The 288,358-nt window shown below is 41.9% G+C and overlaps 11 protein-coding genes and 1 long non-coding RNA gene across 19 annotated transcripts; 8 read left to right on the top strand and 4 right to left on the bottom strand.

The window, feature by feature from the left end:
- Positions 1-30,524: 30,524 nt before the first annotated feature.
- Positions 30,525-49,736, top strand: tshz3a (teashirt zinc finger homeobox 3a). The gene is made up of 2 exons (XM_037767802.1): positions 30,525-31,022; positions 45,493-49,736. Exons 1-2 carry the CDS (start codon positions 30,983-30,985, stop codon positions 48,810-48,812), a joined length of 3,360 nt encoding a protein of 1,119 aa, XP_037623730.1. The 5' UTR covers positions 30,525-30,982; the 3' UTR covers positions 48,813-49,736.
- A 31,621-nt stretch (positions 49,737-81,357) lies between these two features.
- Positions 81,358-98,951, bottom strand: LOC119486704 (zinc finger protein 536-like). Its single transcript, XM_037767012.1, has 4 exons — positions 98,943-98,951; positions 96,876-98,547; positions 89,324-90,232; positions 81,358-81,824 (listed from the first exon to the last, which is right to left on the bottom strand). Exons 1-4 carry the CDS (start codon positions 98,949-98,951, stop codon positions 81,589-81,591), a joined length of 2,826 nt encoding a protein of 941 aa, XP_037622940.1. The 3' UTR covers positions 81,358-81,588.
- A 17,396-nt stretch (positions 98,952-116,347) lies between these two features.
- Positions 116,348-128,125, bottom strand: uri1 (URI1 prefoldin like chaperone). Its single transcript, XM_037767828.1, has 11 exons — positions 127,707-128,125; positions 125,907-125,941; positions 122,046-122,124; positions 120,408-120,543; positions 119,140-119,228; positions 118,983-119,046; positions 118,640-118,829; positions 118,311-118,548; positions 118,034-118,185; positions 117,691-117,931; positions 116,348-117,113 (listed from the first exon to the last, which is right to left on the bottom strand). The coding sequence occupies exons 1-11, from the start codon at positions 127,776-127,778 to the stop codon at positions 116,925-116,927; spliced, it is 1,485 nt and encodes a 494-aa protein (XP_037623756.1). The 5' UTR covers positions 127,779-128,125; the 3' UTR covers positions 116,348-116,924.
- A 3,415-nt stretch (positions 128,126-131,540) lies between these two features.
- zgc:112052 (protein C19orf12 homolog) lies at positions 131,541-133,473 on the top strand. The gene is made up of 3 exons (XM_037765942.1): positions 131,541-131,678; positions 132,096-132,256; positions 132,353-133,473. Exons 2-3 carry the CDS (start codon positions 132,097-132,099, stop codon positions 132,616-132,618), a joined length of 426 nt encoding a protein of 141 aa, XP_037621870.1. The 5' UTR covers positions 131,541-131,678; position 132,096; the 3' UTR covers positions 132,619-133,473.
- A 1,686-nt stretch (positions 133,474-135,159) lies between these two features.
- LOC119487674 (cytochrome b-c1 complex subunit Rieske, mitochondrial-like) lies at positions 135,160-137,522 on the bottom strand. The gene is made up of 2 exons (XM_037768735.1): positions 137,336-137,522; positions 135,160-135,887 (listed from the first exon to the last, which is right to left on the bottom strand). Exons 1-2 carry the CDS (start codon positions 137,442-137,444, stop codon positions 135,277-135,279), a joined length of 720 nt encoding a protein of 239 aa, XP_037624663.1. The 5' UTR covers positions 137,445-137,522; the 3' UTR covers positions 135,160-135,276.
- An 858-nt stretch (positions 137,523-138,380) lies between these two features.
- On the top strand, positions 138,381-144,427 carry rxylt1 (ribitol xylosyltransferase 1). The gene is made up of 6 exons (XM_037768734.1): positions 138,381-138,640; positions 138,804-138,992; positions 140,383-140,485; positions 140,620-140,934; positions 141,075-141,245; positions 143,141-144,427. The coding sequence occupies exons 1-6, from the start codon at positions 138,493-138,495 to the stop codon at positions 143,541-143,543; spliced, it is 1,329 nt and encodes a 442-aa protein (XP_037624662.1). The 5' UTR covers positions 138,381-138,492; the 3' UTR covers positions 143,544-144,427.
- Positions 144,428-145,672: 1,245 nt separating this feature from the next.
- srgap1a (SLIT-ROBO Rho GTPase activating protein 1a) lies at positions 145,673-247,691 on the top strand. Of its 7 annotated transcripts, none has more exons than XM_037768729.1 (22): positions 145,682-146,332; positions 180,512-180,707; positions 190,601-190,763; positions 198,269-198,331; positions 203,033-203,212; positions 204,623-204,751; positions 206,612-206,833; positions 207,381-207,482; positions 214,668-214,865; positions 215,427-215,511; positions 217,341-217,368; positions 218,794-218,899; positions 221,869-221,929; positions 222,696-222,773; positions 222,911-223,045; positions 225,775-225,880; positions 226,506-226,730; positions 228,711-228,790; positions 234,731-234,911; positions 236,959-237,096; positions 243,137-243,509; positions 244,973-247,691. In XM_037768729.1, exons 1-22 carry the CDS (start codon positions 146,269-146,271, stop codon positions 245,390-245,392), a joined length of 3,333 nt encoding a protein of 1,110 aa, XP_037624657.1. In that variant the 5' UTR covers positions 145,682-146,268; the 3' UTR covers positions 245,393-247,691. The 7 variants fall into 7 exon arrangements, 6 of the variants coding, with proteins under 6 accessions (XP_037624657.1, XP_037624660.1, XP_037624659.1 ...); XM_037768732.1 differs by having other exon boundaries at positions 243,134-243,574; positions 244,973-245,117; XM_037768731.1 differs by lacking the exon at positions 218,794-218,899 and adding an exon at positions 219,537-219,570 and having other exon boundaries at positions 145,683-146,332.
- A 1,842-nt stretch (positions 247,692-249,533) lies between these two features.
- On the bottom strand, positions 249,534-257,799 carry ccdc113 (coiled-coil domain containing 113). 2 transcript variants are annotated; one of them, XM_037767773.1, is made up of 11 exons: positions 257,657-257,799; positions 256,997-257,064; positions 256,665-256,828; positions 253,709-253,847; positions 252,962-253,123; positions 252,745-252,873; positions 252,157-252,267; positions 251,854-251,952; positions 251,606-251,713; positions 250,218-250,373; positions 249,534-250,008 (listed from the first exon to the last, which is right to left on the bottom strand). In XM_037767773.1, the coding sequence occupies exons 3-11, from the start codon at positions 256,739-256,741 to the stop codon at positions 249,868-249,870; spliced, it is 1,122 nt and encodes a 373-aa protein (XP_037623701.1). In that variant the 5' UTR covers positions 256,742-256,828; positions 256,997-257,064; positions 257,657-257,799; the 3' UTR covers positions 249,534-249,867. The 2 variants fall into 2 exon arrangements, with proteins under 2 accessions (XP_037623701.1, XP_037623700.1); XM_037767772.1 differs by lacking the exon at positions 256,997-257,064 and having other exon boundaries at positions 249,868-250,008; positions 257,657-257,763.
- parp12a (poly (ADP-ribose) polymerase family, member 12a) lies at positions 257,663-268,195 on the top strand. The gene is made up of 11 exons (XM_037767771.1): positions 257,663-257,982; positions 261,372-261,507; positions 261,642-261,906; positions 262,002-262,151; positions 262,999-263,188; positions 263,351-263,525; positions 265,192-265,427; positions 265,535-265,622; positions 266,944-267,074; positions 267,512-267,663; positions 267,893-268,195. The coding sequence occupies exons 1-11, from the start codon at positions 257,663-257,665 to the stop codon at positions 268,147-268,149; spliced, it is 2,100 nt and encodes a 699-aa protein (XP_037623699.1). The 3' UTR covers positions 268,150-268,195.
- A 1,505-nt stretch (positions 268,196-269,700) lies between these two features.
- Positions 269,701-271,297, top strand: LOC119487114. Its single transcript, XR_005206647.1, has 4 exons — positions 269,701-269,840; positions 270,415-270,416; positions 270,568-270,736; positions 271,257-271,297. It is a non-coding gene; the product is annotated as an uncharacterized LOC119487114 (long non-coding RNA).
- A 3-nt stretch (positions 271,298-271,300) lies between these two features.
- Positions 271,301-276,690, top strand: LOC119486703 (microtubule-associated serine/threonine-protein kinase 3-like). The gene is made up of 11 exons (XM_037767011.1): positions 271,301-271,343; positions 271,538-271,737; positions 271,862-272,000; positions 273,239-273,371; positions 273,479-273,644; positions 273,955-274,056; positions 274,313-274,435; positions 274,969-275,078; positions 275,206-275,928; positions 276,216-276,450; positions 276,624-276,690. The coding sequence occupies exons 2-10, from the start codon at positions 271,584-271,586 to the stop codon at positions 276,339-276,341; spliced, it is 1,776 nt and encodes a 591-aa protein (XP_037622939.1). The 5' UTR covers positions 271,301-271,343; positions 271,538-271,583; the 3' UTR covers positions 276,342-276,450; positions 276,624-276,690.
- A 2,451-nt stretch (positions 276,691-279,141) lies between these two features.
- LOC119487113 (protein mono-ADP-ribosyltransferase PARP12-like) lies at positions 279,142-280,179 on the top strand. The gene is made up of 2 exons (XM_037767774.1): positions 279,142-279,183; positions 279,413-280,179. Exons 1-2 carry the CDS (start codon positions 279,150-279,152, stop codon positions 279,667-279,669), a joined length of 291 nt encoding a protein of 96 aa, XP_037623702.1. The 5' UTR covers positions 279,142-279,149; the 3' UTR covers positions 279,670-280,179.
- The last annotated feature ends 8,179 nt before the right edge of the window (positions 280,180-288,358 follow it).

Raw genomic sequence — 288,358 nt, 5'->3', positions numbered from 1 at the left:
ACAGAATCAAACTGCGACACCCAGGTATACACCACCTGCACCAGAAGTCATTTAAATGTCCTCCTGGGCCATCGTAGCATCAGGAAAATTCAATCACCCTGTCTGCTGTTGGAGGGAGGACAACGTTCTCTGAGATTACTCGCAAAGAAACTTAATAGCTAAGAGCATTAAACGCTGGTTGTTGCTAGCACTGCTGCCAATAGTGAATAAATGATTTTGGCAGTGTGTACAGACAGGGAAATCAATACCAGAGGGTTTTCTGTGGCGTCGGGCTTCTGTATTCATGTAAACATGGGAAGTGGTTTTCTTCACACCTCAGAGCGAGATTACCTCTCACCACTGGAGGCTTGCCCGAGTGCAGAGGAAGATGCAGCTCTCAGCTTGAGTCTGCCACCAGCAGGAAGATGATATTTGCACCTATTCCAATACGACGTATGCAAATATCAAGCAATTTTTTTTCCTGCTTGCCCACGCTGCATGTCAGTGTAGTGGGGGGAAAAAATCTCTGCTTTGATAAGTGAGTGTTCAAGCAGAATAACTGTTGCACATTTAGTGACAGCTGCCTAGAAGGCTTGAAATTGTGTGATCGGTGATAAGCTGAAGCAATATTTCATGAAGTGTCTCTGTTATATGCTTAGTCTGAGCTCTTTTGCTCTCCCTTCCCCTGTTGTGACCTCTTTCCATATCTCCATCCAGACTTCAGTTAGGGGGCAAATGGAGGGACGGAGACGGGAGGTTGAGAGGAGGAGGAGGAGGAGGAGGAGGAGGAGGACGAGGAGGCGGCGGAGGCAGTGGTGTGAGGGGGCTACTGCTCAGCCATAGTGACCGGGTGAAAAGGCAGTGCAGATGTAATTTGTCCTCAATGGCTGTTTGGGAAGAGTAATTGTGGTGACATTGGCGGGTCGATAGTATGGATTTTTTGTTTGGAGTGCCCTGTGTGTGTGGTGCTAAGGGGAGGCCAGGAAATATAACACTGCTGCTCAAATACAATAAAAATGGATCGAGGGTGTGGTGGTTGTTTGCAGAGCTGGTAGCCATCGTTTGGCTGTGGATGTCATACTGTAGCTGCTGTGGTTATCAAATACACCCCGCCGTTCTGCCCTATTAACACCAAATGTTCGAGGCTTCAAACAGGCCTTTCACGCAGGTTTAAACGCTGGAACAAAACCATCAGTTAAGACGTGTTTTACCAGAGCAAATGTGTGTCCAAATAAAACTGCACAAAGGAGCGGCTGTGTGCTGAAACAAATGGTGATTTGTTAAGCCCTTTTAAATGCACTTCACGGGAAATCATGACATATTGATGGCACTCAAAAAGGTCTGGAGCAGAAGTGTTAACGCCACAGTGTGTTGCTAATCTACAGGAAAAGGTGGAGGTTTTGGTTGACCCTTGTCCCAGTGATTGTACAGTAACAGTGGGGGGTAAGGAAGACGCCTTGAAAGAAGGGGGGGAGTGGACGCCAGCTCTGGTGTCCCGGTCAACTCTAACATGATCAGGCAATGGTGTGTGAGCACAATGTGTTTTGTCCACCCTAAGAAATGTAATGAGGGAGAAGAAAAGGGGTTATGACATAGTTGATGTCTGTCTGGCATTAGATGAAGCCTCTTGGGGGGTGTAAGGTCACTATGTACACAATTGTGCATTTAGAAACGCTCATAGAAACATGAAGATGAAAAAACTCTTTTCTCAAGAGAGAGCCTGCCAAGAAATGCATATGCTTGCTAACTCTCACAATCTGTGACACTGACTGTACTTCTGCAGGGTGAGTTTGTGTCTAATGTATCTGTTAAAATGACTGTACCTCCTCCGTGCCCTCTGCTAATCTTGAGGTGTCAGCAACACATACGCACACCTACAAATACATTATGTCTTTGGCATTCATCCTGGTAAAAGCGGCCACCACGTTGATAATGAACAGTGTGTGTCTAGTCTTGATAGGACGCTTCCCGCCGAGCCAGGGCCACCTCGTGGAACACAGCCACGCCGGCCCCGTCTGTGTCACCCTTGTCGTCTCACATCAGATCCAGTTTCACTCCAAAGCGGTGCTCTTTGGGTAAAACCATTAACGGAGTCAACAGACACAAACAGGACCACATTTTGACACTCAGTCGCCGCCCTGACGTAACCGAGCGCGACACCTGACGTGGGGAAAAGGTCACACGACTCGTCAAAGAGACAGGGGTGCCTCAGATGGAGGACGCGAGGACTCAAAAACGGACGCCTCCCGACGGTGATGATGGACACATGGCTGAAGCATGGCCTTCTGGGAGCGGTGGGAGGAGTGGACGTCCTGCCGGGAACTGTCCCTTCCGGTTCCTCCGGCCCGCTGACGAGTGGTGTCCTCGCTGATCTCACATGATGAGGCTCACGCTAAGAAAGCAAATCAAATGTGGTTAAGTGTGCACAGTTTCACATGTAATCAGAGCGGGCATGACTGTTGTCGGTGCTTGTAAAAGTTTAGCAGATATTCGCATGGTTGCTAATCAACCTTAACAAACAATCTATGTGCTTTCCTCTAAAATGTTAGATACCCTCAAATGATTAACTTGCATTATTGCTATATATAAATTACATTGTTGCAGATTATGCAAAATATATAAGAAATTCCACAGACTTGCAGCAACTTAGCTATTACATTTCTGGATGATTTTTGAAAATTCAAATACCCATCTACAGTTGTTTGTAAAATGGATATTGTTTGTGCAGTTTTCTTAGTTTGTTTATGTTGTCTGTAATGTTGTTAAATTGTTTTTGCCTTCTAGGTCAGATCTCTCCTGAAAAAGAGATTTAATCTTAGTGAGACTTTTAGTTGGTTAAATAAAAGACATTAAAGGTCCCATATCGTGCTCATTTTCAGGTTCATACTTGTATTTTGTGTTTCTACTAGAACATGTTTACATTCTGTAATGTTACAAAAAAACATTATTTTCCTCATACTGTCGGCCTGAATTTACCTGTATTTACCCTCTGTCTGAAATGCTCCGTATTAGCGCATTTTGACGGAATTGCAACAGAATTACATTGCTAGGCAACAGCTTGGGTCCATGTGTACTTCCTGTCAGCTGATGACATTCACATACACTGCAACCACGAATAAACTGGGACACATTTAAAATGTCTACGTTTAAAAATTGTGTCAAGGGTCTAAATATTGTATATTTGTGACATCACAAATGAGCAGAAATCCTGACAGCTTGTTTCAAATGCAGAGTTTCTGAATACGGGCTGTGTGTTTTTCCCTGTGGATCGAGTGTTTCAATACTTTCACAGTATTTATATAGGACTTTAGCCTGCTTTATAATAAAAAAACATGAAAATCTCACTTTTTTATAATATGGGACCTTTAAGAAGAAGACAACTGGTTATATAAAAGGTCGTCTTGCATAGCCAGACCTCTCCCCACAGCGCTGTGTCAGCGCTAAAGAAAGGTCTGGTTGCATACATTATCATTCTGGTATAAGGGGAAAAAAACGCTGTAGCTTGTTTGTATTTCTTTAAATCAATCACAATCTTATTGGGTGGCGCTAAGCTCAGGATGCAGCGACGGTGCCCTAGCAAAATAGATAGCGAAGATAGCGGAATGGGGAGGAGAATGCCGCAAAAATACGCTGCCAATGGCAGGCTTAACCCGCAGTATTCATCCAGTGAGTCAAACTACATGAAAGGTCAAAGTGTGAAGAGTTATTATCAAACATTTACAATCATATTTATATTTTTCTGTCTATTGCTGTATATTTGTTTAGAGTTAGATGAGTATACCACTCTCATATCTCTCTATTAAATATGATACTACAGTCAACAGCTGATTAGCTTAGCTTAGCATAAAGACTGGAAACAGCTAACATGGGTAACAGGTAACAAGAGCTGTCTAAAGCTCACTAATCAACATGTCATATCCTGTTTGTTTAATACTTGCTAAACTGAAGAGTAAAAACATCATGTTGCAGGCCATTTTGTTACCTTCCGACAGAGCCAGGCTAGCTGTTGCCCCCTTCTAAAGTTTTTGTGAAGCTAAGCTAACTGTCTCCTGGCTCTAGCTTCATATTTACCCATAGACTGTATTTAAGATGTGCGTAGTCACCGTGACGTCGCCCATTGGTTTGTGGACCGCCATTTAGAAGCCTCAAGTTCGGCATTTTGGCTGTCGCCATCTTGTTTTTTTGCAACCAGAAGTGACACGAGAGGGAGGAGCTAAGTATAACCTAACGTTGAATAAGACATTTTCAGGCGACCAAAAAGTTTATAATTAACTTTCATGAACTGAAAACACACTGTGAAGGGGTTGAAGTTGTAAGACGAAAACACGGACAACTCCCAGCCCGGACAACGCCGTGGCTGTCCATCACAAGGTAGCCACGCCCTAAAGCATACCCTGCTTTATAGTCTAATTGACTCTAAATGGGATCATAATTTACTGAATGAACATCATACTGTAATGAAGACTTGAAACTAGCGATTGAGACCATAAACTCATGTTTACAAAAGTTACTGAGGTAATAAATCAAGTGAGAAGCAGGCTCATTTTCTCATAGACTTCTATACAATCACACTTCTATTTGCAACCAGAGGAGTCGCCCCCTGCTGGTTATTAGAAAGAATGCAAGTTTAAGGCGCTTCAGCATTGGCTTCACTTTTGAGACCCCGTGGAGTTGCCCACTGTATTCACCGTACAAACATGAGAGGTGTGTCAATCTTCTCATCTAACTCTCAAAAAGAAAGAAGGTATTTCCTAGTAGTCCCTTGGATGAATCTGGCTCTCTAAACATGAGGTGAAACAACAGTGTTGTCCTTCTGTCACCTCTGATGGTGGACTTTGCATTGCATAGTAGATTCATCAGTTTTGTAATTTAATCATGTAATAGCAAAGTGTACTAGGAGCAGAGTGCCAGGGGCAGATGACACAGAGAGACGTACTGGCTATAGAGAGCTAGTGAGGCAGGGAGAGAAAGAGGAAGAGGGTGAAAGAGAGATAGAGAGTCCCTGGGGCCCCATTAGAGGCAGTTCTGAGGGCCTGTGACATCTGACTGGATCAGTGTTCTTCAGTCAGAAGCTCTCCTCTTATCCACTCCTCTACTGGAGTCAATAAACACATCACCTACGCACAAACACATACACACACAGTAACGGCGCCTCTAGGGTGAACGCCAGATTAGTTCATTTAGAGAGGGTTTGATTCTTTCTCCTTGAAGCTACACAGCTTACTAAGGACTTAATGAGAATGTCAGTGCTATTGCATATATGTGCTGCACCTGGAATTGGATCTTTTTTTAAAGGCATAGTCGTTTTGGAAATTGTTTTTCATTGTTTGCCTGTAACTACGAATCTGTTTGTGTGCTGCATAGGATGTAAATGTTCGGAGGAATCTGGAGTGTAAAGACGAGGCAGTTAGCAAAGACTGCCGGCTAAACTTGACAGAAAAACCAACTGACGAGCCGTAAACACTTTTCTCTCCGCGCTGACAGTGCGGTGGCACCAAGCAGGGTGAAACTTTGAAAGTCAAGCGGTCCTTTATCCATCCCTGCTCTGACCTTTCTGCTAGGCTGCCCTGTATTCACTGGCTGTCAGTGTGAGTTTGTCAGGAGCCATCCGTCTCTGTCCACCTCCACCCCCCTCCCCAAATCCCTGCCGACCCATTAGCCGCTAGGATCCGGGGGAGCGGCGGCGTGGCCGGCCTATGGGAGCCTCTCCTTTCTCCCGCCCTCCCTCCTCCCCCCTCAGCCCTGGTATCCACGTAGCACACAGCTCATCCAGGTACCCCAGAGAGGCAGAGCTAGCTGGCTATATATATAGTATGTAGCAAAAGCATCAACACAGCACTACTGTCTGACGTGTGGCCCATGGGAGCTGCAGAGAGGCTGATAGCTGCTGGGACAGAGGGAGAGCTGGTGGCATCACTGCAGGGGTAATGCTGCTGCTCTACACTGATCTGTAGTGTCTCAATAACAGTCTGCATGTTTACGGACCTGGAGCCAGTTGTACCATACTTAGCCTAGCTATAAAGCTTAAAGGAACAGTTTTTTTTCACATTTTGGGGGATCTATTTGCAGAAATAGTATATAATATTCATAACTATGTTTTCACATAATCACCTGAAACTCAGAATCGATGTGTTTTTGTTTGCTTAGAATGAGCCCTTCATGTCTACATAGGGAGCGGGTCATCTTCACAGAGTCCACCATGTTGTGCTGCCATCTTTTTACAGTAGCACAGAACGGACAAACCAAACACTGACTCTAGAGAGAGCCGTTCACGTTTTTACGTTACCTGAAAGCCACTGTTGTTTTCCGACACGCTTGTGAAACTGCGGTACCGCCAGCCGCTGGGACTTCCGTTGTTCCTGAAGTAGTGTTATTATGGTAAAGGCCAACATCGTTACCATGGTTTTGAAATCAACGGCTCACATTACCACAGTCTTGAAAGGGAGGGGTGAGCGAGGGGTACTCAGTTGGTTGCAATCCGCTAATAATGACGTAGCGTTAAATTGGCGTTATATTACACAAAATTAACACAAACATTACCCAACGTTATTCTAATAACGTCAGACTACGTTAGATTAACATATTTAAATATTTTTCTCATTCTAAACTGCATAAATACTACTAACGCTGACACACATATTTCTCCATGTACGCATACAGTATATAAATAAAACTAGAGACCATCGTATGATGGGATTACACCAGTTGTGATGCCAAAGTGGGCAAGGGGCATAATAGCCCATTCCCCTATTTCCTGCCCCCCTAATTCTGGCGCCCTTGCTCGGACCACACCCATTTTTGAACTTGGCCTTCATTTTGATCTCAACTACACACCTGTAAAGTTTTGTGACTGCATCCTCAGCTGATTCGATTGTTTTCATGCTATTAAATACGTGCGTCAAAAGGGGCCTTCTACACCCATTTTATCATCTATTCACATAGTAAATCACTGAAAGAAGGTATAAAAGAACACAACAGCAACCTCTAGTGACCGTAGTAATCAGGAGCAGAAACGGAAGTCAGGTGCTCTAGTATAGACTGTAGTATAAACTGTTTTTGTTGCCTAAACCTAAAGAAGTTGTAGTTTTATTGCCTATACCTAACTGTTTTTGTTACTTAATCCTAAAGAGGGTGGAGTTTTGTTGCCTAAACCTATAGAAGCCTTTTTGTTTGTGTTGAAAATGTAACGTTTCAGTAGGCCCCTATTGCCACACATCTTTGGTGCTTATTTAATGGCCTGACAACAGTCGAATCGAGTGGCATCTTTCATGGTTGTGATGCTATTGTGTTGACAAAATCTGTCAAAAAAGACAGATAGACAAAAACACCTGGCAAAGTAATCAAAACCGCCTCCATGGTAGTTCCCGCTACAGTAGGTGTCTCCATGACCACATTTTGCGATCATGACACCCACACAGACTCGCAATGTGAAAACAATACCAGCGTTCCAAAGTAATACCTCGGCTATATTTAGAGAGAATTGGCTGAAGGTAATATATTGCTAGGTCTCCTAAAAGACTCATTTCAGGCAGTTGTGTTACAGCTTGTGATTTCCTCTTTACGTACCTGGTTGATTTTGATTGGACATGCTACAAATGTTTCCTTTGCTAATGTTACGCCCCACCCTTGGGCAGACCTATTGGAGCAAACAACACTCTAACACTGACCCAAGCCAAACACAGAAGACACCTTTAAAGCTAGTAAAAAACTAAGACATTCCCCAAGTTTTAATGGTGAAATTCCATTTTTTTTAAAGTAGCTTGTAGTCACTAAGAACTCAGGAAAGACTTTACACACAAATCAAGTATTGCATTTACAAAAAGCTGGTACAACCCAGTCCAGCAGAGGAAGATTCTCTTATTTTTGCTGATATATGTCATATTAGAGGTACATTCTTCTTACAAAATGCCACAATTTGATGTTAAAGTCTGTGTTGGCCTTAAGATTTGGGAGGGAGTGGCAGACTAGAGACAGTCAGGACTTAATAGGATGATAGAAAGGGGGTGTGAGGAAGAGAAGTAAGTGAGAGTTTGGAAAAAAGTGATGCAATTGTGAACGATAGAAGGATAGATGGATAGCTGGAGTGATGGAGGAGGAGTAGAAAGGTGGAGGGAGGAGAAATAGACAGTGAGAGAGGGAGGGAGGAGGCAGTAACATGTGATTAATGGATGGGTGGTAGTGGGGAGGTTGAGGCAGACTGGGAGAGAGCAGAGTGACAGTAATAAAGTGAACCTGCCTCCCATTCATCTCCCTCAACCCATCTCCCGTCTGACTGGTAGGGCTTTACACACTCTGACTAATGCCACGCTCCGCATGCGGGCATAGACAGGAGTGCCACACACCGCTTTTGGCTGCTATGCCGCCGCCACATAAATGAACACGCACCCTCTCATGGCCTCCCATCGGTGGCTCCGAGACCGTCCCGAGCTCAATCATTCATCAGCGGTGATAGCTGTCTGAGAGATCAACACTACCTCATCGCTTTTTATGGCTTCTAAATCATATTGTGTATCAGACTCATCTTGCGTAAAACAATTGCTATCGTCGCTTTAACAACAGGTCAAACATGGCGGTCGTGATCGCCGTGGGACACACGCACATGACCTTTCCCAAATGGAATGCGGTGCTTTTTGTATCCGAGTCATACCATAACAACGTGATGATTTGCTGGTGTTTTGGTACATTTCGCCCTGCTTTTCAAGGATGAGTCTGCCGAGCGGCAGGCTAAGGTAAACAGTGGTGTTTGGTGACCTTCCCTCCGGCTGCCGTAATGAGATGCATATCCCAAATGTAGCCTCATTAACCTGTCCTGAGCTGTTTCAGGTCACGTGTTTTACATTGATTCCGCACTGGGGGAAACGTAACCCCACGGTAATAGGGTTATGTTAGGGTTGTTACCTCTGCTCATAACACGCTGCCTTCACTTAGACTTTTCTGTAATTATAATGAATTAGACATGGCTCACAGTGGAGAAGATGAACCTAAATATTCATCCCTCTGGGATTGCGTGTTGCATTTAAAGTGAACCTTCCCTGACCTTGCTTGTGAGTCAAGAGCCTCGCCCACATCCCCCAACCCTCCCTGCCCTCCCAAATGAATATATTATTAGAGTCACTCCTGCCTGTGTGCAGGTGAACGTAATGTTGAAATAACTTGTGGACGAGCGATCATTCATCTTTCAGTCCACCACGCACCAGTAAATCACAATGTTTGAAACTCCAAAGCCTCCAGCGAAAATAAAATGTATGACTAAATTGGCTTAAATTACTTTGGCACTGACTTGATAAAAGACCCTCCATGTTATTTCAATCATTAGAGGTTTTAATTGCTCCAAGGTATAATGAACGCATTACTAATTGATAAGGAAACCAGTAACAGTAAAAAATCCCTCCCCCCCCAATGGGCCCCACCTGCATGGGGTAAATCTGTCTTCATATCAGCCACATGACTTTTGCCCGGGCAGACAATAGATTAAACAATGAATGAATGATTTATTAGCTGTCGTTGTCATGCTATTTAGATGGATGGGTGTACACGCGGCATGACCTCACTTCCTTGTTCTCTGCCTTGTATTCGAGGGTATGAAGGGAGGAGGGGGGTGGACGGGGAGATGTTGGCAGGGCGGGGCGGGTCAGGCACACCACTGGCCACTGACAGGACCCAGCCACTTGATCAATGATCCCTGGATTCGATATTGTGCCGGGGTGTGAAGCAGCTGCGTCTGAACCTCAAATACATACGGAGGGACAAAGGTGTGTGTCTTTAAACTGTATCTGTCTTTGTGTGCTCGTGTGTGTGTGTGTGCAAAGCCAGAAAAGTAACTACCTTTACTCTCTCCAACCTTACCTCCCCTCTCTTCCTCTTTCTCCCTCTCTCAAATGGGTTATTCTGGCGATGGCCCTGACAGGCCATGGTTTGGATTTTGATTTATGTTCCTGTGAAGCTCAAATCAAAGATTCCATCTACTGCTGCTTTATGGCAGCTGGGATGATGAATGGTGCAGTCTCTCGGTCAAACCAAGCCTCTGTGTCTTTGCCCCACATTTTAATTGCTAAAGTAGCCAGTCATCGCTCAGCCCTCCTACCCTCTCCCTGCCTCCCAACCTCATCCTTTCTCTGCTTTTCAGCCCATTGTCTCTCACCCTCTCTCATTCACGCTCAATAATGTACCTTTATCCCTTCATAATTTTCCTTAATAAAACTTCAAATTTGCCCCTGAAGAGTAACCATGTGAAAAAAATGATAATCAGCCCCAGTTTATCCAGATATTCAAGCGGTGAAGTCTAACAGATATCCCTTAATATTTAGAAACAGTATCTGTCTTTTCATCTCGCCTACATTATTTTACACCTCCAGCGTTCAGTGCATGATATACAGCAAACAAGTCTGATGAGGGGGAAAATTCATTCCTGCATCAACATAAAAAGACACTTTATTTGGAGGAAGAATGCGTAGATGTCAAGCTCTGATAGAGTTTATGTTTTCTCACTATTTTTCAAAAGTAAACACATTCTGCGGTACATGACATTACTAAGTAGGTTAAGTATAGCCCCGGGCCATCATCCATCAGTACAGAATGAAGCGAGCATATTCTGCTCGATGAGAGGTGAAAGTTTTCCACTGTGCCACGATGACATTTAATTTTTCACATCTCCTGCGTGTTCCTGGGATGAATTTTGGCAGACCTGGTGCAATTTAGCTGCTTGGCAGTTTGAAATTGGGCGATGAATCACAACGTGGATTCAATGGGAGCCAGTCAGTGTACAATATTTTCTGTGTGTCAGAATGGGAAGAGAGAGAGAGTGAGATACAGAGGAAAACAGAGGGAGAGAGAGAGAGCTGCCGAGGCTTTAGATTGTGTTCTCCAATCATCTTCCGCTCACACAGCCTATCATCCCTTCCTCCCCCCTTCAAAAAAACAAAGTGCAGGAGTCGACCATTAGAAGAGGAGCCGTGTGTGGCTGCAGATGTCGAGCAATGGCGGAGGTCTTTAAGGTCTGCAGTTGGATATTTTGACAAAGAGCAGTGAAGAAAGAAATCAATAAAGTCAGGACTTTGCCAGTCACTGAGCAGAGCGGCGGAGAATGCAAAGCTCCACTCCAACCCCTAGACAAACTCAAAATGAGCAACCAATAGACTGACACTGCCTCTGACACAAGCCATTTATTAGCCTGGCAGCAGAATATGGTGGATTGCACAGCTGATGGTCTGTATCTGCGAGGACCACACCTGAGGAGGAGACGTGGTGTCGAGGACAGCTTGTGTGGTAGCACTGGACTGTGCAGTAATGACTAAAAGTGTGCGATTTACTGTAGTAACCACACTGCGTATGACGTTTGTTAAAGTAAAATAACATACTAATCAATATAACTGGTCATCACAATACACTGTAGTCTGACTTTTTAAGGACTGAGTTCAAGCCCCACGTTTGAATCATCTGCTCGGCTGAGCACTGAAAAATGATCACCTCCAGTGGTGCTGTTGTTGTGTGTGGGACTGTGCACTTTGACCTCCTTGTGGAAAGGGCAAGGAAAAGCAGCAGCCCTTTTCTCTAGTGATCACACACATCTGAATGCTCTTTTGTCACGCATGAAAGATGTGGAGAGAGAAATAATCACAAATAACGATAACGTGGAAGTAAAAATGACAAACAAGCTTTTAACAAGCAGGCAAAATAACATGAGTTGTAATGGGTTATTACTCATCAGAATGAATAATTAAGTACAATGAGCATAAACCAGGTAAAGCAAATAATATAAATAATAATAAATAAAGAAAAAATGATTATTATCATTTTGTGACACTTTTTTTTTTTTTTTTTTAGAAAACATTAAGACATCAAAGGTGCAATGTTTAAGATGTAGCCACATGCTCCAAACAAATAGGGGGCATCATTTCATCTCTACTACTGGGTCCATATTATCTATACAGCCAAAACATAGCCCACTACTAACAGCAGGGCAAGTATATGCAAAAGAGCTGGTCAAAATGACACTGCTATCTTATAGTTGTTGACGTGTGGCGTCGGCCTATATTGTGATCACTGTGCCACTATCCGGAGTTTGTACGGTCCGTGTACGTTTTATAGTTTGTTTATTGGATTAAATCCAAAGTGGCAGAGACGAGAAAACCTCCTCGCGAAGGGCGGGCAGTGGCTCTGTGAGATAGACCTTCAGTTAGCAGTTAGCTGTAGCAACTCGCATGCAGTAAGCATCAAATGTTGGTGGGTTGTTTGCTGATGTTGCACAGACACTGTCAATCAATTCTGAACACACCACAACCACACAGTCCTGATTCTTTCTCTGATTCACTGCTTTGCTCTCACCATCGCCGCTCCCTCTCTTCATTCACTCTATAGCGTGCTCGACCATCGCTTCTCTCTCTTGCCAAACAGCAACGGACAACTCGTACATATTATACCTTTAAATTTAACTTTACCTTTATCTAGTCATGGGTATTTCATTTTATAGAGAAATACCGAAGAGTTGAAACAAAATGTTCAAGGGTCTAAAAGCACTTAATTCAACAGCTGTAGCAGCGTCTGAGACCTCTGTAGAACTTTTGAACCAACAAACATCTAATTGATATACAGTAGGTAGCAAACATAGCATTCAGATTACTGAAAATTAATTCTAGTAGGTTCAGAAAACCTAAGGGATCCATTGGTACCACCCATGTCATGCTACCATGTCGGAAAAGAGGCTAAATAATGCTCCAAAGTTGGGATAAATTTTAGCGAGGAAAAACTAGCATGGCCATTTTCAAAGGGGTCCCTTGACCTCTGACCTCAAGATATTTGGATGAAAATGGGTTCTATGGGTACCCACGAGTCTCCCCTTTACAGACATGCCCACTTTATGATAATCACATGCAGTTTTTTTCATGCCGTATAAATGTGTTATTTTCACTTATTCTAAAATGGTGTATCTGAATATTTCTGCATACTGGGGTCCCTAAACAGTCTTGAATTACATAAATTGGGTATCACTGTAAAGCTGAGACTCTTGTGGATCCAATGAACCCAACTGTATACATGTGTGATGATGTTAGTCCCCATAGGAGACATTTCATTGTGGTGAGACCATTTTTTTAAACTTGACCTCACTGTATAAAATGACCTGTGGTGACCTCTAGGATAATCACAGCCTCATGAAACTTTACAACCACAAACTACAGACCTAGAGCATTCAGAGGCTGGATGGCTTTCCTAGCTAGATTGACAATAAGGGGGTTTCTGAGCAGTTTCCAGAACAGAAGTGCTCGCCATCCAATCAACGAAAAATTCTTGCAGAAATCTCAAAATGTCAAAAGTTTTTGATACCAAATCAAAGCTTGGCTTTTTCTATGGTGTTCCAAAGAATTGGTATTTTGGAGGAATTATTGATAATTTTTATCAATTCTCGATAGGTAAAAAATGGTTAAATTTAGCACCAAATCTGTGATACAAATCTTATCAACCCAAAAATGGCTGCAACAACTTATGAGACATCATGGAGAATGGGAATGGCCATCATATACTTCTATCATAATGTTCTAAACACACTTTTACAATTAATTAATCAGGGGGTTATATGCTGAATTGTACATTAAATTGGCTCAGTGAATTCTGTTCTAGGACCTTAGTGAGAAGAACAGGAGCCACCACATTGTCTTTTATTTCTTGTACGCGCCCTCTCAGCGTGCTAGCCACATCTGGCCTGTCTGCTCAGCTCACTGATCCTCCGGTCCTGGATGTGCAAGAGCCTCCACTTCCCCCTGCATGTGTAAAATCACATTACCCTAAAGGGGAAGGGGAATGAAAGGATAGTGCTGTGGAATGGCCATAGACCAGTGAGTTGTCAAAGCCATTTACGTTTGGGTGAGAAAGACAGAACGGGTAAGCCAAGATGGAGAGAGGAGGGTGGAGAGCAGACTGAGCGGAGTTCTTTCAAACTATGTTTTTCTGTGTTACAGATGTGCTTATCAATTCTAAGACTCCAACACCTGCATTTATGTGTCTCCTTTGAGTGCTTGTACATGGATTGACAAACAAGGCATTTCCCCCCTCCTACAAAGTGGCCCCGTGTCTTCCCCACCTCTTGTAGCTGCATACTTTATATGACATCGGGCTGGAAAATGTGAAGTGAAATCTCTTTGTGCGTGCATGTGTGTTTAGATGCGTTTGTGCGTGTCATTGTGCGTACACGTCTGGAGCGTGAGGATGATTCAAAGTGCCATTTCGTCGTGTGAGGACAGCCTTCACAAACACACTCGTCATGCAGAAGATGTTGTCATCCTCCGCCTCATTGTTTGTGTAAGTGATGTCTCCAATCACCATCAAACACGTGGAGGTTTCACCCTCCCTCTGTCACTCTCCTTCTCTGCCTTCTCCTCCGATTGTACAAATTGTCCCATCGTCCTTCTGCTCTTGCAGCCTCACATCCCTTCTATCGCTCTCCGCTCGAGAGGTTCGACTTAAAGGGACTCATAGCAACAGAAACAGTGACGTACAGTGTGAGGAATGAGGTTAGAATAAGTGCTGGGCCAAAGCCTTTTATTGACCAATGTACATCTAAAGACTCTTTCACTCATAGTTCCATAGTACCTCTAGTGATTTCACTATTCACACACGCACTACAGTTAGAAACTATGTTAACTATTGTAAAATTCTTAAATGCATTAACGCAAATTCCTTTTTATCGCCACTAATTTCTTTAATGCATTAACGCATTTCGATCTTCCGGTGGTTGTAGCAGGCTCAGTTTTAAAGCTAGAGTGAAGATATGAAACATATAAAACTAGAAAACACAAATAATCCATTGGTACCGACCAAGGAGGTTAAATGACGTTCCAAACTTGCACTAAATTTTGGCGAAGAAAAACTGTCATGGCCATATTTAAAGAGGTCCCTTGATCTCTGACCTCAAAATATGTGAATGTAAATGGGTTCTATGGGTACCCACGAGTCTCCCCTTTACAGACATGCCACTTTATGATAATCACATGCAGTTTGGGGCCATTCATAGTCAAGTCAGCACACTGGCACACTGACAGCTGTTGTTGCCTGTTGGGCTGCAGTTTGCCATGTTATGATTTGAGCATATTTTTCATGTTAAATGCAGTACCTGTGAGAGTTTCTGGACAATATTTGTCATTGTTTTGTGTTGTTAATTGATTTCCAATCATAAATATATTCATACATTTGCATTAAGCAAGCACATTTGCCCACTCCCATGTTGATAAGAGTATTAAGTATTTGACAATACCTCCCTTTAAGGTACATTTTGAACAGATAAAAGCAGTGTGATTAATTTGCAATTAATCGCAATTAACTATGGACAATCTTGTGATTAATCGTGATTAAATATTTGAGTCGACTGACAGCCCTATTAGAAATATTTCTGTCTTGTGCCTTCTCACACATGGCATGGCAATGCCTGAATAGATGGGGCAAACTCAACAGAAGAAGAAGAAGAAGATGGGGCTAGGCTGGATGTACGTGTACGCAGCGGAAGGTGTCTTTTATTATTTTCAGGAGCATTGTGGGCAAGGAGCTGTTTTTGTCCAGTGCCAATGTTCTTGTATTGTATTTAATATTCAACAAGTTTGCAAAACAAGTCAAATCACCTGCAAAAGCATTGGCATAATTGCGTAACGGCGTACACAGGTCGCCGATTGAAATACATCGTCAGCGGAGTGTTGTGATTGGTTCACTCGCTCCACGTGAAAGCGTCTTTCGTCAGACGGATATAACCTTTTACATGCTTGTCCCTGCAATGTTACTGCTTTCATTCACAACACAGTCACGTCGGCATTTTCCCTGAAATGCTACTACATCTTGAGGTGGACAATTGGAGGTAGAGATTTCCCTGAATATCGATCCCTTCTCGCATACACACTTGACCCCATGCAGGAAATATTCCTGAACATTTCAGGGATGGACTGCATGTGTGAAAGGGACTTTAGGGGTCTGTACTGAGAGGCCTGTGGAAAAGGGGAAACTTGAGGATATGATATGAAAGGAGTATTTTCAGTAATTGGACCATGGTGGCTGATAAGAACATGAACATATGCACTATGACACACAAACACAATCATACGTCCTGTACAGTCCAGATCACACAGAAATAACCACATTCAAACCAGGACCTTGTTATCGTGAGGAGGACACACTGCTAACCACTGAGCCAGACTGCACAATAGCATTCTATGTACATTCACCTCTTATGAAATCATACTTAAGTACAATAATAACTACGTAATGTGTTGCATATACTGGAAGACCACATGAGCTGACATATACAAAACACATATAAAGATAATATGTGTATGAACCTGGTAAACTTCAGAATAAAATATATGTTTGCCCAATACATTAGTGTTTATATATAAAGATATACAGCAATAGAGCAATTAAATTACAGCATATAAATTATAGTAATTGCATATATACAGGTGAACATATGTATACGGTAGTCCTTGTATGCAATATATATATCGCAGTTACCCTGTATATGACTCATACTATTTATGAGTAATAACAAAATAACTACTGACTGACAATGAAATATCAATAAAAAATATATGTTGTATATGGTACATTGTTGCTGTCTAAAGAAAACCATGCATCTCAAATTTGGTAATGTGGGATTTTTCAGATAAACTAAAGGCTTAAATTTTCCTTTATGGTTTGGGAAAATAAAGCATTAAAAACACCAGTGGGTTAGCTGCAATTTATGGTACATCTAGTCCTCAATATTTCAGAGGGAGATATGGCACTTTTTACTCCACTACATTTGTCAGATATACTGGTAACTGGTTACTTTGCAGATTTGGACTTTACACACAAAACATGTGATCATTATATAAAATATGATGCATTATTACAGATTAAACTACCCCAAAATATAAAGACAAATCATAATAAAAAGGTAGTAGTAGCTTTACCTTTAGCAACCACAACATGAAAATGCTATGTAAACATGCATCTGTTATATAAATCCAGTAATATGATATATTATAATGCAATGCTGTGATCCATCTAATTCTGCTGCATAGTGAGCATATAAACCAACATGTACAGTATGTGCTGCATTAGTGGTCATTCTTTCTTTCTGTGTTAAACTGAAATAAAAAATATTTCTGTCTTATATGGATCATTTTAAAACGTTGTCTTGTCCTGTTTTGTGGATGGGGACACCTGATGTTTTCAAAGGGCTCAGGTACGGTTGTCATGTGATTTCAGACATTTGATTGTCATATGATCGGTTGTTGAAAGTCTTGCTGGCCCACTCCCTCTTCCCATGCTTGTTACACAACACTTTAAAAAGGTGGAAAGCTGCCTGGCAGAAATTGCTTGCATTTTGTTCAAGTTGCCAGCGTGTGCCCGACAGAAAAGGTTTAAACATTTGTCTGATGTGTTGGCATTTTCACGTGGATGGCAGAATTCTAGATAGCAATTTGAAAATGCAGGTGTAAACAGAAAACTTGAATCAGTCTTTACGAGTGTGTCAACATCAGCGTGGACGGCGTGCCTTTAAATAGGACTAAGCTTAATTGGCATCGCAAACACATTTGCAGCAAAAAAGGAGAAACATTCCAGTTGTATGCTGTTGATTTCACTGTAGCTGTTTTGTATCTCCGTATAGGTGAGTACTCCATTAGCGCTGTCTCTAGCCGTTATAATGGAGCCAGGGAAGGCTTTTGGCAGGCCCATTACAGCACCAGTCCCCCCCCCCCTAACCCAACCACCCAAATATCTCTTCTCATTACCTGATCGACCTGTTAGCATTCGTTACCAAAAGCTGTAGCCGCTCCCCGCAGAGTACTTCAGATAGATTTCCCATTTTAGATCAGAGCAAAGTGGAGTCAGCTTCGATTGGAGCCGACATCGGAGGAGTTCTTCAGGGCAAACCAGCTGTGACTGGGCTGATGTGTAGCTGTCACTGTGTCGTGACATGATATAATATGAAATTATATTGAACAACGCCAGTTTGGCACTAAATTGTTAGCAGGGCTTCAGGTCTGACAGCAGCCAGTTTATGGCTTTAATCCCAAGGTCCTTTAAACCTTGTTTGACATAAATTGAGTTTGGCTTCTTGACGGAGGGAAAAAAAGAGCAATGACAGAGAAAACACTTTCCGTTCTTCTGTCTTGTTTGGTTCAAATGGAAAGTTTTTCTGTCTGTGAAGTTTCATTTACTCCCGAGCCACACTAAATGCAGATGTTAACGTCAAAGCGGGGCAGTAGTGAATTCGGTATCGTTTTCCATCTGTAAAACCCATTTGACAGCATGTAGGTTAGATTAAACTGACACCATCTCACAGATCACATGCCTATATCCACATACTGCATCATCCAGACCTTAAATTACAATACCGAAGCCGAACAGCTTATGACGGTCATCTCATCTCATTGTTAGGACGTTGACATCAGCTAGTGATCTGTGATAAATCTGCTATGTAAAGCTCAATGAAAACCCCGAACACAGGTCTGAGGGACCCGTTACCATGACTAATGCCCCGACTGACAGCGAAAGATAAGACTCATCCTTCACCTCAGCCGAGCCCATTTCTCAGCAATAATGTTCATAATGGAGTGCTCCGGTGTCGTTATTGTGTGAATAATTTAAACGGTGATTTAGGTTATTGGGCACCGAGGTCGCAGCCACAACACCTACAGTACCTCGCCTGATCCAGATCAGGTACTGTACAGTATGTTGAGACGCTCCTGAGAGGGACTTTCCTACATGTATAGAAGCAAAATGGCTGGAGATGACCGAGAGGCAATGATTTGGTGTGTCGCTTAATTAGATGTTCCGGCGACATCTGTTTTTAAGGGGAAACTGCAACTCTGGCACATTAATTCACTTTGTAATGAATGACTGAATGTCAACGCAGGCCGTGAAATCACCAAGAGGGAAGCGCGCGTGTGTGTGTGTCTGTGTGTGTGCAACACAGTGATGCTTTTCCATCTGTTTGGCAAAAACATTCCCCTTCCAACGCTGGCACCATCGCTGCGCAGTCGCCAGAACGAGGAGGGATTCAAGATGGCCTAATGCTGATTGGAATGCCTTTTGAATGGGAAAAATGAAACAAAGATGGAGTGGACATTACGCCGCTGAATCTTAGTTAAGGACGCTTCACAAGTGTGTGACAGCGTCATTAATCTCTTGAAATTACAGACAGAGAAACCAATACAACAGAATCAGAGGCTGCTAACAGAAAATGTACATAGAAAGAGCCATTTTTTTTGCTGTACTGAAATCCTCTGAAAATGCATACAAAAGGATGTTCATACTGCCAACATGTACATCATATGAATGGGGATACTGTAAAATTATTATTTTTATACCATAGCAGAAAGGTTGTTTTTCTATCCAAAAATCTGTATAACTCAACAAAATATCATTTTCTGTGTTCCAACCATGTTTTTCTCTCCAGCAGGAATAAAAACGTGACACTGCTTCCTCCCTGAGTGACTGACTGCAGTCCAAGGAGACCACTTGGCACCTGGAGTGACAGGCTGCCATCAGCGTGTAAAGATGCTAATATGAATTCTGATCACTCACTCATATAGGCAAGGGAATTACTGCCCATCACCAGCGTCTAGTGATTCTCCACACATGGCAAAGTCAAGGGGCACGCTGTAAAACCCAGGTAAATGGAGTTGGCACGACAGTCAAAGCCAGATTCTGCTTGACACTTCCTTCCTAAGTGATAGTGCTACGAGATGTGCTCTATAATGTAATAAATTGGGAGCTCTGCCCTCAAGATTTCGGGCTGATGAGAAATTTCGATGACAAATCCATCGCTTAAACTATCTCTGTCCTTCAATCTTCACGCCTGCGTGAGCCCAGGGGGGTCAAAGGCTAATTACCAAACAGGATAAGAGGCAGAGGAGGAGAAAGACGGAACCTGCACATTTTTAAAAGGTGTAAATTTATGCAGATTATTTCTAAGAATGGAATGTCTTACGACCGTAATTTGAGAGGAAGAGGCACCTCTCAGAATGCGTCCGCAGATGTGAGCCATGCAAAGTTTAACAGTATGTCTGTTTTGAAGCTTACCTCTGTTTTACCTCATGGAAGGGAAGAATAAAACAAGCATAAATTATATCCAAAGTATTACTGTATCACACACCTCACCTGTTGTTAATAGTCTCAAAGCAATAGTTCGACATTTGGGAAATACACTCTTTTACTTTGGCCCAGACACACCAAACCAACATTAGAGAACTAGCGGCAATGAAGGTCAATTGCTGCATCACCTCACATCGCCTTTGTGTTGGCTGACAAGTTGTACTTGAACACACCGCAAAGACTACAGCCGACGGACATTTAGCCCGTAGGCTACATTCTGCGCCTGCGTGAGATGAAATAACTCTCCACACCAGCATGCTGAATCGGCCGAAAAACCTCCGACACGGGCAGACTAGAGCCGACGGTGCGGGACACATTATTACATATGACATATTATAAAATTACTAAGAAAAACAATACACAACTAAAATTACAATATATTAACTTATTATGCACCGAAAAATTTAACTTCCAAGGCCTCCGCCATTTCTGACAATGTCAACAAACATGTCACAACTCGTAAACTCAGGGCCTTCAGAATCTTTCTACTTACAAGGTTGTAAATATGACATGAGGTGGGGCGTTCATATGGACTCTTCTCGTGAACACGGTAAACACGACCCCATTTAAAGGCACCATTAGCCTACAGACACAAGAGTGGTATCAATCTTTTCATCTAATTCTTGGCAAGAAAGCTGATAAACCTATTTTATTATTCCTTTAAGAGTAGGCTACTTCATACATACGCATCAGTATCAGTTTAATGTATCAGTTTTGGATATTTTACAGATAAAACTGTGCTATTGTTGTACACAAATGGTAGATTACATGTGGAATTGCTTAAATCTGCTGTGGGCAGAAATGGAGCAAATAGGATTAAAAAAAGTTATTTCTATAAAACTATCCTGACAGTAGTACAGGAGACAGGTAATCTGAAAAATGTCATGTGCCTCTGTGTCCTCCGGTGCTCCTAATGGCATCTGCAAGATTTCACAGACTGGAGGAAAACAACCAATCAGAGCTGAGCTGGAGTCTGCCGTCCAGTTTCCATCTATGAGCGCCACGAGTCAATCACTCGTGAACTCCAACCAAACGGTCAAACTAGGCGGCGCTGATCAAATATGAATCAATATTCTGTTACTGTAATGCCTATTTCTAAAATGTTTTCAGAAACATTTTGTAGTGTACTGTTTAGCTGTCAAATTAGACAGTTTGTGACCCGGCAGCCACGTTGAGATAAGCTGAGGAAATACCAAGCACCACTCAATAGGAACACTCTGTCTCTCTCTGAAATTACCTGTAACTGTTCAAAGTCTCCCGTCACAGGCTAGATGTTTCTAAAGCCTGAAAACAGATCCATGAGGAGGTGCAGAAGTCTAGTTTTCTCTCAGAACACTTGAATTACAATATGCTGAAAGGTTATCATGGAATTTTTGCTCAATGATGCCAACAACCTTCCTGCCTACTGAAGCTTTAATGTATCCGTTTTGGGTATTTTACAGCTAAAACTGTGTTATTGTTGTCCACAAATCGTAAGATTACTTGTGGAATTGCCTAACACTATCATTTACTGTAACTTTAATATGAGAAAGGTAACACAGAATAAGCAAAAAAGTGCAAAGTAACAAAGAAAACAGCCCACAACCTGACACAAAAGTCAGGCCAACGTGCCAGAGACGCCGCTCGCTCTGCACCACTGTCCCTCCACTTCTCTCCTCCCCTGCGAATTCTTGCTTCACTCGGGAGAGTGATGATACTGTCTACTCTGCTAAGACTCCCCCTGCTTGACATCTCGACACGAGGAGAAGGATGTTCCTGTCTGTCTCGTCACATCACAGCCGTCCTGATTCGGATCCCTCCCATCCAACACCCTGTGATGCTTCTCTTTAAAAAGCTGCCCGTCCATCATAAACATCCTCCCTTTTATGTTCCCCGCCTGAGAGGGAAGGGGAAAGAGAGAAATCAGCCCTCTCTCAAACACAAGCTGACAGCACTAAGCAGACTGACGTGACATCAGAGGAGCGATGTGCCAGACGTTGCTTTGAATTTCCATAACAAGGTAACGCCACAATTATTAGTCACTGAGTGAGACCATAGCTCCTAAAACTTATTGAAATCTTCCTGAATTTGCAAAATACCAGCAAAACGCAGCAAATCCATAATAGAGTTACAACTGATCCTGCGTTCAACTTTTTCCCCCCTGAAAAGTGTTAATCATATAAATCATTGTTCCTTCATCAGTCTTCTAAATATTCTCAGCAGTTCTGCAAGAGTCTTAAATTAAATCCCTCACCTTGACTCCATATAAATGTAATACTGTCAATAAAGGAGATATAAATAGATAGGGGTGTAACCATTCATAATCTACCTGAATATTTTAAAAGGGTCTTTTGGGCAATGAGGCAGGGAAAGAGAAGAAGAGAGAGAGAGAGACTTGATCAATTGTCTGAGTTCTGCCTCTACAATCAGAAGTGCGCTAATTGAAACGGTGTGGAGTCATCTACCTCCCCTAAAGGATGAACCTTATCAGATTTTTCATAATAATTTACCACGAAATTATAAAAGAAAAATCCTCTTTCGTCTCACACGTTGCCTCTCCTCCTCCCATCTGGACAATGATTGAGAAAGAGTTGCTTGTTGGCTGTCTGGGGAGAAGCAGTGAGAAATGTTAAGGAGACCTTTTCAATGCCCGACCTATTCAGTTTGTGAATGTTAATGTTTTTTAATGAAGACATGAACTGAAAACTGAACTATACGGCTTGATAACGGGGAGGGGGGGTTGGGGGGGAACGGGTTGAAAAGCGGGAGGGGAGTGACAACATTATAGCTGAAAAGTGATTTTTTTATAGTGAGCAGTTCATGCTTAAGGGCACAAATGCCCCCAAAGAGAAATATGTAGCATGTCAGAAGCTTTAAAGAAAGATCACGAGTGTTTAAGGTGGATTGGTGGACATATTTTAAAGGTGCTTACTCTGAGCCTTCATCACATGTCCACCTTTCCCTGAGCTTTTTCTATTTTCAGTGCGAAGCTAATGAATTGGGATGTGGAAAAGGTTTCTCTGCAGGCTCACAATGAGGAATGATAAGAGATTATTTTAGAATGAAGATCAATGACAAAGTCCAAACGTTATGAGGAGGAGCAGCAGGAGGAGGAGGAGGAGGAGGAGGAGAAGCATGTGCCCTAATGTAAGACGAGTGTAATGTGCAACCCAAGGCCAAAGGCAAGAGCTTCATCTCACCAATTCTCTTTACAGGAGTGGAAATTACTCGGTGCCATACATAGCTGATTTATACAAATTAATGACCCGGGTTATTAATAGGCAGAGACGCATATATTAAACACTATGAGTAAAGGTAGCTTTAATTATGCATCCTTTATAAAACCTGTTTGACTTCAGCGTCTGGCGTGTAGGTGCATTTTCAAAAATTAATCATATTCGTGAATAATGACAGTTAATATAACAATTGTGCCTCTTGAATTATATGTTGCCTCTAATATATCTATTCTACACACTAAACAGCGACAATAAATTATGAAAATGCATATTCTAACAGATAATAGAACAAGATATTTTTATGGCTCGGTTTAGCCTGCATTGTCAGCCAAAGTACTTGTAATTTGCTGCATATAATTTATAGTGCGGATATTATTTGAGCTTTGGATGCAGTCGATTTACGCGAATGCTGCTTGCATTTCTCCGGACACTTTGGGGCCGCCGTATGAGCGAGAGTTCCTGCCCTGCCCCTTCTGTTGTCCGAGGGGACCGCCGCGCTGACAATGGTGTCACCTCTCCCCCGGGGGGGACACCTCCGAGTGATTTGTGGCCGGGGAAGACTGATGAACTGCTATTGCCACCCTGTTTCTTTGAAAGATCAATTCTACATGTAGGAGTGCGCTTTATGAATGATGGAGACCTCCTCAAGCCATCCATACAGCTGCCCAAAGACACGGCCCTGGCCCCCGTAGCACCTACATGGCAGGAATAAAGCAATCACTCTTCTCAACAGGGCCATGCATTACGCACACACACCCACTCACACATGAACACATGAATACACAGATGAGACAACAAAGCACGCACACAGACAAAATACTTGTATGTGTTTGCAGGGAAATAAATGGAAACCTGCCATTTTGCTGCCTTTTAAGTTTTTATTCAGAAGCATGTTCAAGAATAGCAGCCAGAACTTTGCCACATTTTAGAAGATGGGCCCGTCGTTTGGACAAAGCGCTGGTGAATGAGACTCCTCATGAGAACAGAACTGTCAGTTTGCACTCGCACGCTGCCTTTTCTGGACAGGCCCATAACTGGGCGCACACCAATAAGAGCGATCTGATGGTATTGAGGGATCGCTTGCAGCACACATCTGAAGGGCTGAATAGCATTGTGAATAGGAGCAGCACACATAGATGTCACGAGTCCTGCCTCCCGCAGAGAGGTTGAAAGCGAAAAGTAGAGCGCAATGAATACTTGAGTGTTCTGGAAGCTATGAAATTGAAAGGCCTCTCCCTTTTTTTTTTTGCCAAAAGATTTCAATAGAAAAATAAGAGGCAGCTCGTGCTTTTTAATCGCAACTTTTGAGATTGATTGGGCGAACTTGTGTGCAAATCAGTGCGGGCTTGACAGACGCTCCTCTTTTATGATAATCCTGGTGTCAAGAGCAAGAAGAGGGGAATAATGCAGCAGGGTTACCTGATATACAAGAGGGAATCACATACATGATTCTGAATGTTTTTAAAATATATTCACACTTCCTGTATCAAATTGCATTTCCTAAAACAATGGGGTAAACCACTCATTTATTTTGTAATTAAAACTAGGGCTGTCAGTTGATTAAAATATTTAATCGTGATTAATCGCAAATTAATCACACATTTTTTTTATCTGTTCAAAATGTACCTTAGAGGGAGATTTGTCAAGTATTTAATACTTTTATCAACATGGGAGTGGGTAAAAATGCTTGCTTTAATCCGAATGTATGTATATATTTATTATTGTAAATCAATTAACAACACAAAACAATGACAAATATTGCCTCCTTTACAACAAGCTGTGACATGGTAATGGATTCCTTAGGTTTTTCTAGTTGCATATGATGTTGGTATCTTCACTCTAGTTTTGAAACTGAGCACGCTACAACCTCAAAATCACAAGTTGACTTAATGCGTTAAAGAATTTAGTGGCGTTAAAACGAATTTGCATTAACACATTATTATCACGTTAACTTTGACAGCCCTAATTAAAACACATTCTTGGGCACAATAATAAAGTAGGTTATACAAAAAGGATACAATTTGCATTTCGCTATGCGTAGCGTCCTCTTTTTCACAATGGGCCAAACATCCGACCAGGTTGCATTCTCTTGATACCAGGGTTTTAATGCACAGAGCAAAGCAAGACAGATGCACAGCTGAGATAACTTCCATTTACAGTGTAAGCCTGGGAGGGCCTCGGCGTAGAGGCCATATACTATTTATGGGTTAATCGATACAGTAGCCGGATGACACCATGTCCCCGCTACTTTCTGTCATGATGATGGCTCACTAATTTTGGAGCGGCTGCTTTCTCCTCCCGCCTTCAGCGGCCTGCAAGACGGTTTAATTTGGCTGTAAAAACGCCAATCAGCCGGGCTACTTCTTGTTCCTGGGGGAGGTCATGAGGGGGGCAAGTCCATAGGAGGAAATATATTCACATAGTTCTCCTGGAGACACTGCTAACCCCTGACATCCCATTTGGGTTGTAATTTCATGTTGTTAAAGTGACACGGACCCAGCCTCTGTGCTCTTAGAGACGGGGAGGCGGGGGCGAGTCCTGATCAGAGAGGTCTTTAATTCTTGTTCTCTCAGTGTGTGTGTGTGTGTGTGTGTGTGTATGTGCGTGTGTGTGCGTGTGTGTGTGTGTGTGTGTGTGTGTGTGTTTGGAAGAAAGAGAAAAGAGGGTGGGCATATGTTGCCATTTGTGTGCGCATAATGTTTTAGATTCGTATCTAAAAGAGTGAGCAGATCCTTGACTCTGAGCACTCTCTACTGCATGTGTGTGTGTGCGTGTAATTGAGCACCCCCACGCAGCATGTTTTGGTATTTGTATGTGTCTTTTTTGCTGGCAGGGGTCAGAACACATCAGAGGCACAGAGGGAGACCTGGGACCATCCCACTCTGCAGAGATACCGCTGGCTCGAGAAAAAAGCGAGACGAGATGTGAAAGAAAAAAAGGAACTCATTACCTTGGCACTAAGACTTAACGCTGCTTCCTTGAACTGGCTTTGATCTCTACCTAATGTGGATATATGGGAGAAGTGATGCTTTTACTGTGATGAAAGCTAACATTTAACTGCTCACATTAAATTAGCGAGGACAGGGCCTCGGGCGTGTTTGCATTTTGGGGCAGCGGTGAAGGGGTTGCTTAACAGATTTTTTTTTTGCACCAGTTATAAGATACATAGATAATGTGAGAATTTCCAATAAATACAATTACAAAAATGACTTAAGCAACGCATATAAAGGCCTTTCCACTATAGGGCTCATTGCCTTCTGTATTAGCACTTCCTGTTATCTACTGTGTATTAAACTAATTGTATTTAACTCTATTTTCAACTGTACATTTTGTCTTTTTTTTTACATTGTACATATTACAAACCTGCTTGCTGTTTATAAGACACGTTCTACTGTTTATACTATTTATTGGTTCCTGACTATACTCTAATAGTTACATAACTGACATATATCACATTTTTTTATATTGTTTTTTTTTCAAAAGTAGGGCTGTCAGAGTTAACACGATAATAACACGTTAGCGCAAATTTGTTTTAACAACACAACGCAAACGATCTTTTGGAGGTTGTAGCGGGCTCAGTTTTAAAGCTAGAGCTAATAACGCTCCAAACTTGCGCGAAATTTTGGCGAAGAAAAACTGTCATGGCCATTTTCAATGGGATCCCTTGACCTCTGACCTCAAGATATGTGAATGAAAATGGGTTCTATGGGTACCCACGAGTCTCCCCTTTACAGACATGCTCACTTTATGATAATCACATGCAGTTTGGGGGCAAGTCATAGTCAAGTCAGCACACTGACACACTGACAGCTGTTGTTGTCTGTTGGGCTGCAGTATGCCATGTTATGATTGAGCATATTTTTCATGCTAAATGCAGTACCTGTGAGGGTTTCTGGATAATATTTGTCATTGTTTTGTGTTGGTAATTGATTTCCAATAATAAATATATACATACGTTTGCATAAAGCAGCATATTTGTCCACTGTAAATGGAAGTTATCTCAGCTGTGCATCTGTCTTGCTTTGCTCTGTGCATTAAAACCCTGGTATCAAGAGAATGCAACCTGGTCGGATGTTTGGCTCATTGTGAAAAAGAGGACGCTACGCATAGCGAAATGCAAATTGTATCCTTTTTGTATAACCTACTTTATTATTGTGCCCAAGAATGTGTTTTAATTAGGGCTGTCAAAGTTAACGTGATAATAATGTGTTAATGCAAATTCGTTTTAACGCCACTAAATTCTTTAACGCATTAAGTCAACTTGTGATTTTGAGGTTGTAGCGTGCTCAGTTTCAAAACTAGAGTGAAGATACCAACATCATATGCAACTAGAAAAACCTAAGGAATCCATTACCATGTCACAGCTTGTTGTAAAGGAGGCTAAACAAATTACACTAGATTTTGGTGAGGAAAAACTGGCATGGCCATTTTCAAAGTTTTTTTTTTTAATGCTAAATGCAGTACCTGTGAGGGTTTCTGGACAATATTTGTCATTGTTTTGTGTTGTTAATTGATTTACAATAATAAATATATACATACATCCGGATTAAAGCAAGCATTTTTACCCACTCCCATGTTGATAAAAGTATTAAATACTTTAAGGTACATTTTGAACAGATAAAAAAACTGTGTGATTAATTTGCGATTAATCACGATTAACTATGGAGAATCATGCGATTAATCACGATGAAATATTTTTAACGATTGACAGCCCTAATCAAAATACATCCCCTCTCTTACTGGTTTATTATTCATGCTGTACATTTGTGTATCTCTAAATATGCACATTTGTTACAGTTTGACTGTCTGGTTTAGATGCTAAACTGCAGTCACTGTGTGCAATGTCATCTAATCAAATTAAGGCTGGGGGATAATTCAATATGATAATTTATCGTCTTTCAATGGAATCGTATCGTGATGAAATCCTATATCGAGATATCGTGATACACAATCACCTCTTCTAAATTGATAATAACAAACACATACTAACTCAAATTTCTCGGAAAATCTGATCAAACTCAAACACAAAAAAATCTAATTATCATCTTAATCTGATTACTCTGTATTTGTGTGCATGCATGTAAACATGGTCAGTGTATAGCTGGAAATATTATTATTATGTTTTCTCCTAAATTCTCTTTTTTATATTTGAAAAGGGACAACGTACATTAATCAACATTCAAACAAATGTAAATGTACCCGAGTTAGACAAGAGGCTAGTTTTCATCTGCAGTCCCTTTGCAAGATGTTGTTAGACATCTTAGAATAATGCAAATAATACAATATGTACAATAGTTAAGAACATACATTTTACATATTGGTAAAAAGTATATACAATACAGTTAAAGTGGACAAAATACAAGTTTCACTTAAAACTGTTATGTTCATTTTGCACTAAAATTCTTAATTAAATTAGAAAAAATACTCTGTACTTTTCATTTATCAAGTATTTAATTCACACAGGAGTACACAAAAATAGGCTTTACCATGTGGTCATTTCATATTGACTATTTATGTATTGAACTACCACAAAACATGCTGTATCATGATATACATCATTATCAAGATATGAAATGACCTATATCGTGATAGAAGATTTCGGCCAAATCACCCAGTCCTGAATCTAATGTTAAAAATCAAATATAAAGACATATTCTACATCTATAACATCATACTACGTACAGATCTGTAATATTTATGTTTTTTTATTGCACAAAACAAGTCAAATCTAATCATGAACCTGAACAAAAGCTTTGGAAATGTTTGACATTTAATACAAATTAATAGTGGCTGAATGTGTTTTGCAATATTGATGCAAAGATGCGTTTTGTGACTAGAATGTCAATTATTAGCAATTAAAAGACCTTTAAAGTTGCAGTGGCTAAAAAATGGAGCAAATATCATTAAAAAAGTAATTTTTATGAAACGTTCACTTATCCCTCAAAGTAGTGCATGAGACAGGTAATCTGAAAAAAAAAATAATGTTCCTCTGTGTCCTCCGGTGCTCCTCATGGCATCTGCAAGATTTCACAGATCAGAGCCGAGGGCCTTGCTGTCTCTGAGCAGCTGTCAATCACTCGCGAACTCCGATCAAACGGTCAAACTAGGCAGAGCTGATCAAATATGAACCAATATTCTGTTACTGTAATGACTATTTCTCTCCTCAAATTTTTTCAGAAACATTTTGTAGTGTACTGTTTAGCTGTAAAATTGGAAAGTTTGTGACCCGGCAGCCATGTTGGTTGAGATCAGCTGAGGAAATACTAAGCACCACCCACCAGCCGGAGCACAGGCAATAGGAACGCTGTCTCTCTCTGAAATGACCTGTGATTGGCCAAAGTCTCCCGTCACGGGCTAGATTTATTAAAGCCTGAAAACAGAGCCAAGAGGAGGTGCAGAAGTCTAGTTTTCTCTCAGAACACTTGAATTAAAATATGCTGAAAGGTTATTATGGATTTTTTTTGCCCAATGATGTCAAAAATATACTGCAAACCTTAAAAGGCCAATAATAATAATTAGAAATTATACAGATTCAAGATTCAAGAGTTTTATTTGCCATTTGCACCTAATATAAGTAAATTGGAATTCTGAGCAGTTTACACCGAGTCAGCTTTAAGAAAAGAAAAGGTAGAAAAGGCACAAGGTACAGTAATTACAGTAGATAAATAAGTAGCACATTCAACTCAAAACAATAAATACATTATTAAAACATATAGCACCCTCAGTGCAGTCAATAAATAAACTAAACTACCCTCTGCATAAGAACGATACAAATATAATACATTTGTATAGCGCTCAGAGAATACAAATATACTCTATATATGCTCCATGACCATGTTAAAAGAACTTGTAGCTATCGTAAAAATATATTTAAAAAATAATAATAATTCATATATTTCAGAGAATTACACAGTGGAAGGCAGCATATTGCACAGCATTACAGTCCATTCAGTTCAGCAGTCATACATTTCTATAGAAATATTACTGATGAAACTAGAACTAATGAATTAACACATGTCTGACTGGGGATATTACTGGACCATTATTCAGTTTGTGTGGTTTTGTTGTGTGATGATCAGCCTGCTGTGTTGTAGCCTAATAATCAGCTAATAGCTGTGTGTGATTCACATGAGAAGCAGCAGCGGTAGGAAGAGGAGGAGGAGGAGGAGGAAGAAGAGGAGGAGGAAGAGGAGGAGGACACACTGGTGAGTGTGTCCGCCCCTCTCTCTCTCTCTCTCTCTGTGAGAAGTAAAGAGTTAACGGAGCGCGGGTGGGTTTGCCCATTCTCCTGCTGTGAGTGACGCGATCATCTCTCTTATCCCTCAACTTTGCCTGTTTGCCAGACCAGGCAGCCGAGGTGGACGCTGGCGATCACACACACACACACACACACAACTAAACAGACCCACCACCACCAACACCACCTCGTTTATTTATTTTTGTCCGCTGACTTTTTCCTGCCGTAACGATGCTGTTGAGTAGTTCTTCCCACCGGACTCTCCGGTCATGTTGTGCAGTAGTCTGCTGCTGCACGGAGGCGTGAATCTGTTCACAGAGTAAGAAGGTGGATCTTCTTCCCGGATACGGCGAGGAGGCGAGGGGGCATATTAAATAAAAGAAGAAGAAGGAGAAGAAGAGTTTCACGGAAATCCCCCACAAATAACAAGAAAATGCCACGGAGGAAACAAGAAGCGCCGAAGCGCGCAGCAGGTACGCGTCTATGTCTCTGTATCTATATGAAAGCTTTACCACCAGAGAACTGCGGATGTTACCTTTGTTTTGTAGAGCTCACTTTACAGTCACTGCATTTCCGTTTCCACTTTGTGTGTGTGTGTGTTTTTTTTTCTTCTGCTCTCTAACGATCCGCTTTGTCACTCTTGTGAGACCTCGTAGATAGAAAGCTTTTATTATTATTGAAGCGGATGTTCATGTTTGGATACAACAATTCTCTGTTTTGTCTCTCCACGACGCGCAGTTAGTTCCAGCTACAGTCCCATCGGACGAAACTTTCGCTTCCTATTGTTCCCAACTTAAAAAAAAACCTTTAACAGTTCACCGATCCGAACTGACATTTATCTGTAAAGAGTATAAATCAGTGTTTTCCTGATGGTGTGCCATAATAAGGGTGGACATTGTGCGCATTTTGATCCAAGCGCATAACTTCTTTTGCACACAAGCTGCTGGGAGAGAGAGAGAGAGAGAGAGAGAAAAAACCTTTACCTCTGAGCTTTTTCTTTCTTTCTTTCTTTCTTTCTTTTCTTGGGGATAAGATAAACAATTTGCGAGCACACAATGGTGGTTTGGTGGGCTGGAAGGAGCAGTAATCGACAGTTGCCATGTCTGATTTGACGGTTGATTGATTGGCTGTCATGCAGGCTTTGATCTGATCCTTCCCGATTTGCATCAGAAAATCACTTCCCACCATGTGCTGCAGGCCTCTGACGTCACGTCCAAACCACTTTGAAAGGCCCTGTGTACTTTTTACCCTCACACACACACACACATAGTCTCTCTCTCTCTCTCTCTCTCTCTCTCTCTCTCTCTCTGATGGTCAACTGACTCACGAAAAAGTGAAAGAAGGGGGGGACAAAGTGGTTTCACAGTGAGACATCACACACACAAACAGACACACACACTTCCAGCAGAGAACATCACACTCCCATGTGCACACTTGTTCACTTTGAACACACACACACACACACACACACTCACAAAGTGGGTAGAGGAGGCGGGAGGAGTGGGTTAGAGGTTGTAAAAGGAGCCGTGTGCTATGTAATGGAGGGGAGGAATGGGTTTGCTCTGTCAGACCGGGCCGTCACAACGGCTTTGTTTCATGTTTGATTTAATTGTCTCTCCCCTGACAGGCCCATTCATCAATGGCTTTAATGGTCAATCAGAGACAGGCTGAGTGAGTGCTCCCATTCTGTTTAGCCATAAGCTGGCCTGGGCTTTTATTTCATCAAAATGCCCCAGCCTAATGTACATGCTCACTGGCTCAGAGTGGCCGCGGGGAGCACATAAAGAATGACTGAAAGCTTTCTGATTTCAGATCAGTGAGAAGGATGTTTTTTTCTTCTCCATCTCCTCCTCTCTCTCTCTCTCTCCCTCTCTCTCTCCTCCTCTCCTCTCCTCCCTGCCACACTGCTGTTTCTCTGTTGACGAAAGGGAATAAAAGGCTGTAATGTAGATCGTTTTGTGTTTTTAGAAAACAACTTTTTCTCCCTGAAACCGCGCGCCTTTGTTCATTCATTCATCTATTCATTTCTTCATTTTTCCGTGCTCCCCTTCCACCCCTGTCAGTCAGCCCGTGCAGCTGCAAGTTATAAAGTTGTCAACTGTTCAGTGGCACACAAAGGGTGATGATGAATTGATTGCAGCACAGAGCATGGTGATAGAGAGAGCAAAGAAAAGGATGACAGATGATGGGCCTTGATTAGGGACTTAGGGGGAGAGTCAGCCCACTGCAACCTTGAGACTTGCATGAAAAATCTATCCCCCTCCCCTCCACGTACACACACACACCCTGCCTTGCTCTCTCATTGTCTCTCCGACACACTCCTCTCCCAGCTTCTCCCTCTCTTCCTCTCCTTCCTCCTGTCTGAGAGGGTTTCTCTCTCCACACTACAAAACTTGTTTTGCCTGCTTCATTAGCGCTGGTCCAATTAGCCGTGAGGCTGATGGAGTCCTGACAGGCCCTGTGATTGGAGATGACAAGCTCGGGGTGCCCAGCCCAATGAGGTTTGCCACCACTTTGATGTAATCAACTTGATATTACACAGAGCCGCTCGCCTTTGGTTGTGCTGTAACTCAATTTTCCGCTGCAGGTGACAAATGGGCCTGCCTACCTGGGTCAGGTCTGAGTGCTCTTAACAACCGAGGGCAGCCGGCCACGTAAACAGCCGAGCAAACATGAGAAAGAGACTCTCCCACAGCTGTGGAAATATACAGACCCTGCTTCCGTCGTGGCTGCGTTTTGCGATTAGCTTTTGCCGCGAGCCCGAAGCCCGGAGCTGTTGAAATGGGCTGCAGAAAAGTTGAAATGCTTCGCCGACTTAACAGGAAGTCGACATGGGCTTTACAACGCGCGGGTTATTTCACTGGAATGTCTAACCTGTACAGTATGTCTGCAGGAGGGTGTCAGTGTGTTTACAGTATCCAGAGTGTTGCATGTGTCAGTGCATGGTCAGGCCATGTCATCATAACCTGGTCATGTGTGCATACAGAAGAGAGAAAAGGAGAGGGGTGGGTGGTGGTGGGTGGGGGGTTTAGTCTGATTTGGGCCAGGCTCCACAGCAACAGTCTCTTCTTTCTGCAGGGTCAGGATTCTAGCTGCCAGACTGGCAGCCATCACTCATGTCTGTCTGCGAGTGTGTGTGTGTGCACGCACTAAAATCAGTGGGCATGCACTTTGTGATTTGTTGGGTTTGTATGTGTGTGTGTGTGTGTGTGTGTGTGTGCCGTTTGGCTTGTGATAGTGATGAAAGGAATTGTAACTGTAGACCACCTGCTGGGGTCAGGCCATAACTCTCTAAGCTCTTTAGGCCCCGTCTACGTTGCTCAGTTTCTTCTTCTTCTTCTCTCTGTCTTTTGCACACCAGCTACGCACCATACGTGTAACTTAGAAACACCAGACGCGGCACACATTGCACACACATGCGCACATGTTGTGACTGCCTGGGTTGTAAAAAAGCGAAATGAAGTGAGCTGTTTTTATATCTGTCTGCCTTCCTGTTGTTTATGTGTGAAAAGCATGCCCTTACGGAAGCAGCGGGGGAGCGCGAGTTGGAACTTTAATTGTTCGACCGACATACGGGCTGACAGCGTCGGCGGCGTTTTTAACAACAATACGCCTCTGCCGGCGTTGTTTGCAGGTGTGAGCGTGGCAAAAATGTGTTTTTGGCCTTGTAGGCCCCGCCGCTAATGAAAGTCCTGTGGCTGGATTCCGGTGAGGTTGAGTCACGTCTGTGATCTATGAGTCTGATAAGTGCATACCTAATGAGGCTGCGAGCACCAGTGGAAGGAGGAGGAGGAGGAGGAGGGCTGACAGAGTGTTTCCCACAGGTATTGACAGATGCCTTTTTGTTTTTGCCATAGGCCCTGACTCCATAAATCCTGCCTGTGTAATGATAACAGTGCCACCCTGCCAGCAAGTGAGTGAAAGAGACAGTGTAAGAGAAAGAGGGCAGAGGGGGAGGAAGAAGAGGTGGTGGTGGGGACGATGAGGAGAAGAAGAGCGGGGGCGGTGAAATGGGCCTTCTCTCCTTTTTAACACACACTTGGCAGATGTCAAGCCATAGGGTTGGGCTTCAGGAGAGAAAGAGGAGTATAAGTGCTGTAGTAGTGTCACAAATAGAAAACCGTTAGCCATCCACTCTTCCCTTTCAGCTCTCAGCGTGCTTTCAGCCGAGGTTTTCAGCCGGGACTGCTGTCTGGGCACTGAGTCGGAGGCTTTGTAAAAATAGTCCCACCGCTGTTGTGATAGATGCAGCTGCACTGTAGCGACAATTGGGACAGGCTGGATCCCTCCAACTCCACCTCCCACCCACCCTCTCTCTCTCTCTCTCGCCGTCTCCCACCCCTCCCAGAGGTAGCGAGCGTCAGAGCCTGGTGGGATGTGTGCTCTTTTCGGGGGGGGGGGGGGAACTGAGCTCCGCTCCGGTCTTCAGGGGTCCTGAAACCCAATCCAGGAGGAGAATAGCCCGGCCATGCCAGAGAGCCGATTTCCTTTTCAACAGAGTCATTTATCACTGACCCACCCTTCGCTTCTGACACGGTGACGTGTGTCATTTATCAAACAGGCTTTACCAGACACACAGAGGAGGGAGGTGGATAGGGGGCAGAGAGGAAGAGAAAGAGAGAGTGAAAGAGGGGAAAACAAGACAGAGAGTGGACTGAGAGAAACAAAAGAGGAATGGAGAATGAGGTGCAGAGTCAGTGGAGGGAGAGAGAGAGAGAGCTGGGAAAAAGAGACTGTCGTCTGTGTGTGTGTGTGTGTGAGAGTTTTTCCAGGGAAGAGCCAGTTTTCCTGAAAACCCTTGAGGAGAAGCGTTAGGGAGGGGAGATTTTTGCGAGATGACAGGCAGGATTGAGTTACACCGAGTTGTGTTTTGATGAGTGACAGAATGTTCTTCCATGACACGTCTCTAGATGTCTGAATGAAGCGGAGAAATATGCGATGTGAGTACACAAAGTCCGACAAGTGAGCTGGTGTGGTTTACTCATAATATATGCACGATGAACACGCGTAGGGGCGTCGTAGAGGTGTGTGTATGTGCGCGCGCGTCGTGCACGTGTGGCCATATGGCGTCAATGTTTAATGCCGTACGTCTGTGTGTGTGTGTGTGTGTCTGTGTCTGTGTGTGTGTGTGCCGCTCCCTGATGAGCAGGGCTGACAGGTATCACTCATGCAGCAGCCTGGCCTTTAAATGAACCCGGGCTGCTCTGCTCCCCCGTGGCCCTAACAGGCTCTCTCCAAGATGGATGCTTCTTTAAAAATCAGATTAATGATGGATACCAGGCTTATAGTGCCATTTATCATGAAGAATATTATTTAGGCCGGCCGTGTATGGCTGTAACTGGAGAGCCAGGACGAGAAGAAGCAGGGTGGAAAGCCTTAGACAGACACTCACTGTGTGATGGATGGCTGAGCGCTCTCTCTGAGTGTTACTAGACACCAGTGCCGCAGCAGTAGGCCATAATCAGATAGCCCAGGGATGTTTATCCCGCAACTACACTACCCAGATTGCCTTGCCTGGAGGGTTGCTTTATGAAAGGTATCGTCTATCATTATTATCATCTTTAAAAAGTTAGTGGAATCGCCGAAAAAAAAAGCTCCAGACACTGAAGGGCACGTAGCCGCCTCAATAGAGTTTATTGCAGTTGTACGTTATGAAATGATCCATTGGATCCAATCTAACTGACTGTAATGATTACCTAGAAGTTTCCATTAAGCTTTGCCCAGAAGAGTCCCCAGCCCCGCGTCATTCCCCAACAAGCATGAATAAAAGAGTACAGTGAGAGGTCAAGGCAAGGCCAGCTCTGCTACAGAAAAAGGGAAAAAAAACAGTTGTTGTTTTTCGTCCTCTTCTTGTTCCCTCTCTCCGTCTCCTACCTCCTCCTCCTCCGCCTCCTCCTCCTCCTCCTCCTACTCACTACCGTGATTTATGGTGGCCATCCATCTTCAGGCTGCGTCCATCACCTCCTCGTTGCTAGGCGATCATGGCAGCAGCTGTGCGTTGTGAGCGGGGTATGGTCGTCCCACTCCCAAGCCTCGACTTTATTCCCTTCACACACACCCCACCCCCCCGATTCAACTTTAAACACATTCCCAGTTTTGGTCCCAGCTACAAGCCACAAACGTAATCCCAGTTTCAGACCTGAACCCATCCTTTACTCTCAACTGAAGCCCCAGTCTGAGCTCCTGACGTAATGTCAGCTCTTTGCTCTATACGTTAGGCCTGATTTTAGACCTGTCCTGGATAGAGTGCTACAGGAATGAGTCCTAAAACCCAGAAATGAGTTAGGACTTCTGGTTCCCTCGTCTGGAAGTCAATGTGTTTTTTTTTAATGGGTTTTTAGTTAGATGCCTGAAATACGGTCTCTGGTTAACACAAGCTTAAGAGATTTTAACATTTTGTTCTATGACATAAAATACATCAATAAATACCCCACTTGGGAATTTTGAAGCCTTTATGCATCTTAAAAAATCCGGTTGCTAACAAGTGGCTAAATGAGACTACTAAACGCCATCACGCCGACTTGTCCGCCGTTACAGCATCATTGTGTATACTCGCACTCGTGGTGTAGTTCGTTTAACGTTAGCTTTTTATTTCTGGCGATTGCATTCATGCTTCAAAAATCATAAAAGTGGTGTTCAAGATAATCTTACTGAATAAAACGTGTAAGTATCAAAACCCAGTGGAAAAATCCCATTGGCTTTTTTGTTGAGGGAACCAGGCCGATGCTAACTTCCTGGTTGGCCTACAAAAATACGTCATCCTTGGAGCACTTTATTGTAGAACTACAGTAACCCTGTTTAAACCTGCAGCCTTAATTTCATTCCTACAGTAATGCGGGTTTTAGCACAAACTCTGAAAGGTGCAGTGTGTAGGATCTGGCTACATCTAGAGGTTTGGTTGCAGATTGCAACCAACTGAAAATTCTCCCGCGTGCCAAGCATGTAGGAGAATTACGGTAGCCGATGCGAAAACGCGAATGTCCCTATCTAGAGCCAGTGTTTGGTTTGTCCGTTTTGGGCTACTGTAGAAACATAGCGGCCGGCTCTGTGAAGAGGACCCACTCTGTATGTAGATATAAACGCCTCATTCTAAGCTAACGAAAACTAGGGCTGTACCGAAACCGGATCGGATATCGGGCCGATACTGACTCAAATAGCTGGATCGGTTATCGTGACAATGGGGCCAATCTATTCAATTCAGTGCTATGTTTATATACTATACACATTATATACTGGAATTTTAATTCCCTTTTAAGTGTTGACCGATTTGTTACTGCATTAAAAAGGTTTACACCTGAATTGTAATTCCTGTTTATTATTAAATTTTTTACTTAATTTTTTTTTAAGTTGCTGGTGTACAATTTATTATTTTAATAATAAATAACAATTCAGTGAATTTCTATCTGTCTATTTATTTGTTACATTTTGTTTTACAAAGTTAGGAAAGCAATCTTTAAATCCAGCCTGATGTTGCATTGCACATAAAATAATAATCCCAGTCTCTTCCTCACAGTGAGGCATACAGCTTATTAATTAAACCCTGGTATCGGATCGGTACTCGGTATCAGCCGAGACCCAAAGCCCAGGTATCGCCATCATGACTGAAAAAGTCAGATCAGTGCATCCCTTACGAAAACACAACAATTCTTATTTTCAGGTGATTACACACTAAAGAAAACATACTCATTAATATTCCATTTCTGCCAATAGATCCCCCTAAATATTACACACGTCCTCTAAAGAAATGTTTTTTTAGCTCCTATTTTTGCAGTTTTAGCCTTCATACCAATATGTCATGATAACATTTCACATACCTTTAACCTACCTTTCGAGAGGCAATGACACAACAACATCAAAACATCAGACAGTTACACACCCCGCCTTGACACCGGCATGATTAACTGAGACAGCTTTACGAGCAAGTTCATGGGACAAAGAAAACATGATCAGATCAGACAGGTTTTAAATAGATTCAGTTCATGAAAACACTCAGTCGGAGGAGAAAACAAATATGAACCTTTCGTTAACTGAACTGATCATAGTACACACTGTTGTGTGACACTTCAGGTTGCATCAAGTCAAATAGTTTAGATTATTGGCTTTAAATCGACACGTCTGCTCAGGTGAAACTAGTGTGTTGTAAAGCTGTGTTTTGATCGATTCCTGCATCTTTGTGTCTCTACAAAAAGGCCGAAGAATGATATGTTCACACAGCCTGTTGACCTTTTAACAACATTTTTATATGAGGCCTAAACAGTTGGGAGGAATGGGCAAATAAACAGCAGTTCTGCTTAATGGAGCTTTGCTTGAGAACTGCCCAAGTAAGGCATATAGAGAAAGAGTGATGGGAAGAAGGAGGCAGAAGTGTGGGATAGTTTAAAGAAGTCCGCCCGACTACATATCATCAAACGAGACAGGCTCTCGCTGTGTGCATGTCGGACTGGAACACCGCCTTCCCGCGGCATCTCGATCCTTAATACTGCCCTTGGCTCTGCACCTGTGGAAGCTTGTTTGTGTTGGCTTTTTTGTGTTTGTTTCCTTTCTTTATCGCTTATTGTGGCTGCGTCAAGCTGAAAAAACTAGGACTGGAACTGTGAGTCACCTCGTTCTCTTCTGCGTTAGAGTTAGTAACGGGAGGCCTTTATGTGTTTGTGGCTCGTCTCGTGTCAGATAAACGAGATGAATTTTCAGGTCTTGAAGGTCTGTACGTGCAGCTGGCAGCTTTTGAGGTCCACTCATAACACAACAATCGGCCGAGGGTTGAATCTATTCACTCTCTCTCTCTCTCATCTTACTATGTGCATTGACAAGGTTCAGCCCTAAGCTTTGCCTGGGGCCAGAATGATCTCTCTGTTTTTCCCATCTCCCATATCACACATCCTGCACTACAATCGGCGGACACAATGTATTCACAATGCCATCAGGGGGTAGAGAACACACACAAATGATAGCCTGTGTGAGCATGAAGTACTGCAGCAGCAGAGTTGTGTATTAAAAACCTAAAAAAAAAAAGGAATAGCTTGAGATGGCCTTCTCTGGTCATATCCGAAAAAAGCGAATTATGTCAGGACTTGTTAATTTTTCAAATGGCCGCAGATCACCTGTTACATATTTTCTCGTGGGACTTTCAGCCTAGCCTGTGCGGATCAAAGGGAGAGGAGGGAGAGAACTAAGTTTGATTGAGTGTGTTGCTTTGACAAATGTGTGCAACAGAAAGGCATTTTAGGTATGTTACTGATCTGCTGCTATTTTGACAGAATGGGGCTGTTTTGGACTAAATTATTCTAATCTATTTAAAGAGTTTTAGGCTGCTGGGAAACTTGAGAGAGTGAGTGGAAGTTTTTTTTTTTTTTTGATTGAGACTGAGGTGACTTCCTGTCCTGTTTCCTGCCAGTAAGAGCCCCCCCGCTGAGGGGCCGTGTTGGTTTAAGGGCGTCAAGGTCCGGTTAAAATACCGTACACATGTCTAGAAACACTCGCCGTGTTGTGACACAGTTTAACTCTCCGTCCGATCGCCGACTGACATCAAATATCAACATGTGATCAAAGGTCTTGGCAACCACGTCTCACCTCATTTCCTCTGTTCTTCAACTGGATAATAATAATAATAATAAACTTTATTTATAGGATATTTTTTATACAATAAATGCAGCTCAATGTTAATAGGACAAAATCCCATTATCATGCGTTGTTGTGTAATGTATTAAACCATAAACAATAGACTGCAATCTGTGCTTTCTTTTTTCCTGTTGCTTGATTTTTGTTGTTGTCTTTGAACAACGCCATAAAGTTTTTTTTGTAATCTTAACAGTAAGCTATAAGGGACCACCCATGCAGACCATTTCCTCTCCCTTCTGCATCCCAGTTGTGCGTGGTGCAGTTCAGTACATACGTACAGTGATTTATAAATATATATAAAGAGGTAATCAAGCTATGAAACCCGTATAATCAATGCTTTTGCAATAGCGTTAGCTTCTGTTTTATTTTCTTAGTAATCCCCGTAGGATGTTAATTAAGCTTTCTTATTGCTCTCTACTACCTGTGTAATGCACAAAATTATACACATTGAATTTACATTACACATTACATTGGTTTATGAAGTAGGTAGCACATCTTTTCACATAACTTTCTTTATCTATAAATATATTACAAAATAAAATCAAATATTTCATCATATCTTTGTGCAACAATTTCAGAAAAACAAACACGTAATGTACTTTTTACCACAATGTACAGACATCTGCCGTCTGTGCTATTTTCTAGCATTAAAAAAAAAGCACAGATGAATTATTGTACTCATGATGACCGCAAAAAGGACTCACCTTTTTTCATGCCTGTGGCAAGGTTGTTCTTTTTCATTTTTTTTTTTTTTTTTTTCAGAGACCAAGCAGTCATTTGAGTACGAGGGTCAGACACAGGTAGAGGTTTTAATGACACATCCTGTTTACTCCGCTGCTGTTGGGTGTGATCTGGCTCCCAGACTGTTTTCCCAGCTGTGGAGGTCGGACCAGGAATATGCACCGTGGTCATCAAGGGGGGACAGATTGAAGAAAAGGGACGAGGATTTAGCTTGATGTTAAATGTGTAGGATTGCGCTCTCACAAATTCACAGTCAAAATAAACACCAATAGAATAGCCACTAGGAGATCAATGAATTGGAATTGCAGAGTGGCAGAGCTCATGTCACGTCATCTTATAATATACTTATAAATACAACCTGACCTGAAAACTAGGGATGCACCAATCCGACTTTTCCAGTCCAGATAGCGATACCTGGACGCTGTGTATCGTCCGATACCGAGTACCGATCCGATACCAGTGTTTACTTAATCAGCTGTATGACTCACTGTGAGGAAGTGACTGGGATCATTCTTTTATGTGTAAGGTTTGACTTAAACATTGCTTTCCTAACTTTGTAAAACAAAATGTATACAAATCAATACATAGACACAAACTTACTGAAATGTTATTTATTATTAAAATAATAAATCGTACTCCAGCAAAAAAATCTTCAAAATTAACAGGAATTACAATTCAAGTGTAAACCTTTTTAATGCAGCAACAAATTGATCAAAACTTAAACAGGATTTAAAATTACAGTATAGAATGTCTATAGTGTATGAATATAGAATTGAATTGAATAGATCGGCCCCATTGTCAACGATATCTGATCTAGCTATTTGAGTCAGTATCGGCCCGATATCTGATCCAGTATCGGTGCATCCCTACTGAAAACGTTTAAAAGAAAAGGTGAAACACGGGCTGAAACTAAACCAAACCTGTGATCACAATGATTTCTGATTGGGAACATGTATATATGTAAATTTATTGTAATGTAAGATGTTATATTATGCGATTAAATTTTTTCTTGAAAGCCTAACCAGGGACAAGGTCTGCAAAATATCTACGGCTAGAAGTCCTATATACATTGCATGCGTTGCACTTTAGTTAAATGTAACAGTATTGTCCCTACATTTCAAATAAATAAAATAAATTAAACAATATTCAAAATCTATTCAATCTGTGTTAATCTCGCCAAAAAAAAAGGGTGCATAGATTTTAGAAACGCACGATTGATTTTTATTTATTTTTTTTAGGTCCTCATATTATCACTCTTGCATACGAGGCCTATTTAAAATGCAGCATCAAAAGCAGACAGCGCTTTCAGCAGCACTTGAGGAGAAATAACCCATGGGACGGAGGGAAAGGAGACACAGAGAGAGACACTGAGAGAGAAGAGGCTCTGCTTTAGAGGCAGCCACAGCACCTTCCTGCTTAATCACCCCCTGTCCCTGCCCTGTCTGTTGTTCCTGATCGTCAGAGCAGCACTGCAGTATTTCTATCAGATGATCTCTCCCTCCTCGTCTGCGGCCCTTATGTTTATGAAAATGATACTCCACAGGAATGCCTCCTGCATGCCAAGATGTCACTGTCTTTCCTCATCGCTCGCATCTACGTGCATGTACGAGTGTGTTTGGGAAGGCGGGGTGGGAGGGTGGAGGGGGGGGGGGGGGGGGGGGGGGGGGGTTGAGCCGGTGTCATAACTGACTGACTAGCTTTATTTATAATTACGTGGGGGTGCATTTGACGTCGCCTATCTTGAGGTGAAGTGTGTGTTTCTGCACGCCAGACTTATTTTTCCGCAGCTTTCGTGTTTGTGTGAATGCTATTTCTGTGCGAGCCGTGACTGAGATGTTGATTGTGTGAAAGTGCACCTCCTACCCTTCTTACCCCCCCCCTACACCCCCACCCTGAGGAATCAATCATGGAACCTAATGATTCTTGTCTTTCCCCCACATGGCATCAGCTCACTTTATCATAACATGAACACACACACACTCTCTCTCATTCACACACACACACTAGGGAAACTCACACATTGGCCCTACACCATATGCTTAGATATTAGTTAAGACCGCAATCCAAGAGTATTGTTGTATTCATAATCCTCTTCTTTTTTTTATTCTAAGGGAGCCTCTATACTCCCATCACCTTTTATTAGCTTGATAAATCACCTCTGTTGTCAGTCAAGCCAGGGAGAATAATTGGATGTGGTTGTCGCCCTGTGTGATGGATTATCAGTCATTGGGGATTAAATTAACAGATAGTGCTCAGACATAATGGTTTTTGTTTTGCATTTTAAATTGCCTGGGAGCATGGCTAGACTCTGTAGGTTTTATAGCTGGCCCTTTTGGACTTCTCTCCCTCTATGTGAGGCTTAATGACAAATGAACAATAACCTATAGGGCCGCAGCTCTATTAGTATGAAATGTAAAACATTTACGGCGCAGAGAGAGAGAGCGAGAGCACTGGGAAGGTTTTATGATAACATGACGTGAAATTGGATTTGGCAATAGTTTGATGAAATAGCAAGACAATGTGAAGAAATATGTGGAACAGGAGAAAGGTGACCTGACAACTTGGTCAAGCGGCGTGCCAGGCTCGCCTGATGCAAGCTGACATCCGTGACCAGCTAGTCAGGACACAAACACATTAACTACCTCATCCTGGCTGGATTTCCTCTCTCAAATGGGGGTCTGACACGAATACCTTCCAGAGGAAGAAGAGAAAGTAAAAAGGAAAGAGGGTGTGGGCAGGCGCAGTGAGCGCTGGTAGCAGCGAGATAGCTCCCTTGCGTGTTTGCCCGAGCGCAAGCGATTTACCTCCTCGCCCCTCTTCTCCATCCTCCCAGACCCCTCCCTCTTCTCCGCATCCACATTATCATAATTGTGTCCAGAACATGAGGGGCCGGGGAAGTGATCATGTCATTTTATTTACACCCTGCTTGGCCTTTTTTACAAACGACATGCCACTGACTGCCAAGCGGACTGGGGCCCGACGACATCTTTTGATCAGGGCTGTCGGGGCCTATCAGCGGAGAATGGCAGGTAATGGATACCCAGTGACAAACCAAATCTCCGGGAGGACGGAGAGTGGGCTGCACCTGCCAGGTCTCCATTAGGCTGGCCTCTCAGTGGGGCTGCCTGCTGACTGTGCCCCCAGGGCCCAAATCAGACCAGCGCCAGCCGCATGGCTGCCTAGAGATTGGCTGTTAGCACTGGAAATGAGAGTTATTCCAGCTATGACATTTTTGTTTAGACTGGACGTGAGTGCGTGGGGCAGGGGGGGGATGAAGGATTTAGTCACAGTGTGTGTGTGTGTGTGTGTGTGTGTGTGCGTGCCCAAGCTCCTCTGTACGAGTGCCCAAACTATTAAAGCCTACAGCTTCTTTCTGTGGCATTTGTCTTAGTTTACAGTATTGTCCAAATGGCCGCAGACCTGTCCACAGGCCATCCGCTATTTTCAGAGATTATTTGTTTTTCCTTAAGTTGAGCGGTTTCGTGAGTGAGGTGGACAGGAAATGAGGGAGGGGGCACGGTGGTGACACTGCGGAAGAAGGGGGTGAGTGGTGGGTGAGTCGGCGTCGGGTGGGTGGACACAGGAGTGTGTGTGTGTGTAAATACATGCACACACACTCACACACACACTTATCATCTCTCTCCATGTAAGCAATGGGCGCCAACATGCAAAGTGACGGATCGCTTATGCATTGCCATAATGTCGCCGCTCTTCATTCTCACCTCATCCTCTTTATCCCTCTCTTCCCTCCGTCTCATTTTCTCCCTCCCTTTTATTTTGTTCATTTATTTTTTTATGATCAGCAAAATGTATTTTTATGACATTCAACACCTGTTTAGACTGGTTGAGATTTGCTTTAAAGAAAGCAGCTTGAACCCAGACTATTGACTATCTTCTCCATATTAAGAAACTAATGAACTCACTTCAGTCCAGATGACACTATAGGATGCATATTCAACATGTCAACATTTCATCGACAAAAGTCTGACATCCCTTCTCTTGAAATTCTTCAAGATATGCTCTTTGTCTGCGCGTGAGTGTGTGTGTGTGTGTGTGTGTGTCTGTATGTATGTGTGTGTAATCAGAGAAGAGGCAGATGAAGAGGCGTCAGACATATTAACTGACAGATGGAGGTTGATCCAACTCATTTATTACCCCAGAGGAGAATGCCACAGTGAGATTGGGCTTCATTAATTTCAGATTTAGTTTTCATTTCAAGCTGTTGCGCCCTGAGATAAATAAAATGGCGCATTATGTTTTTGCCAAGATATTTCTTTTTTGTTTTCCTCCAATAGAAGGAGTGAAAAGAGGGGAGGCATAAGTTCCGTGTGGCTGGGGTAGTATATAAATACAGGCTCGCCTAGAGGAAAATAACACCTCAACGGTTGATGAGGTGAAATGGGATGACTGTAATTTCTCAGCTCAGCTTTAAAGGCTCCCACACAGATGGCTCATTTATCCCTGGGAGTCCTCGGGCACACATAGCAGGGAAACTTTTTCTCCAGTTATTCTAACATAGCGTGTTCACTCCCTGCAATTTAACTCATCTCTTTCTTTCTGTCTTTGTCTCCATTCTCCTTGCAGCCTATTCTCCCGAGGAGCTGACAGAGCACACTGTGGTGGAGGATGAGGAGGCGGAAGCAGACGACCTGCCCTCAGCCCCTCAGGATGACCTTCCCATGAAAGATGAGTTTGTGGAGAAAAGCGCCGGGCCTGCCAAGGAGCAGGCATGTGACCAGGAATCAGCCGGGGCCGCGGAGCTCTCGGGACAAGAGATGGACAGTGAGTCACATGTGAGTGAGACCAGTGACCGGCTCTCAGACTTTGAGAGCCCCTCAACAAAAGCCGAGTTGGTCACAACGCCTCTGAATGGCGGCACTAAAACACCTCCCATAGGCATGGACACCTTAGAACAAATGAAGGTTATCTACTCCAGCTTCCTGACCGGCCCCTTGTGGTCACCGCTGAACTTTAATTCCACGCCGCCACAGGTGCAGACGACGCCGGCTTCCACGGAGAAGCCGGCTCGCAGCAACAGCACCAGTAGCAGTAGTAGCTGCAGCAGCGGTAGCTATGACTGGCACCAGTCGGCAGTGGCAAAGACTCTACAGCAGCATCCTCCACAGAGCCGTCACCCGGCTCACTGTGAGCCCAGCCTCTTTAGTACGGTCCAGCTCCACAGGCAAAACCCAAAGCTGTTTGGCTCAATCTTCACCGGGGCCAGTAAATTCCGCTGTAAGGGCTGTAGCGCTGCTTATGACACCCTGGTGGAGCTGACCGTTCACATGAATGATACAGGCCACTACCGCGATGACAACCACGACAGGGCAGGCGGTGGCTCCAAGCGCTGGTCTAAACCACGTAAGCGATCCCTGATGGAGATGGAGGGGAAGGAGGACGCCCAGAAAGTTTTGAAGTGCATGTATTGTGGCCACTCCTTTGAGTCGCTCCAGGATCTCAGTGTCCACATGATCAAGACCAAACACTACCAGAAAGTGCCTCTGAAGGAGCCCATGGCCCCCGTGGCAGCCAAAATCATGTCTAAGAAAAGGGGACTCGTGGGGTTGGACCTCACCGCTGCCTTGCCACGTTCTAGAGAAGGAACCCCCAAATCTAAGCACCCGCAGGCAGACCTGAGTGAACCCTCACAGAAAGCCTCCTCCAGCCCCTACACCACCCCGAACAACCGTTACGGCCACCAGAACGGCGCCAGCTACACTTGGCAGTTTGAATCCAACAAGTTCCAGATCCTCAAGTGTATGGAGTGTGGGAGTTCCCATAACACACTGCAAGAGCTGAGAGCCCACATGATGGTGACAGGACACTTCCTGCGGGTGACCAGCTCGGTGGGAAAGAGAATCAAAACACTTCCTGAGGCCACCTCCCCCAACCCCGGGAGGGTTGCCACACCTACCGAACAGAGGGTCCAGTCTGTCCCGCTCGCGCCCTCCACCTTCTCTCCTCCACCTCTTCAAACTACGACGACTCCCCCCGCCGCCTCCCCTCCTCTTAGAGAGATCAAAAAGGAGGAGGTAGAGGAGGAGTGCACTCAGCAAGAGGCCGTTGGAAACGAGAAGCAAGTCGCGAGGGCGTTAGTGGGGAAGGAGGAGGATGGGGAGAAGGAGGAAAAATATGACATCTCAAAGTATAGCTATCTTACTGAAGAGGACCTGAAGGAGAGCCCTAAAGGGGGCTTTGATATCCTCAAATCACTGGAAAACACTGTGACGTCAGCCATCAACAAGGCCCAGAGTGGGAATCCAAGCTGGGGGGGCTATCCGAGCATCCATGCAGCCTACCAGTTCCCCAGTGCCCTCAAGCTCCAACAGGCTAGCATGGAAAAGAATTCCCCACTGAAGTTCTTGTTCAACGGAGGGGACGGAGTGCTGTCCGCCCTCGCCAAGAACCAGCCCCTCATTTCCCCACCTCTTGGTCAGTCCTCCCCCTTCCCAAGCAACAACTTCCAGGCGATGGAGGACTTGGTGAAAAAAGTGACCGAGAAAGTAGCGAAAGTAGAGCAAAGGGTGAAGCAGCTGTCCCCTAAGATGGAGAACCACCTCTCTCCCTGTGGTAGCGAGGCCGGAGAATCGCATAAGGGAGGAGAGGCCGACTCACCTCGGGAATGGAGGGCAGCTACCCCAGCCAATAGCGACAGGGGAAGCCATAGCGACAGAGCATCCCCAGCAACAGAACCCAAGAGAGAGACAGCAGTCGAGTCCCCGCTCGCCTCGACGCTGAGATGCAGTACAGCCATTATCACCGGCCATACTCCTCCAGAGCAGCCCTTTGTCAACCCTCTAAGTGCTCTTCAGTCAGTAATGAACATTCATTTGGGGAAAGCAGCCAAGCCCTCCTTGCCAAACCAAGATCCCCTGAGCCTGCTCTCCAGGCTCAGCCAGAGCATGGCTGAGAGGGCTGCCGTGGCCGCTCCTCCCTCACAGACCAAAAAGCCGGAAAGTGTAGTTGATAATAGCTTTTGCCAGCCCAGTGACGACCAGCCTATGGATCTGACGAAGGGGAAAAGTGATAGAGGAGGCTCTGTAGGCTCTGCCCCCCTAACACCTTCATCCACAGCCTCCTCCATCTCCCCCGCCTCCCTTGTTACTCCCGCAAAGCTCACAGTCGTCTCTCCCTACACGTCCAGCAGCCCTCTGCATGAAAACGCGTTGTCGGATATCTCAGACATGCTGAGGAACCTGACACAGTCCCACCACGTCCCAAAGCCTGCCTCGCGGTCCCGGGTCACAGACAAAGCCGAGATCGTGGGCGCTACTCACGACGACGACGACGCATCCCTGCACGGCCACAAGCGCAAAGGCCGTCACTCTAACTGGAACCCCCAGCACCTCCTCCTCCTGCAGGCCCACTTCGCCTCGAGCCTGAGGCAGACATCGGAGGGGAAGTACATTATCAACGACCTCAGCCCGCAGGAGAGAATGCACGTGTCTCGTTTCACGGGCCTCTCCATGACTACCATCAGCCACTGGCTGGCTAACGTCAAGTACCAGCTAAGGAGGACTGGCAGAACCAAGTTCCTCAAGAACCTGGACTCCGGTCAACCTGTATTCTTCTGTAGTGACTGTGCCTCGCAGATCCGCACCCCAGCGGCGTATGTATGCCACCTGGAAGCCCACCTAGGGTTCAGAATCAGGGACCTGGCCAAGCTGTCCCCCAAACAGACTGTCAGGGACTCCCACACTCTCACTGAGAAACTAGTTCCCCTGGAGTCCTTCCTTTCCCCACAATCACATGACGACAGCAGTAGTAATGGGACAGTGTTCCGCTGCCAGCTCTGCGTCCGTAAATTTGCCACTAAGCACGCCATCAAGCTTCACCTCAGCAAGAGCCATGGGAAGTCTCCGGAGGACCATCTGCTATACGTGAGCGAAGTAGAGAAACACTAAATTACTCTCAGCAGTAGACGTACTGGAAAACACATGTAGAATGGCTGTTCAAAACAACAACAACAAAAATAAAAACTGAATATTTGAAAGTGTGGTAATGCACAAAGATGGCATGAACTACTGTTAACAGTGTCAACACATGGTGTTTACATCTATTTGGCCTATAAACATTTCTAATTTCTCTGTATTTCAAAAGACATTTATTTCACATCAAAGTATACTGTAGGTCAAAGATATTCAACCTGATCTGTTGTCTCCCTCACTCTATATGTACACCTTTAGTAATATGAGGGCAGATGCGTTCATGATCACGGTGGATCTCTTTGACTAGAAGGTCAGCTAATAACTTGAAATGTATTAACTTTATTGTATTTATTTTGTATTTTTGTGAGTTTGGTTCTGATTTGCTGGTAGACCTGCATGTTCAACAAGTTTTACTGTTAACATTTGTACAGTCCTGTCCAGATTTTAAAATGCCCTTTCAAACTGTTCATTTTATTTCCAACACCTTAAAACAGCCAAATGCCTGGGAACGCTCCTCTTAAAAGAATCTGCCAAACAGCGAAAGTTCATTGCTTGTTTTTTATAGTTTTCTCTGTACAGCCTATTGATTTCCTTGCTGATTGTAAAAGCTGCCTTGTTCTTTTTCATTGAGTAAGAGGCACTTAAAATCCAGGTCTGTGTAAAAATGTATATATAGTGTATAAGCTTACAACTTGCTGTTTAAATTATGCATACTTGTTATATTTCCTAATTTAAGAGGACTATGACTATCCACTGGTGCAGAGCCTTTGAAGAAGATTAAAAAGGACATTGTTTTGCACAATAGTTTTATAAATGTTATTTGATAAAAAAAAAAACCCAATACAAATATGTTAATGCCTTGTGCTTCTATGATTAAATTGAATTAACTGCTGCATAAAACATTTGTTTTCTTTCATATTTATCAGATACATTTGTATATCAAGGCGCGTTATGAATTTAAAAAAACATTTCAACAAATTTCAAATCAGTTTGTTAAAGCTGCAGTGGGTAGAAACAGAGCAAATACGGTAGCTATATCCTGACAGTTGTGAATGAGACAGGTAATCTGAAAGAAATCATGTTCCTCTGTGTCCTCCGGTGCTCCTAAAGGCATCTGCAAGATTTCACAGACCGGAGGAAATCAACCAATCAGAGTGGTCAAACTAGGCAGCGCTGATCAAATCTGAATCAATATTCTGTTACTGTAATGACTATTTCTCACCTCTAATGTTTTCAGAATCATCTTGTAGTGTACTGTTTAGCTGTAAAATTAGTCAGTTGAGGAAATACCAAGCACCGCCCACCAGCTGGAGCACAGCCAATAGGAATGCTCTCTCTGAAATGACCTACAATTGGCCAAAGTCTCCCGTCACAGGCTAGATTTTTTAAAGCCTGAACAGAGCCATGAGGAGGAGCAGAAGTCTAGTTTTCTCTCAGAACACTTGAATTACAATATGCTGAAAGGTTATTATGGAATTTTTTTCCCAGTGATGCCAAAAATATACTGCCCACTGAAGCTTTAATGAAGAGAGGTAACTGGCACATCATAATGTTGTCCAAAATGTAATTTCGAAATTTCCACCTGGCTTGCAGGAAAAACCATACATCTTAGAGGAAAAATAGACTCACCCCTCCCAAATTGTTGTCCCCCCATTGTGATGACTAAGCATTTATAAATCAGCTGACAGATGTCCACAAGCCTACATCTGCAGAAACACTGAGCAGAACTTAAAAAACCCTCAGCATTTTCATCCGCAGTCATCCTCTCAACCACAATTTTGTCTAGATATTCCTGGTGATTTCTGTGTCGTCGCCGTTGCATGTTGTGGGGCGGGCGCGAGAGGTGCGAGCGGTTGCCACTGCCTGCGAGGCGTCTGGCAGGTGGTGTGTGCTGCATGTAAACCACCAGATGTTTCTGAAACGAGCCACTGGAGGAGGAGGGAGGCAGGCGGGCTGCAACAGCAGGCAGAGTGGGCTGATTACCACGGGGGCTTGGATGCCATCAGGAGCCCTGGGCACAGACAGCAGATCTGGCACACACCTGGACTCCAAGACTGTCCCTTGGAAAAAATAAAGCGGATCCTATATACGCGCGCTGAGACAAGCTGACAGTGGTGCAGAATGCACAGACAGGTGCTATTCCCTCAAAGCAGGCTTTTGGATCTAACAATATTACTGGCAGGTGTTGATGCTATCAGAGTCGTCACAATTCAGGCTCAGTGCCATGTAATGAGAAAGTTTTTTTTTAATGTTTTTCAGTATGCACGACAAAAGCTCACACGCACACACATTTACTTCTCCGATTTTCTCCCATCTACCTTTGTCTCATTTGAAGACGCCTGAGGACACCATGTTCTTTCTGTTTGATGTTCCCAGGCTTTGCTTGTCATGACTGACTGACTGAGTGACTTGGGGCCGGGGGAAGTTATCTGGTTACTATGGCGACGGCCATTTGCCCAGCCTCTAACCCTGCTCGCTCACTCAAACAGAGGACAGCTCGAGTGCAGCACACCCATTTACTCTCTTAAATCTCATCATCTCGCTTCAGTTCCTCCCACCCGGGAACAGATTAATTAACACACACACACTGTGTCCTGACCCCGTCTTCTCACACAAACTCATTACCGCCTCAGACTCGCTCCCGGCCCTGCGACGTTTAGGATACATTGGTCCAACGTTGTGGGAGAACCCAGTGATGACTCACATCTGACAAGCAGAATAAAGCCCTTAACAAAGGATGATAATTGAAAGATGGGATTCAGACCGGTAGCCATTGATAATGCAAATGAAAAAGGCTGAGCCGCCTTATTGAATATCTTGCGAGTTTTTCGAAGCTTACCGAGTCCTCGCAGATATAAAAATTATCTCTCAGGCATGATCAATTTTTTTTCCACCCCAACACTGTATGTGTTGATGAATGCTTTAGGCCCAGTGATGGACTCGGGGTGAGGATGGTTGGGGGAGTTAATGAGATAGTTGACACTTTGGGGGTTAATGAGGGGCTGGAGGGAGAGGGCTAAATGATTGGACTTCTGCTTGGATGAGCATTATAGTGGCTGCTAGAGGAGAGCAATGTAGAAGCCGCGGATCTGCTGTAGCCAATTATTTAACATGAAAGACACAAAACTCCTCTCGATTGTATTTTTCTGCGACAATAAAGAGGAGATTAGATGTGTTATCCATTGTTCTTTTGTCTTGACTATCCTTGAGGGCTGGGTAGTTATAGACGCCGATGCGCCTCGATGCTCCTAAAACAAAGTCAGCAGTGAAGGGGGAAGAAAGGAGGCGGACAGGACAGGGATAGGATAGGAGGAGAATGAGTCCCCCCCCCCCACCCCACCCCCACACTCCTCCACTCCACAGATCTCCCATCAGCTCTTGTCATCCCTCTAATGAATATCAGTTAAATTGCTCTGTGGATCTGAGGAGTTTGGATGTCAATGTGATTTGTGCGAGTGTGGCGGATGGAGGGGCCCAGACTAATGAAAGGCGAGCCCGGCCTGACAGAGTGATGAGCATCAAGCCCATCAGACCAATCACACAGGAGTGGCTGACAGCACCGACGGACAGACAGCTGAGGAGGAGAGGCTGTGTGTTTAGGAAAACAAAATGGCTGCCAAAATAGTGGCGGACGTCTTCAGAGCGCCTTGATATATATCGCTCCTGTCTCGGCTGTGCTTGTGCAGTTGTGTGTAAACTGATACAGGCTGTCACATGCAGATATGTGGTCCTGAAAATGCATAAATTGTGATTTCAGTAAGATTTATAGAAGCTGCCTCTCTCGTGTGTGTTTTAATGCTTCACGTTAATCAGAGAAAGTCTTAAAAATATCAACAGGTTAAGAGGATAAAACGGGTAAACTGCTATTAAAAAGGAACAACAAATCAAGCGCTCCTCCGAGTGTCTCTGGCTTGACATCGTAATTTGATAAACAACCGTGCTCGTTGGCTACAAATAAGCTCCCTCTAAACCCCTCGCATGCCGAGATGGAAGACAATGTAAGAAGTGTTTGTCTGTTCACGCAGCCTCCATAGGAGCGGTGACATGATGTTTTCTGACAGCAGCGAAGGAGTCATGGGTAGAGCCAAGTTAGCTTCACCTTAGACCTCTGACCTCTATGTCTCTAATGTATGGGAGGAGTCACACGCATCTATGACAGCCAATATAAAGGTCATTGGCCTGGTTCCATTTGCACCTTCACTTTGTACAGCATTAAAGAAGTCTACCATATTATCATTTGTGTAATTGGCACAATAGATTTAAAGCAGCAGTGGGTAGAATTGGAGCAAATATGATCAAAAAAAGTTATTTTTATAAAACGATCACTATATCCTGACAGTAGTGCATGAGGCATCTGAAAGAAAAATCATGTGTCTCTGTGTCCTCCGGTGCTCCTAATTGGCATCTGCAAGATTTCACAGACCGGAGGAAAACAACCAATCAGAGCCGATCTGGAGTCTGCCGTCTCTGAACAGCTGTCAGTCACTCGCAAACTCCAATCAAATGGTCAAACTAGGCATTGTTGATCAAATATGAATCAATATTCTGTTACTGTAATGCCTATTTCTCGCCTCAAATGTTTTCAGAAACATCTCGTAGTGTACTGTTTAGCTGTAAAATGAGAAAGTTTGTGACCCGGCAGCCATGTTGAGGAAATACCAAGCACCGCCCACCAGCCGGAGCACACTTTCTCATTTTACAGCTAAACAGTAGACTTCAAGATGTTTCTGAAAACAGTTGAGGCAAGAATTCATATTTGATCAGCGCTGCCTAGTTTGACCATTTGATCGGAGTTCACGAGTGATTGACAGCTGCCTCCGTTGAATGAACAGCCAATAGGAACGCTCTCTCTCTCTCTGAAATGACCTGTGATTGGCCAAAGTCTCCCCCCTAGATTTTCTAAAGCCTGAAAACAGAGCCATGAGGAGGTGCAGAAGTCTAGTTATCTCTCAGAACACTTGAATTACAATATGATGAAAGGTTATTATGGAATTTCTGCCCAATGATGCCAAAAACATTCTGCCTACTGCCACTTTAAGCCGCCAATAACATGCAGAGATTTGCAAGTGGACAAGAGATGGAGGCAGAGAGAAAGAGACAGAGAGGTGAGTTTAAGGTGGTCTGATTTCCAAAAAGTGCCTTCACTAGTGAGTGCAGGCTTTTCATGCTGCTGTGTTGCAGTGCGCCGCTGCCGCCGCCCGAGATAGCTGTCAGAGGCATTTTGGTGTGATATCTGACAGATTTGCTAAAGACACTCGTCTCAGAGCACTGCTCTATATATCGTTAGTTTAATGCACAATGACATGACCAATTATAGCGAGCTCCATGCTCAAATAGCATGTCAAAACCTGTGTATCAATCCATTAGGTCCTGTCTCCCATCACATTAAGTGGTACCTTTAGCTATCTGTTCGGCACGTAAAGGAAAATGCTGACGGAATGGAAAAGCTGCCGGTGCTGTTCACCGAGCTGATGTCTTTTGGAGAAGGAGGTTGCCTCTCTCTCGCTCTCTCTTTTCTCTGCTTCTTTGTCTTTCTGTCTCTCTCTTTGCCGCTCACTTGCTCATCCCAGCCACGGAACGAAAAAATGCATAAACAATACATCTAGATAATGGCCTGCATTGTTTACTTAGCTCTGAAAATGTATTTGTGCAAAACTCTAAAATGCATTTAGGAGGAATCATTCACTCCGTGTAAAGCCTTGTTGACATTGGGGTGCTCTCAAAAGCAGGGGAAGTGTCATAACAACATCATATATCACGGTATCAATTGGAATAAGAGGATGGGATGTGCATTACTTGGAACAAACCAGTACATTCGACCAGTACCCTCTCCCAGTATTTCTGCATCAACCTGCTTCGTCGGCCATGACAGTGGGTGGGAGGAGGTGTGTGATTTAGTGCAGTTGGTCCTAACGACCTCTCTGTCCTTGTGACGAGGACACACAGCCTCGGGGCGCTGGCATGGAGGATGTGCCTTGGACCGCCTGGCACCTCGCCTGGCACCACGCGTGGCAACACGTCCACAGTCTGCCGCCATTCTGATGGATTGGCCTGTCTCTTGGTGCCACCTTCATGAAATCACTTTTTGATTTGTTGTCATGTTTTTCTCCTTTTTTTTCCCTGCTACTTGGGTTTTTCACGGGTAAGAACACCCTCTGGTCAGGTATTACAAGAGTGATTAAATTAACCTTCAATAAATCAGCATAATAGAGCATTACCTGTGAGCATGTGTGTGCGTGCCTGCCTGCCCGACGGTACGAAGGTGTGCGATCAGGAGGTCAACATCAAATGTCCACCCATGACTACTGTATGAAGCACAGTTGCCCCGTGGCTGAGGCTGCTCTTTCCAATGCGCCATTTCACAGGAAACACATCAATAAGGCGCGATTACAAGGCTGACAAAATTAATCTCAACTGTCATTTCATAGAGCCCCGGTTTGAGAGTGCTCTGATCAAGTTACATTAGTGGGAAGCTACTGAATGATTTGGAGAGGAATCAAAATCCATTTGACTTCCTTTCTGTTTGCCAAGGGCTTATTATCATCAAGAACCATTTCTTATCAGAAACAAATGACATTTATGAGGGCATGTTAATCTAGGTTCCTGAATTTAATACATATAATGCTATAACTGTGGAGCTTTGTTTTATAGTGTAGGAACTGATGTTTGAAGCAGAGAACGAGTAGCATGACTTTTCCAGTGTGGGTTTACACAGGCTTGCAATGCAAAAAAGTCCATCTATTAAACAGTGGCAGAAGAGATATTTTACCTATGTAAGAGTGGAAATACCACAGTGTAAGAATATTACAGTTACTTATACTCAAAGTTATTATCAAATCATTATCATTTTTTCTGGAATAGCCATTCAATGTATTTTATAGTCTGTAATTACTACTCTATACAGTTTTCATTGTTAGTGGCAGAGTCCGTAAAATCTCCTTCATGCGCAGGAGGGACTCACAGGAAACTGGGTATGTAGGTATTCCACTGTTGTTGTATTTCTGACAAACGAATTGTTGTACTGAACTGCATTTGTTGTTGCTACTAGTAACCACGGGTGTCACCACATCAACCAGGATTTCAACTTTAAAGTATTATTATGTATTATCAGCTAAAAAGTATTATGCAAAATAGCACCATTCAGATTGTTCAATTATAACACATATTATTGAAATATTATCACTGATGCATTCATGTAAGGTCTATTATGATAATTGCTTGATTTTCTTTTTTTTTATTATTTGTGTTTATTATCTCTCTATTTTCTGTTTATCTTTCTTGTCTCATGAAAACTCTACGCCATATCACATGAGCGTATGCTCTTAGTTTGTTAAGTTAGTTCTGACAGTGAATTATGAATGAGTCTTCTTGATATTTGCATAACCGATGGGTGTTTATGGGATGCATTTGTTGAGGTGACCAAAGTGGCGTGGGCTGGAGACTCTGGAAATTTAGACAATGGATGTGAGGCAACCAGAATCAGGAAGAGAGAGCCAGGAAACTCTGTCATAAAGGAGACTTTATTTGAGAGGACTTTCCCCTTTAACCTCAACAAGTGGTTTATAAATACACTACTACATAAATAAAGGAAGATGTATGACATAAACTGCATTGCACATGCATTTACTCAATACAATCATAATTAACTGAAATCCAGATAATGTCTAATCAAACAATATATCAGTTAAACCTGGGCAGTCCTAAAGGGAACACAAAGGCATGAAGCACAACTCATCTTAGAAGATGCACTTGAAGGCAGGGGATCAGGTCTTGCTGGTAGCAGAGCAAACAGAAATGTTCTTCTCCCCTCCTACTTATAGGAGTCCTGACTGTCTCTGATTGGGCTCACCTGTATCTAGTTGACTCTGAGCAGCACAGATGACTCCTCTCAGAGCTCATCAGGATAAAGGCTGACATGAAACACTTTCTAACACATTGTTGTCAAGTACTTTGCTAAACTATGTCTTTTAATATGTCTAAAATTGTTGATAGATACCTACAAATTGTGTATTTTACATTACTGTAATTATTTCATGTAATATGCTGCCTGGAGAATGACACTTTTCAAGCCCCTGGAGGGTTTTAAGGCAATTCTCCTTCACATCCCAATGCAAATTATATATACAGTATATATATATGTATGTATCCTTTTATTATTTTATATGTGTAAATAAAGAAACAAAACAAAACAAATGTGTAAGCGGCATATTGATGTTGTCAAGAAGGAGCAAAATTTCTTTCAATATCAGTTTTGATCTGATGCATTAAATTTTATATGTTAACATGTAAAATCTCAAACTGAAAAGTTACGAGTACCTATAGCTGTGAAATAAAAAGCACAGGTGAAGTATGAAATAACATGAAACCTAAATACTTAAGTAAAGTACAAGTACCTTAAAATCATACTTAAGTATACTGTTCTCGAGTAAATGTACTTAGTTACACTCCACCACTGCCTTTTAGTGTCATATAATCAATTGTAAAATTTCAGGGGTGTTTTAGGTAAAAGCTTTTTTCTTCAAGTAAATGTAATTTGGGTGGTAATAGATTGAAGCTATGGTTGGTAATCTTCAAAAACATCTTTTGTTATATTTGTTCAAATTTTCTTTACATCCTGACGGCAATCAATAAATCCAATGCTTTGACAAAAAAAGAAATCTGATATCTGTGGCTGTCGCAGGACTGTAATAAACCCATCCAATAATTTCATTCAGCCCGAATGAAATTATGATCATTTTGGGGGAGTGGCTTTAGAGGGAGGCCTGAAGGAACAGGATGTCAGTGTTGCAGGCGACTTTCTCGCTAGATTTAGTGACTTTTGGAGCCAGTGCTGCTAGCTACTTCCATTGGAAAAGAGTTGGCAACATTGGGCTGGGTTTTTCGGTTGGATATTTTTTTAAATCTGGCTCATACTCTTGCTTCTTAAGATTACCAACCCTAGCTTTAATAGATTAAGGTAGGTAACTTACTTTATTTAAAAAGTGATGCCTAATATAATACACAGTTCTCAAAATAAGCTGAGTTGGCAGATCTGTTTCATGGAAAAGGAATATTTTTAAGACTGAGTACTCAGCTGTGTGATTTGTTAAGATGAATAAATCCTGTAACAGAAAATCCAACACCATTTTCAACACAGAGCTTACTGTTTCTCACCGTAAAACTCCTGACTGAGAAACAAGCTAAACCTCAGACAACTCATTCTTTCCATCTGCCCTGTCTTCGGTGTCCTTCACGAGCAAAATCTTGACAGCTCTGTCCAGAGGAGGAAGGCAAACTCAGGACATCTGCTTCTCTGCTTCACGGAGACATGGCAGGGATTTTGACACAGGGTGTCAGGGTAATCTGACAAGACAAGCCTCATGTTTTATCGGAGCGTTCAAAAAATGTGCCGCCGTCGCTCTGGCTCGTGTCTTCCGTACATCATTCTGTCTTCTCCTTGACTGTTATGCATTGCGTAGGTGGCATTGAAATGGAATGTCCTGTAAAACAGACGAAAGAGGGGAGAGAAGGAGAGAGAGGGGGAGAGAGAGAGAGAGAAAGAGGAGTCAGACCCGTGACCTCTTCGGCCGTGCGATGTGTCTGGAGCTGGCAGGGGACGCAATTGAGAGTGACACTCCTGGTTGGAGCTGCCAAACTGCCACTTCCTGTCCTCTTTATTCACACATAGCAGGAGTTTAAGCTGAACGTTTGAAGAGCAGAGAACAGACATGTGTCTCCTTGTACGGCATCGCTTCTGACTGTCATTATTGTGGTTCACGACCACTCCGTCAACGTCACAGTCCAACACCCATCTGCGAAACGAGGACGGCAAAATGGGGGAAATGGAAGGAAAGCAGTATAATGGGTCAAGATATGAGTTTGTGTGTTGTTTTTTTCTTGTAATCGACTGAAATATAAAACTTTCTTTGTCATCATTGCTCCCTTTGTTCAACTCTTTATGCCTCCTCTGGTGTATCATTGGATTTGGGAGTCCTCGGTGGCTCAGCGCGATCAAATTGCCGCGGAATTGGAGAAATTGGTCTCATAATTTTGATGTTTTGTGTTGAATAACCCTTTAACTTTGTTAGGATCAAGTTTGTCACTCTCCCTCTTCTGCTCTCTCCTTTAATGGCTTTGTTTTTCTCCTTCCCAGCATCCCTAATAATGCTTTCGCCTGAGATGGGTCACTTTCACCAATACAAATAAGATTCAAAGTCATGTGTCCAGCTGCAGGTTTTCATTGAATTCTGTCCCCTTAGGTCAAGTTTGTTTTATTTCTCTGATATTCTTGTCTTTCATGCCTTTGTCTCGCCACTATATCCATCTTTGTTTCTGCTCTTTTCTCCCTTTTTTTCCCGGTCTCTCTCTCCACACAGGCACACACTCTCTCACTCGCGCACACATTATCCTTGGGCTATTACCAGGATAAGTCAATTTGATCCATCCAAGGCAGTGGATGTCATTTTATTCATATATTTTCAAGCCTAGTGACTTTATTAAAGGCTACTGCTTCAATCTATCCTGAATGGATGAATGCACCCACTGATGAAACACAGGAAAAAATGAGGCCCACACAGCCTGAAATGACCACAGCCAATCAGCCTGTCATTTTCAAACATGTTCTCAAATTCTGTGTTTTATATGCAATCGAAAACAGCTTGGCGATCCCGATGCTTTTGGCACAATGTTTTCTATTCATCTGTGAGTGAAGAGACAGAGAGCTGCCCGCCCGCCTTCCAATGACAAGAGAATGGCTGTTGAGACTTCCAGCTTGGGGGAAAAAATGAGATGTTACAGTCAGTGGAGGCACGGAGCAGAGAGAAGTTGGAGACGAGACAAAAATGTGTCTATTCATGCCAACTGGTGTCCTGACCCTCCTCCAGGCTGCCATTGCCTTCTGTCAGGAGAGGGAATTAAAGGGCCATTCACCAGACATGAAGACTTCCACTTCTTTCCGCCCAGGCCCTCTCACCACATGCTCTTACTCCTTTTAGGTCAGCTCTGATACCTAATAGGTGCTGAAAGAGGAAACGTCCCATTGAGGTTCATTCAGGAAAGGCAGGTTCTGTCTCTTTAAGGTGAGTATGGAGATGCCAGGGTGCACACAGCCAACTAGTCTTCCAGAGCAGAGGGGAAGGTCATACAGAGTTCAGAGTGAGAGCGATGACTGATGGTTGTAGAGGGACTCTGGTGTCTGCATGCTCCACCTCAAAAACCAGGCTTCACTCACTAGGAACAGGCCGGGCCGAGCTGGGACGGGACCAAGGACAGCCAGGGCTGATCTCAAGTCACAGTGCGTTCAGACTGTCTGCCATTAACTGGATCAACAACTCACGGAGAGCCTGTTCTTTCTCTGCCAAGACAGCAACACAAAAAAGTTCTGGCGAGTTTGTCAGCTGTAAAAAAAAAAAAAGTTGAACTTCTGGAAGATGCTGAGAATCAAAAGTCAGTCAGCTTTCATACTATCTCCAGCTGAAGAGGTAACATTTTTCTAAACTGAAGTACTGTCTCAAGAAATGGCTCATGAGAAATTGACCGTGGAAATTTTGCTTAAAGGGATACTCCACCAATTTCACACATGTGAAGTTCCATTTCCTCGTCACAAGGAGTACTATTCAGCCTGCTTAAAACAGTTGTATATTGTTCTCTGTGGCTCTGGGGGGAGCTTTCTAAAGTTAGAAAAATTAAGTATTTTTTTTTAGTTTTGTTTTAGCTTGACCCAGACTAAATGTCAGGATATCTCGACCTCTACTGCTTTGATTTTGACCATTCTTTTTTAATCTGTCTCTTGTGAGTCCTCCAAGAAATCACAAGAAGTTCCATACTAAATCCCCGGAGTGCCCCTTTAAAGAGAAATCTTGCTATTTGTCAACTTTGGTCTTATTCTTATATTTTGTACATAACATTTTATTCATTAACTATGTTGCAGAGATTTGTGGAAACCCTCTGACAAAAACACAAAGATGTTGTTCCTACAGTTGTCCAAAACACGCCAATTTAATAGAAATCTTTGTGTCCAACTGAAAGTAAACAGAAAGAAGTCCCATAGAAATCCATACACCTGTTGGTGTGAGCTTCATGTGTCAATGAGTTGACCACTTACGGCAAATGGCTGCACAGTTGTATTTGGTAGAAGAAGAGGCTCTGCTCTTTGAGGAAGCTCTCAAAGAATTCAAGCAGCAACAAAGATTCTAATGGGGGAAATACACACCCCAACACTTAATGATACACAATCAGACATAGCCGTAAGTCTACATGAACATTTAAACTGTGGTGGAGGAGGTTGCAGCAGAGTTGCATGAGGGAATCAGCAGACTAGTTGTGAGCCCAGGTAGTACACTTGAATGAATGTGATTGGACGTTACTCATCAGCTGGTAGCCAAACAGAAGATGCATGATACTGAGCATGGATGAGGAAGCTAAAACAACAGCTAACAGTCGGATTTGATCAGTGCTGTCAAAGTTAACACGATAATAACGTGTTAATGTAAATTTGTTTTAACGCCACTCATTATTTTAACGCATTAACGCAACTTGTGATTTTTAATTAACCTCTTAAAAATCCGACGGGCCGCCGTCAAGCCCAGCCAATTTTTCGGAGGTTGCAGTGGGCTAGAAGATGCTGATATCATATGAAACTAGAAAACCTAAGAAATCCATTATTACCAACCATGTCATGTTAGCTTGTTGTGAAGAAGGCTAAATAATGCTCCAAACTGACGCCAATTTTTGGCAAGGAAAAAGGGCCATTTGCAAAGGGGTCCCTTGACCTCTGACCTCAAGATATGTGAATGAAAATGGGTTCTATGGGTACCCACGAGTCTCCCCTTTACAGACATGCCCACTTTATGATAATCACATGCAGTTTGGGGCAAGTCATAGTCAAGTCAGCACACTGACACACTGACAGCTGCTGTTGCCTTGAGTTTGCCATGTTATGATTTAAGCATATTGTTTTATGCTAAATGCAGTACCTGTGAGGGTTTCTGGACAATATTTGTCATTGTTGTGTGTTGTTAATTGATTTACAATAATACTCATATACAAAAGAGTATACACGCTTTCCATGTTACTTGTGTGCATGTTAGATACGTAGCAGTGAACACAGGAAGATGGAAATTACAGACAAGGCAGGTACACACAATGCCGATTTGATCTACTGCGACTATTTGCTAAAGTGAGACTGCAGTTGTGGCTAATGACTCTACAAATTGACAGCAATGTGAATAGGACTATTGTGTATGTGGCAAACATTTTAAAGGATTGACTATACCTTCGCCAACTCAGATTAAAAACACCTCAACCTGAAATCTACAGCTGCTGGAGTTGGGAGAAATCATTCCAAACTGACAGTTTGGAATGATTTCTAATAAGATAAAGTTTTTCATGAAGCTGTAAGTGGCTTGCACACCCGAGTGAGTCCGTATTTCACAAATCTTTAGGTGGTGGTGAAATCATAAAATGTTTGGAGGAAAATATTTGAAAAATAAGAGAAAATCTTGGAATTTAGATAGGATAGTAATAAATACATAATATGTAGAGATCAAATAGCTGATTAGTACACTACTTTTAGTGAGCTTTACTATGTTTGTAAGTTAAGACTTTGGAAAGTTCATCACCACCCACAAAACTGTAAGCGAGCACACAGACAAGAAGTGGAAGTGGAGGGACATCACAAAGGTTTTTGCATCCACAGGGTGACACAGATCACCATCAGTAGCCTTTGACGACATCCCGTGGTCTTCTTAATGCTTTCTGTTTGACTCAACCACACCAAGCGATGAACCAGAGGCTCCCACAGCTGTAGAGGGAGAGAGATACATGCAAGCGCACGTGTGTGACAGTTGCAGAATCAAAATTCATCCCCTCCTGCCTCCGAAAGCCTCCCACAGCCCCTCCACCGCCCCCCTTTCCACCCTCCTCAACTATCAGAGCTGTATCGTTTTGCAAACCTCTGCGGTGATGTTGTCAGGCTTCTTTCTGTGAAGTGGCCCCAGCCATAAAACAACAGTGACGTGAGTGATTGATCCAGCAATGAAGATGGCAATACTCCTCTGCATCAATATGAAGGCAGCCTGCGGGACTGGAGCCCTTTCAGACAGCTCTCTGTTTCTCCTCAGAGGAAAAATCCATACACAATTGATGGCAGTTCAAAGAGAGGCTTTATTGTGGGATATCAAATAAAACATCAGAGAACACAGAGGACGGGAGAGAGGGAGATAGAATGAAAGAGTGCATGTGAGTGAGTGAGAGAGTATGGGTGTGAAAGAGGGGGAGACAGAAAGAGCGATCTGCATTTTGCTTTATCTCCTTTTTGCACCTGAATGGTAATGAACTGGCTTAGATGAAATGGAGAGACTTCATCGTTTGCAGAGGACTTGCAAAACAGCAAGTGGATGTCAACAGTATCTATGGTGCAATTACACTATATGATCCTACACAAAAAGCGGTATGCAGATACAGAGACCAGGTGATTGTGTGCGAATGAAGAAGACAGCCCAGATAGGCCGGTAAAGGTGTTAAGTATTTATAGGGTTATTTCAGGGTAGAACAGAGAAGTGCAAGTAAGAGGGAGAGATATCAGTCGTTTCCTGTCTGTTCTCTGCAGCCTGGCCTCCGGCAAACCCAGTTATGATTTCATCAGCACTGCTTCTAATCCACTTACTTAATGAAATACATAATTAACACGGCTTAATTGTGGTAGGGACAGTTTTGACTGAAATCATTTCCTGTGGCCACTGTTGCTGTAATTGAATGTGTTCTTCACACCCAATCCGAGACCTTTGGGTTTTGACAGAAGGTTTGTTGGTTTTCCCTTAATTGGTTTTCTCATTCTTATGGTTTTTGTTGTGTTTATGTCTGATTTGTTGCATGTGCACACAGCAATCCGACTTCCGTGATCAGATTTTGATTGATGTTTAGGTTATGTGACATACAATTACACTACTTAAAGCAGCAGTGGGTAGAATTGGAGCAAATATGATTAAAAAAAGTTATTTTTATAAAATGGTCACTATATCCTGACAATAGTACATGAGACAGGTAATCTGAAAAAGTCATGTGCCTCTGTGTTCTCCGGTGCTCCTAATGGCATCTGCAAGATTTCACAGACCGGAAGAAAACAACTAATCAGAGCCGAGCTGGAGCCTTGCCGTCTCTGAGCAACTGTCAATCACTCGCAAACTCCGATCAACGGTCAAACTAGGCAGCGCTTATCAAATATGAATCAATATTCTGTTACTGTAATGCCTATTTCTTGCCTCAGATGTTTTCAGAAACATCTTGTAGTGTACTGATTAGCTGTAAAACGAGGAAGTTTGTGACCCGGCAGTCATGTTGAGATCAGTTGAGGAAATACCAAGCACCGCCCACCAGCCGGAGCATACTTTCGCATTTAACAGCTGAACATTACACTACAAGATGATTCTGAAAACATTTGAGGCGAGAAATACAGTAACATAATATTGATTCATACTTGATCAGCGCTGCCTAGTTTGACTTTGATTGAGAGCTGCTTCCGTTGAAAGAGCAGCCAATAGGAACGCTCTCTCTCAATGAAATGACCTGTGATTGGCCAAAGACTTCCGTCACAGGCTAGATTTTTTAAAGCCTGAAAACAGAGACATCAGGAGGATCAGAAGTCTAGTTTTCTCTCAGAGCACTTGAATTACAAACTGAAGAGGTTATTATGGAATTTTTTGCCCAATGATGCCAAAAATATTCTGCCTACCATCGCTTTAATCAAGGATGGAACATTATTTTTTAAATTTTCCATGTTTTTTTGGGTTTTTTTTCCCAGAAACAACTGATCAGAATTTGACACCATTTTGACTAATTGTGCAATCCTTTTCTGCAGATACAACCTGTTTTAGTTATACTAAACAGTCCAGATGAGATGCCAAAACTACAAGTCAAAACAAGGTAAAATATTGAGTCATAATTGGCTGGGTGTCATTTATAGTGTTTAATGTTGCCGTGGTTTCTTTTCATTCTTCCTCTCTCGCGCTCCGTCTCTCTTTTGCTCTTTGGTTATGATTGATCGATGTGTCAGGTATGATGGGGCATCATGGCGTTAGAATGGGCTTGCAGCTCAGTCATGTGACCGCAGCAGATGGCACAGCTGAGTATTAGAGTGGGTTCACCTGCTGTTTGCTCTCCTGCTTCCTGCTTTACTGCTATCAAATACCACCTAGGGAGAGCGAAGGAGGGAAGGAAGGAGCAAAGGGACGTGAGGGGGGGTGAAGGAAAAGTTGCAAGCCAGCCAGGGAGCAGGGAGGGAGAGTATAGGTTTAATGAAGAAAGAGCAAGAGAGGGGACAAATAAGGAGGGATGGATAAAGAAAAGATGAGATGAGGATGAGGGAGGGATCCTACAAACAGAGGGGGTGAAAAAGAAGGAGGCGCAGAAGGACGGAGCACTAAAAATGAATGTGCTGTATTATTTCAATGATCTCTTATTCTTAATTACCCTCGGCGTTGCTCTCCCCCTCTCCTTCTCTCACAGTCATAAGGCTCAAATCATAAGCTCGTAATGACGGGATGTGGTCTAGGATCCATTTAACACCCGTTCCAGACCAGTGGATGAGTACAGATAGAGGGGCTTAAGAGACACACAAAGTAACTATGACTGATCGCCGAGCCTGGTGACTCCAAGGGACATCCTCTTTGTAATTCTCTTAGTGTAGCATAATATCATTTATCCCACAAATAGACATATGACCCTGCAGTGCCCGTGTCACTCAGAGTTCAGGACTCGGGGAGTGCACTCGAAGGACAGGACTCATAATTACACACAATGTGGTTATAGCGCACGCATAAACACTACATTACATTTTACACGCATGCCTGTGCTAGGGCATGAAATAGACACACAGATAAGGAGCGCCATTCACACACATATACACACATGCTCATTACATATGCATAACCAGCATACAGCGTCGCGGGCATTGCTGACTAATAGAAGCACTCTGTGCGGCCTGCAAACATAAGCGCGTTATCAGTGATGAATTCCACCACACCTACCCACCTTGACAGCAGTCCAACCGACAGCCTCCTCGGCTGCTATCTGCCCTCTACAGCCCTGCTCCTAGGCTGTTTGGGAGTGAGTGGCAGGTGTGTGTAAATGCTGGTGCCGATATGTCACAGGCACCAATCTGCAGTCCCCGGGGATTCTACTGGGAGTTCAGCCTGAGTATCACACCGCGGAGAAAACAATTTCTGCTGCCAATACTCCCGCGCAGATGAGAAATGTTTTAATATTTGCGGCTGCTTTATGGCCGCGGCTGTGACAGTGATGGAGAAAATGTCAGCTCTTTCCACCCTTAAATGCCACTCTTTGTCTCAGTCTGTTTCTTTTCATTGATCTCTGCCTCTGCCTCGGAATCAATAAGGTCCACCAAACAGTCGCTTGTCTGAGAATGCATTGCCGCTTTCCCCCTCTCAAACCTTTCAGAGATGCAGGATTTCGCACTTTACTTTCTTTGCCTAATTAGTTATCCAATACGGGGGCTCAGCTTGTGTAAGGCAACATGTACAAAGGGAGAAATAGCATTGTAATTCCACAGCTTATTTAGTTGTCAGTCACTGGAAAGAATGTGTGCCCCCCACCACCACTGGAGAATAGGCTAATGCGGACATTGTGTTGGGGGAAATTTGTATGCTCACTTTACTTTCTTTGGCACTGAGTTGCTGTGTGTGTTTTGTCTAAGTGCAGTAACATTTACTCCGGTAATAGCACCACAAAAAAGGACAACAATACCTCCCTTCTTCCCTCCAGCTACTCCAGAGCTCAGCAGAAGCTTGTCGATAGTAACTGACCCAAACTTGCACCCTGACGGGGGTGAAGGGTAATTCAGTCAGTGTTGCCACTCAGCTGCAGTCCCTCTTCGGCTCTCCCCTCTGGTGCTGCCGCAAAGAGGGAAGAACAAAAGAGATAGAGCAGTCAGACAGTTTAAGGCTCGAACAGGATGGTGGATGTTCTCCATCGACCGTGGCCCTTAGGAGTCGACTGCTGCTGCTGCTGCTGGAGCCACTGTGTCAGTCCTGATCAGATATCTGTGATGTCACTTAAATGGACACAGGAAGTGATTTAAACAGACATTGTTTGTTTTCCTTTTAAGTAAACTACATATTTCATCAGATGACAGAAAGGTTAAGATTAAAAAATGGGAGCAACAATAGGTCCATTTAGCTGAATCGTTGATTCTGGGGTCATTCAGGGGACGTCAGGGAGAGTGATGATATAATATAACGCATCACTTCCCTTACATGTCGACACGGCAGACAATTAAAGGTTTGTTCTCACAAGAAATGTCTTCCATTCCTGAGAGGAGGAGGAGGAAGAGGAGGGGACATGAAACTGATCCCTCCTGAGACTTACCGGACAATGTATTGTCTTTATAGACATGTGTCGATACACACACACACATTCATACTCTGTGGCACACAAAAACACACAGAGAAAAATTTGCTCTCAACATGTAACAATAGAGTTACAGTAAAATCGTGTAATTCATCTTTCATTAAGAAAGGAAACAGATGTACAATACCTGGAAGCACCAAACTATATGCATGCTGCTGCAGGCAGTTACAGGTTAATGTGTAGAGGGCTTTACGGCTCACTTTAACAATTGGCATGTTTTCCCTATGGCCTACTACAGTTCAATCAATAGTTACAACATGAGCAGCTGTCTCCCAAATCCTTTTTCTGACCTTTCATGCTATCCTGACTGTCAAACTGTACAACAAACAAGTTGTACTCCTTCTGTACAATGAGGAAGAGAGAGAGAGCTAAAAGAGCTACAGGGAGGTTTTACACCAAATGAACATTGTTTTTGGGAAATACACTTCATCTCTTTCTTGCCAAAGGTTAGATGAGAAAATTGACACAACTCTCTAATCTGTCTGTCAAATATAGTCTAAAGCTACAGCTAGAAAATGGTTAGTTTAGCATAAAGACAAACTGGGGTGATCAGCTATCCTAGCTCTGTTCAAAGGTAGAGTAACAAAATCCATATACTATATACCAACACCTCTAAAGCGCACCAATTGAGTGCTGCTGGGATGATGGATTTTTGTTGGCCCGACCTGAAAGTTAGCATCGCACATGGTTCCCTCGATAAAAAAACAATGGGATTTTTTCCATTGGATTTATTGCAGAAAATAAGCTCTGTGGCAAACAAATGTTTATGATACTTATACGTTTTGTTCAGCAAGATAATCTCTACAAATGAACACCACTTTTATGATTTTTGAAGTGTGAACCGAACTACACCACGGTCTTATGAACGTGAGAATAAACAACGAGGCTGTAACAGAGGACAAGTCGGCGTGATGACGTTTAGTAGTCTCATTTAACCACTTGTTATCAACTGCCTTTTTTAAGACACATAAAGACTTCAAAATTCACGAGTGGGATATTTACTAACGTATGTTATATTGTAGAACAAAACGTCTGTGTTAACCACAGACCTTATTTCAGGCATCTAACTAAAAACCCATTAAAGAAAACATTGACTTCCAGACGAGGGAACTGGAAGTGCCAAAATGCTTACTCATTTCCGGGTTTCAGGACTCCTTCCTGTAGCACTCTATAAAGGGCTAAAGATACAGCCCCAAGATGGTTAGCTTAGCATAAAGACTGGAAACTGGGGGAAACAGCTAGCCTGCTCCTTCTCGGCTGGGCAGAGTGATTTCCTAATTGTCTCACCACACATAACCTCTCGTAAAAACCACAACTTGTCATTTTAACACTTCAGGTGTTATACAAATTAAACAAACAACCTATAATGTGTTGCTGTACAGGTGGATTTTCTTTTTTAGCTTTGGAAAGGCTAGCTGTTTCCCCCTGCTCCCAGTTTTTAAGCTAAGCTAATCTAACAGTCTCCAGGCCATAGCTTCATATTTATTGGACAAATATTGGAGTGGTATTGATCTTTCCATCTAACTTTCGGCAAGAAATCTATTTCTCAAAATGTTGTACTGTTCCCTTAAAGGTGCAGTGTGTGAGGCGGCATCTAGCGGTGAGGTTGCGGATTGCAACCAGCTGACTTCTCCTGTGTGCCAAGCATCTAGAGAACTATGGTGGCTGACGCAAAAACATAAAAAATGGCCCTATATAGAGCCCGTGTTTGGTTTGTCAGTTCTGGACAAATATTATATTTAATTTCTGCCAATAGATCCCCCTAAATGTTACACACTGTTCCTTATCCATTCATTTTACGACAGGGCGTTCTTTTTTTTAAAATTACCATAATTATTATCATAAAGACGACAGTCTAATGTATCAATACAAATAATAACCACTCACATTCATGTTTTTCATAGCACTATAGCAGTATGTGGAAGATTTAGTTTAGTGCTAGCTACGTGGAAAAAGGTTAAATCTTTAAGAGCAGAGACCCTTGGTCACCATTTCCATATCTCTCATTGATTCTCAATAGAGCTACACAGAGGTAGACAAATTACAAAAGCAGCCAATAATATGGCTCAATTTAATACTACACCACCATCTCTTATTTTCACTGTTTATTATCAGGTGTTTCTTATTTTGTCTATCCTTTCTTCATGAGTTTAAAAAATGAAACAAAATCTTAGGACTCATAAGAAATTGTAGGCTAACACACCACCACGGAGACACACTCATGAGGCACCTCCTTGAGAAAACATGAGTAAGAAGAACTGATGGTGTGTGTACACAAGGTCTTCAGAACACTTCAGCTAAGGTGCTACTGCCTGTCAAAGCAGCCCAGTGTCAGGTGACAAGACATCACGCCTGCCACAGACAGAAATGGCCCAGTAATGTCTCAGCCGATGAACCGGGGGCCGCAGCTTTGTCCCTCCATCACAGCTGAGTCCAAACAGCAGCCTGCCGCTGTCACTGTCTGTTAATGTGTCTCCACATAAACACCTGCCTTAACCGCGTCAATGCTTTACTTTCATGTGACCCGTTATCGTTATCGCTTTGTTTCGGCTCGCTTTGGGCTCTGATTATGGTGCTGGTGGTCAGCGTTAATGAGACCATATGGTATTGTTGTGGGTATATGTAGGAAGTGAACAAAACACATTTTAAAGCCAACAAATCCGGAGGAAGACTATGTATTTTAGATGTCTCAATATAAATAGTACATTTTAAACAATAATTCCAGTTAAATACAACTTTAGTCGTATTTTCATAGTCTATGCCATTTGTGACACCATTCCTATTGGTAACAATAACATTGTGCTCCAGTAGTGGAATGTGACTACATTTATACAATTTAATTTTAAAGGGGGACATATCATGTGCACATCTATATGGGTATCTGGAACCCAACCCACAAACTGTGAAATAAGACAACCCAGTCAGTTTTTTGCAGGTTGTCTAGATCAGAAAACCTGTGATTCAACAAGCTATTCAGATCTGGCTCCCCTTCCTATGTCACATGTAGACTCATCAGAATATACTGCCCACAGCTTGAGAACTACCTTTGCAAAGGTGCACCATATTTTTCTTAGAAGCCAATCAGATCAGACTGGGCTTTTTCAGGAGAGTGAAAGAGACTTAACGAGACAGATAAATAACGTGGTTTTTTTTATATTAAAGCATGTAAACATGTTTTAGTAGAAACCCAAAATAAAAGTATGAACCTGAAAATTAGCATGATGTGTCCCCTTTAAGGTATCCCTACGTATACTTTACTTCAATTTGATGCTACTTTATACTTTACTACGTTTCAGAGAGAAGTATTGTACACTTTAACGCCACTTAATTTATCTGACAGTAATAGTTACTAGTCACATTGCATATTCAGGTATTACATACAAAGCCTTGGATCAATCTGCAAAATATGATGTATTGTTATAGATTAAACTATACCAACAGTACAACATAATAGAACTTGTTTCAGTTTCACCAACCACAACATGAAAATTCTGCTTACACAGTAATTAATCAGTAAAAATAAAACAATATTATAATACATATAATAATCTAACATGGAGAGGGGCCATCTGTTCCATGAGGAATACTTTTACTTTTACGATTTTTCTGTTTATAAATACTTTTGCTTAAACAACATTTTTAGTAACTTGCATTGTATTATTGCTGCTTTTACTTAAGTAAAAGATCCGAACACTTCTTCCATCACTGATGTACTCTTCACGTTAATTGCTTGGATTAACATGGTGACGTCGCTTTAAAGAAGTCCACTGAAGCAGGAAACACAAGCAGTCAGACAATCTGAAATATTTGTAACAAACCCCCCAAGGTTAACCAGACTTATTTGGAAGAGAAAGCAAAAGCAAACCATAAATTATAACTCAAACTGTCTGTTGTAAACATCTGTTACAGTTTACAGACGAATTTCCTGGTTCAACCTTGACCTATACTGTACTTTCAGTTCTAAAGTCCTAAAAAGTGCTGTAGATAATCTGGCTAAACTGTTGGCTTGTTTACAGACTGTCTGATCATCCGGCCACTTGTGTTTCTTGCTCTGTCTGACTTTGTTCATATCATAGAAATAAAGGCCAAAACTATGACCTCAAGTTGTAATTAGCCGGAATTCTCCTTTAAGGACAATCGTAAATTGGTGGTCTTCCTGTAAACTATAAACTGGTTTTATTGTGTTTGCTTGACCACTCACACACCCACAATAGCCAGTGTCAGAATATGACCAAATAAAGTCCTCTGATCTCTGACTCGCAACAGTCTTTGACATTCTCATTGGCTTGACTATGAGCAACAACATTTTCCATTGAATTGTGCAGCTAAAACAAAAGGAAACAATAGCACCCTAGTCAAATCTGATTGCGCGAACAAATCATCTTTCAGAGGAAAAGACTAGTTGAGCAACATTTGAATGCTGGCATTGTACGACATGTTTTCCTCTGCCACACATCTTCGTAGTATTCTGCCTAATCCTCTTTTCCACAGTCTAGTCTGAAAAAGGCCTTTCACTCTGTGGCCTAAGGGACATGAATAATTGTTGATACAGAGGCTGTTTCATAAACTCCTAACACTGTAATCACACTCTGACAGATGTAGGCCTACTACACACACACACACACACACACACACACACACACACACACATACACGCACACACACACACATTTAACCCCCTCTCTCTCTTTTCCCAGTGACTCACTGCTCATATCAGCATAATGACCGCAGACTGATCCAGCCCACAGGGGCTGAGGGTTGGAGCAACACTGGGTTCTGAATAAACAATGAATGACGTGCGAGGAGGGGCTGGATGTGGCCGTAAACTAGTGTGCGTTTCACAACGTAAAAGGATACTCATAGTCCACAGACACTGGCCATACTGCACTGATTTAAAGCTGCAGTAGACAGAATCATTTTGGGCATCATTGGGCAAAAATTCCATAATAACTATCCTATTGGCTCCTCATTCAATGGAGGCAGCACTCAATCACTCACAATCTCCGATCAAATGGTCAAACTAGGCAGCGCTGATCAAATATAAATAAATATTATGTTACTGTAATGCCTATTTCACGCCTCAAATGTTTTCAGAAACATCTTGTAGTGTACTGTTTAGCTGTAAAATGAGAATGTTTTTTCCAGCTGGTGGGCGGTGCTTGGTATTTCCTCAACTGATCTCAACATGGCTGCCGGGTCACAAACTTTCTCATTTTACAGCTAAACAGTACACTACAAGATGTTTCTGAAAACATTTGAGGAGAGAAATAGGCATTACAGTAACAGAATATTGATTCATATTTGATCAGCGCTGCCTAGTTTGACTGCTTGATCGGAGTTTGCGAGTGATTGACAGATGCTCAGAGACGGGAAGGCTCCAGCTCGGCTCTGATTGGTTGTTTTCCTCCGGTCTGTAAAATCTTGCAGATGTTATTAAGAGCACCGGAGGACACCGGAGGACACAGAGGCCCATGATTCTTTCAGATTACCTGTCTCATGCACTGCTGTCAGGATATAGTGACCGTTTTATAAAAAAAAACTTTTTTTAATCATATTTGCTCCAATCTGCCTAATGCTTCTTTAAAAACAGCCCTGCTGGTTATTGTAAGACCCCTCTGAATCCAGAAAAATAGATGTTTTCCCATAAAGGGCCTTAGACGACATCAGTTCAATCCTTAACACCTCCTGAAACTCCAAATTTTCTGCGGATTATGAAATGAATGACATTTGACCAAATGCAGAACAATAGCTCGCAGCCTAACCTTTTGTCCCTGGCTAAGTGGCAGTATCCTGGTATAGATTCTGCAACGATGAAGCATGAATAGTAATTGTTTACCTGCAGTTGGTACAATGTCAACAGACTAATCCATCACATGCACCCCTGTCTACTTATTTATAGACAGGGGGAATAAATCAGGCGAGTGGATGAAAGTTGAAAAGACAAACACAAGGACACAAATAGGAGTCCCATAGATAATCCTTTAAACATTTTTAATCAAGACGTCAGCAACGGGGAAGACGAATGAAGCATCCATCCATCTGCAATTAAACCTGTGCATCATCATAATGTAGATATAATGTGATAAACAGCCCAACGGTGATATACTGATACTAATAGTGCAGCGAGTGATTTGAGCTTCATCATCGCTTGAGGTGTGCATTGTGATAAGGAAGGTAAATAATTTGAGCTATATTGGCGTTATGGGTTTACATTGTGAAACGCGGTGCTGAAGGATACAAACTACTGTATATGTTAGATATAATTTAGTGTAGCAGAGTGGGCGAGTTTGATTATCGACACAAAATGAACTTTCTGATGAAGCCCAAGCAAGCAGCCGATTAGACTGTTGTCAGGCTGTTACATAGACATTATCAGTCGTTATAAGCCCCATAGATATGGGTCAATAGGGGCCTACTACACCCACTAGTAGGTTTCATCATCTAATCACATGGTAGATCACCGAAAGAAGGTATAAAAGAACACGACAGTGACCTCTAGCGACTGCAGTTATTATGACAGGAGCAGAAGCAGAAGTCCGGTGCTGTAGTATAGACGGAGTGAAACTCCATAAGAGGTGGAGGTCAGGGATGATGGATGGGACACAAAATACAGGTTTTTCACCCAGGAGACCGGAGTTTGCATCCTGTGTGAAACCAACAATATGTAGTTGTCTTTGTGTTCGTAGTTATTTTAACCCAAAGCACAGTATTTTTCCCTAAACTATGTGTTGTTGTTTTTTGTCTAAACCTAAAGAAGTTGTAGTTTTGCTGCCTAAACCTAAAAAAGCCTTTTTGTTTGTGGTCAAAACGTGACATTTCCTTCAGTTTTACAACATGTTAGGACGTTTTGCTTATAAGTTTTGCTTTTCACTTGTACAACGTAGTAGGTGTAGTAGGCCCATGATGACCCACATCTATGGTGCTTATAACGACTTAAACAGCTCCTATAAATATGATATAACTAGGATTCCCATGTCCTTAATTCTTCTGAAATCAGTAAGGATATCAAATTTGAAATATTTAAATATCTGGTCCATGTCCTGTTTTTCTTTTAAAAATGTTTGTTTAATCATCTGACTGCATCATCTGACCAGTGGGGATCAACAGTTCAGTGGAAGACAGCGTCATAAAATCTTCCCAGGATTCGGCAGAAACGATTATCTCTTTGAAAATGTGCTTGCAACATGTTAATCTTGTGATTCCCTCGGACGCCTTCAACAGTATTGCTTTCACTGCGAACTCTCAATCACTTACTGGGAAAAGTCCCTCATTTGTTTCTACGCAAGAAACACTGTGAACACTTCAATATGCATCAATATTTTCCACATGAGCCTCATTTTGAAATTTGTAGAGAAATGCTCTGTGTCACTCTGTTTTTTTCATCTCCCACACACTTTGGTGTGCTGTCAGGAGGTGTACTCTTCTCTCCAATGTCATCAAATTCAAGGAATGGGAGATGGCACAACACCTTCAGACAGTCAGACGTGCAATATGATGGCTGGAGAAGGAATGCAAAGAGACAGGAAAACAAAAACAAAAAAAACGCTGTTAATCTCTGCCAAGTGTGTTTCCTTCGCTCTGAGATTTAAAGCTACAGTAGGCAGAATGTCTTTGGTATCATTGGGCAAAAATTCCATAATAACCTTTCAGCATATTGTAATTCAAGTGTTCTGAGAGAAAAGTAGACTTCTGCACCTCCTCATGGCTCTGTTTTCAGGCTTTAGAAAATCTAGCCCATGACGGGAGAGGTCATTTCAGAGTGCTCCTATTGGCTGTGCTCCAGCTGGTGGGCGGCGCATGGCATTTCCTCAACTGATGGCTGCCGGGTCACAAACTTTCTCATTTTACAGCTAAACAGTACACTACAAGATGTTTCTTAAAACATTTTATGAAAGAAATAGGCATTACAGTAACAGAATATTGATTCATATTTGATCAGCACTGCCTAGTTTGACCGTTTGATCGGAGTTCGTGAGTGATTGACAGCCGGCTCTCATAGACGGCAGACTCCAGCTTGGCTCTGATTGGTTGTTTTCCTCCGGTCTGTGAAATCTTGCAGATGCCATTAGGAGCACTGTAGGACACAGAGGCATTTGATTTTTTTCAGATTACCTGTCACATGCACTACTGTCAGGATATAATGCATTTTTTAAAAATAACTTTTTATAATAATTTTTGCTCTATTTCTACTGCTTTAAGCTGATTCTATCTGCTCCCCAAACAAAAGGTACCTCCAGGTACAACGCTAACTTTCAATGTCATTGGATTTGCCTGTGTGTTAGGGGAAGGGCGGGGTTGGGGATAGGGGTGTGGGTGGAGGTGGTGGGGGGGGCGTTGAGATTACAGTGAATGTCACCCTACCTCCTCTCTCAATCATCCACTTTCAATCCATCGCCGTCCCGGGGTTTTGCGAGACAGCTTGGCGATGATGCCAGTAAAATGGGATCAATAGCATAGGGAAAAACGGACCAGACAATCTCTTACCCCCTTGAACTTCTGTACCCGTGATTGATTTGTCCCCTGCCACAGCAGAGGAGACATTAGAGACAAGGAACATGTGTGTAGCTTCACATGTGTGTGTGTGTGTGTGTGTGTGTGAGCACCTGTGTACGTGTGTTGAAAGCATGTTTTTGTAAAAGTGGGATGTCTGCGCGCATGTGTGTGTGTGCTCGGTGATTGATGATCTGAAGCGCACACACATCATCAGCGAGGCATTTGCGAGGTGTGTGAGTCAGGAGCTGTCATCCCCCTCAGTCTCCCCAAGCAGAGGCCTCGGCTGCTGATTTATAGTAAATCATTAAAATCTGCTTATTATTGCAGCAGCTCATCACCGTCCCCCCCCCCCCCCCACCCCTGCCCCTCCCCATGCAGTCCCCGTAACCAGCCCCTCCCCCAACCAAAAACTTGCCACGCCACTGCAGACACACAGAGAGAGAGAGAGGAGATTCTCTGACCAGCTCAGCGACACTAACTTATGCACACAGAGTGATGGTCAGCAGGTTCTGGCACATTAAATCCATTTCTGACGCGCGTGTTTGAAGATAAATATACCAGATGTCTTGTTTCATAAACATCGGCTGAAGAAGCCAATGAAAGAATCTGGCGTTGTTCCTGAACAACAGCTGGAGCAGAGTGGAAGTATCTATCCGCAAAACAAAAGAAAAAGGATGAAGAAACTTTCTTATGGGCACTCACATGTGCATAAACACACACACACACACACAGCTGCACACCTCTACTGTCTTCTGTCTATGAAACTGAAAATGTGATGTGACTTGAACAGTGACAGGTGTGTTTGTCAAGGATGTGGCTGTCACTTCAAATCAATGGACGGCGGCATCTTCCCAGGGAGGCTTTCCACTTCTGAGGGTTTGACTGGTTACACTGCGCTTCAGTGCAGGTTGGAGAACAGTGAGTTGTCAAAGTGGCATCCAGGGAGCCCCGCTTAGGTGTCATCAGATCAACGAAGAAAAAATAATCCAAAAGTAGCTCATTTGAGCTTTTTATTTTAGTAATACTATAGCAGCTGTTATATACTGACTGGTGAGAAAGAAAGTCATTATCTGGCCGTCTATCCGTCTGAAGATCGTTAGCATGAACAAATCCGAGAATCACTGTTTTCCAGACGCACTGTTCAAGCGAGTTGTGCGGGGCGCAGAATGAAATGATGATAATCATTTCCACTGAATAACTCAAGTGAGAATCACAGCTTGTCTATTGTCGCTTTGCGGTGCGTGGTTTGTCAAATGCTTTTCAATTACAGCCTTTAACTTGAGGCACTATCACATCCCCATGAAGTGATTTTAATGGAGTTTGGTGCAATTGTTTGTTATGCGAGACAGGTCTTTTTCAGCGGAAAGCAAAGAGAGAGAGAGAGAGAGGAGGCTTGAAACTCAAATGAACTTTGGGGCGATAACACGACATGAACGGCTGAGCAGCGGAGTAGCTGGCTTAAATCTAGTCACTTCCTGTCACTGGTATTTAACTGAACATGTGTATGAGAGTTGGGGGGGGGTTGCTGTCCTACACGTAAGCCTAAAACTCAAAACATGGGTGCTGGCATCATGATTTGGCAGATACAGCATTCTGGGGCCTGATTGCTGTCTCCAACACCCCCAATCAGTCTGTCCTGTCCCACTTTTCTCTTCCAACCCTCCCTCTCTCTTCCCCCCCTGACGCGTACAGTACAACAGCCTCCTCCTCTCCATGCTGCCTCTAAAGCTCCTGGATCCTCGGAGCACAGGTGCAGGACTGCGGGGCTACAGCCCACAGGCCCTGGATGCCGAAACGGGAGAGGCGAGCCGAGCACACATGCAGAATTACAACACCTCCATTTCTCACACTGACATAATCCCCATGTTTTATTTGTCCCCTTGTAATTCTTTTTATATCTTGGGCTTATGTTCTTTGGCATCCGTTCAATCCCAGCCTCGGGACACGGGGCTCTACCAGGCCCATATGTGTGCCTTGCTCCAGTTAACGCATATTAGTTCCTTTGTAACTGTGACTAAACTGGCACATCTCAGCTGGGAGATGCACCCGGCTTTGACTGACAGCCCGTGTCTGGATCCTGTACTTTGAGTCTCGCGCAGACTTGTCAAACACGGGCCCCGTCAAAGCATCCCTCACTCTGCTGTCAAGCACAGGAGGCACGGAGAGCTGCAGAGGGTTCGCAGCTCTGACCACACGTCTCCGAATTACCTTACCCACTATATACTGTATGACTGTGAAGTAGAGAATGAATATTATCTCCCATTCCGATGTTCCTCAGTGGTACCGAAGCATGTCGCTGGCATGTTGCTGCTTTTCCTCAGTAGAGAAAATCCAAAGGGAAAAAACTAAGTGAAACATTTTTCATGCTTGCGTTTTGGCAAGATTGCCTGCGAGAGAGAAAAAAAGAGAGACTTGTATACCCTGATCAGATCAGTCACTAAAATTACATCGAGAAAGCTTTTCCAATAACAGCTTGATATTAGGACTTCAGCGCCGCGTTGATGTATGTCGTCGGCGGAGAAAATCTGTTAAGTCTGTGCCATGTGATGCCAACAGTCTTAAATATTGTTTTCACAACTGTGCAAGCTAATTACCTTTAATTTTTCATCTGTGCTCCAAGGGTTGTAAGAGACTGTGATTAGTGATTCATTACTTCTCATTACCTGGCCTGTCAAACTGTTTCCTTTACTTATTCAGGCTGATTAGCCGTACATGGCCCGCCTCTCTCAATGAGGCTGAGAAAGAGACCTCAAACGTGGTCGGCAGATAAGCAACTGTAAATAGTGATAATGAAGAGAGGGATAATGATGAAGAAAAGGAAAACAAGAAGAAAACAGAGGATTATGGTGATCATTGTCATGATGGAAACAAACTTTAACATTCACATCATTTCCGTTAAAGGGGACCTATTATGCTTTTGTGATTATCCCCTTTCCTTTAGTGTGTTGTATAGTGTTTTTGTGCATGTAAAAGGTCCGCAAAGTCACAAAGCCCAAAGTCCACGCCAAAGGGAATTACTCTGCCTGAAACGCCTTGATTGAAGTCCCGCCTTTTCCTCCGTAACGTGGTGATGTCACCAAGTAACACATTTTGCCTAGCGACTAGTTTGGCATGCCCTCAAACAAGTAAGGGATAAAATGGACAAAAATAACCCACCAGCTGTACATTATCACGGTTATTACATGGCTACTTACTTAAGCAATCAATAATTTGACACAAAAATGGTAGTCCGACATCAGAACTGCGCCCATAGCAACGGTCTGCTTTAAAAAAAAAATAACAGACCATAGAACGTCATGATTGACCAATCAGAATTGAGTATTCAACAAAGCCGTGTATTAAAGCTAGTTAGAGCAGAGCTGGAGCGGAGTCCGAAGAGTTTGGTTCGGTTGACCAATCACAACAGTGGGCCAGCTGACCAATCAGAGCAGACTGGGTTTTTCGATAGGGCGGGGCGGGAGCTCAAACAGAGCGTTTCAGACACAGGGTGAAAAATAAAGCGTTTTTTGAACATTAAAGCATTTAAACATGTTCTAGTAGAAGCCCCAAATACACTACTACTTGTATGAACCTGAAAATAAGCATAATGGGTCCTCTTAAATATCAATTAAAAATGACATCTGATCTTGGGTTGATAGATAAACCCCCACGCCAACAGTCATATCAGACATCCTATGAGATGGCATGTCCGCCTTTTCTCCAGAGAAGGGTTATTTATAGGTGTCAGAGAATGAAGATTGATTTACTGCAGGTTAACAGGATGTCTTTCTCAGCAAAAAGGTCAAGGTGAGCCTAAGCTTATGTGGATAAAAATATTTGAATCTATGTATTTCACTTGTCTGTCAAGCCAATCAGGCTGTGGAGGCATGACAGAACCTGATAACCTGCAAACTGCCTTTTTAGATGAAGCGATGACGCGATGAGTTCAAACATACAACAACACTGGGAGCGATGAAAAAAAAAAACAGGGCTGTATAAACTGGAAAGATGAGCCCTCACAGAGCAGCAAAAAAGCCTGAGTATGACATTGACTACGGTTGTGAGACGTTAACTAAAACATTCATCACCGTTAGGAGTAATTAACAAACTTCCTCGGCATTAATTAAAGGGCCCTGCTTTAAGGGAAACTGCGCTTAATTAGGAGCTTTGACAGGATGAGGCTTTAGGGATGATCCATATCCAGAGGGCTGTTGGAGGGGTACAAGTGACAGAATTTCCACAACACTGTGAGTTTTTTGGAGCATTTCCTCCACTCGCCACAAAACTCTGTGCCCTTGGTCAACTCACACAAGCTGGTGTGGTCTGGCCTGATCTGGCTTGGCATGGCTCTGAAAAACTATTGACAGGTATGACAGGTCTCCGATTAGCCAGTCAGCTGGAGGCCCAGACCTTGTCACCTGTCAGGCAGAGAGATGAAGGGTGAGTGAGCAGAAGAGGAGGAGGAGGAAGAGAGAAATTTAAGGTGAAAAAAGAGAGGAGAGAAAGAATTGGCGACAGTGGCGTACAGCGCTGACGGGGTACACCACAAATACAAGGAGCAGCGATAAAAACCACATGTATATCAGGCACGAGTCACCTGCAGAAGTGTTTGCGAAGCAGTCCATTACAAAAACCAGAGGGTTTGAGGATGACAAATGTGTACCCAAAGAATCTGTGATTGGATCGGGGATTAAGGGGGCTGGAGTGTCTCTGAAGGGAAACAGGCAGGAGACGGACGGACAGGGAGTGGAAGAAAGAGAGAGAGATGGAAGGTGGACAGTAAACGAATGTCAGACTGCCCGGGCAGGGAGACAGAGTGGCAGAGTGGGTGGGCTTTGACAGACACATCTCACACAGGCTGACAGCTCCGTCAATAGCCCCGGGATGGCCACCCTGATTGACAGCTAGCAGGTGGCGCATGAATGGAGTTGTCAGGCCGACTGTCAGTCAAAGTCACATCGCTGTGGCTACGAGGCCCCGGCTGAACAGGCACACAGCTGCCCAAGGTGATCTCTGGGCGTACAGGCAGGCTTTTGGCACGGGAGGCGGAGGCAGCTCAGATCATGCTAAAATCACCACACGTTGTAGCGGAAGCATACAATAGCCGTGTTGATTGGGCCTATTTCATACTAGTGGGCAGATCTGGTACACACACATGGGTGGAACCACTCATTTACAAAAAAAAGTAGGAAAAAAAAAGGATTTGAATGTACTATCAATGCATCTCTGCAGTTTTTCCATTTCCTTGGTTCCCCTTAATTGAGCATTGTTCCAGCACGAGGGCATGAAGCATAGGAGTTAATGGGCAATAATTATATGTGAGAGAGGCTTTCTCCCTGGAGTGGAATCCAGAACAAATGGAAGCTCCGATGTGCAACATTCTACTTCATTACATCTGCCGCGATTAAAGCCCGAACATCTGGCACCATATCCTGACAGATAGACAAGACTTCTGGACTGGAAGGGAAATCGAGCGATATTTACAAAAAATGTAACACAGGGTATTTACTGGATGAAAGAACAAGTGCTTTGGGCAGGCACGGTACATTCTCCCTATCAGACAAGTGTTGAGCTGATAGATGCATGTAAACACAAGTAAATCGTTTTGGACACTTTTGACAAAATGAACGGCACTAAATACCCTGGCTACACTTTCACATCACAACGGACTTTATTATTATTATAGGCAGCTTTTTCTTTGCTACAGATAAATACGTACTGTGGCTCTTCAAGTAAACACTGGAATGTACATCAAGGTTGGTTGTTAACTTCTTTTTTTTTTCTTTTTTTTTTAAACAATTTCAATCATCCTAACCCCTCCGAGGTGAAGCTAAAACAATAATCATAACTGTCTGTATCTGCTGTTGCCATGACAACATCAAGTCCCACAGAGTGATGTAATGCCGATCTGGTCTGTTCCTGGCGCACGGTTATCTCCCGTGATGCTCTGAGGAAATCTGGAGGGCCTCTGGGGCGCGTGCGAGCGTCGGAGGCGGCGGTCCGGGTAGAGGCTGTTGTCAAAGGGCTTGCGGTGGACACAGAGGACGTGGGTCTTCAGGTTGCCCTTCTGGGAGGCGCTGTAGGGGCAGTACCTGCACTGGAATGGCTTCCGAGCTGGACAAAGACAAAGAAGGGACACAGAGAAAACAGACTTAATACTGACACAGTACTCCAACCTAGTCCCAGCTGATCACTGTGAGCCAGTCAAATTAAAACAGACCAACAGCTCTGGCTCTAAACAGAACTTCACTGAATGTTTGTGAAAATGAGCAGGGTGAGATTGAGTTCTGTGAAAAATGTATGTTTATAATTCTGGATATTAAAGAGGACTTATTATGCTTTTGTGCTTATTCCTTTTTCCTTTAGTGTGTTATATAGTTTTTTGTGCATGTAAAATGTCTGCAAAGTTACAAATCCCAAAGTCCACGCCAAAAAGAGACAGAAACACTGCTCCTGAACTGCCTGAAACACCTTGCTCGAAGTCCTGCCTTTTCTTCTGTAACGTGATGATGTCACCAAGTAACACATTTGTATGCAAAACACATAATATCTGCCTAGTGGCTAGCTCAAACAGAGCGTTTCAGACAGAGGGTGCATGCATTTGCATAATACCCGCCTAGCGGCTAGTTTGGCACGCCCTCAAAAGAGAAGAAGAGTTTGGCTCAGTTGACCAATCACAACAGAGTGGGCCAGCTGACCAATCCGAGCTGGGCTTTTCTGAAGGGGGACAGAGGGTTTCAGACAGAGGGTGAAAAGAGTATGAGAAAAGTAAAGTGTTTTTTGAACTTTAAAGCATGTAACATTTTCTAGCAGAAACCCAAAATATAAGTATGCACCTGAAAAATAAGCACAATAGGTCCTCTTTAAATATAATTTTTTAGCAGATCATTTTTTCCAGTATTCTAGACCAGATGTTAGCAGGTGAGAAGTCACAAAACCACACGTACAATGAAGTTTCGATGGGTTCCTGTTAGTTCTAGTGTTGCTAAAGTCACTGTGGTTTTGTAGAGAAATGTCAAAATAACAGTCTAAAACTGTGGCCTCATAATAACAATTTGCACTTTTAACGCTTCGGCTTTAACACAACACTGTGACACTTCATGGGCTGACAGGGTTTTATAAAAAGGCCAGCAAGTTCTGATTCATTGTAACATATTTCCTGCTCACAACACAAACACAGCCTCACACACACACACACACAGACAAATAAACACACACAAGTGTTGAGTTGAGGAATGACAGACGTCTGCAGCTGGGAGGCAAGGCATGCCAAAACTTCCTGTCTGTCCCCCTCTTTAGCACCCGCTACATAACTCCACTACAAATAATGAGAACCTCCACGACAGAGCACAGAGTGTACCTTTAAGATACAAACAACAAAGCAAACTGTTAATAGCTTCCAGAAGTTTATCTGACCTCAATAAAAATCAGTATAACACCAATGCCCGAAGGTGTAGCTATAAGATCAAAACCAAAACTGTGCCGGATGACTCATTTACCTGTCTACCTAGACAGCCATGTGTCCTTGCTCACTGCTGTGCTATTTTTGAGATGTTACTTCATATAATGACTTTTTCTTTCCCCCCTCTGTCTAACGCTTTAATGTGTTTTTCTGTGATTCATGGTTACAGTAAACCATTATGTGCTGATGTCATTTGACATCACTTCCCAAAAACTGAGGGCTGTCTCAGCCTTTTCACCCCGCCCTCGCCTCTTCCTCTCTATCATGCTCCTCATCAGAGCCGAGACAGCTGCACGCAGCTGAACACTCGCTTTCACATCTACATAAAAAAGGTGTTTTTGGGGGGGGGAAAGTGGGAAAACTCACAGACGGTGCGAGCAATAAAAGGTAATGCTCCATCTGTTGGTGTATAATAACCTGATGGCCGTAAAGGACACACACAGGCATTCACACACCAGTCGGAGAGAGAGAGAGGATAAGGCCTGACACATCTGAATATCATCAGGATGGCACAGAGGGTGTGTGTGTGTGTGTGTGTGTGTGTGTGTGAGAGAGAGAGAGAGTAGTCTTATTGAGGGAGGGAGGGAGAGTTGTCTGGGAGGAACAATAGTAAAAGAAAAGCTCTGTCAAAATCCAGGTACGGAGCAGTTTGTGGTGTTAAACTCCACCTGTCTTACTTAAACTTCTCCAAGCCTCAAGCAGAAAAACAGGAAATAGGGCTGGACAGCAAAAAAAAATAAACATCTCTAATTCTGTGCATCTCTTAATCTCACTTATTAAATTGCTGTGGGGGACTGAAAAATCCCCACTTTCCCCAATTTTACACATCCATTGTAACTTGAGAGATTTCCCTCAATCTTGTTAAAGTCTTGTAAATGCACTCAGACGATGTGAACAATCCCGGAGCCCATTATGCTTCCATAAAGTCAGTTAATAATAAGCCAAAAGGTCTCGCGTCTACATCAGTCGCCTTGTTGCCCTGCTTGTCTCCCCCCCCCCCTCGCTGGCTGCCTCTATCGCCTTTCTTTGCCTCCCTCCTTCCCTCCCTCCTCGTCTCCCTGGGTCTGCTGTTCTTCCTTCCCTCCCACCAGAGGAGAGGGGAGGTCCAAGAGAGGGCAACCTCCAAATAAGTTCCATTAATCACAGGCCACAGTCTAATGTAACTAATATTTTACAATTAGAGGAGACAGCAGTGGGCTCGGAGCCATCCATCTCTTCACCACATGATCCTCCATTCATAGGCTGCTCGAGCCACAGCTTCAGACCAGCCACGCACAAACACACACATACACACGCACATACATGTACACACACCCGGATACACAAATAGACAGGAAATGAGAGGGGTGGGATTGTGTGGTGTTGAGAGAAAGAGTGAAGGAAGAAGAACAGTATGAGTGATTGTCGACTTTGACTCTGGATAATACTGACATTGGACTGGATTAAAGGACAGTTCTGGTTTATTACAACTTGAGCCTTTTGGGCAATTTTGGGCATTATTTGCATCGTTATGATAACATTATACTCACCAAAGTAATTGCTGAGATCTGGGAACACGGCGACATCACTATAACGAAGTCAGACAAGAAACACGAGCAGTCAGACAGTCAGACAGATAGTAAACAAACTAACAGTACAGCCAGATTATCCAAGGAAAATCACAGGAAACTTCTATAGCATCTGGCATTTATGCTTGGGTCAAAGATGAACCAGGAAGTCAATCTATAAACTGTGATGGATGTTTACAATGGACAGTTTGGGTAGTAATTCTATCGTTCACCTTATACTTTGTCTTTCAAAAAAAAGTTAAGCCAACCTGGGAGTTTGTTTAAAAGCTGTATGATCGTTTGACCACTTGTGTTTCTTGCCTCCTCAGACTTCATTTTAGCAAAGTCACTTACACCCGCCATGAAAGAGTCCAGCACGGAACTCTCTGTAAAACCATAATGTGTCGTATTCTCAGGTTTATGTACAAATTTAACAAACAAGATATAATGTGTTTATTAATGAGCTTTAGAGCTGCTGGTAGGCAGATTCTTTAACTTCAGACAGAGCCAGGCTGGCTGTTTCCCTGTTTCCTGTCTCTCCTGTCTGTAGCTCCATATTTAATGGATAAATATGAGAGTGGCAGCTTTGCCAGATCGGAACTATCATACCAGAGGCTTAAAATTATCATATTTTGAGGAAAAATTCCTGTACGTGAGTCATAACCACAAGAACAAATAGACATAAATGTGTAATTTTACAAAATGCATATTTAATTGACCTTTTGACACACCTACAAATCTACCCATATCGTTTTTTTTTTTTTTTAAAGGAAGCTGACATAGCTACGATGCGTTGAAGAGGTTAAGCATCCATAAGTCCATCAGTCTGACAATTTTTGTAATCGCCTACTATTACAAAATGAAATTACAAGACAGCACGACTGGAAGCCTGTTCATATTCTGCTTGAAAACAGTTAAGGCCATAAGATATAGCTAACTAAATAATAATAACTGGGCATACTGATGCATTCAAAACTATCTCTCGTGCAGCAGGAGAGAGAACGACAGCCGTGCTCGCGAGTCACGTTCATCAACATCATAGCCTACGTCAAGCATGATTGGCTGGAAAGAGGTCACGTGAGAAGAGATGTGTAAACACAGACGTAGAATCTATCCGGGAATGAATTCAAATGAGACGACACAGACTCAAACCAACTACTAATTGTAAGCCTCACAAAATGGTCAAATTATCGTAGCTACATTGTGGTACTTTTGGCATTATTGATTGTACAGAGGGCAACATTATCGTACAAATACGATAATTATCGTACCTCTGGCAACGCTGGGGAGTGGTGTCTTCTTCTCATCTAACTCTCAGCAAGAGAGCGTAAACTGTATTTTCCAAAATGTCAAACTATTCCTTTAAATATAGGTTTGTAGGGCTGTGACTATAGTAGTATTATTGCGGTACTAAAACAAAATGTGTCAGTAGGAGAGTCTGTTGTGGGTAAACTTATGGGAAGATTTGTTTTCTTCTTTCTATATTCTTTAATCAGAGGTTTTCAGAGAGTGAGGCGGGCCTCCCCAGGGGGGCTCCAAACAGTTTCAGCGATGGGAAGCTCAGTGAATGGAAGTGAAAAAATATTACATTAGTTATCAAAAGACCACATAGAATGTGTGTGATTTGGTTAAAGAGATAGTTCAGAGTAGTTTGGGGAATTTCACTGTTTTCCCAGTTTGCCAGAGTCAGAAACTAAAAACTTTGATGGATTTGGTATAGTCTGAAGTTACTGTATGTCAAACAGCAATATTAGGCTATCTCAGCTCAATTGTTGAGTGTCTATGGGATCAAATAACATAATCATGATCTCATAAGCATACAGGAACTGAGCAAAACTAAGGGGGAATGAGGGTGGCACCTTTTTCCAAGCTTTGTCTGAGGGGAGGCCCACAGTCTCAGACTTTGAAAGCCTCTGCTTTAAACAGATATTTACTGATTCAAATAATAATTTTGCAATTCATGCTAAGTTGTTGTATGGGTTGTGTGTAACCAACATTTAACATTTGAGAACTTTGGCTTCTTTTGTGTCAAAGAAAGGTATAATTCTTTTATCATTGATTTTGGTATTGAAACTCAGATATTGTGGTCACTAATATCAAACATGTCAAACCAAACCCTGCTCTACCTAAGTGCATATTTGCGTGAGTTTGTACACATGCATATGTTTGCACCTGCACGCATGTATTCCCGTGTGTGTGTGTATGTGTGTGTGTGTGTGTGCGGTGAGAGTGTGTTGTGTGTCACAGGCTGAGATAATGACCATGATGACAGTGGCGGGGCCGACGGGGGCCAGAGGAGCTGAATGGTGACGGATGACACAGGGCTGAGCTCTGATGGCACACAGACAGTGAGTGATGACTGCACATCCTTCCCAGTGCTCCACCCTTCATTATCTCTATGGGGAGAAGCGCGGCACAAAGGCAGGCCGCGCTGCCCTCTCGCTGCCCTCAAACGACATCTGCTCATGGAGACAGCCGCACTACCGCTCCTCTTTCACCTCGCTGTCGCTCCATCTATCTCCATCTATGGTGATCTTTCTCGCTCCTTTTCTCTCTCCTTTCTCTGTCACCCTCTCCGCGGAGGGTATACAGAGGTCAGACAATGAGATAATGACTCACCCCTTTCAACCTTTCAAATCAGGGCCCTTTCTTTCTCTCTGTCCTCCGTTGTTCTTTCATTCTTAATCCTTTCTTTATCGATCTTCTCATATTCACTTGTTCTCATGCGTCTAGGAGGCCTCGCAGAAGACACGGCTGGTTTAGTTAACTGGTTAACTGTTTTTTAAAGTTAGATAATACTCTAAACCTCAAGGCGCATCCATGGCACCACATCTCAAAAATAGTTGTCCTAATTGTGCCTGTGAAAAATGAAAGCATGCCATAATACCTGGTGCAGAAATATCCAGAGGCTTTACCACAGATGAACTGATAGGGTGGTAAATGTTGCCATCTTGTGGTGTAGTCAAAGCAGTGCAGAGATGAGAGTTTCAGTTAAAAACACAAGGGAGGGACTCAGTGAGACTAATGAGCATGCAGACAGGTTCAACCAGAGGTCACCATCTGGCCAATTACCACTGCTGGCACATTGGAGCCGACCTGAACTGTCATCACAAACACATCACTCCATGTCCAAACTGCCCGGCAATATGTCACCATGCCACTCGACGTGCCATACAGTATGGAGAGGATGGGGGGCAACAGGAGACAGCCCCATGACAAAGCCACCTGGTCAGCGCTGCAGACAGGACAGGCTGCCGGGCCACCTGCTTGGTTCAGTTTTAGAGGACACTCGATGGACTCTCAATGTCAGCTACTCGTCTCAATGTCCAGTTTGACTGACAGGTGTTTATTGTGTCTGTGATGTCTACCTCCTCGGGGAGAGGGACAAATATGGAGGATCAATCTGAGGCAAACAAAAGGCAAAAGGGTTGCTTGAAACCCTTGAAATAATCTGCGCAGTAGACAAATACATTGATCAGACTGCTGAGAAACACAACTAACAGTCACAGTATAATAAATTGAGGTAAAAAAAAACGGTTCAAATGCCAATTGTTCTTAGATTGTTAAAAGGAATTTAAAACGTGAGGTTTGCTTCAGAGACGACCAGCTTTTCTAAATGCGATCTATTTTTGTCATTTCAAACGGCTTTATACGCAATAAAAGCAAGGAAAGAAACAGGAACGGCGTGATGGCCATGACAGGAGTTGAAGGAGAGGGCTGCTTTTCGGCATATTATAATAACCATCTGTACAATCAAATAGAAAACTACATCTTGCTGTTAGAATCATAAAGAAAGGGAACAGATGTTAATCCCTAATGGAGTTGACAGGCACTTTCCTGTCTTTCACATGAACATATTGAGTTTCTGAATAAGAGGGGGATCAGAGGGAAGGTGTATCATGTTGCACTCATAATACATGCATATCAAAGACCCCAGCTGTTGGATTCCCTCTCTTGAGAGACAGCATTATTAAATCTGCACTCGGCGAGCGTATCACACCAGCACAAGAGTTTAAGCCTCTCCATCAGTGGGCTTCCATTGGCTTGGGTGATTTGTAACCTATCAGACGAGGAGATTATATCATCCTTTAAAGTGTAGGGGTAATCAGTGGCACACACCTGTGTCTTCTTTAGCCCTCATTCGAGATCAGAGATAAGATCTGGGAAGAAGAAAAAAAAAAAAAACTAAAGTGCTATAAGTATAAAGGAAGCGTGTTGTTTGTAATTGGCATGATTTATTCACACGCTCACACTCGCTCTTCACACTTCCTCTGTCAGGTGATGAGGGTGGAGATACTGCCAAAAACTTTTTTTGGATTTCTACAGCAGCAACCTTGAGGCTCACAATGTCACACATGCTAGTCAGCCACTTATATTTAGAAGTTAACCAATTGTAATATTGTTATATGGCCATATGCAGTGGTCTATCAAATTCAGATGGGGTGGTACGAAGCATTTGAAAGGAGATAACAAGATGGGGGAAAGGACCAGTCTTTGTCCACTAGGTGGCAGTAGATACTTTCATATGTGAAGGCAGCCCTGGCTTCATCTTGATAACTGTGACAGCTGCATTTAACATACATGATATATAAGCTGATGCTCACCTGCTGCAACATCTTTCTCCATGTTCCCCCCATCGCTCAGACCCGCTTTGTGTGCGCTGGCAGGTGTGCTGCCCAGGTTCCCCTGGGATCTGAGGAAGGAGAGCAGGCCGCCCTGGTGCTGGAGTTGATCCGCCTGTCCTGGAGTCAAGTTCTCCAGAGATGAGATGGGAGATTCGGCCACCGCTCTGCCCCAAGGTCCCGGCTTCTTCTCGCCGGGACTTTGGAAATCGGCCTGCTGCCCCAGCTCCTCTGGCTCCAGGATATTATTTTTCAGCATCTTCCACTTGGCAGCATTTTCGTCCTCCCACCCTTGCTCAGATTTCTCAAATTCACCTTCACCGTCGTGACCCGTATTCTGCGCGTTCATCTCCTCTTTTGTTCCCTGCACCAAAAGGTCACACTGATATGCAGGTTTCACGCCGAGTTCAGCTGCTGCGTTAGAGTAACTTTGTAGCCGGCGGGCGATGGAGGAGGAGAGTCCGTTACTAAAAACGCCAGACATCTGTACCAGTACGGCCGGAGACATGCCTGAATGAGACATGACAGACTCCGGCCTGACAGACAAATCTAAAGGCTCGTACTGGGACTTCCTGGTTTGGGCAGATAAAGAGCCGTCTGCACCTGCGTCTTTGTCAGTGAGGTCGGGCTGCTTGTTGATGAGCAGGGCGTTTTCACCGTGGCTCTCCAGACCAAGGTAGTGGGCTGGGCTCCAGTCCTCCCTGGATCTGGGTCTGAGCTTGTGGTTGGGGTTGGGGCTGGAGCTGCTGCTGCTGGTGGGCTGCAGTGGAGAGGAGAGATCCCTGCTGTTTTGCCAGTGGGGGAAGTGGTAGCGATCCAGATGGAAGCCGAGGGAGGCTGTCTGTGCGGCGGCATAGTCACCGGAGAGTGGACACCTGTAGACTTTCTCACCTAACACAGACAAGAACAGCACAGACACAAAATCAAATTAGGAAACTATGTGTATATGAGGCATACTGAGCACTCTGTTCTGAGAAAAGTATGTACCAACAACCGTTGTCTAAACATGAAAAATGTTGCAATCCCACACCAGGCTGAGTTGAATGATTTAAGCGCTGCCCTGCAGTAAATCAAGCTTGTAATCAGCTTTCAGCTCCAGTGATCCATCATTTTACAGTATGGACGCCACCACCATGTGCAATAAATACACCCAAAGATGTTAACACCAAACAAGATTCTTCCAGAAATAATAAACAGTCAAATTCAAAAGCAACTAGAACAAGGCAGATGTCGCAGACGAGAACCCCATTCCATCAAAACCAGTAAGTGGGTTCCCCAGTCAGAAATAACGAAGTCCAACATGTGAGCGGTTCTGATTAACCGCTCCGTGCACTGTAGCTGAGTTTATTTTTGCTTCACACTTGAAGAATGGCATGTTGGAACCATAATTCAAAAAGTACAAAGTGTATTATTGTGGGGAATGACAAAGGGTGATTTTTCTCCTTTTAGCCAATGAAAAATATCCATCTGGAAACAAGATTTGATCCGGCTCACCATAACTTTTAATTAAAGGTAATTTAAATGTCTTCTTCCCTCTGTTTACCTACAGTTTAATCATTACAGCTATCACAGAAACTCCCTCCAGGGTTAAACACACTCCCTGTGACCATTTTGAGTTAGTGATTGTCTGAGACCTCAGCCTTGCACTGTCTTTAAACAGCCCAGCTGTTTCGCTGCCATTCCAATTACAGTAAAAGTCATCCGACGCCATTAAGCCACAAATATTGGCAGTTTATTGCCCAACACTCTCCTGGCATTTGAAGGTCAGGTCATACATTATACTGTGTCTTTTAGGGATGCGTCTGGGATGAGGAGATAAACCCACCACCATTAATTTAATTCTATGCATAGTGATGCCTTATTGTTCTTCTTTAATGGACTAATATCTGAGTTACAACAGCGATTCATCCCCGCCAGAGAAATATCAATTTCATACACCTCAAGATCTGACCCTGAGGTAATTCTCTGAGGTAAATCTGAATCTAATGATCTGTAGTTGTTACTTTACTTTGTTTCCAACTTTAATAGAAAAACCCACCTTTGTGAGGTGAATTGGAGTAAAAGGAGGGCCGTGTTTGACTTTTCAAATGTACAAAACCATAAAATAGCACCCACATATTACCGTAATAGAGCTGAGGCTAATGGAATTGAAAAATCACTGCTGAAATGGCAAATCCGTGCCCCTGAACCGAAGGCAGTCACCCCTGTTTGTACTGTATATGTGTGTACACAGTATGTTCGATTTAATGTCTGCGTACATTGAACGTGTGTGGGCGTGCAAGAGCGGGAAAGACACTTCAACGGTGCCACACCCTTGTCTCCAGTAACAGACAAAAAAAAATCCAAACAAGCTTAATGGAACTCTTTCAGACACGCCATATATCTCAATTATTCTGTGGCTTAAATTACGATGACATTACCGGCCGGCTCCAAATGCAGAAAAACACACACATATCTGACCTCATCTTTCAGCGTGGACCTTCCTGAACCCATTTGCCAGCCTACACGAGAGCTGTAAAACAATACAAAGAATGAAGATTCTGCCTATTTTTTCCCCCTCTTCCTTTGGACGGGTGCCATCTTTGTGATTGCCTGGTTCATGCTAACTTAATCAGTTTAAGATTTACTTACACTGCCGAGGCTCACATTATGTGAGGGGAGTAATTTTAGAGCTTAGATTTATCAACCAAAACTCCAATTACTGCATCATTACGAACCCCAGCCTCTCTCACCTAACACAGAGCATCTAATGAAGTGATGCGTGTGAGTTATCCGCCCTTACTGGATGTGCAAGGCGGAGGAGAAAAAAGGTAAATAAATAAATAAATAAATGCCTCAAGTGAGCCGTGTCTATGGAAAAAGCATGCAGCTGGGCTTGGACGAGTGATTCATTTCATATGGAAATAAGCTTTTAAGATTTACAACCATACATCACCGTCAATGCAATCACGGGCTCACATACTATATGCTTACATAGGCATTTGGCAGTTATATTGTAGATATCAAACTGTATATATACAGTGAGCTTTTGGCTCTTTCTATATATGCAATCAAGCACCTGAAATGCAAAACAGAGATACATGGTTGCTGGTTTGGTTTAAGATGAAACAGAGTGAGAGAGAGAGAGAGAGAGTCGCACACAAGACTAGTGAGAAAAACAGGGGCACCAGATGTTCTTTGATGTTTATAATAGCATATATTATTAATATTAATTAGACCACATAGTCAATGACGCATTTGGGACGTTTCCAAGTCAATTAAGCCAAATGGCATTCAGGAGACGGTGGAACAATATTTCAAGGCAGGTGTTCAGAACTCCCTGGGTAAATCTTTTTATCTGCATGCTAGGAAAACAAGCATTTTGAGCTTAATTTGAGCCTCATATCTGCAATAATAATTAAAAAGAGGATTAAAAGACAGAAGTGAGAGGGAGACGGAAAAGCCAACAGGTAATCAGTTTAGACAAACCAGTCAGACAGAGTGTGATCTCTGAATCTGTTAAGCCAGACACAGGGCAGAGTTAGATAAGGACCCAGTTTGGTTAAAAGATGCTTTTACTGTCAGCAATCACAAAGAATAGACTGATGTAACTGGAACAAGCCAAATGGAAAGTGATACTCTGCACAGCAGTTTGCCTTATCTGTGTTTCTGGGTAAACCGTTGCTCATATTACCATTCAGAGTTTTACAGACGCTTATCATTTCAGGCTCTCTTAGCTGTGACGCGCTTACAGTGAAAGAAGTGTAAAAGCAGGAAATAAGGGGACAAAACACATGTGGGGACAACATCATTACATGGTGTCTGCTCGCTGACCTCGAGGTTAAGAGTATTGAATGGGCCTAATTAATAACTGTCAGAGCATTTTATGTTTGTTAGGCATGTTTTTATTCTGAGCTGGGCCCTATGTAGGTCAGAGGCCCGAAGCATGCACCCTTCATTAGTTTATCATTTTAAGAAGAGTCGTTAGTCTTAATCTCAGATTATAATTAAAGTCAAAGTGATGAGATATTGAGAGAAGTAATTCGTGACACACGCCTTCCATTGAAATCCAAAGCGTGATTTCTAATTTAAGATATTTGTAGTTAAAAATCTAAATCCAGCACTGTATCTGGAATGTATCGAGCAAAAGCAGCCGTCTCTCACCCTGACAGCCATGACTGTACTATATTTGCTATCCATATTGAGAACATCAATAACTTCATGACCACCATAGGCTGACTATGAATAATGCAGCCAGTAATTCTGGACTAATCAATGTTCCTCAAGCTGAACATCTGGCAGTGGTAATTCTTCCTCGGCATCTCCGCTCTCCTGAATTAGAAAACACTCGCTCTCTCTCGCTCCCCCTCTCTCTTCCTCCACGTCCAAACCGTCGAGACAGACAGACTTGATCAGTTACAACCCCCCCACCTCCGAAAAAACTTATCCCTGTTATTAAACCCTCATCAAGTGGTGCGTGTTCTCCATATGTGTAGGATTTACCTATCTGTCCCGCAGCAGACCTGTGTGTTGAGCCAGGGCCAGCAGCGTGTGATTGTGTTAATTAATCTGTCATTGTGAGCGCAGGGAGCAGCTGCAGAGGTCTCTGGGATATATTGTCAGAGCTAAACAATGCGGTGCTAAGCCCCCAGAGTGAGTCTACCATTACACAAGACTAAGAACAGAGAAGAGAGGAGGAGAGGAGAGGGGGGGAGAGAGAGCCTGCCGGATCCATCATTGACTAAAGCAATGACGCCTGACCTTTACAATGAATTAGTTTCCATGCTTAATATTGACTGAAATTAGAGTCTGATACTGAATGTGCCATCCCAGAACTGCGTGCACTCAAATCCTCAGCTAGCCAGCGATCATAAATGTTTCTGGAAGTGACACCGTATGGTCTCGGAGATAGGGGAGGAGAGGGAAAGTAAAAACAACAGAGCTTGAATATGTTTCTTAAAGAGCAACCAGAGAGGGATTTGGCCATAAACGGCGAGCATTTACATGTAAATAATGCAGATACCAGTATGTGTGTACAATATGGAAACAAAACATCTAATGAGATTAAACCTGATCCATTTATCTCTGCTATACGGCCATCATTTCAGAGGATGCTGGATGAAATCCCACTAGAGCGCATCAGACTTGGACGTACATAACAGCAGCACTCCAACGGAAAAAATATTAGCATAGTCGTGAGCAAGGAAGGAACAGAACAAAAAGTTTGGATTTATTTTTCTTCTCTTAACAACAACGCTGTTATAGCAGTAATTTAGGCTCATGATAACATGTTAGCAGGATGCCATGACAAGAAAGACATTTACCCAGAGAGCCGAATCATCCAAATCACCAGGTGGAACAGAAGACTATCAATAAAAATACCAGGTGGTAGATCAAATCATAAAAATCACTGGGTGGTATATATCAAATCATTAAAAACACCAGATGGCATGCATTAACATCTTGTGCCCCCGTAGGCAAGGGGTGGGGATGTGACGGATATAAAATAGAGGGTACTAATTATCCCTACAATTCAACATGATGCCATTATCTTTTAAAGGAAGACTAAGTCCTTGTGGATGACAGTAATATCTGTGGTGGTGTTGCTGACCCTGCAGCGTCATGTCCACCTACACTAAGTGGGAAGAAAGATAAGGCCACAGTGGCCATTTAGCCACTTTATAAATATATATTAAAAAAAAAACATATAGAAAAGATTATGAGATGCAGAAATGTGATCCTTTGTTGTAATATTCTAAACTGATTTCACTGTAATGAGGTCTGTCGTTTTACCTCATATCAATTCTCAGAATAGGAACATGAAAAAAACTGACAAAGTATTAAAGGGGAACTCCAGTGACTCCAACTTCAGTATGTCACTTCCATAAAGTTGGGGGACTTGTAAGAGACAGATTAAACCATGCAAACCGCAAGGTTTCTGGTTCAAATCCAGGTCTCCCTCGCTGCATTTCCTGTCTGCCTGATCTGTCTACTGTCAATTAAAGGCAAAACAAACCAAAACAACTTCAACGTAAGAATAATGGTGCAGATACACCAAATCCGGACAACAAACGGAAAACGTTTGTTGGCCGGTGCTTGGTGTTGGTTCGACTGTGGTTTCGAAACGGCAGCCGGGTGACAAACCTTCTCATTTTACACATAAACAGTACACTAAAATTCTGAAACCATTTGAGGTGAGAAATAGTCATCTCAGAATATTGATTCATATTTGATCCGTGCTGCCTAGTTTGACTGTTTGATCTATCTATCTATTGCCATAGTGTGTGTTTGCTCCAGCCGGTAGGCAGTGCTTGATTTTCAGCTTGACTGTTTCAAACATTGGGCCAGGTCACAAACTTTCAAATTTTTTTAATACAATTAGGTTGCATCCGAAATTCCATACTAACATCCTATTTAGTACGCTAAAACAGTATGTGAGATTTTTTGGTATGTCTGAAACCTTAGTATGAAACCAATACTACGCAAATGGCACACTATTTCTGGTGAAATATTACAGCATGCAACGCTGGACACTACAGCGACACAAATATCCCACAATGCAATGCGGTTAGTGATGACAACGTTCATAACGGACGTCGGCGGGCAGCTCTGTAACATCAATCACACTTCAATTTAAATGTAGGTTTAAGATTCCACTTTGCTGGGCGTCATATTAATTAAAATTAATTAAATCATTATTAATTTAAAATATTATTTTAAATTAATTCAGACTTTGATTCTCACAAACCATCGTTTTGGTCACATGAGGTTGGCACGGGTTACCATGGTTACACGTCTCCAACCGGCAAGGAGGCTCTCAGGAAGTGACAACGTAAATTACTGCTAAGTGCGTCCGAAAAGATACATACTACTATTTATTCACACAAAAGTATGTTGAACGATAGTACATATATTGGGTATGTAGAGCATAGTTTGTAATTTCGGAAAAAGCCCAAAATATGTTTCTGAAAACCTTTTAGGCAAGAAATAGGCATTAAAGTAACAGAATGTTGATTCATATTTGATCAGCACTGCCTAGTTTGACTGTTTGATTGGACTTTTCACGAGCCTGCTGCCTTGCGATGGACAGACCTCATTTGCATAAAGTTGAGGTCAAGCCACGATTATGCAAATTCAAAAACGGCGACTGGTCAGTCAACTCGCCGTGCCTGATCCATCATTCAACGCACGACTGGATCTCCTGATCTCCATAGAGAAGGAATAGGATCCGTCGTATTTTGGTGTATCTCCACCATATGTTAAAAAAAAAGAATGGTCAAAATCGAAACAGCAGAGGCTGAGATATTCTGACTTTTAATTCCTAGTATGGGTCAAGATCCCTAAACACTGGATCCTTCTGTTCTCATAATGTAACTGGATAGTGTCATTCATTAGACCCTGATGACATCATCAGGGTTATTGGTGTCACACTTTGGAAAGCTCCCTCCTGAGCAACAAAAGACATAATATAATCCTGCTATCTTCACATTTAATCGCCTCTTTAAGATTTTGAAATAGGCTTCAGAAAAGAAACAGCTTTCCTTGTCTGAATTACCTGCAGCTGGAGAAGAAGACTGTGGTCGATGGTCGAGGCCACTGCCAGAATGGGAGCTCCCCGTCTCTGTGATGATCTCTGTCGGCCCGTGACGGCTCGCGCTGCCTGGGCTGCCGGGTCTGCTGATGGCCTTGGTCTCTGGGTCGCCGAGACACACTTTCCCATCCTCTCCTACAGGGAGACATCTCTCAGGCAGGTAGGAGGAGCACTGCTGCTGGTCTTTAGCACCAAACATTTGCTGTTCAACAGGCAGCCCTGGTGTCATGATCTGCCAGCCTGGGTAGCTGCTGCTGCTGCTGCTGCTGTTGAGTGTATCTCTGTTAGACATGACCTTCTGCAGATATTCCATGCTAGTGGAGCTCAATGGAGAGTGGAGATGATTTAAACCCAGTAATGAAGAGCTCTCTGCATCTGTCAGAGGGCCTGGACCTGAGGAAATCATCCTCCCTAACATCTCTCTAACCTTCATGTCGACGCCTGCCGTGGCTAGCATCTGGTTGTAGTCTTGATGGTCGGCTCTCTCGGCCGTGAGGAACCTGTTGTGAATGCGGGTGATGTACTGCGAGTAGAGGTTGCTCTGGTGGTCTTGCGTTAGGTTATTCATGTTAACAGAAGTGTCATGTTCGGCGGGGAGATTACGCTTAGCAGCCAGCTTATTGAGGTGAACCTTCATGTGGTTCTTGAGAAACCAGGGCTCTTTGAAACGACGGCCACAGATTTGACAGCAGTGCTCAAAAGAGTCCTTGTGTTTCCTCATGTGACCCTTCAGGAACCAGGCCTGGCTGAAGGTCTGGCCACACACCTCGCAGGGGAATTCACCGGCTGGCTTCTTCTTGTCACCTGCCCCCGCCGCGGTCCTCTGCCCCGAGCCCGATTCGGCAGTTATATGCGTCGTCTCGACGTGGCCGATGAGCTCCTCCTCCTGCGAGGCCGCAAACTCGCACAAAGTGCATTTGTAGGGTTTGTGTAGGATCCTGATGTGGCGCTCGAGCTCCTGCTGCTTCCTGAACTTTCCCTTACAGAATGAGCAGCGGAAGCCGGTGGGTTGGGGCTGGATGGGATCGTCAGGGATGGGGGTCACCTTAGGAGATAAGGATGTGTGTGGCTGGCTCTCTGCGGCGCCAGAGCTGGTTAAGAACAAGGGTTGTGTCGGGACAGTCTGTAACAGTTGGGGCTTTTGAAGTTGATTTATATTCGATGTTTGCTGATTGCTAACATGACCGGCTCGCGTCTGCCTGTCCCTTATAATCGCCCTTTCCTCAAGCTCATGAAGCAATCTATTCTCCTCCCTAATTCGCCCGCGGCCTTTACCCAGAATGCCTTGCTTGTGAGTACGGAGGTGTATCTTCAGGTTGCCCTTCTGCGCGGCCCTGTGGTCGCAGTACGGGCACTTGAAGGGCTTCTCGCCAGTGTGCGTGCGCATGTGAAGGGAGAGGATGCTGTTGAAGCGGAAGCGCTTTCCACACAACGGGCAGGGGTACTTCCTGTTCTTGCGGCCGTCGTCCTGGGTGGAATTTACCTGGGAGACGATGCTTTGATTGGCGACTCTCAAGAACTGTGAAAGCTCTGCTCTCCCGTTCATGCTGCTGAGGATCCTCGCGTCCATGATTTGATTGGCCAGAAGCGCCATCTGGCTCCTAATTGGGTGGGTGGACGGGGTAATGAAGCTGTCCTTTCAGGGACTGGCTGGTGTTACAGTATGGTGGTCAGGGGTGTCTGTGTGGGACGGTTGGAAAGCTTAGCAGTGAACTGTGTGCTGACTGTTTGCACTCATTCAGTCGAAACAGGATGTGGATTCATGCTGTTCAGATGAAACGTCTTGTTTGTTGTAGCTCAGACCTAAAGAGAAAACAAAAGGAACATTAAGTGCATTCTAATTCTGCCAAAACAAATAAATTATTCAAATACATTCATTTCCAGCTCGTAAAGCCTGAGAACAGGTGAGTATAATGTAAGTGGGGCTCTGAGCTGTCAATTAAGGGTGTAAATCTGTACTTTTGCAGCTGCTGTATAATGCCAGCGATGCACCACAAATAGGTCAGGAAATAGAGCAAAGTAGGTTCTGACTCTCGTCATCCTGTGTTAATGTATACCTGTGGTTTTAGATTATTGTTGGAGACCGTGAAAACGCTGATTAAGTCTAACCACAAAGGCTTCCTCAACAAATATCTCATCTTTACTAAAGGGTAAGGTGAAAATCTTTGTCTTGATCTCATTTCGCACTGACACACAATACTAAGGCAGCACAAACATCAAAGACCGTCTGCTTCTACTTGCCCTTCCTTTGCATTTCACAAATGTGCACTTAAAAAAAAAAAGATTAAAGTAAAAGAGTTTTCAGCAGGTCTAACACATATTTGAATAAAACCTTAACCAGAATAATTATGTCACAGGAAGGGAAATAAACAACTTGATGATGCAAAAAAATGGAAGCTAAAGTTAAAGGAAGAATATCCAAATGGAAAGCTAAAATATGCTTCACTCCTCCCCTGCACAGCTTCCTTTTTTCTTTTTTTTTTTATTCAACTGCAGCAGCAAAACAAAGCTTCAAATTCACATCGCGCTACAATGGTAGAGGTCACATAAGCGAGCCCTGCACAGCTCTGGTGCGGCACCAAAGGGCACAGAACAAAGCCTGCACTGTCCACACTGAATTAACACAGGCTTACATCATCCTGGACTGCAACCTCAGTCAGTCTCATGAAAATGATGTACACAAAACCACACAGATAAAAAGCTGGCAGGCTGGCAGCAGTATAGTTGGTGTGAGCAGCGTGTCTGCTCTGCGCTGTAGAAATCAATGTAACCATATGGTACTGACCTAATCATATCTGTCAGGGGGAAAAAAGTGAGTAAATGTTATTATAATATAGTAGTTCCACTTCATATTTCTTAACCTGGTAGTCCTCAGCAAAAAAACAGAAGGGGGGTTGCAGAGGATGTTTCCTCCCACCTCCCACCCACTTTCAAGGATTACGGTCATCTGAGCTATTATCGCATTTGCCTCTATTAATGACATTACTGTACTGCAGCCTTGGATGTGTAATATTGTACAGTGTATCCAATTTGAAGTCTGCGCCCAATCAATAATGATTGATCAACTTCAAATGGCTATGCGTCTGCAGCATCGAATAACTTCTTTGACTACAGTATAAATGTGTGTGCATTTTCTCTTTTATTACAGTAACATAAGACAACTTGAGGCAACATAATAAACTTTGCCAACTACCATTCCTTCTCCGCAACATTAAGAGCCTGGTTTATTAGAAATGTAACTTGTGGACACTAGAACAGTGAGGTGTTGTTTGTTGTCTCATCATTATTATGTTTAGTGTAAGAGCTGCTGCTGCTTATCATAGTCACTATACATAATATCCACACTTCACCAGGCCTAACATTGTGTTGTCATGCTATCTGTTATAAGATCTGTCTCTCTCGTCTCTATGTTAGTGCAGGCTCTGTTTGTATTTGCAGATATTATCTTTGCTTGTATTTTCAATGCTTTTATTCCTAACGTCAGTGTTTTTTAACGATTGCCTGCCCGGAAACTACAGATGAAAATTAGCCTTTCTGGCTAACTTTCTGGCATATTTTCAGAAATGATATTAATCTGCACTGTCCCTGTCAAATAAAGTAATAAACTAAACTGAACTATTAAAGAGGGCCTGTTATACTTAATTTCAGGTGCATACTTGTATTTTGTGTTTCTACTAGAGACATGTTTACATGCTTCAATGTTGAAATGCTTTACTTTTTTCACACCGGCTGTGCTGCAGCACCTCTTTTCACCCTCTGTCTGAAACGCTCTGTTTGAGCTCCTGCCCCGCCCCCTCCCCAAAAAGCCCAGTCTGCTCTGATTGGTCAACCGAACCAAACTCTTCGGACTCCGCTCCAGCTCCGCTCTAATTAGCTTTGTTTGAAAACTAGCCACTAGGCAGATATTATGTGTTTTGTGCACAAATGTGTTACTTGGTGACATCACCACGTTCAAGGCGTTTCAGGCAGTCCGGGAGCAGTGTTTCTGTGGGGGAGAGTAACTCCCTTTTGGAGTGGACTTTATGCTTTGTAACTTTGCAGACCTTTTACATGCACAAAACAACTATATAACACACTAAAGGAAAGGGAAAAAGTACAAAAGCATAATAGGTCCTCTTTAAGCAATCTCACCTGTCTGTCACAGCTAGCTAGCTGAAAGCATGAGTGAGGCCAGTAATAAAAGAGCAACCCAAACTAAATGCAACCTTATTCAAAAATCAAGAGACTAGATTTAATGGAAATAAATTCCTTCCAAATGAAATGTCTGAGTCTGAGCCACCTGCTGCTACTGCTGCCTATGGTCCATAGCAACCTCAGTCAGTCATGAAAATGTTGTACACAAAACCACACAGATAAAGAGCCGTGGCTGCTGTGAGCAGCCTGTCTGCTCTGCACTGAGATCAATGTAAGGATACGGACCTGACCTAATCATATCTGACAGGGAGAAAGTGAGCGAATGATATTAGCATACACTAGATCCACTTCATATTTGTTAAAGTGGTATTCCTCTGATTAACTAAGCATAAGAAGGAGGCATAAAACCTTCAGCACTTGTGTAGGTGTGTGTGTGTGTGTGTGTGTGTGCTAGGTTGTGTAGGAATTGTTGGAGCACTATGCAGGGCCATCAGGTGTTCCTCTGTCAGAGTGGATTAGGCTCGTTTTGGTGCAGATTGAGAGAGTGCTTGATTGTTATTAAGCATCGTGTCACAGTAGCGCCTCTTAGGTGTGGCCGCGCGTAGACGAGCAAGGAGCAGGTGTGATTTAGCACAGCCAATAAAAGAAGGAAAAAAAAGTGACACATACACAATTAAACCAGCCATGGGAGCTGTGCATTCTGGATGATTTGGGATCTGACAATATCAAACATCGTTAGAGTTATTTTTACTGCAGTCAGACTAAGGATTCTGTATTTCCGTGTTTAATCTACAGGAGGGAGGAAGTATAATCTTTTTACTTTGTGGTTGCTGCATATTGTCAGCTAGGATGGATGGGCAATATTGTAAATCCATGGAGCGGTGACACTGGAATGAAATTTATAGATCAGAAGTGCATATTTCATATTTCTTTTTAACAGCAGTTAAAAAGCATTAATAATTTATGTGGATGGTTGAGCTGAGAGCTGCAATGAATGCACCACAAACTGCTACATGAGCCTGCAACCAACAGCTGCAGTAACCTATCTAATGCAACCTAAAATAAAGATTATCTATAGGAGAGTAGTGGTGGAACAACTAGCAGGCAGTGTGATCATATAAACTACATATCTGATGATAGTCAGATGGTAAACACTGACTGATAAAATAGTCTTAAACATATATATTCAAAAAAAATATTATAATTAAATAATATAAAAATGTTTATTTAATATTATTTTGTATTTGTATTGTACATAATAGGATGATTTAAGAGTGTCAATTTTCCATGTAATGGCTCAACAAAATCCTGAAATATTCGGGTGTACAAGTGATCAAGTATCAGAATGGCTGTTTAATTTTGATGTGTTAAATTTGCTAATTTACCTAGTTTGCTAGCTAAGAAGGAAAGATGGGTTATTCATCTAGTATTTATTCTGATTTCTCTCTTCATGCATCGTTTTATGCATTACACACTAATAAAAATATAATTAATTCAAACAATTACAGATTAAGTGATATGTTAAAGGTGCTGAATACGGGACTGGGAGCATTTCTATTGCCTCTCAACGGCTCTCAACATGACGATGGAGAGCTGGCGGCTCGCGGCTAACGGTGCTAACAGCGCGAACACTGCAAACAACGGTAGAAGTGCTGACAGAGCTAACAGTATTTACCTGAGGGGGAACCGGAGGGTGGATGCTACGCTTCAGCGACGACGCCCACGGTGGGGATGTTGTTATCAGCTGTAACTGCCTTATGACAGCAGTGCAAGGGGCCCCTTGACCTCTGACCTCAAGATATATGAATGAAAATGGGTTCTATGGGTACCCACGAGTCTCCCCTTTACAGACATGCCCACTTTATGATAATCACATGCAGTTTTGGGGGCAACTCATAGTCAAGTCAGCACACTGACACACTGACAGCTGTTGTTGCCTCTTGGGCTTGAGTTTGCCATGTTATGATTTGATCATATTTTGTATGCTAAATGCCGTACCTGTGAGGGTTTCTGGACAATATTTGTCATTGTTTTGTTTTTTGTTTTTTTTGATAATTGATTTCCAATAACAAACATTATACATATATTTACATAAAGCAAGCATATTTGCCCACTCCCATGTTGATAAGAGTATTAAATACTTGACAGATCTCCATTTAAGGTACATTTTGAACAGATAAAAAAATGTGCGATGAATTTGAGATTAATCATGGACAATGATGTAATTAATAGTGATTAAATATTTAAATCGATTGACAGCCCTTATCTTTACATAGCAAATCATTGTTTGTTGCTATATTAATGCTCTGGATATCGTATAGAGCACATTTAAAGTTTAATAATTTAGCTAGTTTGCTAGCTAAGAAGGAAAGATGGGTTATTCAACTAGTATTTATTCTGATTTTCTGCATCATTGTATGAATGACACACTAATAAAAATGTCATTCATTCATACAATTAAAGATTAAGTGATATGTGATGATATTCTCATGAAATACACATCTAATGATACACACATATCTTTACCTCCTATACACTCACTTGTGATAGATGTTACACATATCTGTTGATGTCCCAGATTCATTGTAATGTGTTTGTGCCTACTTCTAAATCACATAACAAGAGATTTCCTGAGAATTCCTGGAATTCCCTGACTGTCCCAGTTTGCATATAACAACAGTTGTATTCATTATTACAGAGCAGGCTTATGTGCAGACAGTAAAAGCCCCCATGCCATGCATTATGCCCTCTGTGTCTCACTTCAACTACCCGCCCACCCACCAAATCAAGCCAGCCAACCATCCGGTGGACTGCCCTGTCAGGGGGATGAAGAGCCAGTACAAGGAAGAGGGCAGTGGTAACACAGCTGCCCACCATGACCTGTACAAAAGATAGCACCCATATACTTTCTGACAGCCAGATTAATGAAACCCTATAGGAGCTTCTCTGTAGGCCCCCCCAAAAGCCTGACGGAGACAGAATAGTCTAACCAGCACCATTCATTACTGCAGGAGTACAGAGCACAGAAAGAGCACACACAGCACTGACAAACTAGCTCCTTGTGAGTAATAGCTAAAGAACTCATAAAGGAATACATACACATTTGTTGTGGATGCAGTAAATCTATGCCACTCCTTTTACAACTATCAAAAAATCTGGCTTGTGCCCTGTAAAAATAAATCTGGCGTGCATGTGGTGGTGCAGCGGTGATGTGATGTTATTTGGGAGTCAGCTATTTCACATGTTCAGTGAGAGGAGGCTTTCGATTCATTTTGTTTGTCTCATTCACTAATGCAGATTAGAGGCATTGAATGCAACAGGGGGAAAATAAGTTCCTCTGGCGACATACTAAAAGCTACAGGGTGTAGAAACTGCAAGTCAGACTGACGGCAGCAGGTCTGTTTAGTGGCGACCAGCTGTGTTTCTACTAGGGCTGCACGATTATGGCCAAAATTATAATCACAATTTTTTTTATCAATATTGAGATCAGGATTATTTATCACGATAATTCATTGATTTTAGCGACAAAATATTTTTATTGCACTTTCACATTTGAATAAACAGAGCACTGCTTTTGCTTCAACGTTGTACTACATTCATGCTAATGCTACTGTACAAATAAGGGCTGCACAATGTTGGAAAAAAAATGAAATCTTTTTTCATTGACATATATTGCGATATGAAAGAAATACAGCAATATTCACCCTAAACTACATTTTAAAGTTAAATACATCAATCTGTTGCACTTTGAGAGCCAACTTAAGATATATGAAGAACTTTGTACTCTTTTTAATTTGTACTCAATTTAATCATAGACATTGGTTGTACAGATATAAACGGTGATGACATGGCAAAAAAGTCACACCCACAAAGCACGGTAAATAAGACGGGCTCCCAGGTGGCTTGGCTGTTAGTTTAGGAAGCGTTTGATTTGATATGCAGCGAAGTTTTCTATGAGCGGAGGATGCATTATAAACATCAATATCGCAGGTGATCTTGTTCATTTAATTGTGGGGAGCCAAAATCATGATCACGACTAATATTCGATAAATTGCTGGGGGCGCCTGGCTAGCTCAGTTGGTAGAGCGGGCGCCCATGTAACAAGGCTCAGTCCTGACCGCGGCGGCCCGGGTTCGAATCCGGCCTGTGGCCCTTTCCGCATCCACTCCCTCTCTCTCTCCCCCCTTTCCAAGACTCTATCCACTGTACTGTCAATAAAAATGAAAAAATGCCCCCAAAAAAATAACTTTAAAAAAAAGAAAAAAAAAAAAATATTCGATAAATTGTGTAGCCCTAGTTTGTACCTGTATGAGTTGGTGGAAAACATTGCTCCTAACTGGCGACAAAGATGACAAAGATATGAAAATGACTAAGTCTACATGAGTGTATTGTATCATAACCTCATTAGTGTGTGTGTGTGTCATACATAAACTTTGCATTCATGAGCTTCCTCTGTTGCTTTCAATGGTGCTCAAGGAAATATCAACATCCTAAACTCGTCCTCCTCACGTACACGCAAAGACACCCACTGTCACATGCTGTCTCTCTCTCTCCCACACACACACACACACGCGTGCACGCAGGCACGTGCATATAGAATGTATTTTAAATCACTAATGTGTAAACAGTTGCTCTTGTTTGCACAGACCACCTGTTCTTTCTGGACACAAACAAAGCTTTTGGCGTACGACGGGGTGTGTTAACAGTGTGGGGTGCGTAGGGGATGCCTTGCACAAGAGAAGCCTATCCACATGGTGTAGGCTGCATCAGATGGTTGGGCCCTGCAGGACGGCAGCCAGCTCCAACAGAACTCACACAGATCGCAAAGAATGGAGGCTTCTTCAGTCCGCAACATACTGACATGTTTTGCTTTCTTGAAGTGTACAACCCCCCCCCTCCTCCTCCACTCCACGGTGCATGAAAGCAGGCTTGCCAATGCAAACTCTTGTCACTATATCATTTAAAGAGACATAGATCATTTTGTCTTCACCTCGTCTTTTCTCGTGTATTTGCAAAACTGCAAAGAGATGGCAAAAACGGAGGAGATGTGTCTACTTTCAGTTGCAAAAGCACTTGGAGGCACTAAAAACAAAAAGTCATTAAACGAGTCATCACAAAATCACAGCAGGAGTCTGGTAATGCCACTTACAGTATCTCATTAAGCTATGGCATCTACAGGAAAAAAAAAAACTGACAAACAAAGAGCATAATCCAAGGCACATTAACTGGGCTGATAATTCAATGAACTCTCATTTGGCAGCTATCTTGCCCTTATGATGGTCTTTTTTTTTTTTCAGCCGCAGCAGCAGAGCACAGACCCCTCGTGAAGTTCCTCTCTCTCTCTCATCCCTCTCTCTCTCTGTCTCTCACACACACACACGTATATATTCATCCTCTCGATCCCTCTCTCTCGCGCTCTCTAAAACAACAAAACATCCACCATTAGACAACGGGGTACCAGCGTAATTAGAAAATGACTTCCTTTGCAATCCTAGCTAAGTAGTTTACACACTGTAATTACAGGGACAAAATCATCTTTTCATCATTTCACTGATTGAGCTCATCAACCCAGTGGGATCCCAGGACTGTGCTCAGGCAACATCTGGGCTAAGAGAATTAGCCCTTAGTTTAGCAGGCCTTACACAGTGGCAAGCGGCGCAGCACGAACACCGGACATGGCCGTGGCACACGTCTCTAATTGAGACCGTTTTTTTTGGATGGTGCGTCAGATTGGGTGTTAGATCGCACAGGCCTTATCAAACGAGCATTCACTCGTTTTAATACAACAGCACACTATTCAGGGGGAGGGCAAGGTCACTGTAACTATCTCTATTTCCCACACTATTTCCGCCATATCAGGCTTGTACTCCCCCTCCGCTCGCTCCTGCACTTGTGAATTGAAGCATTGAAGATTGACCTTGGTTTGCACACAACAACGCGCCTTTTCACGGGGGCCACTCTGTTTACTCTAATTCTCCGCGTGCCCCGAGCCTCGACTCTCTAACAAACACATGTGGTCTGCGGAGTTGAAGGTGAAGTGCTTTCGTTTCGTCTCTGTCCTGCGGAAGAGGGCTCTGACTCTCTGTGTGTTGGCAACAGAGGCAAAGTGTTTAATGTGGCAGCTGTTAGCCTCGTGGATTTTCACTAATCACTCTCTCCTGATTACTCTGATGAGTGTATGATGCTCTTAAATAATCAACCCGCAATGAAAAAAAAAAAAAAGAAAAATAATTATCATCATCTCCCTAAGTAGTGCAGCTGCACCCGCCTGCAATAATTACAACTAGAACAGGGCGCCTTCTCTCGTCACTTACTACCACTTATTATTAAAGATAACGCTAATTGGTGCGGTGGTGGGCGACAATTCTTCATGGGGTTCATCGTAAAAAGCCAAACCTCGGAAGTTATGGCACATTAGAGGTCTTAAAGCCAAGGTACGGTATTAAACATGGCATGCTGAGACATGCCGATAATCTGAGCCAGGGGAGCAGTAGACGTCCTATCAGTAGCCCCTTGGTTTGCCTCCTCTGCCTTGCCCTCGCTCCACCCTTCCCCCACTCTCGGTATCAGCCTGGCAGACACAATTAACATTTTCATAAAAACAATTCCCTGCCTCCAATAGTCCAATGTAATTTGTTTTCCATCTCTGTTCATTAATCATTGTTTAAATCGGTGAGCCATCCCCTCCACTCTGCCATCTGCACTCAGCTGTGTTACAGATATGACACCTTCCCCCTTAATGGGAGCTGACAGCCAAGAGAGGAGGCCTGTGGAAAATAGCTTCCTGCATGTGCACTTCCAACCTCGCATACTGCCAGCAGGTGAGAGAGGGGTATTTAATGGCTTCTGATTAATCTAAAAGGCAAACAACATCACACTACAATATCATACAGCATGCAACACTACAGTACAGTATGCAACAACAACAAAAAGAGTGACTAGAGTAAAACTCATGCAGACATTCTTTATAACAATGGCGATGCATTCCACATTTTGTCGAAGTTGTCGACTGGTTTTTTTTTTTCTTTCTCCTCTAGTTAAATTAGTGCACTGTTCCTACAATATGCTATTGTTTTCCTGGAATTGGGAGCAAGGTTATTAATTATTCACTGTTGTGTTCTCATATGAGGGGGCTATGCTTTTCACCGTATTGCCTCATAGCTCAAATACTTAGGGCCATGGTACTCGGGCAAATTTCATGAGGCAACATCACACGAGATATTATTATCACAAGGCGAGACACTTAGGAGATTAAAAGTTTCCTGAAGAGTTTTCGGTGATTGGAAAGGTTCCGATTTTTCTCTGATAAGATCCAGGGTTTCATGGGAAAGACAAATCAAATAACTTTTGCCTCTTTTTTCCTCTCCTTTCAAGAGATTTTAAGCCTAAGTCTAGGTTAGCTTAGGCATTTTTGGGGGGGTGAGAAAAATAAATCCTACTCAATGTGGTGGTAAGAGGGTGCCAAAAAGTTCATCTGGCCTGTTGATTTCAGCGTGGATTACAGATATTCAAATCATGAGCCTCATGTTCAAACAAGTGCCTCTATCAGGGGAGAAAGTTGCCAAGCAGAGCTTTGTCATGTAAGCTGTATGAATTTACTGCAGCATAATGAGAAAACGGCTGTGGCGCTACATTTAATACAGTTTCATCCGCTCGCCCTCCCTCTCTCTAATTTCCTCTGATGATAATAATGTTCAGATACCCTTCCAGTATCCATACAGGCTGAGAAAAAAAAGAAAGCTGGTGTCACCTGAACATACACATGCAGGCCCCCATTTTTCATCAGGAACTGTGTCACGGTGCACACATGGTCCCAGTTAGAAAACGCTTCAGACAAACGCCTCAACTCTTTTTGGGGGTGTTTCTAACAAGGACATGCAGCAGCAGCAGTAAATGATGTGTATATTCAAAGCTGAATATTTCATGTTGATTGATCGAACTGACTGCCACCCACCTGCTCCTCCTCCTGTCCCACCGGAGCTGGCATGAGGAGAATTCAGTAATTGAGAAGAGCAGAGCATGCTCTCTCTTTGCTCACATATGACAGATGGGGCATCATCGCTTCAAAGGAGAGCATTTGGAAACAGGAGGAAGGAGGGGGGGCAGAGGGTGAGGGTGAGCTTTGAAAGTAGCTGTACCACTCTGTACAGGTGACAGTAAAAAAAAAAAGGTTACAATAAAAAAAAAAAAGCATGGCCACTTTAAAGGTGCAACTTTAAAAAAAAAATGTGAATAGTGAGATTAATTTTAGGCAGCAATGTGCAGACACCTTGCATCATTATTCTCAGTCACACACACAACTTCATTAGCCCATAATTTGAATAAAGTCTGGTGTATCTTTACATTTTTTTTTTATTTTGGCATTTATGGTTCTAAATGAGCCTATAATGACACATTATTATGAAATTAAAATCATGGCTTAATATGATACCATAAAAGGTCGTATTAAAAACATTGTAAGGAACATGCTCACGGTCTATGTTGTACACACACACACACAACATGCACAAATGAACAATCAGGAAACACACACATTAGCTGTTTTCTGCATTCGAATTATCGAACGTATCGAACTGAATTCGCCTTTTTAGCCTTCGATCTTTACTTACTTTTTCACCCCCCCCCCCCCCCCCCCCCACCAAAAAAAGCCAACAGTGTCAGCAGCAGCTCTGGGGAAACGCGTGTCCATCACAATCCGACACGTCAGAAACTTAAAACTCACTCACTTTTTCACGAATACTTGAGTAAAAATGTGAATCGGTGATTTGTCTTACCTGTCCGGAGGCTTGAAGGAGGAGGAGGACACGAGGTGACAGCTGGAGTTGAGTGGAGAGTGATGTTGAGCTGGATGACTGACTGACTGACGGACTGTATATAAGCTTCACACGCTTTATCATGAACGCCCAGCAGCACACACTCCGCTTCCTCTCTAAAAACAACAACAACAGAAACCTTTAAACCTCTTCTCACCAAGACGAAAGGCGACAGTGCGCTTTTGCTCCTGTACTATTTCCAGTTTGAAGAAAAGAGCTAATGAAATCTTATAAAGATTACTCGGGATACTTCGACATGTCCCGAAGCCGTATGTCTCCCTCATCTGGCCGCCGGTGTGTAAGTGTAACAGACTGGCACCGTGCGTAAAAATGTGCTCTAACCGTCTCCAGGACGCAGCTACCGCATCAATCCCTCCTCTGACTGAGATCATGAGATCACATGTGTGCACTTGAGTAAGTATTACGTGGTGTTATTATGCGTGTCAGATTTGGTAAAGGGGGATTACCTGCAAGAGTTTCACATTCTTTGAAAAACTTCTGTGAAAAGCTTTATGATGGATCCGCCTGGTTATGATCTTTAAACTTATCACTGTTAACAATTTCCCAGTAAAATAACAGTAAGAACTGGCAGCAGGGTTGCCTTATGTTACTGTAAAATTAACATTATTATACTGTCACTGAAATTTACAGCTTTGTACTGTTAATGAAATATACAGTTTGAACTGTTTTTTTGTATTAATTTCACAGTATTTTACAGTTAATTTACTGTTTAAAGATACATTATATAGCTGTTTTCCACCTTTCTTTTACATGATGTTACTGATTTGTTTTAATAAACATTATTTTTTGCATAGATGAATAGACTCAGCAGGTTACAGACATAGGAATAGTCACACTAAATACAATTAAAGGCACTTGTTAGGAAAAAGGCTATAATAGACTTGTTGACACTTTTCCCAAAATGTCTGTCTATAGCTGGCTACAAGCACAAAATGCAAACCATAACACATGTGAGTGAAGAACAGAGCTAATTCACTGATTTTCCAATCATGTACAATGTACAAGCCTCACATGTGCAGATCAGGTCCCAGAATTAAAAAAATACTGCATGAAACTGTTACTGATGATACTTTAGACAGCTGATCAGCAGTAAAGTGCGTTTTTTTTAAGAATGCATTATAGTTCAGTTAAAAAACGGCCTATGAGCGTAATTTAACAGGTTTTCTTTTGTATTAACAGTAAAGTACTGTTTTTAGCAATAACAGGTTAATACTGTTGAAATCCTGCCATAAATTAACAGCAGTTGTTTACAGTGTAGACATAAATATGATGCAGATTTTTTACACACATGGCTGATTTCTGTGTGTTGCATCTTCAAGCTGTTTGTTTGGCATAGTGTGTCAGGGCAGAAAGGATGACTAAACCTCGGTGATTCAGCATTTTTTTAGTTGGTAAATGGCTCCATTAAGGGAGCTTAATTGGATGCTTGTAACATCTATCACATTTCTAACATCCTGCTGACCTTCACTGTAGATTTTCCTCCAACAAAGTGAGGAAGAGTTTTTCTTTCTTTAAGTAAGTGAATGCATTCCAAACATATTCATCTCAGAAAACACATATATAATCAGAATTAAAGCAACATAAAAACAACATAAAGGACGTTCAAGACAGCAACAGGTCCTTGGTTGTGATGTTGTGGTTCAAAATCTGATTTATGTCCCCAAGTACATACATACATACATGCAATGTGACTCTGGTTTTATGCAGCTCTCGCAATGTACTTACACAGAAAATAAATAACAGAATAAAAGAATACAATAATAAAAATAAAAGTAAAATGTCTATAAGCAAGTATGGAAGTTGTAAACAATACAAATAGTGCAAGGAAATAAATACTGGACTGGATACATGGACTGGATGATTATGTACAGTATGTACATGTGGAGATGCCTATATACTGTATGTACAGTGAGGATTCATTTACAGTGACCAGTATGTACATATTACAATATGTATGAAAAGAATGTGCATTAAAGGCTGTATATTATAATCTAAAAATGTGTAAAAATGTGCACTCTGGACTGTAAATTATAATCTAAAAATGTGCATTATAGACTTTAAATTACAATCTAAAAATATGCAAAAATGTGCATTAACGACTGACTAATCTATAACATCAGCAGTGGATATTTGGTGTTAAAGGGTTATTATCGTGTATTGGAATTTAAAGCACTTATAGGCTTCTACAGGTTGTTAAGCAGAGTCCATATATTTTCAAAGGTAGGCTAGTTATATAATGATTAAAGCTACAACTAATGGTTATTTCACACTTTTCTCATTAATCAAATAATTATTTGGTCCATAAAATATCAGAAAATTGTGAGGAAAAAAAGGCAACACAAGTTCCCAGAGCCCAAGATGATGTATCCACATTGACAGTGGTAAAGGCAGCAAATCCTCACATTTGAGAAGCTGAAACCACACAATGTTTGACATGTTTGCTTGTAAAATTACTTAAAAACGATTGATAAATTATCAAAAAAAAGTTGCCTTAATTTTCTCCCAATGTACTAATTGTTTCATTTGATTATTGTCCAAACATCTAAGTTATTTTTTAGAGTTTTCACTATTCCAAAGATAAGAAAGAGCTAAAACAAAAACCAAAGTGATACTCAGAAATAGTTTGAGGTGAACTCTGAAACAGCAGCGTGCGAGAATCAAAGTGTCATGAAAGCTGAGGAACTGTGACATCACCACGGATCACCTGAACATTTGTTTCTTCCCTGTGATTTCCACCAGTTCAGAGTGTAAATGACGTGACTACGAGACACTTTGTGGCTGCACGCACTAAATAATATCGTACGTTCAAACAGCAGTGAAGCAGGTATACGCTGACTGCTGTTTTAAATCCATTTCTTCTGACATTTGGAGCTAAGTGCAACTCTTCCTCTCCCCCCCCTCCTCTCTTAGGCCCGAGCACCTGTCTGGACAACAATACCTCCTTGAATCCTTCATCACACAACTCTTAAAATCCCTCTTAATCCCTGAAGTGTAGATCTTGTGTGTGTTGCAGCCCTGTTAGCATGCTGGATTTCTTTGTAGCCTAATGTAGTTCTGCTATGTTCCAGCATATACCTTCACAGCTTAACCTACATAAATCCATTGATCCGTGTCTCACCAATACAACTCCAGTATGTTAAGCATTGCCTAATCTGTCTCATGCTACCTGGATTTTCATATTGGAGAAATAATCCTGATGAAGTGGAGGGTAGGGGGCGGGGGGGCAGAGTCACCTCAGGACCTGTTTAAAAGCTTCTTATCAGAGACCTGCACTCCCACCATTTAACTAAAAGGGGAGTGATAGCCTTTCAACTCACAAGCCACAGCTTTAATTAAAGCGGCTTGTGGGGGAGATGAAGTACAGTGGTGTGTATGAGTTGCCCCGCTAAAGAAAATCTAAATCACATCAAACAACACAGCTCAGTCCAGAGTGATTTTCAAGTTAACTATTAAAGAAGAAACAAAAATTCCCTAATAGCCTAAACTACACGGAACATACCAAACTTTCTACAGCCATAAATAATGAGTAACTATTTAAACTGTATAAATGTATAAATAATGAACACCCATTTAATTTTGAGGGAGTTTAAAAAAAAAACTTGGATTTTCCTTAATAATAGGGATGCATTGATACCGATACCAGATTGAATATTGGGCCGATATTTTAACAATGGGGCTGATCTATTAAATTCAATTCTATGTTTATATACTATATACATGATATACTGGAAATTTAATTCCTGTTTAAGTTTTGACCAATTTGTTGCTGCATTAAAACAGTTTACACCTGAATTGTAATTCCTGTTAATTTTGAAGATTTTTTTACTACGTTGCTGGTGTACGATTTATCATTTTAATAATAAATAACAATTCAATACATTTATATCTCTGTATGAATTTGTTATAAGCCATGTTTAAGTCAAACCTGATGTCGCCTTACACATAGAGGAATGATCCCAGTCACTTCCACACAGTGAGGCATACAGCTTATTAATTAAACACTGGTATCAGATCGGTATTCAGTATCGGTCGATACCCGAAGCCCAGATATCGCTATCGGTATCAGGACTGAAAAAGTTGGATTGGTGCATCCCTACTGAATTATTGTTTTTCTGTTTAGGATTTAATGATCATAATTCCAATACCGATAGCACAGAGTACTCAACAACATCAAACAAGTACATTTACACAAGTACTGCACGTATGTACAATTTTCAGGTGCTTGTACTTTTCTAATTATATTGCTGCTTTTTACCTTTTTACTCCACTGCATTTATTTGACAGCTATACTTTTCAGATTAATATTTCACATGCAAAATATATATAAGATAAGCTTCTAAAATATGGCACATTGTTAAAAATGAAAGTGTCTCATGAACCCACAAACAAGACTCTGTCTGGTTGGGTCCTTTGTCATGTTTCAGGTGTCTTGCGATGTTTCAGGTGTATTGTCATGTTTCAGGTATCTTGCGATGTTTCAGGTGTATTGTCATGTTTCAGGTGTCTTGCGATGTTTCAGGTGTATTGTCATGTTTCAGGTGTCTTGCGATGTTTCAGGTGTATTGTCATGTTTCAGGTGTCTATGAGTTGTAGCAGCCAGTTCCACCAGTTTCCCCTCTAAACCTCTCATATGGTTTTATTTGTATGTTTGCAAAGAGGTAAAAATATTAAATATTTAAAGCTAGGGTGAGTAATCTTGAGAAATTAGACAAAAGTAGCCAATGCTACATTTAAAAAATGATCAACCGAAAAGTGTTGCCAACTCTATTCCAGTGGAAGTAGCGTTAGCCTAACTAGCAGCATAGATATGGATAGCACCATTAGCTCAAAAAGTCGCTAAATCTAGCGAGAAAGTCGCAAAGTCTGCAAACCTGTCAGCCCTCCCCTTCAAATTATCATTATGAACATTTTAACATTTCATAATGGACGTAAACAACGAACATGGCTATTGTTAGTAATCACATCTGTCAAGCTAGCAGCTTGTGGAAGACTCCGGTGACGCGCAACGAGTGCACGAGCAGAGTGCACGCAGGCAGGTAGTTACTACGTAGGTAGGCCCATTAATGACATGATTGGATGGGCTGATTACAGATCTATTGATTGCTGTTGGGCTATAATGAGAAATTCAACAAATATAACAAAAATGTAGGCTACCTGAAAAACACCGAGGCTCTGGAAGTCAGTGTCTAGTTTGTTCTAAAAACATACTTGTTTGTTATTATTGGAAAGCATATGCTGATTTTCTCTGAGCTGCCAGTTTAAGTTTATTTTATTGATTTTATAATTTATTGTTTATTATTTTAATCTTGCTAGTCATGTACTTTATCTTTCACTTTGGTATTTTATGTAATTTTCTCTTTGTGAAGCACTTTGTACTTTGTCTTGATAAGTGCTCTATGAATAAAGTTTATGATTATTATTATTATTATAATTATTATTAATTACCTAGCTTTAACAAGAAGGCAAAAATACATATTTTTTTCTTTCCTTCCCCCTTAATCATCTCCTGATCCCTCAGATTTATGTGTGACCTTTTGGAGGGGCCCAACCCCGCTGGACTACACTACCCAACGGTGTATAAAATAATTAAAGTCACACACTTTTTTACTTTTTAAATATGCTACATTTTGCTGTTGATGTACTTTTACTGAAGTAGGAGTTTGAATTCAGGACATTGAGTTGTTATGGAATATATTGTTGTGGTACTTGTACTTAGGTAAAGGATCTGAATCATACATTGATGTGTTTGGAATATAATAATGTAATATATTTAAGTCACACACTTTTATTTTTTGAATAGGCTCCATTTTGCTGTTGATACTTGTGTACTTTTACTGAAGTAGGAGTTAAAATTCAGGACATTTACTTGTAATGTAATATATTGTTGTGGTGCTTGTACTTAAGTTAAGGATCTGAATACTTCCTGTCATACACATGCCAAATCATACAGCAGTTTTACATCCTGTTCACTAACTGAAACCATGAACTGCAGTTACGTTTTGTTTTTGGGCCCACGCTAAACATGATTTGTTGTCCCTCTCATTACGGCTGCACTTTGATTGTACTTTTGCTAACTGTAAAAGGCATTTCGTGTTCACTTTTCTGTATAGCTTTGATGAAATGTTATTGCTCACTTGCAAAGTTTGGCTGCAATATGGCGCAGGCATGGCGCTTTACTTGGCTCTTCAAATTTTAATGCACAACAGGAAATTCCCTAGGAGTAACAATAACTCACAAAAGACCACATTAGCTCAGTCAGTGTCTGGTAATAGCTGTTTAAAGGATCAAAACAATTTCCACTAGGTATCAGGAGCAAAAATGTGTCATTATTACACACCATTACTATGCAGTGTGAGAAAATATTTCCAAACTGATAGTCAGATACCGAATAAAGGCCTGTCAGCAGAACAGAAATGAAAGCCAGAACAAGGTCATATTTTCTTTTAGGGAAGAAAGAGGAAGCGAGACTTGTAGCCAAAATCATTTATTTACCTTTTAGTTGCCATCGATATTCTTTTTTTGTCTTTACATAAAGCTCGTCACAAAGGAATACATACATTCATTAGGCAGGTCAAGAGAAGGTAAAATGAGAGCTAGCGGGCATGTGATTCTGTTTAATGATCAATACTTGGAAGAAGACACAAAACTAGGCAACTGATTCTAAATGTAGCCTAGAGTCTTATCTAAACTGGCAATAGGTTTGATCAACAGAAAAGCAGAAGACAGGTAAAAAACATATGAAAGACAGCAATCGGTTTAAACAAGCCCCACAAGTGTCATTTATACTGTAGGAGTGGAAAAGTAAAAGAGACTGCATTTACTAGTGTTTGGAGCTTGTTAAAAAGCAATGTTACACACACAAGGCTATGCTACTGTACTTTTCCCCACTGAACAGTCAATAACAGAAACCCTGTATGGATAGAAGTGAAAGACCGTAGAGGAGAAGATGGTTTGTGTCAGTGTAGAGAAGAAACAAAAGGCTTTTTTTAAAAAAAACAAACAAACAAGAAGTTATTGAGAAATATGGATGTTTGCTCGTTAACAGTCACTTCTGCTGCAACCTGGCAGCTTTAAACTTTGACACCCTTTTTGGGGCTTGCTGCGGCGGGGCGACGTCGGGCGCCACCTCCTCCTGTTTCCTCTCCAGTATGGTCGGCAGAGCTGGTGGAGCGATGGTCAAATGGGGGACAGCGGAGGGCATCGGGTCCTTTTCTACTACTGTGCCTGAAAAGGCCTGGAGAAGAGAAATCATAGTGAGAAACCTGTATTAAAGCTTCATAAGGCAGAATATTTTTGGCGTCACTGGGCAAAAAATCCATAATAACCTTTCAGCATATTGTAATTCAAGTGTTCTGAGAGAAAACTAGACTTCTACACCTCCTCATGGCTCTGTTTTCAGGCTTTAAAAAGTCTAGATTACTTTTGTTTTTAATCATATTTGCTTAAATTCTACCCACTGCTGCTTTAATGTTATATTGTGTGACTGATGGTTGAAGGTTCAGGGTCACAAAAGGGTTCATAATGTATTATTTTCTCGTTCATATAACCTCTTGTGACTAACATTTAATGATTGTTCGACCACATGCAGCTCCCATTTTAACTTAAAGAGGCTTCTGTGGGAGTTTTGTTATGTTCTCATTAAGGGATCCGAGGCTCAAAGGTGCAATTTTCATAAAGCGTCTCATAATATATGCATATTGCAGATTCCTTCTGTAACTGAGATTAAAGACTATACAAAGAATCTTGACACATCTGTTCAGACAAAAAAAAAAAAGACTGCGAGAACTAAAATACAGCCACGTGTCGTTTACCTCAAATCGGCTGGCGGGGTGCAGCGGGACCGCCGTGGGACTGTCCTCCTCCGTGATGCCGTCGCTGGTGTCGCTGTGCGTCGCTTCGTCGTGGCTGAAGCTGCGTCCGATCATGCGGCGCTCATCGAAGTCGGCCGCGCTGCTCTCGCTCGTGTCGCTGCACACGCTGTTCTCTCGGCTGCGAGACTTCAGGATGGACTTTCTGGGGATGGGTTCCCCGTTCTTCACGTCCACAAACAACCTGACAGAGACAGCAGGACAGTTTCACCAATCAGAGGAGAGGAATCTCATTTAAATTAGTTTTTTTTATTGTGATATGTCTATGTCTGTGTGGTGTTTTTACCTGTAAATGTCCACCGGTGTTGTGATTTTGTGCAGCTCGTGATGGGAGTGTCCGTTACTGTGTCCGTTTTTCTTTTTCCTCTTTGAGTGTTCCTTCTGCTCTTTCCTTTCACTGAACTTCAACATGGTGTTTTTTCCCGTGTTTATCCTCACCTGAAGCAAAAGAAAGAGACAGCGGGTAAAGAGAACGTCGACAAAACAGGATTAAACTGCAGAATTAAAAGAAAAGTCTTCTTAAACAACAAGTTATTGTTAGAAGTTTTTTTTATCACTCTGACCTTCTTGGGTTCGATTGTATGAGAGAAGAAGATGGTAGGCAAACGGCTGCCTTCCTCTTCCTCGTCGTCTTCGTCCGCTTTCCCGTCTGAGCTCGGCGGCGCTTTACTGTGAGGCCTGGAGGTCCATTTCGGCTTTGGACTCAGTCCGTTTACCGGGGGTGCCGCATCTCCCTCTTTCTCCTCTTCTGAGGAAAAGGACGACGTGTCCTCCCCATTCGTGTCCGCATTGTAAGATAATCTGGAGAAAAACATTTGCGAGAGATATTTTTATTTTGCCCAAGGTTGGAAAATGTGCAATTATTAAAGCTACTAGGAGTGCGTTCATCTACCTGTCCTGCTCATCTTGTCGCTCCTCCAGTTTCTCCAGTTCATCCAATCTGGCCCACAACTCCTCCTCAGTCGTGGTGCCTTTTCTGCTCCTTCCTTCACTCTCCTCATTCTCCTCATCCTCCTCTTTTAGATCAAACACGGCATCCAACTTGGGCTTAGAATTTGGTTTGAGAGCCATTCTTTGCTTTCCTGTTAAAGCAAGGCAACAAGGGAAAGAAAATCCTGAACTGTTTTAGCCTAAATGTCAATCTGAGTTTGATGTAGAATTCAGCTTTCTTTGCTTTTTTTTCACAAGGCATGTACAAGTAAAATGAGACGCAGAAGAAAGGCTGAGAACGATACCTTTGGTGACAGCAGCGCCATTGTTTCCGGCGTCTTCTCTAATCTCAACGTAGTCTCCTTTATTCTAAAGAAGAAGAAGCAAAGTCAAAATAATTGTCCCCATTTATTTCTTATGGAATATCTCATCTGTGAGACGACTTGTAGTAACGCAACATACGGAGATGCTTTCCAAATCCTTCACGACCTCAACTCTGGCTTCAAAGTTTTTCGCCGTCTTCGACAGATCATCGAGTTCACTCTTCACATCTGCAGAAAAAACAAGACACATTATCATCAAAATGTGCATTCAGAGAGTTGGAAGCAGACTGACAAAACCCAATGTGCAAAAACTGGGGACTAATAGAGGTTTGAATTAAACATTTAATGTAACAATCAGCTGCTAAAGAGTTAAAATCCAAAACAAGTTGGGGGGAAGAAAAAAAATTGAAAAATGATGACACAAACAGTTCATAATATCTTCTGCCCTGAATACTACTCCGGATCATTAAATCTTGACAACAATTAAGCCCTTTTACTAATAGCAGCAGAGGGCCCTTGTTTCCATGGCGATCGGGAGCCCCTCCAGTCAGCGCATCAACTGGAAGTGAGGAAAGGTCAAACACAGAAGGCCTGACAACTCAGCCGCTGTCTGACACATTTCAGCCAGCTATGTTTGTATTACAGCACTTAGCTCTGTAATAGCGGGGTGGGCAGGGTCAGGAGATAGGAGGAAGGGGGTAGGGGAGGGGGGGCAGACGGCTGCGGATGGGCTGTGGCAGCATGTTTCTGCTTCACTAAACACTCTAATAATGTTCACATCAGAGATCGTTACTCGGGCCCATTTGACTGGATATGAGATTTTCAGACCTAGAATGAGCAGCGGGAGGAAACATGGCCGCGCATAACTCATGTTAGAATAAACACGTTTTGTTTTTTCCTTCAAAGACTCCTTGCACTCGATAGAACATTAATGTTGGATTTACAGGACTTGATTTGAGCACAGGAGAGGAAAAAATTACAACAGAGGTATTGACAACGGCGACATGTAACACACGAGTGCAAGAGCAGCACAGCAAATGAGTGCTGCAAATGTGCCTCGCAGGGTGCAGCCCTTTAACCACATGTGAAATGAAGTACCCCGCATAAGTCAAAAATCATTCATGCTCCCAAGATTTCAGTACAGTTATTAGAAGCAGCATTACAGTTCACTAAACAAATCCTTAAAACATAGTATCTCAAAAGTTTCCCCAAAAAATCGTGTGGTAACTAAAGGCTCAGCTGAAAGCAAGTTTGTCACTTCAGTGATTCTTCAGAGGAGAGCTTGATGCTGCGACGCCCTCTGCTGGACGAAGAAGAGCAATGTTGTGAGCAGTTACATTCAAATTAAACAATGGCTGTCTTTTTCGAGAGAGGACAGAGAGCAGCCTCTTCAAAAAGCAGACTCACATTTCATCCTGTGATCCACAATTTTCTGCGCCTGCTTGGCAGAGCACTTGGCGAACCAGTTGTCGCCGAGCAATGCTGTGACCTCGTTTGTGTGCACCAGCTTCCCGGGCATGAAGGCCAAAGGGCCAAAGGGCACCTGTTTATAGCACGGTGGGGGGGGGGGGGCAGAAAAAGAGCAGAACGAAAGAGAAACTGTTAATAAAGCAGGTGGCAGAATGTGGACATGAAAGTAGCAGAAAAGAAGAAATAAAACTCAGTAACAACAGTAGTAAAAATATGCATAGAAGTTAAGAATAAGATCATGGGATTTTGCTCCAGCTTGTTCAGATGGAAGAGTTAACATCTGGAGAGAGAGGGGGGATCTTAACTCTGGGGCATTTATTTGATAAAGGAGTTATGCTTACATTTGAACAAATCCAACTGAAATATGGTCTCCCTAGAAGTTAATTTCTTCAAATATTTACAAATTCGTAGCTTGATTGAAGATCTAACCAGTTACTTCTTTGACTGTCAGACTTCGCAGATAGAGTGTTTAATCCTCAGCAGAGGCAAGAAATCACTTCTTGGTCAGGGGTATACTGAGTAACATGATTTCAGAATATTTACAACATATAAGGAATAAAGACTTTGATCTCACAATTGACAAAACATGGGTTGAAAAATATGGCAATTAGCGAAGGAAATTTCCATATGTAATAGAAACAGAGAGACTCAATTTAAGATAGTGCATCGTTTACAGATCACCCCCCAGCTTAGGCACAGGATGAATCCAAGTCTGACAGAAATGTGCTCAAAATGTCAAGTGGAGGTGGGAAGTTATAGGCACTGTATGTGGTCATGTATCAATATTGAGAAGTACTGGGGTAAAATTGTTGGTAAACTTAACTTAATGTCCACCTTGACACTGAACCTCAGGTGTTGCTTCTCAGTTTACCCAGTTCTCGTATTAAAAGCTTTCATCAAAGAAGGCTGTTCAGTATTCTTACACTAAACGGAATAACATTTTGCTTAGATGGATCGATGATAAACCACCAACAATTGTGGGGTGGCATAAACTGATATTTGAGCTAATACCAATGGAATATCTAACATACAGATTTAAATGTAAAGTGGGTGATTTCTTTAAGACTTGGACATCCTTCTTTAAATATGCCGGTAAAAGACTTACAAATATTGTACTAAAAGGTCTGATAGATTGCAATATTGAAAATTAGCAAAGTGGCATTTTTGGGTCGTAAGGCGAGATATTTATTCACTGACTTCTATTTATTTTTCTTAAAAATGTTTTTGTTGCATCACTGTTGATCGTAATCAACTGGAATGGACTGAGCGCCTCCTTATTCTTGTACATATACTGTACATACATAGATGCTATGACATTTTTCACTACATATTTATGTGATTGTGAACAATCATCTCTTTGAGTATATTATGTGCCATGTATATCACATGTTAGGGATCTGATGTTTAGTTCTTGTGGCCACTGTGTGTTGGTGTATTGTTGGTTTAGTCTGTTTGTGTGTAAAGCATAAAAAAATATTGTTGAAAAAAAAAAAAATAAGATTATGATGCTGGTAAATGGTTAACTTGCCATTTGCAACAGGTATTCATCTTAAAACTAACCCACAATGCACTCACCATGATGTCATAAGACAGCTGATCAGGAAGCGTTTGAAGGCGGTCACTCAGGGCTTCGTAGTCACCTGACACCTTCTTCCTGCAAAAGCATGGATTGGTGGTTAGGCCAACAGCTATTCAAATTAATGAGTTATTTTTTGTTTTCATTTGAAGCCACAGCTCTCCTCTGAAGCCATTGTTCAAAATTCAAATTGGTTTGTTTGACTCAGTTCGGGATGTTAAACAGAACAATGGGGAGCAAACGGTATCTATGGAGTAATGAGGAAGTGTCTGTTTCCCCCTTCAGGGAAGAGGAGAGATTTGGCGTAACCCAAGAGGCCTCAAGATGTCGCTGCTATTCATTTGTATGTTAAACTTAAGAGAAGATCATGACAACAGAGTGACAAAAAGCAGCTAGCACTATACTATAATGCATTCTTCCATGCAGATTAAGAACACAGAAATAAGTAGTTACTCTAAAAGTTTAAAGAAGTCTTCAACAATATAAAAATGTAATACGTCCAGGAAGTTATGCGATTCCCTTTGCACGATAAACAAAGACGACAGCAATGGGCTTCCAAAAGCCCTTATTATTGACTTTATCTGTTGCAATTTGCTGAATAGCGTTCCCTGTAAACTTAAACCTCAACCTTAATTAAAATAGAGCTGAAACGATTCATTGATTAGTTTTCAACTATTAAAATAATCTGCAACTATTTTGATAATCGATAAATCGGTTTGAGTCATTTTTCTTTACACCTCTATGACAGTAAACTGAATATCTTTTGAGTTGTGGACAAAACAAGACCTTGGAGGACGTCATCTTGGGCTTTGGGAACCACTGATCCACATTTTTCACCTTTTTCGGACATTTTATAGACCAAACAACTAATTGAGAAAATAATCGACAGATTAATCTACAATGAAAATAATTGTTAGTTGAAGCCCTAAATTAGAATTTACCATATATCTAAGTAGTTTTTAGTCAAAAAAGAAAATGGACGCTAAAACAAAAACTGTTTTTTGAAGACAGTTACCATTAGCCTTCATTCCCTAACTAGCACAGCGTTACAGTAGAAGGAAGAAGATAACATTTTTATCATGAAAAATAGACTTTTCCACTTGTTTCAACCATTTGGTTTGACCGAGTGTGCTCCACCTGTAATTACAGGTGAATGCTGGACTTTGTCCCGGGTGAACAGGTCCAACAAAATCAACAGCAGAGTGAGGCTACAGCCACACTAATAACGTTTTCATTTTAAAACAGCATAGAGTGATGTCAAGCACCGTCTGCCACATAGTCCTGAGAAGAGCTCTAATCAGCCAAATAAGTGAAATCACCAGTGTGGGTGTACTGTGGTTGGCAAGGGCCTTTCAAGACCGACAGTAGGGCTGCCCAAATGTGATTACAATGACACTGTGTTGCTCAACATTGAGATATTTTTTTACTTAGAAGTGTTTTGTTGTCCTTAAACTGATGGGCAGCAGCCTTCATTTCATCTACAAATCTTTCATTCTTCACATGGAATCAGAGCCAATCTAAGACCCAACTGCTGCTTTGCTACTACTAACTGTATCTGTAATCAGTAGTACTAGAATACTACCCACTGCTTACATCAATAAAAATTAATTCACTGTAATAGTGAAGTCCCTACACAGTCATGGTCCGCTCACACAGGTGTTTCCACTTACTCTACCTGATTAGAGCTCTTCTCAGGTCTGTGTTGCGCACTGTGCTTTGTTGACATCTCCTTCACTCTCATTAGCTTTGTTGCATCTGTTTGGGTAGGAAAACTAACTACCTTTATCATTCAAATGAGCCTGTTTCAGGGAGGACATTTTTGCATGTCACAGTAGGTGAAAATAATATAACTAATGATGGTTGAATTCAATTTAGCTGCTTCAGCTTAAGGATCCTGGTATTGTGCATGCTGGCTCACTGTCACAGCTTACTGGGACACTTAAATATAACAGAGCAATAGGCCTTTCTCACAGCACACATTTTGACTTGTCATTGTAAGAAAAGTTACTAATATCGGCAACGATGGTTCTTAAACCTTTATTACACTTATCATATACATACAGGTACCGACATGAAATTTGACCTCTACATGTAACCCATCCTAAGTATTTAGGAGCAGTGGGCTGCTGTAAAGCGCCCGGGGAGCAACTTGGGGCTCAGTGTCTCGCGCAAGGACACTTCGGCATGCAGACAGTAGGATTTGGAAATCGAACCGCCAACCTTGCGGTTACAGGACGACTCGCTCTACCCTCTGAGCTACAGCTGACCTCTGTTCTATTCAAGTGTTCCAGTGAGAGTGACAGTGAGCCAGCATGCACGACACCATGAACCTGATATCTAAATGGAATTCAGCCATGCTTTTCCTATTTTGACATGTAAAAATGGCTTCTGTGAAAAAGGCCTGTTGGTACATTGAGGTCTCTGGTCCCAACTTCATCTTGAGCAGAGGTTCTAATGGAGGAGATGAATACAACTTGCAATTGTCCATAAAGGTGGAAAACTGTCTTTGGCCCATCTGGCAGCTCACTAGACAACCAGACAGAATAACTGCAAACCACTGTGTGGGTGTACAGGGCCTTTAAGGTTGCCTGTGTACTGAACATGTTCCTTCTTGCTACTGCAACTGTGTGCTTAGGAATCAGGAATAAACGGGCTAATTACGGCGCACTTGGAACAAAAGCCTCTGATTGGTCAGGGAGTGTCTAATTTGTTGATTTTGACAAGAGCCGGCACTCTTAAACGCAAAGCATCAATATTGCACAGAATCACGCTTGATTAATTGAGGAAGCCAAAGTCATTGGACAATAAATGATGCCGTTCTAACGCGGAGCTACACCCAACTGTGTCTCGACTCAACACAAACTTCACTGAAAGCGATTAGTGGATAATGTCAGAAGCTCAATTTTGGGGTGAACTATCCATTCATTTAATTTTCAGATTGGTTGTATTCATAGAAATTGATCTCTCAGAGACAATCAAGTGCAGAGTAGGGCTTCATTAATCAAATATTAATTGCGATCACAATTTTGATTGCCTGCAATATTGACGTTTAAAGTTCACGTTCTGCTCATAAAAACGCTGCAGCATATCAAATCAAGCGCTTCCTAAACTAACAGCCAGCCAACAGCCAGTGAGCGAGATGTTTTGGCTTCACTTCTTAGTATAGATATTATCTATACAACCAATGTGTTTATGATTAAATTAAGAGCATAAGATTGTTTATCTATCCTCTTATTGTTGCTAATTTTGCTCTCGAAGTGCACCATATTGAAGCATTTAACTTTAACTTAATGTAGCTAACAGGGTGACTATCCCTATATTTTTTCATATTGCAAAATAAATATAGCAGAAAAAAATATTGCAATGTCAGTTTTTACCAACATCGTGCTGCCATAATTAGTACATTAGCACGAATGTAGCATAGCATGGAAGTGAAAACAGCGCTCTGTTTATTTTTATGTTAAAGTGCTATAAAATGATACTGTCGCTAAAATCCAAGAATAATCGTGATATCAATATTAATCAAAATTATCGTGATTATCATTTTAGCCATAATCATTCAGCCCTAGTGCAGAGCCCTACAAAATTTGACTGTGACCAATTTGTTTTATAATATATCAAGAGTTGTGCAGAATAGGACTTTCCTTTAACATTTGCTCAGTAAATTCTAAGAATAATACCGAGCTTTTGAACGTATTTTCTTTCTTTCTCTAAGGAAAAGAAACTGTATTGACTAGCTGCTTTTTGCTACTTTGTGAGATATTAATATGTTTTATACTGTACAAAAAAAGCAAGCAAAAAAAACTAAAGAATCATTATGCAACTGTTGAAATAATACATGGGACTTTCTTAATGCTTACCAGTGCTGAATCCGACTTTCACAGTCTTTCACCACCTGTTTTTAGGACAGATAATGTCAATATAAATCACGGTGAACATCTATGCAACTCACACACAGTCTTGTGTTGAGGCTTTAATAGCCTAAAGGAATTATGGTAAAATGGCAACTGTGATTATTGACCCCAAGCAGATTTCACAATTCCTAAACATTTGCTGGATCAGTACTTTCACTGGTAACTATGCTAACACACGACTTGTGAATATATAAATTAAAGGTCCCATATTATGCTCATTTTCAGGTTCATACTTGTATTTTGTGTTTCTACTAGAACACGTTTACATGCTGTAATGTTAAAAAAATATATATTTTCCTCATACTGTATTTACCCGCTGTCTGAAACGCTCCGTTTTAGAGTATTTTGGCGGAATTGCAACAGAATTGCGTTGCTAGTAAAACAGTTTGGGTCCATGTGTACTTCCTGTCAGCTGATGACATTCACATACACTGCAACCAGGAATAAACGGGGACACATTTGGAATGTTTACATTTAAATTGTGTAAAGGGTCTAAATATTGTATATTTGTGACATCACAAATGGACAGAAATCCTGACAGCTTGTTTCAAATGCACAATTTCTGAGTACGAGCTGTGTGTATTTCTCTGTATATTGAGCGCTTTGATACTTTCACAGTATTTATAAAGCACTTCAACCTGCTTTATAATATAAAAGACATGAAAATCTCACTATTTATAATATGGGACCTTTAAAGAATCACAACATTCAGTAAAACAGGCAAAAAAAGCCAATAAGATGAAGGAAGCAGGAGAGGAGGACAAACACAGCTGTCAAAACTACATTCAAAGGGTCAGGACATCTGCACAAACACCCCTCACTATCACCCCTATATGGTGAACCAAAAGTTTCCAAACTAGTTTGTTGCTTTGCTAAACTTTCTGTGTCACTTTTTTTTTTACAGATTCGTAATCAAAAAGTGAAACTTGTCAGCTTGTATTGTTGTACATCTGGTACTTCCTGGCTGAGTATCTTGAGGGAGGAGGGAGGAAGGTGACATGTAGCCTGATATTTACTAATATTAATTAAATTCAAAATGAATTATTTACTGGTAATGCAACTATGCAAACACACATGAATATATAAATTAAAGAATCACAACATTCAGTAAAACAGCCAATAAGATGAAGGAAGACAAACACAGCTGTCAAAACTACATTCAAAAACCAAAAGTTTCCAAACTAGTTTGTTGCTTTGCTAAACTTTCTCACTGTCACTTTTTACTAATCAAAAAGTGAAACTTGTCAGCTTGTGTTGTGGGACATCTGGTACTTCCTGGCTGAGTGTCTTGGTGGGGGGTTGGAGGAAGGTGACATGTAGCCTGATATTTACTAAATAAACCGTTAGCTAACAGCTAGCTGGTCGAAAGTTCATACAAATGTTAAGTCTGGAGGCCACCAAAATCCCACAAGCCTCGAGCAAAACTAGCAGTACGAGCACATAAAGTGCAAAGAAACGAAACTAAACACAACACCTCCCTCCTGCTGGACACATTTGCGTAACAAGACTTTGACCATGTGAGCTGCTGCTGCTGCAAGAGAGAGGAAGCTTCTGGAAAAGGACAACTTCATGGGGCATATAGGTCAGGGCAATGGGTGCATACACGTCTATATAGTTAATGTAAGAAGCCCTTTAGTAGATCCACTGGTTGTTCACAGCCTGGTGCACCGCGTGGCCAGCAGCGGACTGTGGTTTGTGGCTAACACGTTAGTAGGTGTGTTGTTGGTGTCAACATGGTTAAATTACCTTCTGGTGTTCCTCTCGGAGCCTGACAGCTCCGCCGAGATGCTCTACATTCATTTTACCTTTTTCAGCCATTGTCAACCCACGTGCACAACAGGGAAATGTGGTGTGTGTGTTTTGTGAGCCCGTAAAGCAGCAGAGCTCAGGGGTTGTTGTGAGTCCTAAAGAAGTGTTTATGAATGCAGCCGCAGTTCTTCCTCAGACCCGTCCTGCTCGTATTCATCAAAGGGGCAGTGATAAGTATTATCCTCACTTCCGGAAGTGGTACCATTTCACACTCGCATTATTTCAAAGATTTCTGCATGATCTTCCAAAAATATCCACGGTTTTTAATATCCCAAAGATGTGCAAAATATTCCTCGTCACTCTCGCTGCGACGTGCAGGTCGGTCCACTGTCAAGACAACCAGGAGGAACACCGGAACTTCCGGTTGAAGGATTCAAAATAAAAGATCCCCTTTATTGGTACGTCGCTTGTCAGTATAAAAAAAAGAAAAAAGAAAAAAAGAAAAAGACCCAGGGGTGAGAGGTAAACCTCTAGTTAAATTGGCAAAATCAGAAAAAAAATATCACACTGTAAAATTACTCCATTACATGTAAAATACAGATAATAATGCACTATGCACTATACTCATTTTTAACAGTCTCTTCTGCACTATATTACATTTTTTTTAATAGTCGTGTATCACAGCTGTTACCCTGCACTATATTCAGTTTTAACAGTTTTCTTCATCTCCTTGTTTTGTTATATCTGGCATATTTTTTTGTACTTTGTACTTTGCACTACTAACTTTTTTACTGCCTTTTTACTAACATGTTTTGCACTATGGAACTGTGATGCTGGAAACTTGAATTTCCATCGGGATTAATAAAGTTACTATCTATCTATCTATCTATCTATCTATCTATCTATCTAAAACTTCTGAATTAAAAATGTTAAAGCATGGGGACCCCCAGGACCTAAATGGGCTGCTGAGCCCCTATTAGATAGATAGATAGATAGATTAGAAAGTAAAAAGTTAGTAGTGCAAAGTACAAAAAAATATACCAGATATAAAAATACAAGGATATGAAGAAAACTCTTAAAACTGAATATAGTGCAGGGTAACAGCTGTGTGATACAGGACTATTAAAAAAGTGAATATAGTGCAGAAGAGACTGTTAAAAATGAGTATAGTGCATGGTAAGTCCAGTAGCTTAGAACGTCTATGAAAGTGCACTGTGTGCATTATTATCTGTCCTGCAGACCGTCCTCCTTTGTTCCTAGAGAGGTGTTGTACAGTTTGATGGCTCGGGGGACAAAGGACTTCCTGAGTCTGTCTGTGGAGCACTTGGGGAGAAGCAGCCTACAGTTAACTCCTGTTCCTCCCCCTCTCTGTGCAACATGTACTCCTATGCTGGAATATTACACAGACCCATGTTTGCTGTGTGATTAAACAATAATTAATTAAGGACTGAAGTTAATAAATATCTTAAAAACTAGTTTATATTTTGGTAAAGGAGGTTGTGCTTCAAAAAATGGGATTAACGGTGGAGTGCTAGACCCAAAGTCCAATAAGCATAAAAACAGGGACAGAGTGACAGGGTAGCAAATCTCAGATTTCAGACTTCAAACGCTCTGAAGAAGGCTCTGTGCCGAAATGTGTAAGTATGCATAATGTGAGACAAGTGAAATGTTAGTATTTTGTCCTCCCTGATTTTTCAAATCTGGGATCTGCTACCCTATCACATTTTTATCTTAAAAACTAGATTTGGACACAGGGCCCCTCTTAAAGAAAAGACCTCAAGATCAGATAATGAAGCAGGACCCAACATAAACCCCTATATTCCCACAAATTTAGCAAATAACACATTAGAGTTGACACACAGTGAGCTCGGGGCTTTCGGGGCCCCCCAGGGGTCTCAGGACAGTTGTGCAATCCTTATATTTTCAGCAAAATGTACTAAAAATGTCAAAAGTAAAAGTGCTCACCATACACATGGCAGGTGTTAAATTAATGCTGTATTATTATGTTATTATTGTATTGTGTTTTAAATTGTATTGTTGTGTGTGTAAGCAGCATTTTGATTTTGTAGTTGGTGGAGTTAAGTCAAATTAATTAATATACTCTTGGGTAGTTTAATCTATAACAATGTGTTATGTTTAATAAGCTGATCCCACTTTTTATGTCCAAATTGTTATTATGCAGCATAACCGGTACAGTTGTCAAATAAATACAGTGGTATAAAATGTATAGCATTTCAAGAATAAAGTAGCATAAGATAGAAACATTCAAGAACAAGCATCTCAAAATTCGCTCCCTTCCTTGTTCAGTCCCTTTACATACTTTTATTTTGAAGAGAAACCCATGCATTTTCCATGTTTCAACCACATGACGCGACCTTGACCATGTCTCCCGGAGCACTCTGGGTAAATGTGGATGAATGCACAAATGTAAACAGTCAATATACAGTAGAGATATATAATCCTGCTGCTCTGAGCAGCTCACAGGAACAGTATCATAATGACAGCCACAACCACTCAGTGTCATCCATGTATCTGTTATAACAGTAGCAGTGTGTTTCCTCGCCATAAGGCAGACTGGATCTGCCTGTAGCTGCACAGACATCATAGTTACAGATAATATCTAAACACACACATGTCCATATCATAGCCCACATAGCTATCAGTACATATAGATTAGCTCAGACAGGTCAATTGTGATAAACAGTATTAATATAATCCCCCCTTGGGTCCAGCCCCCTTCTTCCTAGACGCTCATTGGCTGTTTATGTTGCCTTTAAATGCTGTCGGAAATATTAGTTGTACCAGTTATAATAATAATATAATATAATATATAATATAATAATAATAATAATAATTATTATTATTATTATTTAGCACTTCTCAAAACAGATGTTACAAAGTGCTTCACAAGACAATACAAGCAGATACATAAAGTAAAAGATATGGTAACTGCTAAAACAGAACATCACAGAACATATCAATAATAATAGAAGTGGTAAAATGGTAGGACAAGTTGATAAAACAAATATACAGCATATATACATAAATGCGTATATATACTGTATATAATATATATAATATATTTATAATAGCAAAGGCAAATTATGCACCGTGAAACAAGAATGAAGAATCCCTTAAAAAACCTAATAATCCACAATTTACCTTTTATGTCTGGTATGGTAGCCAGAGGTCCCTTAATTTGTCCACTAATTTGAAAAAGCACACTACTTAAAAATCTGTAAACAAATTAAGACGAATTTAAGGGGTAGGCTGTGTGTGCCTCTTCCAACACAATAATCCGAGATATTTGACAGATAGAGCTACATTTTCATTGATAATTTAAGGTGTTGTTATACAAGGTAAATACTAAACCCTTACAACCCCCTCAATTCATAAAGCCTTTAATTAACAAATGTATCCTTAATTATTATTTTAAAATATTATTAATGGTTTAAGGGTCCTCCTTAATTAATTCTTAATTTGCCCCATAAGCAGGTAAGTATGTTCATCAGCAAAAAAAAAAACTAAAAGAAAAGAAGGAAATACCTTTAACATAAAAAAAGTAGATTTAATTTCCTACTTCTGATAGGCTACTACTAGAATAATATCATCATCTTATTCTCTACTTCATCTCAATTTCCTACAAAAACCAAAAAGAGAAGATATGTTTTTAAAAATCTTTTAAATATGTGATGATCATTTTCAGTGACTTACTGTCACAAGATAGCACTAACCTAAAACATTATGCACCCTAATGTTTGTTTTCCGACCAAAAAGCAGGAAATTCGCGATTGGCCATGAACGCACCACTTTCGCTGTTCCCATCAGGCATTGCGGCTAGAGTCACGCAAACTCAGGCATCATCCATGAGTGTAACCGGCTGATCAGAACATACTTGATATCATAATAGTAACATTATAAAAATAATAAGAGCAACAAATATTGATGAGGATTTCATAACACAGCAAGGTATGTTAATAATGTTTATTGTGGTTATTACAACAGGCTTATATTTAGCTGATATCTGGTTGAAAGGGACTATAGATGCTACCCTGTAACTTTAACCTTTGCCTTATGATGCTTTCTGATGCAATCAGAGCTACACTGCTATCTGTACACGATTGCATAGAAAATTACTGTGTGCCACAATATTCAATATATACAGGAACATGTTTAGTCTTCTATCTTTTACATTTCTTAGTGTATGTCAGTGTCTGATGGGATTATATAAAGTGATGATTTGTGAATACTTGTATGCTTTTTTTCAACTATTTTAACTAACAGTATCTTCCTTATTCCCATGTTCTTATTGTTAGATTGATAAGTTGCCTATCTTACAGTTATAATTTCTGTCATGTCTCCTAAAATGATAAATCTGATCCACAGTATGTGTCATCGGCTTGATGATGTCATGAAGCTGTGTTGTGAGTTATCTACCAATCAGCAGATCCAGACCACAGTAAAAGGCTCAGGGAAGGGAGCAGCAGCCGCTGGAGGACTGGCCTTCGCTGGAGGGTTAGTCGGGGGTCCTCTTGGTATTGCAGTGGGTAAGTGGGAAAAAAAAATGCAACAGTTCCTTTAAGTTGTAGAAACATATATAACTTACAATAGTAATTTCACACCCTATTGTTTCCCCTGTATAGGCGGTGCTGTCGGAGGCCTTCTGGGCTGCTGGCTGACCAGTGGACAGTTCAAGCCGCTGCCTCAGATCATCATGGAGCTCAGTCCTCAGCAGCAGCAGCAGCTTTACGATGGTCTCATGGGCGTCCTGGGAGACATTCAGTGGACAGACGTGGCTCAACTGACTGCTCTAGTGATGGGCAACGCCGCCCTGAAGCAGCAGTTCACAGCCGCCCTCCTCGGCTACATCTCCAAGGAGCTCCAGGCAGATGTGCACTACGTGGATTAGTGTCTGTGGAAAAACTGGGATACCCTGACTCTGAGGCTGCACATGCTCAAGAGGAGCAGCAGGAATCTTTGGAAAGAATGTGAACTGTTTTTTAATGAAGCTGGAGACTCTTTATCAAATGTGAAATCATATTGTAAAGTTGCACAGGTACCACAGTCGTGGTAACAGGTTACACTGGGTAATATGAGGTTAACAAACTATTGTCAAAACAGCTGTATAACTGGATTAATTTATTATAGGAAGTAGGGCTGGGCGATATGGAGAAAATCAAATATCGTGATATCTTTGACCAAATACCTGGACAACAATATTGCGACAATATTGTAGGGTTGACCATTGGTGCTTTACAAAATATTTACACAATGAGATTATTGATAAATAACTATCAGTAATGTGGATATAATGACTAAGCAGGTAAAGGCAAATAACAGAACAGCAAGACCAGTCTGGTAAATTCAGAAAATCCCATCACTTTAATGTAATGCAGCCTTTAAAGCCAGGAAAAGACAACACTTTTGCCATATTACAATATCTTAAACTTAAGACAATATCCATTCTCATGTCATGATATCGAGATAATATTGATATATTGCCCAGCCCTAATGGGAAGTACACTCATCATTTGAAGGAATTATTTATTCATTAAACCTTTAATGGCACTGATAATCACTGATTCCAATATTGAAATACAAAGGATTATTATAGAGGACTACTGAATGAGTGCCAACTGGACAGTGTGAAATATTTTTGATTTGATGATAATTTATTAAGTTTAAGACTATGAATTTACCATCATCTGTGCACAGTATATTGTATTTAAATGATTTCATCAATAAAAACAAAAAGGTTTGTGTATTTCACTGGTTCATACAGTTTAACGTAGCACGTCAGGATTAAAAACAATGTATTTTACTTGGCGGTTCACGCTCTTCGCTGCTGCCATTACTGGTATAGAATTGTCATCTTGTCTGACACAAACTCATTAAAGGGATAAAAGAGTGCTTAGAACAAGTAAGCTACAAATTCTTTAGAGTAACATAATGGGGCCATTGATATGAATATAGTTCCTTCCAGTTGTTTAACCCCCTGAGACCAAACTTTACTGTCTTTCAGAGGCTGTAGCAGGTTCAGTTTTAGAGCTAGAGTGAAGGTACTGATATCATATGAAACTGGAATAAGGGGGTTTCTGAGCAGTTTACACAACTGAAGTGCTTGCAATCCAATAACCAAAAAATGCAATTCTTGCAGAAAGTTTTTGATACCAAATCACAGCATGTCTTTTTCTATGGTGTTCCTCAAGGTCTTGGTGTCTTAATGTGGTATTTTGGAGGGATTATTGATAATTTTGATCAATTCTTGAGTGGTAAAAAAAAAGGTAAATTGAGCACCAAATCTGTGTAACAAATGGTATCAACCCAAAAATTGCTGCAACACTTATGAGACATAATAGAGCATGGGGGGGTGGCCATCATATACTTAATGTTCTTAGCCCCTATACACTTTCCCAATTTATTTTTTTTTTTTTTTAAAGTTATTTTTTTGGGGGCATTTTCCATTTTTATGACAGGATAGAGTCTTGAAAGGGGGGAGAGAGAGAGTGAATGCGGAAAGGGCCACAGGCCGGATTCGAACCCGGGCTGCCGCGTTCAGGACCAAGCCTTAATACACGGACGCCCGCTCTACCAACTGAGCTAACCCAGGCGCCCCCCAATTTATTTTAATGAATTAATATTTCTGATTTATGACTAGAATAAGTTGACACACAGTGCTGAGCTGCATCTCAAATTATTTTTCAGGTTCTCAGCTTTCAGATGATGTACACCACTTTTATGTGACATCTACTGTTGACCTGCTATCTCCCCCTAAAGTCCCCCTGTACCCCCATAAAAAGAGGGTTAACACAACGACACTTCCCTGAATCTGTTTACATCTTCATCTTCAATACTTTTTGAGAGTGCCAGTGGCCTTTCTGGATCATCTTATCCAAATTATTTAGCTCCTCTGGGTTCCTGGGCCTCTTGTAATTCCTACTGTATGTGTATGAGCACTCACAACAGCTCCACTTTATGTAACCATGAAGCAGGCCACAGCCACTGCTTGAAAAAAGGGTGGAAAAACAGAAAGCTACCGTCCAATCTAGCCGATCAAAACAATGCAATCCTTGCTTTTATTCCGTTTTCAACTAAGAAATCAATGACCTACAGTATATGCTAGCTTTTTAAAATCTAATTTTATTCACCTGTTGCGGATTTGTTCTGCTTTCTCCTGTTTTCAGCATTACCTGCCCTCAAACTTTGTCTGACATTTTTTCTATTGTTTTTCCTGTGAAGCACTCTGTAATTTATAAACTTTTTGTTACATAATGTTATTTGCAAAACACTACATGCTAAAAGTAGTGTGGAATATGAGAAATCTCTAGGGATAAAGTACGTTGTTAATCTGAATATGTAATCACAATGACTCAAAGACATCAAGCTAAATGATGCAGAACAATGGAAGTAAAAAACAACTCACTTTTTATGAGTGAAAAGACGCAATAGATTGAGTTGGAAATATGTCTTTATTAGTAAATACGAACACTTTATGCCACCCTCATCTTACACAGAGCCACCTAAAATATATATTTTACAGAGAGGAACAGAGACAGAGCTCCAGTATTTATCCCACAATGACTGTGTCGTCATCAGGGAATTCATAGAAGGGAACCTCCAGGTTGAGAGGAGCGGGTCCCTTTCTTATTCTTCCTGAAGCATCGTAGTGGGAGCCATGGCACGGACAGTAGTAACCTCCCCATTCTCCGGCGTTGGCGATGGGCACGCAGCCCAGATGGGTGCACACACCGAGGACGATGATCCACTTGGGGTTGATCACTCGTTCCTTGTCGTGCTGGGGGTCACGCAGCTCCCCGAGATTCACACCCTCCTCTGTGGCGATCTCCTTCTCTGTGCGGTGACGGACGAACAGGGGCTTTCCTCTCCACTTGAAGGTCATGTTTTTGCCTTCGGGGATGTCGCTGAGCTTGATCTCGATCTTGGATAAGGCCAGGACGTCTGCTGATGCGCTCATGGAGGAGACGAACTGGGTGACCACCGTCTTGGCTGTGTACACACCCACCACAGTGGACGCTCCGGTGACAAGGTAAGAGAACACCCTTCTTCCCTCACTGCTTCCCTGGGAGGACTTGTTGGGGTCGGTGACCTCGGGGCGACGGTAGTCCGTGAAGTCAGGGATCTTGATATCTGTGTGGGCAAGACGGATCCCCGCAGGAGCTGGAAATGAGACACAACACACCGTTTTTAAAGACAAGAGCAGCAGATGTGCAAGTGGACTGCAAACTATTCAGTATCTTACAAAAACATTTAAAAGTGCGTCCTCATATTCAAGGAATAATTAATAGTAGATCTAATAATGATCAAAAATACAGAAGAAATGATTTCTGGGGCAATCATGTGACCGGGGACTTCTCTTTTAACGTGGTGAAGAATTTTTTTTAAATACAATACAATACAGATTTATATTTTGTATCCATAACAGGGCTGTCAAAGTTAATGCGATAATAACGTGTTAACGCAAATTCGTTTTAATGTCACTAATTACTTTAATGCACCAACGCCATTGATCAACCATGTCATACTAGCTTGTCGTGAAGGAGGTTAAATAACGCTCCAAACTTGTGCTAAATTTTGGTGAGGAAAAACTGTCGTGGCCAAATTCAAAGGGGTCCCTTGACCTCTGACCTCAAGATATGTGAACGAAAATTGATTCTATGGGTACCCACGAGTCTCCCCTTTACAAACATGCCCACTTTATGATAATCACATGCGGGGCAAGTCATAGTCGGGAGCCCATCCCAGCTGACACTGGCTGAAGGCGGGGTACACCCGGACAGGTCACCAGACATCACAGTGCTGACACATAGAGACAGACAACCAGTCACGCTCACAAATGGGCAATTTAGAGTCAACAATTAACCAATTTAACCTAGAGAACAATACCCATATCAACATTTCAATGCAATGCAATAATGTCTGTGTACTACTATATATTTTACTAGTATATTTGTATATATTTTATATTTGTTTTCTATTTAGCTTTTTTACCGTTTACTTATTATTATATCTTTATTGTTTACTAACTATTTATTATATCTCGTTTTTTACTGACGCCTTGTTGTTTGCACTGTCCCTTTTCCCCTGCTGTGGGACATATAAAGGTTTTTATTATTATTATTATTATTATTATAATAGCTTGTCTGTCTTGCTGTCTTTATTTGAGTATTTTCTTCTGCACAATAACCAGTAATACAGGGACTGTTGGACCCAAGTGGACATTTCACCTGTATTGACATGTCGAAGCAAAACACAAACACTTCTAGGCTCACACATTAAGCTTGATGTCATAGCAGCAGTGTCTCTGTGTTGAGCTATTTACATCTCAATAGATATAACTTCAGACTTTGTATCCTTTGTTGACCCTCTCTGTCAGGTCTCAGATTTCAGTGACGACACCTCGCTACTTCCTGCCAGCCAGAGCAAGTTGTTATTGGTTAGCAGACAAGAACAGTAGAAGTAAAGATACGCCATATTTACAGGTTTGTCTAACATTAACATGTTGACTGATAAATAAAAAGTCAGTATGTTAAAAGTTATCGTGACATCACGCAGTTCATCTCAACGCAGCAGCTCCACTAGCAACACGTCCAGTCGCTCGGCCTTACCAGCAGCAGGCAGCAGCTCCTGAGCTCCAGACAACAGGCTCTTCACTCCGTGTTTTGTCGCCTGCAGGTACGGGGACAAAGCCCCGGAACGAGCGGCCATGGACATCATCTTTGTCCAAAATAAATGTCAACACTGCCGCTGGGGACGCGACCTTGCTTGTGCAAATCTGACGTGCACCTCTGTGATCTGCGTTACAAGAAACAAGCTCCGCCTTCACAACGTTCCGCATTACGTACAGTCCGAACTAGTGATGTGTTGGTCACGAACGAGTCGGCTCTTTGAGCCGGCTCTTTTAAGTGAACGATAAGAGCCGGCTCCCGTCCGAGAGCCGTTTATTTATTTATTTTCTTTACTTAATTCAAGGTAGAATGTTAGGACGATCTTCTCCGCGCCACGGGCACTCCATGCACTGACTGTGACTGAATGTTGTGTTAATGACGTCCGTGCGACCAATCAGGTGATGAAACACAAGGATCATACCATCAAGCAGGGAGGTGGGGTGCGCGGCGCGCTGACGGTCTACATGTACAGAGCATGAGGAAGAGGAGGAGAGAAATAGAGAGAGGAGTGCGGTGCGCGAATAGCAGACAAGATGAGTGACAGTCGGAAACGAAACAGCATGTAAAATTATGGTATCCTGGAAATTATAAGGTTTAGTATAATTATATTGAATAATTTAAGTGATATATGTACACACATACTAATCATAGGTCAAAACTGTGCTAAATTTGGCTGAACTATAAAAGGCAGAAGTGGTAAAACGAAGAGCCGTTTGGGAGCCGAAAGAGCCGGCTCCTCTTGGTGAGCTGAGCCAAATGATCTGGCTCACTGAAAAGAGCCGGAATTCCCATCACTGGTCGGAACGAAGTGTCACTTTCATTTTTTCTAAACTATCATGTTATTAATATTTTTTATGATTATTAATTAATACCAGAATTACATGTTATATATTTACTGTCGAAATATTACGATAGTTTCATCCAAAATAGTAGAAACCATATATTTATTTAAAATAACAAGCAAATTTTGGTACAGGCATTTTTCTAAGTCAGCTGTATCCAGGGGTCCTCGTGATGTAAACAAGGGTCCTCCCACTAAACGATGGAGAGCAGCTACACAATGGTGACCTGATTTAACAACAAGAAAGGAAATAAAAATGAAAATACCAAAAAGAAAACTGTTCCTTCTGATTATTTTTGCGTATGTGGCTTTTTCCCTCTATGCTGCGTACAATGTGTTCTTCAGCACCAAAGTAATCTCCCGGGTTCACCGGGTGGTGAAGAAAGAGTCGGGAGCTCTCTCCGGTAATCTCACTCAGCACGTCCACATATCTATATCTAACGATAGCCACGATGGCACATAAGCTGCCTACAATGCTCATAAATTGACAGATAGGAACTCATTTGTTGTTATTATAGATTAAGTGCCTATAAGCTGAATGGTGATCTGGTGTGTTGTTGTTTGCAGGTGGTGTCAGAGACGGCGGTGCTGTTGCTCCATTCTTAGCAGGTGACTGGAACCCGTGGGAGGATGAACAGGTGGACTACAACTCTGCTCTGACCAAGAAGAGGGAGGCCTTCAAACAGTACCTGGGTCGAGTTGACAAGAACAAACCCAAAAGATACAAGGTGCAAATCTGGGGGAAAGCTGCCATAGGTAAATCACGGTATTATTATGAGATGTCATCAATCTGTGTTGTGATTTGGGCGTTGAAATGACATTAGTGTGACCTTACAGTGGCATGAGTGCATTCACAAGTACAGAGCATTTTTTTCTTTAATATTATATTTATTGTTTTTTTGTTCGTTTGAAACAACAGAACAAACATTCACAAACGTCCCCAATAATAACATTCTCGGTACAAAGAAACTTAAAAAACCCAATATTAATATAAAATAAGCCAGAATAGATACAGGACAAAAATATTACATTTAAAAAAAATAGATAAATAAGTAAAAAGAATATACACAATTAAAAAAAATAAAATTAAAAACAATAAAATTAAATCTATTTATATATACATATATATAGTACAGAGCATTATAAAAATAGTTTTCTCTTATATTGAATTAGAAAAAAATATCTGAAAACGTTGTTTTTCAAGTCTTTAAACAATATACCTTTATAGTATAGTATTTCAAGTTATTGTCGTTTATTCATATATAATTATAATGATATATACTGTATATAATGTGGAGAAGTTGAATATACATTCAAAATAATACACATTATTGAAATATATTAAACTCATAATTACATTTACATTTTAATGTATTAAATATCTGAGGATCTGGGTGTTGTTGTTATTATTATTATTATTATTATTATTATTATTATTAATACAACAGTTGCAATGTAATTGCAGAAGGCCGGAAGATACTTTGGTGATGAAGGTGAACAGTGTTTTTTAAATTTTGTGTTTTACGTGTATTTTATGTGCTTCAAATATATCTTTTGAAATAACAAAAAAAGGAATTAATGTTGATATGAGATATATATAAAAAATCTTGAGTGACTTAATGTCCAGATTCAAAAAGGTTTTTCCACAATTCTTTTTGTAGTCCAAAAGTAAAGTAGATATAGTAGGTTAATGATATTGGTGTAGCTCAGAGTGTAAATAAAACAAAATCAACCAGATTAATAGAGCAAATATCAGAGGTACAAAAACCAAATGATCAAATATGTTTTGAAGGGTTTAAAAAAAATCTCTCTAGCTCATAATTCTTCCTTACTTGAAAAAAAAATTCTTGCATTAGAGAGAGAGAGATTCATTTGTGATGGTCCTTGTGAGAAAATTACACCATTCTATTTATCATTTAGAATAATAATTTTCCTCCACCTTGCTGCATACTTATTTTTTTTACATGGGCTTAGTAACTACTGTATATACACCTCATAACTCCAGGAGTGTCCACAGATACAAACTACATAAAACAGATTTATGCTCTGCTGCGGAACCCTGTCAATGGCACAACATAATGGCACTGCACATGTTGACATTTTAACTCCGGTAGCAAATTGCATTGAGCCCTTCTTTTCTCCTCAGGGATTTACCTTTGGGAACATATTTTAGAGGGACCCCTCAACCCCACTGACAAGGTCGCACAATGGAGAGAGGGAGAGCTGCAGTCAGGAAAGATTGATTTCAGGTAACAAGTCAAAGATTTGATACTTAAAAACGGCCAAACCCAAGCAAGTAGTCTGCTTTTGGGACTTACACCACATCGTGTAATAACCACTTAATGAGACAGAACTATCAAATTGACTTGTTCTCCATTTTTAGTTTCTACACAGGTCCTGCTGTGGTCCAGGGTCATGTCCCTCTGGATATGAACAGCCTGGTTCTGGTTCTGAACGGCCGCGAGCAGCAGAAGGTCGCTTACTCCTCACGGTGGCTGGAGCACGTACAAGCTCTGGTTCAGTCTCACACAGTGTCACATGTGGCCGTGGTCCTGCTGGGCAATGAGCACTGCAACAACGACTTCATTGGCCCTTACTTAAAGAGGAATGGTGGCTTCGTGGACCTGCTGTTTGTAGTGTACGACAGCCCCTGGGTCAACGACAAGGACGTCTTCCAGTGGCCTCTTGGCGTCGCCACGTATGTCATTTTTTACGAGTCCTACGTCTGTGTGTATGTGTACATCATTAGTGCTCAATATCAGTACATTAAACTGTGTGTTGTCTTTTTAAAATGAATAAGGTCTAACATGTTGCTCTGTTTTGCTCGTCTCTGTGCAGATACAGGCAGTTTCCTATGATCAGGCCTAACGCCCAACTGATTACCTCCAACAGGCCATACCTCTGCAATTTCCTAGGAACCGTTTACAAAAATTCCTCCAGAGAAACTCTCATGCAGGTGCTGAAACAATCAGTTCTGGATAAGGAATGCATCACCACTGCCAGGGAGAAGTAAGTCATTGTTTAGCACTAATATGGAAGAGTTTCTAATTTGTTTTAATGACTGTATTGCTTGTATATTGTCTTGTTTTAAAAAGACTGATATTGAGAATATTATTAACAAGAACTTTTCACTGAGACGTTCCTATTATCTTTTTTTTTAACATCAAATCAAAAATAATTTAGATTATTTATGATAAAACTATTTTGTCAACAGTCATTGGTGTTCTCACATTTACTGAAAACAAATCTAATTCAAGGGCTTTCAACTTATTTTCAAGGTCTTGTGTGGTGAAATTCAATGACATGACATTAGTTAAAATCCGACATCACAGAGGGAGGCTGAAGAGATTAGACCAGGCTTATGCAATTACTTTTTTCAGGAGGGCCAGATTTGAAAAACAGTTAAGTGCTAAGGGGTCGGACATTTCTTATGTCTGATCTGCAAAAGCTAGGCATTTAAATGTGAAAACGATACACCTTTTTAATCTTAGGAGGTTGTTGTTTTAATAAACACAATGTTGCATTAAACATCTTTTTTTATTATTCAGTTTGACTCTCCTAAATTCCCTCTGCGTAAACTGCCTGGATTAAAAAAGTATTTCTGAGTTTAACAAGACATAACTAATGAATGGGCTAATTATCCCACTAATAAAATTATGATCTTCTAATTATCAAACAATGTAAACACCCATAAACTGAGAATGTTAGCAGATTATTTTATATAAAAACACAATGATGTTGTTTCAACAGTCCGTAACAGCGTCAATAGCGTGAGTGGTAACGTTGATGATGAACGGAAATCATTTTTCTTATTGGAAGAAATTATTATTGTTTAAAAAAATATTTTTTTCCTATTTATAAATGATTAAAGGGCCGGATTGAGATCATTAAAGGGACGAATTCGGCCCGAGGGCCACAAGTTGAATAGGCCTGGGTTAGACCTTATATTATTAAACTGAGCTTACAGTGCACTTTTGCACATAAAGAGGACTGGATTTTGTCCCCCATCACTTCTATTGGAATTGTGCTATATGCTTTAGTATTAGTTAGGGCTGCACAATTAATTAATCGCGATCAAGATTTTGACTTCCCACAATTAAATGAACATGATCGACTGCAATATTGATGTTTAAAATGCATGGTAAACGCATAGGAAACTCTGCTGCGCTCCCTAAACTATCAGCCGGCCAGTTTATTAATTATACATTTATTATTTTAAGACTTACTTTGATGCAAAGATTTGCACATTAGTAGGAATGAAGAACAACATGGAAGTGAAAGCAGTGCTCTGTTTATTTAAATGTGAAAGTGCTATAAAAATATTTTGTCCCTAAAATCAATGAATAATCGTGATTAGGGCAGCGACTAACGATTGTTTTCATTGTCAATCAGAGAATTTTTACTTTTTTTTCCTTAGAAAATGACTCAAACTGATTAATTGATTTTCAAAATAGTTGGCAATTAATTTAATAGTTGACAATCGATTAGTCGTTGCAGCTCTAATCGTGACAAATAATCGTTGATCTCAATATTGAACAAATGAATTTTGATTATCATTTTGATCATTATCGTGCAGCCCTAGTAGTAGTAGTACATTTTAGGGCTTCTGCTCACACAGAGGGCTATGGTTAATTTATTTTTTTGACAAGGTTTCACTACTGTATTTGATACGTAATGCAGTTTGAGATGAGTTTTTCTTGGTAAATAATGTTGTAACGGAACCCTAGTGTTATCGATAGCTGCATTGTTGTGCTGTGTTTTGACATTTGAAATGTAGAATTTGTGTGTTGTTTTATACTTATTAAATTATAAATGGAGTTGAGGTGAGATATCTACAACATTAATTGTCTCATTGGAACAGATCGATATATCTTGCATATTTATGACATGTATTCCCATCTCAGGTGGCTCCCTCAGGAGACAGCAGACAGTCTGAGACGCTATCAGACAGCTCTGGCCCAGAGCGAACTCACTCTCTGCCCGGTCGGAATCAACACCGAGTGCTACCGCATCTACGAGGCCTGCTCCTACGGCTCGGTGCCCGTGGTGGAAGACGTGCTGACACCTGGGACCTGCGCGGCCGGGTCCAGCTCCCCGCTGCGTCTGCTCAAAGCTGCAGGAGCACCCTTCATTTTCATCAGTGACTGGAAAGAGCTGCCGGCCATCTTGGAGCGGGAGAGGGGGATGAGCCAGGAGCAACGGGTGGACAGGAGGAGGAGGCTGCTGGAGTGGCACGCCGGCTTCCGTCAGCAGATGAAGGAGAGGTTCACCGAGGTCATTGAGGACAATTTCTTCAAAGGCGGCTGACCGCAATGCCGAATCAACAAACACTTAAAAGATATACAGGGGTAGACGTTCAATATTGGTTTAAATTATTTTGTGGTTTGTGGAGAAATGTGACATACTACTGGTGTTGTGAGCCTGGTGATGTCCAGTGTAATATTCCTGTGCGGGTTATTATAAAACCATCTTTGTGTGTTTTTAAGCTGCCATTACTAGTCAGTAAAGGGCCCCATGACATTACTGTATATTTATCATGTTAATGTTTACAATGGTGGAACGTCCCGGCGTTTGGAAATACTAAATGATAAACTGCCTTTGATTTTGAAATCCAGATATCATTTCAACCATGTTTTATATCTGTTTGTACGCACTTAATATTGTGATTTTTAGGAAACACTAAACATTAAGAGTAAAATGAGATGATAATGTGTTTTTAGGCCGCGTTTGAAAATGATACTTAGAGCTATTATTTTCTATCGTGAGCGACTTGAAAATGGATGTTGTTGCTGTGGCATGTGTCACTTTTACAAAATATTTTTTTCTTTCTTCTATTTATTTCAGTGGTGTGCTGCATGGATTTTTTATTTTTGGTACAAGACAGTGCAAGAAAATAAATTGGAGTGTTGTCCTGAGGAGAAATGAATGGATGTGCTAGTCCTGTGCTTTTATTTTCTCTGCACTGCAGATGGCGCTGTGGACCAGTTAGTTTTCAGTGGCTATGGCTAATGATTTCAGTTGAAACATAATAAGGCGAAAGCTTTTTGAAGTTGGGCATAAATTAAGGAGCAAAATCATGGTGGTATCTTCAAAGTTTGTTAGACTAATGTGTTTACTATGTATTTTCTTATTTATTGTCTTTTTGGAAAATTCAATGAAACACTTGACAATAAAATACATGTATAATATAATACCTTCATTACCTATATTAGCTTACTTGTGTATGAGTGCATTGGTGTATCTAGAAAATATGGGGCCCTTGAGTGTATTTTAACTGGACCTTTTATGGGCCCTCTGTAGCTGTGGGTCCCTATATAATGCTGGATATCCTGTGTATGGGATATTTCTTTGGATTAAATGAGGGCAAAAGTAAAAGTAATTGCAAATCCTTGTGAATTTAGTTGAAATGCCACATTTAAACCTGCAGTAGCCAGAATATTTTTGGCATCATTGGGCAAAAATTCCATGATAACCTTTCAGCATATTGTAATTCAAGTGTTCTGAGAGAAAATTAGACTTCTGTACCTCCTCATGGCTCTGTTTTCAGGCTTTAGAAAATCTATCATGACAGGAGTCTTTGGCCAATCACAGGTCATCTCAGAGAGAGAGAGAGAGAGCATTCGTATTGGCTGTTCATTCAATGGAGGCAGCTGTCAATCACTCACAAACTCCGATGAAACGGTCAAACTAGGCAGCCGGAGCAAACTTTCTCATTTTACAGCTAAACAGTACACTACAATATGTTTCTGAAAACATTTGAGTCAAGAAATAGACATTACAGTAACAGAATATTGATTTATATTGAATCAGCGCTGCCTGGTTTGACCATTTGATCGGAGTTTGCGAGTGATTGACAGCTGCTCAGAGACGGCAAGGCTCCAGCTCGGCTCTGATTGGTTGTTTTCCTCCAGTCTGTGAAATCTTGCAGATGCCATTAGGAGCACTGGAGGACACCAGAGGCACATGATTTTTTTTTTTCACAGATTACCTGTCTCATGCACTGTCAGGATATAGTAATAACTTTTTAAAATCATACTCCAATTCTACTTACTGCACTACTAACTTTTTTTACTACTACTAACTTTTTTACTGCCTTTTTACTAACATGTTTTGCACTATGGAACTGTGATGCTGGAAACTTGAATTTCCCTCGGGAACAATACAGTTACTATCTATCTATCTATCTATCTATCTATCTATCTATCTATCTATCTATCTATCTATCTATCTTCTACCCAACTATTATATATAGATTGCAGAAGTCTTTAGTTATACTGAATGTTATATTCTGTTCCAACAGCTGTATGGACAAATAATAATAATAAAAAAAAAAAAAAAGCCTTCATTTTTGGGAGCAGGAGTGTCAGTCCACTGTGTGTCCACTAGCTGTACTATGTGTGTGTGCAGATCCCTCCCTCTCTCCCTGCCTGTGGCTGGTGACTCCAGCTGCTGTGTGTGTGTGTGTGTCTGTCTGCCTCTGAGCCTGCTGGGAGTTGCTGGGGGGAGAAACCGTCGAGGGAGAGCGAACATAGGAACATAGTGGGGGGTTAGTGTGTGTGTGCGGGTCCCAAACTGGAAACCACTACCAAACAAGCACACACAGGTCGACTTTAAAGCCCTCCGGACGGACTGGTTTGTTGGCACTACTTTTTCCAGAGAGGTTCTGCCGCGGAGACCCTCAAACTTATGCGTGAATGTTTTCTCTTCTTCTTCTTCTGTGGTAGCAGCAGCAGCAGTGCTGTTGCGCCTCGACGCCGACTGACTGCTGCTCTCATACAGCTACTTGGATTCACTGGTTGGAGCAGCATTGCGCAGTGAGCCCCGCTGTGTGTATCCACCGCTTCTTATCCAGAGGGAAGAGAGGGGAAATGAAGAACTGAGTCGAGCTTGAGTTAAATCCAGTGTCATTTAGTGTCGCGCCTCTTCTTCTCCTCCTCGTCCTGTGTGGGATGAAGCGGCGGCTGCTGTAGGAGACCGCTTGTTGACAAACAGTTTGTTTTTTTACAAGAAGTTTACAGCAAGAAGACAGAAAATGTCCACGCCGAGGTTCAAAAAGGATAAAGAGATCATCGCGGATTACGAGAGTCAAGTGAAAGGTAAGGGAGAGTGAATGTTTGGAGGATTAATTGGGACCAGGCTGACGTTAGTTCACCGCTAAATCACCTGAATATGAGTCATGGCTGTAGCTAGGAGCGTGCTGTGTTCAGTTACAAACAAAGTTGGCAAAATATGAGCTATTATTGGCGTTTTGTTTCAAAGGCAAACAATCACATGCTTTTTTACCAGAACATGCAATCTTTTAAGAATTTTTTTTTTTTAAACAATATTTTTATTGAGTTTTACATCTTTATCTTTATCTTTATCTTTATCTTTATCTTTATCTTTTATTCGGATCTCCATTAGCTGTGGCTGAAGCCCAGCTATTCTTCCTGGCGTCCACTTAAATCACTTTGAACTCTCGTTACACGCTACATTTATTCATTCATTGTACATTTCAGTACACAATCACATTACAATCACATTAAATAGTGACCACAACATCAAAAGCAAACTTTGTATTTATCAAACATTAAGCCTTTTATGATTTGATGTTAGCTAAATATCAGCAGACACAGATAGTTGTTCAGCAAGGAGATGTTTTTACATATACATATATATATATATATATATATATATATATATATATATATATATATATATATATATGTATGTGTATATATATATATGTATGTGTATATATATATATATATATATATGTGTATATATATATATATATATATATATATATATATATATACATATATATATGTATATATATATATATATATATATATATATATACATATACACATATAGACAGACTAAAAATATTAATACATTAAATTATACAATGAAATGTTTAGTCAGAATTTCAAAGAAAGAGAGACATGACATTTCATGTATTTTGACATATCTAACAAAGAAAATAAAAGATAAGACAAAATAAATAAATACCTCAAAGAATAAGAACAAAAAAAAACCACACACCAAATGTAATGGTGTTGATGTGAGAATCACTTAGGGTGCTAGCTTAATTAGCAAAGTAAAAAAGATTTGTAATTGATTTCTGGAGTAGTCTTTTTGTTTTGCATGTGAAAGCCAATGAAAGTGCTCAGCCCACAGAAGAGATCACTATCTTTCACAGATATAGATAGCCAAGTAATGTGTTATGTTCAACTTGTATGTCCAATCAGGTTATAATCTGCTGCCTGAGTCACATTTTACTACTTCTACTACTTCTTGGTCTGGTGCATTTTATTATGTCGACGTGTTTAACAACCTGTTACTATCAGAGTTGTGGTGTGAGACTGTAGTTGCTGCACAGTTCCCACAGGCAGCATTAAAAGCATGATAATGCAACTTAGGACAGGAAGAGCACATGTCCAGACAGCACACCTGTGTTAAGATGCAGTATGTTGCTCAGGGGCACTTCAGAAGAGCTGGGTACTTGTGCTTGGGTGTTTGTTTTGTGCCCTGATTTAGAGCTTTGCAAGACGCTGTGATGATGCCACCCTAACTTATCTTGTCTCCTCTGTCTCCTTCAAGTCCTTCCATGCATGCAGAGCAGAGTTTAGTTTATTCCCAGACAGACCAGCACAGGAAAAAGAGGCAGTTGCTGCTCCAGGGTAACCATGGGGATTTGGCCCCCAGCCAACCAGCTCTGCTCTTCAGTGCCATGTTAGCATGCTGAAATACCACCTATTCATGTCCCCGTATACAACCTTAAATCGAGAGAAAAGGGGGGGAAGGTTAGCGGGGGTCGGGAAGTGGGGGTAAAGAGGGACCAGTGCTGCTTGAGGAATTACAAGATTGCAGATGGTTGAGCACAAGCTCTCATTTGCAAGGAATGTTCAGCACCCTTTCTTCTCCCCGTGAGGATGACTAAGGGCTTTCAGCCTATAATAGAGGATGATGCACAGTCATAGGGGATGCTGAACGAGAGATGACGAAGCCTCACAATTGTCATGCAGAACCCAGCGGGGTAATAACAACAACCTGATGCTGCTGCTGAGAATAGCTGGTGCTAGACGGGACCACCGGAGCCTCAGTAAATCAATGTTGAGGTTTATTGTTTTGTTGAAGATGCAGAATTCAATTCAGAGGGTAATGCACCGAGGCTTGTCATGCATTGTAAATATTCCTGTGAGGATATTTTTTTTATCCTCACAGGTAGTGCCTAGCTATTTGCATAATGTACTGTACTTGTTCTTTTTGCATTGCAAATAGCTCGCGGCTGTTCAATTTCAGAGTTGCTTTTTTTCTTATTCAAATTTATTTTTTGGACAAACACTAACCATGGAGAGACATTATGTTACATATTTTCATATCCATCATACTCACACATACTCTAACATCTCTAAAAAAATGTATATGTTCTCATGCTTGTTGTCAAGCATAACAATGAGAGTCTTTAGTAGGTTAGATGACTCCTGCAAATGCAGACCTTGTTTGTTCTGGGAAAATAGCTGCCAGGCTCGTCGGGATATGAGTGGAAGAAAATGCATTCAGTCAACATTAAGTATTCCGTTTTAGAGCAGCTCCTGATTTCGCAGCTGTAAAGCGTTTTTACGAGTTAAGAGTTTGCAGTGATAATGAGTGGGATCACATCTGCAGTGTAGCTGTGATAGCCAGAGGCAGATTCTGGTGAACAGACATTGATTGCTCAAGAAGTAGAACAACAAGCGGCCCAGAAAAAAGCCGGAGCCGATGTTTGATCTTTTGGCCCGCATCCTCTCTGTCTCGCAGTTTGAAAATTTGTTTTAATTCTCACAATATTTTTCGACAAATATCTGGCGGCCAGTTTTGGCTCATCTTACATAACCACTTTGATCTGCAGTCTGTCCCGATTTTGACACATGACACTGGTCGTCAGTTATCCAGCAGTTATTCAGATTTACACCAACAATCCCCTCTTTCTTTGAGAATCATCATTTTTTATGATGATTATGTCATGACAGCAGCAGTGTGCAGCGTGGCATTGTTGTTCAAGGCAGTAGATGTGATGTATTTAATGTAGTTTTCTGTCTGAAAGCCTCCCTACGATGGCTGACGCTACTGTTTTCAGGCCCGACTTGTCATTCAGCTGACATTCACTTCTTAAGTACCTCCAAATCTCCTTTTTTTTTACCCTCTCACAGATGAATTGGAAATGGATGTCATTGTGGAAATTCAAGGAAATTATCCTTTTATTGAAAAAGCTCTGCAGCATGGGGATTTAATTTTTGCTAATTGCTAAAATCGGCATCTACATCAAGACTCAGCTTGGTTTGGAAAAACAAAAACATTAAGAAGATTGGGTTAAGACAGTGGAATTTGTTTGTGCTTTATGGCGCACATCGGTTGCAGTCAATTTAAGTCATTTAAAGCAGACTACGGGGAAGGTTGCGGGTACATTGGTATTCTCTGTGGGCCTCTGTTTCTGTGGACTGGTGGATCAGGAGCATAGCAACGCTGCTGTGTTTTCTCTTGGGCTGAGTGTTGGTTTGATGTCACACTGCCGCTTGCTGTTTGTGGCCCGGGGGGTCGTGACTCTGATGGCTGGACCCCTTGAGCCCTCTGTCAGGGGTCCTCGCGTATCATCATAAAGGCTGCCCCTTTTGACCTGTTTGAAATCAGAGCCCTGCCCCTCTGCATACTCAAGGAGAGTGGTCTGCTCGTGTTTGTATGCAGGGGGATTAAAGGCAGGAAGCTGCTCTGAGGTGGTACGGTCTTAGTTATCTTTCAAGTTAACAGGATTTGTCTTGTGGTTAAAAACCATTAGTTTATTTACATTTGTAATAGTGGGAATCAACAGTGTCCAACTGCGTGGCGGAGGATGATCATATAGTATTGATCACTATCCATTACGCAGTCCAGATGTCACGCACATGTGACATCTGGATTGTGTATGACCATGCAGATTGGAACACTGTAATTTTGCTTTAAATCTGTCTTTCATGGTTTTTCAGTGAAATGGATCCAGCGTGTCACCAGACTTCAGCATGTGATGATGTGGAGAGTGTGGTGTACTGAAGCTGCCTTCTCTTTATTTAATAAGCTTCTCCAGGCTGGAAAAAAACTATAGTAGATTATAAACTGTGAATACTTTCGAGTACTTCAGCAAATAGTCTCTTCAGGGTAATAAATACAAACAGTCACTTAAAGCAGAGTGCTTTCACAGAAAACATGTCCTCGATACACTTTTTCTTTTATTCACAGCAACATTAAAGTAAGTATTTTATGCATACAACAAAATACAACAGCCAATAGTCATTTCACAGTTCTTAGTAAAGGTACAATATCTTGATGTTCACCACTGGTACCTCTCTTGGTATTATTTTTCATGTTTTGTTTTTAGTATTGATTATTTTACCGCTTATTTGTTTGAATTAATTATGTAATCAATAACTTAAAGGACCGGTGTGTAACAATTAGGGGGATCTATAAGCAGAAATGGAATATAATATTAATAACTATGTTTTCTTTAGTGTATAATCACCTGATAATAAGAATCGTTGTGTTTTCGTTACCTTAGAATGAGCCCTTTATATCCACATAGGGAGCAGGTCCTCTTCACAGAACCCGCCGTGTTGCTCCGCCATATTTCTACAGCAGCCCAGACAGACAAACCAAACTTTATCTTTTCCTGCTTGGGCCGGAGTCGATAACGTTACTCGCTCCCGTCACTGCCGCTCTCTCTCTCTCTCTCTCTTGTTTCACCACTCACTCTACACACTGGCTCTGCTCTAAATGACCAAGGCTATACTTATAACAACTGGCTCCAGGGAGGGCCTTTCGCATTTTTGCGTTGGCCCATGTAGCTCTTCTACGCGCTTGGCATAAGGGAGAAGTTTTAATTGGTTGCAATTTCCTCACCTCAGCGCTACATGCCGCCAGATCCTACACACTGTCCCTTTTAAAAATATAAATGCGCATTACATCACAAGCTCCCCGAGTCCAATTCGGTGTCCTCAAATTTCTTGTTAAGGTATTCAATTCTGAATGATATAAAACAGAGAAAAGAATCATATTTTAGAAGCTGGAACCAGCTCTTTTTACTCAATAAGTAACTTAAACTGTAATCAATTATTTGTAATCCATTGACTTATAGATTGATGAACTACTGGTTGATTGTACTAACCGATGCTTTGTAACCGTCTTCGCTTTGTACGAGTCCATCTTCATGACTTCACTTTGAGAATATAATGATCCTGGGAATTAGAACAGCTGTCAGACTCCGGTGTCCTTATGTCACCTTTAGCCTCTTGATTTGTAAATTTTATCAATTGGGAGTTTGGGAGCGTGAGCAGGTCTGAACGCAGCTGTCACCACAACGTGACCTTTGGTGACGGTCAAATTTTGTCCCATTAACGCCATGCTGGAGCCATGTGATGAAGTGCCTCTCTCTACATGTAGAGTCATGCAGAAATCTGTTTGGAAAAGGAGATATCTGAAGGTGTATGGCAACTTATTGCTATTGTAAGCCATTGAAAATAGCACGTGATATTGGACTTTTCTTACTGTCTTCTCTTCCTGGTATTTATTTTATCTAAATAGCCTTAATATGCTATTTCATGTAGCAGATGTTGCCATGTTTGGCACTGAAACAAATGATTTTACACTTCCTGCAGAAGTTCAGTTGTGACGAATACTCCACTGTGGATGCTAGTGGATCTATGAGATTCTGCGTCTTAACAGCTTCTCAGAGGTGTTGATGGAGGTTAGAGGTTGAGAGACTAATGGAATCCCAACGCCCCCCTGGATCTCGACAACATCACACATCCATCCACACACTTACCATCTGTTTTTACTAGCCCTCCTTCTATAACTGTGTGTGTGTTTCCACCCGGTGGAATGGCATGGGGTGTGGCATTGGTATGATTTTGTGCATTTGCATGGGTGGGTGAATGGTTATTGACGGCACCATCTGTGGCCACTCTTCCTTTTTGCGGTTTTAATAAACTCTGCTGACCACGAGCAAGGCTTCACTTTCCCTGCTGTGCTTTTCATTGTAGCCATAAAGGCCACCAGGACATTACTACTGCCCCACCTCCTGACCCTTCACCTCCCCCTCACCAAAATTCACACCAACCTCTATCCATGCCCCCGTATCCCTAAACCAAACAAAAAAGGCTGCAAGTGAAGTGGCACCCTTGCAGATGAAGACAAAACAAGAAGCCTGGTGTAATTGTCTTCAGTTGTAACACACACTGGTTTATTCAATTTCTTCAAAGAAGGGATCAAATCAAACCCACTGTAGCGTGACGCAGACTGAGCCTGTTCTACCTGTGTATGAATCATACAGACTGAGAACCGTTTTTTTTTTTTTTTTTACTAAGTTGCTGCACACGCCATATTCCCTTTCCTCTGTTGGTGATGTTTGGGCATAGAGAAGAATCCCTGTGTGAAGCTGGAGTTGCCTGGTAATGAGCTGGATGAGATTCAGTGCAGATCTGTGCTACATTAGCTAATAGGAGGTACAGGGTGTTAATGGAATTGGACCGCGCTTAGAGAAAGTAAAACAGAGGAATTAAAACTGAGGGGGAAAATAAAAGGGAGGGTTGAAGGGGGATTTGGAGAGACTTTTGGCAACTTTCTGGACAACTTTTAATTCCTTTGAACCACTGCTGGAGCCCAGCAGATGGACAGACAGGAAGGCAGACAGACACAGTTTGACCATCAGGCCATGCTGCTGTCTGCCACCCAGTAGGGCTGGATTAAAGGGGAAGGAGAATGGGGGATGGGGAAGCGGTGGTATGAGGCCAGTGCAGGAATAAGTGAAGGCGGTGGTCATAAGCTCCGACTTGGTTGACTTGTTTTAATCTGCGTCTGAGTGTGTTCAGCCCATTCATCTGCCCAAATCTAAGCCGTTTATGTGTTTAGCGGTGGCGGAAGCTTTTTAAGATGAGTGCAAACATGCTATAAGTGAAGTCTTCTCGCAGGCTCTTGTTTCCTGCGTTCACTTAAACAATGTGACATCTGCCACTTGGGCTTCCTCTTTTCTGTGTCAAAGCTTCGACTGACCACGGCAATCTGTTCACAAGCTGTGGTTTGGTGCTCGACTCAGGTATCCCAGTCTTTGGAACCTTCTGGGAACTAAAGCTGAGCTTTATAGGGTCCCACGCCCTCCATCCACTCCCACTGTCAAAGCCTCACTATGCTCAAGATGTAACCTCAACTCCATATGGGGCTGCTCCCGGTTACAGTTACTTTGGATTTATGGATAGGTGAATACTTTTTCTCTGGAACTCTCAATAAGCTGTCATGCATTGTATAGAGCTTCATTTCTATGTGATGTATACTAGTGAGTCATGAAGTCATCAGATCAACCACTGATGTGCTCAGAGAGGAGTTTCATAAGTGGATGTCACACTGCTTTTACATCCACTCAACTAATTTGATTATGACCCAAGTAAGGCACTTCTCTAAATTATTGCAACAGGCATGTTAACACTTTAATCACATTATCCTACTCACATTTAAGTTTGTAATTGTAGTAAGCGCAACTAGATTACTATACTGGCTTACCTATCAGGCCTTTGAATTACTATTGGCACGTGTACAGCATAATCTGAGTTTACGACATAACGTGGATACAGAGCTCTGGATTTGAAGAAACAGCGGCATGGCTGAATGGCTAGCAGTGGTGGAATAATGGAACCAATATTTTTGGGGAATCAGCTAAACAAGACCACAAGTTGTCATATTCCTATTTCCTGTTACCACACAACCCTCCAGATATTAAAGGTGCCCAGTGGAGTTTTCTTGTTTTGAATGTTTACATTCACCATTACTCACCGAAACTCATTGATCGTGTTTTTGAGATCTAACAGAAGTTTTGAACATTTGCAAAGACGTTTGTTTTTGAGTAATTTAAATCCAGCATTGCTTACTTTCAAGTTTATAAGCTAGCAGTCTTCTTCTTTCCCGCCTTTGTAGGAGCAGTGCTGCATATTTTGGCACATTACTGCCACCTGTAGATCATCGCCGTGTGCGCAGCTCCATAGCACTACTAGAGGTCAAAAGCTCCAAAGGGAACCTTTAATCTCACTACCAGAACAATTTATAAAGACTCTGCCTGCTGGGTAATGACTGTGAAAAATGTCAAAGGCTTATTTGAACTACGACTGTAATCTGGGTACAGTACCTATTTGTGTGCATGCAATGCAGGGATAGGATACATTCATAAAGTAAAACTACAGTTTATTGCTGGTTGCTTCATTACTAGATTTCAGCTATTATTTAGTCCAAACTTAGTTTGATCTTAGTCAACTAAGATTCCTCAAGTCAATTAGTCCTTTTTTATGCTGAATGACTTACTCCCAAGAAATTTAAGAGCACATCTTTCATAAACACAAGATTTAAAGTGGTGCTTTTGAGTGATTCTTTGTGGAGAAACTCGGTTTCACAGATCTGTCGATTAAATTAACTAATCAAGTAATCGACAAAATGGTATGAGTTAATCTACTGACCTGGCTATCACTTAGATGAGTATCATAACCGATAGAACCAATGGCCAAAACTATGAACATAAAACCCAGCTTTAGTTTTCTTCTAAGAAACGGGCTCAGTTTAGTGCCACACTGAGAACTTTTCCCCTTTGTCCCACCTCTTAGTGAGACATGGTTTTGTGTAATATTTTGACTTCATTAGAGCAGTGAGACATAAACAATCCAAAATCCAAAGTGATAAGAAAGGCCTTACTTTAAAAACTAAAAGATGTACAGCAGTCTCTTAGTAACAACTAAAGTGCTGTATTCACCTTATCTGATCCCGGAACCTGTATATCTCTCTACATTCGACTGCTGGCGGCCTTCCCGGCTTTCCTGAAATAATGTAATTCAAAACAATCAAATGTTTGGCAGGAATGACAACTAAGCAGCTTTCATTGTGCTGACAAGTCAAGCCTTGTCTGCGTTCATCAAATGGCGAGTCATATTTCCTGCACCTGACAAAGACAAGCCAAATTGCATTAGTGACTTGTTGTGTTGTAGAAAAAAACAAGTGTTCTTATATCATTCCCATAGTATTCTTAAGTTAGTATAGTAAATGTATATAGATACATACATGCAGTAATTATATATACTGTAGTTTGCAATTTCCATTCGGTGTTATTTTCTGCATAAATATTTCAATTCTGACCCCCGTAATGACCCCCGGTCAAACTAAATCAAAGCTTGATGTCAACAGTTCAACTTCTTTACCGACTTGTCTTCTGAGGCAGACCTTAAGTCCAGGCAGTGTATAACCCAGCAACAAGCTCCTTTTACATTTTAACACTATCCACTTTCTTGCAAAGTGCATCACTTTTTTAAATGCTGCTGTAAAGTCATTCCTTTCTGACCTCAATAATCAGACACATACCAGAAAAGCTTTAAGATGCTAGATAAATGAGAGGCATAAAATGTGATTTACACAAAGTGTAAAGTTTCACACAGCGTTTCTCCAAAACAATTCCTCCCTCCGCCCTCTGTCATAAACTCTCTCTCCCATCCACCCTTAACACTGACGAACAGAAGTTTAATTTACTGATCACGCGACTCCTCCTGGTCCCCTCCCCCGTTTTCCTTTCTTCTACCTTGACCTCATGACCCGAGGGTAGCAGGCTTTGAGCTGGCTGCCCTCCTAATCAATAGCCAGAGAGACCACCCCTTGAGGCACGGCTGCCATGTTGGACCGTTGCCCTGAGGAGAAGTTTGAGGGGGGAAATATTTTATAAAAAGAAGCGGTCAATGAAATGTCAACTAAAGGCTGCATCCCCTTTTGTGTGTGTCAGCCTGATTGATTATAGCTTAAAGCCAAGAAGCCAACCCTGTCTTTTATTTGAACATATAATGCAGTCTCGCTGCTGCGGACATCCCAAAATGTCTGCACCGTTTCATGTGGTAACTTCTCCCTCTGTCTCTGGTTCCCTCAATGCACTCGGTCTGTTTTTAGTAGCGCTGAGAGGAGCTGGAAAGAGTTTCCCATGGTCTCAGCTTATCAGCCTCACAATAAAGGCTCATTGTGGGTTGCAGCAGGAGGAGACCCAAGCTGAGTGTGCAGCCACGGCTTGTGTGTGAGCAGCCCCAGGCAGGTCTGAACTCTCCTCCTCTACCCTCCCCCCCGACATGGAAACTGGAGCCATAGCTGCGGTTCCAGCCACGGATATTTGGGGTGCTTGGAAATATGAAAAAAAGAGCCATTTACGGATAAAGATCTGTCAGGCGTGTTCCTTCACTGTTCATTGTGTCCCACTGCTCAGTGGTCACACATGGAGCGAGTCTTCCTTTGGCTGTGTTATGTCCCGTCTCACTCGCTCAGTTTTAAGCTTCAGAGAGTTTCTCCATGGCTAACAGCTCATGTTAAACAGTAAAATAAACTAAAGGTGAGGGATGATGTGTTTTGTAGGGTGTTTTTAATCTTTTGAAGCATTTGTGAAGCTTTTACATTCCCTGAAATGTCCAGGCTGCTATGCAACGTTGGTCACCCATTTCTATAAATAACACAATTATTTTATTGTCATGAGACCTCATGTCATGCGGTTATTATGCAATAGATGTAATAGCTCTCTTTGTATCTTCATCTTGCACGTGGTTTACAGATGAAAGACGAGGAATCCAACTGAGTCATCAACTAGTTCTAGCACATTTACACATACAGCAGACTAATTCATATTAGAAGTTGATACATAAAAAGACTACTGACATGTAACTTATCTGGTATTCGATTTCTGTCAGTCCTGTCCTTTGTCCCTGTCCTCTCACTGACCCCCTGCTGGCGGCCCTCTGTCCAGGACAACTTGACCCTCTGGTCAACAAACCACTGACCTCTGCCCCTTGACCTAAATCTTCAGCCCACGGCTCTGCCAACTCTGTTCAATTAGATGGGTGTGCCCGTCGCGCTGACAGCTGGGATCGCGGATTCCCGTTGGCCATTCAAACGAATAATTAATGTTTTTTAATCCCATGTTATCATGTCGCATGGATAGAGGTTGGTGTTTCAGTTAGAGATTTATATTCCTATGTGTACCTTAACTGCAAAGTAAGCGGTAACCTGCTCCTGGAAATTATTGCTCTTTTTTGACTAAGCTGTCCCCAGAAATATGGAGCCTCAGAATGAAGCTTGAGGAAGAATGCAGCTTTTTTGCAGTTAGTTGGAGTCCTCCTGACTGCACTCGTTAATGATGTTGAGCCGCACCCACCGGTCCATTATCAATCTGCCCACCAACATGTCAAATATGCATTACTCAACCACCTGAACCCAACCCGACCCACAAATTGACAACTTTATGCATTATGGTAGCACAATTGTCAGGGCAATAATCCATCTACTATCTGTTGTCTATATGAGGAAATCCTGTGAATGAACCGGCCTGGCACTGGCCGGTGGCACCGCAAGTTGCTGCTAATCCGTTCTTGGAAATCTTTGTTGTGTTATATCTTTTTTTTTTTTGCTCTGGTGGATTCTTTTTAAGGTTAAGATGAAGTGGAGTGCATTGCTCTCTGCAAGAAGTCCCTGCAGACTCTTGACCGCCCATTTTGCTATAGTTTAATAGGAGCAGTATGGGCTGCAAAGCAAAGTTAGTTTTTTTAGATCAGACTGGTCCGGAAATAGAACGAGCGTGACGCTGTCCTGGTCTGCCCCTTTTTTCTCATAACCCTAAGTAGAGCAAAGCCTATCTGACATAAATGGTCACCAAGAAAATAGTACAGGACACTCTTTTTTATCTCCTCCTTAATTATAGATTGTGATCTGTTCTTGGAGCAGGATGACAGAAATTGCTGAAGCACTATTATAACAGGGAGAATAAGATTGTTTAGAACAATTCAAAAAATGTCTGCACAGTTTGTGTGCGTGTGTGCATGCACTTGCTCAGTCAGCTGTCCAGCATGGACACAGGCTGTGGGCATGCCTCCTCATATATCTTACTTTTTAATCAGGCAGTGTGGGAGGAAGCTACAGTCTCCCCTGGGGTCCTGTGATTTGTCCTGTTTAATGGCGTGTCACAGGGGGTGTGATGCATGGCAACCTGGCTGGGTGTGCGTGGCACATGCATGACTGGACTGTGGTCTCTCACACACACACACACACACACACACACACACACACTCAGGAAAGCATGGCCTCTATCTCGCGGCTCTGTGGGGGACAGAAAAGAGAAAGCCCCAGTCTTGCTCACCATAGTGTAGAGAAACAAAGAGCAGTGAAAGCTGATCTGTGTGTTCTTTTCTTCTTTCTCCCTCTTTGTCCCTCGCTCTCGCACTCTGAGCAGCTGCCCTTAGGTCGGTCACATTCTCCGGCCGCTGCGCTCGGCTCAGATCTCGTGGTAATCCGAAAGCATTGGGATGATCCGTGCGTCGTTGCCCCCTGCAGGCAAATCTGGCATCGGATTTCACCTGTCTGGTCTTGTCAACTTTGTGTTCACGCAGGGAGGACGTCGATGATAAAAGCTTTTAATGAGATATTTGTGACAGACATTTTTTCAGTGGGAGACATGTCATCTCAGTGCCTGAGAGCCAGACTGAGAGCCTGCTCTCAGAGTCAGCCACTAGTACTTAGAAAAGTTGGAGAGGATTGTCAGTTAAAGCCTCCCTGAGGGTAGGTCGGAGGAGATAACAGCACCTAACTCTCTGTCACTTCCTCCGTATTGGCTTCCACTATAATTATCTGGAAATGAGGTCTTTGTGAAGCCTCCTCATTCTCTCCATGTGTGTTGGAGCTGATCATGTTAGCCTGTCTTGGCCTCTGGTGCCCTGTGAGGAAGGGGAGCTATGGGGGATGTCACTGGACTTCCTCATTCTCCACGGCTTGGCTTTCACTGCAGATGCATTGTGAGAAATCAATCCCTGCTGGCTGCGACTGCGACTGTGACAAGGGGGACTGATTGGACCTCAGGCTGCAGAGCGGGACACGTTGAGGGCGCTCACTGTGAAACCCGAGCAATGGGAAAGATCAGGATGTGATTTGAGCTTTGTCTTTTTCAGCAATGATGGCCACAGAGAAAAGATCTATAAATGATCAAACTACACACATTATTAGGGGTGGGAATCATCAGAGGCCCCACGATATGCACGATGCTTAAGTCACAAAATGATCTTATTTGAGTATCGCAATAAGATACAGTATATTGCAATTTATTATCTTTTTTCAACTGCATATAATGCAATATAATCGCGATACATGCTGTATAAATTTTTGCCCCACCCCTACACATTATGCTTATAATGGTCAGTGATTTGATGTGATTATTTGGGATATTCTGTAATTTACTCAGGCCTGGAAAACAAAGCAGTTTCAGAAACATGGTTCAGACCAACTGACCAACTTTTCCGTCCCTATAGCCACGTTACTAGCAGGGCTAAAATGTATTTTGGTATGAATTCAGCCACTCCCAGTGCACAGGGAAGTTGCAAGCACACATTTAAGTTTCAGGGGGAAACAAGCGAAACCTCCATTTTATTAAATGTTGGCACAACTGTGAGTTTTTCTTGAGAAATTTGCTTTGTTGCTTACGTGTTTTAGGGTGCAATCCTCAATCTGACATAAGCATGTAATTATCCTGCCTGTTTTGCTCCCCCTCCATTGTCAGGTGAGGATCTCTAAGGTTGATCTTAAGGTCTGTGAAGAGGACTGGAGCAAATATTTATCCGTTCTTCAGTTTAAACCACCAAACTCGACTGCACTGCAGTGAGCTGTCTCGATCAAGGCAGCCTCATTATTATGCCCTCGCAGTGCGGCTTTGGCCTTACACATGTTGTTGCATCAGACTGAGAGCAAAAAAAAAAAAAAATCAAATCCTCCAGTACAGCATTAAATTCCCTCTTTCTTTTAAAGTTTGCTTTGAGCTGTCACTTTGGTTAGTCGCAGCTCAAGAAACACTGGGTTCTACTTAATATTTAGTTCGATTCTGGGAACGTTTGAAACTTGCATGATAATAAAATGATAATGATTGTAGGCTTTAGATGGTCCCTCTTTCTTGAGCTCTGATGATTCATTCACAGCCTTTAAACAGCCATTAAAAATGCACGTGTGCATATTTGGTTGAAACTCTGAAGTGTATCATATCAGCATAATTATATCTCTTTGATTTTAGATTATGCTTTGAAGTTTGGCTCTTAGCAAAATTTCCGCGGCGTTTTCCCGCGGCTGTCGTAAAAAGACCCTCCACAAATGTCTGCGTTGGTGGAAATCAACTTAGATATACATTTGATTTCTCGGTTTTCGTTTTAATGTCAACATCGACTCAGACAACAAAATATCTGTTCATTTTCTTGTGAACCAGTGTTATTTATCCATTTGTCCACAATATCATTATTCAGATCAGTTAATCAGATTTGTCTTTGTTCACGAGTGGATTCACTGCAGGGGGAGTTCTTTCCTCTTGTGTTTGTGAAAGGAGTCTTAAACCCCCAGCTCTTAGGCAAAGCCCCCGCCACTATCCTCCACCTGCCCTTAATTCTCTACCCTCAATCTTCAATCCTAGCTTTAGCTCACCCATCCATGCACATCATTACTCCGACCCCCAACCTAGCCCCTCTTAGTCTCAACTGCTGTGCCCTCAATCCCCAGCCTGTGACCAGCCACACTGAAGGCCAAAGTCATACTGATGCTCTTCCCCTTACATTCAGATCAAGTTGAGGTGTCAGCGGACCCGGTCATTATTGTATAGGTGTCACACATGAGTCTCTTTAGCCTGTGATCAGGCCTGATTTGGTTTGGATGGAGCAGCTGGTCAGGACTTGACACTTCTTGAAGTGTTCTGAAAATCAAAACATTTTCTCTGTGGACATATGAAGATGGTTCGCTCCATAAAATGCTGCAAATATGTGCCTACCAATTGGAAAATTAACAATGACACTATACCTAAGTGTCCCTCACTGTGTTTGTGGTTTTAGTACGACAGTAAAGAAGCCTTTCAACGAACTGTGCTACTCATCTATGGTTGCTCCAACTCTGAGGTTCCCTAAGAACAAACAAACAGACCAAACTAATTTTTTGGCATGGCAAATTTAATAACACAATCACAGTGTAAAGTATATTTTCCCTCTTTTAATCAAACAGATTTACAGTCTGTGGTGGTCTTTGATGAGGTGGATGTACTAGGTAGATGGTAGCCGAGGAGGGGAGTGGGTATACTCTTCTATATATTCCAATGGCTTTTTGGCTGATAGGTGGATATACTGTTAACCACCTGAAAAAGAGGTTGGTCTACTCCATATACCTGCCTATACCCTCCACTACACCACTGGGTACGGTGTCATAGCTAAACATACGCACAAGTGCGGGAGGCAGACTTCATCTGACTCAGTCGGCTCCAGCTCTCCCGTTCTCCTCATGGGACGGCAGCTGTCCAGATACGTCAGGTGTGTGATCTGCTTTCACTCTGATCCCCATGTCCCACTGAGTTGAAGTCATCCACTGTGCATAGAGATGACCACATAATGCGTGACTTAGGAAGCCTCACTGGGAATCACTGTAGGAATAGTTTTCAGTTCAGTTAGTTAAGCTTGTTCCTTGAGGCTGATATTCTGGTATTCAGCAGGTGTTGACATTGACATTTTACAACATCTAGTAGACAGACAGACTCTATAACCTTGAGGCTCTGTTGAGATTTAACGAAGTACATCTTGACACATCTATTAATGCTCTCAGTGTACTAGTACTGATATTGCAGCTTGCTTCATTATAATCTCAATAACAGCATTTAGTCTCACTCAGACATCTCAAACACTCAGGAGTTTAATGAAGGCTGTATATTTTAGTGCGGTTGAGAGACAACTCTTATATCACTCTATCCTTCTTGCCAGAGATCATCAAACTCCACATTCCCCAAAGTGAATATATTTACATGAGGCTGAGGAGTGGATTATTTCAGCTGTCACAACTCAGAGCACCAGGTGGGAAAAGATGAACTGTTTCGTCTCAGAAGAGTTTGGGGGAAGTTTCTGCTTCTTGTACAATGTTTTCAGCCCATCCGCACTACAGACAAGTTTAGAATAGAAGGATAAATACCTCTTGGTTGTTAATGCTGGAGCGATAGTTTCCCCTGTCCCTGTTACCACTCATAGCTAAACCAGAGCTGGTAGCTGGATATGGTTTTTATCGAGGGGTGTAACGATACATCGATCTGGATTGATATATAGGTTCAATGATCAACGTTCCAATATAATCGATGCAAAGTGAAAACATCGATACATATCCTCATCTTCAAGATACACCTTTATTTTGAAATTCCCATGACACTTCAATGTCACAATTTCCATCCAAGCAGAACTCCTTCCTAAAGAGCCCAGTAATAAAATTGTGAAATCATATTTGAGTTGCTTTTTGTGAGTTGATATAAATGTAACTGATCGTGTTAAATAGGCATATGACATCCTCTCATATCGATCAAAGGCCCCTGAATTGATAAGAATTGAAATGGTATCGTGGCAGACTCTGTGATATCAGCAAATACCGTATTGTTGTCCATTGAATCGATATATCGTATTGTGATGAAACTGGTGATTTACACCCCTAGTTTTATCGTTATACCATCTATTTGTAATAAACTTTATGACCAGCTATAAAATACATTTGGAAGTTCAACAGTTTACTTAATTTTTGGCTCAGTTGATTTCACGGTACTGTATTTTTCTGCATCGTTATGTAACGAGTGCATACTCCGCTCCACTGCTTTAGAACTTCTTCTTCATGACCTTCAAATCCTTTTCGGTCAAATGTCCCATCATTTATTCACACAGAAAAATGGAGAAGATGACAGATGGGTGTGTACAGACAGAGAAGAAGACAGACAAATGAGTCACACACACACACACACACACACACACACAGCACATCCCTAAACAAACATTAATACATCCTATTAACACTCGCAGCGCTGTCACACAAGGACGCTGTGTGCTACTTAGAGTCTAATTTAAAGGCATTACCCTAGTAATCAATACTGCCTGTGTGTGGACACAGTGGGGTTTGTAAAAGTATTTTTAGAGAAGGCTGAATGTGTGTCTGTGCGTGGTGTGTACATAGAGTCACGCATGATAGGACAAACTTTCAGCTGTGCTTTGTCTCGCCAGCTGCTCCTTTTGCAGATAATATATATATATATATATATATATATATATATATATATATATTTATATTTATAATCTTTTTTGACCTTGAAAGTAGCCTTGTCTTTTTAAACTCGGCTGGGGCTGATAACAAGTTTGAAAGTCTTCTTCATGGGATCCGTCTTTGTGTTTTTTTTCCCAGAGGCTCTTTGTTAGAAAATGTATGGCTTAAATTGAATTTGGGGACATTTTTTTTCCAAAAAATGTTGGTTAAAGTGGGAGATAAGCAAGATGAAAAGAAAGGGACAAGGAAGTGCCTGCGAAGGTATCTTCGTATTTCTCTGTCCTGATCCTTCTGGAACAATTGTAGTTCCAGATATTTGAGTCAGTTAATTTATAATAAATGAAAGAAATCCCCTTAGAGTTAGTCTTTCGGTGACATTTCTCTTGTCAGAAAGAATTATACATGAATCCGGGGGAATATCGGAAGTAGACAAGTTGCCATTACTGCGGTGGCGTCTCCCTACAATATGCGCCCGTTTGAATGCAGTCAGTCCTAAAAGAAGTGTACAATTTTCTGCTTTTACCTTAATTTTCTATGTAACGTTTCTTTTGATAACAATGTCTCAGAGTTCGGGAAGAACCTGAGCAGTACTCAGCAGCCTGACGTTAGCCTAACATGGTGAAACAAGTAACGTCAGCTAAGTTACCACTGTTTACCTAGCGTTAGCTAATGCTAGTGGGCCGTAGACACCGTCCAGGGGCTGCGGTGGTCCCACAGAATACATTAACTCAAACAACTAACAGTGGCGTTATTGTGAAACATAACGCTCTAACTAGGGCACGCTAATGACCACAAAGTGAATATAATTCGGTCGGCACCACAAACGGAACACATATAAAGTGTCTGCTAACTGTGTTAAATGACTCTCAGCCGAATGCGTTGTGGTTGCTCATAGTGACGGCAGCTGTGTCCTCGTAAAAGCATTACATTTTTACTTTAATTAATTTTTAAATACATAGTCATCTGTATTATCTATGCCGACCATTTACGTAAGTTACCGCGAACAACCACGGATGCTTTCGGCTGAAAGTCATCAGTTAACTAGGGTTAGCAGACAGTAGTGTCACTACGACTTGCTGCCACAGTAATGGAGGCACCGCTATATGGCGGAACAAACAAAACGGTCGCCGGATTCATCCATACAGTCTGCAGCCTCCACAACAAACTCCGTGTGCAACTCCGTCTTGTTTGAGAATTTACTAGAGCCCTCAGTCCTCAAACACCTCTTCAGCTAGTAACTGTATTTCTGCCTCGTCTCCCTGTTTCTCCCCAGCGGTCTTGCAGCACATGTCCTTGCCTTTGGAATTACAGGCTCTGGTCCTGAATAGTAGGGTTGTTCCTCCTCGGTCCCTCCTGCTTCTTCTCTGCTGGCTTAACCCTATCAAAGGCCCAGAAACCACACATCCTGCGAGGTGCTGTTTTTTGTGGCGGGGTGAGGGGAGGGGCGCAGCGAGGGGTGGTCAGGAACGAGAAGGAAGAGAAAAAACACGAGTGGAGGATGATGTTTTTCTTTACTGTTTAGTGGATAAAGTACAAATCATGAAGAAAATGGCTGATGTTTCCCATGTGGGGTTTTGCTCTGAATTCAGGGTATTTGTGCGCCCCCCTGATGTCGGCCCTAATGAACTCCGCTTTGCAAGTTTGAGGTTGGCCGTCGTTCTTTTCTGTCTCTGGCACACACATGCTGGCTGGCCGTCTGCTGTCCGGAAGGTTTCATCAATTACCGACACAGCCTCAACCACAGAAAGAAATGAGGAGGAATCAAACAGCACATCAGTAGAGATAAATCTTTTCCCTCCCTACCGTAGGACATTGACTACCACATACACAATCTGATTTACTTTTCATTTGCTATACAGTGCCTGTTGTGGGCTTGTGACCTTTTGGAAGAGATATGCTCCATATGTTAACATTTTGTTATCAGGAACAGTCCTGCATGTATTTAAAGCAGAAGAGGTAAAGTTGCATTGTGGACTAAGCCTACATCCACACTAATATGTTTTTGTTTTAAAATGCATAACTTTTGCTTGTTTTCAAGCCCCTAAAACAGAGACATTTGAAAACGCTGCTGACCTGTTTTTAGTTTTAAAACTCCAGGCTGCAGTTTGAGTTTGGACGTGCAGAACCTTTTTAAAAACAATAACGCAGACACCCATGTTCGCTTCTTGATTGGGTCTTATCAGTCATGACGTTTCCTTCCCCGATTCGTCACGTTCCTATCATGTTAACCTTTTCCGGAATAAAATAAATGACATCTGTTGTGTTTTCCGCCGCGTTGAATGCCTTATGCTCGGTGGTACTTGGTCCAGGCAAAGAAATATCTGGTCTTACTTTTCGCCATTTTTGTTCTTCCTTCTTAGTATTATCTGCAACTGAACAACCAACCGCGCTGCCTCCTGTTTACATCAGCACTCGCATGCCACAGTGTACGTGAATGGTCATATGATGATGTGTTTTCAGGCGTGGTAGTATGGACACAGATTCATTCTGAAACGGCCCTAAAAGCTCGTCTGGACGGAGATCGTTTTCATTTTAAAACGCCATTTTTAAAACAAAAATGTATTAGTGTGGATGTAGCCTAAATCAGACGTGTCCTTTTTTTATTAGCCAGTCTAGCCACATGGCTCGAGGGATGGCAGTGTCAGCCGGTCTCTCGGTCTGTGGCTCCACCACTTTGGTCCAGATTGACATAATTTAATGTATATTGGATGGAATGCCTTGAAATTAGGTACAGATATCCATGGTGTCCAGTGGATGAATCCTAAAGCCTTTAGTGAGCCTCAGACTTTTAATCTATTGCCAGCAGGTCAGAGGTTTCACTTATCCAATGAAATATCTTCTAAGGGTTGGATTGGCACAGAAGTTGGTATGGACACTTGTGGTTTCTAAACAATATATTCTTGTGACAATGGTGACTTTTTTACTCTAGCAAAACCACAAGGTTGACTAATTATTACTGCCAATCAGCAGTCCACCTTATTTTATACCTGTAGCTGACAGATCTTAAAGGGAGATTGTGGAATTTCAGCACTAGCCTTGAACCATTTGGAAATACAGTTTTCATCCAGGTGACCCCCGTTTTACACAGCAGGCTGACTGCAGCCCAAGCCGTTATTAAATCTCAAACCACGAGGAGCTTGATTGTTACTTTCTTGCTGTCTGGTGTTGTTTTGTGTTTCTGTTTGTGTTCAGGTTTGAACCTGCTCCTGCATTAACATATTTTTGAAGTTCACAGCCTCCCTTCATCTACTGATCTTTTCTTGGAGTCATTAAAAGACGGATTAAGCTAATCATGGGCCAGTCTTTTTGCTGGTATTTGTTTTCATTAAGTCAAAAGATGAAATATTTGAGCATGGGAAGGAGAATGAAAAATAGCCCCCGGGTGTGTTTCCCCTTTCTTTGCTGCGGTAATATGTAGAATTCATTTCAGAGAGTTTCTGAAGAGTCTGAAGGGGCACATTGAGGAAGGTGTTTATGGAGATGGAGTGTGTAATACTGGGACTGGGAGGCTTTAACAGAGACTAGAGCTAGTGTCTCTAAGCTCCTGAGCCAGCAGGCTGGCAGACAAAACATAGAACTTGTAACTGAAGGAAGCTCCTCGGCTTTGAATGATGGGATGCAGTTTTCATTAGGTCAAAGTTCATAATAAGTTGAATGCACTCATAACACTGCTGTATAAAAACAATAAACAATTGTTGCGTATGGCAACAAAAAGAAATGTTTGCCGCATCAAATTAAGTGGTTACTAAAATATGATTGAGTTACCAAGTGCATTCTTTTTCTTCTTCGGTTGTATGTTGGCTGGGAGGTCCTGCTTTGTCAGTGACACCTCAGCTGTAGCCGTGTACAGTCATCTCCTCTCCCCGCCCCCCCTATACTTTCCTCTGGCCCATCGGTGCCACAGTGTCCCGACTGTGGGAACACGTTGTCAACCCGAGCTGGCAACGGCTCCAGCTGGCTCCGGGCCACGGATCCTGGTGTCTCCACGCTGCTGCTGTGTGGGAAGACAGACAAAAGAGACAGGCCTTTTTAAAATAGAGGTGTACATACTGTGAGGGAAGGCAGATGTACAAACACATCGGGGGAATAGACAGCTGGACAGAGAGACAGACAGACTGACAGATGGCATAGGAAGACAGCTATGTAGATGGTCCGGTTAGAGACAGACAGATGGATGGACAATAGAGGCAGGTAGGCCAACAGACTGACAGAGTGAAGACAAACATTCATACAATCAGGGATGTATCAGAGCGTCAACCCATACAGATTTGGTTTATTTGCGTAACAAAGTCCTATATTAAACGACAAAAAATAAGTTTGAAAAGTTTTTTTGTTTGTTAATGTTGAAACGCCGACTGCAATCATAATTGAGCATAATTTTTAATGGTAAAATTTAGGGGTGGGAATCACCAGAGGTCCCACATTAAGATATTATCACGATACTTAAGTCACTCATACAGATCTTACAGATCTTTTGCGATTTGGATAAGATATATTGCGATAAACTGCGATTTATTACCTTTTTTTCAACTGCAAATTATGCAGTTTGTCAACATTTGTTTTTATCTAATAAAATACCCTTTTCACTGTGTTCATCTCACTTCAATAATCTTTTTTGCAGCAAAATTGGATTTTCATTTCATTTTCAAGTCAAGCAGACAGACTGACCAACACTGTCATAAAAACATAAACGTTGCATCATGCACCTGACAAACTGAACTGTTTGTATTAGAGACTACATTTTATTTGCAATATTAATAGTTTATATAATAAGAGATTGATACTTGATGTCTATGCATCAATACGATATTACCACGTAAAGTAGCGCGATACTATCAAATAAATTATGCGTTTATTAATTGTTTAGTCGGTCAACTAAATAATACTTCAACAGTTTGGTAATGGGTTTATTATTTTTCAAGCAAAAATGCCAAACATTCACTGCTTTCAACTTCTCCAATGTGGGGATTTGCTGGTTTTCTCTTTTTTGCATCAATTTGGGGTTTTGGATCTGAATTAACACCGAGGTAAATGCACTTTAATAAGTAGCGGAATTGGAGGGCAGACCTTGGCAGCTCTGAGCACCATCAGAGGCCGTTGACGAACCTGACCTGAGACCAAGCTGTCCCGTGTGCAGCAGAGGGAGACGGGTGTGAGAGCAGAGGTCAGGAGATACACGAGAGAGTCGGGAACTGAGGGCAGGGAGCTTGTCGGTGACAGAGCTGTCAAATAGATTCATCTCCCCCACTGGAAACGTCTCAGAAGTCTGGTCTGCATACCTGCAATGTAATGCACTCAACCCCCACACAGGTGCACACACTGCCCCCTCTACATGTTATATGTGTGTGTTGAGAGTGTACGCAGGTGCGTGGGTGAGGAGCCACATTGTGTGACTATTCATTTATATGCTCTTTCTCTCCTTCCCCGCCTCCTTGGGGCCCATGAGGAGGGAATACCTCCGCGGTGTCTTAGAAACAACCCCACCTTCAAACGCTCATCACCGCAGGCCACGTAACTGCTCTGCCATTCTTTAGGTTCACCTTTCAGAGTTTGTATTATTCAAGTCTCTGCCAGCATGCTTCAGTTTCCATTTGTTTACTGTGAGGGGAAGTAAATATCCCTATAGATGAAAGCTTGTGCTCCTCCGTTCCAGATGTTTCTCGTGCGACACCCTCTTTAAAGGCATTTATCGCTTCAGCTGTCCGACCGCAGGATTTTCATAGTATTGTTACCCCAAACAAACATCCCAACTGTAAGAGCTGTGGGCCTGCCCGGCCAAGTCTTTTGCCTGAGGTTTAGCTTTGTTCAGAATGAGAGGCTGACTGGCTGCTTTGACATATGAGCTTTAGCCCCTTTATCTCTCCCATCACTAATATCCCCAAACAAAGGGACAAAGGCAGGCCAGATACAAGGCGAGGTGTCATTTTTCATTTTGAAAAAACAGAAAAAGTCTCAGGTGTAAACACTGCATGTCTCTTATAGTTTTCTAATCTTCAGTCTATGGACTGCCCTTTAAATTAAAACAAGATGGCCTTTGGTGTTCAGTATACAGATTATATCTACGTGTCTTTTTCTTTCTTTCACGAACGAGCACCCACACTGGTCCCTTTAGGGCAGTAGACAGAGCAGCTGGGTATGGTCTAGAGATGAATGAGGAAAGTAGGTGAGGTCTGGCCGGAAAACTGAAAAAGATCAATGTATTTCTCCCAGATCCTCTTTTCCTCTGATGTTGCGCCACACAGATGTAACCACTTCCCGTCCGTAGCATTACTTGTCCACATTTTTATCACCTTGCTTCTGGGATATTCTGCCGAAAATATATTTTTTTAAGTCTCAAAATCTCTCTGCAGGCTCTCTGAAAAGTTTGCAGCTTGCATCTTTGCAGAGGACAGCAGCTGTGGTCTGCTTTGATTCACAGCAGTTACAAAAGGATTCCACTGGTGACCCAGAGTTACAGCGAAAAAAAGAAAAGAAAGAAGAAGCAGCAAATTGCCCATAGAAATCTCTTCAAACTGCTTCTGTTGTATGAAGGTGCCTTGTCACACCAGTATTTGAAAAGACAACATTTTGTGAATTGCTGCAAGTCAGTGGATTCGCTTGTAGGGGCAAATTACGTTTTCACAAATTATTTTATGTTGAATTCAACTTTAGTGATCTTTAGTAAATTTGTGCTTTCTTAACTCTTCTCATGCACTGATTCGCTTAAGCAGAACAGTCAATCACCGATGTGCTCCGCTGCCGATTCAACATGCTGAATCGGCCGAAAAACCTCTGACAGAGGCAGACTAGAGCCGACGGTACCTTAAACATAGAATAAAGGAAGTGGTCACTGCTAGCTGCAGTTGTTTCAATTAAATAGCAAACTCATGACCAACATGCTGCCCTGTTGCACTCTATGATGATGGAATTATATTTTATAGTACCTATTGTTGCTGTCATGATTCATTGTTGTCTTGTTATGTGATGGATGCTGCTATTTGACCCTTTCTTGGCTAGGTCTCACTTGTAAAAGAGGTTTTAATCTCAATGTGACTTCCTAGTTAGATAAAAGTTATGATGACAAGCCTACAGGTGAAGCATTCCTTTAAGAGTGTAAACACATTTACATGCATATACTGTATGAATGCATGAACACACACAAGCAAACATACTCAAACAGACTAACGCAAACACACATCCAACCACACCAATCTGGAGCGGTCCATCCGACAGACCAAACTCACACCAGTCTGGTGTCCAGATCAAACAGAACGTCTCGATGTTAACCAGCAGCTGAACAAACAGCTCTGCCTCTAAAGTGTGCTTACTTCTCCCAGCATTCAGCTCCTCACTCTATTTAGTTTGGATCAAAACCATGGTCCTCGCAGGCCACCGTAATGTCAGCGCCGATTGATCTCTCTCCTGCTCGCTGCAGGCCTCTCGTCTGCGGGGGCGTTGCCTTAGCAACCGTGGCTTTTTGGCTCATGTGTCATTTGGCGGAGCTGAATCTAATTGGCGATTGAGATTATTACATTTCACTTATTGAAATTACACATTTAAATATATACTCGGTGAATGGAACTGACGTGGATTTAAGTGTTTATTTTGCCCCAGTCAGAAGTCTAACATCTGTTTTTTTTGACTGCTGGTATTGTGTTTGAACAGTAAGCGCAGTTAGCCACCGTGGCTGAGCTGTTTCTGAATCAGACTATAAAAACCAGAGCGCAGGAAGGAACCTGAGCTCTTCGGGTCTGCCGCCCACAATGCTCCCAGGCCCCAGAGAAAATACAAGAAGTCAAATCACCGCCACTACTGCATTTCCTGTGTGTGTGTGTTGGAATTGTTGAGAGTAGTAGCTCTTACGTATGTGTGTCCATGTCAAAGGAAATCATAATTTACGTGAGCTAATAGCAGCTCATAGTCTTCCTATCCTCACAGTGTGGATGTGGCAGCAGTGACCAACCAACAAACAAAGCTGCCAGTGCCGATAAGCTGCTGTGAAACGCACCTCTTGTAAGTCACTTCACATGAGTAGCACCACACTCCTATTGGATCATAAAATATCCCAAAGGACATTGGTTCAGCTCGCAGTGTTTGGAAGAAGCAGAGGATTATGGGCTAGGCTCTTTTCCACTCTGATTTAACAGTCGTTCTCTGGATCACAGTAGCCTACAGTCCATTGGTGCTCTCTCTCTCTCTCTGCGGTTTTGGAAGCTGCTAACATGTCAGTCAGATGTCGTAATGGGGACCACATTGCCAGTTCTGTAATACTTTGAGATAAAATGCTTTACTGTAAAGCTGGCAGTATACTGTGTGTAGTTTGGCTGTGCTTTATGTGATCGGAGAGGAATCTCATCAGCCTTGTTGGCAAGTCTGTAATACTTCAGACGGACCTGGCTATTCCTCAAGTCATAACTGTGTTCCTGACAGCTTTATTTCAACCAAAAACAGGGGGTTGTCGCCTTCTCAGTATGTTTTATCACAGACAGAGCAGGCATGACACATGTTGGTAAATAGGAGACCTGGCTATTATTCTCAGCAGTGATGTAATCTCAGATAGAAACCACACAGGAATCAGTGACACATTCCAACAGTCATGCCCAGATGTAAGGCAGAGGAGGCTGGTAGGGTCCAACAGTGTCTGACATACCAAGCACATGATGAATTTCTTACTGGTCCGACCAATGTAGTCATTACACAAGTCTTCCTTCACAATGATACCGTGTGACTTCTATAGCTTTAGTCACGGCACAATGTGTTTTGGAAGTCACGTCACTTATTGGTCATAGTGAGTCAGGATGTCAAACGCAGAAACATCTCTCATCTGGGAGACTCTGAGGATGCTATACAGCAGGCATGATATTGGTCAAGTAACCAGTGGGTGTAGCCTAGCCAACACTAGTGCTGGTGAGCTACTAATATAGTGAGGCGAAGTCCCCTTCCGGTGGACCCCATGGGACCTTATTTAGGAATAAATATATACGGTAGTCAATGAACGGGGACAAATAATCCTTCGATTCTGTTTGAATTGTGCCATGAATCACACATATGATATTTATCAATTTAGAGGACAATTTTGCAAGTCAAGAAAGTCCCAGTTTGTCGTAATATCATCTAGTTTTGTGTATAACCGCTCAGTGAACTACATCTCTCGTCTCATACAACATACAGTATGTCACCAACACTAGCTATCTAGATAGCTAACTTAGCTATGTTCCATCCACAAATGAAATGTCATCTTACTTGATGTGTTTTATCCAGTGACTCCTGGTCTTTTTTTCAGCCGGGAAGCGAAGACGCGTATGTGTGATTCTTGGCATAATTCAAACGGGATAAAATTATTTGTCTCTCGCCATTAATTACCATACATGTTTGTCCACCAGAAGGGGAGCAACTTTGCCTCTCTATACTGTTAAAGGTTACCATTGGCTGAAGGTGTTGGCTCATAAACAGTTGCTAAATATTTCCGTTTGTTTAAAATAATTATTGTCGTTCTTGAACCCACTGGTACAACCTGAGAAAGGCTTAGGGCCATTACTTGAGGGTACACAATGCAATCATTTGTTGACGGCTCCGTGTGCTTCTAGTACATTTTGTTACATTTATGTATTTTTCCAGAGCAGATGTGTTGTCGTCCTCTGATGATTCTGTTTGGTCTAATCACTTTTTACACCATTCACAGTACATGTAGCTTACCTAAAAGCCAATGTCTACCTCTATCGGTAACAAGACACTTGTAAGTACATGTCGTAGCAGTTCCCCAAGTGTCTCCCCATCAGGTCCAGGGCCTGGCACGCCATGCGTCGGTGATAAAATGCTCCATGACAGCCTAGTGGAACAGCGCTGGTGAAGAGTCAGTCACCCTGCGGGCCTTTAGCTCACATCCATCTGCCTCTCGTTAACAGAGTGGAGAGAGAAGGCCGAGAGAGTTTCAGGTGGCAAGAGAAGACGAGATGGAGGTTCAGAGTGCTTACAGTGGTGTATTTTACATCTGGGAATGCTGAGGAACGAGCCTCATCACTTTTCATCGATCTCTTGAACTCTGTGACTGCATGGATTGTGCTGGTAGCTTCATTGGCACAGGTGTGTGCCACGTGCTGCCATAGGCATGAGTCCAACATAATATCTCCCACATTCCTCTTTACGATCCTTCCTGCATGTTTCTTCTCCTTCATATCTCATCTAAACATTGTATATTCAAAGCCGGGATCTTCTTTTGTGCTGGCACATTAATGTATTAATAAGAAGAGGGGATTCTTCACAGGCAGGAATGCAAATTAGCGTATATTCTTTTTGTTTGAAAAGCTTCTAACAAAATGTGTACAGACATTAGAGACACACAATAGATCCCTGGTCACCACAAGACTCATACATAAAAACCAACAACTCACTGCGTAGTGAGTCATGCTCAGTGGAAATTAACAACGTGGTAGGCCCATCTTTAACCCGTCCAGTCGCTTGGATGAAACTACTTTTTTCGTATAATTTTTGCCATATGGCATGCATTTATCAAAGAAGCAAGAACAAGAAATGAATGCCCCGCTGTAATTAAGTATGGCAGTAGAGCCTTGTTGGATTATCAGAAGACGTACTGTAGATTCTCAGCTCCTTCTGGCATGTGATCCCGCTCCAGCTGTAATTGAAAGCTTGTGCTCTGTTAAAAACTGATCGGCCATTTCGTAATTACCTTTGATGGTATTTATCCTGTCTTGTATCCAGCCTCCAGAAGAGGCACGGACAACTCCCCGTAGTCCCAAACCCAAGATCTGAAGCAGATGGTGGGGCAGGGCACCCCCCTGCATCGTCCCTCCCCAGGCCTCAGCTGCTATTTCAGGTGCTGCTGCTGCTGAGCCACACTGCACGTGGAAATGCAGCCCTGGGACTGATGTGGTACGCCATGTCCCAGATAGCTGTTGGTGGAGACTGTAATCAACTAGGAGAAAGTGTAGAAACTCTGAAACTTTGTTTGTCTGTATTTTATGGTATTCCATTGAGGAATATGTGCACTCAGCAAAAGTAACAGATGCTTATTTAGACAGATTGATTCATAATGAGGTTAATTGGGAGCATCAGGAGAGAGCATGTTGTTGGGTTCAAGAGAGAAAGAAAAATCTCTGTGGCCCTCTGACAGTCTGAGTTGTTTTTTACTGAGGCCCAGTTTCTCTCTCTGGAGGTCAGCATTGTGGGTCAGTACCCATCCTGCTTACGGGGCAGTTTCCTTGACAATAGAACAGGCCTATCTGGCAAATCAAAAGCCACTCTGAACTGCAGCTTTGGACATATTTGTCACCATGAATGGGGTTATGGGAAGTATGCGATGTGGCCTCCAAAGGAGCAATTGGATATCATCCAATTCAGAAACAAAAGGGCTTTGGTCCAAACCGATCACCACAAAGAGCCAAACAGCGCTCTCTCATTGTCTATATCGACACCATGTGCATTCGGGGCCACATTGACTGGATGTCCATCGGTCAGCTGGAATTGTTGCTGACAACTTTATAATAACCCTGCTTTAATTCGCCGCTATCCACTCATGTCAACATGTACCTGAGTATGGATATAAAAGCCTGTAGAGCTTTGGCAGATTGTTTGCTTCAAATGGAGTGACAGTCAGTTATTATTTTTCGGTAACACTGCACTATTGCCTCTTTCTGTATTCCGTAGTGTCATTTCTCAACGCAGTAGGTGCACAGGTGCTCTCATCTCCCCTCAGCGCCCCAGTTTGAAAGGGATCACAGAGGGCTTTGATGCCACCCCTACACACACACAACCACACACTCTCTCTCCTCATACCCAAATCCCTCGGCACAGAGGCCTCCACACGTGTTTACCATACAGATGACCTTAGAACGACAGGAATGCACCATGTAATAGTAGAGCAACACTTGCTATGACAGTGAGATAGATCCAACTTGGGAAAAACTTTTGGATTACAGTGGTTAGATTTTTAAAGAAAGGTCCTGTGTGCCAGTCTGGTCGTGTTAATTCTGTGAGAAACCAGTCAGACAGCTAATGTTGCCTGCAGCAGGGGATTCATATGAAGCATCAGTATGATCAAAGGGAACTTTGCCTCTATGGGAATAGATAACTTCTCTTATGTAATTGTCAGACCATAATCTAAGGTCTATGGCTGCCCGCTCTGTCGATTAGTCGACTAATCGATTGTTTTGGTCTTAGACAATGAAGATTTCTTTAGTCGATTTCACGGTGAATGACTTATTTCCAAGAAACTTATGAGCACATCTCTGGTAAACACAAGATTTAAAGTGGTGCTTTTGTGTGATTCTTTGTGGAGAAACTTTTCACAGATTGATTAAATCAACTAATCGATTAGTCGACGAAATCGTAAAAGTGTTAGTCCACTAAGAATTACTTTGGTCGAGGACAGTCCTACTAAGGTCATGTCCACACTAAGCCGGATAGACCTGACGACGCTTTTTACATGTGCTAATGACTTTGTCCACACTTTTTTGGACGTTTTTGTGTTTGTTTTTAGATTGTTTTACTCTCTTTTGGTTGGCAAACAACATTATGCAACAATGTTCTCTGTTTCGAACCCACCTCCCACAAGGAGTTGGATCAACCAATCAGCTTGCTTGATATGCATTTCCACATGACACACCGTTGAGATTTGGGAGGTGTACGCGTCAGCTGTTCTGTGACCTACAGTTACCCATAACACCCCTCTTTGTGTAGGTTTGCAGAGACGCTTATGTATATTTCTGGTAAAGCATTATTCTAGCTTTCACTCTGTTTTGTCTCTGCAGGTTAAACCTCCACTCTTGATCACTGATACTATTATTGTCTTTCACTATAGTCTTTGACACACTATTTTTCAGTATCTGGAACTGAACAAGTATACGTTGTGATTTGATTACTTATAAATGCCACCTGTTAACCACGATGATCAGTAATTTCTGAGCGGCTGTAATGTAACCGTTGATTAAATCCCTATTGTAGATCAATCAAACAGAAAACTGATGAATGACAACAGCTGTGTTGTGTGATTCGCTATGTTGAAATTCAAAATCAGCTATCACGGAGGGTTGTAGGCGATGGAAAGTCACCTTCTTAAAAGGCAAATGGAAAGCAGTTTTGAAAAGCATTGATTTTGGGTTGAAAAACACCATCTTAGTGTGGAAGGAAGGCAAAAATAGAGAGAAAAAGATGCATTTTCAAACCTGCCCTCCTGTGGTAATGACCCTGTTTTGAGTCTGTTGTCACAGCTGAATTTCCTTAAACTAAAAAGTGACTTTTCACGCATCCCAGTGTCAGGAAGTGCCAAAGCTGTAATTTTCTCTGACAGGTGGTTGCTCCTTAACATTAATTCTTCCATGCTTCAACTTGGTGCTACAGCTTCAATGGCCAGTGTTTGACTCGGAAAATGAATGATTTAATGAGTTTCCGTGTGCAGTCATGAATGTAATTGTGTTAAATGATCCAGTACGCTCCTTTGTGTCAGTGCCATGGTAGCTTTGTTTTAATCCCCACATCCTCTGGAGATGGAAGCAATTGGAAGCTTTACCCATTCATCAAATAAGGAGGCCTGGTGGACTTTAATGTAGTCCCATTTAAAACGTACCTCCCTCTTAGTGCTCAGTGGTGGTCTCCCAGTTTTGCAAGTGGCCTGGTGTACTTGATGTTAAAGTTTTGAGTTCTTGAACCTCTGCTTTGCTGTTGAAGTCCCATCGTCCACATTAATGATTTTCGTGGTTCGTTGTTTGTTTAAGTCTTAACTGCTGTGATAAGCATTCATTCAAATTTAGTATTGCTGAAACGCCTCCCTTGTGCTCTGTCTGTCTCTGTCTAAGTGGTTTATTTCCTCGTGAGTGCCAGAAGGAAAGAGCTGCTACTTGGAAATGCAAAAAACAATCAACAGTTTCTAATAAGCCCGACGTAAATTGTTAATTCATCAAGACTGTGAGAAGACCTAATACTGATGAATGTAGCGGAGCCTTTTGGTAATTTGATTACTGCATTAAGGACATGTGCCCATGCTCTCGCACACATACACACAGATGCAGCTCTCACCCCTCTTTGACTGGAAGCTTTCTAATTGAGTCAGCAGTTGATTGGCCATTAAGTTGCTTGACGTATTGAACTATTGATAGTATCCCATAAAGGCTCTCAGGGATCTTTTGGCATAAAGGCATTTGTTGCTGTCTAATTGTCTCATCAAATACTTATCTTCGTTTCAGTCCACTTTACTTCCATATTAATGAGAGTATTCATTAAGCAGCAGGTTGGCCAGATTCTTGGCCAAGCGTGTGTTTTCACTGTTGCAGAAATCAGGTGGTCAGTTTGGGTGCTATTGCCATAAATAAAAAGGTAGACAATTATAAGAACAACTGCACATGAAAAAAACAACTTAATAACTTCAATAAATCACAATTACAGAGAGACTGTTACACAGGCAGATCACATACACTAAGTTGGAAAGCGTATGTTGGAAGCAGCATGTGTCAGCAGTGACACAGATCTCACAGTCATCAAAAGAGGAAAAATAGTGCCCAAATTAGAATCTGTTAGCCACATAAACAACCAAACTATTTCATGTGGCCAGTCGAACCACCCTGCCAGGGACTGAGGACACTAAACAGGACAAGCGATGACTAACAAAAAGTAAAACTGATAACATTGTAACTTTCAGAAAGCTGGTAATTGTGCAGAGCTGCTTATTCAGGAGCCGGAAGACTGTGTGACATAAGAAGACCGGGTTGTACCGGAGACAGTTCAGAAAGGAGACGGCGCACTGGGAGTCAGTTTCCTGTATCTGTGTCATGTGGGTTTTGCCATTGCCACACCCCTTTAGGAGACTAGCAGCATGTCCTGAGTCCATTCAATCCAATGGGAGAAGTAAATATGAACACAGATTGTGACTGATTCTTTCACCCCATAGTCACAAATGTAAAAAGTGGACCCATTTTTTACAAGCCACTATATCTTCTGAGCATTCTTCTGAGAATAAAATTAAATTTATCAGACAAACCAATCAGGAGAAAATGAACTCTGTTCGAGACCTTTCTCTTTCTCAGCAACACATTCTTGTGAGATCTGGCAACTAACGTTCGCTAACGCCCTGCTAACTAATTTTCGTGATGCTAAATAGGGCTGTTAACTGTGTAAATATCTAATGTTAGCAAAAGAAAATAAATACATTATGCATATATATAACCCAATCTGATTTCATCCATCCACACGACGTTCACAACACTTCCAAACGAGGTGGGGCTATGGGGGGGGGAGAATTCAAACATGTCATGACCACAACCACTTAGGAGACAGGAAGTGTATACCATTTCAAACCAATGTGTCATCTTTGTTATAGAACATCTTTGGTTATACCTCCATTGAATACGTTATTATGATCATTTCTATGAAGGCCTCCCACTCATTGTGTTAAATAAACAGTTAACAGTTAAAGCGCACATAATATTTCTGCGCTGCACTAGGTTTTATCCCTCATGAAAGGTGATCAATACGCATATATGCATAATTCAGAACACTTCATTGATGTTTGAGTCTTTTCTCAAAGGGTGGCAATACCCTCTATTGAGTACTTGATCTTTACATATTAGTGTTTGCATTATCAATACCACATCAACTGTAAGTGGGGACAATACAATGCACAACTGCAAAACTCTGCCCTGAAACAGTTACCCTCGTCTGTTCAGCTGATCTTATTCCGGTTATTTTCCATATTTTGTTGTGGTGCCAAGAAACGGCCAGTCAGTTCTTCGTAGCTTTTTACTTTTTTATAATAGCACCCAGTCGAGTGAGATGTACTAACAATGTGTGAAGGCATGTTGCAGCCTTAGTGTTTTTTGCCTCTAATATGAGGGATCTCTCTGTGCCCCTCTCTATTGGTGTCCGCGTGGCTCTAAATCACCTCATTAATCCGTTTCCTCTGCTGAAGATGTCTGGCCCAGGCTGCCTTCCATTAGGAGAAATCCATTATACATGGCCCTGGCCAGAGAGGACACACAGAGGAAACAATTTGTGGTTGTGGCTGTGTGTATGTATTTGTGTGTATGTGTGTGTGTGTGTGTTCGATCCAAGTTGTCATGTTAAGGATGTAAATTTAAATGAGGGGCGCTCTGACAGGCGTGATTTCTCAGAAAGGACCTCAGAGGGTAATTTACCTGCACGTACAACTTGTTTAAGTGAGGCCTGCTGTCGCTCCTCTGCTTTCATAAGTGGCTTGGGTTTTCAGTCACAGGCACTGATGAGGGTGTGTATGTGTGTGTGTGTGTGTGTGTGTGAGAGAGAGACTGGGTGTGTTGGGAATCAGGTTCCATGCATCTTGGAGATATTTTTAACCTTAATGAAACACCTGAGACCAGTTTTGCCAAACTCACTTCTCTACAGGCAATCAGAAGACCTATAACTAAAGGATAATAAGCTGCATTAGGCTGCTCTGTAGTACTGATGATGTGTACATACAGTATACTGTACTGTAAATACACGTCTTGCTGATTCCTTGTCCTTTTTTCTCGATTGATTTTTAGATGTATAATGTTTGCTAGGGACGTAAGAAAATGTAGAAAAAAACAAGTATCGCGATATTGTGTTTAGTGATATTGTATCGATTCTCAGAAACACTTTATCAATTTTTTATTAATATTTTACATGCAAAGATTAACTCTGTCAATATTTTATTTCATTTGCAAACAGATGCACCCTCTCAGTTTATGTGACCTCTTAAAGTAGTGCTATGATGCTGGATGTTACAGGGACTGTGAAAAATGTAAATGCAGATCCCAAACTCTTTTTTTACTTTATACTATGAAAATGTTCTTAAAATTAGATTTAAAAAAATTGAAATATATCGCCTTGCTTACAGTATCGCTATATATCGTGATATATTGAATCGTAACTCCTGTATCATGATACGTATCGTATTGACAGATTTTTGCCAATACACAGCCCTAATGTTTGCATGCTGATTTGTAAATCTGGGTTGTGCACCTTAATAGTTTTTAAGAGTGTAATTTTCAAAGTTCAAGAACAGTGACTTGTCCCGTTGTCTGGCTTTGTGTGCTCTTTACTAAAGTACTTATGCTCAGTCAAAGATGGTTTCCTTGCAAAACCAAACTCTTGTCTGAAAAGACCTAATTTCTCAGCCTCCAGGTTCTGGCTTTCCACCCTAATCTATTTGTTCTCTTCCTTGGTCTCCTCAGAGATCCGGGCCCAGTTGGTGGAGCAGCAGAAATGTCTGGACCAGCAGACGGAGATGAGGGTCCAGCTGCTGCAGGACCTCCAAGATTTCTTCAGGAAGAAGGCCGAGATTGAGATGGAGTACTCCAGGAACCTGGAGAAGCTGGCCGAACGCTTCATGGCTAAGACTCGCAGCACCAAGGATCACCAGCAGTACAAGTGAGGAGATGCTGTCTTAGTGTTTGGGATGTCACCTGGGTTCATTTATGGGCTTGAGAATACTCTTTGTGAATCACAATGAGTATTGTCATCTTAGTCTGCTGGTCTAATTCACTTCTAAATTTTCTAAAGTTATTTTATTGTGGCGGCCAGATGGAAGTCTTACTGGATTTCAATATAATGTTGATTGGATCTCTGTGTTCTGATGGGATTATTGTGCTGATGAGCTATATCAGTCTTCATATCATATCCTAAGCCAGTCAGATGAAGACAGAAAAGCAGCTTGGTGGTGACATTTTGTTTTTGTTTCTGTCATTTATCTTTCAATCATTCTCAAATGTCTTTATTGCAAATATTATGCCCTCTGATAGTGCTGGACTGCTTTCCTTTTCTTACTGCTATCTTTACCTCTCCAACATAGGAAACTCATCTACAAAACTATTGCTTTGTTTCACTTTATGCAATGTTTACGTTAACGCGTGTGGTTTTAGCCTATTATGTCACACTAAGGTAGCTGGGGAGCTTTATAAAAAATCCGTCTTGACTTTTTGTTTAGTTTCATGTGCCACATCAATACAGTACTGTATTGTTCAGTGCCGTAGACATTTTATGGGGAGAATTTACGTTTTCTTTTTGGCATCTCTCTGATGTCTATTGAAAAGTTTCAATACCAAAACAACACCTTTTTTGAAGATTAACAAAATATGCAATTAGAACTGCGACAATTAATCGATGAAATGATTAGTTGTCAACTATTAAATTAATCGCCAACTGTTTTGATAATCTGTTTGATTGATTTTGCAAGAAAAAAAAGTCAAAGTTCCCTGATTCCAGCTTCTTGAATATGAATGTTTTCTTGTTTCTTTACTCCTCTATGACTGAACTAAACTGAATACATTTGATTTGTGGACAAAACACGACATTTGATCACAACATTTCATCTTGGGCTTTGAGAAACACTGATCAATATTTTTAACAATTTTCAGACAAATTAATGGACAATGAAAATAACTGTTAGTTGAAGCCCAGCTTAGTATTAAAGCTAGATTGAAGATACTGGCATCATATGAAACTAGAAAACCTAAGGAACCCCTTGGTACCAACCATGTCATACTAGCTTGGTGCGAACTAGGCTAAATAACGCTCCAAACTTACACTAAATTTTTCACGAAAAAAATGGCATGGCCATTTTCAAAGGGATCCCTTGACCTCTGACCTCAAGATATGTGAATGAAAATGGTTTCTATGGGTACCCACGAGTCTCCCCTTTACAGACATGCGCACTTTATGATAATCACATGCAGTTTGGGGCAAGTCAGTTTGGGGCAGCACACTGACACACTGACAGCTGTTGTTGTCTGTTGGGCTGCAGTTTGCCATGTTATGATTTGAGCATATTTTTTATGCTAAATGCAGTACCTGTGAGGGTTTCGTGTTGCTAATTGATTTCCAATAATGTATTTATACATACATTTACATAAAGGAAGCATATTTGTCTACTCACATGATGATAGGAGTATTAAATACTTGACAAATCTCCCTTTAAGGTACATTTTGAACAGATGACAAATGTGCGATCAATCGTGATTTAACTTTGGACAAAGTAAATGTTGATACTTTATTCTTCGGACATATTTGGGTCGAAACTGAAAGAGTATTTAGTTTTGATACCCCACTCTACTTGTACATGCTCACTGAGAATAGAACAGTGTCACTGTGTCGTTATGAAAATGTATAAGAGAAGTGGGAAAAGAAACTAAACTTTGAATTTAATTTGGTCTGTGTCTCATAGAGAGTTAAATTGGCTGAGGAGTGCACATGAAAAAAGATCAGATGATATGAGGTTCTTTATCAAACTGTTTAGAGGAAGTGTGTCTCTCTATCTTCATGGTGCATCACAGTTAGACTCTGAGCCTTTTTGAGGATCTTGACACAGTTAAGCGTGCTGTAGTTTTTGGCCTTATTACACTGTAGGAGTCTGCTTGTGGAAAAAGCAGACATTAGCATATTGTTTGAGCTTGTGGTGGGAATGAAAATAAAACGTATGTTTGCCCTCGCCATCTGCAAATAGCCCCTGCGCTCTGTCTGAAGCTCCAATGGCTCTAGCAGCTGTGTATGCCCATGTGTGTAGCTGGCGGAGGGACTCTGGTATGGCGCTCTGTGGTTTTCATCGCGTGATGTGTACAGCCCGGTCACTTCATTCACAGGGTAAACATTTGGCAAGTGGATAGGAGCATATTTTTTAAGTAAATACGAGACGTCTGAATAACATTAAAAACCTTCCTGTGGGTTTTAAATCATTTGGCCTGTATTTTTGTATTCACATAAACAACACACGTACAGTAAGGCCTCTGTGCACTCCATAGTCTCCGGGTTGTTTTCATTGGACGGACTTGTCTGTGGTGTGAAAAAAATGCGTTTTCATTCTGTCTGTAGCCTTTAAGCCAGTATTCATATGACAGGTCAGCTTGGCGGAGCTACAAAATGCTAAAGTAGCTTTAAAATGAGCAGTGAAATCTGTGGCTAATTAGTCTAGACAAGCTGCATTCTGAAGGGGCCACTGCTGCAGCTGTCAGTGGAGCTGCATTGTTTGATCTGGTTTACATAACTGATGTTGAGGCAAGTTGACAAGATGTCACTCTAACAGTCAAGAGTGCATTAATATCCACTTCTGTATGTGTGATGTGTTTAGAAGACAGCTCCTCTGTAGACAGCCACATGCCTCCTGTCAATACACAGCGAGTATGTGTTTTAGCTAAGAATCTTCACCAATAGAGTGAGTGCTAAAACCCCGGAAATTATTATTTTTTGTTTTTTACGTACGATTTTAACGTTTTGTTCTACGACATAAAATACGTCCAGAAATACCCCACTCGTGATTCTTTTAAGCTTTTAGGTGTCTTTAAAAAGGCGGTTGCTAACAAGTGGCTAAATGAGACTACTAAACGTCATCAAGCCGAACACTAGTCCACCTTAAGCTTAGTGGCGGTGACTTGAAGTCATACGACAGTGGTGTAGTTTGTTTATAGCCTAACGTTAGCGTTGGTGATTACATTTACCCCTCAAAAATCCTAAAAGTGGTGTTCATTTGTGAAGATTATCTTGCTGAACAAAATGTGTAAGCATCATAAAACGTTTGTTTGCCACAGAGCTTATTTTCTGCAATAATCCAAATTACAATAGAAAAATCCCATTGGCATTTTGTTGAGGGAACCCGGGCGATGCTAACTTCCTGTTTGGCCTACAGAAATACGTCATCCATGTAGCAGTGGAGGTAGATGCTATCACTCCATGGTGCCACCTCCCTTCATACAGGCCATGTTGCTAATGAAGGTACCCAGACATGATCCCACACTGGCTTCCCACCATGCTTCAAACATTACCATTTGTGTTTGTTGGTATTCATGACCAAGCTGGAGGTTTCGCAGCTGGAGATCAAAGCTTGGCCTCTGCTGGTGGAGGGGAAATATTTTTTCATTGCACCACCAATATGTACGGAAAACCCTTTTTGCCTTTCAGGAAAGGGATTTAGGAAAAGGTTTTGGCACAGCAGGAGTTCAGCTCAGAATCCCCTACAGGAGTGAGATAAAGTTAACTTTCAGCCACCTGTGTGAGTATTGCATCAGCTCACTTCTGGAGAGGAATCCATCTTGCTTCAGGGGGAGGTGCCCTGTGTCGAGTTGTACTTCTGTCTTGGAGTCTGACAAAACTGGTGGCAAGACAGCAGAGGAATATGGACGATGCCAACTCTAAAGTAAAGATGGATGTTTTTAAAGACACATATTCGTATTTTTATTTTATTACACTTGTTTAAAGGGAGCAATTAAGAGCAGATTAAAGGTACTATATACGATATCCAGAGCATTATTATATCAGCAAACAACTATTTGCAGTGTAAAGATATAGAAAAGTAATGAGAGTGAAGTTGCTGTCCCTCTGTGTGTGTAATCTGAGCTTCTCCTTGCTTTGTTGATGTAGCAGGGCCGGCCGCACATGCTTTTTGGGCATGCTCGTGTATGTCAGCATGCCCTACTGGCTAGCTCATAATCACTGCCCGGCACTGCTTTCATATGATGGTTACAGCTGATAACGCCGTCCCAACCGACGCTTCTAAAGCGTAGCGCCTACCTCTGGTTACCCCCTCAGGTTAACACTGTTATCTCTGTCAGCAGTGTTGCTGCGCCTAGCTGTGAAGCAAATTTTCGTAGTGGCCAAACAATGATGCTCAGGCGGAGTTAAAGGAAACGCTACTGCTTCTGCTCTATGGGCCCAATGATCCGGGTACTTTATCTCTCAGCAGTCCAGCCATTTTGGCATCATTCATGCGCCACTGAGCAACTCTCATAGGAATGAACGTGAGCCCGTCTACAATGCTGTATCCAGTTCTCTTAATACATCCATGGTCGGCTCAGCCATCACCATGTTGAGAGCCAGAGGCAATAGTTACACTCCCAATCTTGTATTGAGCACCTATTATAGGGAGAAATTGAAAGAAGATTAACAAATAAATTCCTATTTAGAGTGATGACCTGTGAAAAACACCTACTGAGAAATAAGTCAAATAAGTCTTTTTTTTAATAATAATAGTGCTTGTTTATGGATGCTGATTGTAGCTCTATTAGATGTTTGTCTGTAAGAATACTTATTTTTTCACAGGGATACATAATAAGCGGAATAGTTCATTATGCCATAAAAGGTAACAATGCAGAAGGTTTTTTTCTTTTCCTGTTTGTGAATATAATCATAGGCAATAATGCAATCTATACAGGCTAGTGTCCTTGCCACATTCAGCTGCAGGTTTGCTGTACATGCTGAAAATCATAGTCATGCAAAGTCATCCAGCTTCCTTGACTAAAACACTCCTTCCTTTTAAGTAACACGTATTAGCTTCTATTATTTTTTTTACTGGTGTGAGTGTGATACTACATTAACTACAATTACATCAAAATTTGTTCTTTGGCTTCAGAATTAAACATGAAGAGACCTTTGTGTGTTTTGTGTTTCCTCTTCATTACCACCAGAGGAAGATGCATTGTGCAGCAATGGAAAAAAAACCTCAAAGAGTCCCAGTTAAACTTCTAATGATGATTAGGTGTTTGAAAGTTGAGTCAGGAAACTCTACAGAACACATGCTGTTCAACACGGTGCATTATGTTGGTCTCTGTGAGCTGTCGATACTGGCTCTTTGAAAACAGTCAGAGCTTATAGCATCCAGGATGTCAGGCAATGCTGCAGATGCATCTATGGGTTTGGACATAAATGTGTGTTAATGACAGTAAGGAAAAAGTTCAATTCCACTAGTGTCTTCCTTTTTTCCTTCCTGTGAGAAAACAAAACAACAGACCCACAACGCAGTGTCCAGCCTACAGCGGCAGTCTGTGGGAGAGCCATTCATTCCTGCCTACCTTTGCAGAACACACACACACACACACACACACACACACACACACACACACACACACACACACACATATATGAAAAAATATGAGCAAACATTCTCCTCTGTCTCTCTCACTCTTTCTTAAACACACACACATGCACACAGCCAGATACTGTACTGTATTATGCAAAGTTTGTTCAGGGAGGGACATGGAGATGGCGAGCAGAGGAATCATTGAATTATTTATATTGCCAAAGCCACAGCTGGGATCAACTTAAATAGGCAGCTTTTATCCAGAATTAAGCATCTGGTTAAGGGACTTCCTCTCTTTGTCTGCAAGAATAAAAAAGAAAGTGTAGAACATGCTGTGGCTGTATACTGTATAGACATTACCATCTTAAGCGCATTCAACTTGAGTACCAAAGAATAAAGTTGAATAAAGTTTAACAACCATTTGTTATTCACAGAACGACTTGACTGGAATGATTAATTAGGGTTTGGCACCCTGTTGCATGCCTTTACATTTCAAGCTTGAACCTTCCTTTTGTGATAACTTTGCTGTGGTAGCAGCTGCACGCCTACGTTGCAGGTGAGCGCCTGTCACTGTGCTGCAGCTATAAAGGCCGCCACCGCAGTTCATTAATGAAAGATGTTATCAGTTGGGCACTAGAGGACTTTGCCATTTTGCCTCTGATGCTGATAAGGGCTCCTGTTTCAATACCATGCATACTGAAGTGGTGATTATCTTTCACTGTCGGCATCCTGCTACTGTACAAGAGTGCAAGTATGTTGACGTTGATTCTGTGACTGCTGCGTTTAGACTGCGTGAATGGAAAGAACAAAGACATAAACACACATTGATAGGAGCCAGTAAGTTGCTAATAAGTACTTTTTTTCACTCTCCCTGTCTTGTCCTGGACTTTAGTTTCATACCTGTGTTTTAGCCCCTCGGGGTCGCGCCTGTCTGTCTGTGAGTCTGTCTGACCCAGTTCCTGCCCCGGCTGAGGGGGAAATGATGACATTGAGAGATTTTCCTGCCATTATGCGGGGGTAAGCAACTCCCAGAGGTTATTTTGACGTCACGGCCTGTGTCAGTCCCCCCTCCCCTTTTTTTCCCCCGTTTTCTCGTTCTGTCCTCTTTACACTGCAGGCCTCCAAGTTTGATTTAGTAGGTCAGCCCGATAACAAACATACAAGGTACTTTAAGAACTGTCCATGTGTGACGTGGGAACTCTTGGGTACTTCAATAACTTCCCCCAGAGTTCTCTCATTTGGGGCACAATTTTGCTTTATTTTATTCTTTGAATTCTGGGTCATTCCTGTGTTTGACGTAGCCTTTCATTTTAAAAAATGGACTTCATGTGAAGGAATGGCGCTGCTTTTGTTGACTGTCTATTGTGCGACTTTCTGGATTTTTATAAGACCTTTGCATGTACCGGTGCTAAATTAGGTCAAACTGTTCACAGTGAGGAGTCCCGCTGTGCTTTAAGCAGCAAGGTAGTTTGAAGCAAAGAGGAGGAGGCAATTCAAGTCCTGACTGAAAATTCTCTGGCTTTCATTTGAGCTGTGTCGCATGCCCAATCAAATCATCTTTATCTTTTTCACAACTGCGACAAAATAATCACAGGTGGACAAAGGGACACCATTCAAAAACATATGCTTTGGAAATCTAGGAGGTTATTTTATACACTTTTGCAGAGGCTCATGATTTGCTGTATGTCCAGCTTCATGTCAGTGGCCGCCTGGACATTATGCATCTGCACATGCAAAAGTGAGCATGAATTAATAAACACATATGCACACACATGCTGTCTTCACATATCTAGATTCGGTGCCATAGAATGGAAGTATTGCTGATACATAATGCAGTAAGGATTTATGGTAATTACTCTTTGAAAGTGGGATGTGTGATGCTGTCCAACAGTCCTGCTGCTGTAGCTCTGGGACCGCTTCACTTATTTTCTCTCTTTCTAGCTTTCTCTTCCTTTTTGCACGTGTCCCATAGCCCGGGCATGTGGCATCAGTGCACCACTCAGCTTGTAGCTAAATCAAGTTTTTTCATTCACCATCTTCCTGGTGTCTTTGAAAAACGACTGCGCCCTCGGATGTTTTTCATGTCAGCGTGTTTGGCTCTGCCTTTATCAAATGTAGTTTGCTTCCTGTTTTCGCAGAGTCTCCGGGAACATTTCAGCTGGTTGGAATGTTTGTGTCAGTTATTCATTTGGAGAAATGCTTCGTTTTATTTTTTGCTCTTGCAGCAGATGTTGTGCCAGGGCTGAGTGCTAGTTCAGGGCTGTGTCACTTGCCAGTGCGGAGTTTCACCTGTTGTGTTGACAAGAGCTGCCTGTCTATGCAAACTAACTATGTGAGGGGAGAGCAGAGGCGAGTCTACATATGGTTCCTGCAAGACCTGTCCCCAGACCCCAACCTTAAAACCTCTCCCTAATACACACAAACACACACTCATATTCTGCGCTGCTCTTAGCAGGCAGGAGGAATGTTATAGGTTAACTCAGAGGAAGTCAGCCTGCAGGCCAGTGCTTATGCAGGGCCCCCAGCTTGCTCCGGCCTGGACAATGTCCTACAGTTAGCCTGTAAGCAGCCGGCACACAGCACAGGAAACAGCTCTCAGGCTCCACTATTTCACTCTTTTGCTTTTTTTTTTGCACTCAGATCTCTATCTTTCCCCTTTGCTGTGACTTCACTTCCCTCGCTTTGCATGTCAGTCGTCTGCTGTCACAGTTCATACGTAATTCTACTTTTCATCTTCACTTGAAATGCATCCATGGCTTCTCCAACTCCATTCCACTAAGTGTATTTAAAGCCTGTGGCTCTTCCCCGGTTGTAGGAAGTCAGCTTGGCTCAGAGCATTGCAAGAGCTCTGCCCCAGAAATGTCACTGATACAAAGTATTTCCAATGTAACTGCGTAGTCCTTGTAATATATGGAGAGCTTTTTAGGCCCAGAACCAGCGGTATATGGGACATTTAACACCAAGGGAGGCCTATGACGCATCTCGCTTCTGCTTTTGTAACAGGCCCTGCTGCACTTGAGGTGCTGGTAGTCACGTCCTGCCAGTTGAGAAACTGACACTATCTCCTTGTGAAAATGACAAATATTGTCTAAAGTAATTTGGGCTGAGACATTGACATGGATACAGACAACACAGGAAACTGTTGAAATGCACTGACACAAACCATAAACACATATAGGTACTTATACAACGGCTGTGTATTGGCAAGAATTTGGTGATACGATACGTATCATGATAAAGGGGTTACGATTCAATATATTGTGATATATTGCGATACTGTAAGCACAGCGATATATTGCAATTTTTCAATCCAATTTTTAGGAACAACTGTCATAGTATAGAGACACCACTGTATTCATAAAATCTGAGTAAAAAAAAGTTTACTTTTTTTATGCAATCAGAACAGTGGGATCTGCATTTGCATGAATCACAGTCCCTGTAACATCCAACATCATAGCAGGACTTTTTGTGCAATCTGAGCCACTGTCTGCCAAGAGTCTTTGCATGTAACTATTAATTAAATACCGATATAGTGTTTTTGAGAATCAATACAGTATCACAAAACATATCGCGATACTCGATATTTTCTTACACCTCTAACTTGTACTTGCCTGCTGGCTCAGTTATACTGCTTAACTGTGGAGGGTTTTTTTTTTAGTCCGTGACAATGTGTGTTCTTGTTAATTAATGCATCACACATGTGACTTAATGGACAAGAAAATGCTGAGTCATCAAAACATCCTAGATAACCAATTCTTTCCTACCCACTGACCCTTCCTCTTTCTAATTCATATTAGTAACATGTAGTAAATCAATGACACCGGGATATTAAAGGCAGGGTGGGGGATCTTGAGAGACTAGCAAGATGTACACTAGATTTAAAAAAAAAAAAAAAAAATTATCCAGCCGGAAAAACAAGCTCAATGTTGCCAACTCTTTTCCAATGAAAGAAGCTAGCAGCATTAGCTGCTAACTGGCTCCAAAAGTCCCTGAATCTAGAGAGAAAGTTGGCAACACTGACTGTCCGTTACTTTAGGCCTCCCTCCAAAGAAACTCCCCCAAAATTATCTTTAACAACATATCAACAACATACAAAATATCGTAATGAACATGAACGGCGAACATTGCTGTTGTTAGTACTCACAGCTGTCAAGCTAGCAGCTTGTGGAAGACTCCGGGACACACAATGAGTGCACGGGCAGAGTGCATGCTGGCAGGTAGGCAGACAGGTAGCCCATCCAATCCTTACCTTTGGGCCGAATTAAATGTTTGGACAGGTTATTTACGGTCCTGCGACAACCACAGATACCGGATTATTTTCTTTTTCTTTTTTTGTCAGAGCATTTGATTTATTGATTTCTGTCGGGATGTAATGAGAATTTCAACTAACATAACAAAAAATATATCTTAAATCTTTACCAACCCTGCCTTTAATTTTGACAGCCAATCTGACACCTGCCTGTTTCCCTGGTTTATTCAGGAAAGACCAGAACCTGCTGTCCCCAGTCAACTGTTGGTACCTGCTGCTGAACCAGGTGAGGAGGGAGAGTAAGGACCACGCCACACTGAGCGACATCTACCTCAACAACGTCATCATGAGGTTCATGCAGATCAGCGAGGACTCCACGCGGCTACTCAAGAAGGTGAGGGAGGACAACACATACTGTAGGCTATCATCACACCAATGCTAAGCTAAGCTTAGCGCTTCTAAAGAGAGTGCTTATACACACTTGACCCACATTTTGGTCATAAAATAGAGTGACAGCTGTCCTCTACAATTGACCCAACTACTTTGTTTTAATGGGGATTCTTTCTATTTCCCTGTGACCACTAGAACCACAATGGATGGCTTGTAATGTCACAAAAGATATTATGTAATCTTTCAGGTCTTCAAGTTATTTTCCAACATGGTCAAAGATAGAGATGCTTTGTGGTTGGAGAAGTTTAAAAAACATTGATTTTATGTGTTTGGGCTGGCAGGGAATCCAAAAACAATTAACTGAAAAGAAATCCAACAATATTTGATATTACATTAGGGCTGCCCGCTCGCAGTCGATTAGTTGACTAATCGGCCGTTTTGGTCTTAAACGACTAAGATTTCTTTAGTCGATTAGTCGTTTTTTTTATGCTTTTTACATGCTGAATGATTTATTTCCATGAGCACATCTCTGGTAAATACAAGATTTGCCTGTGTATGAGAAACTCAGTTTCACAGATCTGTCGATTAAATCAAATAATCAGTTAGTCGACAAAATCATACGAGTGTTCGTTGACGAGGGCTGACCCGAATGCTTCAAAGCTTCGACTGCTGCCATGGTAATCGACCCCCAAATCACTATTCAAATGCTTCATTTAAAAAAAAAAAAATGGTTATCTTTATATTTAAGTATGTAATAATAATGTACAAATCCCCAAATAACCCCTGAAATAAGGAATAATCCTACAGCATTATTCATATCCAGCATATCCAGCAGTCTCTTTTTTATCTGCTTCAACCGCCCTCACTCACTCTTTCTTTTTTTACTTTCTACTGTACTGCTGTGTGACCTCTACTAGAGGAGGTCAGATGTGACTTTTCTTTGATCAACAAAACAGAAGTTTGAACCCACCACTAACGCAATCCAGATTTTTCACGGCGGTCAGGTCGGGCAGCGGTGTCTCCAGTCACTCGTGTGTTACAAACGGTCTTTCACTTTCAATTAACCCATACATTTCACAACAAAGTATATTTAGTTTCATGATATGCAGGACACATACGGTACATATTGAGGATGAAACTCTGCTGGGCTCCTGTGGTTTAGTTTTGTGAATTGGAGTAATGCAGAGGAACCTTGGTTGCACCACAGTTGCAGATCAGTATGCCTTCACTCTCCCGTCTGAAGACTGCGGCTTCATGGCTGAAACCGGGCCTCTGCTGCCTTTTCCACCACAAAGACGACAACTCCCTAAAAGATTATGAGCTCCTACGCTCGCAGGAGTCACATGAACTCACCACAGGCCTAAATTACAAAGTGGCTTTTTCTTCAGAGGAGCGCCTTTGTGTCAGTTAAGCTTGTGCGACTTTTTCTATCTCTGCTCCTCCTCTCTCTTTTTTTCTTTGCTTCACTTTATTGCAAATCCCGACCATCGACCCTCCAGATTCAAGAAGTAAAAGTGAGACTCCTCTAAAGTAATTCACGTCTCCTGATGGTTGTGGTTTCATCTGATTGTATGGGGGCGTGGTCTTTAAATACTCACCCGAACCTCCGACACACAAACAGGAAGCTGCAGCAGTCATTTCCTTTTGATAGTGTTTAAAGGCTTATGGTTCTACTAATGAGGCCAGATGTTTCATATGTTACTCTCGTTGCCTCCCCTGACTCAACACACTTTGATGATCATAATGATAGACTGCCTTCAATGCTGATTTACACGTTTAGTGTAACTCTGAAGACAATTTGACAAATCCTCCCAATCTGCAGTGTGATAGTTGTCCCTTTTAAAGTTTGCAATGCAGATTTTTTCTCAGTGGGTCCAGGTGAAATTGTGCAGACTGGTGGGAGGTCCCGGTTCATAGGAGACCCGAGACACTGCTCGCCCTCTAATTAAAGCTTCCCCGAGCCTTTGATCTCAGCAGCGCTTTAGTAACAAGGCACAAACAGCAGAGAAGTCCCCCCATGTTACGTGGCTTCGAGGAGACAGCTGTACTGTTGTCATCCTTCCAGCACATCAAAGACCTGTGTTTTTATTTCCTTGTATGTTCAGGGCTCATGCTGTGAGGTGGAACAGCAGAGGAGGACCTTAGAGCAGCCACGGTGTCTTCGTCAACACCCTCCGGTTGACCCGTTTGGCATACGCATTTTATTTCTTCAGTGCTGCATTGCGGTCACTTTTTTAAACCAAACCAAACCAAGCCACAGCCGCAAATTCTTTTTTGGGCTTTTTTTTGTTTGAATATAGGAGCCAAATAGTGGACCTCTCTTTCTTTCTTTATGCTTGGACAGATCTTATCACATATATTCAGTCTTCATTATTCATACAACCGGCTCTTTGTTTTACTCTGCCCTGTTTTATTTATGGAAGTCACGTTCTGTGGCTGCAGCTACAAGGTGGAGATCTCAAAGCTTGAGGCAGTTTTCAACTTTTTCTCAGGCAAAGCCTGCGCTGGATAGTGTTTATTTTACAATAAGCCTTTCTTTTAAAAAACAAAAGACTAGGGCTTTCAAAATTAACACGATGACGCAAATTAGTTTTAACGCCACTCATTTCTTTAACGCATTAACACAACTTATGATTTTTAGGTTGTAGCGGGCTCAGTTTAAAAGCTAGAGTGAAGATACTGGTATCATATGAAACTAGAAAACCAAAGGAATCCATTGGTACCAACCACGTCATACTAGCTTGGCGAGGAAAGACTGGCATGGCCATTTTCAAAGACCTGAAAATGGACTCTATGGGTACCCACAAGTCTCCCCTTTACAGACATGCCCACTTTATGATAATCACATGCAGTTTGTGGCAAGTCATAGTCAAGTCAGCACACTGACACACTGACAGATGTTGTTTCCTGTTGGGCTGCAGTTTGCCGTGTTATGATTTGAGCATATTTTTTATGCTAAATGCAGTACCTGTGAGGGTTTCTGGACAATATTTGTCATTGTTTGTTGTTGATAATTGATTTCCAATAATAAATATATACATATATTTGCATAAAGCAGCATATTTGCCCACCCCTCAATGACCGTATCTGGCAACCTGCACCATAGCCAGAGACGCTGCATAGAACTACTGACAGATGAATGAACTGTAAACATGTAATTCGTCCTAAAAACACATTTATATTATAGTATATTACATTTACAGTATGTTCAAGTATGGGTTAAACAAACAAGATACATTGCTGCTTATGAGTTGTTTGTCGTTGGACAAAGCCAGGCTAGCTGTTTCCAGTCTCTATGCTAAGCTAATGCTGCATTCCAGACAACTTGGAGGTTGAAATTTTTCCCAGTTGAAATTTCCGACCTCCAAGCGTTCCAGGTGCACGACGCCAAGCGTAAACAAAAAACCATGGCTGACCGTGACAAACAGATGTTTCTTTGGCAAGTGACACAATTGAACTTTCAGCAGTGTGGCCTCCACATTTTTTTGTTGTTGTCATTTGTAGTGTTTTCTCAAATAACTTTTGTGCAGGGAAGATAACTTTCAGAGATCGTTTACTGTAAGCAGCTACCTAAAAACACTGGCAAAATATTTTGACATCATTTTAGTGTAGAACAGGTTTTACTATGATAATATACGGTATATTATTTTAATTAAATACAGGCAAATATACTTTAGGTTGCCTTTTAGTTGTTAGTTTACAATGTGCGTTACCATTGTTGTGTGATGTCAGACAACTGCTCCTTCTTGAAGTCGGGGTAGATGGATTTGCCCCGAGTTTACAAGTAGGAACTTCGACTTTGAGTGGCACTGTACTGTTTATCGTCGGAGGTCCAAAATTTTCAGAGTTCCGAGTTGTCTGTAACGCAGCATAAGGACCTTAGCTCTGTACTCAATGCCTAAACAGGAGACTGATCTTCTCATCTCACTCTCGTTGATTAAACAACTAGTTTTATTCCCCAAAATGTTAAACTATTTTTTGACATTTCAATGAAAGGATCTATGTCATTTGGTCAAAGCATGTTCTTATGAAACCCATCAGCTAAGACCTTGTCAGAGTTTCTACTGTATGGCTGTGTTCTAGTGACAAGACACTCAGATCTACGCTGAGCGCCACACACACACACAGGCCCCGCAGGGTATACCACTGCCATCTCTATACCATGATTAATGTCAGTGGCAATATGAAACCCACCACTCCCCAAAGGCTGACTTCGTTTCTCCTCTCTGGGGTTGTTTCATCTTTCTAATGTGGTTGGAATACAGATGGTATGATCTTTTTAATGAATTAGACCGAATTGGAAACCCCCGCAACTGAGATTCCTTTAAAATGAAAGAGGGTAAGTTGTGCAAATTAAATCAAAGACTTCAGTTGCACAACACCGCATTTAGTGAACAGCCCTTATTGCTTGTAATTTGAGGTATACAGTGTGGACGTGCTACATTTAGCGACACTTTGAAAGGAGAGAGAGTATTTCACAGAGTTCTTAAAAGCATTATGTTAGGTGTAGCTCTTCTCTAAACATGTCTTGAATGTAATGCCCCTTTACTTTCATCTCTGTCTTTACTTCTCTCATACACACGCACTCTCTCTCGCAGCTCATGTGATCCCTGAGAAGGCTTTTCATTGAGCTCTGGATCACTTCCCAGCCTTCTCAATGGAGAAGAGCTGACGAGTGTTAGATCTGACAGATAGTCAAAGGTTCTGTCCTCTGAACTGACGGTTGCTAATGTGGTTTCCCCACAGGAGGAAGCATGTGTCTTTATGATCTTCACGATATGCAAGGATTCACAGTTGATAGGCAGTTTACTTAAAATGTGGCACTGTCACGTTTTGAGAGATACAATTGCAGATCTACGATAAACTCAAAGACCTGATCGTCCTATAATTTACCAGAAACTCAAGACCTTTTTTCCGTAGCTCACTCATCTATACTCCGTTCTCAGACATGCCCGAGTTTGACCCTTGCCAAGTTTGGTGTTTGTAAAGCTCTGGTTATCCAGGCTTACAGGCTGTTACCACTCTGATTAGGTAAGAGCTACAAATCAGGGAGCTGACAGACCAGGTGGCGGTTGGGAAGATGTTGCCAACCGGTCGGGTCACCCAGCACGACACTCTAATTTAAGACACCAGCCTGGCAGCCAGTAACTGAGAGGGTAATCCTCTTTGCTGTCTATTCATATGCTTGGACATCGTGCAGCTTTACCTGTGAAGAAAAAGAGTGAGAGTTTGCATGTTTGTGCACACAAGTTGATTCTGTCTTGGTCTGTTGCGTGTTGACAGTTCAGCGGAGTCTTCTTTAGAGCTGAAAATTGGTGCAACTCTGCGTGAGAACAAACACGCTTTTAGACTCACCTGGGTCAATGAGGTGTGTGACCTCGATAGAGCCTCTTAACCTGTTGCCAACACCCACATGAGGCCACACGTGTCCAGGGTAACAGTGACTCATCTAATCTTAAGGGCATCTCATACATTGTTCAGTGTGTAGGGTATTATTGCCATGAACAACCAAATGCATGCAATGTAACAAAGAAATGTATTTGAGTTTGAGAGTTTGTGGTTATTTCTCCATGGTGTTAGCTTGTTTTCTTAGCTTACCTCTGTGTCTGCACAGGGCCCTGCAGCTATTACCAGCAGATGGACTGCTGCTCACACATTCTGGTTGCCATAACTTGCAACCATTATAATAGTATTGCTCAGAAAATTCTCATAAATTCAGTTTTTGCGCATATTCGTGCATCAATATCTTTTTTTCTAACTGTTGTTTTTGTCATGCGTACTTTCACACAGATTGCGAACATTACACGGCAAAAAAACGGCATACTTTTTTTCCAGAACGAGGTTGATTTTCTGAGCTTTCACACCACAAATAATGGCATCAACCAATCAAGTTGAGTGGAACAGGTTGAGTTGCACCTATATTTATGAAACGACAACATGGAGGCTTCCGTAGTCTGAACCAGGACGGCAAAAACTTCATTACTTTCAACCTTGACAAAGGCAGCGCAGACCAGATCCACTCATTCCGTTCTTACTTTTCACAATAAAAGCCCTAGCCATATAATGTTCGCAGGCGAATATTTTGCATATTTGTGTTGTTTATTCGTCACGCACCCGTTTTGTAAAGGCCTTTACAATGTACTTAAAAAGTTTCTCACTATCAACCATTGTGTACTTTGCGTACAACATCTCTTAAAGGTACCTGGTGGAATTTTCTTGCAAACAAACAAAACTTTTGTTTACGTTCAGTATTTCTCTCTAAAACTCATTTTATGTTTCGCTGAGGTCTAGCAAGTGTGTTCAATACATTTCCTTTCTCATTCAACATTTTTTCATATTTTAAAACCTGCGTCGTTTTCATCCATGTTTGCTAACTTGCAGTATTCTTCTTTCTTGCCTCTGTTGGCACATTGGTACGTTTCTTGTGCATTACATGCAAAACGTGAATTCACTCATAAAAACATCACTCCATAGCACCATTATTGGTTGAAAACTCCACAGGGTACCTTTTTAATTATGACTGTTTGCAATTGTAGATGTAGCTTTAGTTTATTTCTGACCATCATTGCCCTTTTAAAATGCACTGCACCCCATTCTTGATCAGAAGTACATCACCACTGTATCCCACCACACTAGGTGGTTCAATACCCTCGCAGAACCCTCTCACATCCTTTAGCTGGGAGTGGCTCCCAGAATGAGATTTGTCTGAGGATAACTGGGTTAGAGAAAGACCTGGAGTATGTGGGCTGAGTAACACCATCCAGGTAGCAGAGCGTGGTATCATCTGTAGTAGAGAGAGCAAAAATTCATTGTCATCATGACTCATAATCTCATAAACATGTGATACAGTATTATGTGAGTCAGTGTGAAGGAAATATGGGAGCTCGACAGTTAAATTAATAGTGAAAGGCCCTCTAAATCCATCACAGCATCACCGTTAAACTGTATCCCACAACCGTGAGGTGCATTAATGTGGGCGTGTGTGTGTGATAGTATTACTGAGTCAGCCTTGTGGCGCGGTTGATTGAGTTAACATATTTGGGAAAAATCTTTTCACGTCGAGCCAGATAATGTGTTGAGCATGTGGACGGCGAAACCCGAGCTGCGTTCGACAATTTGAGTGGAAAGGCCGTCGTGACACTGATACCACTTTCACTCAGAAACCCACTATTTGACACAGGATGATAAATCCACTGCTCTGTTTTGTATTTGTACCATTAAAACCTCGGGTCAATGTCTGGTCATTGTCCACCATTCATATAAAACCCAATATACAGTAAACAGTGTGCTTTTAACAGACTTGTCAAGTTTCAGTTCAGTGAAAGTTGTTGCTGCAGTGTTTATAATGGAGATTCACCATTGTACTGACAGAATGGTGTCACTGTGTTGGTTTGACTGGAGTATAAACTATAATTTTGGTTTGGCAAAACTCTTTGTGTGTCTAATTGTTTCAATTTACTGATTTGTTGTAATGGTCTCATTGTTTGTTCTCCTCTGTTTCTTTTTCAGAGCAAGGAAATAGCCTTTCAGCTCCAGGAAGACTTGATGAAGGTCCTTAACGAGCTATACACAGTAAGTAGTAATGACTTTTTTAACTAATACATTAGTCTTTGCTGTGGTTAGTGAGCTAACTAACTTCCAACTATTTGTAACAGCTTTGAGTCTTCAACCCTAGAGCTTAGAGATGTCTGAGGGGATCAATTATTAAACATTCGAACAAATAGACAACTACCAAAGTGATTCCTCAAACTGTAGGGAAAGTCTTTCTAATCTCTTTTACAGCCCAACATGAAACACAATCTCCTTTACCCTAATGAACTGGCTATTCAAACTGTGAAGTATCAACATTATGTTTGCTTGACATACTGTATTCTCTGTTTTTAATGGCTCTTGTCAGCTTAGTTTTCTTGCTCTTCAAAATAAATTCATGCAAAGCCACACCAGGCGGTTGGAGCCAATAGCCATTTTCTTTCGTTCTTAAAAAAAAAAAGATTATTTATTTTTGGCGTTGTTGCCTTCATTCAAAAGTTGACAGAGACAGATAGGAGGCCTGGGGAGAGAGAGCGAGAGAGATTAAGGTCCCCAGTCGGAATCGAATCAGGGATGTTGCGATTACATAGTATGTGCCTTAGACCACTGGCTTACAGGGGCACCCGCCATATGTATTTATAGAAACACAAAATGGTCATAGTAGCAGTGGCTGCAGACCTTTTGAACCCAGAGGTTACATTTTCTCAGGGGGGTTTAGTAACATTTTCACCAGACCATCAAACAAGCTGCATAGCTGCAGTCTAGTTTCTATAAAGGCCATTTCATCTCCTCTCTTCAATGCCTTTGCTGTAAGTAGTTGTCTGGGTTGCAGATCTGATCTTGTTGGAGAAAGGTACTTAAATCATGAATCAAAATCAATAGAAAATACTGCCTTAATTGCCCCAATCAGCCCTGCTAGCCTACTAGCTAGCTAGTTTTAAAGCCACTAATTTCTTTAACACATTAATGCAACTTGCGATTTTTAAGGTTGTAGCAGGCTCAGTTTTTAATGCTAGGGGGAAGATACTGACATCATAAGAAACCTAAGAAATCTATTGGTACCAGCGATGTCATACCAGCTTGTCGCGAAGGAAGCTAAATAACACTCCAAAGTTACGCTAAATTTTGGTGAGGAAAACCTGGCAAGGCCATTTTCAAATCACGATTAACTATGGACTATCGTGATTAATTGCAATTCAATATTTTAATTGATTTATAGCCCTAATACATTGTATTCTTAGACTGGATGGAATTGAGGCCATGTTGTTTGTATATGATTGCTAATATGGGCTTATAGTGTCATATGAGCTACTTTAGGTCACAAACAGGCATCAACAATGACAAAGAGAGAAACAAATACAATAGAGCCATACTGTTAGTCTGTGCTTTTGTGTTCTTAGTCAATTATGTCATTCCTCCCTAAGGATAGATGGCATTGTTTTGAGCCTCCTCATTGGTCATCATGGCAACCTGGGATATACACAGATGGAGATACAAGCTAAGGCAGTTGTTGTCGCTTCCCAAGAGATGGAGATGAAAAGCAGCTCAGTTTGCTTCTACAGTCTCCAGTCACTCACTATAGAGGAGTACAGTGGTTACACTTCCAGTCGATGGCCGCGCTGCTCCAAACACAACAGACGTGTTACTCCGAACTCAATGTGTGTCACTCTCACCACAGTCGTCCACACTCCAAATTTGACCTGGTTTAGCCCCTGTGGGAAGACACACACACTCAATGAGTAGCTGTTGCATCAGACAGCCACAGTCCTGATGTCAGCCTCCGCCAATGAAATAACAGGTCTGCTCCGTCTCTAAATATGTCCCTCTAAAAGAAACACCAAAGTAAACACAGCAGCGGCAGACTCCAGACCAGTAAGTGAGGAGTACAGGGCCCAAGGTCAGTCACCCATCTCTAAACTGGTTCCAGTTAGGCCAAACCCCACCAAAGGCAACGGGCTCCAGACAAATCTAGGCTTTACTTCGTTGTTCCACTCGTACAGAAATAACTCGGTTTGGGGGAGAGATGTTTAGATTTTGAGATGGGTGAGTCTCTATTTGTGCTGAAGTTGAGGTCTTGTGCAGACAAGGGACTGCATACGCAGGTTGTGGAGCTGTAATTTGTTGGAGTTGGTTCATTCCAGGTTAAACCACTGGTGCTCTATATTGTCTCGTTCTCCGGGGAGTTTGAATGAATTTTCTGCCTTTGTTTTCAGTTCAGTACATGTGGCCAGCTGCCATGAACGCAGGCTCATGTAGCTTTACAGAAGGATGTTAGAAAAAGTTTGACTAAATGTAATATCTGATGAGAGATTCACACAATGTAGTTTATTTTGCTGTCTTTGAACAAATGTCATTCCAAAGCAAAGATTAATTAAACAAGCATACAAAGAAAAACTTTAACAATTGATCTATTTCGAATGTCAGGATAATTATTTGGAAAGATTTGAAGGTAGCTCTGTGGAATAAAGTACAAACTCCTCTCCTCTCCTCTCCTCTCCTCTCCTCTCCTCTCCTCTCCTCTCCTCTCCTCTCCTCTCCTCTCCTCTCCTCTCCTCCTACACCCATGAGCCTGTGACCTCTGTAAGGGCTGGATTAGCTTGTATTTTGCAGTTGGCACTTTGCAAGGCAGCAGCTCCAAGAGGTTTAACATTTGGTGGATGCAGTTTTCTCTTGATGGTGTATCTGCTTTTTGCTGTTTTAAACTTGCATACCCAGAATTCTCTTTGGAAAAAAAATTATCTGCAGTGTCTAGGTGGCAGTCCGTAGACTTACTTTATATAAAAATCAGTAATAACACTGTAAATGCTAATTGTTCATTTTCATGCACTTGTGAGGGTCAGTGAGTTCTCTTACTGATGTTGGCGTCATAGACTGGATATTTCTCCCACAGCCAGTGATTCATCTGCACTGTCCTCAGAGCCCCCACACTTGTGTCCGTTCTCCGTTCTCCTGATGACATGAGCCAGCGTTCATAAGACTTTTATAAACGCTCAGCTCTCTTGAAGAACTCATTGTTTGTGTTTTGTGGTTTTACCTCTACTTAACGATTGAGTCACTGTCTAATGGGTCCGTGGAGTATGCATGAGTAACGCTGATGATGACTCAAACTCTAGGAAATAGTTCTAATCAGCTGTTCATCATCAAGGTTAAGCATTTCCCTTGTATTAAATAGCTGCAGTGTGATGACACAAGGGGTGGTAGGGTTGAACTTATTTGCCATTATAGCTGTCACAAAATGATATATTTATTTCAGATATACCGTATATGCTACATGATGAACAGAAAAAATATCAATCGTTAGAACCAGCAAGGTCCAATGTAGGACTATCGCTAGTCCTATGATTTAGGCATACAAAAGATAACATGGTAAATACAAAAAAATGTTAGCCCTCTATTTCCAGAAGTCCTTCTTGTGGTAGGGACCCATTATCGCTTTATTTGCTGTGCAAAAATGAAGCTGAACTTAGAAAAATCTGAATAAAATGACTTTAAGCCTTAGAAGTCTGCAATAGAAATAGCCTGCCAATGCCTACTGTACATTTGTATTTTTGCTTATTGTGAAGTAATTTCTTGCAGCATCTTCAAATGCTTCATATCCCTAGAATCTGTACAACCTAGGCTACAAGGTTATGTCAGTCAATAAACTATACTAATTGATGAAAGTATTGAAATTGAGTCATAGATTAAAAAAGAAAGTAAATAACATGTCACTAAATAAACACACAAAACATATTGATCCAAGAGATTTCTAAATTTAGAAACATGAACAAAATATTTCTTAACACTTCATAAGTTATTTGAATGTTACACATTTATTAGTTTTTAGGAGTTTCGTTACGTAACGTAATCACATCATCACAAACTTACAACGCGATGACGCAAAAGACAGAAGCCTTAGCTTTCTGCTGTGCAAAGAATGAATGTTCTAGCTATTATGTTTTTTATTTTACATCATGCAAACAACGATCTCCCGCGGCCATTATGGGGCAATACACTGGCGCCACCGTGCGTTTCACCATGTTTTGTACCGGGCATAACATCACGGAAAATACGTCATAATATAATAATAATAATGTGATGACGCGAAAGACAGAAGCCTTAGCTTTCTGCTGCAAAAAGAATGAATGCTCTAGCTATTATGGTTTTATTTGAGATTAATGTAAACGGGGTCATGCAAACAACGCGCGGCCGCCCTTTTTAAGTGTGTTGGCCATCACATTTACTTGTGACACATCGACTGCAAAGACACAAGCTGAATTGTCACTCATAAAGTAGTCAACTTCCCTCTTAATAGACCTCATGTGAAAACCAGAGGGCGAACCCAAATCTTCTTCTTGTGTGTTTTTTTCCCAAACAGATCAATGAAGGCAGCATGTTAGATTTAGCTGCAGTGATTTGTGGTGGTTGTGGTCGTATGAGCGACTCATATAAAAAGGCTGGAGAGAATCTGTCTTTGGTTTATGGTTTAGGGAGAGACGAACCGCCTGCTGCGAGACGAGTTGAGTCGATTTGTGATGAATGAGCGGGTCAACCGATGGAAGCCTTAGTTGTGGGTTATAAAAGGTCGGTCGCGACTATGAAGATGGATTATCCTGACCTTTGACCTCACAGAAACTGACCTGAAACTCACACTTAACACAGCACGGTTGCAGGATGGTGCCCTTTTCCAATCTTGAAAATGACAAACGGGTTTTGAAAAATATTTTCTTTGCCGCTTATTTACGATTTTTTGTTTGTCCCCAGGTGATGAAGACCTACCACATGTACCACTCGGAGAGCATCACCGCCGAGAGCAAGCTGAAGGAGGCTGAGAAGCAAGAGGAGAAGCAGATCGGCAGGGGAGAGCCGGTCTTCAGCATCCGAATGGAGGACAAATACCAGAGGCGCAGCTCTGTGAAGAAGATCGAGAAGATGAAAGAGAAGGTAGAACATTTAGTGATTCACAGTCCTTCAATCTCAATCTCAACTTTATTTTTGTCCCCGGAAGGCAATTGGTTCTATAGCAAGGTATACAATACATGGAAGAACATAGACATACAGTACAGTAAGGGGAAAGAGTGGCGTCCTGAATACCGGTGAGCTAGAAGCCCAACAAAAGGAGTCACTGGTGTCTGACTCACAATTCCACAGAAAGCACATCGGCAATTACATCTAAAAAAAAAATTTGAAAAATTCAAGTCAGATAGAATAAATAGAATAAATAAAAATAAAATAAATAGCGGCAGAGTATGACCATATAAACACAAATACACAGTCCTTAACAATTTTAATCCAATTCATGACTATTGCATTTAAACTTAGTAAGTAGTCACTAGGGGTGGGAATCACTAGAGGCCCCACAATACAATATTATCACTATACTTAAATCACATTACAGTCTTATTGCTATTTTAAACATTTTGTGATATGCTGAGTATTGCGATAAGATATATTGCGATTTATTACCTTGTCAACATCTGTTTTCTCTAATGAGATACAGTTTTCACTCTGTTCATCTCAGAGTTTTCACTCACATATATTGAGATTTCAAGGGGCACCCTTTGAAAATAGCCATGCTAGTTTTTCCTCACCAACATTTGTATCGATACATTATTGCCACGCAAAATATCGCGATATTATGCTGTATCGATTTTTCTTCCCCCACCCCTAGTAGTCACACCATTCAATTTATTTTACTTGTTTTCTTTTAGTAGTTTCAACACAACAAAATATCTGATTAGAAAACTTCTCAGCTTTTTCTCAGAAGTGCCGCTGACCTGAGTAAAGGAAAACACACTGAAAGCATTGTTGCAGCCAAAGAGCAGGCTTTGTATTCTCAGAACAGGCCTGCTTTCTGTTAAATCTCTGTGACAAATTATTCAATGGCTTTTTGAACATGAGTCTTCCTGGAATGCGTTTGGGAAGTGTTAAAATATGGACGATCTGGAAGCGTGTGAGTCAGAGCCCACTGGTCAGCGGATGGTGACTAACTACCAGCCTTGTGTTAATCTGGTAGAGAGGAAGTGTAGCATAAAGACAGATGGCTCAGACTGAGGGATCCTAGTTTAAGTGAAGGACACAGGCTGTTTTTAGTTTAGGCTTTTCTTTTTTCATTCTTGTTCCTTTTTTTTTTTTTTTTTTGCTATTTTTAACATAATGTAACTCATTTCTCCTCTAATGTTTATTGGAGCTGTTGTTTTGCCAGTAATCCAGTCTCAGCTCGGAGATGCGCACAGAGACATAAAAGCACAATCGCTTGTCAAAAAGGCAATTTCCGACTCATTAAATTCATCCTCCCTCGTTCGCTCTGTTGTTGTCTTGTTTCTCATTCTCTGCCTCTAATTCTCTCATCAGCGTCAAGCCAAGTACTCCGAGAACAAGCTGAAGTCGATCAAAGCGCGGAACGAGTACCTGCTGACACTGGAAGCGTCAAACTCCTCCGTTTTCAAATACTACATCCACGACTTGTCGGACTTAATTGATGTAAGTATAAAACCACATTGCTTTTGTCAGCCCTGTTCTGGAGACGGCTTCATCTTTAGCAGCACAGATTTGTTTGGGAACAGTCTTTGCTGAGGACATTCTTACATAAACAGAGCAGTCTCCTGAGGTAGATTTTATTAGGTTTCTCTGTGCAGAAGACCCATTGCTATTCAGGGTTTTTTTTCACAGACTTTTAGAATAGACTTAAAATCATGATCAGAGGAGAGACTGATGACTTTAGCAGACGGGCTTGATATAAAAGAGATCGTAGGACACCAGACTGTGGGATGGAAATTACAGCGCAGGACTGAATTAAAGCGGCTTATTAACTTTTGTGATGAAAACTATTCTTTCCTCTTTTCCTTCTCTTCATGTCATTATTGAAAACCCACATATTATATTCAGTACTACTGACATTTTGTCACGGTTTTGACATTTTCCACATCTTTCAGGCTGTCTGAATGGACCCTCAAACCTAGTGGTTTATTTGTGTTGTTATGTACAGCTTCGGGTCATCACTCCATTCACTACAGCACTCACATCTCTCTACTACGCCTCACAAGCAGTTTGCTTTGTTTGACCTTTTTGCTACCGTACCGATAAACATGACTTATTTATAATATGGCTCACCTGGGTGGTTATTATTCTGTTAGAGAAATAAACTCACTATGCCATTTTCTGTGGCGTTTCCAAGGAAATGGGAGACGGCTGGGTTTTTAGCTGACATTTTTAGGGTTTTATATTCCAGACAGGACTGAAGGAGAAGACAAATGCAACCTCTATTCAGCTGCATGCTGTGAGCTGAAATTACCCCTTTCCCTGCTTTGCTCACAAGCCTTCACATCGCACCAGGGTGTGTGTATGTGTGTGTGTATGATTGTGTGCGTGTGTGTGTGTGTGTGTGTGTGTGTGTGTGTGTGAAGGATGCGCTCTGCGTGAGCTATATTGTGCAGGCTCACACACATTTGTTTATTGATGAAGGGGATTTTTTATAGTCGAAAACAAAGTGTAGAAGCTGGCTGGTAGTGGTATTATTGTTTGCCTATCATCACTCAGGCCATGTCACGTTTGTGTGTGTACATGTAACTGACAGTGTGTGTGTCTGTGTGTGTGTGTTTTGTTTATGGGTGCCTGGGGCCTGTGTGTCTTCCCAGGAGAGACCTTGGCCAAGGTTCTAGTTATTAAAAATCAGCATTAGTTCCTGGAGGTAACATTCATTAACATTGAGGTAACATTGTGTAACACAGAGGCAACACTGCTGACTCAGAAAGTGCTGGACTGTTTGTGAGGGAAATTTGTCTTATATAAAGCTCAATCTGACCTTTTATATAAGGTAAATTATAGGTATTTTCGCACATACAGTATAATTTAAGTAGGGCTGTCAATCGATTAAAATATTTTACCGCGATTAATCGCACGATTGTCCATAGTTAATCACGATTAATCACAAATTAATCACACATTTCTATCTGTTCAAAATGTACCGTAAAGGGAGATTTGTCAAGTATTTAATACTCTTATCAACATGGGAGTGGGCAAATAGGTTTGCTTTATGCAAATGTATGTTTACAGTATATTTATTATTGGAAATCAATTAGCAACACAAAACAATGACAAATATTTATTATAGTTAATAAATTATATTATAATAATGAATATTATTATTAGTGTGCTGGCTTGACTATGACTTGAAACTGAGCCTGCTAAAACCTCCGGAAGGTTCACTTTTCTTACAGTTCACAGACGGAACAATTCATGGAGAAAATAATCAGCAGCTAGTTGAATGAAAATAAGGAAAATAATCGTTGGTTACAGCCCTAGTCGAGCGTTAGTTTGACCTTCTTCTTTCCTCTCCTCCAGTGCTGTGATCTAGGGTACCACGCCAGCCTGAACCGGGCCCTGCGGACCTACCTGTCAGCCGAATACAACCTGGAGACGTCACGTCACGAGGGCCTCGACATCATAGAGAACGCCGTGGACAGTCTGGACCCACGAAGTGATCGTCAGAGGTTCATGGAGATGTACCCTACGGCCTTCTGCCCACCGGCCAAATTTGAGTTCCAGTCTCACATGGGAGACGAGGTACATGGTTCAGTTCACGATAGAAGTTGTGATGATGGACTGAAGAACTATATTTGGAGTAAAAAAATCATGTTTCATCATGTTTTAAAATGTTTAGTCATTCACTGTATATGCTGCACTGCAGATAAACTGAACAACGTGGAAGTGAATTTGGAGTTGATTAAAAGAAGTCTCAGACTTAATGAGGTCTGATTTTAGTGCCACGTTTTACTGCGTCTGGGCTGCCGGATCAGCTTTTATGGGGCACTGAATTTGACAAATCATTTGTTAATTCTCCCCCTGCAGCCATGTAGCTCAACATGTGTTAAGAGTTTTACCGTTTGGCTGGCACTAGCGACGCTGATATCATGTCTGTTTACTAGCTGTTGTTGTGCGGCTGTCTGCATTCAGCTGGCAAACGTCACTGTGGTTTGCTCTGCAACTGAAGAAGAATTTGGCTGCCTGTGTCTTGTTTAAACCAGAGGTTACGTGGCCTCCTTGTTCTGACAGTGAGTTATAATTTCAGGTTCCTGATCACTGACAATGTATATCCGCTTTTTTTCCCCAGGTGTGTCAGATCTCAGTGCAGCCACCGGTGAACGGAGAGCTCATCCTGAGGTTCCAGCAGCTTCAGTCTCGCCTGGCTACTCTGAAGATCGAGAACGAAGAGGTAAAATCAGTGTTAATTAAATGCGGCGGCGCTCAGTCCGTCTCCGTCTCACACCTCAGTCCTGACAATTATGCTACTATAATGCATAAAGTTGGCAGTTTGCGGGTCTGGTCGGGTTCGGGTGGTTGAGTAACGCATATTTTTACATGTTGGGCGGTTTGGCTCTCAAAATGGACCGGTGGTTGCGACTGAACTGCTTATCATTTAGGAGCGCAACTAACTGCAACGCTGCATTATTAATCATTCTACCTGTGTTTTTCATCAGATAATGATGAGATAAAATCTTATGTGAAATAAGCTTGACTAAAATTACAGAAATGTTCAATATTATCTGATGATTAAAGTCGCAGTAGGCAGTATATATTTGTGGCATCATTGGGCAAAAAATTCCATAATAACCTTTCAGCATATTGTAATTCAAGTGTTCTGAGAGAAAACTAGACTTCTGCACCTCCTCATGGCTCTGTTTTCTGGCTTTAAAAAATCTATCTAAAATCTAATCTAATCTTGCCCGTGACGGAAGACTTTGACCAATCACAGGTCATTTCAGAGAGAAAGCGTTCCTATTGGCTGTGCTCCGGTCACGTGACCGGTGCTTGGCATTCCTTTTAGAGGACTCAACATGGCTGCCGGGTCGCAAACTTTCTCATTTTACAGCTAAACCGTGCACTACAAGATGATTCTGAAAACATTTGAGGTGAGAAATGGGCATTAACGTACCTGTTTCATGTACTACTGTCAGGATACAGCGACCGTTTTATAAAAATTACTTTTTTAAATCATATTTGCTCCAATCTCGCCCACTACAGCTTTAAACAGAACTAAGATTAAATAAAAAAAACGGAATGACTTTTTGGTGACTAAAACATTTTGAGTTGTCGTCGTCTAAAACCAGACTAAAACTAACAGTTAGTTTATTCCAAATGTTTTTAGGATTGTTCCTCTACGGCTTATGTTGGACTTGCAGGTGTTACAAATTGCAGCTTAATGTCTTCTTCACGCACGCTCAGCAACTTCCACATCGACAACATGATGTTTGTGTGGCTGTAACATTACTGGCTGTACCGCTGTGTGTGCGATATAAAACCATCATGCCTGTAAATGTGTAAATTTGACCGGCAAAAATTTGGATATATGAGACTGATCAGCTGACAACAGGCCGGTTTCCTGCTCGATTGATCAGTGCATCTCTATTAAACAGGTATTTGTGCTGTGTGGGGTTTAGATATGTCAAACATGTCAAACTACTCTCTCTCTCTGCTGCTCCGGCGTTGTTGTCTGCCTGAGATGCAGGAGTTTCGTCACGCTGCTATTTGTTGGTTGCAAGATGCTGACAGCTGCAGAGCTTTAAAGCTACTAAAGAAAGTTAACTTTAGCCAGAAGTCATCCAAGGTGAGACAGAGAAATAGTTGCTGATGATCTCTGAAGAATCAAAGTTTTTTGCTGCATATACACACACACACACACCGCACACAGACACACACGTGCACACTCTGTATTTTCCTCTCTCATGCCCTGCAGGTAGCCATCAAACCCTCTCTGTGAAGCCTTCGTTTTTGCTCCCACCGGTAGAATTCACTATCTCGCTTTTATTTGCTCAAACCTGTCCTGCGCTGCTCTGTTTTGACATTGGAGGTGCATCTCTGCTTCTCAGGCTGTATTGTTTTAATCTGTCTGCAGCATGCTTGAGTAACAAGCCTATTTATTTTTAAATAAAACAAAAGGGGAGGAATACCATGACTGTCCATTACGCTGGCTTTTTGTATCAATTCTAACCTGCCTCCCCTCCTCTCTGTGAGCTCTCACTGCCGTCTGTCTTCATCCTCTCTGTTTCTCTCCCTCCCTCCACATCTGTGCTCTTTCTTTCTTTTATCCCGCTACAAAGACTAGCAGAGACACAGGAACATGTCACTCAGCTTCCTCTACATCCTCTGTGACTTCAGATACTTTTTGATCATATTGTCGACACTCTGTGAAAGTGACTGAAAATACATCTACTGGAAGGAACGATGATGTATAGGATAGCTGCATTTTGGGGCTTATTTGCATGTGCTAATTACTAGAGCTGAAATATTTACTTGACTAGTCAATCGACTGAAACTTAAATTGTGCTTTTGTTTGTTATTTAGTTTTTTTGTTTATATAAAAGGTCTGCAAAGTTACAAAGCTTAAAGTCTATGCCAAAGGGAGTTACTCTCCCTCACAGAAACACTGCTCCTGAACTGCCTGAAACGCCTTGATTGAAGTCCCACCTTTTCTTTCGTAACGTGGTGATGTCACCAAGTAACACATGTGCATAATACCTGCCTAACAGTTAGTTTGGCACGCCCTCAAACAAAGCTAGCTAGAGCGGAGCTGTAGCGGAGTCCGAAGAGTTTAGTTTGGTTGACCAATCACAGCAGAGTGGGCTTTTTAGGGGGGTGGGAGAGCATTTCAGACAGGGTGAAAAGAGGTGCTGCAGTACAGCTGGTATGAAAAACGTTTGTTGAACATTAAAGCATGTAAACATGTTCTAGTAGAAACCCAAAATACAAGTATGCACCTGAAATTAAGCATAGTAGGTCCTCTTTAATTTGTCAAAATTTTGCGAAATTGCCAAATATTTGCTGGTTCCAGCCTCTCAGATATAAGGATTTGATGCTTTTCACTCTAAATTGAATATGTATACTGTATTTTTCTGACATTTAATGATGAATCAATTAATTGAACAAATATTCTGATGAACTAATAATGGAGATAATCCCTAGTTGCAGCCATTTTAAGTATCATTCAGACTCAGTGTGTTCGTTGTTGTGCATCAGGGCCGGTCAGGGTCCTGCTGGTGTCATCACAGTTCACACTGCCTGCAGTATGTACAGTATCTCTGCAACTGGGCACATACACATGCACCCCTGTGACTGTGTGTTTGTGTGCGTGTGAGTGAGGGTATGATGACAAGCCCCGGTTGCTTCATGTCCTTGTCCGCCTGCCTCGCTGAAGCGGATGTCCTGGTGGGTCAGAATTGGAGGGCGCTGCTGCCTTGCGTTAGGATCACCAGATGGCCTCTCTTCCCGGGCACAGCGTGCCAGATACATCCTTGAAAAATGAACTTTCAAAGCGCCGTGTGACGACCTACAAGCACGACTGTCAAATGTACAAGAGAGGGGGAAAAAAAAGAGTCCGTCTTTATCCGGCCAGGAAAGGCTGCAGGGCAGCGCTTAATAGAAGTGCAGCTGTTTCCTCAAACCTCTTTGAATCCCGTAAAACAGTGAAAGAAAACATTGCTGAATAATTTACTGTGCTTCGGTGGTGGGTGGGGGTGCGACGCCAACGTGGGCAGAAAACTCTGGATCTCTGGATTAGTTAAAGGGTTGGGGTTAGCATAGCCCTGCTGGGTGCCTCACTGCAGAAATCGCATTTGAAAAATATTCATTAAAAAAAGTCCGCTCTCCGAGGAGGACGGCGTTCAATTCAGCTCGTCAGTCAGTCAGCGTGGTTCATCTCGTTTTCAGATTTAATAATCTGGCCATTTAGATCTAATTTGCCTCCGTATGAACCAGAGCGCACACGGGCTGATTTTCCTCTCTTTTGTATTCTCAAGACGTTTCACACTAAACTCTGGCAATCTAATGCCATCTCCTTTGCAGGGAGTGTTTGTTTTCCTCAGATAAATTTCAGGGAGGCGCATCAAAGCTTGTGTGTGTGTGTGGTGAGTGGGATGATCAGCAGATTGCACACTTACTACACAGTCTGTTGAAACCTAATGGACAGCAGTCTGCCTTTTTGAGCTGTGATGATAGATGTTGTAATAACTGTCAGTGATGTTGTACTGCTGCCCTGCAGAATGACATCGACTTTAAAGTAAAGTGAATGGAATTATTTTGGATTTTGACAGCGTGGAAGTTGTTTTCAGCCCAGAGAATGATGACTGTAAATAAGCCAGCAACGTAGGAAACACACGAGTCATGGTTCTTTATTGTAAATAAACAAACCTAATTCGATCCAGGGAACTTTTCTCCAGGTCCGTTGTGTGGCTCCAGGGACTAATGGATATGTCCACCAGGTCTCTCTAAGAGCTCCGTTGTAATTGAGCCCAGCAGTGAACACTGGTAACTATTCGTCTGCTGAATAATGGATAAACTCAACAGCTTTTTCACTGGGAGCGATTCTCTCGCATGCATGGGTCCTGTCTTCATGATGACAGCTGGGCCTCTCGCCTCCACGGGGTCAGCCGGGCCGAGGCTGCCAGGGACACATCGAAAGAGAGGCCCATCACACTCAGAGCGTGTAACTAATGACTATGTCGTAGTAAGTTACCTATTTCAGGCCCCTAACTACAGTGCATACATGTAAAGTGATAGATTTCTGTATTTCTTCACTGTCTATCGAAGGCAGCGGGTTACTTTTTCATTTTCGTGCCGAAAATCGCTCCTCCTTTCATCATCAAATGATAATCCCCAACTGTTGACAGGATGATGTTTTTGCAAAGTTTTACGATCGTAGAAAACCCTTATTTCCTTTTCCTACATTGTCATTAGCCGTGTTCAAACCTGCAGTATGTTTTTGCTTCACGATGGGATGGATGACGCTCTTAACTACATCCACATTGTGTTGCCCAAGCATGTGTGTCAACGCTGTAATCCATCAGTGTAACACATGAAAGAGACGAAGTCCACCTTGCCTTTCAGGTGTGTTTTGTTCCCTTTGTTGAAGGCCAAATGAGTCACAGGTCAAGCTGCTTAAAAAAAACGAGCTAATGCACTGTTGTCTCTGTGTGTATACCAGTTACAGGAGGAATCCACCTTGTTCTTTCATTAGCACTGAGGTCAGACTCACTGAATAACTGAGAAACAGGGTCACTACCTTTGAGTGGGGGTCCTCCTCCTGACCATTAGGAATAATTAGGAGGACTTCCAGCTGCGTCTCACTGTGGGCGGCGTTGACCTGTGGTGCACACGCACAATTAAGCTGCCTCATAGCACGTCTATCTTCCCCGGTGTTGAATAGAGCATTTTGGAGCATTTTGCTGAATTTCTCCTTAGAGGTGGTTGTTGGTGTTTCTGCATCAGCATGGCCTCTTTCCTTCTGCAGCTTTTCCACATCAGTGATTCAAGCTCACATGCCTGACAGTCTCTAGACTCTTCCTCCTTGTCTGTTCGTCTCCTTTTATCTTCTTCTCCCTCTCTACCTATTGCTACGTCTCCTCATTCTGCAATCGTCCTTAGCCTATATGGCCCTATACTTATATTATTTTAGTGAATTCATAGACCAAACTGGGTTAGTCAATGAATTTGAAGGGGTTGAACATCAGGCAGAGTGGTCACTGTGTTGACCCTTGACTGACCCCTGGCTTTAATATGTCTTTCCACAACGTCATAGATCTTACGTGAAATTGCAATAAATGAAGGCAATGTGTAATCCTCACAGTCGGGCCATTTTGATTTATAATTGGACCTTTTTTATGTAGATCACCATCATATCATTGAGAATGAGGGCCGGACTTTGGACTGAAATAACAGCAATTTTGAGAATAAAGTTGCATTTAATGACTTTTTTGGCCTCTAGGGATGAGAGTGTCAGTTTGTCAGTCCACCACTTTGGTTCAGACTGAAATATCTCAATAATTGAATGGATTGCCATGGAATTTGGTGCAGACGTTCATGATCAGGTTATACCTAATCAGGTCGCAATTTTAATTTGTTCAAGATATTTCTGGTATTTAGCCATCAACCAAAGGGTTGATGGCTAAATAAATATCTGCAAAACTAATGACATCCTCATCAGCCTCAGGCTCAGCTATACGTTTTAGTGCTAATTACCAAATGTTAGCATGCTAACTTGCTACACTAGGATGTTGAACATGGTTAACATTATACATGCTAAATATCAGCATGTTAGCATTTTCAGTATCACTGTGAGCTTGTTGGCAAGCTGATGTTAGCATTTAGCTCAAAGTAGCACTATGCTTAAAGGGACAGTGTAAAATTTAGGGAGATCTGTTGGCAGGAATGGAATATAATATTCATACCTATGTTTTCTTTATGGTGTATGGTAGTTCTCTTCAGGTGTATAATCACCTGAAAATAAGAATCGTGGTGTTTTTGTCACCTTAGAATGAGACGTTTATATCTCCATAGGGAGTGGGTCCTGTCCACTAGGCCATCCGCCATGTTTCTACAGTAGCCCAACAGACATACCAAACACTGGCTCTAGATAGGGCCATTCGCGTTTTCACATTTTCGTGTCAGCCACCCTAGTTCTCCTACATCCTTGGCACATGGGAGAAGCTTAAGTTGGTTGCAATCTGCAACCTCATCGCTATGTGTTGCCAGATCCTACACACTGCACCTTTAAGTGAAGCCTCACAGAGCTGCTAGCATGGCTGTGGACTGTTGTTTTTTTTTTGGAAAATTCTCACTTTTTTCAGAAAATGACTTTTTTTGTTGTAAAAAGTAGAATTTAATTATCATAATACTTTTATTATGGATCAAATTATGACCTTATTCTTATAGCTTTATCATTTTTTCTCTCCAAATATTAGGATTTTTTTTATTGAAGTCTCAGTTGTACCTAACAGGGGGCCTAATACTCCATTGTACTATCACTGTGTACAGCTAATTCTTTATTCATAGTCTGCAGAATCGATGCTCAGGTCTCTTTAACTTTAATGGAGCTGTTACAAGCTCATTTGCCCTCCCGTTTGTCTGCCACATGCTCCGTCATCTTATGTCATCATATACTGTACACACAGTCATGGCAGCACTTGCACCGCCCGAACATTTTTCGCAGTAAGTGGTGGGGCACGCTCAGCAAAGTCGTGACGTTTACAAGCTCCGGCAGAAGCACTCCTGTTGACAGGATAGAGGCGGTTATGGAAAAGCCTGCGACTGAATGCACCATCTCCAGCAGACGCTGTCCACCTCTGGCCCTTCTGAGTGCATGCAAATTGATTGCTTTGGCTTGGAGTCGTGTTCAGGGGCGGGAGGATTTTTAGGAACTTGCGTCTTGTCAGAAAACACCTGCATTTTTCAGAGTGTCTTGGGATAGCGAGGAAGGTTTTTAGGGAGTGTGATGATACAAGCCGCTAGGTATGCTGTGATGGTAACATCGTGATGGTGAAGAGATGACATCTAGCTTTTAAGCTGGCTGGTTTTTGCAGTTCTTTAACGCTTCTTCATCTTCCCCCTCCATCCCTTGTGTCTCCAGATCAAAAAGACGTCGGAGGCCACCCTGACCACCATCCAGGACATGGTGACCATCGAAGACTACGACGTGTCCGAGTGCTTCCACCACAGCCGATCCACTGAGTCGGTCAAGTCCACTGTGTCGGAGACGTACCTCAGCAAGCCCAGCATCGCCAAGAGGAGGGCCAACCAGCAGGAGACGGAGCAGTTCTACTTCATGGTGAGTGTGTGGTTTAAGAGAAGAGGACACTGGTGGATACGAGAGAGCAAATACAAAGGGAAAAGACTTCAGAGATGTCTTTTTACTTCTGTATGAAAATATAAGTAAATCTCTCTTATAGACTCTCTTTGAAGCCTTGGTTAGCTTTCTATACTTAGATGTTTTAAAAAGTGAAAATGCATGATTTCTCTTGTCTGATCATAGATTTAATATCTGATCCAAAATTGTGTCAAATGAATCTGAGAATATGAACTTTTTATCTGGACTTTAAAAAGCTTAATCTGTGCATGTAAATGATGTTGGACTGAATCTCATGCAACAAGCTCTTTTAGAAATCTGTGATCAACTAGCGGAGGGGTAGCTCTCCCAAAATATTCCCATGTTGTAAGGCTAACTGCTATCGTGTTCCAGTCTGGAGATGGACATGCTCTGATAAAGGCTTTAAAAAGACTCCCAGCGTGTCCTTTGCCCTTGGCTTTCTTATCGTAGATTGCTGTCTTAAGAGCGGCTGCTCTGGCTGGCACTCAGGGCCGCCGTGTAATTACTCTCAATTCTCCACAGAAATTCCGGGAGTTTCTGGAGGGCAGTAATCTCATCTCCAAACTGCAGGCCAAACATGACTTGCTGAAGAGGACACTTGGTGAAGGTACGGTCACGATCCCTTTACTTTTAATACTCTTTTACTCTTATAGCTCCCACGGTACTGTACCTCTCAAGGTCAAATCCACTTCCACTTTAGTTTGTGCGTCGCCCTAATGTGTGTCCAAACAGCCAACTTAACTAATAATTAGTTATTGATTTCCTTCTTTTTTATTTTCTGCAGTTTAAAGCTCTTTGTATAACAAGTCTGTATTTTTCGTATGTATTTTTTTTAATCCGTCATCCCTAGGGCTGACCCAAATGCTTCGAACTTTTGACGGTTGCCATGGTATTCAACATCCAAATCAGTATCCGAATGCTTCGTTTTTAAATAAATATGTAATAATAATGTATAAACAGCCCTAGTCATCCCGTAAAAAACCCTTTCACACAGAAACCTTGCACACTGAGTTTGATGCGTTTTATTGTTCTATTTGTTGCAAAAAAAAAGACAAAACTAAGTTAATTACGTCGGTGCAACGGATAACGCTAGTCCCAAACGGGGCTAATGAGTGAATGACATTAGCAAGAAGCTATCGTTAAGCTGCCCAGAGCACAATCACTACTGTCTAATTTTTCCTACAGTACATCCTTTGTTTTGCGATCATCCCCAATTCCAAGCTGTCACTCGTCACAATCTACCTTTAAATTCCACATCTCTTTATTCTTTAATTTCTTTATCATAAAGTGCTTTGTGCTAGGAAAGAGGTGAATCAGTTTAGCAGATGCCATTTTGGATGATGACGTTTGCACAGCCGGTGGCTCTGAAAGGTCAAACAACCCTCTTTTGCCTTTTGACGGATGCGAAAAAACGCAGAAAATCAAACCTGTTCCGAAAACTTTAATGACAGACAAAAGTTTCGGAGTTGGTGTGTAAACGTGATTGACACAACGTAAGGTCGTATTTATTTTTTAAACGTGGCAACAATATGGACTTGGTGTGCAAAGGCAAATTTCAGCCTTTTTCGTGGCAAACTTCCCCACTGTTTGCCTGCTTTTTCCATTACTCAAAGCTCCTAGATGGTAATCTGGGTTTTAGCCAGGCGAGCCAGAGCTGAGGGAGGTTGTGAACTGGTATTATCCGTCTTAGTGATTGATTTGCTCCCAACTTAATGGACTGCCGTGCATTAGAGGGGTGGCGGTCATTACAGCGGTCTCTCCTTGGTCTTACATGGGAGGGATCTCCTCGAGGCCTCGGCTAATCTGCCGTCAACCCAGAGAGCGTCAGTCAGTCATTGTTCTAACCAGCAGTCCTGGTGGTCTCCCTCAAATTGTCCACTTAATGAGTAATGGGGCCGCTGTGCTAACGAGGACGAGAAAATCTTCCTGCTTCTCCCACACGCTCCTTAATCATAGTGTTATCAATGAGCTGGAGTACAGTATGAGTCACTCAGACACACAGACGGGTCAGATCCTGTTCACGGGAACAGATGGCCACACAGACGAAACTCCTCCAAAACCATTTGGACACTATTTTGCGCTTAATCTTACTTCGCCTGTCCAAACTTGTAGCTCGGTGTATATTTCTGTAATGATTGGTGTGTCTGCGTGCCTACGTCATCTGTAAACTGTGTGCCTTGTGAATGTTTGTTTTTACTCTAATTGTAATGTAGCTAAAGTGTTGCCAGTTTAAGTCTGTGTGTGTGTGTGCGTAGGTGTGTGTATGGGTTTTGACTGCGCTGCTCAAGAGGCCAGCGGTTGCGGACAGATGGCAGGCTTCAAATGCTTCACCGGCCGTATGCAAAATGCACCGCAGGGACCTCAGAGACAGGTCCTGGCATGTCCACACATCTAACTTCCCCTCACATCTCTTCTCTTTTCTCTCTTCACCCGCAGGCCACCGAGCTGACTACATGACCACAAGGTAAAGTACACACACATGCTTCAGGACCTGTGCATATTCAAGACACACATCCAGTGCACTTTCCTTTCAACAGCGACAGAGACATTCGTGATGCAGCTCATCACGCCTCAGGAAATTCTCATGTGACCGTGAAATCAGAGGAGTTCGTAGTTAGACTCAGAAACTAAAACCCGGAAAGCACTGGGCAGATGTGTCGGCCTCCAAGTTTTTTAAGCCCCACCTGGTGCTTCGCATTCCCAAACGTACGATATGTCAGGCCTGTAAAGAGAATAAGAATTGGTATCCTAAGAAAGGAGGAAAAGGGAAGTTTTATTCAGTTACAAAGAAAAGAAAAGAGGAGCGAATAGGAACAGATGGGTCGGTTGAATCTAACTTTTGCATCTTTGAAAACAGATCATATTGCGCTGCATATTTCACTCACATTTGATTTTTATTAAAAAAAAATGTAACACCATATTTTCAGTTCTTCATGAGGAGTGTAAACTAAACAGCCATGGAGCATATAGTGAATGGTCAGTCAGCAACTATTTAGATAGTTGAATTCATCGTTTAGGTCATTTTTCAAGCAAAAATACTAAAAAAGATCTCCATCTTCTTCTCCATTGTGACGATTTGGTGCTTTTCTTTGTTTTATATTCTTGTAAATTGAATATCTTTTAGTTTTGGACTGTTGGTCAGACAAAACAAGACATACAGAGACGTCACCTTGAGCTCTGTGAAAACTTTCGATGTCTGTTTTTCACTATTTTCCAACATTATATAGACAAAAAAAATCTATCAAGAAAATGACTGACAGATTAATCGATGTTGGAAATAATTGATATTGCAGCCCTTCTCTTGAGTAGAGATTAACACCAGTATTTGTAAAGTAAAATGGCAGTAAAGTAAGTACCTGGGTGTTGGTATGCCTAATGACACAGTTGTATTCATATTGTAAAGATTTCTCTTTTGTGTTGATCAGATATTTAAAACACCTTCAGGCTTTTCCAGCAGAATAATTCTGTCACTATGATTGAGCAGCAGAAGGGAACATACCCCGGACTCTTTTAATCTTAGTCCTACAGGTCACAAGAAGCCAAATTGCATCACACACACCAACTAAGAGAGGCAATCCCCCTCAGGGTCTGTGTCATGAGGTAGATGCTGACACATACGATGCTCCCAGCGGGGCTGATATTTCACTGTCTTGTGATATCGTGTGGAGAAAGAAAAGACAGGATTATAAAAGAAAAAGTTCAATCACGGGGTTTTCAGCAGAGTCTGAAAATACCCTCATTCACCCGTCCATCATCTTGAGTCGGAAGGGTTTTAAAGATTAGTCAGCCTCAACTTCAGTTCAAGTTTTTGAAGGACATCAAGGTTATTGGAGAATAGATAAACCGCTCTGCACTGTTTGCTTATTCTAATGTATTCTTTGTATTCTAGACATCCCAACGGGGCATTCAGAACCCTCGGCGGCACCCGGCGGGCTAGACCCCGCTCTGTTTTTAATGTTAGGTTATTTAATGGCAATTTGGAGTCATTTATCAAGGTACTGATCACCAGTCTGCCCGCCTGACATCGCTCCTCCTCCTATCTATTTCCTGTCTTGCTCTGGCTCTCTGGCCATTTTGGTGGGTTCCCCCAAAGCACTTTAGCTTTGATTTATCTTTTACCAACAAACAACATGGATTGTGGAAACCTTCCTCATGACTCAGTGAGCTCTGGCGGTGTGAGATGTAAGGGTGGCTCTGATAGATTTGGAGGGCCGCAGGAGGAGAGGAGCGGCATTCGGAGGGATAAATGTTTGTCTCCGTCAGCTCCCCTGACTCACTGCTGACCTGGCATCACTGAGCCGCTCTGGCAGAGATATCCTCTCCTCCTCCTCCTCCTCCAGAGCGAGAGCAGAGGCCAGTGAAAGCAGCAGGATAAATGGCAGTCAGGGAGCGGATGCCAGACTGATAAGGTATGCTGCTGCCTCCCTCCTCCGGCCTCTCCACTGGTGGCCGTGTCCGGTCCCGCCTGGTCCGGTCCACTTCCCATTGTTTCCTTTTGGGTTTGATTCTAGCACAGAGTGGAATGAGGGTGCACTCTTAGTAAAAGCTTTGGTGGGCAGCTGCTGTGGTTCCTAATCTGGGTCTTGCTTTTCTCTCTCTCTCTTTCTGTTTCTCTGCGACACGTCTCTGTAGCCGCGGACGACGGAACTCACATGCTCGACATCAGGTAGACACCTTGAAGCATCTTGGGGGGCCCATGCTGCTTGCCTGCGCTCATTTCCTTCATCTGTCCTGCCCCTAACAACATTTTCACCACATATCGTGTTTGTCTATATCTTGTATTCGTTGCCTGACTTCTGTGAGTCGACTGAGACAGACTGAGTTGAAGGTTTCCCCCTTAAACACAGACGTTGCAGCAAATTGTATCTTTAGTTTCAATTGTATTTCCCGGCATGAACCGCTTCCAACTTGAAAATTGCTATTGAATTTATGTGATATAAAGCAGTCATCCCCAGTCTCACATATCCAAAGAGATAGTATTACATAATCCTGCTGCACCAGACCTGTGCCTCAAACCTCACGGCTCCACTCCAACGATAGATAGTCGATTTTTGGCATGGTCGCTGTGTTTTGGGCCGTGCGTGTACCCCTGGGGACTGTAAACAGATCCACTGTATCATTAAAAGCATGTACTGAGTCCCTGTCCAGCACTGAGCCGCGGGAGCAGCTGGCACCGAGGCAGAACAAGAGTGCCGTCCACGTTTTAAGTGCGTGAGAGGAATGTGTTTTCTCTGAAGGAGACAGCGCTGCTCCTCTCATCTCCGCCACTCCTGCCCCGAGCTCCCATACTGAGTGTGTGGCTCTTTAGATAAGCGCTCCTTAATTTAAACACAGGGTGCACTTGATTGCGAGCAAAACAAGATATAAAGTATATTTAGCAACACTGGAGGCCAATTGAAATGTGTTGGACAAGAGATTCGTACATGCTTGTTATTGTAGGGTAATGATTTTTTTGGTATCTTTTCTATGGCTGTCAATCAATTCAAATATTTAATCCCATGATTGTTGCAAATTAATCACAAATTATTTATCTGGTCAAAAGTATTTAACACTCTTATTAACATGAAAATCAATTAACAACACAAAACTATGACAAAATGATGTCCAGAAACCAGAAAATCTGAAAAATATGCTCAAACATGGCAAACTCAAGCCCAACAGGCAACAACAGCTGTCAGTGTGTCAGTGTGCTGACTTGACTATGACTTGCCCCAAACTGTATGTGATTATCATAAAGTGGGCATGTCTGTAAAGGGGAGACTCGTGGGTACCCAGAGAACCCATTTTGATTTACATATCTGGAGGTCAGAGGTGAAGGGACCCCTTTGAAAATGGCCATGCCAGTTTTTCCTCGCCAAATTTAGCTTAAATTTGGAGCGTTATTTAACCTCCTTTGCAACATGCTAGTATGACATTGTTGATACCAATAGATTCCTGAGGTTGTATAGTTTCATATGATGCCAGGATCTTCACTCTAGCTTTAAAACTAACTGAGCCCACTACAACCTAAAAATCGCCAGTTGCGTTAAAGAAATTAATGACGTTAAAACAAATATGCGTTAACACATTATTATCGAGTTAACATTGACAGCTCTAATATTTTCTGATATTTCACGATCAGTGAGTTATTATGGGAGACTGGGCATGAAGAAATAGCTGGTGAAGTCAACTCAGTCTGTGTCGGTAAGATCTCAAAAAGGTAACCCTCTCTTTGGATCTAAACCTGCCAACTTCACTTACACTGGGTGTGCATGTTTACATACTTTTAACATCACGTTAACCAGTTTCTGTTAGAGCCCGACCGATACGTTTTTAAAGTGGAACACCACCTAAATTCAGAATTCCAGTACGTTATTTCCATGGGAAAGATTTTCAGATTTAGAATTTGTGAACACGCGTTCCTCTCTCTCAAAGCCAGAAACCAGAGAGGTAAGTCTCAAACTTGTGATGTCATAGGGTATAAAGTCCAGAGCTGCTCCATAGACAATGAATGGGACACTGACTTTATTTTTTATACCCAAATTAGTTTTATTCTATTGTAGTGTTGTCAGTTGCGATACAGAAAATGTTCCCATATACTCAGAACATTCCCCTGGGTGCTCTCAGTGTCATCTAAAACATCTCTCCTCATTCATTGTCTATGGAGCAGCTACACACTTTATACCCTATGACATCACAAGTTTGAGATTTAGCGCTCTAGTTTTTGGATTTGAGAGAGTTGTTCATGTTTACTAATCCTTTTAGACTGTCTTAGACCATAGGAATAATACGTATGAATTTTGAAAATAAGCGTAGTTCCCCTTTAAAAAAGCAATATATTGCATTCGATTTTTATTATTCTCAATTGTTAATATTGACAGCTTTCTCAAAATTCCAGTATCTGTCGGGCTCTAGCTCTTGTACATGTAACACTAACGGCAAATTATACATGATTCTGACATTTTTGTTTACTTTGCCTTCAAAGGACTCTGGACAAGCTATCCCCCGTGTGGTTGAAAGCTGTATTCGCTGCATAAATTTGTATGGTGAGTTGGTTGTTGTTGTCTTCAGTTATGCAATCATAACTGGACGACTGTATTTATATTTTCGTTGATGAATTCTTCTCATAAACCAACTGCAACCTGCGTCATTTCCATGTCTTATCTGGCTTTGGTGAAAAGTGACACTTCAAGTGATATCCATCCAGGCATTAATTGTTTTGGGTGTGTACATAGTTTGTCATGTTGGGGTTTCAGTGTGTTCAGTCATGGGAAAATGCAGATTCCATCCTGTTTACAGCGGTGCAGCCTTTTTACACCCAGCTTCCCAAACATACCGTGAGACAGACAGCTTAGCCTGGCACGATGATGAGTTACAATATCGGTTTTAAACCAGATTGAAAAAGACACTCTGAAAGAATGTAAACTCGTAAACATTTTAAGATGTGACAGTAGTGAGATTTTGTGGTTTACATTCTATCCAGCAGCCAACTGATGACGTACAAATCTAAGAGAGACAAAAAGCAGACCAATCATGCTTCCTCCTGACCCTTGGCCTCTCCCCTTATTAAGTCCTAATCCCAGCTGGAAGACACTTTAGTAAAGCTTGATTGCGGCCTCCCCGACTCATTAATTATCTTTAATTAGAAAAGTGAAGGGGCTTAACGAACAGGATGTGCCTTTTAGGTCCAACTAAAGTAGGCTTTATATGCTGAGTGAGGGAGTTTCTTCCTGTGAGTGGACTCATGAGCATGTGGAGTGTGTCTGTCCTTTACCCTCTGTTTCTCCTTCCTTACCGTCTGTCTCTGCGCAGGCCTCCAACATCAAGGAATATTTCGCGTATCTGGATCCCAGCTGGAAGTCAATGACATCAAGAACTCATTCGAAAGAGGTGCGTGATGACTAATTATCACACATTATATTGACCACATTTTGCCAGTGGGCTTTTAGAGTTGTTATGTCACATAAAATCATGTGCATTTTTAATTAAGGATGTCCTGCTGACCTGCTCACTTGTCTGTGTCTTAGGAAACGACCCCCTGACGGACGATGAGAACGGTCATGACATCAATTCGGTGGCTGGCGTTCTCAAACTGTACTTCCGTGGCCTGGAGAACCCTCTTTTCCCCAAAGAGAGGTTCAACGATCTGCTGTCATGCATCAGTAAGAACACATTTCTGCTTAGTATCAGTCGTTTTATTCTGAGTGCATCTCTTTGTTGTCAATCTTGGCATAACAACTCCATGTTATTACACTGTTGTTCTGTCTCACTCAGATGGAATTTTGATCCTCACGTCTTTTTACGCGTGTCAAATTAACTCATAGTTTACAGTACATATGAAAATACATTTCCCTAAACTGTTTTTAGGAGCCCAATTTTAACTATCGTCCTTTAAAGGTCACCTATTATGCAAAATGCACTTTTCCATGTCTTTTAAACACACTCCCTTATACAATGTTTAACTTACTCAAAACATTTATAAAATTGTAACAAAGTAAAATTTCACTTTTAATAATCAACATAAAACTTAAGTTAGTACCCACAAACTCCTGTCTACAAGCTGTAAACCTACAAGTATAGGACTACAGTTTGCTATGGGCAGGAATACAGTCTCTAGTTGTTCATATTGAAATGTCTGATAATTCTAGCATCGTGAATGCTTGCTAATGCTTCTCCTGGATAGTTTTAATTATGTGGTTGAAGCACTATTTCACTCACTGAAAGCCCTTTCAGACACAACGGCACCACTGCGCTCTGAACCCCCATTATTTCATGTAGCTACGGCTTTTCGTTACGTCGAGCAAAGCCCAACTTTGGGCGCTGCACCCTGTGATGTGCGCTGAACCCAGCGGCGAGCGCAGTTCAAACATGAGCTCAAACTGCGCTGTGTTGCGAGCATAGACTGCTCTCTTACGCTGGAAAACGACATTTGGTGTAGCTCTATTGTCGTCTGGGTGTAAACAGTAGGGCAGAGAAGTACAAGAAATGGGTTAAGTGTGAAAATTTGACATAAATCGGGAGAAATACGGGACAATTTTGACCCCGGGAAGAAACTGGGAGAGGGCGATGAAAAACGATGGTCTCCCGGGAAAATCAGGAGGGTTGGCAAGTAGGTCTATAGTAATATTAGTAATTAGTTAGCATCATTAGCATCATTCACGCAGTGTGTATTCCCCATCAAATACAGTCCTCAGATGAAACGGTATAATTAATCATCTGCAGTGTTTTGTCAGCAGAATGGCTCTGACTTCTCCTCGTCTCTGACACTTTGTGTTGACACTACTCTGTGGTATTTGGTCGAGTACTGAGAAGGATATTATCTGTCCGTAAGTGGCACAAAGCTGGCCACGCTTACAGGATTGCGGTGGAATGTTAAATGTCCGCAGTAACTGAGCGGCGTTTGACTGCAGAGCTGAATCTACACCGAGGTCCTCATAAGAAAAGTCACATTGTCTTTTTGCTGTGAGTCAGTTCGCACAGATCAGTCAGCTCTTTGTGTGGCTTTTTCCTGATCTTTTAAGTCATTACATAGGGGGGCTTTAGGCTCTGTTAAAGAACAATTGAACATACACAGAGTCACATGGGCACAACGTGTGCTGTAATGCCTCGTGCAGCTTTGTGTGTGTGCCATGTATATGTGTGTTTTTATGTTCGTGCAGGCTTTTGTGTACTCGTGAGTGTGCGAAGTGTGTCTGTGTGTGTGTTTCCTGGGTGTACTTTTACACATTTGTGCAGGATGAGTGATGGGGATTCCCTGTTTACATTCCCCAGCTCAACATGCCAGTGATTGCAGTGTGGGCTGAACGCCCAGCAGCCTCCATATTAAAAACCCTCTGCTTATTCCATATGGAGCAGCTCAGACCAGCTACAAGATCACTTTTCCATTTAACTGCTCTCAGTTGACTGTGTGTTTTTTTCCACCACAGCAGGCGTACTGCAGCAAACTGCTATCTTTCATTTGGGAGTTTGCAGCAGGGATGTTTCGTGCGGGTGTTTTTCACATGTGTGTTTGTAGGTGATGTATAAATAGTAGCTTCTGAAGTGCTCAGGAGCCTTGCAGAAACCTAGTTAGGAATTCATGAAAAATGAAATACATCACAAGTATCCCGGAAGCCCAAATCCCAGATGGCACAAAGTGGCTGGAGGGTGACAGGGCTATTTTTAGCAGCGAGCAGAGCCCCCAGCTCAGCCAAATAAAATAGGCTGCTTCAAGTGCCACGGCGGAACAAATGAGATAGTAATGAAAGACACAAAGGTCGGCAGTCTAGCATGTTAAATGCTTTGTTTTGGTTTAAAGTTATGATAATGTTCCTGCAATTAATGTGTTGAGAAAAAGTTCTTTTGTTGGTAATATATCTGTATTTCTGCAAGAAGAGGAGTGAAAGTGAAAGAGGACTGGACAAAATGGTTTTAAAGAGATGCTGTTTTCATTTAGAGCAGGAAAAACGATTTAATGTCATCGTCATCGGGCGCTAACAAAGATTGCTGACTTCCTTCTCTTCCTCTTCCTCTTCCTTTTTGGTGTCAGCAGTGTAACACAGGCTGAGGTGAAGGTCACCACCACAGAGTTGATACATTTCCAATGGCCTCTACACACACACACATTTTACACATCACTGCATTAGTACATGTTTGCAGGTCCTCCAGAGACTTACAGTAATTCTGATACGTAATTGGCTCAGCTTCAATGTGCTCTTAAATTTCTATGCTGGGATGTGGTGTGGTGATAATCAATATGTGGACATCATCAGGTAGATGAGGTGGAGCAGCAGAGGTGAATGGACGGAAACAAAGCAGTCTTTATTAATTTAATTTTCTTCTTGTATTATAACATTTTACTGCACTAACATCATACCCTCTCTATTCTTTTTTTTTTTTTTTGCTGCTCTAGGAATAGAGAACCTGTATGAGAGAGCGCTGTACATCCGTAAGATCCTCCTGACCATTCCCAGATCAGTCCTCATCGTCATGCGCTACCTCTTCGCCTTCCTCAACCAGTAAGTTTATAGACAATATAGTAAATCCACCTTGTATTTAACTTCTTAAGGATTGCCCCCTCAGAGCAGTTAAGAGCAACCACTGCTGTCAGTCATGATTTGATCTGAAATACAGTGCAATATCGGTCAGCCTTAAAGGGTAATTTTGGTATTTTTCCAACCTCTATTTTCCCATGTTTTTGCGTCTAACTGACTAATAGCAACAACAGTTTCTGAAATTGGTCCAGCATAGAGGGAGAGCGCTGTAGACGGCAGCTGCTCGGAGGCTGCAATATGGTGCTATCGGGGCAAGCTGGCACCGTCATTTACGTCACTTTATGTAAAGAGTCTTGTTCTGAAATCACGCAAGGTGACGTGTTGCCGGAAGACAACGGTGGAATAGTGGAATACATCCATGGTGGAAACACGAGTGCCGCTACATTGACGCTGCTTAGGCTGCCGGTTGCAGCGTTATACCTCCATGCTGGACCAGTTCAAAAAACTGTTGTCTCCATTAGGCACTTAGACAGAAAAGCACAGAAAATAGGGTCCAGGTTGAAAAATACAGAAGTTACACTTTAACATGGTCTCCTTGTTTACATCTCTCCTTTCCTACCTCCTTCCATCCACCCCCTCCTCTCTCCAGCCTATCCCAGTACAGTGACGAGAACATGATGGACCCATACAACCTGGCCATATGCTTCGGCCCCACGCTCATGCCCACACCAGACAGCCTGGACCAGGTCTCCTGCCAGGCCCACGTCAACGAGATCATCAAGACCATCATCATCCACCACGAGACCATCTTTCCTGACGCCAAAGAACTGGACGGGCCCAACTATGAGAAGTGTATGGCTGGAGGAGACTATTGGTGAGGAATGATGCATTTAGCTGCTATTCATTGATTCATTATCCAAACGGGACATAATTCTTCAGGTTCAGTTTATTGTTCACAAGACTTGAATCAATCGCAAATCAACTTTTGATCTTTGAGCTACAAGACACGCACTGTCTGGCTGCTAAGCCGCCCTGTCACTGTTGTCTGAAGGTCAAGATGTAGGTTATCCAGGATTAAAAAAGGAAAGATGGAAAGCATTCTGATGAGATCACCTCATGCAGCTGCACAGATTTCCTGAACGACATGCAGAGAGTCGGACAGACGCCGGTGGTTTCCTTTTTTTTTTTCTCTCTTACCATGAATGGAACAGAGGCACGCAGCCAAACCTCCTTCATTAGGGACTCACTCAACATGCAGGTATGCGTGCGCTGTCAACGCTGCAGCTGTGTCAGTAGTATGTCAGTAGAGTTGATATGAATAATTATGCTCACCAATTATGCGTCTGTGGTTAAGGAACATGACAAGGTAGAGCGTGTCTCAGTGCTGACTTTACATGGTGGACTCTTTTCTAGGTGAGACGGGTTGAAACAATCACTTTAATTAGATCACGGCGGGAGGAAAAAGAAAGGTCACCTGGCAGGGAAAGGATGATTAGGTGAATTGCAGCACATACTGGAGTCAAACCTGAGGCCCTTTGCCAGCTCAACATCTGTAAGCAGCATTTAGCACTTGTTTCTTCCTCTCTTTATCGGTCCCTATTCCTGCTTTTCTATGCTCCCACATCACCACAGGCTGACAGGGATTTATCCCTGGCTGAAGCTAATCACCCGTCTCAGCACGACCATGTCCCCATCCCCTCCCCCGGCAACACACATGAAGCCCCGGGGAGATTTGTTGTCTTGGCTGCCTCCCTTTCTTTCAGAATAGGAGGTGGCTGGTGACGTGCTAGCATGGGAGGAGACACTCACTTCCTGGCAGCATTAATCTGTGTGTGTGTGTGTGGCATTATCGCCAGCTCTCTCAGCACGATGCCAGAAAAAGACCATTTAGAATAAGAGGCCCAACCACAGATAGAGGATCTAAGCCTCTCACAGAATAATGACCGCTATTTGAACTTCCTCTTGGTTTTATTAATTGTAAAAACATCTTCACTGAAATGAGATTTGACTGTTGGGATTTGAGCAAAAGTCTTATGTTTCAAACCGAATTAGGAGATAAAGTGTCTTCAAACAGCTTTCATTTCAAGAAAGAAAAAGAGGTGAGGGAAAAGATCCAGTCTGTTTTGAAACTAGAGTTGTTCCGATACCGATACCAGTATCGGAAATGTGTCCAATACTGCCCAAAATTCGGGATTGGGTATCGGCGAGTACACCTGTCTATGCACCGATCTGATACCATAACTTACTAGAAGTGCACTTGGAGAGCGCAGACCTCCGCCAAGGCAGGTTTCATGTACGTCGCCCTGGATGTATCATGGCTGCCACTGGCAACTACTGTTTTATAGCAGCAAAGCAGAACTGATTGCAGGTAGTTTGTCACGTGACGATGGCAAACAACAACATTGTGGTGCTAGGGGAGAGTGTAACGTTAACGGTAGTCAGAGCGAGGACAATATCAGCCATTTGGCGATATTACACAGTGGAAAATCCAACAAGTAAAACTGAATAATAAAAGAAAGTTCTATGTCATTCATTCTCTGTATGCATTTGTTCATGTTTTACAAAGGTTTTAACCTGAGCCAGGCCATACAACAAAGATAGTAATCATATCACATCCATACATGGTCAGCAGTAAACAGCTGTTTTATAGTAATAATGATAATAACTGTATACTTTTTTTATCACGCTGGTATCGGAGCAGTACTCGGTATCTGTCGATACAGCAAGTTCAGGTATTGGAATCGGTATCGGGAAGGAAAAAATGGTATCGGAATATCTCTATTTGAAACTGACCCTTTGAGCCCTGATGCTGGCTTCGCTGTGATCCTGACAGTTTGCATGTTGTCCCCCACAGTGAGAGCCCCTACAGTGAGCACGGAGCCCTGGAGGAAGTAGAAAACGAGGGAGGGACAGAGACACACACCAGCGAGGATGGTGAGTAACTATTTAAACATGTTTGTATGCATGTAGTACACAATGACACACACACTTCAGTTATATGTGTACATTTGTCCTTTTTGCAGCATTGTTTTCCACCAAACAATATCATTCATTGAACATTACATGAATTCAATTTAACCATCACGCGCACACACACACTCACTCATAAAGTGCAACGCTGTACTCTCCCATCAGTATGTCCATACTGAAACTTTCCCTTGTGTCCGAGGGTTCAGTCCAGCTCTCTGCGTCTCACTGCAGCTAATCCTGCCTTTCAGCTTGTTAAATGCAGTAACCTTGAAGGGCCAGGGAACTGGGCTCACAGTGATGGACGGCCATTCATATTGTAATGATTTTGCTTCTCCCTCTGGACCTCGGGACACTTCCACATCCCCCCCCCTTTTTACAAATTCCAGGGTGGTCTACACCAACTGAGAATTCTTGTTTTCACAAATGTGAAACACTTCCAAAGTGTCACAGGCTCTATTCAAAACCGCCTACTACATACTACTGACGAACACAGTATGCAGTATAGAGTACATACTGCATACTGCGTTCCTCAGTAGTATACAGTATGCAACAGTTAAAGTGATTTATTTTGCAGTATGCTAGACCAGGCTTTAGCCTTTAAACCAGCTCTTACCTCTTAGCAAACTCGTACCACTATTACAATATTATCGAAGAATACAACGTTGATTTCTTTTTTGTTTATGTTATGCTTGTTTACTTTATAAGATACTGCATGGTTTAAACAATTTATTCTAACAGCTCATAGTGAAGTAACACAAACAGGATCATCAACAAGGGGAGACAGGAAATATAAAACCAAAATCCAAAACATTTCCTCAAACTGCTTTTTCAGTTACTTCAGCAACTAAACAGTGGACTGATCTCCCTCCAGATATTAGAGTAATGTTAAAAAGGGTCATGTTGTCTCAGCAGGTATCTCTCTGCCCCGTCAGAGGCAGCGCTTTCCCTCACCTCTTCCCTCGCCACTCTGCTGCTCTGTAGCCGCTCTGTGAGCGTCACTGGCCGGCTCTCCAGCGAGCTACGCCTGCGGGCGTTTGTGGAGCTTTTCAACTCCAAAAAGGCAGATAAACACAGGTTCCCGTTAATTTAATAATGGACATTTGTGTTGTGATATTTAAACAAACTATCCGTCAACAAGAAAATAAAAGCAGTCTCTAGAGAGAGCTCCAGCCAGCTCATAGCGGGTTCTGTGAGCGTGAATGCCCGGCTGGCGAGGGAGCGACTCTGGCAGGCGTTAGCTAGCTGTCACAGCAGTTTGTGGAGCTTCTAAACTCTGAAAACGGTGGAGCAAATGTTCAATTCGCCATCTAATATTGAAAAACTTTCAATATTCAAAATTTACGCAGTTGATGTCTCGCCTCAAAAATTAAAAAAAACTGAATTTAGTGATGAAATAGAGCTGTACTGTTCCAGCGCTTTGTATTGTAGGATACAGTAGGCGAGGTAGACTGGTCCGATGCATATTGAAGATTTTTTCAGATCAGTATATCATCTGGGTATTTTTGGCATATTTTTAGCATACTGCATACTACATTTTAATCCCCTTGGATTTTTTTTTTTAAGAATAGCAAATGTATGGAGTGTGTGTCAAAAGTGTGAGGTTTTAATAGCTCTCCAAATATTATACGGTCTGTGTTTTCTCTACGTTTAACTACATTTCCATGTGTCCAAGAGAAATATGAAGGAAAAAAACCCCACCAGGCTCCTGTAGACACTGGGGGATACAATAGACTTCTAGACATGGTGGGATACTGTGCATTTGTGTGATCATAAATGTGGTCCTCTGTTTGAGTGAAATGAATACCAGTTGGTCTGGTCCAAATCAAATAGCGAGCGAGTTAGTTGAAACCAAAATATCAGCCGGGGTCAGACATTGCTGTTAACGTCCAGGGAAAAAAAGGCAGAAAAAGACAATAAAACTTCCAGCTCATTCAAAAGTCATAAATATCCAAGACAGAGAGAGCTGACCAGATGTAGCGAGTGTGAGCCAAAAAGAGTCCACCTATAGCCGAGCCGAGGCTTCATATCTCACCTTAGTAACAGACTTCCCTAAACCTGTTTCCATGGTGACAGCTGCCCCAATCCTGTCTCCTTTTCACACCCAGAGAGGTTTTTTTAGGGGCTCCCCGTCACCGTTCGTCATCAGTCTCCATAGAGGGAAATCTGGTAGATCTCTTCTCATTACATCAGCTGTTAATCACTCTGCTTCCAAATTAAAGTCATCATCTGGATGTCCTTTATAAATAAAAAGGACATGTGATTACACAAGGAAACTTCTCTCTGTGAGGAATCCCACTGTAAAACACAGATGGCAGCTATCAACTCTTTGAGTAATTAATGGAAGATTATGTTTTCCAGAAATCCCTTGCTACCATGGTTTTGTTCCAAAAGCTTCTTTGAGCGGACTGGGAGGATGTCCTCCCTGACATGAGTCCCTCCCTGCAGAGTCTTGAACTGTGGTCAACTTATTGTCGTCAGTTATTTTTAAATCCCCATGACCTCATTTGGATTTCAGACACAAAAGCAAACCTCTTTCCCTGTTTGTTTACCAGCACTTGATTCTGCAGACGGTAATAGTTATATGCAGTGTTGGAAAGTAACAAGCTACTTTTACTCAAGTACTGTACTGAAGTACAATTTTGAGGTTTGTGTGCTTTACTTGAGTATTTCCATTTCCAAGATTAGAGAAAAGTCCAACATTTTAATAGAAATTTGTGTAGCAGAAGTTTGTTTTTTTATCCCGATTAATCATCTCACGACCCCTCAGATTTATTTTGTGACCCTGTAGAGTCCGAGCCCTGAACTAAACTACTGATGTAATATATAATATAACTATAAATATAATAATATATAATTCGCAAAATGAAGACTTTTACTTTTGGAACTTTTAGTACATTTGGATTATAATACTTCTGTTACTTAAGTAAGATTTTAAATTAATGAATTTTTCTAGTAATGAAGTACTTATACGTCGTGGTATTGGTACTTTTACTTAAGTAAAAGATCAGAGTACTTCTTCCAACACTGGTTTTATGTTCACTCTTTTCTCAAGGCCCCCAAACTAAGTGAAAACAAGACAGACAAGAGAGAGGAGTAAAAGTCATTCCACATGTTGGTCTAAATGGCTGTCCGGAAATGGTCTCCAGCCCAGCCTGCTGCGGACTGACACACATGACAGCCTCATGGACCGTGGCTGTCATGCCTAGAGATTAATTGTCTGTTTTTAGAGAGAACAATTCTCGCACACCATCGATACATTGATGTTCTATCTGCTGGTAAATTTGCTACGAGGTCAAAGGCGAACTAACTGGTACATTGATTATATATCACTTTTGCAGGATTGTACCAGGATGTCCTTGTTGTCAGGTGCCCCAGGCGTACTGTACAGGCGGGATATTTTACTGTACAGGGAGGGTCATCCCTTTCCCCCATAAAGACCGACATCTAACAGCATGCACCTGAGATTAATAATAAATAGATAAATACATAGTAAGGCTGCGCAAGTAATCAAATATTAATCGCAATCACGGTTTTGGCTTCCCACAATTAAATGAACATGATCGTCTGCGATATTGACGTTTAAAATGCGCGTTCTGCTCATAGAAAACTCTGCTCCATATCAAATCAAAGCGCTTCCTAAACTAACAGCCAGCCACCAGCCGGTGATCGAGATGTTTTGGTTTCACTTTTGGGTATAGATATTATCTATACAACCAATGTGTTTCTGATTAAATCAAGAGCATACAATTGTTTATGTTGCTAATTTTGCTCTCAAAGTGCACCAGATTGAAGCATTTAACTTTTAAAATGTAGCTAACAAAGGGGTAGGATGAATATTCCTGTATTTTCTCATATTGCAATATATGTAGCAGAAAAAAAACATATTGCAATGTCAGATCTTTCCAACATCGTGTAGCCATAATTTGTACATTAGCAGGAATGTAGCACAGCATGGAAGTGAAAGCAGTGCTCCGTTTATTCTAATGTGAAAGTGCAATACAAATGTTGTCGCCAAAATCAATGAATAATCGTGATCTCAATATTGATCAAAAATAATCGTGATTATCATTTTGGCCATAATCGTGCAGCCCTGATGGATGGATGGATGGATGCATAGATAGATAAATAGATAGATATACTGTACATCCATCCATCCTCCCTTTTCCCTGAAGACCAATATTAATCTGAGGTGATTGCTGCTACAAACAGAGCAGGAAAGGAGAAGTGTTTTATACCCTCTCCTGTTGTATTGATCCTAACCATATCTCACACCAGGCTTCTGCTCCCCTATTTCTATGTATTAACATCCACCCCGACTCTGCTCCACTGGCTTGTGTAAGACATCTGACAGTTCGTATCTTTTACACCACCACAGGCCTCCAGCTCTCACGGTTCAACATTTCTTTAACTCCAGTCGCAGTGTGTGTGTGTATGTGTGTGTGTGTGTGTGTGTGACCTCGGGTGGTTGGGTCCGAAGCGATTCTCAGTTATAATTGCACAACATGACAGAGGGGATCCTTTAGCACACCGAGATTTGAGTTTATGGCCTGCTGTTTGCAGCAGTTACGTCACTGCAGTGTTGTGGGGTGTGTGTGTGCGTGCCTTGGAGAAACATTTGCAGACTGGAGGAGGACGAGGGATAGATGGATAGATTGAAGTGAGAGAAAGAGATGGAGAAAATGGAGAGGGAGAGAAATCCCCTGCACCGATAAGGCTTCCGTCAACTTTATTAACAGCCTCGTCCGCTGCAGTGCAGCCCAATTAATTCAGACAGTAAATTCCTGCTTGTCACATTTTATTGGAGCCACGTCACATCCACCCCGTCATTCCTGACAACCAAGTGAAGCAAGGGAGGTGCCAAGTTAAAGGTTGGATACAAAAATATGAGGTTGAATAGGACACCGAGAGAAATGAAGAAACCACCGTCCTGTATTTCCTCTCTCAGGTGGCCTCTCTGCTCACCTGGGAAATCGCTTCTAAGCTCCTGTGAAAGATATACCATGATGGCTTTTCACAGCCGATACAAGCTTCAGCCATTTACTCTGCTCCCAGTGTATGTAGAGAGCCTGTGTTTCGGGCGAGGCTACGTCTGTCCAGGGGGTCTGTCTGACTTAAAATGAGACGGGAGGAGGCCAGAGGTAGGAGTGAGGGAGGAATAAAGAAGCTATTTTTAGACCCGTGTTGCTGTAGCGCACACATATTGGCTCGGAAAAGGGAACCTTTTGAATATGAGAGTCGACTGTAGCTGTTGTTGAAAACACACAGATGTTTTCTTCAGGACAGACATCGATATAAGACTGATTTTCAGTTATTTAAATTAAATGATGGACTTGGAGAGAGCAATCAGTACAAATATTTATTGATAGTGTCTGCTCCATCTACCATTGGTTAATACTGTGTAATAACTTTTCCTGGTATTTCCCCTGTTCATTTCCCATGTCTCTACTTGTACAGTTATTGAGTAGGTATCAACCCAGTCTAATGATCCATGCTGTGACTGACATGCCCCTGAGTCATATAGATCTCCTCTCAGCAGCTTCTATAAATATCCTGCTAAAGCTCCTCAGGGCCTGTTGTTGCCCCGGCCCGACGTTGTAGAGCCGGGTTACTATTGACTACAACTAAAATAACCAACTGGCTCAGCACACTTGTACACAAACTGTCACAGATGAGCATCCTTGTGCACAAACATTCCAGTATTAGACCTGACTAGACTCTCCTGCATCAGAGCCAACATGTGTTTAAGTGCTAATGTGTTGTCTGTCCGGATTAAGATTTTGATTTCATAAGCCACTTGTACATCAATCATTAAAACTGTCTCCACATGCGATAATAGCTGCCTGTACTTGATGTCTCTGCCCTGTCTGACATACCTGACCCGTCTAATCCTCTCTCCGTTGACAGAGGGCGAGCCCATTGAAGCCATTGCCAAGTTCGACTACATTGGGCGCTCTTCCCGAGAGTTGTCCTTCAAGAAGGGCGCCTCCCTGCTGCTGTATCAGCGGGCGTCAGAAGACTGGTGGGAGGGACGGCACAACGGCATCGACGGCCTGGTGCCACACCAGTATATTGTGGTCCAAGACATGTGAGTGTTTTTCATTTAGTTTAGATACGACCGAGTAATGCATCAAGCTTTGACGATCCCTTCACTTTTCACCAACGTCAGGTCAAATTTTCTAATTTGTCCAACACTTTATGACCAATTACTATATTCTCATCAACCTCAGCTGATGCAGCGCTAATAGGCACATGTTAGCATGCTAAGATGGTGAACATGGTATAGCTGCTAAACATCAGCAGGTTAGCATTGTCACTGTGAGCATGTTAGCATGCTGATATTAGCATCAGTACAGTCTCACAGAGCTGCAAGCATGACTCAACAGTCTGATGGTACGTGTCCATGGGCATGTTTGGACGCCTCACTTCCCATCATTGGACACTTGATGGGCTGCAACTAGGCACCTGATTGGACGAACGCTTTCACTCGTGGGCTGCTGCTCCCGGCTTCCGAACCGGAACCAACATGGCGGCTCATTTTTTTCTTGTATATAACGGAAATAGTTCACCGAAATGTGTTTCTGAAAACATTTTAGGAGAGAAAATAAACCATGCAGTTGCTGAATCTGTTTTCATTTTAGATCCACAACGGTTAGTTTAATAGTTTTTCGGAGGTTTCCAGAGGCGGCGAGTCGCACCGTACGCCCCTGATTTGCATGAAGTAGCCTAGACCTCAATAAACAACACACTTTTGCCTTTTGACTTTGCTCTATAAAGCTTTGTTTATACTCGCCGGGAAGCGTACAGGAAGCGTACAAACAAAATATTCTATGGATAAGCAAGAAGTCAACGAGTGTTACCGGAAAGGAAAGTAGGCTGCCTGGCAACAGTAGTAAACACTAACATCCTAACCTCCACCTAACATTGCATTTGTGTACTGTAATTATTGCTGTCGTTTACCTCCAAGTCAAAACTTCCTCCAGCGCTCCCAGATGATGTCCCTGGCGGTTAAACAACAGACTTGTCTTTGTTGACTTTGCTCTATAAGAGGCCGTGGACCATCAGTTGACTGTAGGGTCGTGCATAGAGGACCTTCAGCCTTGTTTTTCCTGAACACCGCTGTCGTCCCCGCTGTGTGGAGTATTCCCCATCTCCAGGATCCTGAACCAGCGCTTCTATCACAGTCTCCCATTCTCAGCACTAACAAGCATACACTCTGCCATGGCGACTGTTGGTGCCTAATGGACTGGATTCGCTGTCTCGTTAAGACGGGAACGGAATCACTCCAATCACTTAGTAGCTGGCCGACAAAACGGCCATTCAGAATGCCTTCCTCTCTTTCCTCTTCTGTTCTTTCACCTGCTGCCTCTATCAATAATTCACCAGGAGGGGCACTGCTGATGGGGTGTCCTCTTAGTTAATGAAAGAGCAAGGGAATTTACAGCCGTACGGGTTGTCCCTGAGCGTAGTAACGTCCTGCTCTCTACTTAAACAGAGCAGGCTGACGAGCGCAAGAGCACACAGGGTTGTGATCTCCACTTGTTCCATAAAAGAGTCCAGAATAAAACATGCAGAGAGACGTCTGAGAGGCCACTTCAGCACAGGATGTCTCTCTCAAACTTTCTCGTGTCTGTCTGTAAATTTTGTTTACTGCCGCCTCCGCTGCGGAGAAGTGCTCGTCCTTTGCTCTGTCTCAGTCTGCGTCGCATACACATGGATGCACTAAAGAAGCGACTGTGTTTTATATGGGATAATACACATCATCAGAGGCAGCAGTGCAGCTCAGTAGCTCTGATTACTGCCACCTGACAACATCCAGTCATACACCTCACTGAAACCCATAAAGCTGGCTGCGCGTGTGGGCGTGGGCATGTACATGTCACAGTATATCACCGGAATAGGGAGAGGCCGAGGAATATGACTCATCTGACTCTCTGGACCTTGAGGGGTGGGTCGGGGGAGGATATGAGAGAGACATGCTGACTCGCAGGAAACTGATATGAAACATCGAAGAACGGTGCAAATATGAAAGACTGATTTGCTGATTTCTCCTTTTTTTTTGTTGTCTGTCGGTTTTTCTGTCACTTCCTCTTGCTCTTTCCATGTCTCAATGTCAATCTGTCTCTGTGTCCCAGAGATGACAGCTTCTCAGACACTCTGAGTCAGAAGGCTGACAGCGAGGCCAGCAGCGGCCACGCCGGAGAGGATAAATGCTTGGGGAAAGACATCGGCTCGCCCTCTGACACCAGGATCTCTGAGGCCTATATCACCAGGTTGGTTTTTCCCACGGCTGTATAGCTGTGCTATATTGGACTGCAATAAACAATGGGACAAGGGACCTGAATTAGGAATTTGGCATTTTAAACTCTTTGCATTCAGTATACAAATTCACTAACGTCTGAACAAAAGACACTGCTGCTGACCAAAAAAGAGCCCCATCCTTCAGAAACTTAATGACCTGGAAATTAAGGGGAATATGGCAAACTAGCTAACTAGTTAGCTGCCCGCTAGTTAGTTAACTAGCTAGTTAGCTAATTCCATGATGCTTTAATGCTACATTGGTTACAGGAAATGAAGTGAACAAAGTTGTCACTCATCTGGCAATAGCAATGTGCTTTCCAACGTTGACAAGAGTGTGTGGATGAAGCATTAAGTTGTAAAATTTGACTCATTAAAGCTTCAGTAGGCAAAATATTTTTGGCATCATTGGGCAAAAATCCCATAATAACCTTTCAGCATATTGTAATTCCAGTGTTCTGAGAGAAAACTAGACTTCTGTACCTCCTCATGGCTCTGTTTTCAGGCTTTAAAAAATCTCGCCTGTGACAGAAGACTTTGACCAATCACAGGTCATTTCAGAGAGAAAGTTCCTTTTGGGTTATTGGGTGGGCGGTGCTTGGTAGGTCCTCAACAGATCTCAACAAGGCTGCCGGGTCACAAACTTTACAGCTAAACAGTACACAACAAGATGCTTCTGAAAACATTTGAAGTGAGAAATAGGCATTACAGTAGCAGAATATTGATTCATATTTGATCAGCGCTGCCTAGTTTGACCGTTTGGTTGGAGTTCGCAAGTTGATTAACTCATGGCTCTCATAGACAGCAGATGGACAGCAGATCTCAGGTCAGCTCTGACTGCTTGTTTTCCTCCAGTCTGAAATCTTGCAGATGCCATTAGGAGCACCGGAGGACACAGAGTCACATGATTGTTTTCAGAATACCTGTCTCATGCACTACTGTCAGGATATAGTGGCTGTTTTATGAAAAATTACTTTTTAAATCCCATTTGCTCCATTTCTACCCACTGCTGCTGTAAGAAGTGCCAGTCCTCCTGACGCCATAGTGACCAATGCGTGACCACAGCACATCTTGGACTTCACATTGGCTTTATCTAATGAGAGACGGCCAATCCCATAACGACTGACAGTCCAGCAGCATGTCTGGAACAACTTCAGCGTTGCATCATCTTAAGAGGCTTAAATAGCTTCAGGTGTGAATACCAACACGCAGACTACAGACACTTTGAAAATTAATCAACTTTAAATGTTTTTTTATAGAGATTGAGATTTAAACTACTGTATTTTGCCAAAAATAATCCTCGTTTTCAACCTTTTACCTCAACGCAAGCTCGCACTGAGAGCGATTTAACAGCATGTGTCTGATTTTGCCGAGCAAGACTGAAGGCAGCAGGAGAGACCTACACAGTATGCAGTCGATCCTCCGTGTTACATATGCTGCTGCTGCTGCTTCCTCCTGTCATTCTGTGTCCTCAGCTCACCTCTCTCTCAGCCTAATAGCCACCGGAGGAATCAACTTCTCCCACTCTATTTTATTATGATGTAGTATGAGTATTAAATACGGGCTGGTATCAGCTGGTCACACTGGAACATACTGTATATACGTATGCATAGGAAGGGATGGCACACACACAGAGAGGAGACACACACATCCAGTCACACTTCAGACTTTTTGGCAGCGTGTGTCTGCTGGTGGCGAGCCAGAATTGCGTCTCCTCTTCATTGCTGCATTTGTGGTGGTGGAGTAAGCGACCTTGAAGCGTCTGTTACTGGCTCTTGCCAAACACATGAACAAGTGCTATTTTATTCAGAGCCACACTCACTCCCTCTACTTCACTGTTGAAATGTTGATGATTCATACTAGAGGCGATATTCACACCCTGCATACACACTGCAGGTATTTGTATGCGGACGGAGAATATATCTGAATGAATCATCTTTTTCACATCAGCCTTGATAAAGCTCCTCTACAACACCCTCTACCTGTCACCAGGTCCCAGGTGACCCCCCCTCCCACCCCACACACATACCTCTCTCTTCATCTCCTGTCTACCCCCCCCCCACTCACTTTCCTGCTCTTCCATTCAGACAATCCTCACTTGTGTTGAATCATTTATATCCTGAGCTTTATTTAGATCTTTTTCCTCTCCTGGTGTTCTCAATCAACAAACACGTTTGCCTAGGGCTGACCCAAATGCTTCGAAGCTTCGACCGTTGCCCTGATAATCGACCTCCAAATCACTATTCCAATGCTTCTTTTATTTTATTTTTGTATATACATGTATGTAATCATTTCTTTTAAAGTAATAATTTATTGGGAGTAACAACAGGTGTACAGAAATATACAAATACAGCACAAATATAAATGATTGTCCCTCCATATTTTGATATTTTTCCCCCAAAGCCACTCTCCCATCCAACCCTCACTCATTGCAGATGTGAAAAGGATAAAGAGCAAAAAACAAAGTTAGATTTAATTTTTAAAAAAAGGGAAAAAACAAGTTTAAAAAAAATGATGAATTTAAATTAAAAAAAAAATAAATAAATAAATAAAGTACACATTGACAGTAATGATAATTATAGGATAAATCCCCCAAAAGTATGTAATTATAATGTAGAAATCCCCAAATATCCCATGAAATAAGGAATAATCACACAACATTATTCATGATTCATATTCAACATAAACTATTTTTAGTCATTCTCAGACGGACATCGCTGTTTGTTGTGTGCAGGGGGTCGTGTGTGTACAGTAGTGCGGCAGCGGCGCTGAAACGGGGGAGATGGAGACAGACAGACAGAAGAACATGTCAGCGTGCTGCTCTGTATCGCGCCGCAAAGCGAAGCTTCGAATACCTTCGAATATTTCTCACCGAAGCTTCGAAGCCCAAAAAATGTTATTCGGGACAGCCCTACCCTTGCCAGACGGGAGACCTCTAGTAGAGATTGGCATCACGATCACAGCGAGCGTCACTAAAACAAGACGGTTAAGTTAAAGTAAAAGTGCCTCTTTTAGTGGAGAGGATGCACATTTATGGGATCATACCAAGAATTACAATTGGTCTGTTTTGATGGAGAGGAACGCCTGGAATGATTTACATTATTATTTGTATTAAAGGGTGAGCTGTCAGCGTGGTGACAGTGTGCAGAGTAAATTGCAGTACTTTGTGTTGTTGTACACTCTGTCTGTCCCTGAAGAGCACAGGTGTTATGAATGTAGACTGCTCCCCCTGCTGGTTGTCAGTGGTTCCTGCAGTTGTTTACTAATCCAGATTTCTCACTGCAGTCAGAAAAATATATATATTTATCTCTCACCAGGCGCACCAGCCTGCACCGCTCCTCCAATGAGTCTTCATTTTTCAATTTCTAAAACTATCATCAGTGGCTATTAGTGCTGTCAGGAAGTTGTTTGTGTGCACATTAAAGCAGCACTGGGTAGAATTGGAGCAAATATGATTTTTTTTATAAAACGGTCACTATATCCTGACAGTAGTGTGCACGAGAAAGGTAATCTGAAAAAAAATCATGTTCCTCTGTGTCCTCCAGTTTTCTCCGGTGCTCCTAACGGCATCTGCAAGATTTCACAGACCGGAGGAAAACAACCAATCAGAGCCGAGCTGGATATGAATCAATATTCTGTTACTGTAATGCTATTTCTCTCCTCAAATGTTTTCAGAAACATCTTGTAGTGTACTGTTTAACTGTAAAATGACCCGCCATGTTGAGATCAGTCTCCCGTCACGGGCTAGATTTTCTAAAGCCTGAAAACAGAGCCATGAGGAGGTGCAGAAGTCTAGTTATCTCTCAGAACACTTGAATTACAATATGATGAAAGGTTATTATGGAATTGTTGCCCAATGATGCCAAAAGCATTGTTGACAAAATAGAAAATATTTTATAATATTATAATATTAAATATTCTTTAATTTATATGTTTACATTAAGACATACTGTTCACACTCCAGAGTGTATTTTACAGTGTGTGACCAGGTAAACGGGTTTCAGAGTCTTACATAAGCACACTTGGATTGACGTCAGACGTTCTAGTTAATGTAGACGAGTAGTTTTCTGTGAAGAAATGATGCGATATACACAGTCGCTCTGCTGCGAAGAGCTGCAATTACATTCCCAGAGACCCTCATGGTCCTTCACATCCTGCACTCATTATTGCTTTTATTTTGACGCTGTTGATGAAGCTTCCTGTAAATCTTAATGATAATAGCTGAGACGGCGTTCATTAGGCAGACGCAAACTCTCAAAGGGAGCCGTTTGCCTCGGAGAAGTGATTAAAGGATGAGAGAATCGCTGCTTGTTCATCATCGCAAAGGACCAATAATGCGGAATTCAAATAATTTGGCGTGTATCAGCTTTCAGATGTTAATTGATTTTAATGTTTCAACCATTTCAGGAAGTGTTATACCAACTAAAAAAGTGCATAAGAATGCAATCTCTTTTTAAATGAGAAGTCATATAATAAATATCAGGTAACTGTATTATTAAATTGTAGTGCTTTGCCAACAGTCGTGCTCAAATATGTTTCTCAGTCATCTAGCTGCTAGACTGAAAGTGATGATAGCTGCTTTAATGAAACATTACAGCTCTTGACTCGGGCTGTGTGTAGCTACTGTAGTGCTGGTAGTCATAAATATGCAGAGCAGAGCCTATTAGAGGCGTACTGAGGAGGATGAGCTGCTCTGTTGGCCTTTTATGGTGCAATAGAACCGCCTCAAAGGAGGAGATGTTACTGTGTAGAGACATTGTGCACAACTCAGTGAGCATGCGTCTCTGCGTGAGTATGAAGGCATGTGTGTCTGATCAGACACATGTTCAGCTCTGTCTCTCCATGTTTTAGATGTTTGTGTGTGTCATATTAAGGCCCAATTCCAATCCGGCCTCTCCACCCTCCCACTCCGTGGTGGAGTGAACTCTGTTTGTAGTCACACTCGCAGCTCAATGAAGCACCCTTCTTTAAGGTGGAGGGTATCAATACAGCAGCCACTTCTGGACAAACTTCCCTCTCTCCGGCAAAGAAAGAAATATCAGAATCAGAAATACTTTATTGATCTTTGGGGGGAAATTGGTTCCGTTTTGCTCCCGTTTTAGAATATAAATATAAATATATAAAAATAGAGAAATCATAAGAAAGCATAAAGAAGAAATATGTATAACAACAGTGCAAATAATAATGCTGAAAAATAGGATCTAAGCAAATAATATAAATGCATGCATTTATAAAAATGCAAGAATAGTGTAAAATAAGAATATTAGTTTAAATGTTCTGTATAAATAAATGCAGTGTTAATGCCGGAGTAAACCAGATTATTGCACAGCTGAATTATTGCACTAAATTATTGCACTGTTAAGTCAGTATTGTATAGTTGAAGATATAATAAGTTATGGGGTTATAGCTCCTGATGGGGGTAAAAAATAATATATATGTGTTGTGTGTATATACATTATATACAACAATTTACAATCTAATGAACATATCTACCGTTTTGTAGACTGGACAAGGCCACAGGCCTCCCTCCTCTGGCTGGTAGCCAGGTCCACTCTACCTGCTCTCCAAATAAGCTGGTCGGAGCTGTTGCGCACCGATATCAGAATTCATCTTACACCGCTGATGATTGTTTTGTTTTTTTCACAGTGGCAAATGTGTGATGAGGATGCATGCCCACGTATAGTATTGTAATATAGAAAACCTTGTGCTTCCAATTTGTAGGATTTGTCTGTCTGAAGGATTACTGTGTTTTCAGAGTGAGACCCAGAGGAAGCCCTTAAATAAATTCAATAATTTAAATTATTGAAGACATCGCAGTCAATCCAAAAACAGGGCTGTTTTTTTTTAGTTCCTAAAAAGTTTATTATATTTGGCAGATGCAAAGTGGCACAATCGCTGAGTCAAGCATTTTTTGTGCAATGTTTGGGTATGAGGTAAAAGATGAAAGCTGTAATGTGATAAATATATAATAAGCTTTGTTGTTTCTCTCTCCGTCCCACTCTTCTATCCCAGCAGGCACAAGAAAAGATCAGACCCGCCATCTCGGCGGCCCCCCGCGCGCCCCAGCGATGTCCACTGCATGGTGCATCCCTCCCAGCATGGTCACGGAGGTCACGGAGGCACCCCAGAAATGGGCTCCCCGGTCCTAGGCCACTTCAGCCCACGGGACATGCTGCGGAGTCGCAACCACATGCCCATGGACAGCCCCGAGCGCCGCCGCCGCACCGGCCACGGCAGTCTGACCAACATCAGCCGCCACGAGTCGCTGAAGAAGATGGAGAGCCCCCCAATCCGCCGCTCCACCTCGTCGGGCCAGTACACGGGCTTCACCGACGCCCACCACCATCACCACGGCGGCAAGCCCCTGGACCCGGAGACCATCGCACAGGTCAGCGCGGGACGAGCAGCGACCCGACCGCAGCTCCCTCCACCATCAAAGCCCTGCCCCGCCCTGTAAAAACATAGTCAGTCCCTGTCTTCTGCTTCCTCTGGCTGCAACTGTGTCCGTGTGCTAAATACACGCAAAAAGACTAGCTTCACAGGCAGACAGCAGGGAGCATAGCTCCACACTGGGACTCATCACAGTGTAATTACTGCTTGTGAGCATACCAAGAAACTGCAATATGAAAAACTATTACAAAATATAGCGACGCCTAACTGGTAATAATTTGTGTTCAAGCAGACATCCATTTTTGCATCACCGCTGATAGTAAGGCTGCAGCTCTAATTTGTTGTCACATACATACGCATAATAGTAAATCCATGACTGACATTTGTATAGGGCCTCAGTTAGAAAGCAGAGGTCACAGAGAGCACTTTAAAGTGTGCCGGGCTGTCTGTCTGCCTACTGGGAGCATGCTCAGATGAACACATCTTGTCATCTCAGCATCTCCTTCGCTATCTAAAGTCATTAGCATGCAGAGGGAGAGGTGCCGGTGCAAAGTAATACTCTCTACTAACTCTCTGCATGTATAATGCATGCTTGGTGTTTTCTTGAAAAACTGTCACTGTGGTCCTCTTGTTAAAACCGCTTTTTATGTTTCCTACCATGTCGTTCTCTACCTTCTCCATCTCTCACGTCTTTGCTGTTCACATCACCTCTCATTTCTTTCTCACTAGGGCTGTGTATTGGCAAGAATCTGGTTATATGATACGTGTCATACAGAGTGTATTGCGATTTATTTAAAATTTTATTTTAGGAAAACTGTCAGTATTAAGAACACACCAGAAAAAAAACATTTTAGAATAGGCAAAAAAAATAGTTTTTTGCCCCAAACTGCCTGGGATTATCATAAAGTGCGCATGTCTGTAGAGGGGAGACTCGTGGGTACCCATAGAACCCATTTTCATTCACATATCTTGAGGTCAGAGGTCAAGGGACCCCTGTTAAAATCGTCATGCCAGTTTTTCCTCACCAAAATTTTGTATTACTTTAGAGCGTTGTTTAGCCTCCTTCTCAACAAGCTATGTAGCTAAGTATGACATGCTTGGTACCAGATTCATTAGGTTATCTAGTTTCATAGGATGCCAGTAACTTCACTCTAGCTTTAAAACTGGCCTGACTGCAACCTCCGAAAGATCGAATAGCGGACAGGCTGTCAGATTACAGGATACGGATGCAGTGTTTTGAAAAATCGATACAGTATCGCGTGTTACCGTGTGTTCATATTTTCTTACACCCCTATTTCTCACTCCTTTCATTTGTCCCTCCTACGTTCTCTTTTAGTTTTCTTTCATTTTTAACCCCAACCTTCCAGTCTGTCGCTCATCTCTCTCGCATCATCATCATCATCATCCTTTGATATCCCCCCCTCATCTCTTACACTCTCTCTCTCTCTCCGTCTCCTGCAGGACATAGAAGAAACTATGAACACCGCTCTGAATGAGCTGCGTGAGCTGGAGCGGCAGAGCTCAGCCAAGCACGCCCCCGACGTGGTGCTGGACACCCTGGAGCAGCGGCAGACCTCCGGCGGCGGCGGTGGTGGCAGCGGCGGGGGCCCTACGCCGGCCAGCTCCAGCGAGTCCCTCAGCCCCATCCACGGCATCATGCTGAGGTCCACCGCCAACACCGAGCCGCCCATCCGCCGCAGCACCAGCTCCTCCAGCGACACCATGAGCACCTTCAAGCCTCTGGTAGCGCCCCGCATGGGGGTGCAACTCAAACCCCCCGCCTTGAGGCCCAAGCCCATGGTCCTGCCCAAGTCCAGCCAGGCCTCGCAGCCTCCACCTACGTCTGCTCAGGACCCTCTGGACAAGTCCTGCACCATGTGACCTCTGGGACAGGAACCAGAGGTGTAAAAAACAAAAAACTCTTTAGCAACTTCCAGAGGGGGCTGAAAAAATGCTACCACTGTATACACATATGATATCTAAGAGAGTGTAAAATACATGGACCTGGACAGGTAAAGATGTTTCCTTGTGGTGTTTTGAAGCATAAAGAAGACTCTGACAGGATCTGAGAGACTCACGTAGGAGCGTTACAGGGGTGACAGATTTTGTCGGACTAATCTAATCTGTCTCAATAACATGTGCTCAGTTATGTGTTAATACAATTAGGTTAATATTATCTAACGTTTTTTGTTTTTTAAGAAATACAAACAACAAATCACAAAGGCTTCCTTCAAGGTTTTAGAAAAACTGTACACTAGTTAGTTTAGTTTACAGACATTCACGAACTGTGTAACAAAACAAAACACGCTGCATGTAGCTCCTTTTGTTTACCACTGAACCTGAAACAGAGCTCGATGAGAACCGCAGCGACATTCTCACACAAAGAACTAGATAATGTACTTGTTTTACTCTTAACCTAGGAGGGCCATTGAAGGTGTTGTGAACTGGTCGAAAGGCCCTCATTGACTTTTGAGATGTAACTGATTTCACATGTTAAAATATTCTAAAGGTGCTGTGACTACCTGGAACAGAAATGGTTTGAAGGGTTGGACTGATGATGACGGGCCTGAAGAGCCCTTTAACAACTAACGGTACTGTGTTTAATAGATAATAGTACTGATAGCGGTGTGCTTTTCTTCACTAGTGTGTAAACTCTGCAACTTTCTTCGGCGAGGCGACGCCGTCTGTTGTGTCTCAGAAATGTACAAAGATCACCTCTGTGCTGGATTCACTCAAAATTTTATTTTAACATAATATCCATATTGCCTGGAATGAGATATGACTATTGGATAAAACCACTACTTCATTATGTTTGAATTTGATGCATTATGCCTCATAATAACTTATGCCTTTGCATCTGTATAACAAAATGGGGAGCAGTGTGAGAAATTCAAATCATCTCCTACCTACAGTATATACAACACATAATGCTATATTAGACGGTGTGGAGCACACGCCATAGCTTCTTTTAACGCCTCGCTTGGCTTTGTCTACCCAAAGACATGACTGTACAAGTAGAAGTATGGATGTTGACCCTCCATATATGATGTTGACACGTGTGTGTGTGTGTATAGACTCATGGCGGCGCCCTGTGGGAGCGCCGCCGGTAGCCATGGACCTAATGACTGTTAGTGTGAAAGCCTCCTAATATTGTTCGCCCAGCTTTTTATGCTTCGCTGAAAACAGCAGCTTTGCTCGGTGTCCCTTCCAAGTCTGTTTTATGTTCAGGAGAGAATGTCAATAATGGGTTTTCGTATTGTTCTCTGGCTGATAGCGAGGCTCTCTCCGTGGATTTTCTGTGGCAGAAGTCTCACACAGTCGGCGATAAACAGCCTGCGTGTGTGAGTGTGTGTGTGTGTGTGTGCCGGTTGAGTAATAATTTCAAATGCAATAGCCACCTAAAACTGTACGTGTCACAGCTTCCAACTGTGTGACTGCACCCCTGTACTGTATGTCTTTTTTCCCAAATAACCTCAGTACTGTAGAAATAACAGAGCTGGGTGCATGTCCTGGGCTAAGCTTAATAACACACAGAAAAGACTTGGTTTGCGATGAATAAGCAATGCTCTCTAACAGCAGGTTTACACTATCTTTGACTTGACAGATATTGTGTGTATAATAATCGAAAAAGATGATTAATTTCTGACTTACTAACTTTCATTATTTTTGTAATCATTTTTGTTATGTTTCTGGGTAAAAAATGATTTAGAACAAATGATGTAGAATAAAATATCCAGAGATACAGTATGAAGCCAGTTGTAAAAAAAAAAAAAAAGAAAAAAAAAAAAGTGTGCTTTTGTCACTATGTCACCATCAACAGTAGGACTCCGTTATTCCGTCTGTAGGCTTTAAGCTACTCCGTGATGTTATGTACATCTGTAGTATGTACTTGTGAAAGTGCCTTTGAAAATGTTTTAGAGGAACTTCAGACATTCTGTGCTGTTGCATTTTCACGTCCGATGCTGTGCGCAGGAAGAAGACACATGAATAAGTAACGATGCCATTTTCCCAAACAGTTATATGACAGAATGAATAATAAATAAAACAGCTAACCCATTGTGACATTGCACTTTTATGTATATAACTGTATATATGGCATGTAACATCATAACGTTTAGAGTTCTTTGAGGGCTTATACCTCTGAGGATTTCTTTCTAATAAAGGAAATAGTTTGTGGAGACTGAGGTGGATTTTTTTTACCCTGCTTTTTATATCGAGTAAGATTATTTATAGTCGGTGATGGAAGAAGTATTCAGGTCATTTTTACATTGATAAAAGTAGGAACACCACAATATAAAACCTGTTAGGTTTATATCGGCTGTCAATCACTCACAAACTCCGATCAAACGGTCAAACTAGGCAGCGCTGATCAAATATGAATTAATATTCTGTTACTGTAATGCCTATTCCTCTCCTCAAATATTTTCAGAAACATCTTGTAGTGTACTGTTTAGCTGGAGCACAGCAAATAGGAACGCTCTCTCTGAAATGACCTGTGATTGGCCAAAGTCTCCCGTCACATTTTTCAAAGTCTGAAAACAGAGCCATGAGGAGGTGCAGAAGTCTCGTTTTCTCTCAGAACACTTGAATTACAATATGCTGAAAGGTTATTATGGAATTTTTGCCCAATGATGCCAAAAATATACTGCTTACTGAAGCTTTAATTTGGAAGCAGTGCTTTAATGCTGTAGGTCAGTGAAGATAATAAACCTTTCTCACAGCACACATTCTGACTTGTCATAGTAGGAAAAGCACAGGTGTTGTGACATTAACGATGGCTCCGTTGTATTCAAGTGTCCAAGTGAGAGTGACCGTGAGCCAGCATGCACTGTACCAGGACCCTGAAATGGAATTCAGCCATTATTAATTTCACTGTTTACACCTGTGCTTTTCCTACTCTGACAAGTCAAAATGTCTTCTGTAAAAAAGGCTTATTTCAGCTGCTTTATATATTGTTGGGTAATTTTATCTACCATAATCGATAATATCTTTTTAGATGACTGGAGGTTTTGTATGTAAAATGTAATGCTGCAAAGTAACTATAGCGGTCAGATAAATGAAGTGGAGTAAAATATTTCCCTCTGAACACTGGTGGAGTTGAAGTATACAGTAGCATAAAATGGTAAATAGGGATGCACCCATACTGGATCGGATATCGGGCCGATACTGACTCAAAGGGCTGGATAGGATATCTGTGACAATGGGGCTAGTCAATTCAATTCTATGTTTATTTACTATATACATTATATACTGTCATTTTAATTCCTTTTGACCAATTTGTTGCTGCATTAAAAAGGTTTACACTTGAATTGTAATTCCTGTTAATTTTGAAGATTTTTTTTACCAAGTTGCTGGTGTACGATTTATTACTTTAATAATAAATAACAGTTCAGTAAATTTATATCTATGTATACATTTGTTACATTTTATTTTACAAAGTTAGGAAAGCAATGTTTAGGTCAAGCCTGATGTTGCCTTACACATAAAAGAATGATCCCAGTCACTTCCACACAGCGAGGCATACAACTTATTAATTAAACACTGGTATCGGCCGATACCGAGTACCGATTATTTAGTGAAGCAAGACAAGACAGGTGATATTTGACAAGACAAAAAAGATACATAAATAAATAAATAAAATACATCGGGTGACATCGGGTGACATGTGGGTAGGTTGGTTTTGTTTTGTTTTTTTACACAAAGAATGATCCCAGTCACTTCCACACTGTGAGGCATACAGCTTATTAATAATACACTGGTATCGGATCAGTAATCGGTATCGGCCGATCCTCAAAGCCCAGGTATCACTTTCAGTATCGGGACTGAAAAAGTTGGATCGGTGCATCCCTACCGGTAATATTTAAGAATAAGTAATAAGTCTAGTAGAAACCTCAGAATTGTACTACTGTTGAACATGTACTGAGTTACATTCCACCATTGTTTTCAGTGAGTGAAACTATGAGGGACTAAGCACAGAGAAAACACAAAGTGTTTTAAGCCTAAATTTCAAAAATTTTGACAGTTGCAGTGGGAGCTTTTATTCCAGCACAAAGGCTGATCAAATACATTTTTGTTATATGAGTTGAAATTGTCTTTACATTCTGACAGCAATCAATAAATCAAATGCTCTGGCAAAAAAAATCTGCTATCTGTTGTTGTCACAGGACTGTAATAAGCCCGTCCAATCATTTCATTAAGCTACTAGCTACTGTCATTGGGAAAGAGTTGGCAACACTGGGCTGGGTTTTTTGGTTGAATCATTTTTAAAATCTAGAGTACTCTTGCTAGTTTCTCAGCATTACCGATCTGACCTTTAATGTATTCTCTTTTTGTAAGCTTTCTAATTCTCTATTTCTCTATGTGCTGTGTTCTGCTATGTATGGGAGCTTTACTGGGATTCTGTGCTCCTCAGATCTAGCTCCAGCCTCAGCTCTGTCTGTAGGAGGGAGAGTGTCTCTCTGTGTGCTCCGGGCTTTGGTGTTGGTCTTCAAGGCCATCTGGTGAAAACAGAGAAGAGAGAGCCCTTTGTTTTGAATACTGCCACACAACAGTGCTTTTTTTCTGCAGCTGGACTGAGGCTTGGTGTGGTATGATAACAGTGAAAAAAACAAAAATACTGCACTTCAAAATGTTATCCCTTTTACACAGGTGACAGAGAATCGGGGAAAGAGCTGGTTGTATTTGGGGGAAATAAAATGTGGTTTACCTCAGCGACCCCAACCTTCCTCTCCCAAGTGTGAATGCTCTGCTGCAGCTTCTTGCGTTTGTCCTTGACCTGCATGTACTCAGTGATATCAAGAGTATGATAATCTGTCATCTGGCGGCGCAGGTGTTGGTTGAGGGCCTTTGCTTTTAAACGCTCCTGAAGAGAGAGAAAATGAAGTAGAGGGGATGAAGTACACAGTGAGACAGAGTAATGGAGATCCAGAGGTGAGAGCAGAAATGAAATCAGAGTATTTCAATCTCTAGAGCAGTGGAGCTGAAGAGGTCTGTTAGGTCCGCTACTGGAACATCCCTGTGGTCTAGATTGAATGTAGAGAAAGGGGACAGGCGACACCGAGACCTTATGCAATGATGTATCGTACATGCTGGGCAAATGGGAAACTTGTATGACTCCTCTGATGTGTGTTATATCCACTTATTGTCACACACTTTTTAACCCTTTGAGACCAGTTTTTGTCTTTTATAGGGGGGTACACGGGTCTTTAGGGGGAGATAGCAGGTCAACAGTAGATGTCACATAGAAGTGGTGTACATCATCTGAAAGCTGGGAACCTGAAGATTAATTTGAGATGCAGCTCAGCACTGTGTGTCAGGTTGTTCTGGTCATGAATCAGAAATGAATGAATGAATGAATTAAAATAATTAGTGAAAGTGTATAAGGGCTTAGAACATTATGATAGAAGTATATGATGATTATTCCCATGCTCACATTCACATGCTTGCAGCAATTTTTCCATTTTCATACCATTTGTTACACAGATTTGGTACTAAATTTAACCCTTTTTTACCACTCGAGAATTGATAATGAATGATCAAAAATCCCTCCCAAATACCACTTTAAGACACCAAGACCTTGAGGCACACCATAGAAAAAGCCATGCTGTGATTTGGTATCAAAAACTTTTATGCCATTTGGAGACTTCTGCAAGAAATTGCATTTTTTGGTGATTGGATGGTGAGCACTTCTGCTCAGAAACCCCCTTAATGTTAATATACATAGGAAAGCCAAATGATTCCTTAGGGTCTTCTAGTTTCATATGATATCAGTACATTCACTATAGCTTTACACTGAACCTGCTACAGTCTCTGAAAGACAGTAAAGTCGGTCGGGAACGTGCGGGTCTCAGCGGGGGTTAAAGAGCTGGAAGTAAATATGGCTTCAAGAAGAAAAAGAGGGAGAGAACTAAAGTATTAACTGATTCATGCGTTTCTTTTGGTCTGTCCTACATAATTTAATGCAAATTACTCTGCTACTCTTTGGTAACCAATTGATTAAACCATGTAGGAATTACTACATTTGATTTGGGTGGCCACATTGGACTTAAAGTTGGGTTCTTAAAGTTTTGACAAATTTTTGGACTAATGACAAACCTCCTCAGCATTCTGTATCTCTTCCTCAATTTTTGCCAGCATCTGCTTCCTGTTGATGATGTCATTGCTCAGCTCTGTGGACTCCAACGCCACTCTCTGCAGCTTGTCCTGTTGACACACACATTACACACGTATATACTTAACAAGCTGGAGCTAATGTCAAGCTATACCGCAAAGCTGATTTCATACATCTTAACTTAATTACAAAATTATTTCTCTCTCTCACACACACATTTCCAATGAGTTACCTTGTGTGAACTGAGGACACGTTGTACTTTCACACTGTTGACTTGAAGTTCATTCACGTTTTTGTCAATTCTCTGCTCGCTGTACTCCTGGAAAATGTACTAAAAACAACACGCATTACCATACAGTGTTAACTTTACTAACAAGTAAAAAAAAATCTGATCGCACACTTTGATTCGGTGTTCTCTTGCATCCAGACAAACTACACAATTGACAATCTATTGAGACATAATCGATCAGACTTTGTCTTTTTCCAGCTTTCTTAGCCTCCCTGGATTATACACCCTCACACTTTCATTCTCTACCTCGTGCTCGGCTTTTCCCATCTCTTTTTTCTGTTGAAGCTGCTGCTGGAGCTTCTTCTCGTAGACCTTCAGTGCCTGGTTCTTCAGATTAAAGTTCTCCAACTGGGCGACCTGTTTGTGAACAGAGCAGACAATGACGACAAAGGGAGGAAGATGATGATATATGGGTGGCGGTTGCGACAGTACTGGAGAAGCCAGAAAACATTAATCAAAAAATACTGTACTCAGTCAATATCCCAGCCCTTTGTGCTTCCCAATTAAAGGGATATGATTATGATGTTATTTGCAGTATGAAGGAACAATAGGTGGAATAATAATAATAATAATCATGTTAAGATGGCATTTTAAGGTGGAAGGGTGACAATAATGAGATATACAGTATGTTGACAAAGAAAAAATAATGTCTTGAAATTGTATGAAATGTTTGAACTATGAGACATTAATTCAAACTATTACTTACTATACTTTGAACAGCTGCAAACATTATCCGATGTTTTGTAAGTTAAGTTAAAATGAGTAGTCCAGTTATGTTTCAAAATCTATTCTTATGCCCCTTGGCACAGGTTGATGCCACCTACTTTTTTTTACCTTTGACTTGTCTTCGATGTACTGGAGCACCTTCTCGGGCTCCTTTATAGGTTTGAGCAGTCTGCGTTCAAACACGATCTTAGCCTTCCTGATGTCTGCAAGACGCAATTCTGCTTCTTTCATAGAGGCCTAGAGAGACGAGCAGAATGAATCACTGAGGAAAAATGCTCTGTAATTGTGCGTTTATTCATTTTTTGGTGCGAGAGTGTGTTGTAACCTTGTAGTTGTCCTGAATTTTCTCATATCTCTGTTTGACGTTCTCCCGATCCTGTCGTGTCTCTGTTACTTCTCTCTGTGCCACACAAAGTTTTTGTTCCATGGTCAGCTGCTGGAGGCGATCTGATATGCTGATGCGGGTCCTCCGCCTCCGACCACGACCCTGACAGGGAACACACACAAACATATAAAATGATGTGGGGCTTTCAGGAGCAGAATTAGAATCAGGACTGTTTCAGGACCACATAAATGTTTGCTAACATGGAGAAATATGGTGCAGTGGTTAGCACTGTCGCCTCACAGCAAGAGGAATCCAGATATGAATTCGGCTTGTGTGGAGTTTGCATGTTCTCCCTGTGTTAGTGTAGGTTTTCTCTGAGTTCTCCGGTTTCCTCCCAAAGACATGCAGGTTAGGTTCATTGTTGACTCTAAATGTCCCGTAGGTGTGAATGTGAGCGTGAATGGTCATCTGTCTCTATGTGTCAGCCCTGTGATAGTCTGGAGACCTGTCCAGGGCGTACCCCGCTGTTGCCCAAATGTCAGCTGGGATCAGCTCGGCTTGTGACTTTGAGCAAGAATAAATCTCTAATCCTGACAAAAGTGTAGCTCTTTATCTACATACTGTATTTCTCTCTGTGCAGTTTGAGCAAATAAATTTGTCCTCCTGTCTCTGTCTGTTCATTTTCAGTGGGAGTTTTGCATATATATATATAGTAAAGAAGTCTTGTCACTGGGTAGCAGCACTCACCTCACCCTCCAGCTGGGAGGCTCCTCCTGCTGCCCCCGGACAGTCGACCCCAGCTTGGGACACCAGGTCCTCAGGATCCATGCGGCCGATGAACCGTTCAAACATGTCAATCTCTGCCAGGAGGGCTGCATTGGAACATCTTGGGTGGAAGTGGATACCAACAACAACAACTTCAAAAAGTCAGCTAAAGAAAATGCTTGAAGCTAAGCTTAAACAGGACAGGTAAACCTAACCATCTGTCAAATGTAACTTATTCACTCACCTAGGATCATTTCTCTAGGGGAAACAGGAGCTCATTATTATGTATTAGCCCAGTTAGTTTGTATATTAAAATGCAAAAGCCCTCCACAATATTTGATTAAGTATTTATAACATGTGACGTTGTGAGTCCTAATGGAACCCAGCCTAGTTTAAAGTAGGACTCTATTTCCTCTACTCTTAGCCAGCTAATGGTTCTATGATATAGATACAGACGTAGGCAAAGTTGTTGGTAACGTTCCGTTAAAGAGAGAAAAACCCACAATGGTCACTGAAATAACTTGAAACTGACAAAAGTAATAATAAATAAAAATTCACTGAAAATGAACTAATGAAAATCAGATATTGTTTTTGAATTATGGTTCAGCAGAATCATTTAAAAAAACAAACTAATGAAACTAGCCTATACAAAAATGATGGTACCCCTAGAAAAGATGTAAAATAATGTGACCATAGGGACATATTAAACTAAGGTGTGTCCTGTAAATAGCATCACAGGTATCTTCAAACTTGTAATCAGTCAGTCTGCCTATTTAAAGGGTGAAAAGTAGTCCCTGTGCTGTTTGGTATCATGGTGTGTACCACACTGAACATGGACCACAGAAAGCTAAGGAGAGAGTTGTCTCAGGAGATCAGAAAGAACATTATAGACCTTCATGTTAAAGGTAAAGGCTATAAGACCATCTCCAAGCAGCTTGATGTTCCTGTGACTACAGCTGCACATATTATTCAGAAGTTTAAGGTCCATGGGACTGTAGCCAACCTCCCTGGACGTGGCCGCAAGGGGAAAATTGATGACATATTGAAGAGACGGATAATACGAATGGTAACCAAAGAGCCCAGAACAACTTCCAAAGAGATTAGAGGTGAACTCCAAGGTCAAGGTACATCAGTGTCAGATCGCACCATCCGTCACTGTTTGAGCCAAAGTGGACTTAATGGAAGACGACCCAGGAGGACACCAAATCATAAAAAAGCGAGACTGGAATTTTCCAAAATGCATATTGACAAGCCACAAAGCATCTGGGAGAATGTCCTTTGGACAGATGAGACAAAACTGGAGCTTTTTGGCAAGTCACATCAGCTCTATGTTCACAGACGCAAAAATGAAGCATACAAAGAAAAGAACACTGTACCTAATGTGAAACATGGAGGAGGCTCGGTTATGTTATGGGGCTTATTATGGCTTCCTTCTAATTTCTATTCTAAGCCATATTTCTTTCGCCAAGAAAACGTGTCAACAAGGCATCTACTAAATAAAGTTGCGCTCATTCATGGGTTTACTCACGGTTAGATGTCCTTTCTGTCATTGGATGCATATGATTGATTTGCAGCCTTTGTGTGTGTGTGCGTGTGTGTTAAACTACATAAACCAACCCAAACAACCCAAAACAGGATATGCCGCGGCAACCCAAAGTAAAGAAAAAAGATTAACTTAAACTTTGTCTTATTGAAATGAACAAACTATATTAAAGCCCTTTAAAAAACTATTTCGGCTCTTGGCGTCCTTAAACAGCTGCGCTCTCCACAGCTGATACTAAATCAGGATGACGGCATCAACTAGTGCCAAATTTATAAACAATTCAATGCTGTGGTTGGCCACATGGGGCAAAAATACCAATTACTATCAACATAATGTTTCTCTTATAATAAGGAATTCAACTACTCCTTTCTTAATATTTGGCTCCTACAGGGCTGCTTTGCTGCATCTGGCACAGGGTGTCTTGAATCTGTGCAGGGTGCAATGAAATCTCAAGACTATCAAGGCATTCTGGAGCGAAATGTGCTGCCCAGTGTCAGAAAGCTTGGTCTCAGTTGCAGGTCATGGGTCCTCAAACAGGATAATGACCCAAAACACAGCTAAAAACACCCAAGAATGGCTAAGAACTAAATATTGGACTGTTCTGAAGTGGCCTTCTATGAGCCCTGATCTAAATCCTATTGAACATCTGTGGAAGGAGCTGAAACATGCATTCGGAGAAGGCACCCTTCAAACCTGAGACAGCTGGAGCAGTTTGCTCACGAGGAGTGGGCCAACATACCTGTCGACAGGTGCAGAAGTCTCATTGAGAGTTACAGAAATCACTTGATTGCAGTGATTGCCTCAAAAGGTTGTGCAACTAAATATTAACTTAATGTTACCATCATTTTTGTCTAGGCCAGTTTCATTAGTTTGTTTTTTTAAATGATTCTGTTGAACCATAATTCAAAAGCAATGTCTCATTTTCATTAGTTAATTTTCAGTGAATTTTTATTTATTATTACTTTTGTCAGTTTCAAGTTATTTCAGTGACCATTGTGGGTTTTTCTCTCTTTAACGGAACGTTACCAACAACTTTGCCTACGTCTGTATATACATATATATCTTAGTATATATATATGATATATACTAAGATATATATGTATATATATATACATATATCTTAGTATATATATATGATATATACTAAGATATATATGTATATATATATATATATATATATATATATATATATATATTAGTTATGCTTTAACTAGTACTATTGAGCTGCTATAATGCTAACTAACCAAACTGCTCAATAACACAACTAACTAACAGTTAGCTCGTTTAGCGTTAGCAGTTAGCAGGTTGCAAACAAGAATAGCTAATAAAGTCTTCTTTAGGTTAACAAACCTAAAGAAGCTCTACAGAGAGCTGTTGAATATGTGTTCTCATTACTTTAGTTCTTCCACTTGCTTGTAGAGCAGTTCTTTTTGATCTTGTGTGACCTCTTTGGCATTTTCTTCTTCCATCATCAGCGAGAGCTCATCCTCCGTGGTTGCTAGGGTACACTGCAGTGGTCGCTAAGGGTCTGTGTTGCCTTCAGGTGCTTACGTAAACCTCTGGAGATTTATTATTAAAAAATGAAAACAGAAAAGAAAGCGTGATTTCAATTATCATATTTGTTTGAGGACTATATTTGACTACTATTTATACAAATTGTTCTCTGAATGTTTAAAAAATGAAAGAAACATGTTGCTAAGAAATCATTTTAGAGGTTAGAAAGTTACCATGGTTGCTAGGGTACACCGCAGTGGTCGCTAGGGCTTGTGTTGCCTTCAGGTGCTTACGTAAACCTCTGGAGATTTTTTATTAAAGAATGAAAACAGAAAAGAAAGCGTTTCTGTCGCCTTTTATTCGTTTGAGGACTATATTTGTGGTTATTAGATGTGAATTTAATTTATAATAATCCTATGTGTTCCCTTCAAATTGTTCTCTGAATATTTGAAAAATGAAAGAAACATGTTGCTAAGAAATCATTTTAGAGGTTAGAAAGTTACCATGGTTGCTAGGGTACACCGCAGTGGTCGCTAGGGCTTGTGTTGCCTTCAGGTGCTTTCGTAAAACTCTGGAGATTTTTTATTAAAGAATGAAAACAGAAAAGAAAGCGTGATTTCAATTATCTTATTCGTTTGAGGACTATATTTGACTACTATTTATACAAATTGTTCTCTGAATGTTTGAAAAATAAAAGAAACATGTTGCTAAGACATTATTTTTGAGGTTAGAAAGTCCCCATTGTTTTGTTGCATCACTTCCCTTGTCTGTGTTTGTATAAGTTTCATTTTCATTTCTCTGTTAAAGGCTTTAGCTCTCTCTTTCTGTGAGCAGCTGTACATCCGCCCTGCTCTCTAACAACGACAACCAGAAGGTGACTTGGCTAAACTCACTTCAGGATGACTTCAGTCATCTCTAAGTTTGTCCTCCAGACTCTGTGCGACCACCAGGGATGTCTGGACTTCAAGCGGCTGGACCAGAAGCTCGCACAGAACTTCACTGTGGCGGAACCGGTCCTGAGAAGTGTCCTCTACGACGACGGTAAAATAGCCATCCAGGAAGGCAGACAGAAGGTCGTCGGTAGACGGATAACCAGCCAGGATAGTCTGATAGTTGCTAAAACCAGCCTGCGCCTCTGTCAGAAGAGACCCGGAGAGTGTCCACAGTGTGACGGCTTACACCTGTGCAGGTATTACGTGTGCGGAGACTGCAGCTTCGGGTAAGTAGCTATAAACTAACTGTGCTTGTCTTTTATCAAGCAGTAATCTGAGTCACAATGATATGGAGGACCGTGGTATCACTGTACAATCAATAACTGGTTAAACAGGCTTTATTTGTGAAGGCTATCTAACAGTACAGAGACTAAATATTGAGATAACATCAGCAGAAGCAATTTAAAACTTTAAAGCCCTACACTCCCACACAAGTGTTTTCACTTTTGTTTCCTGATTTGAACTTTTCTCTTGTGTACACACAAGTTGACATTTCCCCCCCCTAGAGCTACTATGGAAGAGTGCAGTCTGATTATTATTATTATTTTTTTTTTTTGTTCCTTTAATTATTTTCTACCCTATTTCATTTTTATATACAATTTTTTCCTATCCAATTGTGCCTTGTATGTTAGAAGTATTGAGTTTAGATTACAATGCCTTACCGTTTGTAAATGAATTATCTTCAATAAAAAAAATAATTACATTTTTTTTTTTTTTTTAAATTGGCATTTCCCTCACTTTTTCCTGCCTGAGCAGAGGTCTAATCAGGAGTGAATGAGAACACCTGTGTGGGACTGCAGGGTGAAATTGAACACATTTTATCGTGTAAGGTTTAGAAGTAAATTCATATATTTGAGTTAAGTTACTAAAATATATATTTACAATGTTTACACAGTTACTTATTTACATATTTATGTTTACAAGATTATTATTTACATGTTCAAATATTTACGGCAGCATCTTTGGAATAGTTAAAATGATAATAATCTTGAATCTGCCTGTAAGTATCATCCTGACATTTACCTTAGTCCAGGTCCTTCTGGCCTCTGATTGGTTAGTTCTACGACATGTGAGTTAAGAACAAGGAAGTGTTGTTGTTGTTGTGAAACTGATGAAGTGGAAAGAAGAGTAAAGTGGCTGCTTAAAAAGTTATTCGTCTCCATCCTGCATGTTTATTCTCCTAAAGAGTGATCCACCACCACACAACGAACCCCCACGTTACAATTCTATAACTTGCTGTGACACAACCATACATTCTGTAGAGTACTTTATGAACTGTGAACATCATTATGACCTTTTACCTTTGTGTGTGTGTCTATGGTATGGATGCACCGATCCGACTTTAGCAATACCTGTGGGCTTTGGGTATCGACCGATACCGAGTACCGATCCTGCAGAAAATCTTGAGCCTTTGTGCTGGAATAAAAGCTCCCACTGCAACTGTCACGATTTTATTAAATCTAGGCTTAAACCACAGTGTGTTTTCTCTTTGCTCTGGTCCCTCATAGTTTCACTCACTGAAAACAATGGTGGAATGTAACTCAGTACATGTTCAACAGTAGTACAATTCTGAAGTTTCTACTATACTTATTACTTATACTTAAATATTACCGGTAGGGATGCACCGATCCAACTTTTTCAGCCCGATACTGAAAGCGATACCTGGGCTTTGGGGATCGGCCAATACCGATTATTGATCCGATACCAGTGTATTATTAATAAGCTGTATGCCTCACTGTGTGGAAGTGACTGGGATCATTCTTTATGTGTAAAAAAACAAAACAAAACCAACCTACCCACATGTCACCCGATGTCACCCGATGTATTTTATTTACTTATTTATGTATTTTTTTTGCCTTGTCAAATATCACCTGTCTTGTCTTGCTTCACTAAATAAAAAAATAAACAAAAAATCAATTCCTTTTATGTGTAAGGCAACATCAGCCTTGACTTAAACATTGCTTTCCTAATTTTGTAAAATAAAATGTAACAATGTATACATAGATATAAATTTACTGAACTGTTATTTATTATTAAAACAATAAATCGTACACCAGCAACTGGGTAAAAAAATCTCTGAAATTAACAGGAATTACAATTCAAGTGTAAACCTTTTTAATGCAACAACAAATTGGTCAAAACTTAAACAGGAATCAGAATTACAATATATAATGTATAGAGTAAATAAACATAGAATTTAATTTAATAGATCGGCCCAATTGTCACCGATATCCGATCCAGCTCTTTGAGTCAGTATCAGTCTATAGTTTTATTTAACTTTGCCTACAGAACAAAACATTTGAAGAAAGATGTCAATCCAATCAGAAAATGGCAAGCATTATACAGCTTCTGTGGAAAACAAAACCAACTTTGATAAAGACCTTATGTGCTTTTCTGTAAGATCAACAACAAAAATGCATGTTAATTGTAAGTCCTTTGTTGGACCAGAAGATGGCAGTAATTGGCATCCTAACTGTGTACTGTAGCCTACATACAAAGCTCTAATGAGTGCTGTTGGTCACAATGAAAGTGTAGTTTATGCCTTGTATAACCCTCTATAGACTAAAATGGCCAACATTTCAAGGAAAAGTTTGATTAAATAACAAGGCCACTACATGAAAAGGTTGCCTTTCTCCCTTTTCACTTGTTAAAAACATTAACTGTGTTTTTGTGTCTGCTTGATTATTAATTTCAGTTGAATGTTTCAGTTTATTTGGCACATTATCAACTAAGGTTTATAAATGACACAAGCTTGTATAGTTGTTTGTTTTATGGGCCCGTAGGATTCTTGTTGTTCTGCCTGAGATGTTTGGTGGGTAAAGAGAGTGTAAACCGGTTTGATTCATTATGTCCTTTTAGCAGGGTGAGGCTGCATGGCTCTGTTAAGATGTAGGATAGGTAAGATAGTTCTGCAGTAAAGGACATTCTGTAATATTTTGTGTGCTCGTTTGTATGGATGGGTGTCTATAGATAGATTGAGATGTCAGCAGTAACTTAGAGAGCTTGTATTAATGGTCTGTTCAATATTCTGTGTGAATTTGGATGCTTGCTCGGTCTAGTTCACCCTCTACGTACCTGGGCAGGTGGTAGGTTCCAGTTAGGTGAGGCTGAGAAGGTAAAATCACATCACTGCAGTAAGGGAGAGGGGAAAGGGAGTTGGCAGCTTGCTGTGAGGCTGTAGCTTTCTCTTGTTTGTTGGTCTTTTGATTCAGTTTGAATGTATGTTTATTGAATCTCCTGCGTTTCATTTTTGCACTTTGTTTCAGTGAACTTTTTGTTGATAAATACCATTTTTTGTTGCACAACTCCTGCTTATCAACCTGGTTCTTCAACATCCTTTTTAAAAGTTTTCCAGTGCCAAACCACCTCATCTGTCTTTTATATGAGGTGGTGGAACCACAAACTACATAGACAGCAGAATTTAGGGATGTTTATGGAGCTGATCTTTGTCCATGTAACAAAACACAAGTAAGACATGTAGGATCATAACCATCCAACAATAACAGCAACCCCAAATTATTCTTATTATTACAAAATATGACAAAGACCTAAACTGTGTAAGTTTTTAAATCTCTACAGGCCACTTCACTGACATTACATTTTATTCTTTTTTCAGACTCAAGTGTAAAAATCCCCATACTCTGGCTTCTCCATACAATGCAGAGCTTTTGAAAAGACATGGTCTTCACGATTTCACGGAGAAACAGCTGTTCCAGCTGTTGCTGCAGAATGATCCTTATCTAGTTCCTGAGGTAGGTTGTACTGGTAACAGTAGGAGACAGAGGTGGACATTCAGAATCTCTTGCTATTGTGTAGAAAATGATGTACATTTCTGAATGAAAGTGTCATACATTTTTGTCGTAATGATGTGGTTACACCCCTTTAGATCTGCCCACATTACAACAAGGGCAACGGTGTGCATGGCTCCTGCAAGTTCGCCACCTCGTGCACTAAGCTTCACGTCTGCCTGCACTATCTCCAGGGTGACTGTAAGTTTGGCTCTTCGTGTAAGAGACCCCACAATGTCGACGCGAACGGAACGAAGATTCCCCGAGGATTCAGTCAGGAGAATATTAGAAACCTTCCTGAGATCTACAGAAACAAATTCATCATCATGGGTCAACAGGAGAGACAAGCGACTGCTGTTCCCGGTAAAGAACAAGGACTTTTAGTTGAAAACTTCATCATCTTAAGTAAGTAGTAGTCTGCACAATAGATTTTTTATATGTATATGTGTCTCCTGCAGCGCTGCCAGAGGTGAGAACCCCCATTCAGCAGCCTTCCCACAGCAAACCTGGATCCCCCACGAGTTCCGCTTGTCCATCTAAACCCATGAGCGATGCTGACAGGAACGAAATCTGCCTCTTCTTCATGCGCAGACACTGCAGCTTCAAAGGTAACACTTAAACTAGTCATATCTACAGTAACTTCTCAATACATGTGTGTAGATTCAAGTCAAGTCAATTTTATTTGTATAGCCCAACATCACAAATCACAAATTTGCCTCAGGGGACTTTACAATCCATACAGGACACGACACCCTCTGTCCTTTACAGTGCAACCCTCTCATCGGATAAGATGGACAAAAGTGCAATAGATGTCGTGTGTACTGAGTAAAAACACAATGAAAATACAATATAAACAATCCATTTGACAAAAAATGTATACATATAATGTGAACATATATGAAAATATGGATCCAGGAAGATGTCAAGTATCTTCCCGGCGTCGCCAATCAGATACCAGAGCAACACAACCTCCTCTCCACCATGGAACCTAGAGAGAGGACCAGATTTTAGTTTTTCGTTCACGGTTGCTTGGTATTGTAAAGCTATGTTTCCCATGCCGTTAAGCCCCTTTGGACTGAATTAAATTGATAGAGAGAGAGGCTAAATCTCCTGTAGGACAGAAGTCCAGCTCCATCATGTGGAATGAGGCACCACCAGCAAGGAGAGGCAGAGAGAGGTCCCAGAACGGTCGGTCAGCAGGACTACTAGGCTTAAATTATACATTGAGACTGAGACCGACCAAGCCGAATAATATTAAAAAGAAAAATAACTTGCTAACTAATTGAAAGTTCTGGGAAAAAGATGGGTTTTGAGTTTGGATTCAAAGACCTCCACAGATTCAGACCGTCTGATGTCTACAGTGAGGTTTTTCCAGAGGAAATATAGATCCGTGTGAAGAGAAGGTGATGTCTACCGCTGTCTAATGAGTGCCTCTGTATCATTGTTTTTTCCCAGATAAGTGTGCTCGTGTCCACTGGCACCTCCCTTACAGATGGCAAGTGTTAGACAGTGATGGTGTGACCTGGAAGGACCTGCCTAATATGGAAGATATTGAGAAGGCCTACTGTGACCCCGGACATAACACAAGCTGCGTTGATCAACTATTGACCACCTTAGGGATTTTCAGATTTCTGACTCTTCAAAGGTGCGTGAATGAAGAAGCAGAGACGTACACACACTCTGGTTTATAAAAGTATTCTAGAGCAACAAATAGTTTTTTAACCATTTGTTCACATTAGTTCAAGTCTTTAGAAATGTCCACTCCCCTTGAGGGAATTGTTGATTTACTTCCACTGCTTGCTTTCAGCTCTGCATCCCCCGCCGTGCAGTCAGTTGACTTCATGACAATGACATATGGAGGGTCTCCAGTTCATCGCCTGTCCACTGCCTCCTCCGTTTCAAAGCCCCCTCACTTCATTCTTACAACACAGTGGCTTTGGTACTGGAAGGATGACAGCGGGGAATGGATGGAGTTTGGACAGGTCAGTCAAACATTACCAATAACGCAGCTATGTGTCTTTGTTCTGGTCCTTTGTATTACCTGATTGAGGAATCAAGTAGATTTTTGGTTTGTTACGTTCCCCTCTTTATTAATGAATTTTCCCCATTTCATCACCGGCACGGCACATCTTACGTTAAAACACTTCTTTTTTCTTTTTTTTTTTTGCAATTGGCATTTTATTGAACTTTGAAAGACATAGAAATACGCACAGACATAAAACAAGAAGTAAAGGACAATATATACATAAATAACTTTGAATAGAGGACTAAGGCATTAATTAGTAAAAAGAAACATTAAAGTACAACTAAAATAAAAGTAGAAAAGAGGCTGTGTTGAAGTTGGGACCAAGTGAGAAACTGCATGGATGTGTATGTGCGTATGTGTATCTGGGAGGGAGCTAAGCCATGAGTTAGTCTTTAAGGGACGTTAATGTAGTGAAGAAATCTTTCCCATTTCAAGTGATGCCTTTCTGTCCTGCCCAGCAGAGACAAGGATACTCGTTCATATGCCGCCACCCTGGCGAGCAGATTATGCCAGTCTGTGATTGATGGTGCATGCAGACGAGGAGTCTCCTAGCCAACATACTAGCGGTCTGGACCCAATCAGTATAGACAGAGTGAATCGTGTCTTTCAGGGTGGACGGATCCCCCAACAGGAATAATAAGCGAATGCAAAAGGGGACTTCGCGGCCAACAATTCTCTGGATACAATCATGAACTGATGTCCAAAACTCCCGTACTTTGGGGCAGTACCATAGAACGTTGGTTAACGTGCCCTCGTCCAGGTACTTCCAGCACCCAGGGTCACATTTAAGCTTAACACTATACAATCTAGAGGGTGTCCAATAAATTCACGGTTAATAATCTTGAAGCTGAAATAGGCAAGATTGGAATAAAAACATTCAGTCTCTATATGCTGATAGTAGTGCATGAGACAGGTAGTCTGAAAAAAAAACATTTGCCTCCGGTGTCCTCCGGTGCTCCTAATGGCATCTGCAGGATTTCATGGACCGGAGGAAAACAACCAGTCAGAGCTGATCTGGAGTCTGCCGTCCAGCTTTCGTCTATGAGAGCCACGAGTCAATCACTCGCGAACTTCGATCGAAAGGTCAAACTAGGCAGCGCTGATCAAATATGAATCAATATTATGTTACTGTAATGCCAATTTCTCTCCTCAAATGGTTTCAGAATCATCTTGTAGTGTACTGTTTAGCTGTAAAATGAGAAAGTTTGTGACCCGGCAGCCATGTTGAGATCTCTTGAGGTAGCACCAAGCACTGCTCACATGGCCGGAGCATAGCCAATAGGAACGCTCTCTCTCTGAAATCGTAGTAAAGTGATGCTTCATGGCCCCCACCATAGCTTGAGATTCTCTGCATTTTGGGGGGCCAAGGGGGTTTTAAAAGTTGATTTCAGAAAATTATGAATTTGCACATATTGCCAGTATTGTTGTTTGAGAAATTTGAATTCAGCCTATAAGTCATTAAAGGATTTCAGGTTCTGCTCTATGTAAAGGTCACCGAGCAATGCTATACCGCTCTGCACCCATTCTTTCCAGTAAAAGGGGGATTTATCAATACATAGGCATGGATTGTTTTACATTAAAACTTTGATGGATTGCTTTAAGCTCTGTTTATTTTTCTGTAGGGTGACGGTGACGCGCAAGCCTCTGTCACCTCTCAAACTCTGGAGAATGTGTACCTGGCAGACAGAGACACAGAGATTCCTTTTGGTGCTGGCAAACATCAGTATATCCTCCACTTCAAAGGTGCGCTGGGAACACAGCAGATGCATCAGCAGAATGTGAAGTACCAAACCAAGAGAGAGGTCAGGAGGAGGCCTCACTTTGTGTCTGCTCATGATGTGGAGCTGAAGCTAAAGAGGTAGTTCTTTTTATTTTAGTTGTAGATGTAGATTTTAAAATTGTAATTCCAACATTGTTGTTTTGGATTTCTCTGTGTCTTATTATTATGTTTTTTCTCCTCTATAGTGCATCATCAAACAGCTCCAGCTCCTCCACAGCTGAAAGTTTCCCATCCCACTGGGACAAGCATGCCCAACCGAATTTTGGCCACAAGGTATCTTTATACCATGTATTATTACTGTGTGTGAAAAGGTTGCTTTCTCCCTGTTCCACAAAATTAACAGTAGTTTTTGTGTCTGTTTACTTATTCATTTCAGTCCAATGTTTCACTTTATTTGATTCATTATTATCAATCATGTTATAGAAATAAAACAAGCTTGTTTAATTTAAAATTTTTATTTTTTATTTTTGTTTCATAGCATTATAATCTGTTGAAAAGGATTCACCCTATTGTGTGTGTGATGTTTTTTGTTGTTGTTCTGCTTGGGATGTTGGTGTAAATCAGCTGTTCAATCAGAGATAGTACATTATGTCCTCTTATCAGGGAGGGACTGGGCGTTGTTAAGATGAAGGAAGATGGGTAATAGGCCGGGAGCCAGGTTCACTCCCAACTGTTGTTTGGTCTCAGGTGGCCCAAAACCTCTTTTTTGGGACATGTTTCTGGCGAAATGATGTAAATCCAAATATTAAGGTACTACAATTGCGTAAATAGTCATATAAGTATGAAATCTGGCAGGGAGTATCCTGAAACAAAAGGGAAATTAGCAAAATATGATTTTGGGGCTTGCTGCCATTCTATTTTTAAATATTACATCCCAAAAAAGACAAAAAAACGACTGTCCGCTTGACAAATTCTCTTCAAAAATGATTATATTCCAGCACTTTGTGGCAAATATCACTGCCTCACTTGTATATGGAAAAACTTCCCAAGTTCATAAGCTTCAATTTGAGCCCAAGATGGCATTTTCTATCATGAAAATTACACTTGCTGTGGCCTAAATAATTCATTATACTTCAAATCAGAGAATGCAGAATTTTCAGTCACTGGCCTTCCAGATGGGGGTAAGCATATTTCTTACATCTAACAATACGTTTATATGTACTGCTAATACTGCTATCTGAAGTGAAGAACATGAAAAGTGAATATTGCAGAAAGGAAAACAAATACTTTTAAATGGTATTCAAAAATATAGGAAGGAGGTGGCAGCTTGCTGTAGACTGCAGCTTTCATGGGTTTTGTCTTCTTTTAGCTTGAGCTAAATTTAGGTTTGTTGAATTTCCCAGGTTCCATTTTTGCCTTTGTTTCAGTAAACTGTAATACTATGTTAATAAATGCCACCTTTCTTCAGCATCACTTTTAAAGTTTTCCCGTGCCAAGCAACTTCGTCTGCCTTTACCTGGGGGTGGTGGCACTACACTGTGATTAATATTTCTGTTTTTTCACGTTTTCTTGTAGTTTCCTACTACATCATTGAATATTTATTCATGCCCTTCATTAATGACCTGTTTATCTGCACTGTCCTCTTGTCTTTCAGCTCGTGGCTCTCTCCAAATCTGCGAAGGAGTATAATATGATTGAGAAGCTGTTTAATCGCACCATGCCCCTGAATAAAATTAACAACATCCAGAGGATCCAGAACCCCTCTCTGTGGAAAGTCTTTCAGTGGTAAATCATAGACCTGCCTTTTTTCGCTTAAAGAAGCTTTAATCCATATTTTTACAATAACAATGTATCAACTGACAATGTGAAGACAGTGTGAAAGGGGTAGCTCGTCTCGTAGTGCTGAATCTACAGAGAGTTATCACCCGAATCTGCAGCTCCCCTCAGCTTTATAGTGAGTTTCAGCTCATTGTTTTTCTGGCTCACAACTTTACTGTTTCGGTTCACCGACTCTCACCACTCTCGTAGCGTTGTTTTCAGCTGTAACAGGCAGCTGTTTTCAGTGGAAAAAGCTCCAAAGCAACAGTCGGTAGACGGACACATTTAGCCTAGCTGATGAACATATTGGAGCATTTAGCAGCTAAAGAGCCAGATATTTTTCTCAGGAGTTGGTAGAGACCATATGTCATCACATTTATGGTTTTCTGTATTGTTGTGTTCAGGCAGAAAGAGCAGATGAAGGAGAGGAACGGAGGGAAACCTGTGAATGAGCAGTACTTGTTCCACGGGACAGACGAGTCCCTGATTGAGGCCATCTGTGAGCAAAACTTTGACTGGAGGATGTGTGGTGTCCACGGCACGGCCTACGGCAAAGGTACAGTAAAACAGCTTCAGCAGCCATTCCGGTAACGTGATGAATATACAGTATACAATGTGCACAAGCCACAAAAGAAATGTTATTTTGGTATGGGAGCAGTAAACTCTAATTCCAGATTTGTCAGGCTTTTAGAACTGGAAAAAAAGCAGCATACTTATACCATGGCAGTAGAAAAGAACCTATCACACTTGGACTGAGTCAGTAGTAATGCTCTCTCATCTTTTAGGGAGTTACTTTGCCAGAGATGCGTCCTACTCCAACAGATATGCCATGGCCAAAAGAAACCTGAACAAGATCATGTTTGTTGCTCTGGTCCTGGTGGGGGAGTACACCAAGGGAAGCAGCAGCTACGTCCGGCCCCCACCAAAAGGAAACGGCACAACCCTCTACGACAGTTGTGTTGACAGCAAGAGCGACCCCAGCATCTATGTTGTCTTTGAAAAACAACAGATTTATCCAGAGTATATCATCGACTACTCATAAGTCACAATGCTGTTGTTTTCCTTTGCCGGATGGTCAGGGGTAAATCTCTATTAAGGGATGATCTTTACTTTGACTAGAAGCAGTTAGTGGCTTTGTTAGAGGTTTGTGGAGTTCTACAGTGGTGGAAGAAGTATCAAACCACAATGTAAGAATACAAAAAAGTTCTGCTTTCAAAATCTTAAGTAAAGAACAATCCATATTTTATGAACTGATAATGTTACAATATTTCCAAGGAGAAAATAGAGGTAGTCAATGGGATTTTTTTGTGCAACTATTGTGTCCTGATGAAATGTGTCAGAAAATACTTATTGCAGAATGTATACCTAGAACATAATGCTATTCTTCTAGCGCTAGTCTTTTGTTGTGATTGGTGTCTATGTTGTTGTGATAAGACTGTCTGCTGGCAGTCTACATGAAGGATGCTGAGGACGACAAATAGTCTGGTGTTCAAATATGGAATGAATTAACTGGTTGTTATATAAATAACATATTACAAACAGCCATTAAAGTAGTCAATGTCATTATATAACGATAGAACAAACCAACAAAGAGAAATGTCATCATCACACGTGTTAATATTTAATTACACAGAAGCGGCATTTGGCCAGTTTTAAATGTACATCGTTCACACAGGCACATTCAGTCGGTCTGCCATGTGTCTTTATGAGATCAATGATTGAAAAAACCCTAAAAAGAAAACAAGACGACAGAACACAGAAATATAACATCCCGCAACATCAGAAAGGCACCAGAGACGCTCTTCTTAAGACTGAAATAACTAACTTAGAGACAGATTGATATATGGGCTTCTGTCTAATGTAAATCAGAGTTTGTACAGTATCAGCTGTATGACTCCGTGGGAGCTGCATATGCAACCGTTTTTCTAGCTTTTTTAGCTATTGAACATGTTTATTCAACATTGGGCTGTAATTTAAAAGGGCAAAGTGATTATGGATGTGTTATTCACAACAACCAGTGCTCCTATTGAGAGAGTGGTGATCAATACCCTGACAGGCCAGTAGACATACATACGTCCGTCCTACGAAGGTGGTTCACTTCTTACCGGTGTTGATCATCAGGGTAACTGATGCTGAACAGAACCTGCTCCTGATCAGGTCATGTTCCAGATAAGAGATACACCTCCTGCTGACCAATCAGAGCTCAGTGCGGTGATTGTATGATAATATCACACACATACTAAGAAGTTACAGTCATAATCCATTCATCAATAACACACCTTAAAGCTATTTATATCTAGATGACTATGACCGACTTTGAGTGTTCCGTTAAAAAAAACATGTTTTTGTTGATATTTTGTTGTATTCATGTTTATTACATGCAAAGAGTCAAAGAACCAAAGCCATATAAATCTAGTTTCCATGGAAACATAAGAATGGAATGTCATCGATTACCGCTCATCGATGTCACGCTCTAAATGAAATACGATGATGTCATTCCATCGCATGACGTAACAAAGCCACACTCTAAATGGAACTACGATGATGCCATTCCAACCTATGGCGTAACAAAGCCACACTCTAAAGGAACTACGTTGAAACATTAACGAGTAGAGAAATCTGACAGCTTTCTGTTAGTCTGTAGAAAGTTGGTAACAGAGACAGTTATCAGCAGCATCCCATAACAGCACAGCAAATCTTTGCATTTGAGAGAAGACTGTAGTTATGGTACCAGTAAGTATTTATTTCCTTTTATTAACACGTTATTTTTATTATTTTTTAAGTTGATATCTCATAAAAAAGCTGGGACAGTGTATTGACTCTTTGAGTTCAAAGTCAGGGCTCTTTCTCTGCAGTTTAGTTTGCTATAATCTAGTTAAACACTGAGAGGTTCAGCTTTATTGTGTTTTGTATATCAAGTATATCAAACATATACACAACTGAGCACCAGTTTTCTTTCTTTTCTAAAAATGGGATTACTATTTATTTTCTAACAGCTTTTAAATTCAGTATGTGTGTCCCCTATCAGGTTTATTACTTCACCTACTGGCTATACTACAGTAGGTGAGGTCATTTGTGTTAATGTATATACTACTATACTGTAATTACTTGTTTAATTACATTTTGCTCTCCTTCACTTGGTTCAAAGTCTTATTATACATTTAAAAATGTCAACTACATTACAGTGTGTTGTAAAGCATTTCATTGTTTCAATGCTTAATAGAACAAAGACTGTAGATGAAACAGTTTATGCTCAATTTGAACATCGTTGCACTGTCTTGTGCTCGATCTGGGAACAGATTTGAAGATGTTTCTGATTACTTGGACCCTCTTTCATCACAGATCTTTAATTTACGCTCCTGCCTAAACAGAAATAATTATCATCATTGTTTTAAATTCTGTTCAATGTTTAAATTCTGTTTTATGTTCAGCTCAAGAAACTAGTGCGAATGGCACCAAGGAGGAGGTTTCCTATCAAAGACAAGCCCCAGGCCACCCGGGCCCTGAAGTTCATCCAGCTCCAGCTGATGGAGCTGGCCAAAGACTGTGACAACAAGCTGAAGAACGGTCAGGTCAGCCCCAACTGCTTTGTGGAGCTGGAAACCCAACTGGAGAAGATTCTCCACGAGGTAGGCCTTTCTCATCTTTGAGGCATTTTTTAAAAGGCTATAACATGTGATCAAACCAATTTCAGTGTATCAACATACAGTGCTGGCAGTAATTGTAATAGCAAAACAGCCAATCAGTTAAAAGTGCCAAAAAGAGAATTCCACTGAATTAAATAAACGTGAGCTTAATAAAGCCAGGTCTGTCAGGTCACTGGTTTTAGTCTGTTTGAGCAGATTATTTTTTAATGCCCTTTAACGTATTATAATTCCAAAAGGTCATATTGTGGTTTTTTTTTAATAATATCATTGTACTTGTATTTGTTCACTTACAGACTGCAAAGCAATATAGAGTTGTAATATGATTATTGTTTATAATTCCACTGAAGGTGTATTTAAATTTAAAGTATTACACAGTCCCATTGGATAAACTGAAAAAAGGCTGGGTTGTCAAGCTCAAAACAAGGCTGCTTTTCTGATATACCTTTAGCTTAATATACATTTTGTATTTCAACCTTTTTTGTCCTTCCTGCGTTTGATTTAGACCCGCGCAGCCTGCAAGCCTCCTCCAACAAAACCGGCGAAAGAGGGACTTCAAAATCATCAGAGAGGTTTCCCGTGGCGCCTTTGGGTGAGTAAGACAGACTGCTTTCTTTGTGTTCAGACTGACTCTTCGGATAGGGCGGGCAGAGAGTCCAGTCAAAGCAGAAAAGAACTTGAAATGTGTTGTAGAATTGTTTTGTCCCATCTGAACAGTTTCTTTTCAAATCAGAGCTGATACTCAGTCATAGAAGCTGCTCACATTTCCTTTTCCCTCTTATCCAGGACTGTAAACCTTGTGTGGCACATCAAGACCAAGGAGATCTTTGCGATGAAGCAGATTGCACTGAAATACCCCAGCCAGAGAGCTGATGTTCTGTTGGAACGGGACATGCTCACCTACCTTGACCACCCCCTCGTCGTGCCCATGTACTGCTCGTTTGAGACAGTAGGCCAAATGTACATGACGATGGAGTATGTGAAAGGTAAGGAGTTTTTTCTGGATTGGTCATGCATGCATGTACACTATATCCACTGTACACATCTGACACACACTAAGAAGACCTAAACATAGCATCTGACCTGTTATGTCTCTCTCTAACCTTGTAGGTGGGGATCTTGAAGACTTGTTGGAAAAGGAAAAGCATTTTCGTATGGACATGGCCCATTTCTACATGGCAGAGCTTGTCTTAGCTGTGGAGTACATCCACAGCTACGGCATCCTGCACATGGACCTCAAACCCAGCAAGTGAGTTCTCAACCTGTCTCTTAAGAGAGGACATCTTGAACATTTTGTATTATTTTTCGATGTCTGGTTTTAGGCCCTCCTTAGTTACTGTTACTACGCTTGTCATGCTTTTCGTTCTTGCATGGTACAGTTTACAACAACATCGGTGGCAGATATACCATTTGAGATTTCTAATTTCTCGGTCATCGGCTGGATATTAGAAGCTGCTACTGACGTTATTTCATGAGTTGGTGGAAAACACAGTCTCTGGCTGACTTTTCGTTTCCAACTGACCCATTTTAAAGCTAGAAAGGCACTTGGAGAGCGCAGACCTCCACTGTTTATTTATAATTAATTTATACATTTCATTTATAGATATAAACACTGTTTTAAAGCCATTCCTTTGCTCTTATATTTTTGGTTTAGGAAACTCAAAGCCTGACAGAACTGACATGCCTACATATAGTTGCTCAGCTGTGATTGGACGATTGCTGTTCAGGGGAGGGGTTTAACAAATCTTTTTTTAAGTTGGAGCAGAATTTACAGAAACTCTCCCAGTATTGATATTCTTTATATTTTTTACACAATCTTAAGTCAGAATGTGCGTGACTAGTTTAGGCCGTATTCTATCTAGTAATGTATCTATTACAGGGCTGTCAAAGTTAACGCGATAATAACGGGTTAATGCAAATTCCCTTTAACGTCACTAACTTCTTTAACGCATTAACACAATTGATATTCTGGAGGTTGTACTGGGATCAGTTTTAAATATACAGTGAAGATACTGGTATCATATGAAACTAGAAAAACCTAAGGAATCCATTGGTACCAATGTCATAGCTTGTCGCGAAGGAGGTTAAATACTGCTGCTAAACTTCTGCTAAATTTTGGCGAGGGGGTCGAAGTGTTCCCTTGACCTCTGACCTCAAGATATGTGAATGAAAATGAGTTCTATGGGTACCCACGAGTCTCCTCTTTACAGACTAGCCCACTTATGATAATCATGCAGTTTGTGGCAAGTAAAAGTCAAGTCAGCACACTGACACACTGACAGCTGTTGTTGTCGGTTGGGCTGCAGTTTGCATGTTACGATTTGGGCATATTTTTATGCTAAATGCAGTACCTGTTTAATTGACAAAAGTATTCTGTGTAGCCCAGAAACCCCCAATGACTTTCCTATTTGGCTCGCTTGCTATTGAAGTGGAATAGTCCTGGCATATAGTCTAACATGAGACATGTTCTGCTTCCCTCCATTGTAGTCTGTTGATCACTAAAGAGGGACACATCAAGGTGGCTGATTTCGGGCTGTCCAAGATTGGGTCAGTCAGCACGGCAGCCTTGATGACCGAAGCAGACTGTCGGCGAAATGCCAGAGAGTTCACCGACACAGAGGTTAGTCTCTTCTCTTCTCCACTTATTTAAACTTGTGTAAATCCTGTGTTATATGTATTTTCGTACTTCATTTTCCGTTTCCTCCCCTCTTTCATGTCCTCCTACAGACATGCGGCACACCTGTCTTCATGGCCCCAGAACTGTACCTAAAGACGGGCTATGGGAAGCCCGTAGACTGGTGGGCCGCAGGAGTGATTCTCTATAATCTCCTGTACGGTGTAGTACCTTTCGATGGCAACAATAAAAAAGAGGTCGCTAAACTTGTGACCGAAGGTAAGAATCTTTAGCTCCATTCATTATCTTCTCATCACATGCAACCTTCTACACATTTGTCATTCTAGCAGTTCTGAATGAATCTTTCTGTATTTTAAAACTGATTCAAAATGCACCCACTTTGAGATTTAACTTTAAAAATCTGGCACAAAGTAGCTTTCATTTCTTGTTTCTTTTAAATTTGGGATTTATTTCTTTACGCTAGGTTTATGATGTTTTCCTCTAAGAATTATGTCATTCAGTCCCTTTGGTGATGTCAATTAAATGTAAATTCCTTGATCAGATCAACTGATATGTGCTTCTTTTCCAGATGACATCCACTTTCCAGATGGGGGACATCCCAGCCTGGAGTTTGCCAGGCAGCTCATCAGTGGTCTCTTGGAAAAGGACCCTGTGAGGCGTTTGGGTACACGTAAGTGACAGCTTTACTAATGATAGACAGTATGAGAAACAGAGAAACTGCATTTTTATTAGAATACTAACTGGTGTCATGGTTAGAGGTGCGGTGCGCTACATACTGTATGAAGGGAAAATGTAGTCCATAGCGAGACTAGACCCTGAGACCTCCAGAGACCTTTGAACGTAGTGTGGAGTGTTTGGATCAGGTGCCAGGCCCAACATGTGTAGATGTACAAACTAACTGTTTGATTGTGTCACTTTTTATCCAGGAGGAGCCAGTGAGGTGAAAAGACACCCGTTCTTCCAGGGTGTGGACTGGAAGAAGCTCCCCTATGAGACACCTCCATATGTCCCTGATGTGAAAAAGATGCTGGACGGCAGCAGCTTTTCATGTATTTATCTCTCATATATTCCTTTTTTATTTCTATTCCAATTTGGTAATGCAGTGATATCTTTCACCGGTTGTCCACGTTAGGGTCAGATAATCCTTTATTATATGTTGATGTAAAGTGTTCCAGCAGCAGAAGGAGCTGCTGTATCTCTCTTTCACTGAAGGAGCTATTTATAGTCCATCTTTGGAACATTGTAGTTTCACCACGGCACCACCGGCGTCACTAACATCCGCCGCCATCGCATCATAATCACGGCGCAGAGTGCAGTCGAATTCTCTTAACACCACGGTTGTCTTTTCCCTAAGTCCTCATGAATTCTCCTTCACATCTTTCCTTGACCTCATGACGTTTTCCATGGAGGTCAAGGAAAAGTGGACAGGAAAAGACATTCTTTTTTGACTTTTCGACCGCAGCCAAAGACTCATGTCTGACATGAGGAGTAGACTTGATTTTTCAGTAATGTCTGGTGTGAATTTCAATTAGAATAAATATGTCAGCCTTTCCCATGACTTAACGCATGTTGGTTGTTGCAGGTACTCCTTCAAAGCTGCGCCTCACATCCTCTGATTCTGATGATGATGACTATGACGAACCACCTACAGGGCAAACAAACTTCTGCACTGTTGCCTTCCGCTTCAACAAGGTAGGGTACAGTTTCTTCTCCAGCTCCTCACCCCTCACTGCTGTTTGAGGTTGTCTAAATCTGTTTCTCACTGTTGAATACACATTGAATGTAAATAACTGACAGCAGTTTTCTCTTAAAACTCCAGGTGTACGGCAGCCCAATGCCCCTGTCCCCCTGCACGCCTATGAATCGGCGCCTGTTGTCAGCAAAGCCGGGAGACAGCGAGGCAAAGGAGGAGCAGCAGGAAATTGAGGCGTCTGATGAAGGTTTTTCTGACGAAGAGGACTCCGACGACATGGGTTTCAGTGAAGCCTGTCTCGGACAAAGTGGACATGGCGAAAGTCAATCTGACAATTCTTCACCTTCCCCCCACCACTCCGCTCCAGGCCAAATGGACTCAGTCTACTTTGACAGTGATTCTGATGGAGAGGACAACAGCAAATTTAATTTCAGATTACCCTGTCTCCGACAAAGTGGACGGGACGAAAGTCAATCTGACTCCGCCCCTACACCTCCCCCCCACCACGCTGCTCCAGTCCAAATGGACTCAGAATACATTGACAGGGATTCTGAATGGGAGGACATCAGTCAGCATTCCAGTGAAGCCTCTCTCCGACAAAGTGGACAGGACGAAAGTCAATGTGACTCCGCCCCTTCACCTGCCCCCCACCACGCGTCTCCAGTCCAAATGGACCCAGTGGAAGAGTGCCTGAGCGAGGACCTGCTCGATGCCACCTGGTCCCTGCTGGACATCCAGTTCCAGATGGCCGAGCTGGCCAGAGACTTAAGCAACACGCTGCAGAACGATCTGGTCAGGCCCGACTACTTTATGGAGCTCCAAAGCCAACTGGTGGATATTCTCCAGGAGGTAGGCCTTTCTCATCTTTGAGGCATTTTTTTTTTCCAGCCGATTCACTTGTTTATACATTGTCAAAAGTTCAGATAACAAACAGGAAACTTCGGACAAGCATCGATCAGATTGGACAGAATATTTAACAAAATTGAACACACTTTTTAAATCTTATTAACAAGGCACTCACTTTTCAGTGCTTGTGGCTGCTTTTCTGATATACCTTTAGTTAGCTTAATATACTTTTAATATTTTATTTATTTATTTATTACATAACGTTTTTGTCCTTCCTGTGTTTGATTTAGACCCACAAAGCCACCTGCAAGCCCACTGTTGAGGACGTCTCCAGTGAGGAGGACAGGGAACCAAATAATCAAGGCAGATGGCCACCCACCCAGAGCCCGGTTCTGCTCAAGGTTTCTACCCGTTAAAGGGGAGTGTTTCCTTGCTACAGCGCATAACCACAACTGTGCAATGCTCATGGGGTCTTACCCATATATATACGTATATATGTGAAATCTATACGTATATATGTGATATATATATACGTATATGTGATATATACACATATATATACAATATACATATGCATGTATACTGTATATATGTGATATACTGTATATATATGTGATATGTATATATATATGTGTGTGTGTGTGTGTGTGTGTGTGTGTGTGTGTGTGTATATATATATATATATATATGTGTGTGATATATATATACGTATATATTTGATATCTATACGTATATATGTGATATATATATACGTATATGTGATATATACACATATATATACAATATACATATGCATGTATACTGTATATATGTGATATACTGTATATATATGTGATATGTATATATATGTGTGTGTGTGTGTGTGTGTGTGTGTGTGTGTATATATATATATATATATATGTGTGTGATATATATATACGTATATATGTGATATTATATATACAATATACATATGCATGTATACTGTATATATGTGATATACTGAATATATATGTGATATATATATATATATATATATGTGATATATATATATATTTGTGTGTGTGTGTGTGTGTGTGTGTGTATATATACGTGTGTATATATATATATATATACATATAATGTATAAATATATAAATAAAAAATGTTAAATTTAAAATCACGGTGGATGTAATGAAGCTTTCTGAACATAATGTGTTTTTATATATGTGTGTATATGAATTATATATATATATATATATAATGTATAAATATATAAATACAAAATTGAAAATCACGGTGGATGTAATGAAGCTTTCTGAACATAATGTGTGTTTATATATGTGTGTATATGAATTATATATATATATATATATATAATGTATAAATATATAAATACAAAATTGAAAATCACGGTGGATGTAATGAAGCTTTCTGAACATAACAGTAAGACTAACTATTAAAGGGTTAGTGTGTGTTGATGATGATCATGCAATGATTGTTGAATTCTTGAAGCAACCTAGAAATGTAACAGTCAAATTGAGTGAACATAAGCAGTTACAGCTGCTAAATGAAGCAATATAATATAATAGTTTAAAAAACTATTTCTGCTTTTTCTGCAGAAAATGTGTGTGAGTGCTGACAGCTGAAATTAATTGCAAAGCATTGCTGAAAATACAGAAATCTAAAAGCGCAAATGTGGAATAGACTTCTAGAAAGTAGTGTTTGGATAGAGTAAACCTTTTAAACTATAAGTCAGTGGGCGGAAAGTATTTGCACGAAATAAACCTTTAAGTTATTAGAAAGTAGTATTTGGGTAGAATTGACTTTTATTTGAAACATTAGGTCCATCCCTAGTTTCCTGTTAACATACAGTGAGAGTTGGGGATTTTATTTTTTTTAATTTATTTATTTTTTAAATGATATTATTTTTTTAAGGAGATCAGTTAGATAGGAAGGGGCGTGTCCATTTACAATTTAAAGTCTGATCTGACATGGATGAGTAGCCAATGATGGTAATACTGGTGTAATATGCCCTCTTCACAGCAGCCATTTTGACATGTCATGGCATGATAATCACAGGTGTAATTAATAACATTGATTATGGCTAGTTAGTTAGTTAGTTTTTTTTGTTTTGATTGTCTATCTCGAGTCATTTCACTGCTCTTTTTGCCCTCTCTTGTTTTATTCATACTGTGTGATTTAAAATTGTTGTTTGTTTGTGTGGACCCCAGGAGGACTATAGTGACCACTTTGTGTAAGTTAATTGACATCCAAATACAGGATAAAGAATGACTAGAGCTTTTATATGGTCTTGCAATGAAAGGTAACACTTCATTTTACAGGTCTGCAGATTTCATGGTAATTAGATGATAATTAGCAAGTTACCTATCTGAAATTTCTTTGGAATCACTGCCAAATTACCCCAATATTTACCTCACAATTTATCGAAAATCACTTTATTATAAACATTATTTAACAGTTATATGCTAAAATAGCATTTAATGGTTAAAATAGGGCCCATAGGCCATAACTAATAGAAGACACTTCTGATCAGGCACAAATCTCACCATTATTGGTAGCTAATGTAATGATTCAGGGAGTTTTAAAAAAAAATTAATTTCAAGTTATAAGTTTCAAGTTATATGCTCATTATTATCTATTTACCAGCAGACATGGAAATAAAGCATATCAATTAACTTTGTATTCTTTTCCTGGAATAGTATTAAAGCAATTGGGAAATAGCGGAATATAATGAATTAGAAATCGTGTATTTTGAACTACATTAATAATGTAGTGATTTGAACTATATTATACTATACTATATGTACCTGTAGGGAGATACTGTAAATATGTCCATTGAAACAAGGTGGAACACAAAGTATCATTATTGCTATGAGGTAAGTAAGTTGGTTTGATGGCTGAAAATATTCATTAACAAGGTCTTGTCATTAAATTTAGTCAAGTCATTTTGAGGCAGAAAAAAACTTTCAGTGACAAGGTAGGAGCTGCAATCAGTTTTTGGCAGGTGAAAACAGTATTTTATGGGTTGCAATGGTCCTTTAAAGGAATTTCAGCAGGTAAAAAGGACTGAGTGGGCTATGATCTGTCAGATCTAATCCTCATAAATGAAATAAAAAAACTCACTGAATCACTGAAAAAACTTTCAGTCACAGCAATTTATGGTTTGTAGGTAGGTAAAATAACGAAGAGTCATAATTGCAAAAGAAACCTTTTCTTTATTTGATATAATAATTGACTGGAGGATGTGTGGTGTCCACGGCGCGGCCTACGGCAAAGGTACAGTAAAACAGCTTCAGCAGCCATTCCAGTAACGTGATGAATATACAGTATACAATGTGCACAAGCCACAAAAGAAATGTTATTTTGGTATGGGAGCAGTAAACTCTAATTCCAGATTCGTCAGGCTTTTAGAACTGGAAAAAAAGCAGCATACTTATACCATGGCAGTAGAAAAGAACCTATCACACTTGGACTGAGTCAGTAGTAATGCTCTCTCATCTTTTAGGGAGTTACTTTGCCAGAGATGCGTCCTACTCCAACATATATGCCAGGGCCAAAAGAAACCTGAACAAGATCATGTTTGTTGCTCTGGTCCTGGTGGGGGAGTACACCAAGGGAAGCAGCAGCTACGTCCGGCCCCCACCAAAAGGAAACGGCACAACCCTCTACGACAGTTGTGTTGACAGCAAGAGCGACCCCAGCATCTATGTTGTCTTTGAAAAACAACAGATTTATCCAGAGTATATCATCGACTACTCATAAGTCACAATGCTGTTGTTTTCCTTTGCCGAATGGTCAGGGGTAAATCTCTATTAAGGGATGATCTTTACTTTGACTAGAAGCAGTTAGTGGCTTTGTTAGAGGTTTGTGGAGTTCTACAGTGGTGGAAGAAGTATCAACACCACAATGTAAGAATACAAATAAAAGTTCTGCTTTCAAAATCTTAAGTAAAAGAACAATCCATAATTTTATGAACTGATAATGTTACAATATTTTCCAAGGAGAAAATAGAGGTAGTCAATGGGATTTTTTTGTGCAACTATTGTGTCCTGATGAAATGTGTCAGAAAATACTTATTGCAGAATGTATACCTAGAACATAATGCTATTCTTCTAGTGCTAGTCTTTTGTTGTGATTGGTGTCTATGTTGTCGTGATAACACTGTCTGCTGGCAGTCTACATGAAGGATGCTGAGGACGACAAATAGTCTGGTGTTCAGATATGGAATGAAATTAACTGGTTGTTATATAATAAACATATTACAAACAGCCATTAAAGTAGTCAATGTCATTATATAACGATAGAACAAACCAACAAAGAGAAATCTCATCATCACACGTGTTAATATTTAATTACACAGAAGCGGCATTTGGCCAGTTTTAAATGTACATCGTTCACACAGGCACATTCAGTCGTCTGCCATGTGTCTTTATGAGATCAATGATTGAAAAAACCCTAAAAAGAAAACAAGACGACAGAACACAAGAAATATAACATCCCGCAACATCAGAAAGGCACCAGAGACGCTCTTCTTAAGACTGAAATAACTAACTTAGAGACAGATTGATATATGGGCTTCTGTCTTAATGTAAATCAGAGTTTGTACAGTATCAGCTGTATGACTCCGTGGGAGCTGCATATGCAACCGTTTTTTCTAGCTTTTTTAGCTATTGAACATGTTCATTCAACATTGGGCTGTAATTTAAAAGGGCAAAGTGATTATGGATGTGTTATTCACAACAACCAGTGCTCCTATTGAGAGAGTGGTGATCAATACCCTGACAGGCCAGTAGAGGTCACTGGCTAGTCGAACCAGTGCTGGTAGAAGAGGGAATAACACCAGGTAGGCATCGGTCAGGCCTTCTTAAATTAATTTGACAACATGCGCCCACCTTGTCATTATCTGTATAGAAAACACTTTTCATAAAGAGCATAGACCACATGTAAAAATCTGTTGATACATCTGTTAGAATCTAAGCTAACACTCCTCAAGGAGAGACACTGAATCCTGCTGTTTTTCTGGATACTACTGCCTCATTTCAAGATCCTGAAACTTGCTTGATAAAGGTCTGTAGCCGGAGCTACAGGGGCCATGGCCATCTTGTCTGACCAACTGAGTATTGATAACTAAATTACATTAGCATCTGCTGTGCAGAGACATATCTGTGTACCATTAAAAACCTGGAACATAACTGTTAATCGTTTTATTTTAAAACGGAGTGCATATTCTCCTTAACTAAGGAGTGTTTCTCTTTCAGCTCTCTATTTCTTTTAGCAATAAAAAAACAAGATGTGATAACAGCATGGACTTTATTCATCCAAGGCTGGACATACTGATCAAGTAATAAAAATATAATCCCCTCAGTAAAACACAGTACAGAACAATGTGATGAAACAAAACAAACAAAATGTAACGATTAACATTAACATATTTGGGGGTTACATGGTACGTAAAATATTGCTGCTTTTCAGTGTTCTTCAATGTGGAAATGTGACAAAGTGCAGTAATATGTTGTTGAAAGTGGAGGTCACATGGGTCTGGGTATCATCGGATATTCCGTTTTTCCTTTGGAATTCAGAAAGGAAAAAACGTTTTTTTATTTTTTCGTTTTAAACCAAAAACCAGGAAACGGCCGTTTTCCCGTTTTTCGTTTCTGAATCAAAAAATGAAAAACGAACCCAAACCGAGCCGTTTGTTTGTTTTTGCGAATTCCTTTTCTCATTATTCGTTTTGAATTGAAGAACGGAAGTCACGTGGGTTTTTCGTTTTTTCGTTTTAAACCACAAACGAAAAACGGAATCACGTGGTGCTCTGTTTGTTTTTTGTTTCCAAACGAAAAACGAAAAAAACAAATTAAAAAAACGATCCGATTCAGTTTCTTCAAGTTTCTTTCTGTTATTTTCTGTTTTGAATCGAAGAGCGGAGAACGGCAGTCACGTGACCAGGAAGTGAAGGCAAACATGTCAAAATAAAAGCCAAGAAGATAGTTTGGTCATTCTATAAAAGTGTAACATTATTTAAGAACAGGATCAAAGTAACAGTAGAAGATAAATAGGCTAAATAAATACACAAATAAATACATACATAGATATTTTTGTTTTGTTCTTTTCATTAACACATGAATATCTTTTATCCAAAAAGTGTGTGATAAATTACAGGGAGGGTCTCTATAGATGTTATACAACAGGGAGGGTCTCTACAGATGTTATACAGAACTCTCACATAATTGACACTTTTCTCTCTCACACTCTTACTATGGGCTGTTTCTTTATGTCGGCAGGTGAGAAGCACTATGTGGCTACTCCTTTCAACACACCTGACACTTCCACCTGATCCCTTCACTCCACTAGGAAGGCTGTAGCCGAGTAGTTCTACATCATGATAATGCTGATTTTTCAACCAGCGATTATGACATTAATGCCAGCTAGACAGAATAAAGCTCTGTCTGTTATGACAATAGTACTGTACTGAAGGCCACTTCATCACTCCAGATACTGTAGATTTAACAGATACCTGCTGTTTTCAGACGGCTGTAAAGAGTCACCCGAGTAAAGGAAAGGCCTTCAGTACAGTTCTATTGTCATGACAGACAGAGCTTTATTCTGTCTAGCTAGCATTAATGTCATAACGTAAGTTATGTCCATAACTATGGATCTATGAGACCGAAGGATGACCGTCACCACGGTCTTCACCTTGAATGAAGCCATTCTTCTTCCTATCTGCGAGACCATAATATCAACAAAGTCATGTGACTGACCTTAAGAGGCTGGCCGTAGGTTATAAAGCAACCGGAAAACCATGCCTCTTCCTCCTGCCTGGAACACCTCAGCCCGTTCTGAGCGACAAGAGATGGTGACGGTCATCCTTCGGTCTCATAGATCCATAGTTATGGACATAACTTACGATCTATTTCGACCTCACTCTGACCGTCACCACGGTCTTCACCTTGGATGACTAATATCAACATTGTCGCGAGGAACGGAAGATTCCACCGCCTCACCAACATGCTCGGCGGCCGACATAAGAACTGTGGAGCCAATTGCCGTAGACGTCACATTGACTCTATAAAACCTTGCAAACGTGCATGGAGTACTCCATGATGCTGCTGCACAAATGTCCCCAACAGCAACTCCCTTTAGAGCTGCCCATGAAGTGGCCACACTGCGTGTGGAGTGGGCTACCAGACCTTCTGGAACTGGGAAATCTTGGTTAGAGTAAGCCTGAGAAATTGTCTCCACCAACCAGTGGGACAGACGCTGCTTAGACAGGGGGTGACCAAACTTCTTGCCCCCATAACAAACGAACAGCTGAGTGTGTGCCTGCCTCAGCGTCCGAGTACGATCAACATAGGCCTTCAGTGCCCTTACTGGACACAATGTATGAAGATCCGCTCCCTCTTGGCAAGATGGATCAGGTTGGAATGTTTCCATTTCAATAGCCTGATTCACTGTCTGAGGGCTTACCACTTTAGGGAGGAAGAACGGGTTCGGCCACAGGGACACCCCTGTATATTCTGCTCTCCACCTCAAGCACTCGCTGCTCACAGACAGTGCGTGTAGCTCGCTCACCCTCTTGGCAGAGCAAATGGCCAAAAGGAATGCAGTCTTGTGTGACAGAAACTTAAAATCTGACTGTTCCAGTGGTTCGTATGGGGCTGTAGCCAAGGACCTCAACACCAAAGGTAGGTCCCATGATGGAGCCCGTAAACTCCTGCCTGGGCGCAGACGGTTAGCACCTTTCAGAAACTGGGACACTATGGGGTGCTTCCCTACCGAAAGACCCCCCAGTATGTCATGGAAAGTAGAAATAGCCGCAGTGTAGCCCCTCAGGGTGCTAGCTGCCCTACCTGCATCCAGCAGCGACTGGAGGAAGTCAAGTACCAAAGCCACCGGGCAGGTGACGGGATCTGCCCCTTTATGGTGGCACCATGATGAGAACAACTTCCACCTTTGCTTGTAATTGTAGCGTGTGGAGGGTGCTCTAGCATTATCTATGGTCTCCCGAACAGCGTCACTCAGGTCATGAGAGACGGACTGAGAAGGGGCCAAGCCCACAGCTGCATAACAGCTGGCTTGGGATACCAAATTTTTCCTCCCGCCTGGGACAGAAGGTCCGCCCTGAGTGGCAAGGGCCAAGGTCGGCCGTGAACCAGGCGAAGGAGGGCCGGAAACCAATGTCTCCCCGGCCACCGTGGGGCTACCAACAGAACCTTGTAGTGCCCCCGGTTGATTCTGTCCAACACATGAGGAATCAATGGTAGTGGGGGAAAGGCGTACAGTAACCCCTTCGGCCACTCAGTGAGACAGAGCATCCAGGCCCAGAGGACCGCCTGGAGGCCTCAGGGAAAACCACAGCTGGCAATGGGCTGTCTCCTTGGATGCGAACAGATCTACCTGAGCCATGCCAAATTGAGTCGACAAACTCGCCACCACCTCTGGGTGTAGTCTCCATTCCCCCGGGAGAGGCCCCGATCTGGAGAGGAGGTCTGCAGCCCGATTCAGCACCCCTGGTACATAGACAGCCTTTAGCGAGGCCAGACGTGGAAAAGCCCAAGGCAGAAGCCTCTGTGCAACCTTGAGGCAACGCAGAGACTTCGTGCCTCCTTGATGATTGACATGGTAAACTGCGGCAGAGCTGTCCGACTTCACCAGGACATGCCTGCCGCGTATGAATGGGAGAAAGGCCCTGAGAGCCAGATGCACAGCCCTCAGCTCGAGCACATTGATGTGTTCGGTGTCCCATGGAGGTTTCCAAACACCTCTCGCCATTCTGCCCTCCCAGACTGCTCCCCAGCCTGTCATGGAGGCATCTGTGGACACCAAAGTCCTCCTTGAAGGCAGATTGCCCAAGGGTACACCTTGTGTGAGCAACTTGTGGTCCCTCCATGGGCTCAGAGCTCTCTGACATGACTGAGTCACTCTGAGCTTCACATGCCTGTCCCTCCGTGGATGGAGGTTGAACGCATTCAGCCACCGCTGTAGGGGCCGAGCCCTGAGCAGGCCCAGCGGAATCACCAACACTGCTGCTGATATCAACCCCAGCAGTCTCTGAAAGTGAACCAACTGTAGGCGTTTGCCCAGTCGGAAGATACGCAAGACCGTTAGGATTCTCGCAACCCTCTGAGGGGTAAGGGACGCCTTCATCATAAATGAGTTCAGGCAAAGTCCCAAGAATACTGTTTCCTGCCTCGGTTCGAGGTTGCTTTTCTTTAAGTTCACCCTGAAACCAAGGGATTGGACATGAGCTAAGACCCTCCCGGTATGCTGCATGACCTGTTCGCGAGATGAAGCGCAGACCAGCCAGTCGTCCAGGTATGGCAGGATCTTTAAGCCTGCCCTCTGGAGTGGTGACAGAGCGGCTGCTACCACTCGAGTGAAAACTCTCGGAGAAAGGGAGAGACCAAACGGAAGGACCTTGAACTCGTAAGCTTGCCCTTGAAATGCGAACCGTAGAAACTGCCAATGTGCCCGACAAATGGGGACGTGGAAGTACGCGTCTTTTAGATCGATAGTGGTGAACCATTCCCCTTGCTCTATCGACTCTAGAATGTGCCGTGTGTGCAGCATTCTGAACGGCAGAACCTTTATGTAAGTATTTAGGCGCCGGAGGTCCAGGATGGGACGTATCCCACCATCCTTTTTGGGAACAAGGAAATATGTTGAATAAAAGCCAGCTTGCTGTTCGCTGGGCCTTACCTTCGCAATTACTTTCTTCTGAATGAGGATTGCAATCTCCTCGGACAGAACTTTTGCCTGGACTGGGTCCTTGACCAACGTCATCTGGACCCTGGAAAAAGGTGGGGGCCGCCGCCGAAATTGAATTCTGTAACCCCTTGCAACAGTAGCCACTACCCAGGGGTCTGAGACTTCCTTCTCCCAGCTGTCCAGGCGTAGCTGGGAGTGAACCTTGGTGGCTGCCCCACCACTCCTATGCAGAGGCCCCTTGGGTCCCTGGACTCTTGGGGGGGCGTCTCCTTTGAGGAGCCCCTCTTGCTGTAGGCCGGGGCTGAAACCCTTGATGCTGCAGTCGCAGTCTTCCTGCAGCATCACCCGAACCTTGTGCACCTGAGCCCTGGCGCCTGCCACGCATCCAGGGCTCTGGATGACCCCAGGCAGCCTGGAATTGGTGCTGCTGGCCCGTTGGTCTCTGCCTCGTCGCTGCAGGCCGACTGAATGTGCGCTGCACGCTCTCTCGAGTACGCAGAGACTGTTCAGCTTTCTCCAAGACACTCTGGGAGTCAGAGTGAAAGACTCTACCCGGTACCACCGGCATGTTGGTAAGCTCCTTCCTGATGTTCTCGGGGAGGGTTGTCTGAGCTAGCCAGATCTGTCTGCAGGCCATCATGGCTGACGACATAGCGGAACCGATGTCACGAGTAAGCTGAGAGTGTGTGGACAGGGCCGCATCTATCAGGTTTCTGGTGTCCTGATCACCCGCACTAGCGGTCCTTCTGAGCGCTGCTAACAAGAGAGCGAGTGCATTTCCTGCACGCGCCGCGCGGGCGGCTGCATTATAGGACCTACAAACCAAGTGGTCTGTCTTCTTGCACTCCTTACGAGGACAGTGTGGATTAGTGGTCACCCTATCTGGGCCTAGAGGGGTTAAAGCTGCCATTTCCCTCTCTACAGGCGGCATATCGCCCAAACCCGACTCATGGGGGTACTGTGCCTTGGCTAGCCTCCTGCACCCCGAATTAAACTGAGGGGCGCTACCAGGATTATTCCATGACCTCCTTAACATCTGACAATAATCCTCGGCTGCAGGAATAGTCACTGAGGGACGAGACTGCGAGATGCCAGCCCAGACTCCCTCCGATGAGCTAGGGGTTTCAATTGGAATTGAAAGGCCCATAATCTTAGCCGCACTCAAAACCTTTGAAAACACATCACTGGGAACAGAATCGCCAGTACCATCGTCTACGGACGCAGACTCACCTGTGTGAGATAGGCTAAGGCAATGTGACTCTTCAGCAATCTCTGGGTGACCCTCGTCCTCCAAGAGAGAAACCTGAGCATAAAGTGATATAGCATCAGGGTGATCTGTCTGATGTTCTTCATATGCCGGCAAGTCCCTAGGGGAGATCCCCTCCGAACAAGCCGCAGTCAGTGGAGCTGCTCTCTGAGCTTCCATTCTACTCACCCTGTCTGCCAGACCACGAATGGCGGCCAGGATTTAACACTGAGTATCCTCCTGCCCCCCTGCCCCATCTACAGGTGGGGCTGGACTCTGCAGTGGCGGAGAGTTAGTCTCTGTGGCACGTTTTTTTCCATGCCCCTGGGACTGCCCCTGTTTACGCTTGCGGGAGCGGTTTTCCGTGCGACGCTCTCGTTCCCTACTAGGGGGAGCAGCTGCCGCAGTGTGTTGGGAATGCCCCTCAAGCCTAGCCCTTCGGGCCCTTTCCTCCAGAGGCAGATCAATGGCTGCTGGACATGGGCAATCAACGTCATCCATTAAATGCGCCATGCCCAAACAAGACGGACACTCACGGTGACCGTCGCGAATGTCCATGGCTGCCCCACAGAACCGACAAGTCTGGGGAGCCATAATAGTACCAATTAACCCCTCCTGCTGCGAACAGTAGTCAATGGGGATATATGCTCACTGGCTCAAAGGTATAAACAAAAATACTGCTCATAAGAACTAAAAATCACCCCTTTCCTGTACGCGGACGTACAAGGGGGAACAAATAACCAAACCCACCTACTGCGCACAGAGGTTTAAGGGAAAAATGAAAACGCCCTTTAAAACACAAGGGGAATGCAAGACAAAATCCTTGGCTAAATAAAATATGCCGAAGAGGGATTCGAACCCCGGCCTACCGCGGTAAGAGCGCCCGCTCTACCGGGTGAGCTATAACACTCAGTGGGCCATTTATCGGCGCGCCACTATTTAAATAAAGAGCACCACTCGTGTACGCACGTGTATGAAGAGTGAAACAGAAAACTTAATTTGCGAAACAGCTGAAAGCAGTAACTCTGCAACTGCTTCCAAGGGGAGAATAAGCAAAGCTACTCACCCAAACGCCAACTTACGCAAAAACGCCAAACAGGCTATGGTAATCAGCCGCAGGTGATATCATTCATCTTACCTGCAACAACAGAGAGTTACATACAGAACTCATGGGAAAAACCACAGAAATCCTCAGGGACACAAGGCACCTGCACACTAAAGTGACGGATTATTGGCTTCCCGACATACTTACCGGTCTCCGATGAGGCGAGAAAGGCAAAGAGGAAGAGGCATGGTTTTCCGGTTGCTTTATAACCTACGGCCAGCCTCTTAAGGTCAGTCACATGACTTTGTTGATATTATGGTCTCGCAGATAGGAAGAAGAATGGCTTCATTCAAGGTGAAGACCGTGGTGACGGTCAGAGTGAGGTCGAAATAGATCCACTGGTTGAAAAATCTGCATTATCATGATGTCGAACAAATTAAGTAAAATTACATATT

Source organism: Sebastes umbrosus, chromosome 4 (assembly GCF_015220745.1).
Source record: "Sebastes umbrosus isolate fSebUmb1 chromosome 4, fSebUmb1.pri, whole genome shotgun sequence".
NCBI lineage: Eukaryota > Metazoa > Chordata > Actinopteri > Perciformes > Sebastidae > Sebastes > Sebastes umbrosus.
Note: the sequence above shows the minus strand (reverse complement) of the source record. Positions and strands in the feature narration are given on the sequence as shown.

Bases quoted from the DNA above. Each gene is read 5' to 3' on its own strand.
- tshz3a (XM_037767802.1), top strand. From the start codon at position 30,983: ATGCCACGGAGGAAACAAGAAGCGCCGAAGCGCGCAGCAG. The intron at 31,023-45,492 runs GTACGCGTCTAT...TTCTCCTTGCAG, and splicing joins AGCGCCGAAGCGCGCAGCAG to CCTATTCTCCCGAGGAGCTG.
- LOC119486704 (XM_037767012.1), bottom strand. The intron at 90,233-96,875 runs GTAATTCAGACA...TGTCTGTGTTAG, and splicing joins GTCTTCTTCTCCAGCTGCAG to GTGAGAAAGTCTACAGGTGT. The intron at 81,825-89,323 runs GTGAGCATCAGC...GTCTTTGTCCAG, and splicing joins GGAGAAAGATGTTGCAGCAG to CTCGGAAGCCATTCCAGTGC.
- uri1 (XM_037767828.1), bottom strand. From the start codon at position 127,778: ATGGCTGAAAAAGGTAAAATGAATGTAGAGCATCTCGGCGGAGCTGTC. The intron at 120,544-122,045 runs GTGAGTGCATTG...TGCTATAAACAG, and splicing joins AGCTGTCTTATGACATCATG to GTGCCCTTTGGCCCTTTGGC. The intron at 118,186-118,310 runs GTCAGAGTGATA...CTTTTGCTTCAG, and splicing joins ATACAATCGAACCCAAGAAG to GTGAGGATAAACACGGGAAA.
- zgc:112052 (XM_037765942.1), top strand. From the start codon at position 132,097: ATGTGTCATCGGCTTGATGATGTCATGAAGCTGTGTTGTGAGTTATCT. The intron at 132,257-132,352 runs GTAAGTGGGAAA...TCCCCTGTATAG, and splicing joins TCCTCTTGGTATTGCAGTGG to GCGGTGCTGTCGGAGGCCTT.
- LOC119487674 (XM_037768735.1), bottom strand. From the start codon at position 137,444: ATGATGTCCATGGCCGCTCGTTCCGGGGCTTTGTCCCCGTACCTGCAG. The intron at 135,888-137,335 runs GTAAGGCCGAGC...TCTCATTTCCAG, and splicing joins GGAGCTGCTGCCTGCTGCTG to CTCCTGCGGGGATCCGTCTT.
- rxylt1 (XM_037768734.1), top strand. From the start codon at position 138,493: ATGAAAATACCAAAAAGAAAACTGTTCCTTCTGATTATTTTTGCGTAT. The intron at 140,486-140,619 runs GTAACAAGTCAA...CTCCATTTTTAG, and splicing joins TCAGGAAAGATTGATTTCAG to TTTCTACACAGGTCCTGCTG. The intron at 140,935-141,074 runs GTATGTCATTTT...GTCTCTGTGCAG, and splicing joins TGGCCTCTTGGCGTCGCCAC to ATACAGGCAGTTTCCTATGA.
- srgap1a (XM_037768728.1), top strand. From the start codon at position 146,269: ATGTCCACGCCGAGGTTCAAAAAGGATAAAGAGATCATCGCGGATTAC. The intron at 206,834-207,380 runs GTACATGGTTCA...TTTTTTCCCCAG, and splicing joins AGTCTCACATGGGAGACGAG to GTGTGTCAGATCTCAGTGCA. The intron at 222,774-222,910 runs GTGCGTGATGAC...TCTGTGTCTTAG, and splicing joins CAAGAACTCATTCGAAAGAG to GAAACGACCCCCTGACGGAC.
- ccdc113 (XM_037767773.1), bottom strand. From the start codon at position 256,741: ATGATGGAAGAAGAAAATGCCAAAGAGGTCACACAAGATCAAAAAGAA. The intron at 252,268-252,744 runs GTAAAAAAAAGT...GTTCACAAACAG, and splicing joins ACATCGAAGACAAGTCAAAG to GTCGCCCAGTTGGAGAACTT. The intron at 250,374-251,605 runs GTTTGTCATTAG...CTCTCTCTTCAG, and splicing joins AGATACAGAATGCTGAGGAG to GAGCGTTTAAAAGCAAAGGC.
- parp12a (XM_037767771.1), top strand. From the start codon at position 257,663: ATGACTTCAGTCATCTCTAAGTTTGTCCTCCAGACTCTGTGCGACCAC. The intron at 257,983-261,371 runs GTAAGTAGCTAT...TTCTTTTTTCAG, and splicing joins TGCGGAGACTGCAGCTTCGG to ACTCAAGTGTAAAAATCCCC. The intron at 265,623-266,943 runs GTATCTTTATAC...CTTGTCTTTCAG, and splicing joins AACCGAATTTTGGCCACAAG to CTCGTGGCTCTCTCCAAATC.
- LOC119486703 (XM_037767011.1), top strand. From the start codon at position 271,584: ATGAAGCAGATTGCACTGAAATACCCCAGCCAGAGAGCTGATGTTCTG. The intron at 273,645-273,954 runs GTAAGAATCTTT...CTTCTTTTCCAG, and splicing joins CGCTAAACTTGTGACCGAAG to ATGACATCCACTTTCCAGAT. The intron at 274,057-274,312 runs GTAAGTGACAGC...CTTTTTATCCAG, and splicing joins TGTGAGGCGTTTGGGTACAC to GAGGAGCCAGTGAGGTGAAA.
- LOC119487113 (XM_037767774.1), top strand. From the start codon at position 279,150: ATGTGTGGTGTCCACGGCGCGGCCTACGGCAAAG. The intron at 279,184-279,412 runs GTACAGTAAAAC...CTCATCTTTTAG, and splicing joins CGGCGCGGCCTACGGCAAAG to GGAGTTACTTTGCCAGAGAT.